At 50.5% G+C, this 281773-nt stretch overlaps 6 protein-coding genes, 1 long non-coding RNA gene and 1 other non-coding gene across 24 annotated transcripts; 6 read left to right on the top strand and 2 right to left on the bottom strand.

Moving 5' to 3' along the window:
• The first annotated feature begins 6166 nt into the window (after positions 1-6166).
• LOC113907108 lies at positions 6167-6282 on the top strand. Its single transcript, XR_003515096.1, has one exon. It is a non-coding gene; the product is annotated as a U5 spliceosomal RNA (small nuclear RNA).
• A 13635-nt stretch (positions 6283-19917) lies between these two features.
• On the bottom strand, positions 19918-25824 carry KIAA2013 (KIAA2013 ortholog). The gene is made up of 3 exons (XM_027564882.1): positions 24771-25824; positions 21956-22809; positions 19918-20608 (listed from the first exon to the last, which is right to left on the bottom strand). Exons 1-3 carry the CDS (start codon positions 25801-25803, stop codon positions 20591-20593), a joined length of 1905 nt encoding a protein of 634 aa, XP_027420683.1. The 5' UTR covers positions 25804-25824; the 3' UTR covers positions 19918-20590.
• Positions 25825-28755: 2931 nt separating this feature from the next.
• Positions 28756-31391, bottom strand: LOC113906562. The gene is made up of 2 exons (XR_003514922.1): positions 31323-31391; positions 28756-28948 (listed from the first exon to the last, which is right to left on the bottom strand). It is a non-coding gene; the product is annotated as an uncharacterized LOC113906562 (long non-coding RNA).
• An 87-nt stretch (positions 31392-31478) lies between these two features.
• On the top strand, positions 31479-61140 carry PLOD1 (procollagen-lysine,2-oxoglutarate 5-dioxygenase 1). The gene is made up of 19 exons (XM_027564881.1): positions 31479-31732; positions 40220-40311; positions 40472-40602; positions 41621-41784; positions 42913-43025; positions 44829-44892; positions 45802-45899; positions 47203-47304; positions 47859-47990; positions 49878-49999; positions 51893-51997; positions 52759-52884; positions 53187-53328; positions 54249-54362; positions 55348-55413; positions 56048-56152; positions 57602-57748; positions 58514-58639; positions 60246-61140. The coding sequence occupies exons 1-19, from the start codon at positions 31657-31659 to the stop codon at positions 60399-60401; spliced, it is 2181 nt and encodes a 726-aa protein (XP_027420682.1). The 5' UTR covers positions 31479-31656; the 3' UTR covers positions 60402-61140.
• Positions 61141-68354: 7214 nt separating this feature from the next.
• MFN2 (mitofusin 2) lies at positions 68355-95932 on the top strand. 3 transcript variants are annotated; one of them, XM_027564879.1, is made up of 20 exons: positions 68355-68588; positions 69853-69991; positions 70384-70468; positions 74759-74937; positions 78521-78656; positions 81484-81646; positions 82286-82410; positions 83350-83458; positions 83571-83678; positions 85016-85169; positions 85339-85406; positions 85549-85670; positions 87093-87219; positions 87885-87989; positions 88257-88359; positions 88787-89007; positions 89610-89765; positions 91214-91410; positions 92444-92578; positions 93784-95927. In XM_027564879.1, exons 4-20 carry the CDS (start codon positions 74763-74765, stop codon positions 93851-93853), a joined length of 2274 nt encoding a protein of 757 aa, XP_027420680.1. In that variant the 5' UTR covers positions 68355-68588; positions 69853-69991; positions 70384-70468; positions 74759-74762; the 3' UTR covers positions 93854-95927. The 3 variants fall into 3 exon arrangements, with proteins under 3 accessions (XP_027420680.1, XP_027420681.1, XP_027420679.1); XM_027564880.1 differs by having other exon boundaries at positions 70401-70468; positions 93784-95923; XM_027564878.1 differs by lacking the exon at positions 70384-70468 and having other exon boundaries at positions 68356-68588; positions 93784-95932.
• An 11829-nt stretch (positions 95933-107761) lies between these two features.
• On the top strand, positions 107762-118983 carry MIIP (migration and invasion inhibitory protein). 15 transcript variants are annotated; one of them, XM_027564870.1, is made up of 11 exons: positions 107762-107885; positions 109927-110110; positions 110324-110438; positions 110586-110659; positions 110835-110999; positions 111098-111179; positions 114388-114496; positions 114584-114636; positions 115343-115472; positions 116824-116958; positions 117256-117929. In XM_027564870.1, the coding sequence occupies exons 2-11, from the start codon at positions 109997-109999 to the stop codon at positions 117476-117478; spliced, it is 1200 nt and encodes a 399-aa protein (XP_027420671.1). In that variant the 5' UTR covers positions 107762-107885; positions 109927-109996; the 3' UTR covers positions 117479-117929. The 15 variants fall into 15 exon arrangements, with proteins under 15 accessions (XP_027420671.1, XP_027420669.1, XP_027420667.1 ...); XM_027564868.1 differs by having other exon boundaries at positions 110559-110659; XM_027564866.1 differs by adding an exon at positions 115624-115720 and having other exon boundaries at positions 110324-110659.
• Positions 118984-142961: 23978 nt separating this feature from the next.
• TNFRSF8 (TNF receptor superfamily member 8) lies at positions 142962-216238 on the top strand. Its single transcript, XM_027564860.1, has 15 exons — positions 142962-143402; positions 162080-162167; positions 169407-169523; positions 178408-178557; positions 181882-181975; positions 182344-182501; positions 184254-184370; positions 187132-187284; positions 196745-196838; positions 197108-197253; positions 199086-199187; positions 199321-199374; positions 206702-206727; positions 210824-211007; positions 214913-216238. Exons 1-15 carry the CDS (start codon positions 143340-143342, stop codon positions 215155-215157), a joined length of 1791 nt encoding a protein of 596 aa, XP_027420661.1. The 5' UTR covers positions 142962-143339; the 3' UTR covers positions 215158-216238.
• Positions 216239-245601: 29363 nt separating this feature from the next.
• Positions 245602-280897, top strand: TNFRSF1B (TNF receptor superfamily member 1B). The gene is made up of 10 exons (XM_027564859.1): positions 245602-245753; positions 262923-263022; positions 265137-265265; positions 265668-265817; positions 266232-266325; positions 266737-266966; positions 268133-268210; positions 268810-268844; positions 274886-275093; positions 278151-280897. Exons 1-10 carry the CDS (start codon positions 245676-245678, stop codon positions 278426-278428), a joined length of 1380 nt encoding a protein of 459 aa, XP_027420660.1. The 5' UTR covers positions 245602-245675; the 3' UTR covers positions 278429-280897.
• Positions 280898-281773: the final 876 nt, after the last annotated feature.

Below are 281773 nucleotides of genomic sequence, written 5' to 3'. Positions count from 1 at the left end.
CTCCAGCCTCCTGACCCTATATGGCAACTCCCATGGCATCCCTCCAGCTGTAGAGACATCCACGACTCTGGTCCCCTGCCCCTAGAGGTGAAGCCTAAACCTGACTATATGACAAGCTATGTGTGTGTGTTAGTCACTCAGTCATGTCTGACTCTTTGCGACCTCGGACTCCTTTGTCCATGGAATTCTCCAGGCAAGAATACTGCCATTTCCGTCTCCAGAGGATCTTCCTGACCCAGGGATCAAACCCAGGTCTCCTCCATTACAGGCAGATCTTGTATTGCAGGCAGATGTTGAGCCACCAGGGAAGCCCTAGACATATGCATGACAAGGTATATGTACCCACAATCTGGGTTCCCCCCATCCTTCCCCTTTCAAATGCAGTGAAGCCTGACTCAATGCCCACCATCCCGTGTCCCAGACAGTGATGCCAGTGACACCAGCAGCAGCAAGGCACCAGTAACCTCTAGAGGCACAAGCAGTGATAATGATAGTGCTGGATACAGAGGCAGTGGAGGATGGAAAGTGCTGACTCCCAAATATAACCTGAGGGAGTGAAGTGAGTGAAAGTCGCTCAGTCGGGCCTGACTCTTTGCGACCCCATGGACTATACAGTCCATGGAATTCTCCAGGTCAGAATACTGAAGTGGGTAGCCTTTCCCTTCTCTAGGCGATCTTCCCAACCCAGGGATCGAACCCAGGTCTCCCGCATTGCGGACAGATTCTTTACCAGCAGAGCCACCAGGGAAGCCATAGGGAGAGAAGCTAACAAAACTAAAAAATAAAATAGTGCTATAGCGCCACCTGCTGCTGCTGCTGCTGCTAAGTCACTTCAGTCGTGTCCGACTCTGTGCGACCCCATAGACTGCAGCCCACCAGGCTCCCCCATCCCTGGGATTCTCCAAGCAAGAACACTGGAGTGGGTTGCCATTTCCTTCTCCAGTGTATGAAAGTGAAAAGAGAAAGTGAAGTCGCTCAGTCATGTCTGACTTCTTAGCGACCGCATGGACTGCAGCCTACCAGGCTCCTCTGTCCATGGGATTTTCCAGGCAAGAATACTGGAGAGCGTTGCCATTGCCTTCTCCGATAGCGCCACCTACTGTAAAACAAAAGAAAGAAAGCAAGTGAAGTTGCTCAGTCGTGCCGACTCTTTGCAATCCCGTGGACTGTAGCCTACCAGGCTCCTCCATCCATGGGATTCTCCAGGCAAAAATACTGGAGTGGGTCGCCATTTCCTTCTCCAGTAAAACAAAAGAAAGCCCTCTAATTTCTAATCTGTTCAATTGTTAGAATGATATTTTTAAAAAAGCTTTATGGGAGTTCCTTGGCAGTCCAGTGGTTAAGACTCTGAATTTCCACTGCAGGTGAGAAGTTCAATCCCTGATTGGGGCGACCTACTCCAGTATTCTTGCCTGGAGAATCCCATGGATGGAGGAGCCTGGTAGGCTGCAGTCCATGGGGTCGCTAAGAGTCAGACATGACTGAGCGACTTCACTTTCACTTTTCACTTTCATGTGAAAAGACTCTGAATTTAAGACTCTGAATTTCCACTGCAGGTGAGAAGTTCAATCCCTGATTGGGGAACTAAAATCCCACAAGTCGTGTGGTGCGGCCAAAAATGAAAAAAGAAAAGAGAGAGAGATTGAAATGCTGTAAAAGAACCAAACAGAAATATTGGAGTTGAAGAGCTCAATAAACGAGATAAAGAATGCATTAGAAAGCATTGGAGATGAAGAAAGCGTTGGAAAGCATTTTAAATAGAGCAGACCATATGGAAGAGAGAATTAATGAGCTCAAACATGGAAATCTAGAAGCAACACAAGTAGAAGAAAAAGTAGACCCACCACAGAGGGGATGTTGAATAACATCCTCTGAACTGAAGAGGAACTTTGAGACTGAAAAACAGAGCAGCTGCTGCTGCTGCTGCTAAGTCACTTCAGAGCGGGCAACTCCATAAAGTGCAATTATGACGTTTATTGTAGGTAACTGACACCCAGGCAGGAGATTATCTGGAGGCATTTGCAGCTACACTTTGCAGCAACAAAAGGGGCACAGGAGCATTAGAAGAGGCCAAAGCTAAAAATAGAACCACGTCTAAAATGAATAAAAATAAACATCTAAAAATAGAAACACATCTGCACTGGGAGGACCCAGGAAGGATTCCTCCCTCCCCACCCCCACCTCCTGGGGATCTTGTGACCATTATTCCTTAAGGGCCATTAACCATCTGCATCAGTAAAAGGCATTCTTCCAGTTTCCTATCAGATAAAGACAAGGATTAAAGTTGGTGAGGAGCTTATCTGACCTAGATGCATTCCTGGTGAGTAAGCCAAAGACCAGTCTTGCAGAAATGGTCTGTGGTTCTATTAATAAGGTGGAGCTGACAAAACGGAGTGAGTGTGGTTCAGCCACACAGATAGCCACCGGCCATCCAGGGTGAAGGGGCCGAGGAGGCTGGCCACCAGTAGCATGCTGGCCTTCAGGCTGACAGTAAGAAGGCAAGGCTGCCCCTAGACCAGGGCCAGGGGAGGGAAGGGTTGGCTTTTGCCCTCCAGGAAACCTGAAGTTGCTCAGAAACTGCCAAAGTATAGCCAAAGTGGGTGGTACTATGGTACCTGGGTTCCTCACAGCTCTGGCTTGGCTGCCGTGGTGACCCTGATGTTCCTACTCTAGGCCTGGCAACTGTTTCCAAGGTGGGGAGGAACCTCAGGAATGATGCCTGAGAAAGGCAAGTTGGGCTCAGGAGCTGTCAGGAGCCAAGGGCACATTGGCGGGGGGAGGGGGGTGGGGATGCGGGTGGCCGGGGGAACAGTCCCTGCTGCCATAACCATGTGTTGCTCACAGACTAAGTCTGATTTTCCCCCACCCCAGACATGGTGGGCACGAAGCCTCCCAACTCCACCTGACAGAGTGGAGTGCCTTCATCCTCTGGGCATCAACCTGCCCAGAACCAGGGCTCAGCATCTCCCAGGAGGTCCCAGCAGCAGAGGACCTGCTCTGCTTGGAGGAAACAGATCACCAAGGTTCAGAGAACAGGCCTTCAGGACAGAGTCCCCAGTGGCCTGGTCCATGGCTGCCTTTGGCCCAGGCTATTCTTCAAGTCCTCAGTTTCAAGATGACAGCCCCCACCAAGGTCACTGGAGAAACTACACAGCTGGCCAGAATCCACATCTGACTGGCTCCAGGGATGAACAGGAGGCACCTGAGGATGGAACACATCACTGAGATGCCCAGGGATGGGCTGGTGGATACTTCAATGAGCCCAGGGAGCCAGGAGTGGAAGAAGGAGAAGCTAATGATTTTATAGTATTTTCCAGGGAGGGCAAAGATGTATGGAAAAGTCAGGAGCCCACATGAGAGTCAGCAAAGGTCACAGATCCAGGACTATATCCAAGGTGATGGCCCTGACCAAGTGACATTTCCTCATCTGCAAATCCCTAATGATGGTAGCATTTTTCCCATTAAGTTGTGAGAAGGAAAGGATGGGAGCGGCTCAATAAATGGGAATCTGTAGATTACGATTGAGAGAGGGCAGTGTCATAGTTAGGGGATGGACTCTGGGAGTCTCCTGGATTCACATCCAGCTCTGCTACTTACCACCTGTGGGCTTTCACCACTGTGAGCCGGTTTCCTCATTTGTAAAGTGAGGATGGTACTAATAGTACCAAACTCATAGGGTTAGTTTACGGATTAAAAGAGTTAAAAGAACTCAGGATAATTAACACTCACATGGTCATCAGAGTGTCGACTCATTCTCTCTTGATCTGAGGGTAGGAAGTTACCAGCAGCAAATTTTTTTTTTCCTAATATTTACTTACTTTACTGAATTGAGTCTTAGTCGTTGCCTCAGGATCGTTGCAGCATGCGGGCCTTTCTCTAGTTGTGGCACGTGGGCTCAGTAGTTGCAGAGCCCCGAGACATGTGAGATCTTAGTTCCATTGACCAGGGATCAAACCCATGTCTCCCATGTCTCCTGCTAATTCCAGATTCTTAACCACTGGACCACTAGGGAAGTCTCCCAGCAGCAAATTACTAATACTAGACCCTCTCTCTCTCAAGCCATCTTCTGAGAAATGAAGAGGAATTCTCTTATCTCTGAGTAAACCAAATATAAATAGGAAACTAAACTCCTACAGGGTCACATCATGCACTCCCAAGCCAAGGCAAAACGGTTTAAATACCTTGAGGTTTTTGTTCTGCCTGCTGTGTCGGTGTGGGTGATGGAAAGTGACCCGGGTTAGGAGGTAGGAGCAGGGTGGGGGCAGGGAGTGGGGAAGCAGTGAAATGGGAGGAAGCCGCCTTCCCCTGGATGCCCAGGGTCCAAGTCAGACTAAGAGAAGCACAGGTGGAGCTGCAGAAGAAGCGGCCCCCTCTCCCCTCCCCACAGCACAAGGTTCAGGCCGGAGACTTGAACTCTGCAGATTTCCCACCCTTAACCAGGTTTTTTTCCTGATTATGAAAATAACTTGGACTTCCCTGGTGGTCCAGTGGTAAAGAATCCACCTGCCAATGCAGGGGACACAGCTCCATCCCTGGTCTGGAAAGATTTCACTTGCCGCGGGGGGTAACTCAAGCCCTTGAGTTACCACTACTGAGCCTGCGCTCTTGTGCTGCGCTGTGCTTAGTCGCGTCTGACTCTTTGCAACCCCATGGACTGTAGTCGGCCAGACTCTTCTGTCCATGGAGATTCTCCAGGTAAGAATACTGGAGTGGGTTGTCATGCTCTCCTCCAGGGGATCTTCCCACCCCAAGGATCGAACTCAGGTCTACCGCATTGCAGGCGGATTCTCTACCATCTGAGCCACCAGGGAGGACCAAACTCTAGAGCCCCAGAGTTGCAACTACTGAGCCCCCACGTGCTGCAAGTACTGAAGCCCGTGAGCCTAAAGCTTGTGTTCCACTACAAGAGAAGAGACCACAGCGAGAAGCCCAAGCACTACAACGAAGAGCAGCCCCCCACTCGCTGCAACTAGGGAAACCCGTGAGCTGAAATGAAGATCCAGCGCAGCCAAAAATCAAATAGAATTAATTAAAACAACTCTTACTTATCGCCAGAGAAGGCAATGGCAACCCACTCCAGTACTCTTGCCTGGAAAATCCCATGGACGGAGGAGTCTGGTAGGCTGCAGTCCATGGGGTCGCTAGGAGTCGGCACGACTGAGCGACTTCACTTTCACTTTTCACTTTCATGCGTTGGAGAAGGAAATGGCAATCCGCTCCAGTATTCTTGCCTGGAGAAACCCAGAGACGGGGGAGCCTGGTGGGCTGCCGTCTATGGGGTCGCACAGAGTCGGACACGACTGAAGCGACTTGGCAGCAGCAGCTTACTTATCGCTGGGAATAAATTGTTTATTATTAACATTTTAATGTTTATTCTCAAGCCATTCATATACACACACATCTTTTTTCTACCTAACTGGAATATACTTTTGTATCTTTCTTTTTAACCGAATAAATGGTAAATATATTCATATATATTCTTTGGAGAAAAAATTTTAGTGGCTTCAGAATGGTGCATTTTATTGACCTACCACAATTTAGTTAATTGCCTATTGCTAGCTGTTCATGTGATTTCAAATTTTACTTTCATTGTATAAAGTACACTTTTTCCCCAGGTATAATTTTCTATATTTGATCATTTGGGCCATTTAAAAAATTCTTTTGCTTGGCAAAAATGATAAACAGAAAGAAAATATTCTATGGACGGAGGATCCTGGCGGGGTACAATCCACGGGGTCGTAAAGAGTGGAACACGACTGAACACGCATGCCCCACCCTACCTCCGCTTCACACCTAAAACAGTCTTTTTGTAGCTGAATCAGGCTCAGGTCTCTAACCTTCTAAGTCTCGCCTCGGCTCTGCCCTCTGGTGGTGGTCTCTGTCCCGCACAAGAGGAATGAACTATTTAAGGAATTTCCGGAAACAGGGGCGTGACAACTGAGAGTCATATTTGCATACCCACAATGCAGTGCACCTAGGACAATTTTTCAACCTAAAAATGGCTATATTCTTCTTTTTCTTTGAACTATTTCCCCCCAAAAGTGAGAATACTTTCATAGAATTGTCTGAGAAAAGACAGATAAGAACGGCTCTGTCAGTTAAATAATCACTCTTACTGGTTTAGGAGTAACAGTTACCTGAGCAATGCGTGCCCCGAAATCGAAGCATACTCTGGTTTCTCTTCAGATCGTATAAATCTTTCGCCTTTTACTAAAGATTTCCGTGGAGAGGAACAATTCTGAGTTTTTACTCAATTTTTTGAGGCCTTGCCTTTGCAAGGCTACTTATGGTGTTACAAAAAATAGACTTTGAGCTTGTTAATACTGAGTTCTGAGTATAGATTACGGAGTGCTTGAGTAGATGAGTGAAATTGGGTGCATAGGAAAAACGAATCAAAAAGGAAAAAAAACTAGTCAAGTAGCGCAGTTCAGTCATTCGGTTAGTGATGCTACCCAGCTATTCCCCAGACTAATGAGTACTGCTGGTAAGTCACTTTAGTGTCCCCCGTAAACGGCAAGCCACCAGACTCTGCGGTCCCTGAGGTTTTCCAGGCAAGAACACTGGAGTGGGTTGCCATTTTCTTCTCCAGTGCGTAAAAGTGAAAGTGAAGTCCGCTCAGTTGTGTCCGATTCTTAGGGACCCCATGGACTGCAGCCTACCAGACGCCTTCGTTTGCTCGGAGTTTCCCGGCAAGAATACTGGACAGATAGGTACGTGTGCGTTTAAAATTTTAAAAACTGAAGTGTAAACCCATTGCTTTTCCTGTGGTATATTTGTGAGGGTTTTTTAGTTTCGTTTTAAAACTGGGAGAGGAAATTTTAAACTTATTTAAATTTAGGAGTCAAGAAAGAATTTTGATGGTGCTTATAACAGATTTGACAAAACACGGCAGGAAGTAGGTTTTTTAACCTATCTCATTGGCCAGAACTGAGCTTCCTGTTCACAGCTTAGCTGCAAGGTAAGCTGGGAAATGTAGTCTTTCCCCTAGGTAGCCATGAGCTTTGCCCTGGCGGTAATAAACACGCCGGTAAATGCAGGAGACATAAGAGACACGTGTTGGATACCTGGGTCACGAGGATCCCCTGAAGAAGAGCTTGGCAACCCACTCCAATAGTCTTGCGTGGAGAATCCCATGAACAGAGCAACGTGGCGGGCTACAAGTCCATAGGGTCCCGAAGAATCCGACATGACCCAGTCGGCTTAGCACGCGCACAGGAAAAAGGGAGAATGTTCAGTCGCTAAATGGTGTCTAACTCTGTGACACCCTTCCCGCCCCCATGACTGCAGGATGCCAGGCTTCCCTGTCCTTCACTGCTGCTGCTGCTGCTGCTAAGTCGCTTCAGTCGTGTCCGACTCTGTGCGACCCCATAGATGGCAGCCCACCAGGCTCACCCGTCCCTGGGATTCTCCAGGCAAGAATACTGGAGTGGGATGCGATTTCCTTCTCCAATGCATGCAAGTGAAAGTGAAGTCGCTCAGTCGTGTCCGACTCTTAGCGACCCCTTTGCTCAGATTCATGATTGAGTTGGTGGTACTGTTGAACCATCTCATCCTCTGTTCCCTTTTCTCCTCCTGCCCTCAGTCTTTCCCAGCTGATGTTTTTCCAATGAGTCAGTTCTTTGCATCTGGTGGCCAAACTATTGGAGCTTCAGCAACAGTCCTTCCAATGAATATTTAGGGACGATTTCCTCTAGAATTGTCTAGTTTGATGCCACTGCAATCCAAGGGACTTTGAAGAGTCTTCACCACGGCAATTTGAAAGCATCAATTCTTTGGGGATCAGCCTTCTTTATGGTCCAACTCTCACATCCATCCATGACTACTGGAAAAACCATAGCTTTGACCAGACAGACCTTTGTTGAAAAGTAATGTCTCTGCTTTTTAATATGCTGTCTAGATTGGTCATAGTTTTTCTTCCAAGGAGCAAGCGTCTTTTAATTTCATGGCTGCAATCACCATCTGCAGTGATTTTGGAGCCCAAGAAAATAGTCTGTCACTGCTTCTGCTTTCCCCCCTTTAATTTGCCATAAAGTGATGAGACAGGATGCCATGACCTTAGTTTTTTTTAATGTCGAGTTTTAAGCCAGCTCTTTCACTCTCTCTCCTCTTTCAGTCTCATCAAGAGGCTCTTTAGTTCCTCTACTTTCTGCCATTAGAGTGGTATCATCTTAGTGAATACTGGAGAAGAAAACCAGCCATGTCTGCCCCAGTAAAGAAGGGAGAGAATCCATCCCCAAGTTCATTCCTTAGGCTCCATTCCTTTGCTTTCCAGGCTCCTCCCTGTGGTCATGTGCAGGGACCCTCTCTGAGGCTGAAACAGGGTTGTGGGGATTACCCCTTCCCAGGACCTTTTGATGTTCTTTTGTAAAGAACCAGGACACCAGGCACAGGGAGCCTAAGGCAACTGCCCACAGTCTAGCCCTGCTCCACTGGGGAGGGTAACTTACTTTTCTCTCCCTTAGTCAAACTGCTCCTCTCACAACCAAATCTGTTTAAGTAGAACTAAATGCTGGTGGCCAGTGATTTCTTGGGCTCACTGGGTGTCTGGGTGTCTACCTAACATGGGGATTTTAACTTGCTTGTTCAACTTTGGCAAAAAAACAAACAAAAAACCCTGTTGTAATGAGCGCTTCTAGCACCCAGATTACATTCTCCAAACACCATTCTCGATTGAAAGCTGTCTCCTTGGGAAAATGGCCGTCTGGTTCTTGGGAGCCTCTTCAAGATGCTATGTTTCCTGGCTCATGGCTGGAGTCAGCCATGCCCAGACATATCTAGACAATCAGCTGCTAAGGTCAGAGAAAAAGAGAACTAGATATTCTATGCCCCCAGGTGAAAGAGCATTCTGCTCCCATTAAGTAATCTTGCCAGGAAAAATTGAAGTTGAACCTGATCAAGACTAGATCTGACTACCAATTAACAGAAGAGCAGAGCACAGTGGAGCTTTTCTGCAGCACTGCGGGGGATGGATGCAACCAACAAAGTCCTGACTGCAAGGAGCTGTTTGGAGCAAGCCACCAGATTTCTTCAACAAATAAATTGCAAGATGAGAGAGAGAAGAAAGAGAAACTTATATGTTAAAAGAGAGTTAAAAGCAACCTGTCTCACTGTGCAGAACTTAATGGGATCCTGGTTTAAACAAACAGTATTTTCAAAATTTATTACATTTGTGAGATGTCTTTGTTTTTTAATCTTAGTGCGTCTTTGATGATTTTAAGGAATTATTGGAGGATTTTGGATATGATTATCATATTGTGGTTACGGTTTTTGTTGTAACCTTCTTATACTTAGAAGTACATACAGAAATATCTACAGATTATATCTTGGGTTTGCTTCAAAATTATAGGACTGCAAAAAATGTACCCCACAAAAATATTATTTATGAAAAAAGTAATAATGTGAGTGGGAGAGAAGCAGATGATGGTTGTTGGACTTGATGATGGGCACACAGCTGTTTAGTTGCTTCAGTCGTGTCCAACTCTGGGGGAATCTATGGACTGTAGCTTGCCAGGCTCCTCTGTCCATGGGGACTCTCCAGGCAAGAGTACTCAAGTGGGTTGCCATGTCCTCCTCCAGGGGATCTTCCCAACGCAGGGATCGAACCCCGGTCTCCTGCACTGCAGGCAGATTCTTTACCACTGAGCCACCAGGGCACACAGAGTTTCTGTATTCTATTAGGTCTACTTATGTGTATGTTAAACATGATTCATAATTTTAAAGTTTTGAATAGATTTTTAAAAACAAATTTGTGACTGGTAACACATGTGCTTCTGTATTAATAGATGAAATACTGAAATCTAGTGGCAAATCTCATGACTACCATAATTTCAAAGTCCATAATGAACATGAACAATATTTCAAGATGCTTGCCAACCCTGGGCATGTCATGAATGTGCCTGTGATTACTGACAACGATGCAAATGCCGAAGTTAATCATGGAAGGAAAGGCTGAATTTCAGTTAGAACTTAGTGAAAATATATATATTTTTTCAATCCAGCTTTGCAGATCTCCTGAATGCTATCCCTGGAGCCCATGTTTAGAAGCCCTGATTTACATTCCCTTCTCCAGGTACACTATACAAATTATTCCCCCTTGGGTGTGGAGAAGGTTTTTAATTTATCAAAACACTTTCACATAGTCATTTATTTCGTGGGAATTCCTAACCGTCTTCCAAAGCTGGAAGGTTTATTAGACCCATTTTACAGGTGGGAACCTAAAGTGTATATACTTAACTCACTTGTTGAAGGTTACACAATGATAATGACAGACCTGGAGACCGAACGCAGGTCCCCTAACTCCCAGCCCACTCGCTACTTTTTCTACACCCAGTGCCCACCCCCCAAAATGCTGCCTAGTTGCTTTTTCTCAAAGTTTTCCTTTGAGAGAAGCCACAGCTTTTCTCTCCTGAACTCACCCACTCACTCTTGTCTATTTGGTCATCTCTCAGGAGTGTTCCCCTGCTCAGCCCCACCCCATCCCACCCTGCCCTGGCCACCAGCACTCATGTTGATTCCTCTGGTGCTTGCAGGCAACTGGGAGCTCTGATTTCCAGCACTCTCCTTCACATACTAGCAGCGGTGATAATTAACCTGCCACTGGGCGAGTGTGTCAACCCTGCAAAGTTGTCAGTGACTTCTGGCAAGTCTCTTTCACTGTATCTCAGTTTCTACTTTTGTAAAACAGGGTCATGAACTGTCCTCCTTGGTTTTGGGGGAAGCTGTGAAGACTGGGTAAAGTTATGATGGTAACCAGGTGAGAGAAAGTGATCTATCCTTGGGAGGAATTACTGCCTGTAAAGTTATCATTGCCATGGATTAGGGCCAGAGCCTGTCTACCCCCTTGCTTTTTACAGGTCAGTGAGGTGAACCCTCCCTCCTCTGCTTCCTGTACAACATCATGAATCTCCATCCATAGTTCTTCAGGCGCTCTATCAGATCTAATCCTTTGAATCTATTTCTCACTTCCACTGTATAATCATAAGGGGTTTGATTTAGGTCATACCTGAATGGTGTAGAGCTTCCCTGTTGGCTCAGATGGTAAAGCATCTGCCTACAATGTGGGAGACCCAGGTTTGATCCCTGGGTTGGGAAGATCCCCTGGAGAAGGAAATAGCAACCCACTCCAGTACTCTTGCCTGAAAAATCCCATGGATGGAGGAGCCTAGGAGGCTGCAGTCCATGGGGTCTCAAAGAGTTAGACATGACTGAGTGACTTCACTTTCTTACACTCTGTCTTTTGAATAGTCTAGTGGTTTTCCCCACTTTCTTCAATTTAAGTCTGAATTTGGCAATAAGGAGTTCATGATCTGAGCCACAGTCAGCTCCCGGTCTTGTTTTAGCTGATTATATAGAGCTTCTCCATCTTTGGTTGCAAAGAATATAATCAGTCTGATATCAGTGTTGACCATCTGGTGATGTCCATGTGTAGAGTCTTCTCTTGTGTTGTTGGAAGAGGGTATTTGCTATGACCAGTGTGGTCTCATAGCAAAACTCTATTAGCCTTTGCCCTGATTCATTCTGTACTCCAAATTTGCCTGTTACTCCAAGTATTTCTTGACTTCATACTTTTGCATTCCAGTCCCCTATAATGAAAAGGACATCTTTTTTGGGTGTTAGTTCTAGAAGATCTTGTAGGTCTTCATAGAACCATTCAACTTCAGCTTCTTCAGCATTACTGATCTGGCCATAGACTTGGATCACCATGATATTGAATGGTTTGCCTTGGAAATGAACAGAGATCATTCTGTTGTTTTTGAGATTGCATCCAAGTACTGCATTTTGGACTCTTGATAACTATGATGGCTACTCCATTTCTTCTAAGGGATTCTTGCCCACAGTAGTAGATAAAATTTTCATCTGAGTTAAATTCACCCATTCCAGTCCATTTTAGTTCACTGATTCCTAAAATGTCGGCGTTCACTCTTGCCATCTCCTTTTTGCCCTGATTCATGGACCCAACATTCCAGGTTCCTATGCCATATTGCTCTTTACAGCATCGGACTTTACTTCTATCACCAGTCACATCCACAACTGGGCGTCGTTTTTGCTTTGGCTCCATCCCTTCATTCTTTCTGGAGTTCTCCACTGATCACCAGTAGCATATTGGGCACCTTCCAACCTGGGGAATTCATGTTTCAGTGTCTTACCTTTTTGCTTTTTCATACTGTTAATGGGGTTCTCAAAGCAAGAATACTGAGGTGGTTTGCCATTCCCTTCTCCAGTGGACCACGTTTTGTCAGGGATCAAGACCATCCCCAAGAAAAAGAAATGCAAAAAGGCAAAATGTTTGTCTGAGGAGGCCTTACAAATAGCTGTGAAAAGAAGAGAAGCAAAAGGCAAAGGAGAAAAGGAAAGACATAAGCATCTGAATGCAGAGTTCCAAAGAATAGCAAGGAGAGATAAGAAAACCTTCCTCAGTGATCGATGCAAAGAAATAAAGAAAAACAATAGAATGGGAAAGACTAGAGAGCTCTTCAAGAAAATTAGAGATACTAAGGGAACATTTCATGCAAAGATGGGCACAATAAAGGACATAAATGGTATGGGCCTAATAGAAGCAGAAGATATTAAGAAGAGGTGGCAAGAATACACAGAAGAACTGTACAAAAAGATCTTCAAGACCCAGATAACCACGATGGTGTGATCACTCACCTATACCCAGACATCCTGGAATGCAAAGTCAAGTGGGCCTTAGGAAGCATCACTATGAACAAAGCTAGTGGAGGTGATGGAATTCCAGTGGAGCTATTCCAAATCCTGAAAGATGATGCTGTGAAAGTGCTGCACTCAATATGCCAGCAAATTTGGAAAACAGCAGTGGCCACAGGACTGGAAAAAGTCAGTTTTCATTCCAATCCCAAAGAAAAGCAATGCCAAAGAATGATCAAACTACTGCACAATTGTACTCATCTCATACACTAGCAAAGTAATGCTCAAAATTCTCCAAGCCAGGCTTCAGCAATACATGAACCGTGAACTTCCAGATGTTCAAACTGGATTTAGAAAAGGCAGAAGAACCAGAGATCACATTGCCAACATCTAATGGATCTCTGTAAAAGCAAGAGAGTTCCAGAAAAACATCTACTTCTGCTTTATTGACTATGCCAAAGCCTTTGACTGTGTGGATCACAACAAACTGTGGAAAATTCTTCAAGAGATGGGAATACCAGACCACCTGACCTGCCTCCTGAGAAATATGTATGCAGGTCAGGAAGCAACAGTTAGAACTGGACATGGAACAACAGACCGGTTCCAAATTGGGAAAGGAGTACGTCAAGGCTGTATATTGTCACCCTGCTTATTTAACTTATATGCAGAGTACATCATGAGAAACGCTGGGCTGGAGGAAGCACAAGCTGGAATCGAGATTGTCGGGAGAAATATCAGTAACTTCAGATATGCAGATGACACCACCCTTACGGCAGAAAGTGAAGAAGAACTAAAGAACCTCTTGATGAAAGTGAAAGAGGAGAGTGAAAAAGCCAGCTTAAAACTCAACATTCAGAAAACTAAGATCATGGCATCTGGTCCCATCACTTCATGGCAAATAGATGGGGAAACAATGGAAACAGTGACAGACTTTATTTTCTTGGGCTCCAAAATCACTGCAGATGGTGATTGCAGCCATGAAATTAAAAGATGCTTGCTCCTTGGAAGAAAAGCTATGACCAACCTAGACGGCATATTAAAAAGCAGAGACATTACTTTTCAACAAATGTCTGTCTGGTCAAAGCTATGGTTTTTCCAGTAGTCATGTATGGATGTGAGAGTTGGACTATAAAGAAAGCTGAGCGCCAAAGAATTGAAAATGGATTGTATACTCCAGACAAACTGATGTGTTGCTGTTCACTTGCCTCCCTGCTGCTGCAACTGCTAAGTCGCTTCAGTCATGTCCGACTCTGTGCGACCCCATAGACATCAGCCCACCAGGCTCCCCCGTCCCTGGGATTCTCCAGGCAAGAACACTGGAGTGGGTTGCCATTTCCTTCTCCAATGCATCAAAGTGAAAAGTGAAAGTGAACTCGCTCAGTCATGTCCAACTCTTAGCGACCCCATGGACTGCAGCCTACCAGGCTCCTCTGTCCATGGGAGTCTCCAGGCAAGAGTACTGGAGTGGGGTGCCATTGCCTTCTCCATGCCTCCCTAAACTTCCCCATTTCTGTATGCTTACCCATACCCTGCCCACTGCCTGATGGTCCTCTCACACAGCTTCACCTAGCAAACACCCATCATCCTTCAGGAAGCCATCCCTGAGCCTCTGGTGGCGGTTAGATGTGCCAGCCCTATACTTCAAAGCCCCAGTCACAGTATAACTGTCCATTTTCTCATCTGTCTCCCCTTTAGACTGTCCATTCCACCAGCTAAGGGTCTGTACCTGACCTCTTTCCAATCAACAAGATTGCTAAGGGGATTTGGTCAAATACAGGGACTGAGAGCCCCACAGCAGATAAACAGGATTGGAGGTGAGTGTGTGTGTGCTCAGTCACTCAGTTGTGTCTGACTCTTTGTGACCCCGTAGACTGTAGGCCACCAGGCTACTCTGTCCATGGTGTTCTCCAGGCAAGAATACTGGTTGGAGACAAGTACAGTTGTACCTAAAGTCCTGCCCAGAGAGACTTTTAGAAAACAAAGCATCCCTGCATAGAAGAAATCAGTGCAGCTTTGAGCAAATACTCAAGCAGTTATTTCCAAAATACATCCATTGTGACTTGGCCAACTGGTCTGGAGCTGGCAGACCTGGGACACATCCCAGACTCCACAAATTATGTGACTTTGGCCTAGTGCTTTATCATCTTGGGGCCTCACTTTCCTGATCTGTAAAATGGGAATAAAATTTGCCTTCCAGGGTAACCAGAGGCCTGTGCTTTGCTGCCAGGCATCTATTTCCCCTCCTTCCTGACAAGAAAACTCCTAATTTCCTTTAGCAAGCCATTCCTCTCCTGGGGGCTTCCCAGGTGGCACTAGTGGTAAAGAACTCACCTGCCAGTGCAGGAGACATAGGAGACGCAGGTTCCATCCCTGGGTCGGGAAGATCGCTGGAGTAGGGCACAGCAACCCACTGCAGTATTCTTGCCTGGAGAATCCCACGGACAGAGGAGCCTGGCAGGCTATAGTCCATGGGGTTGCAGAGTCGGACACAACTGAAGCAACTTAACACACATGCATGTACATATGCATTATTCTCTGTGCAGTGGTTTGAGACTGACCCAGTGCCTAGCTCTGAGGTGGCCTGAATGGTCTAACCTAGTTAACATATCTCTTGCACCCTGGTCATGGTAATTGGCTGTCCAATCTAGGTGAACCTCAGCACTTTGGGTAGGAATGCTGGGACTCGGACTCTGCTGGCCTCTTTAAGAGGGCAAATGGCCATAACTGTGGCCATTTTATTTCCACAAGGGTAGCCCATCTGAAGATGGAAGCCAATCAACAGGAAGTAGAGCTAAGAGATGGATCTGAATAACTGAAATTATTTGATTCCTGCATCAAGCCATTCCTGAAGTCCTCCTGGACTATACTGTTAAGGAAGCAGTACTTGTCTTTTGGTTTAAGCCAGTTAGAATTAAGTTTTCTATCACTTGCAACCCCAAAGTCTTAATTGAAACACAGGATTGAATGACATAAAGGCATACAAATGTAAGTCAACAAGTATTCTTTAAACACCCACCCTGTGCCAGGCATTGTGCTAGTCTCCGGTCCATCCAGAGTGAAAGACAGGTATGGCCACTGCCTTCGTGGACCTTGAACTAGTGGGGAAGTGCCCAGCATGCAGATGTTTGTCAAAGGTAACCATTCCCCCTTTTACACCCAAGGGCCAGATATATGCATGGCCTGCTAAAAGAATCACCATGAACGTTTACTGAGTTGAATGATTTATTTGAAGCTTCCATTGGTCAAAGTCCAGAGGAGAGGCTCCAGGAAGCAGGATTGTGAGACTTGGTAGCTTATTGATGGTCAGGCTGTTTGTTCAACCACCACCTGCCTGCTGAGATAAGCCTCCTTTCTGCAAGGTGGCCAGTGCCCTCAGTAAGTGGGGTGATCAGCCCAGTCACCAGACCCCTAAGCAGATGGCAGGTCAGACCACTGCTGCTTCTTGGGGTTGGTGGGGAGCTAAAAACAAGATCCCAAAGTGCAGAATACTTGTTCTTAAGGGTTTTTTTTTTTTTTTTAAGGTCAGGAATCCTTTAAGAATCTGAGGAAAGCTGCAGGAACTCTCCTCGTGAGAAAAAGGAAAATATATACATATATATGTGTATATGTATATATATATATATATATATATATATATATATATATATACACATGTATATATACACACATTTTGCAATTCCAGGGATTCACAGGTCCCTTGAAGCCAGGTTGCAGACTCTTAAGCAAAAATAACTCTAAAGATTTTTTAAATCTAAGATCCTATGAATATTTGTATTCTTGGCTTATTATCACCTTGAAAAGTTGTATTCCCCCACTGGAAGAATATGCCTGTCTTAGTCCATCTGGGCTCCTATGGCAGAATACCATAGACTGGGTGGCTCACAAACAACAGAAACCTATTTCTCACAGTTCTGGGGGCTGAACGTCTGAGATCAGGGTGCCAGCGTGATCAGGATCTGATGAGAGCCCTCTTCTGGGCTGGAGACAGTTGTCTTCTCTCTGTGCTCTCACTCAGCAGGAGGAGGACTGGAGAGCTCTCTGGGTCTCTGTTATAAGGGCATTAATCCTGTTCTTGAGGGCTCCACCCTCATGACCTACTCACCTCCCAGAGGCCCCTCCTACAAACTTCATCACGTGGGGGGCTAGGTTTCAACATATGACTTTGGGGATCCCTAACACTCTGCCCATACACTCACAGGAGAATTCAACTTCCTCTTGGAAAAATTGTCCAGAGCTAATCATGGATGGTGTTCTTTGGAAAGAATGATGCTAAAGCTGAAACTCCAGTACTTTGGCCACCTCATGCGAAGAGTTGACTCATTGGAAAAGACTCTGATGCTGGGAGGGACTGGGGGGAGGAGGAAAAAAGGACGACAGAGGATGAGATGGCTGGATGGCATCACTGACTCGATGGATGTAAGTTTGAGTGAACTCCGGGAGTTGGTGATGGACAGGGAGGCCTGGCGTGCTGCGATAGATGGGGTCGCAAAGAGTCGGACACAACTGAGCAACTGAACTGAACTGAACTGACTGAATCATGGACGCTAATCATGGACCTCATGGTTAGTGTCTTACTGAAGCAAAAGCTCGTGTGAAGGCAGCTTATTTAGTAAGAGTTCCCAGGGGATAGCAGAGGGAGACTGGGAGAGGGTAAAATGGAGGGAGCAAAAGCAAATCAAGGGTGTCTTCCTGAATTCTTCTCCACTGTGGGCAGCAGGGGCCTTATCCCATCTGAGAAGTGGTTTAAGAAGTCTTTCAGAATTGTCCACCCAGGGGATGGTGGAGGGAGCACTGGCTCCAGCTCCCATGGGAGAAGGGCTGCCCTGAGCAGTGTTATCCTTGACCTGCTTCAAGGCTACACACATGCTGAGTGCAGAACAGCTTCCTGAGTTCAGAGAGAAGCTGAGGCCGGCTGCTGCCAGGAACCCACCCCGGGAAAGAGCTGGTGGCTGCAGCCATGGCAGGAGTGAAAAGTAGCCTACGAGGATGTGAGCTGGGGCATGAGATGCTGAGGAGCCTGTCGGTCTTCAGGGAGTTAATACATTTCCAAGCCAAAGTTTTAGCTGCTGAGAAGTGCCGGATAGTATGCGATTACATTTTCCATACCAAGTGTTTGCCCCGGAAAAGCAACTTGACCTGGCCTCTTTGGATGGCATCACCGATTCGATGGACATGAGTTTGAGCAAGCTCCAGAGTTGGTGATGGACAGCCTGGCATGCTGCAGTCCATGGAATCACAAAGAGTCGGACATTGAGCGACTGAACTGAACTTTGTGTGTCCAGCCCAAGAAGAAAGCTCTGGTGCATTACTGGACTGTGGGAGACAGATCCACTAGGATTATAGATGGCCTGCTCCAACCGAGGCCAAACTGGAGGTACTGCAGAGGCTCATGGCAAAAAATGCATTACCCACCCCCCTCCCATCCCACAGGAGCCATCAGAGGAATTCAAAGGAAGAGATGGAGTGTAGGGACTGAGAGAGGCTGGGCCAACAGCGAGCCCCAGCTTACATCCCTGCTTGAGCTGCACGGCCTTGAGCAAATTATTTTTTTTATTTATTTTTGGTTGCGCTGGGCTGGGTCTTCATTGCTCTACTGGGTCTGTCCCTAGTTGCGGTGATAGGGCCTACTCTCTAGTTGTGGTGTTCGGACTTCTCATTGCGGTCTTCTGATGTGGAGCTTGGGCTGTAGAGCGCAGACTCAGTAGTTGTGGCACAGGGGCTTAGTTGCCCTGTGGCATGTGGAAACTTCCCAGACCGGGGATCGAACCCATGTCCCCTACGTTGGCAGGTAGATTCTTTTAAAATTTTATTATTTTGGCTGCTCTGGGTCTTTGATGCTGCTTGGGCTTTGCTCTAGTTGCAGCGAGTGGGGGCGTCTCATCACGGTGGCTTCTCTTGTTGCAGAACACGGGCTCTAGGGCACACAGGCTTCAGTAGTTGTGGCCACAGGCTTAGCTGCTCCCCAGCGTGTGAGATCTTCCTGGACCAGGAATCAAACCCCTGGCTCCTGCATTGGCCAGCACATTCTTTACCACTGAGCCACCAGAAAAGCCCTGGCAGGTGGATTCTTAACCACTGGACCATCAGGGAAGTCCTGAGCAAACTATTCAGAGGTCATTTCCTTATCTCTTAAATTGGCACCTTAACCCTCAGCAACCTCCTCCCCACATGAGGCTGTGTTGCTGTAAAATACCTAATACACGTGCTGACTTCAATGAGATCTATAAATCAGATACTCATCTACTGAAATTAAACTTGCTAGGTCAGTGTTTTCCAGGCACAGGTACATAGGCTCATTTTTACATGTACAGGAGCCCACACCATGCCTTGCTGCAAGTTAAACAGGAGGAATGGGAGCCATGAAGCACTGCTTCTGTGGCCAAGAAGCTTCCAGTTGAATGCAGTGACTAGAGGCCACATCACACTGTGAACTGCAGTCTACCTCGCCCCCTGCCAGCCAAGGGTCCCCTGGCTGGAATCAGGAGGCATTCAATGCTCTGCACCTTGAGAGCAGGAGAGGACAGTACTCAGGACTGAAGCACCTGGTAAACCAGGGCTGCTCGTAGAAGACCCTGAGGCACTTGTTTTTTCTCTCCCAGCTGCCTGCTGGGGGCCAGACCCTTGGGACCTTGGCACCGAAACCAACCAGCTGAGTCAAGGTGCTCAAAACACACACCTAGGAAACAGGGTGATGGTCCCCAAGGTGGACTGCCATGCTCAGCACAGCCCCTTTGCTCCATTCTCCCCACGAAGGATTCAGACCTTAGCTTCCAGAACTGGCAGGAGGCCTGCTTCCCAGGTGGCTCAGCGGTAAAGAACCCACCTGCCAATGCAGGAGACTTGGGTTTGATCCCTGGGTTGGAAAGATCCCCTGGAGTAGAAAATGGAAACCTGCTCCAGTATTCTTACCTGGGAAACCCCACAGAGGAGCCTAGTAGGCTACAGTCCATGGAGCTGCAGAGTCAGACACGACTGAGTAAATAGCAGCAGCAGTCCTATGGGCAGCAGGCTGGGGGTGAGGCACCACAGCAGAAGGAGACCTCGGTGACACTCCTGGAGCAGCCCCCTCTGCCAGGACACACAGCAAACCCTGAGGTGGGGGCAGAGGCCACATCCACATGCTCTGAGGGGCTCTTCTGAAGGGGAGAGGACGTGGGGAAAGAACACTGTCACCACGGCAGGGCCTTGTGCTTCAGATTCTCCCCACGTCTGGTGACTGAGGAAGGTCTGACGTCTCCAGAGGTTTTAACCACACACAAACCGCTCATGGAAGTTTGAAAGAGATTTATTTAAAAACAGAACGACAAAAAAAAAGCTTTGGTATTCCAAAACCCAACAATCAACAGTCACTGGAAAGTTAAACACCTCCCCTAAGGCCCAGAGGTACAAAACGGCGTCTCCACAGGCTCATGGTAAGGACACGATGTGCAAACCCGAGGGTGACGGAGACCCGCCCCCTCCACGCAGGCAGCCTACGGGGCTCCAGACCTCCTGGAAATCACCGCCAAGATTCACTACCGAAGAGTGGACACAAAAGCCATCCGGCAAATCTCAACAATAAATTATTAATAAAAATTCATTCAAGAAAAGAACACATTAAATTAGGAAAAGAACACATTTTTTCCTAGACAAGTCTTTTCAAAAGAGAGTCTATTTCCTGGGATAGAAGAAAGGGGGAAAGTGGAAAGAGTGAGTTCAATTTCAAGTATTTTCCGTACAGGTTCATTTTATTGAATCAAAAGCTTACAAAAAGTCCATCGGCCCCTCCCCTCCCCTCCCCGATGCAAACTCCTGAACATCTACACGCACTTCTGAGTCACTGGTGTCCCCCAACAAGGCACAAAAGGCTGGGTGCTTTCACAGGATCCCTTGTTCGCAGCAGCAGGACTTTCAGTGCTGGGCATCTTGTGCAAGTCGCCACTGAAAGCAGGACTGATGTCATTCAGACACTGGGATCTTCCTGTTCAACCAACAAGACAGGACGTTACTGCGCATGCCAACCCCAGGGGACAGCTACAGCAACCTCGAGGGAAGCAGGTGATGGGAACACCCTGCTGGCATCCCACCCTGGCTCGCAGCCGGCTGGGATGACAGCGCCCAGCCCAGAGACAGGCCTCAGCCATCCTGGACTCGGGGCCTGGGTGTCTCCTTAGGTGGGTGCAGCAAGTTCACAGGCTCTGCTTGGCCAGGCCTGGCTTCAGGGGTGGGAAGTCACTGGGCAAGATCTGAGAAGACTGCCTGGCCTGTCCCCCTGATCAGGTGGGAACCATGGGTGGATGGGGCTAGGCCAGATTAACAGCAGAGAAGTCCACCACCCAGCAGGGAGAAGCAGCCCGCCCACCTGCTTCACTGAGGCTGCCAGACCCATGCAATGCAATGCAGCCCGTGACAGACACCCGGGAAGGCCATATGCACATTTGTCTTTGATCTGACTTCTATGTTCCTCACGCTTGACAAGCTCAGACCTGCCTCTGACCCTTCTCCCACCCCTTTAGGTCAAGTGCTACTTCCTTCTCTGAACCAGAAGCCACTGGGAGCACAGACCTGGAGTTAAATGTACCCTCCACCCGACTACAATCTAATGAGAGGAATGGCAGGCGGCCTCCCCCCGGGAAACCCATCCTGAACTCCAAGATATGTTTCGATGAGAGTCCCACAGCCACCATGGCCCAAACCATGGCTTCCTGGGAGCAAAGATGTTTCAGGAAACAGGAGGGAAATGATCTTGTCCTGGCTGACGAGACGACTGCCTGAGGCTGGCTCACCGCAAGGGACTGACTTCTGAACTCGGTAAACAGGCTCTCAGGGGCGGGGGTGTGGGTCTCATCAGCGGTTTAGGTAGAGGCTTCAAGTCCATCTAGGGGTTTTGGCAGGTATTTTTAACTGTTGAGATTTAGGATGTGGTGACAGGACTGCCCACATCCCTGGGAGGCCAGCACAGCAGACATATCTATGCATGCCTGGATTCCACAGGTGCCCTTCCAATGGGCTCCTCTAAGAAGGTACTTTTAAATGTCCTCTCAAAGCATACCTGCTCCCCTCTGTGATGAGGACAGAGGACACTAGCTTAAAAGGACACTTCACGGGAGGGAGGTTCAAGAGGGAGGGGACACACGTATACCGATGGCTGATTTATGCTGATGTATGGCAGAAACCAACCCAACGTTGTAAAGCAATAACCCTCCAATTAAAAATAAATTAAAAAAAAAAAGGATACCCCACCACTCCCCCAGCCTCACCCTGTCCTAGACTTGGGGCAGAAATCAAGGCTGGGGCCCTGGGTGCTGCAGACACAGGGGCTTTCTACCTTATTCCTGAAGAAGGGCTTGGCGCCAGGCCCACAGTACTCATTGTAGATGAGCTTGAAGAGGAAGAGGTGGAAGAGGGTGATGAGGGAGGCCACGCTGAACCAGAAGAGGAAGGGCAACCCCGGGTCCTGCTGGGCCATGTGCTCGTCGTGGGCCAGGATGGCCTTGAGGTGCAGCGTGTGCCGCAGGTCTTGCAGGTGCGTGAGGTCGGTGGAGATGTAGAGCAGCGGCGTGATGGGCTGCGTCACCATGACCGAGAAGGTGTGGCCCTGGGGCGCCGAGGTCAGCTCCACAGGCTCATCCAGGCAGCCTGCTTCGCAGGCGTAGATCTTGACGAGCTGGCCCCGGGACTCTACAGACACGTGCAGGTACGGCTTGCCCTCAGCGTCCGCGAGCACGGCCAGGTTGATGTGGTCGTTCTTGTAGCGGATGCCGTGCAGGGCGTAGCTGTTGTGCAGCACATCAGGGTCAGCTTGGAACTGGAGGTGGTTCTCGGTGAACTGCAGGCCGCCGAAGCTGAGCACCATGCCCTGAAGGATGCCGGGGGCGCCCGCCCGCACCAGCCCCTTGCAACCGCGCTTCTGCAGGGTCAGCCTCCACAGGTCCCAGAGCTGCAGGATCTGCTGGACGGAGGACAGGCGGCCTGGCCAGAGGTTCTCAGCGTGCATGGTGGCGTGGCCGCTGAAGCAGTGATCTTCATAGTTGAGCGTCGACTCCATCTGGTCCCGTTCCCTATGGCTCAGGTCGGGGCTGAGCAGCGGGGCTGGGGAGCAGGACAGCATGTAGTACAGCGTCAGGTTCACGGTCAGGCCAGACGGAGTGTGGGCATCAGTGATCTTCTTCATTTCCACACCTGTCATGCCACAGAGGTTGCATGTTAAGGAGGACCAACACAGCTGGGAGGCTGAGGTTATGGAACAAAGATCAAGAGCAGCAGAGTCAGGGACTTCCCTGGTGGTCCAGTGGCTAAGACTCCATGCTCCCAATGCAAAGAACAAGGGTTTGATCCCTGGTTGGGGAACAGTTCCCACATGCTGCAACTCAGTGTGTGCTGCAAATAAAGAACCCACATGCTACAACAAAGATCAAAGATTCTGAGTACCGCAACTAAGACCTGGTGTAGCCAAATAAATATTAACAGCTGCTGCTGCCGCTAAGTTGCTTCAGTCGTGTCCAACTCTGTGCGACCCCATAGATGGCAGCCCCCCAAGCTCCCCTGTCCCTGGGATTCTCAAGACAAGAACACTGGAGTGGGTTGCCATTTCCTTCTCCAATGCATGAAAGTGAAAAGTGAAAGTGAAGTCGCTCAGTCATGTCCGACTCCTAGCGACCCCATGGACTGCAGCCCACCAGGCTCCTCCATCCATGGGATTTTCCAGGCAAGAGTACTGGAGTGGGGTGCCATTGCCTTCTCCGAATATTAACAGCAACAACAACAAAAAGAGCAGCAGGGACACGAAGTTTTTGTCCTTAAGGATAAAAACAGCAGTTCCAGTCTCCCTAGAGCTCCAGAGAATATATCCTGCCTGGCTTCCTCACATGACCACGTGGAGCCCTGAGGGCCTGAAACCTGCCAGTGGGGCTCCTGCCAGAGTCCAGAAGAACACCGACTTAGCCAAGCCTATGACGTCAAGTCAAAAGGCCAGTCCCCTGTCTCCAGAATGGTCACCTATGCCCTGGCCAGTTGTGGGCTGCTTCTCTCTCCTGGGCTCATAGCCTCAAACTACATCTTATCAGAAGAGCTCCCAGATTTGTATGAATGCTAGCCTCAGACAGCTAACCGCACATGTGTGTCTCTACCTGGATGTCTGACAGGCATTTTGAACTTGACAAGGTTTGAATTCAGTCCCCCACTAATCCTTCCTTAAATCATCTCCAGACACCTGCTGGAACCCTCCCCCACAAACTCAGGAGTCACCCTCATGTTCTCATTCTCCACTGCCAGTTCACTGAAAGCCCCAGTGGCTCCAGCTCCGAAAGTATCAGCGTCATCCACCTCGGCCTCCACAGTCAAAGCTCTGGTCCCAGCCACCCTCCTCTCACCTGGGCTCCTGCAAAACCTCGTGTCTGGTCTCCACACTCTACTGTCCCCCCACTCCCACTTACTGTCTGTACGCTGAGACAGCAGCCAGGGGGACCCTTAAAAACGTACACCGGGGACTCCCCTGGTGGCCCGGCAGTTAAGAATCCACCTTCCAATGCAGGGTACGAGAGTCTGATCCCTGGTTGGGGAACTAAGATTCCACATGCCACGCAGCAACTAAGCCCATGGGCTCTGGAGCCCACAAGCCACAACTAGAGAAAACTGCATGCTGCAACAAGGACCCAGCTCAGCCAAAAAATAAGTAATTTTTTTTAAAAAAAGAAGCCCAAGCCTGTCACCAGCTGAAACTGTGGGGAACTGAGGAAAGAATCCGGGGACGGGCCAGGCCCTTCATTTATCCTTTATCAATTGATCCTCCCCCACTCCCCAAACCACTCTGCTCAAACCAGGCTTCACCTACAAGAACAAATAACAATAACACCTGCCCTTTACGCACTTCTCTCTTAAGACTCTGCTAAATGTCTTCTGAGGTAGGCGTTACTATTATTTTTGAATACAGGCAGAGAGAGAGTCAGCGACCGGTTCAAGGTCACGCAGATACTAAGTGGTGGAGCAAAAGAGTCAGCCCCAGACCCAATGCCAAGCCCAAGTATGAGCCACCCCAGGACCCTCCTTCAATGTCAGCTCTGCTGACTTTGCAGGGGCATCCCCAGGGTGGGCTGTGCTCACCCTGCTGCAAGGTGTGGACGGCAGACAAAGCTGGACCTCACCTGGACTGAAGAGCTGAGCCCAGAGGCGCTGGTGATCCTGGAGCAGCTCAGCTGCTGGCATCTCCAAGAGCTCCAGCATTTCCTTCCGGGCCAAGTCCTGGAGCACCTTGAGCTCCTTGGCTGCTTTGCTTTTGAGCACCTGGGGGTTAAGAGGGCCAGAAACGTGCACCACCCACAGCACAGTCTCGTCCAGCTGCGTCCTGGGAGCCACCTGGAGACGGTCCACTAACTTCTTGGCGGCCACCACCACCAGGTGCACCAGCCCCGTGGGAACAGGCGGGGACCGGCCAGAGTAGAGGAGGAACTGGTGGTCTCCGACCTTCTCCAGGGTGCTGGTGAAGGCCCTGGGGGCCGGGCCGGCAGTGGGCCCCACAGTCTGCAGCGCGGCCACGCGTTCCGTGGGGTTGTTGAGCTGGATGCGCTGCAGATAGACGTGGGGTCGGCCACGGTGAGCGAGAAAGTCCTCCTGCAGCAGCACGCAGTCTCGGCCGGATCCCGTGAGCAGGCCGGAGGCCGAGGCGGGGCCCGGGCCGGCGGCCGCAGGGCCGGGACCCGAGGTCCCCAGCTGCAAGCAACGTACTCGCCGCAGCAGCCCTTCCCGCAGAAGCAACACTGACTCCCCAGCTTCAGGGAGCGCGCTCAGCGGGCGCAGCTGCACGAAGGGCACGAAGTCCGGCGCCACGGCGGGCTCCCGCTCCCCAGGGGTCACCCACAGCCGGTTGGCGACCACGTCCAGGGCCAGGAAGCCGTTGGCCACCAGAGATGGCACTCCAGGGCCCAGGAGCACAGCCTCGCCCCGCTCCCGCAGGCTGCGCCAGGCGTGGGTGGCCGCCTCCAGACAGGCAGAGGGCTCGGCAGCGCCCGGCTCGCCGTGGGGCCAGGGCAGCAGCTGCAGGCCGCCCGCCGCCCGCCGCGCCCCAGAGCCCGCGAACCAGAGAAGCAGCACCAGGAGGCCGAGCAGGCAGAGTAGGCGGCGGGCCCAGCTGCTCGACAGCAGTCCCGGCAGCCCCTTAAGCCGCTGCTGCAGCCACATCGGGCCGCCAGGCGCGGGCGCGGCGCGGGGGCGGCCGCCGGGCCCGCCGCCCAGCCCACCGGCCCGGCCGCCCGCGCCTCACTCCCGGGCCCGGACCGCAGCGCCCACCCCGGCTCCAGTCGCAGGCGCCGCGGCAGCCACCACAGCGGCTTCCTCCTCCTTCTCGGCTCCCTCCGGCCGTCAAACAACACCGGCCGTCAAGCGCCGCCGAATCTTTTGCGACAGATGGAAAAGAGGCGGGTGGAGGAAGGGGAGAGAGCGAGCCCTACAGGAGGCGGGGCCACAGCGAGGAGGGGGCGGGCGCCGCCGGGGGATGGGCCACGGGTTCTTCAGCTCTGCCAAGTCCGAGAAAGAGTCTGATAGGGGCCTGTTGAAGACTGGAAGCTTCCAGCTCATGGAAAAAAAAAAGAAAAAAACCCACCGCGCTAGCCAAACCTAACACGTGTTGGGCCCCATCTGCTACTGATGGATTCAACAGCCCTAAGATTTTTTTTTTAATAATTTTAAAACTTTTTTCTGTAAAAGTGATCCTCACTGCAAAAATACTTAACAACAGTGCAGAATAGTACCCCGTCCCAAAAAAAAAAGAAAGAAAAAGAAAAGAAAGTAACCATTGTCAATCAGATTTCCTAGGATATATTTTGTTGACACTTTTCCAGACCAGTCTGGCTGCATGTACAGTATATGGAACACAAACCAGTTCCAGGACACTCCATTTCTCTATCATACCAAGTCATCTTCTTTTTCTTTTAGATAAGTAACTTTTAATTATTTATTTATTTGGCATGTGTCAGCATGCGGCCTCTCTAGAGGGCTTAACTGCCCAAGGCACGTGGAATTTTCCCAGACCAGGGATCGAAACCACGTTCCCTGCATTGGAAAAGAAAATGATAGTGGCTCAGTCCTGTATGATTCTTTGCCAGTCCATGAACTGTAGCCCACCAGGCCCCTCTGTCCGTGGAATTCTTCAGGCAAGAATACTGGAGTGGGTTGCCATTCTCTTCTCCAGGGGATCTTCCTGATCCAAGGATGGAACCCTGGTCTCCTGCTCTGCATTACTGTCTGAGCCACCAGGGAATTCTTAACCACTGGATCACCAGGGAAGGCCCCTGAGTCATCTTCTTGATGTCAGCTGTGAGTTTTCACTTATTAAATAACATACAACACTAAAGCTGCATGCTTTGAAAATGCTTTTCAATTGTGAATTATCAATGCAGAAGAGAAATTTTGTTTCTGGGGGAAAAAAATTCAATCTGAGCACAGGAGCAGACAAGGGGACGATTGTTTCTGTTTTACTTTCAGGACATTCCAAAGTCAGACAGTGTGCTTCCCAGTTGTTGAAAATTATATGGTCATTTGAGGTGGCTTCTTGTGAGCTGTGTGCAGATGCAGATGTGTTTGCTGAGTTCTAGGGCCAGCACCCTAAGAGAAGGCGACTCTCCAGGTGATCCTTCAGTATGCTCACCTTTTTTTTTTTTTTAAGATCATTATCAAAACATACACACAGAATTCTTAACTCCCACAAGGATTTCACAAGCCCCACAGGACAGCTTCAAGAATGTGCAGGAATCCGTAACCTAAAGTTAGAGAGATAGAATCCATCCAACCAACTCAGCAAGGCAGAAGTACTTGGGAGGAACAGTGAAATGAGAGCAAAGGACTAAACCAGGCTTGATCCCACCTGTAAAATGGGAATGACCAGGGAACCTGCCTCTCAGATTTGTGAGGAATAAATAAGTTAATACAAGCAAAGCAAGCAAGGTACAAGTCCACAGTACATGTAAACCCATGTAATTGTTTTTGCTATCACAAACATCTGTGTGACAGACATATAGCTTGGTCTACTTTTGAGATTGTTTCTAGGGGAGCAATTTCTGGAAGTAGATTTCTACGTCAAAGAGAAGGGTCATTGTTGGTGCTCTTAACTCCCTTGTCATTATTGTCGTTTAGTCGCTAAGTCGTATCCAACTCGACTCTTAGCCCACCAGGCTCCTCTATCCATGTGGTTTCCCAGGCAAGAATACTGGAGTGGGTTGCCATTTCCTCCAGGGAATCTTCCCCACTCAGGGATGGAATCCCCATCTCCTACATTGGCAGGTGAATTCTTTACCACTGAGCCACCAGGGAAGCCCCCCCTCTCTCTTAACTTCTTATCACTCTCAAACACCCCAGGGGAAGGAATCACAGGGTCAGCAATATAGCCATAACAAAGTCAGAAGGTCAGGAGAAAGGACCTTGGATTTCCCTGATGGTCCAGCGGTAAAGAATCTGCTGGCCAGTGTAGGAAACATGGGTTTTATCCCTGGTCCAGAAGATCCTACATACTTTGGGGCAATGAAGCCAGTGAGTCACAACTACTGAAGCCTGAGGCTCTGGAGCCCATGCTCCACAACAGAAGAAGTCACTGCAATGAGAAGCCCATGGACCACAACAAAGAGTAGCCCCCTCTTGCTTCAACTAGAGAAAGCCAGCATGCAGCAACAAAGATCCAGCGCAGTTAAAAGTAAATTAAAAAAAAAAAAGAGTGAGGACCCTGGCATGAGGCTACCTGGGTTTTGAATCTTGCTTGGCCTTGCCCCTTGCTAGCAAGTCAACTAACTTCCTTGGGCCTCGATTTCTCCATCCATAAAATCGGGATCATAAGACAGCACTGTATTTGTCTGAGACTTAAGCTGGACAAACAAGTTAAACATTTAGCATTTTGCCTGGCTTAAAATATGTTTCCCAGTGGCTCAGCAGTAAAGAATCTGCCTGTGATGCAGGAGACACTGGTATGATCCCTGGATCAGGAAAGATCCCCTTGAGAGTGGCATGGCAACTCACTCCAGTATTCTTGCCTGGAGAATCTCATGGACAGAGGAGGCTGGAAGGGCTACAGTTCATGGGGTTGCAAAGAGTCAGACACAACTGACTGACTAACACACACACACACACATACACAGACTCAAAAAATAACACTCATTATTTATTTATTTGGCTAGGAAACAGAAAACACACGTACACGATACAAAATTCAAAATATACAAAAGGGTGAAGCGTGGACTTTAAGTCTTCCTCTTTCCGGGAGCTCCAGCTAGTTAGTTCCTCTTCCTAGGTGGAACCACTGCTTCTTGTTCCTTGGATACTTTTCCAGAAACTCTATTCACTAACAAATATATAGACAGAGATCTATATTTTTTCCTTCACAGAAATTATAGCATATGATATACACTTGCATATTACTTTTTTCATTTACGAGAACAGCTTGGAAATTCTATTATTATTATTAAAGGGAGTGGAAGCCAGTGGGACTTAGCATATTACTTTTTTCATTTAAGGAAACAGCTTGGAAATTCTATTACTATCATTATTATTATTATTAAAAGGAGCAGGTACCAGTGGGACTAGCTGATGGCTGTGAAGGGGGTGGAGGCTGAGAATCGGCTGAAAACACAGAGAATAGCTGTTCACTGAGACTATCACACCTCCTCGGGTCAACAAAAGAAATGATAAAAATGGATAAAAGCAGAGAATGAAAGGGAGAAAAGCCTCTTGTGGCACCAGATCACCGCCCTCTAGCCCAGCTATCCTTTCTGTGAACGTGAACCTGAACGTGAACGTGAAGTCGCTCAGTCGTGTCTCTTTTGCGTGACTCCTTGCAACTTTCTGTACCTTCTGTACCTTTCTGTACCTTCTGTATCCTTTCTGTACCTTCCCAGAAAAGCAGAGTCCTGTTCCTTTAAATGTGCACAACACGTGCAGCACGTACTGGGAGTAACATCTGGGTGGCTGCCACCCTTGGCTGCTTAAAGATACAGGCCTTCCTTTCCGATGACGCTTGGACCGAGTTCAAATTTCAGCAATTTAGTGAAGGGGGTTGTGGGGAGAGAAGAATGGATCGAAACTGGGGAAGTGGAGCAGGCTTTACCAGGGTGATCCTTTCTCCAGGGGAGGCCACCAGCCTCCAAGATTGATTTCCCCTACTGATTTGCAATGACTCTGGGAACCCCACTGCCCTAGGATTTTTTTCTGTCCAGAGTACATCACCATCATCGAGATTCTTCTTGAGCCCGAGCAAAAGGGAAGTTAGAGAAAAGTTGCCTCCCTTTCTGTGATCCCACGTCAGCTGTGTGACTTTGAGCAAGTTGCTCCACTTCTCTGAGCTCTGGTTTCCTCATTTCACAAACAGGGGCAATACTGCCCAAGTGGCAGGGCTCTGGGGAACGGGGCATGAGCCAGAGCTTTGAAAACTGAGCCAGTCAACACATGCTCCTTCTCTTCCGCTCTGCTTATCCTTCCATTTCCTCCTCGAAGGAGCTGGAATTTCAGCCTGCATCCTCCTGAATTCAAAAAACATCCGGTGGATCCTGGCATCAAGTCCTGTCCCCAGCTGCAGAAACTCCCCGCCATGGGTTCCCAGGTCCCATTTGGCTGGCAGAGGACCTGGTTGGCACGCATGCCTCCCTTCACTTGCCTTTTGACCTTGAGCTTGCTGCCGGGGCCCCTGGCCTTCATTTTTATCATCTTTACCACGAGTGAATCTCTGTACAATGAGATGATCTCCCAGGTTCCCAGGGACTGTGCCTACTTTCTAAAAGAACATGTTGGATTCCCTGGTAGTCCAGTCGCTAAGACAGAGCTCCTAATGAAGGTGCCCAGGTTCGATTCCTGGTTGGGGAACTAGATCCCACAGGCCACAGACAGAGTGCACATGCTGAAACTAGAGTGCGTGCTGCGAGAATGATCGTTGACGATCACATGTGCTGCAACTAAGACCTGGCGAGGTCAAATAAATAATACATAGATAAATAATGTGTTGACTTTGTTTGTATTGTACAAATAGTATATATTCATTGTAAAATGATTCTAAAAACAATGAAAAATATAAAAAAGAAAATAAAAACTACCTGGGAATAACATACACGTGTTCCCACAAGCTGGAAATTACGACAGTAAACGTTTGACTGCCATTTTCTTTCAGCATCATATCTGTAAGGATATATTTTTGCTGAGTGGGATCATAGTGTATATACTGCTTTCCCCTCATGACATTCTATCAGTGGTGTATTCCTCATGCTGAAGCAGTCCCACATGCTTGAAGCACTCACTTCTGTGAAAGACGGTAAACAATTTCATTCATTCATTCATTCAACAATGACCTCAGGGACAAGACCTTCCTAGGCTCAGAGGTTCCCTTTACCTCCCAGAGACAGGCAGAGTAAGTGAGCCCTTATTGTGGGTCGGAGATGCGCTTTCTACATGTCCGTCCAGCAGCCAGGAGGGTTCGCAAGGGTGTGGGTGCCTCGGAACACATTCCTGCGGGCCTCGCCTACTCCAGGCTCAGACCCTCACGCCCACTTTCGCTTTGAACAAGGACTAATGAAATCTGAAGGGCTGAGATGTACTGAGAGCTTATCACGGGGCTGTTCTAAGTGCCCCACTGATAACAATGTCACGAACCCGTGCAAGATCCAATGCATAGCGGCCATCGTAAACCCCACTTTTCAAGCGTGGAAACCGAGGCTCACATTGATCGTTACCATCAAGGCTTGGCGCAGGGTCCTAGGTATAGAAACTGTTGCCTCGCCCCGTCTCGCCTCCTTTTCCCGGTCGGAATGAAGCCCCGAGAGACGAGAAGGAGCAGAGCGGCGGCGGAAGGACCCGGGAGCCGCGGGAACAGGCCGCAGGGAGCTGCCTGGACTCGGAGAGACAGCGGGTACGGGCTAGTCTGCAGGAAACCCTGCCCCCAGGCCGCGCGGCGCGACACCGCCCCCGGGGCGGGCCCAGTGCGTGGCAGGGGGATCGCCTACCCCATCGCGAAGTTTCCAGCCTGCGAGCGCCGCTGGACCGGCTGGACGTTCCCAGACCCCAACCATGCGGCTCCTGCTGCTCCTGGCCCCGTTGGGCTGGCTGCTTCTAGCCGAAACGAAGGGTGACGCCAAGCCGGAGGGTGAGGGCTCTGGGCTGGGGAGGTGGGGTGCGGGAGGGAGGCATTAGGGGCTGGAGCGGGAGGATGGGGGCAGGAGGGCTGGTCTAGGGGCTGCCTCCGTTAGGAGCGGTCTGTAGGGAAGTCCTGGGCTTCCGAGGGTTTCTGGGTTCAGGCTGCTGGTTCCCTGACTCGCTGGTGACTTGGACAAGTCACTTCCCCTCTTAGGGTTGTGGTTCCCACTTTCATGCCGCTGGAGGGGAAGAATGGCCGAAGTCCAGACGTTCAGTACCCGAAGGGTCAAATAATAATAGCCCTCATAATAATAAGAACAGTAGCTACCATGTATGGAGCACTGGCCACGGGTCAGACATCAGTTAAGCCGATCCCAAGCTGAAGCCCATCCTTCTATTATTCCCATTTTCCAGCTGGGCAAACTGAGGCTCTAGAGTTGACTCACTTGCCCAAGGTCATTCTGCTTGTGGACTTTGGAACCTGGATTCACACCTAGGGCTCACAACCATGGAGTGAGGGGCCCCTGGGCAGGGTTGGGGGTGGAAGGGGTGGCTCAAATGCCAGAACCGTTGGTACTTGCCTGTGTCCTCTGTGGTTTGCTCTGCCCCTGCCAGGTGGGTCTTAACTCTGTCTGGGTTGCCCATGAGGAAACTGGGGCCCAGACAGGTGCAGTGACTGCCCAGGGAGGTCCAGCCTTGGAGTGGTAGGTCTCAGATCTGCTGGATTCCGGGTCTAGTGCTCCTACAAAAGGCAGACTGGATTTCAAGGTGTCCCACCATCCCAAGTGGGTGCTACACTCCTCCTCAGCTCTACCTGGACCACCTGCCCAGTGAGCATCTGAGAGCCCCCAGGAGGACACTGAAGGCTGTGGAGGCAAGCCCAGCGAAGCAGAGCCAGACTGCCCACAGCCTCCATCATCCCTGTTCTCCTTGGTCCACCCTCCAAGAGAACCTGCGAACACAGGATGGTAGTTTAGCAGACTTGGGCCAGGAGAAGGGGTGGGAACCACCGTTTCTTGACTACTTCCTTTGTGTCAGGGTCTGCCCAAGGCTGCATGTCTCCCATGGGGAAGCAGTGTTGCTTCATCTCCGTGAAGCTTGGTGTTCTAGCCTGCAAAACAGGAGTGAACATACCTCAGTCCCAGAGCTCGAACAGGGATTCCATGGGTTGAGCCCTGTTGGGGAGAGTTCAGCTCAATGCCCAGGCCATCAAGGCATTTTCTTTCTTGTGCCCAGTGCTACTTTGTGGAGTACCCAGGACAGTAAGACCCATCAAAAAATCCGGTGAGGGCGATGCTAAGCACACGGCTGGGCTGGTGGTATGTGCAAAGGGCCTGTGGCCGGGGTCTAGTTGCTGGCCTTTTTACCCCCTGAGTCTCTCTTCCTTCTGCTTCTACTGATGTAGGCTCCCTCCACTTCAGACCATCCCAGGAGAGAAACCCCAGCCACCTATGATGAAGCCCAGGGGGGTGAGTTGGAGAGACCAAATTGAGGACAAGGCCCCAGCAGGAGATGAGAGGGGCCAGAGTAGGTGCAAGGCAGCCTCCACAGAGTGTGAAGGATTCTGGGTGTTGCTGAGATAATCCAGGTAAAGCACCTGGTAGATAAGCAGGTCCCCAGACATGTGGCCAACATCAGGCTGCTCTCAAGTGGCTGCCCTGTGCTTCCCTTGCTCCATTCAGACCTTTTTGATAGCGTAAGTAATCATTGGGCCCATTTTGCAGTTGGAAAGACTGAGTTCCCTAAAAGGTTAGACCCCTTGGTCTCAGGTTGCCACAGCTGGTTGGAGGTGGCGTCATTGACTGCAACTCAGACCTTCTGCTTGATCCTGCTGACCCCTACTTTTGGCTAGAGGGGTGTCCTTGTTGGGAGATGCTGCTAGGAGGAGTCTCTCCAGCTCTCCCAGACCCAGCTGGTTGAGACCCCTCAGTCTGCTGGCTAAGAAGACAGCGGAGGATGGAAGTTTTTTCTCTAGGCCTTGCTCAAGCTGCCTACTGGCCTCCCGTCGAGGCCAGCTCCTTCCTTCCCCTGGCTGGGCAGGGACACCCAGCCCAGCACCAGGTGGCCAAGATGGTGCAGCTGCAGAGGAAAGTTCCATGGGGCAGGCGCAGGCACTGGGCCAGATGTCCCTTGGGGGTCCAGCGAGGCCTGAAGTGGGGCCAGGAACTTGCTGTTTGGGGCTTGGGCGGTAGGGTGGAGATTCTCTCAAGAGCTTGTCCACCCTTCAAACACCCAAGGATTCGACACAGGGAGGGAAAGATGGATGGTTCTCACTTTCAGGGTGCTCCCAGTCTGAGGCGGGAAGACACAGAGCTCCTCACCGCAGTGGACACCCAATCTGGTGGGGGATACAGAGCCCTCTGTGCCTGAGGGAAGAGACATTGCCCCCTCCTGGGGGAGCCCCCAGACTGATGGGGGGGACCAGAAAAGGCTTTCAATAAAGCAGGATCCAAACAAGCAAATTTGCACATAGCTGAGGGAGCAGGAGAGTCCCCAGAGGCAGCCCTGTCCTTTCTGCCTTTTTTCCCTCTCCCTTCTTCCCGGGCTCACGCCTTTCCCTGCAGGCCTTCATCTGGCCACGGAGAAGGGAGGACAAGCCTGAGCCCCGTAGTCTGAGGCTCCAGGATTACCAGCTAGGCTCGGGTGGGAGCTTCAAGCCCTGCTGTGGAACAGTGGGAAATGGAGAAGCAGGCAGACCCAGCTGGTTGGTGTGTGTGTGTGTGTGTTGGGAGGGGGGAGTCTGAGGAGACCTAAGGGTGTGAGTGGGAGGCCATACCTCTGGGGAGAGGCAGGGTTGGCTCTGGCCCTGGGAATCCCCATTTCCCGGCTCTGCTTCCGTTCCAGCCTCAGGTGGGCGTTGGGGACGGGGGAGGAGTTTTCATTCATTTCCACCTCCCTAGGGAGCAGACCGGGTGTGTCCTGACCACACCTTGAAATCCAAGACACACAGACCGTCTGCCCCCTTGCCTGGGCTGGCATTGCTTGGGGCGAGGAGTTGGCATACCATGGAGCACAGCTGAACTGGCCTGAATCCTCAGCCTTCTCTTAGGATCCCAGAGAGATGTCTGCACTCCTGCAAGCCCCTGGCTCAGCCTTTCCGGTCATTCTTGCTCTCAGGAAGGCAGCTCCCCTCCATCCTGGTCCCCCCAGCACAGCTCCCTCTGTTAGGGGAGGTTCCCTATGACAAAAACTCCTGGGACTCCCCAGCCAAGCTCATTCAATCCTCACAAGAGTCTCTGGAGGAAGGTGATTTTTTTTCCTAGCTGCGCTGTACAGCTTGCAAGATCTTAGTTCTGTGACCAGGGATTGAACTTGGACCTTCAGCAGTGAAAGCGAAAAGTTCTAACCATTGCTGGACTGCCGAGGAATTCCCTGATACTATTGTTACTACTCCCATTTTGCAGATAGGAAAACAGAGGCGCAGAGAGTTTAAGTTACTCTCCCAGCAGTCTGTCTTTCGCAGTTTGCCACTCCGCTCTGCTGTCTGGTTTATCTCTGCTGACCCTGGATCATGGGTCATCATCTTTCCAGGGAAACCACTGCTGGACTTGGAGCAGCAGGTCAAGGGGACCGAGAGCCCTGGATGGCCGGCCTCACGTGGGCCTTGGCCTCAGCCCGTGGCAGCTGGCTGGACCAGACAGCAAGCAGGTGGGCGGGTCCCTGGTGTTCATGGATGGCAAATCCTCCACGTTGTTACCCTGTGAGCTGCCCAGAGCTCTGGCTGCGCGGTGAATTGGTAAGAGACCTTACCGCGTGACTGGAGCCGGGTGCCCATGCTGGGGAGGCCTGAGAGAAGGCGGCTGGAAAGGCTGGATTCAGCCGGCAGCTGGGATTCCCAGCATTCCAGGATCTTGGACAGGGAGGTGAAGGGCATGGACGTGTGGGATTCCAGCTCATTCCTGTCCTATACTTCAAGGTTCTGTGACCTTGGGCAGGTTATGTAGCTTCTCTGTGCCTCAGTTTCTTCACCTATAAGAAGGAGAGTAGAAATATCACCTATCACATAGGATGGTTTTTTAAAAAATTATTTAATTGGCTGTGCTGGATCTTCATGGCTGCCTGTAGGCTTTTCTCGAGTTGCGGCGAGTGGGCTTCTCCTTGCGGTGGCTTCTTTCGTCATGGAGCACAGGCCCTGGAGTGCAGGCTCAGTAGTTCTGGTGCACGGGCTTAGTTGCCTTGCAGCATGAGAGATCTTCCCAGACCAAGATCAAACCTGTGTCCCCAGCATTGGCAGGAGGATTCTTAACCACTGGACCACCAGAAAAGTCCCCGCTTAAGATGTTGATGGTTAAGTTCGATAACAGATGTGACACGCCTCAGGCAGTTCATGGCATTGAGTCAAGGCTCAGCTGGTGCTAGTGCCTACTAGTCACTTCCCACAGGGCTCCGCAGGCCACACTCTGCACATCAGGCCCAAGTCACACTCAGTCCCAGCCTTGGAGAGGGGGAGGGGCACCGAGGAAACAGACATGTTGGGCTCAGCATGACAAAGGGAGGGCGAGCAGGTTTGTACTGGTACTGCACCTGCTGGGCACACTGAGACTGCTTGAGCTGAGGACCGATGGATAAGGGGATGAGATTGAGAAGGGCTTCTTGGAGGTGGTCTGGGGAAGGAGCAAGTTTTGCAGGCAGGACAAAAGAATAGGGTGCTGGTTGGATTCATCAGGGCAGTTTCCTGGGGATGTTGAGAGCTGGTGCCAGGGTCCCGTAGGGCAGGAGCCTGCCTTGAGTTCTCTTGCTGTGAACCACCTCCCAAGCCCCTGCACGGGAGCCTAGAGTCAGAGGACCAGGGGATGGGTGGTCCTATCCAGTCCATCCTACAAAAAATCAACCCTGAATATTCATTGGAAGGACTGATGCTGAGGCTAAAATGCCTATACTTGGCTACTTGATGTGAAGAGCCGACTCATTAGAAAAGACCTTGATGCTGGGAAAGATTGAAGGCAAGAGGAGGAGGGGAACGACAGAGGATGAGATGCTTGGATGGCATCACTGATTCAATGGACAAGAGTTTGAGCAAACTCTGGGAAATGGTAAAGGAGAGAGAATCCTGGCCTACTGCAGTCCATGGGGTCACAGAGAGTCGGACACAACTGAGCAACTGAACAACATCAGCCTCCCAGGCCCTGCATTGGAGCCTAGAGTCAGAAGACCAGGGGATGGGTGGAACCAGAGGTTTCTAAATATGGCTGACATCAGAAATCACCAGGGAAGTGGAGGATGAATCCAGTCCAGCCTCCTGGCTCCATCTCAGATTGCTGGTCCTGGGACCCAGGAGTGTAGATTTCACAACCTCCTTTGTGATGCTAATATGCAGGCAGGTTTGGGACCCCCTGTATTGGGCGATCATGGCCAGGAGAGTGGACATTGTGTTGCCCAAGGAGTATAGAATTTGTAAGGTCCCCTTGCAAGACCCTGGCAAGGAAAACTGAGCAGAGACAGGCTGGGCAGGTGGAAGGGGGCATATGGGGAGGGCCTGGCTGGACTGTCTCTTTAGATGGAGACGGATGCCTGACCACAATCCAGGCCTGAGCAGGACATGCAGAGTTAAGATAGGGGCCTTTAGAGCCCGATGTCTGCGTCCACATCATTGTGCTGCCTTGGGCAGGTTACTGGGTCTGAGTCTTCCCCCCGCCCCTCCTCCTGCCGCCTGACTTCAGGAGCCCTTGCCAGTAGAGAATCCAGAATCTCACATAGATGCACACACTGGCTTTTTCCATCCATGAAATGTGACACTCTTCCTGTCCCCAGCAGTCCCTGCTGTCGACCAGAAGGCCTGAGAGCTGAGGCTTTGGCTCTCCTTGCCTGGGGGCAGAATTAACCATCCAGAGGGGTTGAGGGGAATCCTTCCCCTGAGTGTGAGCCACACCCCTCTTCTCTGGACCCCAGGGTCAGATGGTGAGGCCTCCCCTCTGCACACCTGCCTAATGAATCCACCCTTTTCTGTCCCAGGTCTCTGGACCCACCATCAGTGGATTCTTGCCAATCTTGGCCCGGCTGCCTGGCGCCAACCCCCTGCTCTGGGACCAGCTGCCTGGTCCCAGAGCAGGGGGCTCAGCCGGCTTTGCCCCTTTGTTCTTTTAGCCCAGGCTCCTCCTGACTTCTTGGGGAGGTCAGGGTGAGAGGGCCTGACCTACCTGTGCTGGCCTGGCCACTTGGAGTGGCCATAAAAGTGCTAGGTCCTGGACCCCAGGGAAATAAGACTCACCCAGCGAATCAATGATGAGTGCTGCAGATGATGGAGTCCTGCCTCTGAGGGCAGGAGAGAGGTCAAGAGAAATCCAAGAAGGCTTCATAGACGTGGAGGGTAGCGAAGAAGTGTCACTGGCCCTGAGACCGGGAGGAAGGTTAGAGAAAGGGCAGAGAGAGAAAGCCCTGGCAGGAGGGAGGTGCCCAGCAAGGTGAGGAGCAGGGCCTGCTTGGTGGAGGGAATGAGGATGTCAAAGGCCAGTGGGCAGGGACCCTGAATGCCAGAGCAAGGCGTTTGCCTCTCAGTGATCAGCACCAAGAGTAGCTCTTAGTGTGTGCCAGCATTCCAACAAGGATATTCCAGGCCTGGAAGTGAAATGAGCTTCCCTGGTGGCTCAGACGGTAAAGAATCCACCTGCAATGCAGGAGACCTGGGTTTGATCCCTGGGTTGGAAAGATCCCCTGGAGGAGGGCATGGTAACCCACTCCAGTATTCTTGCCTGGAGAATCCCTATGGACAGAGGGGTCTAGGCTACAGTCCATGGGGTCACAAAGAGTCAGACATGACTGAGCGTGTGAAAGTGAAAAAGCGCTCATGACTGAGCACAGAAAGTGAAAAATGTGAAAGCGTTGGTCACTCAGTCATGTCTGACTCTTTGGGTCCCCATGGACTGTGGCCCGCCAGGTTCCTCCGTCCATAAAGAATTCTCCAGTCAAGAATACTGGAGTGGGTAGCCATTCCCTTCTCCAGGGGATCTTTGCAACCCAGGGATTGAACCCAGGTCTCCTGTATTGCAGGTGGATTCTTTACTGTCTGAACCACCAGAGCCTGATCTCATTTAATTAGTCTAGCAGCCCTGGGAAGCAGGTACGGTTATTACCCCTGTTTTACAAGGGGGAAACTGCAGCTCAGAAGGTTAAGGACTCGCCCAGGCTCACGCAGTTGGTAAGGAAAAGAGCCAGGAGCCTAGCCAAGCCAGCTACAGAGTTGTTTTTTGTTTTTTTCCCAACCATAGATTCAACCTGGGCCTCAGCAGTGAAAGCCCAGACTCCTAACCACTAGTACACCAGGGAACTCCCAGAGCCTTTACTTCCCAGAGAATGCAGTCTCAAAGTATGGTCTGGGAATGGTTTGTCCAGGGCTCCCAGAGACGGCATGTGGGAGAGTTTCCAGGAGGTTCTGTTGTAGAGATAAAGCCACCCTGCAGAGTCCAGAGTGGTTCCTTGTTAAAAAGGTAGCATAAGTAAGTTCATTTATATCACTTTTTAGATTCCACATATAAGGAATGCCATAGAATATTTTTCCTTCTCTGTCTGACTTACTTCAGAAAGAGACTCACAGACTTAGAGAACGAACTTACAGTTGCTGGGGGTAAGGATGGGAGGAAGGGATAGGGAGTTTGGGATGGACATATACCCACTGCTCTATTTAAAACGGATAACAAACAAGGACCTACTGTCTAGCACAGGGAACTCTGTTCAGTGTGTGGCAGCCTGGGGGAGAGGAACCTGGGGGAGAATGGATATGTGTGGCTGAGTCCCTTTGCTGTCCACCTGAAACTATCACAACCTTGTTAATCAATTATGTGCTCAGTCACGCCTGACTCTTTGCGGCCCCATGGCCTGTAGCTTGCCAGGCTCCTCTGCCCATGGAATTTTCCAGGCAAGAATACTGGAATGGGGTGCCATTTCCTATTCCAGGATAATTGCTTATACTCCAATATAAAATTTTAAAAAGTGTTGTTTTTGTTTTTTTTTTAAAAAAAAGGTAGCATAGCCACTCTTGGCCGAAGGCCAGGATTTCAAGTGAATTTCTACTGCAGGCCAACTCTTCTTGGTTCTCATGGTGTTGGGAGAATCCAAGGCCAAGTGAGGCTCAACACAAAAATGTGTTGAGATCAGTTAGCAATGTCTGCCCTGAGTGCAGGCAGGGAGAGTGGAGGTTGTTCCCAGGCTGATGTCTGACAGTGGCCAGAGAGGTCCTCCTGGTGTTCAACACTCAGAGCGAATCCTTTCCTCTGCCCCCAAATCCAGAGACCCAGTCCCACAATGCAAGGTGCAGATGCCTCTGCCCTGGGCGCTTCCTGCCATGTTGGTCAGTCACCAGATGGATGGAGACCCAGGTCATGTCCCACCTCTGATATTAACCTGAGGAGTGATCTTAGGTGTGCCCCTTCCTCCCTGGGCCCTTGTCTGTGATGGGTTGATGTGAAGATACATCCCGTGAGATTTGACACATCCCTTTGGGCACAGTTACCCACTCCTGACGTCACCTCTCTTCATCCTCTGTTCCCTTCTCTGTCCCTAGACAACCTTTTGGTCCTCACTGTGGCTACGAAGGAGACCGAGGGGTTCCGACGCTTTAAGCGCTCAGCTCAGTTCTTCAACTACAAGATCCAGGTAGGGGGCTCCCTGGGTGGGGGCAGAGACAGCCGAGGGGAGGTGCTGGACAGATAGAAGTCACGATGCTCGGTCTGTCAGATGCCCAGGTGGGGCTGGAAATTGAGCTGGCCAGGTTTCTCTTTAGCAAAAGCCCATGTTAAGGGGCCTGTCTCTGCAGGCGCTGGGGCTGGGGGAGGACTGGCCTGGGGAGGCGATGTTGGCAGGCGGAGGGCTGAAGGTCCGGCTATTGAAGAAAGCCCTGGAGAAGCACGCCGACAAGGAGAACCTGGTCATTCTCTTCACAGACAGGTAGGCATCTGAGAGGTAGAAGAATATTCTAGAATGAGGCCCTGCCGGGACATCAGGGATGAGGTGGGGATTACTCTAGCTAGGGTTGCCTACAGTTCTAAGGGATCTATGCACCCCAGAAAAGACCCATTTCCACTCTTGGTGAAAAGATGGGTGGGGGGACCTGCCCAGGTATGGTGAGCTATGCTTCTTTTAATGTATATATAGTATATATAATTTTATATATTTGTTTTTGGTTGCACTGGGTCTTCATTGCTGTTGCAAGCTTTTCTCTAGTTGTGATGAGCAGGGGCTACTCCCTGGTTGCATTTCACGGGGCTTCTCATTACGGTGGCTTCTCTTGTTGCTGAGCACGGGCTCTCGGGCTCTCGGGCTTCAGTAGTCGTGGTGTACGGGGCTCAGTTTTCTCTTTGGGCTCGGTAGTTTTGGCTCCTGGGCTCTAGCACAGGCTCAGTAGTTGTGGCACGTGGACTTAGTTGCTCTGTCGCATGTGGAATCTTCCCAGACCAGGGATCGAACCTGTGTCTCCTGCAGGTGGATTCTTTACCACTGAGCCATCAGGGAAGCCCGCTGAGCTATGCTTTGAGTGTGAAATGGTCACAGATTATGGGGACCATGTCTCTGCCCAGGGAGGGGGTGGAAACTTGATGGGCAGGGTCAAAGGTAACAGAGCTGATCTATTTACTAGATGTGGCCCAGGGCAGGCGTGGGAGGAGGAAAGTGTTAGTCGCTCAGTCGTGTCTGACTCTGCAACCCCGTGGCCTATAGCCCACCAGGCTCCTCTGTGCATGGGATTCTCCAGGCAAAGATACTGGAGTGGGTAGCCATTCCCTTTTCCAGGGGATCTTCCTGACCTGGGGATCGAACCTGGGACTCCTGCACTGCAGGCAGATTCTTTACCATCTGAGCCACCAGGGAAGCCTGGGCTCCTCCTGCCTGTGCCCTCCTGAGCCCCTGCTCCACTACCAACCCCGTCTCCTCCCCGCCCTGCTCCATCTTTTCCCGGCTCTGGCCACAGCTATGATGTGGTGTTTGCCTCGGGGCCCCGAGAGCTCCTGAAGAAGTTCCGGCAGGCCAGGAGCCAGGTGGTCTTCTCGGCCGAGGAGCTCATCTACCCGGACCGCAGGCTGGAGGCCAAGTACCCGGTGGTGTCCGACGGCAAGAGGTTCCTGGGCTCTGGAGGTGAGGACCCCGGGTGCACAGTGTGTGGCGGACAGGGCAGGCTCCAGAGAGGTCCATCCACTGCCTTGGGGAGGACCCCCTGGCTCGACATCCCACATGGCTATCACGAGCTGCTGAATGCAGAGTCCTCAGAAGAACTCCTGAGTTTTTAACCTTTAAATCAGCTCCACTGCAGTCTTGCTTATCTCATTCAATAGCTCCCCTGATCTGCACAGGATAAAACAGGGAGTCACCCCCAATTCCTCCCTCCCCTCCCCCACCTTACCTTCAGCAGGTCACACCACTCCCACTCCAAGAGATCTCTGGAGTCTGCCCTCTCACATCCACACCCCTGGCCACCGCCTCTCCGGGCTGCTGGCATGGGCAGTAGTCCCCTGACTGCTCTGCCCGCCTCTAGCCTCTCCTCTTCCAGTCCATTCTCCATCCAGCACAGATGCGAGTCCACACATATTGCTCAGTGACTTCCCCTTGCACAGAGAATAAAACCCATATTTTATTCTGGATTCCCCTGTCTAGCCACGAAGGGAGGATCTGCTCCAGCAACCTTGTTTCCCTATTGGCTGAGATAGCGCAGCCCAGATGGCCTGGCCCTGGCCCAGGGGTGGAGGTGTCCTCTGGGGCGGGGCCCTTTCCTGGCTGCCCACCTGCTTTTTCTCTTCCCCTCCCACCAGGCTGCACAGTAGTTAAGGAGCTATGTGGGCTTTTCCCTCTATCCCCTCCTGCACTGTGTGACCTCGGCTCAGCCTCTGCCCTTCTCTGGGTCAAGTTTCCTGGATACCTGTCGAAAAGGGGCTCCAAACCTATGCCCCACCAGCCCTTTACTCCTGGGCTTCAGTGTAACTCATTCATTCCCCTCCTGTGTGCTGCCCAGGACCTGAACTGGTGCAGGTTAATGGACAACAGTGATTTTTCTCTCTGGGCTCAGTGGGAACTTGTCACCAAGTGGCATTAACAGATAGGCTGTTTCCAGCCTATAGACAGCACCTCCCCTCAATCCAGGAGGGCTTCTGAGAGGAGGCAGGGCTTATGAATAAAGAAGTGAAAGGTGGGTGAGAGGGAAGGCTGGGAGGAGGCCCCTGACTCAGAGGCCAGAAATTGAGTGTCTGTCTATATGTCCCCCACCCCCAGGCTTCATCGGTTATGCTCCCAACCTTAGCAAACTGGTGGCAGAGTGGGAAGGCCAGGACAGCGACAGCGATCAGCTCTTTTACACCAAGATATTCTTGGACCCAGAGAAGAGGGTAAGCAGCAATGGGTAGGGCTGTGAGATCTTGACACTGGATCCCCCAGACTGGGCTGCACTGGGAGCAGCCCCTACCCCCCAGACTTGACCCCCTGGGCTGGGCATTGACACCCCACTTACATATTCTTTGATTCACTCATTTATTCAGCAGGTATTAAAAAACATTTTATTTATAGTATTTACCTTTTTATTTTCGGCTGTCCTGAGTCTTTGTTGCTGGACCAGCTTTTCTCTAGTTGCAGAGAATGGGGGCTACTCTCCAGTTCTGGTGCTCAGGCTTCTCATCGCAGTGGCTTCTCTTGCTGCAGAGTCTGGGCTCCAGGGCACTCAGGCTTCAGTAGTTGCAGCAAGTGGGCTCAGTGGTTGCAGCTCCCAGGCCCTAGCGCACAGGCTCCATAGTTGCGGTGCGCCTGCTTAGTTGCTCCATGGCCTGTGGGGTCTTCCTGGATCAGGGATTGAACCTGTGTCTCCTGCACTGGTAGGCAGATTCTTAACCACTGAGCCACCAGGGAAGCCCCAGCAGATATTTGCTGAGTTGTGTGTGAGACACTGTCAGGCGTAGGTAATGAACGAGACAGTTGGGGTTTCTGCCCTCCTGAACCCTCAAACCGGGCAGAGGAGGAATTTACAGCCTCGTGGCAGGTGGTGAGGATGGTCATGAAAGGAACTGACAGCCTGAGCTGCCCCTGGCCCACCCAACTTGGAGGAGTTCTAAGGGACTGATGAGGTCTTGACTGGACCTGGGCCCCACAGGCCAGGCCTCTGAGCCTGTCTCAAGGCAGGGATCCTTGAGGGGAGTGGAGGTGGTAGAACCGAGCAGGTGTAGCCCCAAAGCCAGCCAGTGTCCTCTGGGCAGGCAGGAAAGTTAGGGAACTCTTGGGGAGAGGGTCAGTATTCCTGGATTCTGCCCTGCACACCCCCTCAACCCCAATTTATGCTGTGTTGCCTGACAAAGGGTAAGTCACTTTCCCTCTCTGGGTCTCAATTTTTATTATCCATGAAATAATGAAGTGAAGCAGTTGGACTTGTGCAGTGGAAACTATGAACTTGATCTTTGTTGGCTCAGTCCTTCCTTCTCCTTCCCCTCTGCCTCCAGTGACATTGCTAGTAGAAGCCTGTGGTCTAAAATGGTAGAGCTGCTCTCTGTGGGATGAAGGCTGAGCCTAGAGTGTCACTTGGCCTGACCTAGGGCTCCTTGAGACATAGTCGCATCTGCAAGCAGTAGCGTTATGTCGTGAACATGGACCTCAGGGCCAGGCTGCCCGTTTCCAATGCCAGCTTAGCCAGTTACTAGCTGCATGACCTTGAGCAAATTATCCAACCTCTCTGTGCCTTGTTTTTAAATCTGTGAAATGCAATGATGATGATACTTTCTCACAAGGATGTTCTGTGGATTAAATGAGTGTGCATGTAATACTTAGAATAGTGATTGGCACCCAGTTGAGTGCTAAACAAGCATCTGTTATCACAACGGCTGTTGTTGAACCAGCTGTCCCCTTAGATTCTTTCCAGTTCAGAGAGTCCCTAGTTCTTGTGAATAAAGGTGCTACAGCAGTAAATCCAGTTCAGAGAGTCCCTAGTTCTTGTGAATAAAGGTGCTACAGCAGTAAATAAAGGTGCTACAGCTTGGCCACTGACTGGCCTTCCCAGGGATCCTAGCTGCCCTGATGTGACGGGGAAAAGCGGATGGAGGGAGAGGAAGTGGCAGAAGTGGGAGGGCTGGCTCCCCACACTGGGTGATGGAGCCCTGTCCACTGCCAGGGCTTGTTCCTGGTGCAGTCCATTGCCCTCTTTCCTACAGGAGCAGATCAATATCACCCTGGACCACCGTTGCCGAATCTTCCAGAATTTGGATGGAGCCTTGGGTGAGCAGCCCCGACAGGGAGGGGGATCCTGAGAGGAGTGGTAAGGAGATGAGGATTCCAGCCAAGGAGGTTCCTCTCAGCTGTTGTGCTGGGATTTTCTCTGGGGGCAGAGCTATGTCTCTTTGGGGATGAAGAAAGGAGGGCCAGAAGGTCAGTCCAGAGAACCTGCGGGACACCAGGGCTCAGACTGGGAGGGGCTGGGTGATGCACTCAGTGGGTACCCCATCCCTGCCCTGCGTCCCTGGTCCTTCAAGGTGAGCCTACTTCACCTCCTTCCCCTGCTCTCCCACCTCCCAAGTGAAGACTTCCTGAGCTGGGGGCAGGGAGTTGATGGATGACATGGGAAGCAGAGAGGCTGCTTGACACTTGAAACCACAAATGCTCTTGGCCTGGTCCCAAGTCAGTGGCTGGTGATGACGTTGCTTTGCCACTATTTTGCTGGATGACCTCAGGCAAGACACAAACACATACCCTCGGGCGTCTGTTTTCCCACCCTTAGAAAAGAGAAGTTGGACCAGATCGTTGATTGGTGATTTAATGGGGGTAAATGGACCCCTTTGAGAGTCTGAGGAGAGCTCTGGGTCCCATCCCAGCGAGGTGCAGAGACATCACACCCTTTCGTCTGTGGGTTCTGGGAGTTCATGAGCCTCGGTTAAGAAGCTGGGTCCAGACTGCTTCTTGGGTGGGTCAGGGGCTTGCACAGAGGGGCTCCCCTCACATGATCACTCACCACAAAAAGCCTCCGTGCCAGGCGTCTTCTCAGGCCTCTGGGAAAAGGCCCGTCTGCATTTTATAACTGTCAGACAGAGCAGTCCTACCTGCTGTCTTATGTGCAGACTGTCTGGGTCGGAGCCCAGAACTTGGCCTCTGGGCCTGATGCTGGACAGGTCTCTGTTTTCTGACCCACAGATGAGGTCGTGCTCAAGTTTGAAATGGGCCAAGTGAGAGCGAGGAACCTGGCCTACGACACCCTCCCAGTCCTGATTCATGGCAACGGGCCCACCAAGGTAGGGAGGGGCCCCAGCCCCAGGGGAGAGTCGTGGGGGGAGAGGTCCAGAATCCGGGGTTGTGCTCTCACTGTGACCCCAAGCTTCCCCTTGGGTTTGGGGCCACCTACGTGGGACACGCTCACTGCCTCTGTCCTCACATCTGAGTTCAGGATGGTGCTGCCTCTCTGTACCCGCACGGCCAGTGATGCCCTGTCTGTCTGTGCTGGACCACAGAGGGGGCACTGTCTCCATCAGGCCCAGGCGGGGCTGCCTTGAGTCACCTGTACTCTGCCACCCCAGGGCAGACTTGTTCCTACATTCAACAAACATTGCATGTTTGCACCAAGGCGTGAGGCCTCGCCAGCCCTGAACAGGACAGAATGTTCCCTGTTCTCCCAGAGCTGCAGGAGGGGCAGGGGTGCAGGCCAGCCTCCCCTGGCCCTTGAGGGACAAGCCCCTGGATCCCAACTGGTTTCTAGGAGTGTGGTCCTCAACCACTCCTTCAGAATCAGGTGGATGGGAGGGGAAGGGGAGTGTGTTTAAATGCAGGTTTCCTGACGCCGCCCAAGTGCGTGTGTGCTTAGTTGCTCAGTTGTGTCCCCCTCATTGTGGCCCCATGGGCTGTGGCCTGCCAGGCTCCTCTGTCCATGGGATTTTCCAGGAAAGAATACCGGAGTGGGTTGCAATGCCCTCCTCCAGGGGATCTTCCCAACCCTCAGGGATTGAATCCACATCTCTGGTGTCTCCTGCATTGGCAGGTGGGTTCTTTACCACTAGCGCCACCCACCCAAGAGCTGCAGTTTTGAAATGTCTGCAGGGGGGGCGCCGAGGAATCTGTATTTTACACGCTCCCAGGAGGTCCACAGGGCTTTCCAGGTGGCACTAGTGGTAAAGAACCCATCTGCCAATGCAGAAGACGCAGGAGACGCGGCAGGTTCAGACCCTGGGTTGGGATGATCCTCTGGAAGGAGGGCATGGCAACCCACTCTAGTATTGTTGCCTGGAGAATCCCATGGACAGAGGAGCCTGGCAGGCTACAGTCCATGGGGTTACAGAGTCGGACACGACTGAAGCAACTTAGCATACACAGGCGGTCACAGATGAGGCAGCACCAAAGTCTGTGTCCTCCCTCTGCCCTGCTCAGACCAGCTTTGGTCATCTCCAAGGGTGGATATACTTTCCAAGACCTGCCCCCAACAAAGCCACATTCCTGCCCTCTTTGGGAGGGCAGAGGGCTGGGGTGCAGGCCCCCCTCCTTGGTGGTGGCTGGGGCAGGAGTGGGGCTGGCCTGGTTTCAGTCATATCCCTCGTCTCCCGACAGCTGCAGCTGAACTACTTGGGCAACTACATCCCGCGCTTCTGGACCTTCGAGACGGGGTGCGCTGTGTGTGACGAGGGCCTGCGCAGCCTCAAGGGCGTCGGGGTGAGGCTGCTGGGCCCCGGGGCTCTGTCCTTGGAGTGGGAGAAGGGGAGGGGTTCTGGAAGAGACTCTGTCATCTCTGGTGGGCCCTAAAGCGGTCACCTTCCTCCTCGTCCTCACCCAGGCACCTCCTCCTGAAAGCCTTCTCAGATTGCACATGGCTCTGGCTTCCTGGGAAGCCTAAGTTCTGGTTTCTTCTGCCTGGTCCTTCAGGGGCCCTTGTAGCCCTCTCCCCATCCCATGAACCTTACTCCTCATTCATGGTCCATCTCAGACCTCATGCCAGCCAAGCTCTCTGACAGTGTGCTGTCAACCTGTCCTGGCTAGAGTCTGGACTCACACTGCACCTGTCCCCTGTAGAGACAGCCTCCAGCTGCATCCCTGCTGGTCCCGTCCCCTGCCCCCTGCACACGCTGCTCGGAGCTCCTGCCCAGGCCCCTTTCCTGCTAAGTCCTGCAAAGCCTCTGACTTCTAGTCCCTCTGGCCATCCTCAGGGCTCAGCAGCCACTCCATGGCTGGACATGGCTGGACTCTTGTGCCGCCCTCTCTCCCTGCAGGATGAAGCTCTGCCTGCTGTTCTGGTCGGCGTGTTCATCGAACAGCCCACCCCGTTCCTGTCCCTGTTCTTCCAGCGGCTCTTGCGCCTCCACTACCCCCAAAAACGGTTGAGGCTTTTCATTCACAACCACGTGAGTAGCAGGCTCTTGGGCTCACCATGTGGTTTGGGTCGAGGGTCCACCCTTGCAAGATGCCCTGAGACCTCTGAGGAAGTAACCAAACCAGGGTTATCTGAGTCAGATGGAAGTGGGAAGTGGGCTGTATTCCCAATCACTGGGTTGACTCTGGAGTCAGACTGGCTGGGTTTGAACCCCAATATCGCTGCTTATATTAGCTGTGTGACCTTGGGCATCTTATTCAACCTCTCTGGGCTTCAGTTTTCTCATCTATTAGGTCTATTCAATAGGGATACTATTAGTGCTGGCCACATAGGATTAAACAAGTTGACCTCTGAAGCATGAAGACAAGCGCCTGATGAATAGGAAGCACATAGTAGGTGCTCTTAGCTGACGTCGTTATCGTTATTTCCCTTCCTGCTCCAGTCAGTCTTTCATTCCTCCCCCCTTTTTTTTTTGGCCAAGCTGCAGGACATGTGGGATCTTAGTTCCCCGACCAGGGATCAAACCTGTGTCCCATGCAGTGGAAGTGCTGAGTCTTAACCACTGGACCGCCAGAGGAGTCCCAGTCTTTCCTGATTCGATCTGGTGATAGTTAAATTGGTTTTCATTCCTTGAGTATAATACATTCTGAGGAGTCAAGGGGCACCTGAAGGCCTTCTACTTTGTGAATCCAGGCCTGGAATAAGTATTCTGAGCTCCCTGCCTCGCCAGCCTCTCCATTCCAGCAGGATAAAGTCCCACATCTCAGCTTTTGCTGAGAGAAGCCAAACATGCTCTTAAGTCCTGCCTGCTGTCAAAGCTCTTTGTCTTCCATAGAGTCTTAGCTGCCCTGTCTATAGTCACCCTCTTCGGAGACCTCGTGGCCCTGACTGTCTGCACCCCACCTCCAGGGACCTGTGGGCCCCGACTCAGCTCAGCTTGTCTGTCTCACAGACATTCAACTGTCCTTCCTGAAAACAGGAGGAGGTTGTAGACCCTGCCCTTGGGAGGCTCCCAGCTTCCCTGGAGTCATCAGACCTCATGCGCATAAATTGTGACTTTGTGTAGAAAAAGAGAATTGTCCCAGATGGTCTTTGAGGACCTACTGTGTGCTCTTGTCTGACTTGTCAACTCCTTGCAGTGACCCCATGGGGAGACAGGATTGCCCTCCCATTTTACAAGGGAGGAAACTGAAGCTGAGACAGGTGAAGTGACTTGTCCAAGGCCATGCAGCTCACTGGAGCAGATCCAGGCTTCGCTCCGAACCCTGGGTTTGTTTTTAAACACCCTGCTCTTCCTTTTTCCCCATGCAAGGGGCTCCAGGTATAAACTTTTTCCAAGTGCCGTTTGAACATTACCTGGAGTGTTTTATAGCAAACTCTGGGCCATACCTGGGACCAGCAGAACTGGTCATCAGTGACTGATGTGGGGCCTGTGGGGTGAGGGGCGCTGTCCTGGTGACAGAGGCTTTTAAGAGGCCTGTAGACCTGGTCTAGTCAGGGGAGGATGGTCAGAGGCTGGCTTCCCAGGTGGCACTAGTAGTAAAGAACCCACCTGCCAATGCAGGAGACATAAGAAATGTAGGTTCGATCTCTGGTTTGAGAGTATTGAGGAAATGGCAGCCCACTCCAGTATTCTTGCTTGGAGAATCCCATGCGTGGAGGAGCTTGGTGGCCTATAGTCCAGGGGTCACAAAGAGTCAGACACGACTGGAGTGACTTAGCATGCACGCACGATCAGAGGCTGGCCAGGAAGGGCACTCCAGGCAGAAGGTCTGACGATGGCAGAGTTCCAGGGAGCAAGTTCCAGCAAGTGGCCGGGGATGTGCCAGCAATAAGAGGGAGCATCCTGGGGCAGCAGAAGACACTGTGGTCCCAGGGGGTGGAGCCTCATCCTCAGCCTCCATCCCTTTGCCCCCAGGAGCAGCACCACAAGGCTCAGGTGGAGCAGTTCCTGGCAGAGCATGGCGACGAGTACCAGTCTGTGAAACTGGTGGGCCCCGAGGTGCGGGTGGCCAACGCAGACGCCAGGAACATGGGCGCGTGAGTTGAGGGTCATGGCGGAGGGGCCGTGTAATCAGGAGCCCCGGGCGGGAAGACAGAGGTTCAGAAGGCTATGTGGTCTCCAGCAAGTCCTGCCCCTCCCTTGACCTTGGTGTTCTCATCTCTCAAATGGGGAAACCGTTGAGTCAACCTCAATGCTCCTGGGGAGGGCTGAGCAAAGGAGAAGCAAAGGAGAGACAGAGGAAGGACTGGAGGCCAGAGGAGATAAATGCTGACAGTTGGAGAAACAGCCTCTGATTTTTTTTCCTTTATCATAGAAATAAACAAGTTTAATTTGTGTTGACTATAAAAGAGTTAGAAAGTGCAGATCCGAGATTGGCAAACTCCTTATAAAGGACCAGCTAGTAAATCTACGTAAGTTGGCTTTGAGGGCTCTGCCGTGACCACTCAGCCTGGCTATTAGAGCATGAATGAGCGTGGCTGTGCTCCAATAACATTTTCTTTATCAACACTGAAATTTGAAGTTCATATGATTTTCACATGACTTCTTTTGATTTTTGTTTTCCCCACCCATTTAGAAATGTGAAACTGTTCTTACAGATTTGTGATTGCCACGGGGTGGGAGAGGGATGGACTGGGAGTTTGGGATTAGCAGATGCAAACTGTTACATAGAGAATGGAAAAACAAGGTCCTACTGTGTAGCACAGGGAACTATATTCAATATCCTGTGATAAACCATGATGGAAAAGAATATGAAACAAATGTCTGTGTATATATATATGTACAACTGAATCACTTGGCTCTATAGCAGAAATTAGCATTGTGAATCAACTATACGTCAATAAAGTAATTTGACAAAAGTTCTTGGGGATTCTTTTAGTGGTCCAGTGGTTAAGACTCCATGCTTCCACTGCAGAGGGGCACGAGTTCGATCCCTGGTCAGGGAACTAAGATCCCGCATGGCGCATAGCACAGTCAAAAAAAGAGAAAAGGGTCAAAACCTCAGGCAGTGGGCTAGATTTGCACTGTGCTCCATAGTTTGCTGAGCCTGGCACCAGTAAACAGAAAGAACATAGATTTTTAAGAAAATTTTAACTATTACTGATTTACAATATTGTGCTAGTTTCAGGTGTACAACTTCGGATTCTTTTCTATTAAAGGTTATTACAAGGTATTGAATATCATTATCTTTCTGGCATCTGGCACCCAGTGCCCTGAAAGCCTTGGCACTGGGGAGAGCAGGCCCACAGGCAGGTTCCTACACTGCTTGGTGCTATGGGGCCATTATTTACTGTGCTGGACAGTAAATCCTTGTTGTTTATTTTTTGTATATTAGTGTGTATCTGTTAATCCCATACTCCTAATTTATCTCTTCCCCTTCCCCCTTTTCCACTTCAGTAACTGTGTTTTTATTTTCTATGTCTGTGAGTCTATTTCTGTCTTGTAAATATGTTGGTTTGTGTTATTTTTTTAGATTCCACATGCAGGTGATATCATATGACATTTGTCTTCTCTGTCTGACTGATTTTACCTAGTGTGAGATTTTTAAAGCTTTTGGTGTAGGTTGCCAGACTGTCCTCTGGAAAGGCACAGCCAGTTTACCCATAGCACAGAGCAGTGTAGGGACCCGTCTGTGGGCCTGCTCTCCCCAATGCCCAGGTTTCCAGGGCACTGGCTGCCAGATGCCAGGCTCTGGGCCTTGTCTTGACAGCTTTGTAGTCCAGGGGTTGGGTCTCAGAGTCGGGAGGGACCTCGAGGCGGCTGGTGCCAGCCTGCAGCAGGGCTGACCTGAGCTCCCTAAAGACCCTTGGCTGGTACCTGGTGATGACAGATGTGGGCAGCGATGGGGACTGCAGGTGCAGGGATCCTGGGTGGTGGGGAGGTGGGCACCAGCACCCTGACCCCAACGACCCTGTGTTCCCTCCCCACAGGGACTTGTGCCGGCAGGACCGTGGCTGCACTTACTACTTCAGCGTGGATGCCGACGTGGCCCTGACTGAGCCCAAAACCCTGCGGCTGCTGATCGAGCAGAACAAGTGAGGCTGTGGGCTGGCCGCGGCCGGCTGGCAGGCAGGCCCTCAGGGCTCACGATGGCCCTGGACCCGAGTCTGGGCTTGGGGTGGGGGCCCCTCCCCTGCCTGTCTCCTCCTCCACATTGGCCTCACCTGTGACCCTGGGCTGTTCCCAGCCTGGCTATCTTGTCTTTACACACACACACACACACACACACACATTCTCTAGTTGCGGTGAGTGAGGGCTACTCTTTCTGCAGTGCACAGGCTTCTCATTGCAGTGGCTTCTCTTATTGCAAAGCACAGGCTGTAGGCGCATGGGCTTCGGTAGTTGCACCCCACAGCCTCAGTAGTTGTGACTCATGGGCTCTAGAGCACAGGCTCAGTAGTTGTGGTGCTCAGGCTTAGTCGCTCTGCGGCATATGGGACCTTCCTGGACCAGGGATCGAACCTGTGTCTCCTGCATTGGCAGGTGGATTTCTTATCCACTGTACTGCCAGGGAAGTCCTGGCTACCTTGATTTAGTCTAGGATGTTCTCCACCTCCTGGCTCCAAGCTCCAAGCTGTCCCACCCCCTACCCCCACCCCTCCTCCTCTGTGCCTTTCCTGGCTGCTCTGTGAGGGGCAGGGGGAGCTGGCACCAGATGGGCCAGACCCCACCCCAGGCCCTACTCCAGGGAGGTCCTTGCAGGTTGAAGGCACTCTCCCTCCCCTTCCCCACACCTGGACCTGCCCCAACCTCCCCTCAGGCAGAGGGACTCCCTCTGAGATGCTCCCTTCCCCAGGAACGTTATCGCCCCATTGATGACCCGCCATGGGAGGCTGTGGTCGAACTTCTGGGGGGCACTGAGTGCAGATGGCTACTACGCCCGCTCCGAGGACTACGTGGACATCGTGCAGGGGCGGCGTGTGTGAGTACCTGCAGGATGGGGGGACACCCTCCTCTGTCTTCCACCTGGCCTTGCCTCCCCCAGTATTCCTGTCCTTGTTGTGCTCAAATTCCTGCTGAACTGAAGCAAGGAAGACTGCAGTCAGACACACAGAAGGACTTCCTGACAATTATCCTGGGGCCATGTGCCCAGAGTAGGGGAATCAAATCAGCACCATCCTGCCCTCCCAGCCTGTGACTTCCCCCGCGTCTGACCCCTGACCCCCAGCCTATGACTCCACACCATTGCCTGTGACCCCCTCCATCTTCCCCTCTCTCCCTTAGGGGTGTCTGGAATGTACCCTACATCTCAAACATCTACCTGATCAAGGGAAGCGCCCTGCGGGCTGAGTTGCAGGAGACAGACCTGTTCCACCACAGCAAGCTGGACCCCGACATGGCCTTCTGTGCCAACATCCGGCAGCAGGTTAGCTGGGCTGGGCAGTCAGAAGAGGCCCCGTTGATGGGGAAGACGAGTTACCTTGTTCCCGTGGGCCCTGTGGCTTCTGAGATCCCAGCAGGACTGCTTACAGGCTGCCAGGCCCTGGTGGGGGCACTTGGAGCCCCAGGCATGAGGGCTGCCCCTCGGGATCTGTAGGATCATTTTAGCAGACCCAGTTATCACACTATCTTTATCTTTTTAAAAATTTGTGTTTATTTATTTGTGGCTGTGCTGGGTCTTCATTGCTGTGCGGGCTTTCCTCTAGATGCAGTGAGCAGGAGCCGCTCTCTAGTTGCAGTGCCTGGTCTTCTCATTGCAATGGCCTCTCTTCTTGTGGCTCCCGGGCTCTGGAGCACAGGCTCAATAGTTGTGGCGCACAGGCTTCGTTGCTCCATGGCCTGTGGGATTTTCCTGGACCAGGGATTGAACCCACATCTCCTGCAGTGGCAGGTGGATTCTTTACCACTGAGCCACCAGGGAAGCCCTACACAATCTCTTTTATGTACATTTTGACAGAGCCCAGAGAAAACTGAACTTTCCACCTTTACTCCAAGTAATATGCCCAAGAGATGCCCTTACTATTTCCCTGTGCCCCACTCGATACTATTTTGTGGTTATTTTTTTTTTTAATGTGACAGCGGGATGATGTTTTCCTTGTGCCCACAACTCACTCCAGGATCAGAACTCCATCCTTTTCTTTTGCACGCTCATTCTTTCACTCCTGTTCAGTCCTCCAGGAAGTCTTCCTTGATTGCCTCAGGCCTTGGGCACTTGGGAAATGGAGTGACCCACACTGGGTTGTGAATTTAAATATGGTGGGTAGAGGAGGCTTCAGTTTTGCCCACGCCAGGGGTGGGGTGTGCAGGAGAAGGGAGGCTCTCTTCCATCCAGCCTCTTCTCCCCAGGATGTGTTCATGTTCCTGACCAACCGGCACTCCTTTGGCCACCTGCTCTCCCTGGACAGCTACCAGACCACCCACCTCCACAACGACCTCTGGGAGGTGTTCAGCAACCCCGAGGTGAGGCCCCGGGTGGGTGGGCAGGCATGGGAACAAAAGGGACCTCTGTGATCCTATGACCTGAGGCATCTCCCTCCCAGAGCCTGACCTTGGCTGGGCTGGGACCCCATGGTCCCCCCTGGCTCCCTCCACCCCAGAGGGCTTGTCAGGCAGGATTCCAGTGTGGAGAGGAGAGTGTCTCTCGAGGCAGCGCCATCTGGTGGAGGAGGGACCTGGAGTTAGAGGCTGAGGTTTGTGGTCCATCAGCTGTGACAGTTAAACCTGTCCGCCTTTGGGGCCTCGGTTATCTTTTTTTTCCAGGCAAGGCTTTACTGGGGCCCCTTCTGCAGCAGTGGGGAGTGAGAACTAACGTCAGGCTCCCTTGCTCACTCTCTTCCTGAGGAGAGTTTGTTCTGAGAGAGTCCTGAGCTTGTTCCCTGTATAGGGTGAGAGTTGGGTTGTGTCCAGGGGTCCGGGCGGAGCAGTAGCTTAGGTGTTTTGCCCTCTGATGTTGAGTGCAGGGGGCATGCTCAGTACCCCGATTTTGCTCTTGGCTCTTGAGAAGTGGCAGTGGAGGTTGTTTAGTCCTTCCGTTATCTTTTGTCCAGAATCTATGGGGCCTCAGTTATCTCAGCTCTAAAATGGGCATGCTATCCCAGCCTGCCTCACCTCTGAGGGTGCTGTGCTGATCAGAGGAGGAGGAAGTCCTGACAGCATCACTAGATGTTCAAGCCTGTGGCTGATGTGGGCACAGGCACATACCTGCAGGGGGACCTATACATGTGCACTCACATGCAAACATGGACTCCCATGGACATACTTGTGCGCCCAAACAGCTCACATGACCCAGCGGGCAGAGGCGCATACAGGCTCCCCCACTCCCACCCCCAATGCTCCCGCACCCCACCGGGCCTGGGGGGCAGAACTCCCTCTTGGAACAGCCCATGCAGGTGAGTCCCAGCTGGCCCAGGCTGGCCCGAGGACCCAGCTCCCCCTCTCCCCACAGGACTGGAAGGAGAAATACATCCACGAGAACTACACCAAGGCCTTGGCGGGGAAGATGGTGGAGATGGTAAGGCCCCAGCGCCCTCTGTGAACAAAGCTGCTGGATTTACACCCTGCAGCGGCTGCAGGGGACAGACGGCAGAGCAACAAGACCAGCTGACCTGGGGGAGGAGCAGGAGCCCCCATCCTGTGCTCTGGTGCTGCATGGGGCAAGGGAACATGCAGTGGGGTGCCCCTGCATCTTGATGGCACTTTGCAGCTGGAGTCTTCGGGGGTGGAGGGGCCTGAGGCATCTTCCCTGGCCAGAGCAGGAAAGAAGAAAATGTCCCCAATTGTGGTCTCAGCTGTGGACTGTGGGCCTAGAATGAGAAACAGATGCTTCCTTCTCTGCTTCTCCTGGAGTCTGTGGGCCTCTGCTCCCTGGATCTGCATATTCCTTTCCAGGCTTAGGCAACTCTGTGACCTTGGCTGAGAAGGGCCAGCTCTGAGCTCTGGTTCCTCCTCCCTTCAGCAGCCTGCTGAGCTCCTGTTCCCTGGGGACACTTGTGGAGACACGGAGGGCTCACAGACTGGGGTTTGGGACTGACATAGGCCACATGAGGGGCCTTGCCTGCAGCGGGGTCTGCAGAGGGCCGTGGGGGCAGCGGGAGGACGAAGTGATGCTTCTCTGGACCCTGTGACTGAATCCCCGCCCTCCTCAGCCTTGCCCGGACGTCTACTGGTTCCCCATCTTCACGGAGACGGCCTGTGATGAGCTGGTGGAAGAGATGGAACACTACGGCCAGTGGTCCCTGGGAGATAACAAGGTGGGGGTCCAGATGCCTGGACTGCGATGGTGGGATGCTGCCCCTTCCCCATGCCTGCCCTCGGGGCTCTTTTCTTGACAAGCTAGCCAACCTCTCTGGGACTCCTAGAGATGGGGGCATTGGCAGGGGTGCCTGCAGACACTTAGGAGTAGAGGGAGTGAGAAATGGGATGGAATGTTGGTCTTCAAGTTGCCATTGCTGCTGGGTGACTTAGAGCTGCCTTTGTCTTGAATTGCTAGGTTTCCAGTTCCTGGTGTGTCATTAGAATGATTTCTCTTCCTTCCCCAGATTGGGCATGGAGATGGGGAGGAATGAGATAATGTGGGATGCAGAAGGATTTGGAAGCGACAGCAGTGTTAAGATCACCAGACACCAGTGTTAAGAAGCAAGGGGCATGGTGCATGTGACAGGCTGTGCCTTCCCTGTACGAGGAATTCATACCTGCAAGCCTCTTAGAAAGTTCAGGAGCCATTTTTAAAGGCACATGAACCCCTGGGCCTATATGCCGCTGGGACCAGCTAACATCTGGGCTAGCAGCTGGACTAAGCATGGTTCATGGGTCTGCCCAACTGACATACTTGGTGCCAGAGCTCATCTCCAGAACCCAGTAACCCAAATAGCCCACATGTGGGGTCTGGTGAACTCTTGTGCTCCAGTGACCCAGCCAGCACTGGGGCTCTAGTACCCCAACTAACCTGTGGCCTCTGCGTTGGTTTTCTGTGCTGCGTAACAAATCACCACAAAGCTTATCAGCTTAAAACAATACCCATTTATTATCTCCCAGTCTCTGTGGGTTGGGAGTCCGGCTCAGTGTCTCACGAGGCTGCAGCCCTGGTGTCATCCGGGACTGGGCTCCCATCTGAAGCTTGGGGTCCTTTTCCAACCTCATGTGACAGAACTCACATCCTTGCAGCTGCATCATTTCAGGCAGCTTGCCTTTTCTGGGCCAGCAGGACACAAAATCTCTGTCTTCCAAACCCTCCTTGAAGGCCCACCTGAGATGATCTCCCTCTGGATGAACCCAAAGGCAGTAGATATTACATTAATTACATCTCCTGAATCCCTTCACTTTTGTCCTGTAACCTAACCTTACCCCATCAGGTTCACAGGTCAAAGGGAGGGAATTTAGACAGAGCATGTACACCAGGGGGGCTTCCTGGGTGGCTCAGGGGTAAAGAATCCACCTGCCATGCTGAAGACACAGGAGACGTCAAGGGTTCTATCCCTGGGTCGGGAAGATCCCTTGGAGGAGGGCATGCAGCCCACTTCAGTATTCTTGCCTGGAAAATCCCATGGACAGAGGAGCCTGGCAGGCTACAGTCCATGGGGTCGCACAGAGTCAGACACGACTGAAACACGCACTACACCAGGGAGCTGGAATTTCATGGTGTGTGTTAGGGGGTTAGATCTTAGAATTCTGCTTACCAAATTCTCCTTGGTCACGTCTAGGACAACCGCATCCAGGGTGGCTACGAAAACGTGCCAACCATCGACATCCACATGAACCAGATCAACTTTGAGCGGGAGTGGCACAAGTTCCTGGTGGAGTACATCGCCCCCATGACGGAGAAACTCTACCCGGGCTACTACACCAGGGTGGGCGCGACTGGGGTGCAACCGGGATGAGGGTGTGGGGTGGAGTGGTTGGGGGAGGGGAGGAAGGCGTTCCAGGCTTGGGGGAGAGTTTACTGAATATTTAGTCTCCAGGAGTGGCGTCTCCTCCCTTCAGGGGTGAGGCTAGGCCCCCGGAAGGTGGGGCCTCGGGAGGCGGATACTGTGGGCGGGGCCTCGGGAGTCATCTAGTTGGTAAGGGGAGGCCACTCTGCCTCCAGCCAGGACTCACTTCTTTGCATCCTCCTCTGTGTACTTAAATCTTGCTCTAGAGGCTCATATAAGCCCGTGTTAGCTGGCTGGCATGCTCATTCCTTTAGCTCCCTCCCTCGTGTGTCTGGCTGCCTCTTTTGACTTTTGCCCTCCTTCACTCAGTCACCTCCTCCTTGTTTACCCTGGTTTTCTCCAAACACCTGCTTTGAGTGTGCCAGGGCCTTGCCCCCAAGGAATCACCAGCCAGAAAGTCGTGAGGGTTACGTTTATTTCCTCTCTTCTCTTCATCTTCTTCTCCTGCTCTTCCTTCCTCCCTCCACGTCCTCCCTTTCTTTACTTTTCCTTCCCTTCCACCCCATGTTTTAATTGAGAAACTTGTCTGTGCCAGACGCTGGAGAACACAGCATAAGCAGATCTGCTGTCTTGGTCGACTTTGCAGCGATTGGATGAGGGGTCCCTTCTGTGCACCCCTGCCTCTCCCAGCATTTGGGGGCCTCTCTCTAACTCCAGTTCTCTTGTCCCACGTCCTTGGCGCAGGCCCAATTCGACCTGGCCTTTGTCGTCCGCTACAAGCCCGATGAGCAGCCCTCGCTGGTGCCACACCACGACGCCTCCACCTTCACCATCAACATCGCCCTGAACCGGGTTGGAGTGGATTATGAGGTGAGCAAGGGGCATCTTGGGCCAGGGGCGGGCCAGGGCCAGGGCTGACAGGAGTAAGCAGCTCACAGAGTGGCCAGTCAGGGTATGCCAGTGCCAGAGAACCCTAAGGAGAAGGTGCCTGGTGCGTGGAGACGGCTTCTTAGAAGAGGTGGGCTCAGAGCACAATTTGGTTGGGGGGAGAAAGCTTTAGATGCAACAGAGCAAGGATTCGGGATGTCTGGGGGCCAGACTGGCTGGGCTTGGGTCCTACCTCCCTCTCACCAGCTCTGTGTAACATGTAACCAGGTACGTTTCTTAGCATTTCCCTCATATCTTAGATGGGAAAACCTAGAGGACCCTCTGTAGAATTGTGAGAATTAAATGAGCTCATCCAGGTAATTGCTTATGTGAATCCATAATAAGTAATCAAGGAAAATAATAGCTATTAGTAATAAAAAGTTTAGGGTTTTCATCACTCTTGAAATAAGAGGGCAGCTTTGGGAATGGCAGGACAAGATTAGAGTAGGTGTGGGGCACAGGCTTGTGACCAGAGTGGGGGATGGGGAAACCAGGAAGACTTGAGAGTGCGGAGGGAGTAGTTGGGGGCCTCAGGGCCCCAAGGAAGGGCCTCTAGGTGTGATCAGCTAGAGAGACAGCCATTTATTCACCATTTACTCCTTAAGCTGCTATTTTCTTTTAAGAGTCTTTGTGGAATTTGTTACAATATTGTTTTTGCTTTATGTTTTGTTTTTGTTTTTTGGCCATGAGGTATGTGGGATCTTAGTTCCCTAACCAGGAATCTAACTCACATCCTCTGTGTTGAACAGCAAAGTCTTAACCACTAGACCGCAGGGGAAGTCCCAAGTTACTATTTATAAAGGCTTCTAGGGACTCAGCCCTGGGCAGGCATTGTGAAGGACACCCATAAAACACCTATCATTTTTTTGAGAGTTTACAGTATATCAGGGGTTTTCATAGGGGACAGTGATTCCCTCTCAGCAGACACTGGCGATAACTGAAGACATTTTCAGTTGTCACAACTATGAGGGTACTATTGGCATCTCTTGGGTAGAAGCCAGGGGTACCCAGGACAGCTCCCCCATAAGAAAGATTATCTGGCCCATGTGATGATAACTGTACAGCAGTGTAAATGTACTTATTATCATTGTATACTTGATAATGATTATGATGGTAAAGTTTATGTTATGTGTATTTGCCACAATTAAAAAATAATTATCTAACCCAACATGTCCATAGTGCTAAGGCTGAGAAACCCAGCCCTAAGCTAGCTCTTACTTGTATCTTCTCATTTAATTCTCACAACTCTGTACAGTTTAATGTCCATTTTCCAGAAGGGCAAACTGAGGTTCAGGTTGGTCACAGAGTCACTGCCCAGTGCTGCCTGCCTCCAAGGCCAGTGCTTCTGATTCCTTGCTTTTTGCTGAGTGTCTTCCTTAGGCAGCTCATGGCTGTCGCTCCACAGGGCATCCCCAGGCAGGCTGTACTGAGGGGCCCCTTGGCTGTGATGGCTCAGATGGGAGAATGGGGGTGGGGGTGGGGGGAGAGCCCGGTGTCCGTTGGGGAACTGGCACTTCCTGTTGGGGAATCCACACTTCCTGTCTCGCAGGGCGGGGGCTGTCGGTTCCTGCGCTACAACTGCTCCATCCGAGCCCCACGGAAGGGCTGGACCCTGATGCACCCCGGGCGACTCACGCACTACCACGAGGGGCTCCCCACCACCAAAGGCACCCGCTACATCGCAGTCTCCTTCGTCGATCCCTAACTGGCTGGGAGCGGCCACCACAGACCTTTTCCTCTTGGTCAACAACCACTGCCCAGCAGCCTCCGGCGCCTCGGGGCCCAGGGAACGGGATCCAGCCTCCAGGCTCTTGACCTCTCACTGCTTTTGAGCCACCTTCGGAGAGACGGGGCCGCAGGCCAGACAGAGGCAGAGCATAGCTCCTTGGCTGGGACCTTCCTGGTGCTCTGGATGTCTTCCAGGGAAAAACTGTTCACTTTCACTGCTTTGTAGCAACTGGTCTTTTCTCACCCATCTTCCTGAAAAACCCAGTCCCACTTCCTCTGCTTCTTCCAGGGGGCAGTGCTTGAGCACAACAGGGGCTGACCCAGCTGCCCAGAGAGACTCTAGGGGTGAGAAGTCACACCCCAGAGCTTCTCCCCAGCAGAGCTGCAGCCTCAGGGGCCTTCTGCTCCAGGGTTGATACTGAGACCTGGGTCAGACTCAAGTCCCCACATGACCGTGGGACTGCAGCAGCCCCATCCTCCCTGGCTCCTATCATGGGAGCAGAACGCTGTCCCTTGGTGATGGTGACTCAGAAAACCTCCTGGGAGACAGGAAGTGCATGGATGTCGCAGCTCCATCCTCTGCTTGACCTTTGCTGGGGGTGGGGCAGAGCAGGGAGTGGTGTATCTGCACACTGCACTATGTCATCCTGTCCTGGATGCCTCTGGAGAGATGGACAGACAGAAACAGCGTTCCTATTAAAGGTCATTCAAACCACTGACTGGGAGATGCTGGGGTAGGTGGGTGTGCACGTGTCAAGGCGGGTGTCTGCAGGGAGAGGTTTTAATAGTGAGGAAGGCTGGCGGTGTCAGCAGATTGGGTGACTTGTTTCTCACACCAAGTCACATGTGGTCTCTGTCTCATTTGTATATTTCATAAACCCCCCATGTGAGCCAGGCCCTGCTACCTGGGGCGCATGGTGTCATCTCCCAAGATCCAAACCAGGTGTCACTCTCCTCTGAAGCCTTTGCCGACCACCCTTCCTGCACACATGAACATCAGGGAACAGAGAACTTCTGGTGGTCCTGCCACACCCTGGGCAGATTTGTAGCATCTGTAACACATCAAGGCATTTATTAATGTTATGAAGTGTTAGTTGCTCGGTTTTGTCTGACTCTTTGTGACCCCACGGACTGGAGCCTCTGTCCATGGGATTCTCCAGGCAAGAATGCTGGAGTGGGTAGCCAGTCCCTTCTCCAGGGGATCTTGACCCAGGGATTCAATCTGGGTCTCCCGCATTGCAGGCAGATTCTTTACTGCTTGAGCCACCAGGGAAGCCCATTTATTAATAAGTGCCAGTCTCTGTCCACCCCTGCTGTGGGCTGGCCATCATGCATGTCAGGCACTCAGCACGCAGTCTTCTGGGGTGGGGACTAGCATTGCCTTTTTATAGATGAGGAAATGTAGGCTTGGAGAGGCCAAGCAATTGACCTAAAGTCACAGAAGTAAGTGGTAAGGATGGGGATTTGAATATGATTTCAGTAGAAATCTGGTCCCTGCCCCACCCCACCTTCTAGATACCCTCTAGTCACGGATGGGGACAGAAAAAAACCAAAATGCAGTTCACTGTGAACCCAGGGTGATAAATGTCACAATGGCTGTAAGAACTGTGGGGAGCTTAGTTTTTCTAGGTGATTTTTGCCCCCCAAGGGCCATTTGGCAATGTCTAAAGGGATTTGAGGTGGTCACAACCTGGGAAGGGGGTTGGAATGCTGCTGGCAGTAGTGGGTTGGGGCCAGGAATGATTCTAGACATCCTACAAGACATCCTGGCTGCCAACAAAGACTTGACCCCAATACCACTGGTGCTGAGACTGAGAAGCCTGCTGGTGGTGCTTTAGTCGTTAAGTCATGTCCGACTCTTGAGACCCCATGGACTGTAGTCTGCCAGGCTCCTCTGTCCATGGGATTCTCCAGGCAAGAATACAGGAGTGAGTTGCCATTTCATTCTCGAAGCTATCTTCCCAATCCAGGGATCGAACCTGGGTTTCCTGCATTGCAGGCAGATTCCTTACCGACTGAGCCACGGGGAAGCCAAGAAGCCTGCTAGCAGATGCCATTTAAGCTGGGCCTTGGAGGGGGAGGAGGTTTCTAATAGGTAGAGACATTCTCCAGGTCAGGAGATGGAGCTGTCAAGACATAGGTGGGACTGAGAAGCAGGTTGGCTGGTATGGGTGATGTGGAGGGGATCAGATTGCAAAACCCATTTTCTGTGGCTAAGGAGAGTTGGACTTTATTTAGTTGGAATCATTCAGGGGTTTTTCATATGTGTCCTAAGGAGATAGTTTTTTTTAATTAAAAAGTTGAAGTATAATTCATTTACATTTTTCAGGTATACAGCAAAGTGATTCCATTATATATACTTTTCCACTATAGGCTACTGGGCTTCCCTGGTGGGTCAGTGGTAAAGAATCTGCCTACCAAGCAGGAGACATAGGTTTGATCCCTAGGTTGGGAAGATCCTCTGGAGAATAAAATGGCAACCCACTCCAGTATTCCTGCCTGGGAAATCCCATGGACAAAGGAGCGTAGGGTCACAAAAGAGTCAGACATGACTTAGTGACTGAACAACAACAACAGATTATAACAAGATATTGAATATAGTCCCCTGTGCTTTACAGTCAGTCCTTGTATAAAACAATAGTTGTGTTATCTGTTAATCCCAAATCCCTAATTTATTCCTTCTCTCTAAAAATAAGTTTTTGTTTTTAAAATAACCCATGGTGAAGGGGCTTCCCAGGTAGCGCTAGTGGTAAAGAACCCGCTTGTCAATGCAGGAGACCTAAGAGACGGGAGTACAAACCCTGGGTCAGGAAGATCCCGCTGGAGAAGGGAATAGCAGCCACTCCAGTATTCTTGCCTGGAGAATCCCATGGACAGAGGAGTCTGGCAGGCTACAGTTTATAGGGTTGCAAACAGTCAGACATGACTGAAGCAACTGAGCATGCATGCAGTTCAGGCACTGTGAATTCAAACAGTGCAAATCTTAATCTCTTTCCCACCTCTGACCCCCAGCTTTCTAGTTCTCCCCAGAAGTGACATGTCTATTCAGTTTCTTGGGTGTCCTTTCTGAACTGGTCTGTGCTATACAAGTGTGTGTCTTAGGGTTGCTTTTAAGTGTTAACCTTTTTCCAATGCCAAATGCAATTCATGTCCACTGTGGAAATGTCCGTCAAAATAGAAATAGGTAATGTGGAAGAGATGTCCTGCAATTGTACCCCACCCCTGCCCTGTGCCCCCACAATCACACCATCAGTCAAGTTGAGGGAGTCTGGTCATTGGAGGCCTCAGAGCTTGATGCAATGCTTCAGAGAGAAAGTAGGGTGCTGGTTGGAGGCTTATGCTAGAAGGCTGGGGAAGGATTCCAAGGCTTCTGCAGTGGCTCAAGCAAGTGACCAGCACCTTGGCCAGAGCTCCAGGAAGAAATGGACAGGACAGATGCTTAGGAGGGAGAACCTTCAGGCCTCCTCAAAGAAGGGAAATGGAATTTATTTCATGCCGTTGGAGAACAGACAGTTCCCTTAGCCAGGGAGTTTGGACGAGGAAGCAAAGAGACAGCTGCTCTACGAGGTAGGAGAACAGGTTTGGAGGCAGAGGGTCTGGGTGTGGCCTCACAGTCCAAAGTCTGACTCTCAAGAGGGGAGGCTACTAGTTCAGTTAGGACAGAAAGGGTGGAAGAGCTCCTTCTGACCTCACTGGGAGCTGATAAGCTGGTCTAGTTGTTATTCAATTGCTAAGTCATGTCCAACTCTTTGCAACCCCATGGACTGCAACACACCAGGCTTTCCTGTCCTTCACTATCTCCTGGAGTTTGCTTAAATTCATATCCATTGAGTTGATGATGCCATCCAACCATCTCATCCTCTGTCACTCTGTTCTCCTCCTGCCCTCAATCTTTCCCAGCATCATGGTCTTTTCTAATGAGTTGGCTGTTCGCATCAGGTGGCCAAAGTATTGGAGCTTCAGCTTCACCATCAGTCCTTCCAATGAATGTTCAGGGTGGACTGCCTTTAGGATTGACTGGTTGGATCTCCTTGTTGTTCAAGGGACTCTCAAGAGTAGTCTCCAGCACCACAGTTTGAAAGTATCAATTCTTTGTTGCTTGGCCTTTTTAATGGTCCAATTCTCACATCCATACATGATTACTAGAAAAACCACAGCTTTGACTATATGGACCTTGGTTGGCAAAGTGATGTCTCTGCTTTTTAATATGCTGTCTAGGTTTGTCATGGCTTTTCTTCCAAGGAGCAAGTGTCTTTTAATTTCAGTCCCATGAAAAGTATGAAAAACGTTGGTCCAGAGGCAAACAATTTGTCTATTGAGGTATCTGTGGCAAGATTATACCCTACAGCAGTGCAGTCAGGGTATAGTCCAGTAGAGACAGTGTTGGCTTTCCATACCCAAATACCCATTTGCACATGGAGGGAGCTGTTCTATGCCATTTTATATAAGGGACTTGAGCATCTGAGGATTGTGGTACCTGAGGGAGATCCTGGAACCAATCCCCTGCTGATACCAAGGAACTACTGTATAATATGAACCATAAATCTGAGTGTTTTTCCTTAAACTCCACACAATACTCCACTTATGACACTTCTGGTCACCAAATGTGTCTGGGTTTTCCCCACACCAAGCAATCCTCCAATTCTGAGTAGACACAGAAAGGGTGTCCTACAAATTTAACTCAATTTTGACATTATAAAGAAGGCTGAGTGCTGAAGAATTGATGCTTTTGAACTATGGTCTTAGAGAAGACTCTTGAGTTCCTTGGGCTGTAAAGAGATCAAACCAGTCAATCCTAAAGGAAATCAACCCTGAATATTCACTGGAAGGACTGATGCTGAGGCTGAAGCTCCAATCTTAGGCCACCTGCTGCAAAGAAACAACTCATTAGAAAAGACCCTGATGCTGGGAAAGATTGAAGGCAGGAAGAGAAGGGGACAACAGAGAACAAGATGGTTGGATGGCATCACCAACCCAATGGATATGAGTTTGAGCAAGCTCCAGGAGATGGTGAAGGACAGGGAAGCCTGGTGTGCTGCCGTCCATGGGGTCGAAAGAGTCAGACACGACTGAATGGCTGAACAATAACAAAGCATCAGATCCCATAGACTAAGGGCTCAGTCCTACCAGACTGTCCCCACTTCAAATGCCAATAGCAAGTCCAAGTTGTCGCTTGTGCTTCTGACTAACCATTTATAAACTAGATTCCCATGATCCCTCCCCTCTCGAGTATGACTAAATTTACTACACTGGCTCACAGAATTCAGGAAAATAGTTTACCTACTAGATTACTGGTTTATTATAAAAGGATATCACTTAAGAACAGCTAGGACTTTCCATGGGTTTCCCAAATGGCTCAGTGGGTAAAAAATCTGCCTGCAATGCAGAAGACACAAGAGATGCAGGTTTGATCCCTGGGTCGGGAAGATCCCCTGGGTAAGGACACGGCAATCCACTCTAGTATTTTGCCTGGAGAATCCCATGGACAGAGGAGCCCAGCGTCCATGGGGTCGCAAAGAGTTGGATACGACTAAAGTGACGGAGCACAGCATAGCACAGGACTTTCCTGGTGTCACAATGGATAAGAATCTGCCTGCCAGTGCATGGGACACAGGTTCGATCCCTAGTCCAGGAAGATTCCACATGCTGCAGAGCAACTAAGCCTGTGTGCCACAACTACTGAGGCCATTCACTAGAACCCAAGAGCTGCAAGTACTGAAGTCCTCATGCCTAGAACTTGTGCTCTGCCACAAGAGAAGCCACCACAATGAGAAGTCTGCATGCTGCAACTAGAGAGTAGCTCCCACTTGCTGCAACTAGAGAAAAAGCCTGTGCAGCAACGAAGACCCAGCACAGCCAAAATTAAATAAATGAATAAAAAATTTAATAAAAAGGACAGTTGGATGAAAGACACATAGGACAAGGTATGTGGGAAGGAGTGATGAGTTTCCATGCTATTTCTGGGTGCACCCACCTCCCAGCAGCTCCATGTGTTCACTAACCTGGAAGCTCTCTAGACTGTAGTTCAGGGCTTTTTATGAAGACCTCATTATGTAGGTATTAAAGCATGCAGGTAGCTAGATATCAGCAGAGAAAGTGCGAGCCAGATGGCAGGAAACAACACATCTGTAATGGTCAGACAAAGAAAAGCAGGAACCTCCACACTGATAGGAAACCACACATTTTGGGGTGATAAGTGCACTGGAGGCAGACAAAGAAAGGTGAGAAAAGGCGGGAATCTCTGGTGTCTAAACCTAACCTGTTGCTCATTATGTTCTCATTACAATAAAATCAGCCTTGCAGACAAGAAGTACCCATTACATACTGATGCCACAACACTTTCAATCAAGGCTAAGTGAGGACAAAAATCCCTCCTCCCCTCTGGAAAGTGAAGCTGGGGTGAAAATCAGGGAATATGACCCCCAAGCCTGCGGTTCCAAATGAATATTCCACCCTTTCATTTGTATGTACCACATAACTGGCTTGCTAAGAAAATTCAGGGAAGCTACTTGCCTGTGTCTACTCTCCCTTTGAGAGCATGATTGATGAGCCATAGTTGCTCAGTCATGTCCGACTCTTTGCGACCCCATGGACTGTAGCCCACCAGGTTCCTCTGTCCATGGGATTCCCCAGGCAAGAATACTGGAGCGGGTTGCCATTTCCTTCTTGAGAGCGTACTTTTGCTTAAATAAATTCTTGCTTTTCTTTAACCTCCCTGTATCTGAATTCTTTCTGTGACAAGAATTTTTCTTTTACTGGGAATATAGACACAGTTGATTAAATCATTGACCATTAATAATCAAGTCAATCTCCAACTCCTCTCTCAGGAGGTGGAGCAGGGTGGTAGGGCTGGAAGTTTCAACCTCTCTAATCAAGTGATTGGGTTTCCCTGGCAACCAGCCCCCATCCTTAGGAGCATTCCAAAAGTTGTCTCATTAACATAAATTCAGCTGTGGCTGAAAGGTATGATTCATAAAAGACAGTCATTTCACCTTTATCTGAATAGCTCTGAAGGTATTTCAGAAACAGAGGACAAAACTAAATATAACAAATGATGCCCCTGTGGCTCTTATATAGGTAATTACCAGGTATTTAGGAGCTCTGTGGCAGGAACAGTGAATGAAGACCAAATAAATAGTTATTATTATAAACCACAATATCACAGTGAGCCAGTTGTGTAATTTTAGATTTTTTAGTAGCCCCGTTTTAAAGAGTAGAAGGGAACAGGTGAACTTCATTTTAGTCATATATATCATTTAACCCAATTTATCCAAAAATATTATATCATTACACACAACATAAAAATATGAGATCGTTGACATTCCTTTTCCTACTGAGTCTTACATATCTCAGTTTGCACTGGCCACATTTCAGGAGCTTGCTTGTGGCACATGGGTAGGGGCTACCATACTGGAGAGCACAGCCTTGGAGCCTTCTCTGCCGTCGCTGAGGCCACCAGGAGCCTGTTTACTGCTGTGTCCCAATGCCTGGCACATAATGAGGCCTAGTAAGCTGCCATATGTGAGCTGGGGTAATCTCCCCTCTGAGCCAGCTGGGGCTGCTGTGAAGGTTAGAACGATAAACCCTGGGTACCCTGCTCAGTGACTGTTGCTATTCTTACTTCCTCAAAGTCAGTTGAAGGGCGGCAGGCTCAGGCGTGCTTCCTGAATTTCTCTTGAGAGCTCTTCTCTACAATTACCAAACGCAAGCGTGGATTGCAGAGCAGACAGGCTCTGGCTCTTGGGGTCGGGCTCTAGGGCAACAAACGAAAGAGCGGGAACCTCTAACCTACGCCCTTGGTTTCTTTTTCCCTTGACAGCTCGTGGTCCCGCCCACCCCAGCCCGGACCGGCCCCCGGCGGAACTACAGCCCCCATGATGCAGCGGGAGTCCCGAAAGTACGTCATCGGTTTGGGACGCCCTGGCGGTGAATAAGGGCGCCGAGGCGCCTCTCCTGGAGCTGAGCCACCTGACCCCTGACCCATAAGGGTTAGTAGGGTGGAACTCGCTGAGCTCGGAGTCCACCGACTCACCGGGACCAGAACGGCGAACTTGCGACGGCTGGTGACGCGCTCGCCCTCCCTCCTCCTTTCGCCTCTGCCGGGAGTGGCGCTCGTTGGTGACGTCGGGGGTATGATGGCCGCTGGGAGGCTAGGAAGGTGAAGGTGAGAGGGCGAGTGTGTCGGGTGGTGGGGCCCGACCCGGCCCAACAAGGCGAGTCCTGGATACCCCAGCGTGGGCCGGTGGGACGCCGGGTTCCCGAAGGCTCAGGATCCGGGCGGGCGGGCGTGCCCACGCTCCCGCTTCGCCGCCGGGCCCTCCGCGGCCCTTGGAGGAGGGGGCGGGACTCGGGGTTCGGGACTTGGGGGTGGGGTCTCCTGAGGCTTCTTGTCACTCCACTTTTCCCGCTTTCTCACCCTTCCCCGCTAGATTCTATTCTTGCCCTTTCCCCATTTCTTGTCCAGTTCTCTATATTTGCCAGCATTTATTCAGCACATGATAGGTGCCCATATTCATCATCGTAGGCGCCTCAGTTTGGGCACTTACTGCCCTGGCACAGTTGTCGCTGTACTTGTTTGGCTTGTGGGTGGACGGTAAGCTCCGTTGATGGCAGGGGCTGTTTTTTATCCATCGCTAACTCTAGCGCCAGCACGCACGCACACATATGTGCACACACATGCCTGCACACACGTGCACACACACACACAAGGCAGACAGAAAATGTACATAAATAGCTGCTTGGACGCTTGAAGCCAAAACTGCCGATTCCCATTTCCATCTGTTGTAAGCCTTGATTGCCCTATTTCTTTAATTTCTCTATCTGTTCTCTTTCTCTCCTCCTAGAAAGGGCTGTAACTGTCACCCTTGCCATCCCCAAGAGTCAGGTGAGGCCCCTCCACATAACTGAAAACAAGTGAGGCTTGCAGTCAATGGGAGGGAGGCCATATCTCAGTTCCAAGCTTGGCCTCTTAACTCGCAGTTCATAAATCTTTAAATATTCCAAGCCTGTCTTTGCACTGTGGAATTGAGAGTTAAGTAAGACATCTTACAGCATCTGACAGATCGGGGCCTTCAGTAAGTTCCACTTCTCTGTCTCAACTCCACCTTCCGGTCTCTAGTCCTCAGTGCCACAGCCCTCAAGCCTAGTCCTTGAACTGGTTTTGCCCTCTCCTGTGGTCCCTCTGGATGTGCTTTTACTAGAGTCCCTGCTTGTCACCAGCACAAGGCTGAACACATGTTTGTGCGCATCCAGGCTTGACCCTGAACCCGTGGGTTGTTTTTCCCCAGGGCACTTCCTCACATACCACCCCAGTACCTCAGTGAGTAAACTTCCCTCGGGGATGAGTTTGTTTGGCTTTTTAAACCTAATTAGACTTGTTTGGCACCATTTTTCCCCCTGCCTGCTGACCTGTCTCTTTGCTTTTCTAGTAACTCAGAATTGGCGGAGTCATTCAGTAGCCATCTTCAACCTGAGACAGGAGGAAGAAGAACTCAAATTCTTTTCCTCTTTTTGACCCAGCCCGTGTTCATGATGCCTACCCTGTGAAAGTCTCTCACCATCGGAAAAGTAAGTGGTGGCCAAGACATCTGGCAGCCTGGAATTGTGTGGAGTGGAAAGGGGTGTACTCTGCTGGCCATCTAGCGCTGAATCTCTTGGACAGGGTTCTCTTGAACAGGGCTGGATCTTTCCAACCTGTGTTGGAAAAAACTGTCTCCTTTCACATGATTTTACTGGTTGCCAAGAAAGCCCATTTAAAGGTTGACAGTTAAGAAAATGGCTGGGATCTCTGGGCTGCCTGAAGAACGAGTCTCTATCTCCCTCATTTGTTCTCTGCTGTGCTGGCTCCTCTGTCCCCTTCTCTGCCCGCCGGAAGTTGGGTCACTGGCTCCTTATCACAGTTCTTCTAAGAGTCTCCTCTGCCTCTTTACTGTGTATACTCTTTTGTTTGAATTTCTCAGCTTTTCCTCTGTTCCAGTTGTACCAGCAGACGATCTGTGGATCCATTTTATTTTCCCTGCTAGGAGTCGCTGTGCATGAAACTGGGTAAGGAGGTGGTGTGGACTCAGGGACTGTGCTTGGGATCCAAACACACCTGGGAGTGAATTTTGTGGCTGCTGTCCCTGCACCCACGGCACCTAATCCTCCTCCACTAATAGCCCAGGTTGAGGCTGAACTTTTCAGTCCCTGCGAGTGCTAGTAGCATTTTAGAATTGCTTTTAGTTTAGTATCTGTAACTACTATGCCCCCAGCACTTTTTTGTCATGAGAGAAGGAGACTACTGGGATGAATGAGGCTTTTCCCAAAGTATGATCCTTCTCCTGTTATGTAGAAGAAGGTTTTCTTCAGCTAAGTTTGTGAAATGCAGCATTAAATACAGTGAAGTGAGAGTCGTTACAGCAAGCCTGCCTTCCCACAGTCTTTGTTGTGCTCGTGTGCTACAGTGCAGGGGGAGACTGTAGAATGTAGTGTTTTACAAATTGATTCTACTATGGAGCCCTGTGTGTATGGAACATTGGCTGCATTAGAGTTTTGTGGACTGCACTTCGGAAAATGCTAGTGTTAACGCTCTGAAACCATGACCTCGGGAAGCACTTTGAGGCGGTCACAACAGCTTGCTTCGTGCCACTTGGTGGATAGCTGATACTGGAGCTTGACTCTGGCCCAGCTGCGCCTGGGGGACCGGCTCCGCATGCCTGCTGTGAGCCCTGTGGTGAAGTAGGGGCTATCGGGGCTTTCCAGAGGAGGATCAGGAACCAGCTGCTTCCCCCAACTCTGAAAGCCTAGGAAGCCAGCTGGTGGAGCCCAGGAGGGCGGGACCCAGCCTTGGAGTTTGTGTACATTTGCAGCTGTGGTCCATTTGTGCACATACGTGTGCCCAGCTCTCTCTTGGGAAGGATTACATCCTGGAATCTGACGGATTTGATCAACTCTCTTGACTCATTGAACTCCAAATACTAAGAAACAGATGCTTCACCAAAGGCTGCTTTGTAAGAGAAAAGTAAATACATGTATCCCAGGTTTAGAAGGGTAGGAAGGTAATTCCCTTTAGGGGCACTCGCTAACTCAAACCATGTCTCACGGTTGTGGAGGAGGAAAGTAGAAATGGAAGGAGGTCATTGCTCTGTATCAGAGGCTGGCTTTCTAGAAGTTCACAAATTAGATGGTGAGAAAGTGTGATTAAAAAAATCCTGAAAGTCTGGTAAGGTTGCGTGGGCTCCATGCAGATGTCAAGGAAGGCTTCATGGAGGAGGTGACACTAGAGTTGGGTCTAGAAGGACAGGGAGCATAGGCCAAATGAATGAATAAGGGCAGAGGATTCCTGGCTGAAAGCAGCATGTGTAACACAAACATAGACTCTCAACTCAGGCATGAATAAGGGCAGAGAAATTAGCTTGGAGGGGTTGCTGGTAGGGTGCACCTGGGAGGTTCAGGTTGCAGCTGCAGGCAGGGGACGTGAACGCTGGGCAGCCCCTGGACGGGCTGCCATCTGGGCAGACCAGGTGACCTTGGAGCACTCGGCTCTAACTCACGGGCATGCTGTTGAATCTTGCACTTACTGAACACTAATGCCTCTGGTGTCATATCCTTTGGGCTTGCAAAGAATGAGCAGAACTTGAAAACGCCTGCTCCTAAAAGCCCCGCTGATATCTGGGAACTTGCTGCCTGCAAGCAAGTCACTTCTGGGGCGGGGCACTGCTGAGCCTCACCCCTGAGCAGACCTGTGCCTCGATCCCTGTGGCAGCCATGGGGTGGCTGTGGGTGTGCTGGTGGTGGAATTGCGTCTGCTCACTCCCGAAGGCTGCCTATTCCAGGGGGAGTCCTGTGATCTTGCTGGTAGAGTTTATTACTGTTGCTGTTTGATAGTATGTAAAACTACCTTTGAGCTTGTGCCATATCATCTTTCATCTTCTCACGGACTCTGCGTGATATCTCGTTTGTACACATGACAACTCTAAGGCTCTGAGGTTTAAACAGCCCAGAAACAGCACAATCACAATTTGAACCCAGCTCTCTCTGATTCCAGAATTTCATCTGCAGTGCCAGCTACCTTGTGAGACCCTGTTCTCCTTCCGGTGACTTTCTCTTCTGCTTACATGTATCCCCTATGTCTCTAAGGGTCTTTCCTGCTGGGCCACAGGAAGCCTGATAGCAGTGTACTCTCCGTTTCTGCTTTGGAGGAGCCAGTGGCATTTTCTTCCCCTTCTTGGAGCGATGCTGTCTTTCATTTCTTAATTCTATTTATTTATTTAGTTTTGGCTGTGCTGGGTCTTCTTTTCTGTGTAATAGCTTTTCTCTAGTTGCAGCGAGTGGGAACTACTCTAGTTGTGGCGCTTGGGCTTCTCATTACTGTGGCTTCTCTTGTCACAGGGCACAGGCTGTAGGGCTCGAGGGCTTCAGTTGTTACAGCTCCTGAGCTCTGGCTCAGTAGTTGCGGAGCACGGGCTTAGTTGCTTCTTAGCATGTTGGATCTTCCAGAACCAGGGATAGAACCCTGTCTCCTGCGTTGGCTGGTGGATTCTTTACTGCTGAGCCACCAGGGAAGCTCTATCTGCTGTCTTTCTTCCTTTTTTTTTTTTGACAATTATTTGTTTATTTGGCTGCATCAGGTCTTAGTTGCAGCAGTGGGATCTTGGGTGTGTCATGCAGGATCCTTCATTGCAGTGCTGGGACTCTCTAGTTGCAGCCGTGGGCTAAGTTGCTCTGTGGCACGTGGGATCGAAGTTCCCCAACCAGATTGAACCTGCGTCCCCTGCATTGCAAGACAGATTCTTAAGCACTGGACCACCAGGGAAGTCCCTGTCTTTCTTACTCACGCCCTTGAAAGTAGGCACCATGCTGAGAAAATCTCGCAGCTGTGGTATATTCCGAAGGAGGAAGGCAGAAATAGACACACAGTCACTTCTCTCTCATTTTTTCCAGAAATCTTGAACATTGAAAAATAACTTGTAGGTTTAGATAAAACATGTGGGTTCCCATTTCCCTGTGGGTCTCTCTTTCTCCTCGCTCTTTGGGATGGTTAGTTCCTAAGGGCCAGTTTTCAGTTATTAGGAATGTTTGTTTTTTTTCTGCTTCTCAGGAGCTGGTTCAGCACGCTTTGGCAGTTTCTCTGTAGGTTCATTCCTAGGCAGTACCCTGTCATCTCCCAGATAGAGCGCGTGCCGGGTCGGGTGGAGAGCTGGTGGCACTGTGATTAGGGTGGCAGGGGAGGCAGGGACCGACAGGGAACTGCTGAGTGTTGAGGAGGGCATATCCAGGCGTACACAGCTGTGCACACCACCCTTTATCCTTGGAAAGGCCTTTTTCCTGGGACTTGCCAGGGTTTTGAGGGCTCTGCTGAAGAAATGGCACTGTGCGTGGTGGGGACTCTGAGGAACTTTGGTTCAGGGACTGCCAGCTGCATCTGGGGACCAGCTTCTCTAGTCTGTCTGCCTCTTTTGACTTTGAGTAAAGATCTCTAGGACTCTGGAGTTAAGCCTCATGGCCCCTAACTTGTTATGGCCATGTGAAAAAACAAAAACAAAAAATAGGCCACAAAGATGTGCATGTGACTGAGGATTGAGTAAGAGCAAAAGAGCTACCACACAAAAACAGACTGGGGTGATAAGCAACTGTAATAGTGCCTGTTGTAGAACTGTGAGGTTGTGGACTTTTTTCCCTTTAGTTCCCACATTTTCTACAGTAGACACATTTATAAGGAAAAGACAACAGTAAACATTTACAAGTATAAATTGTAGAAGTAGACTGCGTTCATTTGAGGATCAGCCCTCCTTGCCATCCTCCCTACTGGCAACCAAGGCAAAAATAAAAACAAAGAAACAAAACCTGATAGGATTTAGGGCCATCAGCACTGGGCAGCAGAGTGGCCAAGGAGGGTGGTGGAAGCGCCTGACCTTGAACATCACTTTGCTTTCACTGCTCTGAGTATTCAGTGCCTTTTCTCAGGGGGTGATGTATAGGAAATAAGTGCGATCTCTGTCATTCTTTTCTGGCGAAAATTCAGAGGAGGACATCTCTGTATGTTGCCTTGTGGTTCCCCCATCTTTCTCTGAGGTGGGTGAGGCAGGCCTGTCCTTGTTCACCCAGCAGGGAACAACCAGAACTGGACCCGAGGTCCGGACCCTGGGTGCCCACACTGTGTGATAGGAAGATGGGCCCAGGCGGTCCCTTCCTAGCCTTGAGATGCTGGCTCTGATCTCGCTGTCTGCAATCTGGTCCTGGAGGGCCCATGTTCTGGATGGGCCTGTGAGCCAGGCCCAGTGCCCCTGCGGCTCGCACTCTTCTGCACCCCAGCAAAAGGTCCCTGGGTTCGCTCACATGTCTTCTCTCTCGCAGCGCGATGTCCCTGCTCTTCTCTCGATGCAACTCCATCGTCACAGTCAAGAAGGATAAGAGACACATGGCTGAAGTGAATGCTTCCCCGCTCAAGCACTTTGTCACCGCCAAGAAGAAGATCAATGGCATTTTTGAGCAGCTGGGGGCCTACATCCAGGAGAGCGCCACCTTCCTGGAAGGTGAGACGGGCACCCTGCTCAGCCAAGCCCGCTCCTGTCAGCCTCAGTATTTAGGGGGCAGAATTGGGGACAGGGAGGTACAGCCCTGCCCTTGACGAGCTCACGCCCAGGTGGGTTGTCACCTTCAGTGGTACTCTGCTCCTGGAATCACGTGAAACTGGGCTCCAGGGAGGCTGGGCCAGGGAAACACAGGACTCATCCTTGAGAATTGTACAGATTCTGCTCCGCTTAATCATAAGAGGTGGGTGAATCGTATCCTCACCTGAGGGACAAGCAGACTGAGGTTCTGAGAGTCGTTGATACCTTGTAAGTGACACAGTGGACTGTACCTTGGCGTCTCTTAACTCCAAAGTCCAGGTGTTTTCCTTGGCCCAGCCTGGCTGCCACCAGTCCCCCACCCTGTGTCTGGGTGTTGGTTGTTCCTGGCCAGGGTATTCTCTCTCTGATATTTTTAGATACCAGGACTTTGAATAAGACTTGCATCACTGGCACCTTTTCCTCTAGTTACTAATTTGAGCCCAACCTTAATCCTCATTCTGTCAGCAGAGAAGGGCTGGTTCCCAAGGCCCTACTCAGTCTGAGCACCAACTCCAGCTACTGTCTTCTCAGACTGTCTAGAAGGCACACCTTGGCTCCAGGCCCTGGAGTTATCAGTGAACAGCCAGGAACTGAATTTTCCTTGGCCTTGGTTTCCTCATCTGTGAAAGAGGAGCTTAGGGGGGACCGGGGGTGGGGGTTCCTAATTCTAATCTGCAGAGCCCTAGAAGTTTAGTGGGAATGCCTCGGGGACACGCCGCTCTCTGCTTGGTGCCTTCCCCTAGAGCAAATTGGCTTTTGGTTGGCTGACATGTCAGGCTGCTCCTTTAGGCTCCCTCGAAAGAAAGGAAGTAGTCCCAGTACTGGAGTCTGAACGTTCGTCCCTCTGTGTTCACGTGTTGGAATCCTCAGGCCCACTGTGATGGTGTTAGGAGGCGGGGCCTTGGGGAGGGGTTATGTCATGAGGGTGGAGCCCTTGTGAGTGAGATTAGTGCTCTTATCAGAGAGACCCCATAAAGCTCCCTCGCCTCTTCTGCCACATGAGGATATGACTAGAAGTCTCCCACCTGGAAGAGGGCTCTCACCTCACCAGGCTGGCACCCTGATCCAAGAATTCCAGCCACCAGCACTGCGAGCAACACACTTCTGTTGTGTCTAAGCCTCCCAGTCGTGGTGTTTTGTGAGACCAACCTAAACAGACTAAGCAGGGACTCTTCATGCCCTGCCCTCAGCATGGTGCTTAATGCAGGAAAGGTGTTCCCAGAGAATTTGTTGAGTTTAAAGATCTGAATTTCAAGGGTGTAGGATTGGTAGTTGAAATGATTCCAGTCTAGTATCTGTTCTTTAGCAGTAGTTCTGGTGTGCAGAGATGGGACAGACCAGGCCGCTGTTCCCCCCGGAGCCAAAACTAACCCTCTGTGATGCTCTGACTCACTCCCATGGTTCTGTGGATGAACACCCTGGTTCATAATGAAGATGTTTGTGCAATGGCATCAGGAATGGGTGTTTTGATTTCTCTTTTTGTGAAAACAGGAGGCCTCTCATACTGGTGGGCCTCCAGGGAGGGAAAAGCACTGGGGTGATCCTGAGATGTATTTGGGATCGTCCCGGCCAGGGGAGGGGAAGGCTACTGCCTGGGACTGTTCTCTAAAGGGCAGTAGTAAGAGCTTGTCAGCTGATGGCTTTTTCTTTAAAATTTTCTTTCTCTAGTCACAGGCTGGAGAGCCAGCTTCCTCTGGCGCACATTCCAAAAGCTACACCCATGTGCCCACTTAAGGGAAGAATGTCGATGGTCTGAGAAGGGGTGACCAGTGGACATGGGGAGGCCTCATTGGCACCAGCTGTAGGGGAAACTCACTGGGCGGCTCTGAAATGCACCTGGTGTGCTCTGGGTGCAATGGGACTGTTCGCAAGGCTGGGACCTGTCAGCCCAGTGGTTCATAAGTGCCTTAGTCTGTTTGGGCGGCTGTAACAGAAATACCATAGACTGGGTGGCTTGTAAACAACCCAAATTTATTTCTCACAGTTTTGGGAGGCTGGAAAGCCCAAGACCAAGGCAGCAGCAGATCTGGTGTCTGGAGGCCTGGCTTCGAGCTCTCACATAGCAGCTCATGTAATCACATAGCAGAAGGGGCTGGCTAGTTCTCAGGTTTTCCTTTATAAGGACACTAACCCCAGGCATGAGGCTCCATCTCTATGTACAGTTGACCCTCAAATAACATGAGTTTCAGTTTCACAGATCCACTTATACATGGTTTTCTTCCAATAGTAAGTACTGCAATAGTACACAATCCATGGTTGAATCCGTGGATGCAGACTGTGGATACAGAAGGGCTGTGCATACAGAAGCTGACTAAATTACATGCTGATTTTTGTTCGAAGGATTGGCACCCCCAACCCCCGCATTGTTCAAGGGTCAGCTGTACCATCACACTGTCATCACATGGGGCACATAAACATTCAGTCCATGGCAGCCAGGCTGTGCTGAGGGCGGACACGTCTGCAGTCCAGCCAGCTCAGGATCTTCCTGGCGCAAGTGCTGGATGGGAAGGGGACAGGGTCTTTCTCAGTTGCTCCCATCTGTCATAAGGTGTTATCCAGCCATGTGGCAAGGGCCCTGGGGAAAAGGAGTGCAGTGATCCCAGGATCTGTTCACTTAGCAAACACTGTGCACCTGCTGAACATGGGGTGTGGGAGTCAGACAGCTGGGCCCGCGTGTGGTAGCTGATGCACACAGGTGAGTGGGGCGGTTACCCTATGCTGAGACAAGGGCTAAGATGCAAGAAGTCCAGGCTGCCGCGGGGACGCAAGCCAGGAGGACCTGACTCACGTTGGTGGGATCAGGGCAGGCTAAGTGAGAATGAGCCAGAGCACCCCAAGGTGGTGTGTTAGTTCTTTGGAGGGCTGGGGTGAGGAAGCACCAAGCAAAGCCTGGAGCGGTGGTCAGTGTGGGAATGTGGTGAGGCAGCAGGCAAGGCAGAGGTGCCCGAGACGCAGCTGGAGCGGTGAGTGGGGCCAGGTCAGGCAGGGCCTCGGGAAGGTGCACAGTGACCCAGACTCAGCCCTGACCCCACTGTCTGGTAGCTCTGATGGGTACATTAAACGAGGCTGTGTTTGACCAGAACAGTGCCTGGCATATACTGAGAACTTGGTAAGTGTACCTTAAGTACGAATATATAAGTAAATGATGGCAGTCAACATTTGCATCTTCATCAGATACCTGCCCCATTCTTGGCACTTCTGTATTTTAATTCAGTTAATCCTCTCTCCAGCCACATGAAGTAGGTGCTGTTGTTATCTCTGTTTTAAGCCTAAGGAAATTAAGACCCAGGAATGTTCATTTGCCTGAGGTCACAAACCCAGGAAGAGGTAAGAGCCAACATTTGCACTGGAACCCAGCAGTCTTTATTGCACTGGGGCCCACAGGAGTCTGGACCTCCAGTTGGAGAACAGGGTCCTGCGGGGGTGGGTTCCGCCATCCAGACTAGGACTCTGGAACTCTGAAACTCTGACGGTGGGCTGAACTGTTTTCAATCTGCACCTGCAGAAACCTACAGGAATGCAGAACTGGACCCAGTTACGACAGAAGAACAGGTTCTGGACGTCAAAGGTTACCTGTCCAAAGTGAGGGGCATCAGCGAGGTGCTGGCCCGGCGGCACATGAAGGTGGCTTTTTTCGGCCGGTGAGTCTCGAAGTCCTCATGCCTTCTTTCTTCCCAGCTGGGAGGGAGGCATGCTCTTTGTGCTGGATCCGACCACCCCAAGGCAGGGAAGCAGGCAGCACACCACAGAATTCGGCGCTCTCCCTTTAATTTTTTTATATTTAGCAGTGGTAAAGTAGACATAACAAAATTTCCTATTGCAACTTTTCTTAAGTGTACAGTTCCATTTTGTTAAATACATTCATATTGTTACGCAGCTGTTACCACCACCAGTCTCCAGAACTTCCCCTGGAAAATGGAAACTTACCGTTAAGTAACATTTCCTGGTCCCTTCTCCCCCACTGGCTGTTAACCACCCCTTTACTTTCTGTCTATGAATTTGCTGACTCTGGGAACCTCATATAAGTGAAATCACGTCTTTTTGTGACTGGCTTATTTCAGTCAGTGTAATAGCCTCCAGAATCATCCATATCATTGCATTTGTCAGAATTCCCTTCGTTTTTAAGGCTGAACAATATTTCATTGCATGTATATTCCATATCTTGTTTATCCATTCATCCCCGATGGACACTTGTTGCCGTCCCTTTCTGATTACTGTGAGCAGTGCTGCTGTGAACAAATACCTGTTTGAGACCGTGCTTTCACTTCTTTTGGATACATACCCAGAAGTGGAACTGATGGACCATATGATCATTCCGTTTTTGAGTTTTTGAGAAGCTGCCCACCATATGGTTTTCCATAGCGACTGTACCATTTTAATTCCCACCAGCAGTGCACAAGGGTTCCAGTTTTTCTGCATCCTTCCAATACTTACTTATTGTTTTTTTTTTTTTTTTTATGGCAGTAGCCATCCTAATGGGTGTGAGTTAGTAGCTTTTACGGTTTTGCTTTGCATTCCCTAATGCTTAGAGATATTGAGCATCTTTTCATGTGTTTGTTGGCCACTTGTATATCTTCCTTGGAGAAATGTCTGTTCAGGTCCTTTGCCTACTTTTAAATTGTTTGGGAGTTTTTGTAGTTGTTTTGTGATTTTTTTGTGTGTTTTTCAAGTTGTAGGAATCCTGAATTTCCTTATCAGATATATGATTTGTAAATGTTTTCTTCCATTTTGTCAGTTACCTTTCTGTTGACTGTGTCCTGTGATGCACAGTTTTTTATTTTGATATAGTCCAATTTATTTATACTTTTCTTTGTTTATACTGTTGACATCATGTCTGAGAAACTGCCAATTCCAGCGTCATGAGGCTTCCCCCCTATGTTTTCTTCTAAACGTTTTATACTTTTAGCCCTCAGATCTCTTTGTTATGCTTTGAGGTCAAGTAGGCACCTCTGGAATGTTTCCTACAGTGCCAGGGAATTCTTCTCCAGTTCTCAGTGGGCACTGACTGGTGTCCTGCACAGTGAACTTGGTTCTGACATTCTACCAGGAGGTGGCAGACCCTATAGGATAAGAACTTGGTACCCAGATAGCCCACTTCAGATGCCATTCGGACACCTGTGCTTCTGATCGACTGGCTATAAATCAGAGGTTCCCACAACCTCCTCCTTGAGTTTAATCTGCTTGAGCAGCATGCACTTAGGTTTACTGGCTTGTTATAAAGGATATTGTGAGGGATACAGATGAAGAGGTGCACAGGGCGAGGTCTGGGAGGGTCCTGAGCGGGGGAGCTGTGTCCCTGTGAAGTAGGGCACACTGCCTTCCACCCTGAAGCTCATCAGATCTCACTGTTCAACAGATCGATGGGGCTTAATCTACAGAGCCCCCCTCCTTCCTTTTCCTGGACGTTTAGTGGGTGGGGCTGCAAGTCCCAACCCTCTGATCACTTGGTCTTTCTGGTGATCAGCCCATCCTGAGGCTGTGTGGGGGCCCCACCTTAGTCACTTCATGAGTGTAAACAGGTATGCTCAGTAGGGGCTCCTTATGAGTAACTAGGGACACTCCTATCCCTCAGGAAATTCTAAGGAATTGCCAGGAACTGGGGACAAAGACCAAATATATTTCTTCTTAAACCACCTTTAAAAAATTAAAGCCCAGTATAGGTTGCAAAGAGTCAGACACGATGGAGCAACTAAGCACAGCACAGGGGAAAAAAAAGGTCTCAGATAGGTTGGATGCTTTGCACACAGTGGTAGCCTGAGGAATAGGCACGCTGCCCCTCTGCCCCTCATCACCTTGGGGTGTCCTTCAGCCTTCTGGGTTGTCATTTTTCATCCTCGCCTCAGAACTGTGACCCTGGCTTTGGTGAGCTGGAGCTGATGAGTTTGCGGAGTGGAGCTGTTTTAAAGAAAAAGAAGGCAGAAAAGGGGGTGGCATGCAGAATGCTACCATAATCTACCCTAGAGCAGGCCCTTATCAGCGGGGAGTGACGGGTGGGGCTTCATGTTTGAGAGGAACCTGGTGTGAGAAAAGCAACAAAATTGGCCTTCTGTAGAAAAACTTCAGGGTCATTCAGCTGAGGTCACTTAGACAGAGGAAGACAGCTTGGGGTGAGTCAGTGGCTTCTGGTAGAAGAGGAGAAGTGGGTTAGTCTTCCGAGTCAGACAGGTGGTCTCCTGCATGATGCTGAGAGCCTCATGTTGAGGGGGCTCACTCAAAGGCAGGTAGTGTCTGCATGCTGGCATCACGCCACGGGAGCCCCTTGTAGTTGGTTTACCATGATGAACCAGGGCACGTCACCTGTACAGGCCACCGGGGTTGTCCGTCTATTTTCCTAAGCACAGAGCACCCACTCTGCCTGTGTGGGCACTGATGTCACTATAGAGGACAAGGCTTTGGACTTCCAGGCCGTCCCTTCTTAGTGACAACCTGAGATGCAGATGGTGGTAGCTTCAGTGGGTTTCCTTGTAGGACGAGCAACGGGAAGAGCACCGTGATCAATGCCATGCTCTGGGACAAAGTGCTGCCCTCCGGGATCGGCCACACCACCAACTGCTTCCTGCGGGTGGAGGGCACAGATGGCCACGAGGCCTTCCTCCTCACAGAGGGCTCAGAGGAGAAGAGGAGTGTCAAGGTGAGGGGGCCCTGCCGGTCTGGCTTTTGGCCCTAGTCACACTGGTGGGTCAAGTCTAGGCTGAGACCAACCAGTGGGTCTGTTGTGTCTGGACCCAAGGCGCCTCTAAGGAGGGGGCAGTGTCCCTGTAGTGGAGTTTGGGAAGCCCTGTCCTAGCCTGGCTGTTTAGGGAGTGTGAGAGCTTCAGGGAGGTTTTGGAGTCTGGAATTCACAGTCCTTGTGAATTGCTGGGCAGGCCTTTTCTCTTTGCAATGCAGAGTGTGTATGCCTTGTTCTTGGGGGTGTTGCCAGAGAGCAATCCCTGCGTTTGCTCTCTGATTCCAATGTTTCAGCTCAGGGCTCGCGTGCTTTCATTTTTCTGAGAGCCAGCTACACTTTGGGTTGGGACCAGATGCTCGTTTTGGTTCATAAAGAATTAATTAATGCAGAGCAACATCCAAGAAAGAAACTTAACGGAAGAGTTAAGGATAGTTGGTTCTTGCTAGCAGCTCCCAATTCTTGACTTTGTATGCATGAAATGAAAGAGGGGTAGCATATTGGCCTGTGGTCCAGGCCACTATCCTGGGGCTAGGCTGCACTGGTCTCCAGCCCTGAGGCTCTTCCTTGACCCTGATTATCTTCTGCCTCCACCCCCATCAGACGGTGAACCAGCTGGCTCATGCCCTTCACCAGGACGAACAGCTGCATGCTGGCAGCCTGGTGAGTGTGATGTGGCCCAACTCCAAGTGTCCGCTTCTCAAGGATGACCTGGTGCTGATGGACAGGTAGGAGGGCAGGTGCCTCCCCAGGAGGTACAGACGGGGAGGGCCCCGGGGTTTCCATTTCTGGGTCCTCCAGGCCAGTGTCCCCAAAGTCATGTTGTTGCTCTGCTGAAGTATATTACTTTTTAAACCAGCTTAACCACATCTTCCAGCCTCGTGGATTTCCTTCAGGGTCTGGTTATTGTATCATCTTGGCAGGCATCAGGGCCCTGAAGATCTCCCAGTGATGGTCTGTAAAGAGGGATAGGAAGGATGCTCGAAACTGGGGAAGGTTCTTGGCCTCAACCCAATGTCAGTATGTTTATTGGAGGAGAGGGTGGAGCTTGTTCTTGATGAGGTCCCTGTTGCGTTTTATTTTTCTCAAGGCAACACTTTGCTCCTGCTTTGTGAACAGGCTATAACTATACCAAGAAATTTGCTATGAGGGTGCTTGCTGGACTCAGATAAATGTAGCACTTCACCTTGATTGTATACCCGCAAAGTGAAATGCAGGGGCTTCCCATGGGTAAAGAACCTGCCTGCCAGTGTAGGAGATGCAGGTTTGATCCCTGGGTTGGGAAGATCGCCTGGAGGAGGGCCTGGCAACCTACTCCAGTATTCTTGCCTAGAGAATCCCGTGGACAGAGGAGCCTGGCGGGCTACAGTTAGTCCATGGGGTCACAAAGAGTCGGGCACAACTGAAGCGACTTAGCATGCACACGTGCATGCACAAAGTCAAATTACAGATCTTTAGGTTTTTATGTGAGTGATAGATGCATATGACAAAAAACACATTTTCAGACAGTCTGGAAGGACATGAGATGAAAAGTAAGAATCCCTCCAGGAAGGGCGATTTCCCTCTCCTCTGTAGCTTTCTCTTCCTTTGCCTGCTGCCTCAGGTCTGTTCAGAGCAGGAAGAATAGGGCCCCGGGTCTGATGATGGTTTACCCCTGTCACCTCCAGCCCTGGCATCGATGTCACCACAGAGCTAGACAGCTGGATTGACAAGTTTTGCCTGGACGCCGACGTGTTTGTGCTGGTGGCCAACTCGGAGTCCACCCTGATGCAGACGGTAACCCATTCTCTCCCTTTCCCCACACTCCCAAGATCCAGCCGAGCAGGCGGGCCAGCAGGGCCTTGGCTGGCACAGCCCCTCCTTCACTGAGGTTTTTCCCCTCATCCAGGAAAAGCAATTCTTCCACAAGGTGAGCGAGCGCCTGTCCCGCCCAAACATCTTCATCCTGAACAACCGCTGGGATGCCTCTGCTTCGGAGCCTGAGTACATGGAGGAGGTGGGCGCCTCTTTTACTCAGCAACTTGAGGAATGCCACCCCATGCATCTACCTAGATTCTCTGCGTGCTCTCCCTGGCCGCGTGCCTGAATGAATTTCATCACCAAAGTTGTCTCATGAGGTGTTTGGGGTCACTATGGGACCGCTTCACTTCTCCCATTCACTTCCCTGGACCCCTCTCCTCTTTTTTTTTTGGAGTGTAACTGCTTTACAGTGTTGTGTTAGTTTCTGCTGCACAACAGAGTGGATCCGCTGTATGTATATGTGTATCCCCTTCCCCTCTAATCTTCAGAAGGCTTTTCTCCATGCTGAGAGGCCTCCACACCACATTAGCCGAGCCCTTGCTTGGGACCAGGGCTCTCCTTAGTTCTTGAAGAATGAGTCAGAGGCGTAGCTTTGAAAGGCATCCAGGAAAGAAGCTTACAAGAAGAGCAAAGAATAATTGGTTCTTACAGCTCAGAATGCTTTACTTTGTATGGGTAACATGAAAGAAAAAGGAGTCACAGGTGCTATGGGGCGATGATCAACTGTGTAGTCAGCAGATGCTGGTCAGTGTGACTGATAAACTCCCTAACCTACCCAACTAACCCAGGTAAATCCTAACCTGTGGGCTGGGTGTAACAGATGGAGTTGTGCAGAGGATGAGATCTGTTCACCTTGAGCAAAGGCCTGGCATGTGGAAGGTGTCCACCCGAGGCTTGTTGTCACTTTGAAGTTCCAGCAGTGGAGCCCTACAGCTTCAGAGCAAGGAAGGATTTTGGGGTGGCGCCCTCTCATTCAATAAACAAGGCCAGGGAGGACTCAGCTTGTCAATACAGAGTCCAGGTGTGGATTTCTGTGTTTGTTTTTTTTTTAATATATTTCTAATGGGGGGAAAATTGTTTTACAATGTTGTATTGGTTTCTGCTATAAACAAAGTCATCCATTATCATACATATATCAACTCCCTCTTGAGCCTTCCTCCCTGCCCCCTCACAGGTGTGGGTTTCTTGACCCCCAGCTTCCTTTCCTTCTGGGGCACCAAAGGGAGGCTTTTGTAGGCTCTTAACAAGGCAGTTTGGGGCATGTGTAAACATTTCTGCTTGTTGATGCCTCAGGTGTCTTGGACAGGCTGCACCCCATGGAACCCTGTGACTTGGGATCTGGGGGGCCCGGTGGCTGGAGGACAGATGGTGGGAAATGATCACTGCATGTGTATTGATACCTTCCGAATCCTCAGCCACGTGACTAGATTACCTGTACTCCTAGAAAAGAGGCCACCGGGGGCCATGGGCTCCTTCAGGAGGGCCCCCTCACACCCCACTTGGTCATATAATACCTGTCTGCTTGGGCTCCAGGTGCGGCGGCAGCACATGGAGCGCTGCACCAGCTTCCTGGTGGATGAGCTGGGCGTGGTGGATCGGGGCCAGGCTGGAGACCGCATCTTCTTCGTGTCTGCCAAAGAGGTGCTCAACGCTAGGATCCAGAAGGCCCAGGGCATGCCCGAAGGAGGTGATGATGGAATCATCTTCTTGCTTTTCCCTGACGCTTGAGACAGTGGGTCTTGTGCTAAGTCAGCCGGTAAAAATAGTTGTGAGAATGAGGTGGTGAGAGGAACCCTGGGTGAGAAGCTCTTGGCTGCCTGAGTTATCTCTGGACTAATGTGGTGCACTTCTCCTAGGGGGCGCTCTTGCAGAAGGCTTTCAAGTGAGGATGTTTGAGTTTCAGAATTTTGAGAGGAGATTTGAGGTGAGCATGAGCCTTTGATCCTGTTGTCTGGAGATTCTGTGCCTCCTTGGCACTCCCCAGCCACTTCCCTGGCAATTGAATGCCTGAGCCTGGCTCTTGGCTAGTGGCCTCTGCCTCCTTTGGCACCTCTTGTCTGTTCCAGGAGTGCATCTCCCAGTCGGCTGTGAAGACCAAGTTTGAGCAGCACACGGTCCGGGCCAAGCAGATCGCGGAGGCCGTCCGCCTCATCATGGACTCTCTGCACATTGCAGCACAGGAGCAGCGGTAAGAGCCCGGGAGCAGACTGGCAGAGGGAGCGCAGCCATGACTACCTCACCCTCGTCTGAGGCTGGGCCCAGGGCCAGAGCTCAGCTGGCAGAGCAGGGTCTCACGGTTTCCACCAGGCCACGTTCGAGCCACAAGGAGCAGCCAGTGAGGAGGTTGTGGAGCATCTGTCTGTCCTGCAGGGTCTGTGCAGTGAGCTTCCCTGAAAGTCTGAGCTGGCAGCCTTGGTCCAGTGCTATGCCTAGCACTACAGCCATTCTCAGAGCCAGAAACAGAAAGCACTTCTTCAAAATACCTTTTTTGGGGACTGCCCTGGTGGTCCACTGGTTAGGACTCCGAGCTTCCACTGCAGGAGACGCAGGTTCTATCCCTGGCAGGGAATTCAGATCCCACATGCTGTGCAGCATGGCCAAATACACCTTAAAAAGAGAATTAAAAGATACTTTTTTTTTGAGAGATTAAAATATATGAGAAAGTACAGAGAATAATATACCTTGTTTCCATTGCCCACAATTGACAGTATTTGTTTTATTGTCAGAATATAACAAATAAAACACAGAAAAAAACTGTTGAATACCCTTTGATTCTTCAGTCCCTGCCCCAGTGTCCCTCTGCCTGCCCCTCAGAGGTAACTGCCATCATGAATTTGGTGTGTAGTCCTGTCATTCATTAAAAAGAACTTTTTATGTAAATCCTGAAGAATGCACGGTATTGCTCTGCGTGTGTTTCAGATGTACAGGTACGGGAGCATGCAGCACCTGGCTTTGCTTTTCACTCAGCATTGTTTTTGTCCTCTGTCCTTGTTGATGCCTGTAGTTGGAGGTTAGGAGTTTTCGTTGAAAGAGCAGTTCTCAGTTTCCTGTAGATTGATCTTTAGATTTCATTATTTTACTGTTGTAGACCCTGCTGCTGTGGACATCAGTTTATGTATCCCCTAGTGTGCATCTGCTAGAGAAGGTGGAGTGTTCCGTCTTGGGGTGTATGCATTTCAGCTTTACCCAGTTTTACCCATGGCTTTCTGAAACATCTGGCCCTGTCTGTGGTCCCACCAGCAGTATATGCTGGAACTCCCATTCCCCGACCCTGATCCGTACTTCAGACTTGGTGATTTGGGCCAGGCTTCTGGGTAGTGTTGTACCTCTTTTTCTCTTTTGTTTACTAGTGGACTTTTTTCTATATGAATGGCAGAACTTGTTCTAAAGTTCCTGAAAAAGCACCCTCCCATCTGTCACCACCACATCCTCCAAATTCGGAAAACTTAAGAGCGTTGTTGGCACCGTCTCTCCCTCCTGCCTGGGAAGGGGAAGAGCAGGCCTCCACGGGTGTGCATGGAATGCCAGGATCACAGCCGGGGCCCACAGACTTCCCGGCGCCCCCTCTTGTTCCTTGGCTTAGTTGGGTAACAAGGGCTCTTTTTCTCAGGGTCTACTGCCTGGAGACACGTGAAGAGCGACAGGAGCGGCTGAGGTTTATTGACAAGCAGCTGGAGCTCTTGGCGCAAGACTACAAACTGAGAATTAAGCAGATTACAGAGGAAGTCGAGAGGCAGGTGAGAAGTGGAGAAGGAAGGACACTGGGGAGATTTGGACTTAAGGCAATGGCACCCCACTCCAGTACTCTTGCCTGGAGAATCCCATGGGTGGAGGAGCCTGGTAGGCTGCAGTCCACGGGGTCGCCAGGAGTCGGACACAACTGAGCGACTTCACTTTCACTTTTCACTTTCATGCATTGGAGAAGGAAATGGCAACCCACTCCAGTGTTCTTGCCTGGAGGATCCCAGGGACAGGGGAGCCTGGTCGGCTGACGTCTATAGGGTCACACAGAGTCGGACACGACTGAAGCGACTTAGCAGGCAGGCAGAGGCCAGGCACTCAAAAAGTGAAAACACAGACATCCTATTCCTCCAGGACTTCTCAGCCTTCCAGGAGGAAGCCATAGCCCTGATTCAAGAACATCGTGCCTCTTGGGGTTTGCTGTTCCATCGTGTGACCCTGGGCAAGTCCTCCTCTTCTGGGCCGCCTCCTCCACAACTTAGATGAGTTTCAGTCAGCCAATCTCTAATACCCCTGAATTCAAAAGCTTTAATTCTGTAGACCATCTGTGGACACTGCAGGTTTGCAGGGAGGCAGATCCAGTCTCTTAGAGCCTGTTAGACTCTCCTGGTGCTGTGGAGTTGAACCACGTTCCCTCACCAGCACACTTCCTTTGCTGCAGGTGTCAACTGCAATGGCCGAGGAGATCCGGCGCCTCTCTGTGTTGGTGGACGAGTACCAGATGGACTTCCACCCTTCCCCCGTGGTCCTCAAGGTTTACAAGAATGTGAGTCATTAAGTGGCAGGTGCTCTGGGCAGGGGCTCCCCATATTTCCTGTTGGCTATGGATGGAGTCACTGAGAGACAGGGATTCAGCCCATGCTGGTCTGAGTCAGGGCCCCTCAGCCACTTGAGCCCCAGGCTTCACTCCACCTGCCTACCACTGTCACCTGCTGGGCCTGGGCTGGCCAGCCTCTGTCTGCCTCGCCCTGGGCTCCCTGGAGGGAACACTGGCGGAAGGTGCCGCTTCCTTTTCCCTCTCTTCTGGCTGCAGGAGCTGCACCGCCACATAGAGGAAGGACTGGGCCGAAACATGTCAGACCGCTGCTCCACGGCCATCACCAGCTCCCTGCAGACCATGCAGCAGGAGATGATTGGTCAGTACCACAGGGCTTAGGACCGGGGCTCTGGGCTGCCCGAGATCAGTTTCAGGCCAGCCTGCAGAACTAATGACCTTTCCTTATCTCCCCTCTTTTGTGATGAGTCAGCTCCATACCTTGAGGTTCTGGACATGTGTTGTGAGTTCATTCCACGCATAGACTAGGGGTGAGCAGGGGAGGGGGCGTCTTGTGTTACCACATGGGACTAGCAGAGGCTGAGAGCTTGGCCTGCTCCTTAAATCCACATAGTAACGGGTATGGAGCCTCAGTCTGCGTACCCCACCCATAGGCCGGCTCATCCCGGCCTGGTTTCTCGGTCGCACTGCCGGCATCCTTGCCAGCAGCAGGTGTGGTGAGGCTCAGCACTGGCGAGGCACAGGGCTGAGCTGCTCTGCTTTCTCCCCACTTTCTTTGTTCCCGACAGACGGCTTGAAACCCCTCCTTCCTGTGTCTGTGCGGAGTCAGATGGACATGCTGGTCCCTCGGCAGTGTTTCTCCCTCAGCTACGACCTCAACTGTGACAAGCTATGTGCCGACTTTCAGGAGGACATTGAATTTCACTTTTCCCTTGGGTGGACCATGCTGGTGAACCGGTTCCTGGGCCCCAAGAACAGCCGCCGGGCCTTGATGGGCTACAGTGACCAGGCAAGCGGAGTCCCTCCCCCTTGGGCATTGAGGGTGGCTACTCTGTGCCCTGGGCACCCAAGCCGTTCTAAATGGGGCTCCCGGAGGTCATGTCTGTGGCATGTGGGCCACCAACACGGTCAGGTTTCTGCCACAGATCAACCTACTTTTATTGTAGGCACTAATATTTGTGAAATTACAAAAGCAAGCTGTATTTTTTTTATTAAGCTTATAGGTATGTAATTATTAAATCTAGATGACCTGTCTGTCCAGATACCACCGTTTTCACGTTTAGATGTTAACCCCCATCTCTGTACCTCTAGAGGTGTCACCTGGGCTGCTCTTGGGCCACGTCCCAGGCTTGGGGACCTAAGCTGAGGCCTTCCAGGGTGGCCACAGCTCATGATCTGTGGTATCCATGGTGTTTACCTTTGGGCTGGCAGGTCTGTCAGGAAGCCGAAATCCTTGTCTGCTACACGTGGAGCTCATTTTCTATTTTAGAAGTTGAAGTCATGGCCCATGTCCCTGTTCTGGACTCTTGGCCCTGAGGGTTCCTGAGGGTTTCACGGAATGAGGGATTTGCTGCCTTCTTCTTCTTAGCACCACCCTGTTTCTCTCCACAGGTGCAGCGGCCCATGCCCCTGACCCCAGCCAACCCCAGCATGCCCCCACTGCCCCAGGGCTCCCTCACCCAAGAGGAGCTCATGGTTTCCATGGTAACTGGCCTCGCCTCTCTGACGTCCAGGACCTCCATGGGCATTCTCGTTGTTGGAGGAGTGGTCAGTGACAAGCCCAGCACAGGAAGGGTGGGGGCAGGTGGGTGGGACCGAGGGGCAATCTGGCGGTGGTCCCTGCGTCAGCCCTGCACTTTACATCCATTATGACTTTTTGCTGTGATCTCAGGAACCATGCAACCTTAGCCCTGAAATGTACATTTCTGGGTGGAAGTCTCATCCAACATAAGGTGACACTGAGGTTCCCATTTTACAGAAGAAAATCTGCAGTTGGCTTGCCAAGGATACACAGCTTGGATTTGAGCTCTGGCCCCATCTGACTCTAAGGCCATGTTCTTTCCCCTGTAGGCCTAGTCCTGTGGGTAGGGAAGTAACCTGAGAAATTGACAAACCCGGGTTCTAGAGAGGTGGGCATGACCAGGAGTTTCTCATTTATACGTGAGGAAACAGAGCAGAACTTGCAAGGGCTTGAGCCAGAAAGAGGCCAGGCTGGGCTGTGAACCCTCATCTTGCCAGCTGTGGTTTTATGGCCCTTCTCTTCTGCCCCGAGGCCTGAGGTCACAGGCTGCCTTCTTGATAACTGGGGTATTCTCCATGTCTTGACCCAAGACACACTGCAGCCAGAGTGCCTTGTGCCTTGAATTTTCCTGATGATGTGGGCACATGCTCTCTGCGACGTTCATTTGAGTTGTAGAATGGTGGCAGAATGTAGCTGACAAAGCTGCTGGGAGTTGGCTTCTCAGCTTGGAAGGCCAGGGTAGGCTGGAGCTGAGGCCCCGCCCTCCCGGCCTGTAGACAGTACCTACTTTGGTTCTTTTTTTGGTAGATGGTAACCTGGTAGAAGGTCATTAGCTTAGAAGCTGACACTTGACAGTTATGTAACCCTTTTACAATTGGTGTCTCATTTTACCCAAACCACCCTGGGAATTGGGTGGAAGCCATCATTCCTATTTCAAGAGGAAACGGGTGTAAATAGACTTGCCGTGGGTCACACAGCCAGGATGGCAGGCAGCACTGGAGCCTCTGTTTCTGGCTCCACGTCCCCAGCTCTTTGACTCTGACTGTGCTGCCTTGCGCCAAAGTGTTACAAAGCAGCTCAAAAGGAGCTATCTGCTGAGCACCAGTGCTCAGAATTCCACTTGTCATCAGTGTCACAGAATGGAATGTCCCTTCTGAGGACTCTAGCATTTTTGTTTAAGATGTCTGTGTGCCTGGATCTGTGCCTCTTGGGCTCACAACCATAGCGGTGGCCCCTCCACCTTTGCACAAGTCATGTTGTGTGAGCCACACTCTGTTTCCCTCATTTTCTAGTTAGAAACAATCTAGAGACCCCTTCTGGTCTCAGTGGGGCCCAAGAAGATGTTGAGAGGAGTGTTCTGAGTAGAGGTACAAAGGCCTTTTGATGCTCCTGGGAAAGTCCTGGCAGCAACAGGCTAAGAAGCTGGGTGTGGGACGGCAGAGGGCTGCACCTGCTGACCGCTGTGCTTCTGCAGGTGTGGAAGGCCGTGGGCTGGCGACTCATTGCCCTCTCCCTTGGCCTCTATGGCCTCCTCTATGTCTACGAGCGTCTGACCTGGACCACCAAGGCCAAAGAGAGGGCCTTTAAGCGCCAGTTTGTGGAGTACGCCAGTGAGAAGCTGCAGCTCATCATCAGCTACACCGGCTCCAACTGCAGCCACCAGGTCCAGCAGTGAGTGTCCCCATCAGCCTGAGGGGCTGGCGCTGGCTCCCATGGTGCCCTCCTATCCTGACCTGGAGACCACTGGGCCCCAAGAGCTATCCGACTCTGGCCGTCAGCTGTGCAGTGACAACATGGAGGTTGAGAGTGGGAGAGGAGCCTCTGGGGACACTGTATGTCCAGGGCTGGGACCAAGTAGGCCTCTGGTCCCCCAGGAAGGAAGATGGCAATACGAAGGGCGTTACTTGCAGCATCTTTAGCGGGTTACCTTGAAGGACTTGCGTTGTGGGCATAGGTTTGATGTTCTAAGCCACAGCCTAGTCTTCGTGGCGTATCTTCGGGCAGGTGGGAGTGGTTGCTTGATCTGGTGGTGGTGACGAAGGTGCTGGCTGCCTGCCTTTTATTGCTACGTGGCAGGCCCTCTGCTAGGCGTTCTGCACCTAATACTTCATTTTCCCCCCAAACACTTTGAAGTAGGTGTTCTTACTGACAGTTTCTTTTTCAAAATGAGGAAACTGAGATTTAAGAGGAGTCATGGGCTCCCAGATGGCACTAGTGATAAAGAACCCATCTGCCAGTGCAGGAGACGCAGGAGACGTGTGTTTGATCCCTGGGTCGGGAAGATCCCCTGGAGGAGGGCATGGCAACCCACTCCAGTGTTCTTGCTTGGGAAATCCCATGGACAGAGGAGCCTGGGAGGCTACAGTCCGTGGGATTGCAGAGTTGGAGACGACTGAGCAGCTGGACACACACAAGAGCCAGGTGGCTCTTGCACTAGACTGATCAGCAGAACTGGGATCTGAATCCTGGTCTCTTGTGTCCAGGTCGGGGTGTCCTGCCCTGTGCTCCTGGTTCTCCCACTGTGGTAATACTGGTATTTGTGGTGGTTGTGACGTCCATGGTCTCAGCAGGAGATGGGGCAGATGCTGCCACACCAGGACAGGTGGTGGCCGGTGCAGGTGACTGGCAGGCTAGCGGCTGCCCTGCCCTGAGTCTGGTTTACCCTTGACACAGCCTGGTTGATTCTGACCCTCTCCCCCTTCAGGGAACTGTCCGGGACTTTTGCTCATTTGTGTCAGCAAGTTGACGTCACCCGGGAGAACCTGGAGCAGGAAATCGCCGCCATGAATAAGAAAATCGAGGTTCTTGATTCACTTCAGAGCAAAGCCAAACTGCTCAGGTGAGGTGGCAGCAGAGGAAACCCGTCCTGTGAGGTTACAGCTGACAGGCACGTCCTTAAATGCGATATCTCGGCCACTTGACATGTGCTGTCCGAATCTTCAACATTCCTGCAGGGACCTGTCGTCACCTTCACTTTATAAAAAGGAAAACTAAGGCCTGGAGAGGTGTTGAGTAACTTAACTGGGATCCCACAGTAGGTGGTTAAGCCGGGAGTAGAAGGATCCAGCCTGCTGGACACCAGCACCCTCTGAGCCTCCTCACGTTACTTGCCCTCTGTTGTCAGCAGGAACACTGGGCTAGACCCACCCCTCACTTCCACCATTTCTCTGTGAGCCCAGGGATGGTGGCCTATCAAAACCCATGCCCACAGGGGACCCAGCCAGCTAGCTGGTGGCTGGCCGAGCCTGGCTCAGAGCCCAGGTCTGCATGGAGTCTCCACTGAAAGTCAGAGCTTCGGGCAGCAGGTTGCTGGAGAGAGGGTGGGTCCCCGGAGTCAGGAGTGCTGGCTTCTGGTCCCGGCCTTCACATTCAGGCAAATCTCTGAGCTTCCCCAAGTCTCATTGCTTTTATCTGTAAGATGGAGTGAGATTTCATGACACAGCCACAGAGCTGCGTGCACAAGTGCTCTGTAGACTTCTTGGCTGCTCAGGCCCAGATAACATCAGCACATGGGAACTCGGGGCTTCCTGCCCTGCCCTGACGTCAGCACAGAGGGGGGCTACATCCAGGGGTGTCCGTGGGCCTTCCCCTCCCTGCAGTGCAGACGTGCACTCCCGCCCACTACCCAGGGACACCTATTTTCTAGAGATACACCGCTCATCCCCAGGGGAAATCTCACGAGGCGTGGGTCTTGGGGGTGGGCATCTCTGCTGTGCGTCACCTGCAGGGCCAGGGTAAACCCAACGAGGACTGCCGCTTGCTGACAGGCAGAACACGGCGTTCCCAACAGTTTGGGAACTTGTCGGTGGGCCCAGCGTGAAGCCAACACAGGGCTTAAGGGTCAGAAAAGCCCGAGTTTATTTCCACCACCAATGAGTCGTGTGACCGTGGCAAGTTATTTAATCCCTCTGGACCTCATTTTCCTCGTCTGTGAAGCGGAGGTTACTAGAGGAATAAAAGTCAGGTGTCCGGTAGAACGCTTGGCAGGTTACGCCACGGCTAGTTATCAGCTCTTGCCACTACAAGGTAACCTTTTCTCTGCAGGAATAAAGCCGGCTGGTTGGACAGCGAACTCAACATGTTCACCCACCAGTACCTGCAGCCCAGCAGATAGTGGGCACCTGGAGCCGGACCCCCTGTGGGGAGGACAGTGCTGCGAGCGAGGGGGGTCTGCCACCACCAGGCCCCCGTGCAGCTCCTGTCCACTGCCGCTGCCGTGAGAACGAAAGCACCCAGTCTCCCACCATCTTGAGCCCCGAAGCGCTAGTTATTTTCCCCTCCTTTGCCTGCTGTTGCAGGAAGACCTTCCAACTTGTGCCCCTAAAGGAGACTTTTTTTTTTTTAATGAGTCTGGACAGCACGGTACTGGGGAGTTCAGTCTTTGCTTTGCTTTGTCATGCTCTCTTGATTGAGAAGCTGCTGATTGATTGCTTGATGAACTCTGGGGATCGGCCAGTGTTGCAGAAGGCCTGGTTGGACCTTTAAGGGTATCAGGCAGGTACCGCCCCTGCCCCTGGCAAACGCTTAACACCGACCCCCGCACACTTGCCCCCCATGCACCCCAGCTCCCACACACCTACCCACCATGCACCCCAGCTCCCCTGCAGAGAAAGGCCGCCTTTGTGGGGAGGCTGCATTTTCTTCCCAGTTTGCACCAGGAATGATTCAGAGAGTCCCAGGAGGCTTGTGGCTTTTGTGTCAGTGTGGTTCTTTGGCTTTCATGCTTCAGTCTGTTTGCAGAGCCTTCCAGACCAGCCTTTCCACATTGGCAGTGGGCTGAGTGTGGCTTGGGTTTTAGGCGGAGGCAGGCTTTCTGCCATGAGGGGCAGGAAGATAGCGCAGAGGCAGCTGGAGCGCGTGGCCGGGAGGGCGGTGGTGTGCGGAAGCTGTGTCCTGTCTGTGCTGTCTTGGGCGGCCAGTGCCATGATGGAGAGAGACTTGCCTCCCTTCTCGTGTCCCTTGTTCTGCTTTCGGTCGTTAGCCTCGTAGTCTGGCTTCTTATTGGTGAAAGATGGTTTGGTCCAGATCGTTAAAGGACGTAGTAGAAGGAAAGATGGCGGAAGATGGGGACCTTGGCGGCAGGCTGAGGGGAGTGGACCCCACCCAGGACGGCTGAAGGATCAGTAGTGGGCACAAAACAGGGCCTTCTGTTTGACCTCACTCTGGGAGGGGCTCATGGGGTCCGAGAGCCCACCCTACCAGCTTAAGGTTCCACAAGAAATGTGTTCCCACCCCTCACCCCTCCTTGGCTCAAGCCGCCCTTGGCCACCAGACCTCTGGATGAAGTCTCTTGTGCCAGCCATGCTGCACACGGCCAGCAGACAGCACAGGGAACCCAGCGCCCAGCCTCCCACCCTTCCTGACCCCAGAGCCTCCAGGTGGCACATGGGGCCTCGAGTTGATCTTGAAAAGTGTTTCCTATGTTGAGTGTGGGGATTGTTACCGGTCACAGTGGGGGCAGGTTCCTGTCTCCATGGTGTTAACTGTCTGGGGCAGGCAGCCTTCAGGTGACAGCCTTTGCCGGGCAGGTCAGAGAGCTTCCTAGAAGCCAGCAGTACTGCTCTCCCAGAAAGAGGCAAGCTCAGGCAGAGAGGTGGGGCCTGTCCTGCCCTTCTGAGTCCGCCTCTGACTTCAGGGAAACAGCTCAGTGGCCTCTGCTCGCTGGCGGGTATCATGCAGTTGGCATGCTCTCCAGGTGCCCACTGGTCCTTCAAACCCTCAGTCTACTCTGGTGTGTGGAACAAAGTGATGGACTTAGCCAAGGTTGTTGTGCAGCAGAGGATGGCCAAGCTTTTTGCCAGACCCGGATGGTGGTCACCTCACAGTATGTCCAGAGAAATCAGCGTTGCACAATTCCAATGAATTTTGTGCTTTGTGGGGGGAAATTATTTAAAATAACTAAACATGAATTTTTTTTTAAATGTATCCCCTGGGATTTTGAGCTTCTTACACAACAAATAAAATTGAGTTTATACCACTGAGGGTGAAACTCTGAAAGAATTGTGGCAAAAAGCACTTTAATTTAATGCTGCTAACTTTGTTCTGTCTTTATGTTCATTTGCTGGAGTGCGAGATGTGCTTGACACAGTGAGTTTTTTCTCTGATGTATTTAAGGTGATAAATTTGCCTGAATTACTCCTGTATCAGTGCTGATAATATTGGACACTAAAATAAAACCTAGTTGGAAACCCTTTGTTTTTGTGTGTCTCTTCAGTTTATTCTTATGCAAACTCTCTCTGACATGAGAAAGTCTACAGGCTGTAATTTGAAATGACCTTAACTTTACTTAGGGGAAGTTCCCACTGTAACCTGCCTGTGGGTTCCTCCTGACTCTTGGAAGGAATCTGATGCTCTCAGAAGAACAAAAGGCGTAACTGATCTTTAAGAACCAGGAAATCTAGAGTGATTTCTCTACAGATTTCACCATAACTCTAAACCATTCATTTTTCACTTAAAAAGTAATGACTCAGACTGGTCCACCCTAGTTTGCTTTCTGAGAATTTGGTTGTGACCTTTTCTTTCTTTTTTTTTCTTTCTTTTTTTTGGAAGGGCTCTCAGCAGTGGCTTGGGCATGACTAGTCAGTTTTGCTGACCCTGCACACCTGTGCCCTGGGCTTTGCTCCACCCACTGCCTGCACAGCTCATCCATGTCAAAGGCCTCCACATGGCAGTGGATGGCATCCTCATCCTTCCAGATTCCTGGGTCACCAACTTGGGGCATGACCCCAGATCACTGGTCACACATGCTGCCTCCAACCTGTCAGTTTCTGTCTTAAGAATAAACCTGACTCTCTTGTCTGCTCCATCACGGCTCTGAGCCACGTTACTGCCTCATTCCCCTGGCTTTCTCACACTTGCTTCAAAGCAGCAGGCCGATTGACCTTGATGGAGGTTTGAAATAGAACTTAGCTCATGTTTCTTCTTTGCTCAAAATACAACTCTGGCTCCCTGTTCCACCCAGAATCGAGGCCCCAGTCCTTGCGGTGGTCTTTCAGGACCCAAGCTCTGACTGCCCCCTCCCTTCTCTGCTCCCTCTGCTTTGGCCACACTGGTGCTTGCTCTTCCTTGAAACCGCCGTGCACATTCATCCATAAGGCCTTCACCAGGGCTGACCTTCATCCAGACCCCACCCCGCCGGTTAAGATCCCTGTCCCCCAGGCTCTTCTCTGGCACTTCTGAGTACCCCTCCCCCCAGTCATCATCTGAGTAATACTGTTTGTGTCTGCACCTGCTAGGGCAGAAGCCCTAAAACATAAGCAAACTACGAGATTTTTATCTATTGTGTTTATTGATAAGTGCCCAGCATCTAGACCAGTACCTGGCACAGAATTGGAACTCAGTAAATACTTGCTGAATTAGCAAATCCTGTCCTGATAACACAGTCTCACACAGTTCTCAACCCTCAGCACTGGTGGACAGAGCTAGCATGCTACTGAAAACTTCCTATAGGTAGGCACGACCGCTAGGGGCTTTCATGTGTGTTGTGTGTTTAGCGATGAGCATTTTCAACTCCAGTGTGGAAACTGAGTCTCAGAGAGGTAGGGACTAGCTCAGGCCTCAGCAGCTAGAGGGTGATAGAGACTGGGTTGGAGCCCAAGTCCTGATTCCTCAAAGCCTAATGGCTTTTGAACATTTTTTTTATCCTGACGCACTATCAGAAATCCATTGCAACTGAGTACACATGTGCAAGTGAAACCAAAAGACTTAAAGTCAGTCGTTCCCCAACACACTTTTTTTTTTTTTGCAATACACAGGTATTTTCTCACAGAGAAGTGCTAACCCACTAAATTGCTTACCAGCCACTCTTGGGTCAAGACTGGTTGTTTGAAAAAAAGGTGTTCGCCCACTTCGCCTCAGTCAGCACCTCCCAGTTCTTTATTCCCAAAAGCCAGACTCATTCCTGTGGTTTCTCAGACTATCTCATCTGCCCACTGAGAGTTCTGGGGAATCAAAAGCCTGAGATTTTTGGCCCTTCAGTAACAATGTCCCCATTTAATCACAGTATATGTAGCCAGGAATGTACCTCTCTGTTCCAAGCACTGAGCCCTGCTCACAGATGTCAGCCAAGTTCACTCTGACCTCCAGGACAGGGTTTCCTGTCTCTGAGTCAGACTCAAGCTTGAGATAGGAACAGCCAACTTTTATGGAGGGCCTGACATGTCAGACATATTTATGCATAGCATCCAATCCTCTCAAAAAACCTAGTGATCAGTTTTCCCCTTTGTACAAATGAAGTTTATTCAGCAAAATATTTGAGTGCCTGCTGTGTGGTGAGCGTGGTTCTGGGCACTGGAGACACAGCAGTGAATTTTGTTGTTGTTTAGTTGCGAGATCAGTCCGACTCTTTTGTGGCCCCATGGACTGTAGACCGCCAGGCTCCTCTGTCCATTGATTTCCCAGGCAAGAATACTGGAGTAGATTGGCATTTCCTTCTCCAAGTGAACAGGTGGATGAAAAAGCCCTGCCTTGGTGGAGTTCATATGCCAGTAGGGAAAGGCAGACAGCAGGCAAAACTGTTGTGTAAAAGACGTAGTATATCAGAAGATAAGAGTTACAGGGGAAAGGAAGCAGGGAAGGTCCAGGAAGGTATAACAGGAGTGTGGCTGGGGTAGGCCTCTCTGAGAAGATGATATTTGAAGAAAGACCTGAATGAATTCGGTGGGGAATGAAGCCCTGGGGATACCTGGGACAGGACTTTCCAGGCAGATGGAGCCACATGTGTAAAGGCCTTGGGGTGCAAGTATGCCCAGTATCTTCAAGGAACAAAAAGAGACTAGTGTGACTGGAGCAGAGTGAGGAAGGTGGAGAGTAGTCAGAGTTAGGTTGGGAAAAGGACCCAGGGGAGCTTGGGGTCTTGCCAGACATTGGACCTTGGCTTACCTGTGAGCAAGGAAGATGCCGTGGAGTGTTCTGAGCCAAGATTCTGGGCAGCTGTGGGGAGAGCAGACGGCAGAGAGTGAGGGTGGAAGCAGGGGGACTGGTCAGGAGGAAACTGCAGTGTTCCAGGGAAGAGAGGACACTGTCTTGGACCCGACCATTGTAATGGAGGCTGTGGAAAGTGGTCGTTTCTGGAGACCTTTTTTAAAAACCTTTAAAAAAAAATTTTTTTTTTCTTTCTTTCTTTTTGGCTGTACTGGGTCTTCACTGCTCTTTCTCTCCTTGTGATGAGCAGGAGCTATTCTCCGTTGCAGTGCGAGGGTTTCTCATTGCGGTGGCTTCTCTTGCTGCAGAGCACAAGCTGTAGGTGCGAGGGCTTCAGTTGTGGCTCCCGGACTCTAGAACACAGGCTCAGTAATTGGGGCGCATGGGCTTAGTTGCTCCACTGCATGTGCAATCTTCCCTGACCAGGGATCGGATCTGCGTTCCCTGTGCTGGCAGGCGGATTCTTAACCACGGCAGCCCAAGGGAAGTTCTGGAGACCTTTTGAAGACAGAAATGATGAGATGTGCTGGATGAGTCATGGCTGACTCAAGTTTTGTCCTAGGTACGTGGTAGGATGGGGAAGCTTCAGTGGAGCAGCTTGGGGGAGAAGATCAGGAGTTTCATTTTGTTGAAATTTGGGTCCCTCTCCCATAGTTGCATATGTGAACTCAGAATTCAAGGCAAGTCTGGCCCGGAGATGCACAGGGGGAAGTCAGTGTGTGATGTTGCCTTGGCTGGGGTCCCCAGGATGCAGAGCCTAATGCAGAGGACCTGTGTACCCTCATCCTAATGTACAGAATGACCCCAGAGAGATGCGGGTTGTGGGGGAGTTGGAAGGAGGAAGAGCCAGCAGAAGTGTGCGTGGTGGGTGTGTGTGTGTGTGTGTGTGTGTGTGTGTGTGTGTGTGTGTGTGAAGTACTCAGTTGTGTCCAACTCTTTGTGATCCTATGGACTGTAGCCCACCAGGCTCCTCTGTTCATGGAATTCTTCAGGCAAGAATACCTGGATCGAAACCTGGGCTCCTGCACTGCAGGCAGATTCTTTACAATCTGAGCCACCAGGGAAGCCCTTGGCCACCACCAAATGTGACCCTGAGGAACCATGTGATGAGTCTCAGCACCATTTCTTGGTGGGGAGGAAGGGGCAGAATTTATCTGCCATCTCCCTCTTCCAATTGGTTGAAGATTTGCCCCAGGGGAGACTGACTCTGTGCATTTCTGGGTTGCGTATGAAATCACCTGGGCACCAAGCTGGGCCCACAAGAGTGGTGAAGGTGAGAGGGGCAGGGCTCAGGCAGGGAGTATGGTCTGGCAAGTTGTGTTTGCTTCAGATCACTCAGCCCAGGCAGAGTCAGAATAAAAGACAAGCAAGGCCAAAGAGGTCTGAATGGGTCACCCCTCCAACCACTCAGATCTACTCTTGCCATCCTACCCTTCCCTGAGAGGGGTGGTTTAAGTCCCACCAGAGAGAGTCACTTCAAGATGATACAGCCAGTCCCTCATCTGCCCCAATTCCATCATCCTTTACCTTGGCCAAAGCTGCAGCTGGTCTGGTTATTTCCTGGTGGGGTCATCCAGACCTTCATCCCGAAGGGGTCTGAACCTTTGACTGTCTTGCCCTGAGAGGGCTGTGGATGCCACAATTGCAACTTACTGTCATCAGTAAGTATGGAGACACCAAGAGACACCCAAGGAGATTCTGAACAAACCCTCTGCCTCATTTGGTACATGCGGTCCTGACTCCTCATCCCGTGCCACCCTGCGTGGCTTCACTCATTTCTTTGTGACCCCATGGACTGTAGCCCGCTAGGCTCCTCTGTGCATAGGATTCTCCAGGTAAGAACACTGGAGTGGGTTGCCATGCCCTCCTCCAGGGAATCCTGACCCAGGGATCGAACCTGTGTCTTTTATGTCTCCTGAATAGGCAGGCGGGTTCTTTACCACTAGCGCCACCTGGGAGACCTCTGACTCCTCATGGTGATTGAAGTCTATCACCCCTGGCAGTATAGAAACTCTCTTTGCCTGCTGGTCCACCAGCAGGGAGGCCTGAAGACCAGGTGATGGTCATGTCTTCAAGTTCATTGGAACCCCAGGTACTCAACTGTATCCCCTGGTGGAAGTTTCCCAGCCCTGGGCACTGGGACCTTCAACCTGTCAGAGTTAATGTTTGCAGGGATAGGAAACACAAATTTTACCAGGGAGTCACTATGAGTAGTAGTAAGTTTGCTTCCCGTCCCCACGTGATCTAGCTTCAGGGGACGCAGCGACATATGTCAACATCCTGAAGAACAGAGCTGCAGGGTATGGTCCTTGAATGATATCTCATGCCACTTGGGTGTAGGGGTACCTGGTAAGACCAGTGGATCTTTTTGTCAGATTCCCATTGTCCCACCAGTTTTGCCAAGAAATGGGTCCCTTGGTGAGACAATGTGGTGTGGGGGACCATGTCACTGTATCAGGCAGCCTGAAGCCCTCAGATGTTGGTGGTGGTGATGGTCCCAAAGGCAGGTCAAGCAAGCCCATATCTGGAACAGCATCGATTTCAGTTAAGTACAGATCACTTTCTTCAGAGTCAAAGGTTTCTGATGTACTTGATCTGCCACCTGAGCAGTGGCTGGCTGGTCTCTTGGAGATGCAGTATTGAAGGCTCAGCTTTGGTTCTGCAGACCAGGTGTCCAGCAGCAGCAGGACCCAGCCTTTAGGAAAAGGAGCCCAGGTGACTTCACACCTTCATGTTGCCTGCTCTGTCCCTGGGCTTTTGCATCCTCATTGGGGAGGCTGAGCAGAGAGGCTGGCTGACATTTATGAGCCACCTAGTCCCTTCCAGCTGGTTGTGGACCATCTCGCCAGCAGTGGACATTCTCTGATGGACCTGAAATGTGACACACAAAGATTTAATCCTTTGTGCCCCCACATACTGGCCATCATTGACACATCTTCCATTAAAATTTTTTTTTTAATTTACTTATTCAGCTGTGCCAGATCTCAGTTGCAGCGTGCGAGACTGTCGATCTTCTTTGCAGCATAACATGTATGCATGCTCAGTTGTGTCTGACTCTTAGCGACCCCACTGACTGTAGCCTGCCAGGCTCCTCTGTCCATGGGATTCCCCAGGCAAGATTACTTGAGTGGGTTGCCATGCCCTTCTCCAGGGGATCATCCTGACCCAGGCATTGAATCAGTGTCTCCTGTGTCTCCTGCATTGGCAGGTGGGTTCTTTATCGCTGAGCCCCTGGAGAAGTACTTCCATTGTACGGATACCACATTTAGTTTGTCCATTTGTGAGCTGATGGACATTTGGATTATTTCCCCTTTTTTTGTGACTATGATGAATAATGCTGCTAGGAACATTCTTACACAAGGCTTTGCATGGACATATGTTTTAATTTCTCTTGGATAGATACTTAGCACAGGCATTGCTGGGTCTTACAGTCAATTTATATTTAACTTTTTAAGATACTGCCAAACTGTTTTCTAAAGTGGTTGTACCATTTTACAGTCCCACTAGCAGAGCCTGTGGGGTCTATTCCCCATCTTTGCTAACACTGGCATAAAGAGTCTTTGATTTTACATGCCATCATTTTAAACACAGAAAGAGTTATGCAGTGATGTCACATTGTGGTTTATTTTATTGGGTTGGTCAAAAAGTTTGAGTTTTTCCATAAGATATAACAGAAAAACTTGAATAAACTTTTGGGCCAACCCAATACATCTATCTGGTGAATGGAGCCTAGAACAATAGAAGACTCTAGAAAGCCAGACTGGGATGAAAGCTGGTGCTACAGGTATTCATGGTGGGTAAGGATGCTGTGTGGAGTCTTTGACTAGCCTCAATAGCAGAGTTCTGTGACGTGGAGCATATTTTATGTGCTTAGTTGCCATCTGTATGCATTTCTTCTTTAGTGAAATGTCTATTCAGTTCTTTTACTCGTTTTAAAAATTGGGTTGTTTTTTGGCCCTGAAATGGAAGCAAACTAAGAATCCATCAACAGATGAATGGACAAAGAAGTCCATTTCATATATATATATGGAAAAATGAGTCACTCAGTTGTGTCTGAGTCTTTGCAACCACCAGGCTCCTATATATATAGCAATACTACTCAGCCATAAAAAGAATGAGATATTGCCATTTGCAGCAATATGGATGGACCTAAAGAATATCACACTAAGTGAAGTGATATCATTTATATGTGTGATCTCAAAAACAATACAAATGGACTTCCCTGGTGATCCAGTGGCTAAGACTCCATGCTACCAATACATGGGGCCTGGGTTTGATCCCTGGTCAGGGAACTAGATCCCACATGCCACACTAAGACCCAGTGCAGCCAAATAAATAAATAAATATTTAAAAATGAAAACTAATACAAATGAATTTATTTATAAGACAGAAACAGATTCATAGACAGAAAACAAACTTACGGTTACCAAAGGGAAATGTTGGGATGGGGGAGGGATAAATTAGGAGTATGGGATTAATAGATACACATGACTATATATCAAGTAGATAAACAACAAGGATTTACTGTATAGCACAGGGAACTGTATTCAATATCTTATATTAATGTATAATGGAAAAGAATCTGAAAAATTATACATGTATAACTGAATCACTGTACAAAAGTAACACCGTATGGTAAATAAAATATACTTCAAATTACTGGGTTGTTTTCCTATGAGTTGTAAGAGTTTTAAAAAATACTTATTTATTTGGCGGTATCAGGTCTTAGTTGCCACATGCTGGCTCTTTTGTCGTGGCACACAGACAGTCTTGCTGTGGTGTACAGGTTCAGCAACTGTGCTGTGCGGGCTTAACTGCACCATGGCATGTCGGGTCTTATTTGCCCAACTAGGGGTCTAACTCTCCTCCCCAGCAACTCTCCTGCATTCCAAGGTGGATTCTTAACCACTGGACCACCAGGGAAATCCTGAGAATTCTTTATATAATCTGGATACAAATCTTTATTAGACATGTGATCTGCAAATATTTTCTCCAGTCTTATGGCTTGCATTTCCATCTTCTTAACAATGTCTTTCAAAGTACAGAAGTTATTAATTTTGACAAAGTCCAATTTATCCATTCTTTCTTTTAGCGGTTATACTTTTGGTGTCATATCTAAGAAATTTCTGCTTAATCCAGTATCACAAAGATTTTCTCTGAGGGTTTCTTCTAGAAGTTTTACAGGTTTTACAAATAGATCTATGATTCATTTGAGTTGTTAATTTTTACATATGGTACAAATATGGTACAAAGAGGGTTTTCAGAAATTTGTTTTGTTTTGTGGTGTGTGTGTCTTGGGCGTCTGAGTATCCAGTTGTTCTTGTACCATTTGCTGTAACACCTGTCATTTCTCCACTGAATTGCCTTTGCATCATTATCAAAAATTAATTCATCATTTATATGTGGGACAATTTCTTGACTTTCTATTCTGTTCCATTGATCTATTTGTCTACTTTGATGGCCGATACTGCTCTTTCTTGTTTTCTGTAACTTTTATCGTAAGTCTTGATGCAGATAGTGTAAGTCATCTGACTTTCTTCTCTGGATATGTTGGTCTTTCGCATTTCTGCATGAACTTTAGAAATTATCAATTTCAACAAAGAAATTTATCGGGATTTTGATTGGGATTGCATGAATCTTTCAAGCCATGAACACAGTTTCTCTAATTGTTTAGTCTTTAGTTTTTTTCAACACTGTTTTATAACTTTTAAAGTATACGTGTACTTTTTGGGTCATATTTATTCTTAAATATTTTATTTTTATAGATGCTATTTTAAATGATATTTAAAAAATTTTTAATTTCTGATTTCTTATAGAAATAGAACTGATTTGTGTATATTCATCTTATATTTTTGACACTTTGCAAAGCTAAGAATTCTAGTAGGTTTTTTTGTAGACACCATGAGATTTTCTATTATCATGCTGTCTGTGAATAAAGAGTTTTTCTTTTTCCTTCCCATTCTAGATGTCTTTTATTTATTTTTCTTATTGGACTGGCTAGAACTCTAGTGTAATATTGAATTGAAGTGGTGATAACTCTAAACTCCAATGTTTTGGTAATGTTTGGCTTGATTGTATGTCAGGCACATGATTTGCATTTAGTAACATATATAACACACTTTCTGTATCCATTCATCCACTACTGGACACTTAGATTGTTTCCATATCTTGGCTACTGTAAAGAATGCTTCAGTGAATATGGAGGTGCATAAATCAGTGTTCTTGTTTTCCTCAGATAAAAACCCAGAAGTGGAATTGCTGGAAAATTGGTAATTTTATTTTTTTTAATAAAAAAAATTTTTTTGGCCACATGCCATGTGGGATCCTAGTTCCCTGACCAGGGATCGAACCTGTGGCCCCTCCATTTGAAGGGTGGAGTTCTAACCACTGGAATGCCAGGGAAGTTTCTATTTTTAATTTTTTTGAGGAGCCTCCATACTATTTTCCACAGTGGTTGCATTGATTTTCCACCAACAGTGCATAAGGGTTCCCTTGTCTCCACATCCTTGCAAACACTTATTATTTCTTGTCTTGTTGATAATAGCCAATCTAACACATGTGAGGCAATAACTCACTGTGCTTTTGATTTGCATTTTCCTGATGATTATTGATATTGAGCATCCTCACATGTACCTGTTGGCCATCTGTATGTCTTTGGGAAAATGTCTATTCAGATCCTCTGCCCTTTTTTAAATTATTTGGAAGATTTTTTTTTAAAAAGTCAGACATGAATGTTAGATTTTGTCAAATGCTGGAACACTGCTTTAAGTTACAATATCATAGCACTCCACTTCCAACTACTAAGAAAAAGGGACAGCACTTGGTGGATTTTTCTGAATCTAATGAGATGGCTCTTCTTTCTTTCCTTTCCTTTCCTATGTTAATTGGGGAATTACACCGATTGCTTTTTTTTTTTTTTAACTTTTTATATTGTATTAGGATATAGCCGATTAACAATGTTTTGATAGTTTTAAGTGAATAGCAAAGGGACTCAGCCATACATATACGTGTATCCATTCTCCCCCAAACTCTCCTCTCATCCAGGCTGCCACATAACATTGAGCAGAGTTCCTGTGCTATATGAACTGAGGCGAAGGTGGTAGTCACTCAGTAGTGTCTGACTCTTTGTGATCCCATGGACCATAGCCCACCAGGGTCCTCTGCTATATGGTAGGTCCTTATTGGTTATCCATTTTGAATATAGCACACTGATTGTTTTTAAAAGTTCTGGGCAAGTCACTTCATCTTTCATGGCCTTGTTTTTTTTTCTTTTTGCCTGTAAAATGGGACAATAATACTCATCTTAAAGCACATTTATGAGGTTGGTTGGCACGCATTGGTATATGGAAAATACCTGTCATAAAGTAGACACGCCATATAAACTTGCCCATATTTTACAGACTAGATCATAGCTATCTGTGTTCATATCTTACCCACAGGCTATCTCTCCCTCCTCCAAGCAGAGACATCTCATAATTCTTTCCTACTTCCAGATGAGCTATTTCAAATCCTAAAAGATGATGCTGTGAAAGTGCCACACTCAATATGTCAGCAAATTTGGATAACTCAGCAGTGACCACAGGACTGGAGAAGGTCAGTTTTCATTCCAATCCCAAAGAAAGGCAATGCCAAAGAATGTTCAAACTACTGCACAATTGCACTCATTTCACATGCTAGCAAAGTAATGCTCAAAATTCTCCAAGCGAGGCTTCAACAGTATGTGACCTGAGAACTTCCAGCTATTCAAGCTGGATTTAGAAAAGGCAGAGAAACCAGAGATCAAATTGCCAAATCTGTTGTATCATAGAAAAAGCAACAGAATTCCAGAAGAATATCTACTTCTGCTTCATTGATTGCTGTAACGCCTTTGACTGTGTGGGTCACAACAAACTGTGGAAAATTCTTCAAGAGATGGGAATACCAGACCACATTACCTGCCTCCTGAGAAATCTGTATGCAGGTCAAGAAGCAACAGTTAGAACTGGACATGGAACAACAGACTGGTTCCAAATTGGGAAAGGAGTACCAAAAGGGTGTATATTGTCACCCTGCTTATTTAACTTATATGCAGAGTACATCATGCAAAATGCTGAACTGAATGAAACACAAGCTGGAATCAAGATTGCAAGGAGAAATATCAAAAACCTCAGATATGCAGATGATACCACCCTTATGGTAGAAAGCAAACAGGAACTAAAGAACCTCTTGATGAAAGTGAAAGAGGAGAGTGAAAAAGCTGGCTTAAAACTCAACATTCAGAAAGCTAAGACCATGGCATCCAGTCCCATCACTTCATGGCACATAGATGGGGAAACAATGGAAGCAGTGAGAGACTTTATTTTCTTGGGTTCCAAAATCACTTCAGATGGTGACTGCAGCCATGAAATTAAAAGATGCTTGCTCTTTGGAAGAAAAGCTATGACCAACCTAGACAGCATATTAAAAAGTAGAGACATTACTATACCAACAAAGGTCCGTCTAGTCAAAGCTATGGGTTTTCCAGTAGTCACGTATGGATGTGAGAGTTGGACTGTGAAGAAGGCTGAGCACCGAAGAATTGATGCTTTTGAACAGTGGTGTTGGAGAATGCTCTTGAGAGTCCCTTGGACTGCAAGGAGATCCAACCAGTCCATCCTAAAGGAGATCAGTCCTGGGTGTTCGTTGGAAGGACTGATGCTGAGGCTGAAACTCCGATACTTTGGCCACCTCATGTGAAGAGCTGACTCATTGGAAAAGACTCTGATGCTGGGAGGGATTGGGGGCAGGAGGAGGAGGGGACGACAGAGGATGAGATGGCTGGATGGCATCACCGACTCGATAGACGTGAGTTTGAGTGAACTCCGGGAGATGGTGATGGACAGGGAGGCCTGGCGTGCTGCAATTTATGGGGTCACAAAGAGTCGGACACGACTGAGCGACTGAGCTGAACTGAACTGAACTGTCCGGACCAATCGGAGCCCGTCTTCTGGGGACCCGCCCCATTCCGACAACCGTACCAGGTCTCGGAATTGACCAATCAGCATTGAGCCCCGCCCCAATGTTGAAACTGCAGCTTCCGAGGCGAAGTAACGGCTCCCAGGAGCGTCTCGGCTCCGCTCCACGTCTGGCCAATCAGGGCGCCCGGATCAGGCTCCGCCCCCAGATGGTGACGCGTTGGGTGGGCCTGGCGGAACTCTCGGCAGCGCTGGCTGTCGCAGGCAGCTTGATTCCCCGACTTCCCAGCGGTGAGTGCGGAAGTGGCAGGCCCCGGGGTTGGAGAGCAGTGGTTCGACGGATTGCTCCACGTGCACTTCCACGGAACGTCCTGGTCCCGTGATGGGAAAGAAGAGGGAGGCCGAATCTCCCATTCCTGGGAGGGGACCTTCCGCCCCTGCGTTCCGCTGCACTGCCGCTGCCCCAATGTGTGTCTCTTCAGAACGTTGCCTTCCTGTCGCCTTGGCGCAGCTATAGCTTTCCAGAGAGCCTCCAGAGCCGGAGGTTTTCTCTCTTTAACGCCGTGCGAAAATGGAGGCCCAAAGTCGTTCAGTTAGATGAGGGCGGGGACCGGAATCAGGCTGTCTTCCCCACTTGTCTGCACCACCCACCACTGTACTCGCATCTCCATTGTCCTCCCTTCCCTGGGTGGGTGTATGTGGGGGGCGGGTCTCTCTGCTTTAGCACTTGCAACCGGGCCTTGAGGAGGGGGCCCCAATGTGGGTGGTCCACAGGTGAGGAGTGTGGGTGGAAGGGCTGGGGTCAGGGCAGGATTTCTGACAGCAGAGTGTCTGACTGGACCCAGTGTTAGAAAGGGATCGTGTGTACTGGGGGAGACTGAATTTGTAGTTGGAGGAATCGGCTTGGAGCTCAAGAGAGAAGAAGCTTCTTCCCCTAATCGGCTGAAGTCTCTTCCAGAGGCATCAGTGTGTCCTTGAGCCCAGATCCCTGGGAGGCCAAAGGCTGGAGAATGAGGAGGTGGCTTCCTAGGACCCCCTCCACACTTTGGGGAAAGGTTGTCATAACCATGGACTCTGGAGCCAGATTTGGGTTCAAATCCTGGCTATGCCACTACAAACAGTGTGACTTGGGGCTAGTATTTTAATTTCTCTGAACTTCTTCATTTGTTAAAAAAGAAGAAGGGAGGGCAGGAGAGAAGGACGAGTCCCTTCAGAAATCTGATTTGTGTGAATTTGAAAGTTATAATGTTTTACATTTGTAGACTTGCCCTAATTGTCCACTACAAATTAAGGTGGTGGTGTTCAGTCGTTCATTCGTGTCCGACTCTTTGTGACCCCATGGATAGCAGCACGGCAGGTTTTCCTGTCCTTCACCATCTCCCAGAGTTTGCTCAAACTCATGTCCATTGAGTTGGTAATGCCATCCATCCATCTCATCCTTCTCCTGCCTTCAATCTTTCCAAGCATGAGGGTCTTTTCCAGTGAGTTGGCTCTTCGCATCAGGTGGCCAAAATATTGGAGCTTCAGCATCAGTCCTTCCAATGAATATTCAGGGTTGCTGCTGCTGCTGCTGCTAAGTCGCTTCAGTCGTGTCTGACTCTGTGCGACCCCATAGATGGCAGTCCACCAGGCTCCCCCATCCCTGGGATTCTCCAGGCAAGAACACTGGAGTGGGTTGCCATTTCCTTCTCCAATGCATGAAAGTGAAAGTGAAGTCGCTCAGTCGTGTCCGACTCTTAGCGACCCCATGGACTGCAGCCTACCAGGCTCCTCCGTCCATGGGATTTTCCAGGCAAGAGTACTGGAGTGGGGTGCCATCACCTTCTCCGATATTCAGGGTTGATGTCTACAAATTAAACTAGTCATAATTTCATAGTTAAGGTTGTTAGAGGAGAGAGATTAATCTCTTCTGACATGTCAGGAAACATGCTCTGGCTAGTTTAACAATAATAAGCATTTATTGAGCGCTCATTGTGTGTGCCAGGTATTGGGCTAAGATTTTCTTTTAATTAAAAAATATTTTGGCAGGTCTGAGTGTGGCATCTTAGTTTTCTGACCAGGGATCGAATCTGTCCATGCCCCTTGCATTGGAATTGTGGAGTGTTAACCACTGGACCATCAGATATAATATGCATTACCTCCTTTAGTCCTTACAACATATTTATGAGGTTCATGCTGTTATCATCTGTTTGGCAGATGAGGAAACTGAGGCACAGAGAGGTTAATTAACTTGCCTGAGGTTTCCCAGTTAGGGAATATCAGAGTGGGGATTTGACTCTGGCTCCGAAGGGCAGCCTCCTCAGTGCTGTCATGCTCTCTGTCTTGGCTTCAGGTAGGAGAACCCAGCCCTGAGGGCAGTCTGTGGTCCGGGAGTCGGTGACATCTGTCGTGGAAAGCCCAGGATGGTGGAGACCAGGGACCTAGTGCAGCTGCGGCAGCTCAACCTGGAGCTCCTGCGGCAACTGTGGGTCAGGCAGGATGCCGTGCGGCGGTCCGTGGCCAAGGCAGCCTCAGAAGTAAGCACCTTGACCAAGTCCCAGGGGTGAGAGAGGGGCTGCCTAACCCTTAAGCCAGAATCCAGGCCTTCCAGGTCCTCTTATGCAGTGCACCCATTTTACTGATGATGAGAAAACTTGAGTGAGTTCCAGCATGGGAAGGTACGGCCTGGGACACTGCAGAGGCTGAGCCTCTGTGTTCAGCCTCTTGGTGACCAAGCCTCTCTGTTCCAGTCGAGCCTGGACTCGAGCAGCAGCTACGACTCAGAGATGCCATCATCCCAAGAGATGTCCTCAGTTGCCTCGAGAGCCTCCTGCCCACAAGATGCCCACCCTGGTGACCCCTGTGGTAGGTACTGGCCTGGCGACGCCAGCTCTGGGATGAACTCTCTCCTACCTGCCACATGCCTATACCGGGAGTCCCTGGGCCCACCGAGGCCCCACTCAGTTCCCTTACTGGCCATCTCAGACTCAAGTGACCCAGAGCTTTCAGCAGAGCTGGACAGTCCAGGAACCCAGGAGGCCCAGGCCCTGAGGTCCATCTTGGCTCGACAGGGCAAGTTGTCCAAGGTAATGTGGGAGAGTGGGGCAGCCATTGATGGGGCTTCCTTGAACCTCAGTTTCCCCTTTGACAGATGCACTCACAGGCAGCCTCCCTTCCAGGGTGAGAGGCTCCTGGGAGGTGCTGTGAGTCATGTCCTGCTCAGCCTGAGTGCTTGATAAGTTGTGGCCATTACTTTTTCAGAGAGCACTTTGGGAAGAAGGTGACCAGCCCCATTGTGCAGATGGAAAGACCGAGGTTCAGAGGACAGACTTGTTCATAGTCCCACATGGTGGGGGGAGTGGGGGGTCAAACTCTTATCCTCCAGCCCCCAAGCCCTCAGCTGAACCCTGGGGCCTACGTCAGAGTGTAAGTTAAGACATAGCCCCTTTCCTCCCCTCAAGGTGGGGCCTCCTTTGGGCTGGGCCTGCTGGCACAACCTTGCCCCTCTTTGCCTCCCTCCTCAGCCAAGAGTGACCAACAAGGAGTCTCCAGTGCCTGAGAAGAGCTGGCGCCTGAGACCCTACCTGGGCTACGACTGGATTGCAGGTGTGGCCCTCCCCAGGGCCTGGAGATTGGGGGTGGGGGCCCTAGCTTGCTCATGCACCTGCCTGAGCCCCCACCAGGTGGGAGCATCTTCAGTACCACGTCTCGTGCCTCAGCCCTTGGCACAGTGAAAAGCAGAGACGGTGTTCACCGAGTGTTTGTTGCATGAATGAGAGCTGCCTTATTTTTTTGGCATTTATTGTGTGCCAGGCCCTGGGAAACTGTATTGGTATCATCTCTTTACGTTTCCCCCCACTCCCCCAGCAGCCTCAGTTGCTTCCTGGCTGAACACCCTCTGGCCTCTGGCCTCTTTCCAACCCCATTATCATCCATTTTTGACTCAACAGCCAGAATGAATTTTGAAACCTGGGAATCAGATCATGTCATTCAGAATACTTAGCACTTAGTGTGTGCGCTAAGTCACTTCAGTTGTGCCTCGCTCTTCGCGACCCCATGTAGCCCGCCAGGCTCCTCTGTGCATGGGATTCGCCAGGCAAGAATACTGGAATGGGTTGCCATGCCGTCCTCCAGGGGATCTTCCCAACCCAGTGATCAAATCCAGGTGTCTTACATCTCCTGCATTGGGCAGACGGATTCTTTACCACTAGCACCACTTAGGAAGCTAGCACTTAGAGTAAATCCAAAATTGTTATCTAGACTTCTGAGGTATGATCTGGCCTCTACTGGCCCGGTGACATAACCTCTAACCATCTATCGTCTGACTCTTTGTTCCAGCCTCATGGGCCTCCTTGCTGGTCCTTGAACCAGCTGTGTGCTCATGGCCACCTGCCTTTGCACTTGCTGTTGGCTTTGCTTTGGTGGTGTTGTGCAGCACATGGGATCTTAGTTCCCCAACCAGAGATTGAACCCATGTCTCCTGCATTGGAAGCATGGAGCCTTAATCACCGGACTGCTATGCAAGTCCCTCTTCCCTTTGCTTTGAATGCACTTCCCCAGATTCACACCTGCTGGTTCCTTTTCATCACTGAGCACTCAGCTCAAATGGTAGGCGCCTTGCACGAGCACAAGGTCGGAGGACCGCCGCCCCTGCATCCTTGCCTGTAAGCATCAGCTACTTTTGTGTTCTTCCTTCATTCATTCTCAGAAATCGTCTTGTTTGCTGTTTCTGGTCTGGCTCATGAGCTCTGTTGGAGCAGGGGCCTGGCTGTCTTTTTGTTGCTGTGTTCCTTGAGCCTAGAACAGGGCCAGCACACCAACACTGGTTGAAGGAGTGAGTGGACAGCCTTCAGAGCTCGGGCTGTTGGATCCTCACTTTCATGAAGGAGGAAACTGATGCTCAGAGAGGTTGAGTTCCTGCCACAAGGCAGGGGCTCTGTGGGGCTGCTGGGCCCCTGCAGAGGGGACATAGTCCCTGTCTGCCAGCTCACTGCCTTGCTTCCTGTCTCTGAGAAAACAGAGGCGCCTGCCCTGTTCCTGCCCTGTGTCCGTGTGCACCTCTCTCCTTTCTGAGCTCCTGTCTCCAGCCTGTCTGTGCATTTGTGTGCTTGGCCCCATTCCTTCTTGATTCCCAAAGCTCTTGCTTCCTGTAATTCTCTCCTGTCCTCCCTCCACCATCATTCTGCTCCGTCAGCATATGAACACTGGGAAGTATTAATGAGAACTGATTTCACGGAGTGCTTGTCCTGTGCTGGGCCCTGACCCAAGAGCTTTCCTACCATTAATTTCTTGACTCTTCACAATCATCTGATCAGGTGGATACTATTACTGTCCCCATTGACAGATGAGAAGGCTGAGGGCCAAGAGACTGAAAAGCGTAGCAAAGTCTCACATCTGGCTGGGGTAAATCTGGGAGTATTAATGAGAACTGATTAAGTCTGTGACTTCCCCTCCTGTTTCTAGTTAATACCCATGTTCTCTGCTTTTCTTTATCATGAAACTCTAAAGCCATCTTGATTCACCATCTCCAGTTTCTCTCCCTGACTTTTTCTTAAAATCAGGCTTTAGTCCTTGACACCACCCCAGGTTAGCTGTGACCACTGTGTTACCAGCTCCCAGCTGAGTTCTCAGTCCACACACTTTTTGGCCCCTGAGTAGCATGGACACAGCGGCCACTCCCTCTTCCCTTCCCGAAGCTCTTTCTTCCCTTGGCTTCCAAACCTGGGCACCCCCCTGGCTCTTCCCCACTTCCCTGGTAGCTCCATCCAGTTTCCTCTGCCGGATCTACTTCCTTGTTCCAACCTCCAAACCCCCTAGACCCCGTCAGTGTTAAGATTCTCCTTGCCCTCTTCTCACCCACTTAACCCATGCTGCTCCTCCGAATTCCAGACTTGTGTATCTGACTTTCTTCTCTGCCTGGCTCACTAGGTGTCCTAGACTAATCTCGGGTCCAAAATCAAGGTCCTGACTTCCACGGCTCTTGGTCCACCCTCCTGCAGTCTTTCCTATCTCTATTGGCGGCAGCTCTGTTCATGGTGCTAATGGCCATAATCTGGAGATCAGCCTTGATTTTTCCTCTCCTTTTCATACATACATCCTGGTAGAATTCACCATCTTGTCTCCCCCAGGATGCCTGCAGTAGTCCCCTAACTGGTATGCCTGCTTCTTCTCACCTTGTTGCAGCCAGAAGAGGAGTACTCTAAAAGCACATGGCTGATGTGATCATATCACTCCTTGTCCCCAAACCCATCAGCGGTTTCCCAGTCACATCTCCTCTACTCTCACCGCTCTGCCCATTCCACCTCCTGAGTGTAACTCCAGTGTACCAGTACACACCTGCCCCACGGCCTTTGCATTTGCTCTTCTGTCTGCCTGGGATGTCCCCATGGCTCCCTCCCTCCCTCATCAGGTCTCTACTCAGGTGTCACATCCTCAGCAAAGCTCCCTCTGGCCCCTCTGCCCTCCAAGCTCAGTTTCCTGACTCTCTTTCTCTCTTACTTCCTGATAGGTGTCACCTTTCCACTTTGTATCTCAGGTTTCTTTAGCGACTGGCTTGTGGCCACATTAGAATGTAAGCCTCAAAAGGGTGGGGGCTTTGTCTAGGTTGCTGTTCTTTCCCTAGCACGTGAAACAGTGTCTGGCTTGTAGCAGGCGCTCTATAAATACTTTTTGCATAGATGATTGGGTATGCATGTGTCACGTGAGTTGAGGGACCCCTCCAGGTCTGTACGCGACTCAGTGGCCTGGATCGCCAGTGCCGAGCACCCCCTGAGTCTTGGCCACACAGCAGCTCCTTTGTGCGTTGTCCCCCCAGGGTCCCTGGACAACACCTTTCCCATCACCAGCAAGCCTGAGGCCTTCTTCTCGAAGCTACAGAAGTTCCGGGAAGCCAACAAGGAGGAGTGTATTTGCAGTGGCCCTGAGTGAGCAGGGGCAGGCACAGGGTGGGCAGGGAGGCTCAGGCCTGCTCGCCCTCATGCTCTGGCCTGCTCACCCTCTCGCCCTCACAGACCCCAGTTCCTAGGCCTGCAGGAGAGTGATGCTGTGGAGGGGGACCACGAATGTGAGTGTAAACACTTGGTTACCCCAGAGCCCAGCCAAGGCCTGGGGGCCTGGGGAGGCAGCTGAATGTTGAGGACTCAGGGAGGGAGCCTGGTGTCCCGACAGGGGATGGTGAGCCCTGGGTAGGGGGTGGGGGTGAGCTGAGGCCTGGCCTCATGGGGAGTAGGGCCAGCCCTGTGCACTCACTGCCAGCCTCTCCCCTGCCTTGCTTCCCACATGCCCCCCACCCCCTTCCTCTCCTCTCTGCATGTGGGTCATCTGAGGTGGGGAGTCCGGCTCAGTCACGTGAGCATCTGAGTCTATGTTGTGGGTTTGTACGTACAACGTAGTGTTTGTATCCATGTATGTGTATGTGTGTGTGAGGCGTATTCATGCAGACATATGTGTGTGTGCGTAATTACAAGTATAAACACACCGTACATGTCCACAAATGTGACTCCATGAAGCAGCGCTCTGCGTGTGCACAGATAACATTTGAATGTATGAAGATGCCAGCACGTGTGCACATGTGTGTCATGCTTGAGTAGAAAGCAGTGCTCAGTGTCGTGTGTGAGCACGTGTATGTGTGCACGCTGCATGTACATGTGGGCGGGCCTGTGAATGTGGCCACTGGGGCTGTGCAGGGGTTGGTGGGCCTGTTGGTTGGGGTCCGGGGGGTCTAGGTTCCCCAGCTGAGGAGGGACTTCTGCTCCTCTCTGGTCTCACAGGTGTGTACTGTTACCGTGTCAACCGGCGCTTGTTTCTGGTGCCTGCGGATCCTGGCACCCCCTGCCGCCTGTGCAGGAAGCCACGGGACCAGCGGGGTGCGGGGACCCTGGCAGAGCCAGCGCAGGTCAGGTGAGTGGCCTGAGTGGGCAGGACACCCAGGGGAGTCGCAGGGGCAGCAGCAGAGGGGAGCAGCCTGGGACCCGTGGTCTTGAGGGGGCAGGTCAGGCTATTGAAGCCTGGAGAGACCTGCAGGAGTGCCCCCACTGTCGCCACCCCCCAGGGTGAGCATCCCACTGTCCGTCCTGGATCCCCCACACCGGCACCGCATCCACCGGCGGAAGAGCTTCGACGCCTCCGACACGCTGGCGCTGCCCCGGGTGAGGATGGGGGTAGGGCTGCCCCCTGTCTGGCCCAGTCCTCAGATGTGTCCTGAGGCCCAGAGAGGGCCAGGGACTGTCCCAGAGCCACACAGCGACACTGGGCTCAAGGACCCCAGTCTCTGGAGTTGAGACTGGGCCATTCACGTCACCTGTGCTGCACCTGTTCCCTGATGGAGGCCAGGCTCCCCACCCACCCGCTGTCTGCCCATGAGCTGGCATAATGCAGAAGGGTCTGATTTCTCATGCTTTTGTGTGCTGTGTGCACAGTCCTCAGGGGGTTTATCTTGTGGGGTCAAGCAACAGAGAGTGCAGTGGTGGTGGTATAGTCACTAAGTCGTGTCCGACACTTGTGACCCCATGGACTGTAGCCCGCCGGGCTCCTCTGTCCATGGGATTCTCCAGGCAAGAATACTGGAGTGGGTTGCCATTTCCTTCTCCAGAGAGTGCAGGTCCTGCTGTTATTCCAGTTTACAGATGAGGAGACTGAGGCAGAGGGGAGGTGCCTTTTCCATGGTCAGCCAGGTGGAACTTGGGGTCTTATACTTCCATGATGCCTCCCCCATAGAGCCACCCTTTGTGTCTCCTGGGTAGGACAGGGGTCAGTGGGGATCCCACTCACTCCCAGTTGAGGCCAGGGATGCTGGAATGGAAGCGAGGAGAAGGAGTACTGAGGAAAGTCAGTTTGCTTATCTGTAAAATGGGTCCAGTGTACTGTCCTCAGGCTTATGGGGTGGGCGGGGGCCAGATCAGTGAGTCAGTACTTGTTAGGGGCCTGGAGCAGAGCCTGGCACACAGGATGTGCTCCATCAGCATCCACGGCCTTCCCTCCACCCATCTGTGGTCTGGGTCCGCAGGATAGGAAAGGGAGGCCCGGGGGGACAGTGGTGGACACAGACCTCTGCCCTGGGGGAGCCTCAGTCATGAGGGACACTGTGATTATTTGCGGGGGCGGGGGGGTCCCTCCACCCTCATGGGGGACACAGCCCTGTCCTAGAGAAGGCTGCCAGTCCCGGAGGAGAGGTGCAGCCCTTCCCTGGGCTTGCCTGGTCAGTGAGGAGCGCCGCCCGCAGCCAGGCACCTTAATCCCTTGCTCTCCACAGCACTGCCTGCTGGGCTGGGACATTATCCCTCCGAAATCTGAGAAAAGCTCAGCCCCCAAAACCCTGGACCTCTGGTCCAGTGTCTTCTCTGAGGCCCACCATCAGAAGCTGTCAGCCACCAGCTGTCCTCACCTGGTAAGTCCAAGGTGCCCTGGGAGGGGCAGACACCTTGGAGCAGCCTGGGGACTGCAGAGTCTCTGGGGGAGGGATTGGGGGTGGGGGAGAGCAGAACCTGGAAACCTCTCTCTGTGGGCTCCTGTCTCCCTGGCCCTGACCCCCAGCACCTCTCCAGTCTCCACTGCTCCCCACTGGCTACCCCACCGTGCCCTGGAAGCTGACCCCAACTCTGAGATCCAGAAGGGGATGAGGCTGCATATGGGGGGAACCCATCCCAAAGAGGCCCCCTCTGACACCTTTCTCTTCATTCCCTAGGCTGTGCCAACGCGGGTCCCACCCCCGACCCCAATCTGGTCAGAACCCTCCTCCATGCCTCGGCCCCGCTCCCCCAAGCCGAAGCCCTGAGGACTGGCCACTTGGAGGTGAACGGTGCTCCTGCCATCATATCAGCTTCTCCCCTCAGGCAGGGGTGCCCACGAGAGGGGAGCCTTGCCCAGTCTTGGCTGGAGGTGGACTCAGGCCCCACCTTCCTTCCTAGGCTGGGGGCCCTGGCCTGTCTCCTTCCTGGGGACACAGAAGGGGACTCTGGGGTTGGGGTGAGGGGATTCTGTGACACGTTTGTGAGTAAAGCTCAGTGCTCCCTGCAGCCCTAGATTCCCACATGTGCCGGGTCTGTCCTGCCGATGCCCTTAGAACCTCGGAGGTGCCCTGGCCTCAGCCTGGCCCTCCTCATCTGAGGAAGGACACCTCTGACAGCGTGTGCCGGGTGGGGTGGATCCAGCACTGAGTGTGGCTGTTTTGGGGGTGAGGGTCCCCCAAGCAGGCTGGGGTCAAGGTCAGCATTAAAAGGCCCCCTCAGCAAGGGGCTTGGGGTCTCAGGCCAGCCCCTGTAGATGAGGCTGAAGCTGTGACAGTGGGGAGTGAATGAGCCCTTCCCCTCTTGACCCCTGACACCGGGATTCAGTGATAAAGGAATGCTCTTAAAGTTCTTGGGTCCCCTGGCTCCTTTATTTCCATCTCAAGCCCAACCCTAGAAACCATGGATGATTCAGAGCCCCAGCAGGGACACCTGGGAAACCAAAGGCCAGGAGGGTTCAAGTCAGAGGCAAGCGCTCACCTCTGCCCTCCTGAATTAGTAAGTGGCACCTGTCTTTCCCCCTATATGTTGAATAATATGAACTTTCTAATTTGTAGGATAAAAATGGAATACCTGGGGAACCTAAGGCCAGGGAAGGCATGTGTTTTTTCTGAGGTTTCTAGCTTAGAGGGGTGGAACTAGGGCTGTGGCCTGTGGCTCCCACCTGGAGCTTGTGAAGCTGAGAAAACCTTTCCCCGCCAGTCACAGCACATGTATTAGGATAAGTGAGGTTATGCCGCAGCGACAAATTAACTCCCAGATTATGGTGGTCTGACATAAAGACTTATTTCTTGCTGACTTGCTCACACTACCTGTTCATCATGGGTCACAGTGGGACCTCTATTTTGACATTGTCTTTCGGGGACCCAGACCAATGGTGGCTCCACCAGTGGCTTCAGCCCACAAATGACACAGGTCACTTCTGCTTGTGGTACATTGGACAGAACTAGTCACGTGGAGTCGAGACGTGAAGGGGCGCATGGTATACTGGGTGAGTGTTACTGTCCTCCACGTCATGACTTCACCAGCTCTATCCCTGCAAGATGGACACACAGACCTCCCAGGCCATTGGCAACAATAACAGGCAATACAAACTCTGGCCTGAGTCTTCCCTCACTCCGTCTGGAGTTCTAACCTCCAGTGCTTCCATAGACAGGCAGGTAAGGTGACTGGGAGTGGTAGGCACAGGGCTACCTGGCCAGCACATATCCTTTCCAGAGACTCTCAAGTCCAAATGTGTCTGTGATCATGCATACGTGTCTGTGGGCACTTGGAGCAGCAGGTCATGGTTTGCCACTTGATTCCAGTATCTGAAGAAACGAAGTCTCTTCTACATGTAATTTTTTAAAATTAATTTTTTAAAAATTTATTTTCAGTTGTATAAAATGTAACATAATAGGAACTTCCCTGGTGGTCCGTGTGTGTGTGCTAAGTTGCTTCAGTTGTGTCTGACTTTGCAACCCCATGGACTGTAGCCCGCCAGGCTCCTCTGTCCATGGGATTCTCCAGGCAAGAATACTGGAGTGGGTTGCCATGCCCTCCTCCAGGGGATCCTCTGGACCTGGGGGTCAAACCCACATCTCTTAACGTCTCTTGCATTGGCAGACAGGTTCTTTACCACTAGCGCCACCTGGGAAGCCCCTCTGGTGGTCTAGTGGATAAGAATCTGCCTGCAAATACAGGGGTCATTGTTCGATCCCTGCTCCTGGAAGATTCCACATGCCCTGGAGCAACTAAATCCATGCACCACAACTACTGAGCCTATACTCTAGAGCCTGGTGCACCATAGAGCCCACGCCCTGCAACAGGAGAAGCCGCTGCGAGGAGGAGCCTGAGCACCGCAGCGAAGAGTAGCCCCCGCTCGCCACATCTAGGGAAAGCCTGCGTGCAGCAACAAAAATCTACTGCAGCCCAAAAAACCAAAAACACAAGTTTCCCACTTTTATACATGCAATTCAGTGGCCCTAAAGTCCATTTATACTTTTTGCAACTTTCACCACCAACCATCCCCAGAATTATTTTTTTCTTGCGAAACTGGAAAGTGAAAGTGTTAGTGGCTCAGTTGTGTCTGACTCTTTGCGACCCCATGGACTGTAGCCTGCCAGGCTCCTCTGTACATGGAATTCTCCAGGCAAGAATACTGGAGTGGGGTGACATTCCCTTCTCCAGGGGATTTTCCTGACCCAGGGATCGAACCCAGGTCTCCTGCACTGCAGGAAGATTTCTCTACCATCTGAGCAGAGCTCCAATTAAACACTCTTTCTCCATCCTACCTCCCAGCTTCTGGCAACCATCATTCTTTTGCATCTCTATGAATTTGACTAGGTTACCTCATCTGAGTGCAATTGTGCAGTATTTGTCTTTTTGTTCCTTTTTTTGGCGTCTTTCTTTTAGCGTGATGTCCTCGAGGTTTATGTTGTAAAGTGTCAGAATTTCCTACCTTTTTTAAGACTGCAAAGTATTTAGTTGTATGGATGGACCACATCTTGTTTATCCATCCATCTGCTGATGTACCTTTGAGTCCCTTCCACCATTTGTTATTGTATATAATGCTGTTGTGAACATGAGTGTACAAATGTCTCTTTGAATCCCTGCTTTCAATTCTTTGGGGTATAAACCTAGGAGAGGAATTGCTGGATCGTAGGGTCATTCTGTGTTTAATCTTTTGAGGACCTGTGATACTGTTTTCAGAGGAGCCGCTACACCATTTTATGTTTCCACTGGCGGTGCATAAGGGTTCCAATTTCTCCACATCCTCACTAACAGTTATTTTCTGCCTTTTTTTTTCTTATAATAGCCATCCCAATGGGTGTGATGTATCTTGTTTATTGTAGTTTTGATTGCATTTCCCTGATGATGTTAGTGATGGTGGGCTTAGAGGCCATTTGTCTATCTTATTTGGAGAAATGTCTATTCAAGTCCTTTGCCCAGTTTTGAGTTGGACTGGTTTTTTTTTGGTTCTTGTTTTCACACATGTGATTTTAATTCAAGAAAGCCTGTGGGATTTCCGTGGTGGTGGAGAATCTGCTTTGGTCAGGGAACTAAGATCCCACATGCCGAGGGCTAACCAAGCCCGACAGCTGCACCTCCTGAGCCAGAAGGGTGCAATGAAAAGATTCTGCATGATGCAATAAAGATCCTGGGTGCCACGACTAAGACCCAACACAGCCAAGTAAATAAGCAAATCATAATTTTAAAAAATTAAGCACCAGCTTGGACATTATGCCACCTGGTGAAACCCAGAGTTAGACATTAGAGTGAGGCAAGTAAGGTACTCATCTGGTGCAAAAGTTAAGAAATTCAGTAATCGAACTAATCATTTAAAAAGAATAGAGAGCCTGTGGGAGTCAGCGATTTTGTTAGAAATTCTTTGGCAGGAGGCAGAAGAGAATCTGGAAACCTTCTGTCAAACAAAATGACAACATAGACAGCTGAGATCACCTTCTAAGTTTAGCCAACCCAGAAGAGCAACAGCTTGAATGAGATAGAAATATTTCTCTCGCATAAAAGTCCAGACTGTAGTGCTAGGCCGTTAAGTCACCAAGGCCAGTGGTTTCTCTGGAAGGACCGTTCCTTTGAACATTTAGAAGGTTTCTGGCTTCTGTCTTGCCCACGCATCTGCTCCAGATCCACTCTGAATGAGCAGGCTGGGGAACAGGCTTTTTCAAACCTGAGGGACCCCAAGGATGAAGATCACAGGGAGAGAGGCCCTGCACAGAGCATCACGTCTCCAGCTCTGCCTCACTCACCTGCACCCCATCATGGTCACTTCTGCCCTCCCACGAACAGGCAAGCCATTCCTGATTCTCCCAGGCTGTCCCTCCCTCCCTATGGGATGTCCAGATCTCTTCTTGCCCCGCTTCCTCCACCCCTTCCAGGTGTGCATCTCAGCTGGAGAGTCTCTTCTTTCACGAGGGCCTTCCCTGAATCCCTGGACCCCTCAGATGCATCCGCCCCATCACACACTGCACTTCCCTGAATTCCTCCATCCCAGCCCATGTGTGTTTTCCTTTAAAAAAATTTTTTTGGCCATGCTGTGCTGTACAGCATGCAGGATTTTAGTTCCCCAACTAGGGATCGAACTCATGCCCCCTGCCATGGAAGCATGAACTCCTGGACTGCCAAGGAAGTCCCCTTTATATGTTATTAAATTACTACCCATGAGGTTCATTGCTTTAGTGTCTCCCTCTCCCCTGCTAGAATTTAAGCAGAGGTGGTATTTTTCTCTTAGTTGGAACTTTTTTTTTTTCCTCCTGTTTTCTCAAAAATAGTGACTAAACTGTATTTCGGGATTTGGCTTTTCCCTCTAGCCTGAGCTCCCACTTGCATCATGAAGGTGATGGGAGAGGAGAGGAGTTGTGTACTCAGTTGTGTCTGATTTTTTGTGACCCCATGAACTGTAGCTGCCAGAATCTTCTGTCCATGGGATTTCCCAGGCAGGAATACTGCAGTGGGTTGCCATTTCCTTCTCCAAGGGATCTTCCAGGACACCCAGGGATCAAACCCAGGTGTCCTGGACTGGCAGGCGGATTCTTTACCACTGAGCCACATGGAAAGTCCCTAAAGGCAATGGGAAGGGTGCTTTCATTTCTCCAAACCAAAGGACTCTTGTGGTTGGACACCTTACATGCTTAATAATAGTGTCATTGTTTGTTGGCATAAATCCCAAAAGAAAAAAGCAAGATCATCTTTTTTGTTGTTGTTTAGTTGCTCAGTGGTGTCCAACTCTTTGCGACCCCATGGACTGCAGCACTCCAGGCTTCCCTGTCCTTCACCGTCTCTTGGACTTTGCTCAGACCATTGAGTCGATAATGCTGTTGTGAAGGTTCTAGGCCCCACATCAGATTTCAAAGTCACACTCCCTGGTGAGTCCCAGTCCCTTCGCTGGGTCTCCAGGTTGGGAAGTCTGAAGATCACTGGCATCTTCCAAAATTGATGTCAATCATTTAGAAATAGGAACAAGGGAATCTGGCTGTGTCACAGCAGAGACACAGATTCTCACTGGCCATTGGTTCATTCGTTCTCTCATTAATTCACTCATCACACATACATTGAGCTCCTGTGCTAGGCGCTATGCCAGGCTCTGAGGATGCAGTGGTGAACCAGACAACAGGTCACTTCCCACGGAGCCCCCCTCCCTGTGCTGGGACTGCGAAGAGCCCGCACATGGAAGAAGTGCTGGGAAGAATGCTGGAGCCAGGCCTGACCTCTGCTTCCCTCTTCTCTGGCTCACATCCCTCCCATGTGAGGCTCCAGCCCTGCTGAAGCTTTTTTTCTGGCTCTTAAACCTGTTGGCTTCTCCTGGGCCTTCATCCACCCTGTTCTGTTCCCTCTGCTCAGAGTTCTCTCTATCCTCCAAACTCCTACTCAGGCCTCAACTTCCAGGTCCGCTCCTCAGAGCCCTTCCCTGAGCCCACAGGATTGGCCGAGGCACCTGAGTCAGGTCCCACCTCTGTGTCCCCATACCTATCCCATTACACTCAACTGTAAAGTTCCTCGAGGGCAGGAGCAAGGCCTGCCTTGTTTTCAGCTCTCTCCTAGCTTGGTATGTGGCATATGATGGGCATGCAATAAATAGGTATTTGATGAATGAGTGAATGAGTCCCCAGGTCTTAGGAAAATGGAGACCATGCAGCACAGGGATGTGGAAAGTGTCCTAAGAATGTGGCACCAGAGGTGCTCGGTAGCTTCTGTAACTGCTCCTGGTTTTCTGTACACCATGTTGTCCTATGTCCCAGGCAGACTGTCATAGGTCTTGCTTAGCAACTGCCCCCTCACCGCCGTCGGGTATCTGGCTTCCTGAATGGGAAGTAGGGAGTGACTGGGAACAGCTGTGACATATTCCTCAACCACCAGCAGCCGTGGGTCCCAGGCCCTTGGTGAGAAGATTAGGGAGTGTGTGGAGACAAACGAGCCCCAGCTGGTTCCCCAAGGGACCCTTCCAACTTCCCAAAGAACAGAAACATCTCCTGGTTGCCTTGTAGGAGATGGTTCTCCTTGATGGGATGAGAGACCACTTCTGCTTCTCCAGCCTCGTGGAGGTGGACCTTTCATGGCCCAAGAAACACAAAGCACAGGATTTTCCAGGATCATTTCTCCAGGTGCCTTTTGAGCATAGCATCCTGACGTTCTGAGGATGTACATTTTATTGCAACCAAAGTTCCTACTTGGCTTGCCCCAGTCTTGTGGGTCAGACCTGGTCCAACTGGGGAGCTGCATTGAAAGACTGACCTGGAGAGGGGCACAGAGCGTGGCTTCAAAGAGACGGCTTCAGACAGCCCCTCCAACTCCCATTTGGGGCATCTGAGTTGGAACGGAAAAAGTAAAACCGTCTCTATTTGCAGATTTATAGAATATATATATAGAAAACCCTTAAGCCTCTACAAAAAGGCTGTTTGAACTATGAACAAATTCAGTAAAGCTGCAGGATAGAAAATCCTGCTTCCAAACTGTGTGAAAAACCTAGACAGCATATTACAAAGCAGAGACGTCACTTTGCCAACAAAGGTCCATCTAGTCACTGCTATGGTTTTTCCAGTAGTCATGTGCACATGTGAGAGCTGGACCATAAAGAAAGCTGAGTGCCGAAGAATTGATGCTTTTGAACTGTGGTGTTGGAGAAGGCTCTTGAGAGTCCCTTGGACTGCAAGGAGATCCAACCAGTCCATCCTAAAGGAGATCAGTCCTGGGTGTTCATTGGAAGGACTGATGTTGAAGCTGAAACTCTAATACTTTGGCCACCTGATGCGAAGAGCTGACTCATTGGAAAAGACCCTGATGCTGGGAAAGATCGAAGGCAGGAGAAGGGGATGACAGAGGATGAGATGATTGGATGGCATCACCAACTCAATGGACATGAGTTTGAGCAAGCTCTGGGACTTGGGGATGGACAGGGAAGCCTGGCATGCTGCAGTCCATGGTGTCGCCAAGAGTCAGACGTGACTGAGTGACTGAACAACAAGCGTGTGACTTTGGGCACTTCACCACACCTCTGGCTCATTTTGGCATGTGTACAGGGTGATAGTCCCAGGGAGAGAGAGGGACAGAAGATTAGACAGGCGGAGGGCTGCCCATGGGCTGGCCCGAGAAGAGGTTGATAAGACTCATGATTGTCATCAGCTCTTCCTGTCCCCCACCCCACCCTGTCATGAGACCAACATCATTCTAACGGGTACAGGGGCCTGCCCTCTCTGAATTCACTCTGTCGGGCTCACCCCTTCCCCTGGGAGGTTAGAAGGAACCAGGAATAAAATAGCAAGTTGGTTGATTGAAAGACTGGCTCTTCCCTCTGCTTCTTCCTTCTGGGCTCAGAGCACGTGCAGCGAATGTGCCGGTGGTCAGCTCTCCAGGTTGAGGGTTTTGCCCACCGGGAGGCGGAGGGCTTAAGTCAGCCACGGGGCTGTGGCGACCAGCGCCCTGCCCATGGCTGACGCCTCAGGGTGTGACGGTGGTGGGCTGTGACTGTGCAGGAAGTCAGGAGGGGAAGCCTGGGCCCCAAGGGACCATGTTGTGGCTGGTGGGGGTGGCATGAGGTTGGTCCCAGTGATGAATATAGGTGCCTGCCAGTGGCTTAGGTGGTCTTTGGGGACATCCCCCTGTTGTGGCACCAGGCTGAGCCCTTACCACAAGGTGTTCTCCCTCAGGTCCTCATTGTCTGTGGCCAGAGGCCACGAGGCTTCTCCCTCCCTCCCTAGAAATGCCCCCTCACACAGCTCCTGAAACTCAAGAGATCCCCAGGCCCCACTGTGTGGTAAGACGCTGGAAGGACCCAGCTCTCGAGGTGACAAGACTGTTCTAGGAGCTGTGACATCTCAGCGGGAGGGAAGGGAAAGCAGGGAGCTTTGAGAATATTCCAGGTCCCAGATCTGGTGCAGAGCAGTGGGAATCCTTCCTGGGAGACCCAGCTGCCCATCCTTCCCACTCCCAACGAACTCAGATAAACTTCCCTGGCTCCTGTCGCTAAAGTCTACCTGCAGCGCGGAGGAGCACTCTCCTGGGTCTGTGTGGAATCAGTGCCGGCTGCATGGACAGAGCACTGGACCTGAAGCTGAGGCCTGGAGTTCAGGGCAAGCCAGTGAGCCTCTCTGAGCCTCGTCTGTACAATGGAAGTTGTAGGGTTTCCCTGGTGGCTCAGTGATAAAGAATCTGCTGGGTGATGCAGGAGACATGGATTCGATTCCTGGTCCAGGAAGATCCCACATGCCTCAGAGCAACTAAGCCAGTACACCGCAACCACTGAACCTGTGCTCTAGAGCCCACAAACAGCAACTACTGAGCCCACATGCCTCAACGACTGAGGCCTGGGCGCCCTAGAGCCCGTGTTCCACAGCAAGAGATGCAACTGCAACGGGAAGCCCATGCCCCGCAGCAAAGAGCAGCCCCTACTTGCTGCAACTGGAGAGATGCCCACGCAGCAATGAATACCCAGCACAGCCAAAAATAAATAAATAAAAAAATATATATATATATGGTTGTAATGCTACCTACATTACAGGGGTGTGTAGAGGAGTAAATGAGACAGTGGGGTAATGAAATGCTCAGCATAGTAACTGGCACTTAGTAAGTGCTTCATAAATATGAGATAGTATTATATGAAAACAAGGGCTCATTGTATACTGTGAAATAGAAGTCCTGTTTGGGGGCAGTCTGCTTCACCTGGCCTGAAACACAGAATTGAGAGAGGGTGAGAGGGGAAATTCTAGGGACTTCCTCCAGTGAATGACTGATAAAGATCTCTGCCCGAGTGTCCCTGCTGGCGTGGGCTCCTGTAGGCCTGCAGGTCCGGGAGAGTTGGGTGGGTGGTGGGTGAGAATGCTTCTGCAGAAGACTCAGAGGCCTAGAAACCATTAAGGCTTCCAGGAATCCTTGGGTTCAAAGTCTAGGGGCGTGGGATGGTATGGGACACAGCCTGGAAGATAGTGTCTGTGGGCGTGGGGTTTACACAAGACTCCATCTGCCTCCTCCTTCAGGGATTATTGCCCAAACTTGGCTTGTCCTTGGCCTTCCTGCCTGGCCATGGGCTCTCCCTGACCCTCACCACCCCTGGAAACCAGCTTTCAGGGAGCCAGCTTCGGCCTGCACCTTCCTGTGCCTCTCAATGAGGCCCTGCTGGGCTCATTGGATCTTCTTGCCTTGCTGGGCTGGGGGCCTGATGAAGGGCAGGGATCCTCCATCTGCAAGCCCAGGAGAAAGGCCTGATAAGGACCCAGCCTGACTCACACACCTCAGACTTCCAGCCCCCTGGACTGTGAGACAATATGTTTCTGTTGTTTAGGCTGCTCAGTCTGTAAGCCTTTGTTATGACGGTCCAAGGAGACCAAGACACACTTTGTGCCAGGAAACTCCTTGCTGGGCTTGGGGAGGTGGAAAGGAGCTGGGGTACCTGTCTAGCCCCAACCTGTGAGCTCTGCATCCCAGAGCTGTTCTTGCTTGGGCTTCGTTTTTTAAAAATAAATTTTATTTATTTATTTTTGGCTATGCCGGGTCTTCATGGCTGCATGGGTTTTCTCTAGCTGCGGAGAGTGGGGGCTACTCTTTGTTGTGGTGTGTTGGCTTATTGCGGTGGCTGCTCTTGTTGATGAGCACGGGCTCTAGGGCGAGAGGGCTTCAGTAGTTGTGTCTCCTGGGCTCTAGAACTTAGGCTCAGTAGTCATGGCACATAGGCTTAGTTGGCCCAAGACATATGGAATCTTCTTGAACCAGGGATCAACCCGTGTCCTCTACATTGGCAGATGGATTCTTATCCACTGTACCACCAGGGAGGTCTATTGTTCAGTCGCTCAGTCGTGTCCCACTCTTTGCAACCGTGACCTCATTTTTCTGCCTGGAAATTCAGGTCACCTTCCCAGACAAAAGGGCCTCTCTCGGGCGATGTGTGGAGGAGAGGAGGAAAGATGGGGACTTGGGGAGTGAGCAAGCAGAGAGCCCTGGAGACAAGGCTCCCCACATACCTCTGCCTCAGTCACCACCACACTGAGACCCAGCCTGGCCCACTCTTAGTTTCCAGTCATTCCAGCCCCTGATACATCTGTGGATTTTATAATTCTGAGAGTCACCTGTCTGCAGAGCTTATTAAATGCAGGAGCTCGTTGCTATGATACAAGCTGGAATCAAGATTGTCGGGAGAAATATCAGTAACCTCAGATATGCAGATGACACCACCCTTATGGCAGAAAGTGAAGAACTAAAGAGCCTCTTGATGAAAGTGAAAGAGGAGAGTGAAAAAGTTGGCTTAAAACTCAACATTGAAAAAATGAAGATCATGGCATCTGGTCCCGTCACTTCATGGCAAATAGATGGGGAAACAATGGAAACAGTGGCAGACTTTATTTTCTTAGGCTCCAAAATCACTGTAGATGGTGACTGCAGCCATGAAATTAAAAGACGCTTGCTTCTTGGAAGAAAAGCTATGACCAACCTAGACAGCATATTAAAAAGCAGAGACATCACTTTGCCAACAACGGTCTGTCTGGTCAAAGCTATGGTTTTTCCAGTAGTCATGTATGGGTGTGAGAGTTGGACCATAAAGAAAGCTGAGCACTGAAGAATTGAAGCTTTTGAATTGTGGTGTTGGAGAAGACTCTTGAGAGTCCCTTGGACTGCAAGGAGATCAAACCAGTCAATCTTAAAGGAAATCAGTCCTGAATATTCATTGGAAGGACTGATGCTGAAGCTGAAGCTCCAATACTTTGGCCACTCCTGATGCGAAGAGCCGACTCACTGGAAAAGACCCTGATGCTGAGAAAGATTGAGGGGAGAAGGAGAAGAGAGAGACAGAAGATGAGATAATCGGATGGCATCATTGACTTGATGGACATAAGTTTGAGTAAGCTTCGGGAGCTGGTGATGGACAAGGAGACCTGGTGTGCTGCAGTCCATGGGGTAGCAAAGAGTCGAACACGACTGAGCAACTGAACTGAATTGATTGCTATGATATGAAAAGAAAGATTTCTGTAGCATTTGTTATATGCCAGATGCTATTCTAAGAGCTCTGCATCTCTTAACCCTTTGAGTTCTTACCACCTTATGAGGTAAGGTTATTGTTCCCATTTATGGGTGGAGACGTTGAGGTACAGAGAGGATAAGTGACATTCCTAAGGCCACATAGCTAGCACATGACCAAGTCGAGATTTGAACTCAGACCATCATGAACTCCAGAGTCCATGCATCTAACCTGTACCATGCCTCCCACAGGGACAAACATCCTGTGTATCTTGCCTCCAGGGGGCTGGCTTTGGGATGGACTCTAGTTTTCCTTGAGAGGCAGCTCAGTAGGGAGCAGTGTCTAAGCTTGGGTTATGAGTGTGGTCCCCAGGCTGGGGAACATGCGCAAGTGACCTCCTTGCCCTGAGTTTCACTTTCCTCCCTGGGTGATGGGGGCGTCTCTGCCGGGGCTGCTGTGCAGCTGGAGAGGATCCTTAATGTTCTGCTGACTGCATGCCCCTCACACACCTTTACTCACCCAGCCTTGAACACACACTCTCATGCCCCGCCACACAGTGTCCACATACCTCACACATCCCTGTACATACACATAATCTTTTTTTTTGATCATATGATATTACTATTTTTATTTGTTTTGAGGAGCCTTCATACTGGTTTCTGTAGTGGCTGCAGTAATTCACACTCCCACCAATAATGCACACGGATTTCCTTTACTTGACTCCACATCCTCCCCACACTTGTTACCTCTTGTCTTTTTTTTAATTAAAATTTTTCATTCTTATACAATGTTACTTTCCATTTGTAGTTACTTTGCACTATTGGCTCTATTCCTTGTGTTGTACAATAACATATCCCTGTGATGCTGAAGCTGAAGCACCAATATTCTGGCCACCTGATGGGAAGAGCCAACTCATTGAAAAAGACCCTTATGCTGGGAAAGATTGAAGGCAGGAGGAGAAGAGGGAGACAAAGGATGAGATGGTTGGATGGCATCAGCGACTCGATGGACATGAATTTGAGCAATTTCCGGGAGTTGGTGATGGACAGGGAAGCTTGGCATGCTGCAGTCCATGGGGTTGCAAAGAGTCGGACATGACTGAGTGACTGAACAACAAAAGCCTATCTTAAACTCCCCCAGATAGCGTCCCTCCCCCCACTGGTAATCACTAATTTGTTCTCTGTGCCTATGCATACACATAATCTTCTGGGCGCACAGCCTCACGCACACACCCTCACACACACCCTCACACACCCTCACACACACACACACACACACACACACACACGTGCTGCAGGAGGCCCCATCCATGTCACTGTGGGCCCAGCACTTAGTCATTTAACAACCCACTGCGCCGAGTTCCTTTCATGGAAGCCGACGTTTGGCTTTCCGTTTGCAGAGATCTCACTCAGTTTCTCTCAGTCTCACTTTTCATTCTGACTGGGAAGGAGTTTTTTTTCAATCTCTCTTGTGGTTTTGACAGCCAGTGCCTGTGGCTCATGCCCCATAACTCCTCAGAGGCGTTGGGCCTCTCCAACGTGTCCACTCTGGGGTCAGGCCCTGGACTGCCGTGTCATGACCCCACCACTGCCCGGCCATTGGGGGAGTGGTGGGTGGTAGTGGGGGGGCCGGCTGGGGAAGAGAGAAGTGATGTCATGGGATTCCTGGGATGCAAACGGACCCCAAGAGCTCAGGCCCGTCATCCCACCTCCTCAGCTGTGAGTTTCTGTGAGAAGTTCTCGGGGAAAGGGAGTTCCGAGGTTATCGCTGATGTGGCTGGGGTCACCAGCTGATCGTAGAGCTCTCCTGGGGTTGCTGACACCTGCCTGCCGCACGTGTGGTGCCCATCTCCCAGCCGTCACACTTGGGGGTCCCTGAGCTGGCCTCCCACACTTCCTGCATTCCAGTCTCCTTTGCCAATGCTGGCAGAGGAAGTCTGGGCCAGGCACTCATGCCCCCACTGCCTCGGACCTGGCAAGTACAGGAAGTCTAGAACAGTCTCTGGGAGAAGTCAGCCTCTTCCTGCTTTGAGATTTTCAGACCCCAAATTCCCTGACTCTTTCTTCAGAGTTATTTGAATCTGGGGGGAGGGAGGAGCACGGAGAAGTGTTATTCACTCCACCAACAGGAAATTGTGTTTTCCTGACGTGTTGTTGGACACTCACTTCTTAACTCAATTTCTTTCTTTTTTTAAACATAAATTTCTGTTCTATTTTTTTTAATTATGTATTTTTGGCCGTGATGGGTCTTCACTGCTGTGCTTGGGTTTTCTCTAGTTGTGGTGAGCGGGGTGTTGTGATATGTGCACTTCTCATTGTGGTGGCTTCTTTTGTTGCAGAGCACAGACTCTAGGCATGTGGGCTTCAGTAGTCATGGCGCATGGGCTATAGTTGCTCTGTGGCATCCATATGGCATCCATTCCTAGTCCAGGAATCTTCTTGGACTAGGGCTCAAACCTGTGTCCCCTGCATTGGCAGGTAGAATTCCTATCCACTGTATCATGAGCGAAGTCCTCAACTCAATTTCCTATCTATAAATTTGCTATTATAATGCCTATCTTGTGGATACAAGAGAGAATAAATGAGCTCATGCAGGTAAACATGATTGAGTTGTGTTCCCCTCAAATCCATATATTGAAGTCCCTAACCCCCAGTGTTACTCTATTTGGAGACAGGCCTTTTAAAGAGGTCAATTAAGGTTAAATGAGGTCATAGGGTGAGGCCCATATTCAGTAGGACTGGTGTCCTGAAAAGAAGAGGAGACAGGCGGTTTCCTGGTGGCCTACTGGTTAGGATTTCGGCTCTTACTGCCAAGACTCAGGTTCAGTCCCTGGTCAGGGAACTAAGATCCTGCAAGCCTTTGTTGTTGTTCAGTTGCTCAGGTCTGTCTGACTCTTTGTGACACCATGAAGTGCAGCATGACAGGTTGCCCTGTCCTTCACCATCCCCCAGAGTTTGCTTAAACTCATGTCCATTGAGTCAGTGATGCCACTCAGCCTTATTGCATGGCAAAAAAACAGGAATGGACTCCAGGGACGTGCACACATACAGAAAAGGTCATATGAGGACATGGTGATAAGGTGGCTGACTGCAAGCCAAGGAGAGAGGCCTCAGGAGCAGCCAAAGTTGCCGTCACTTTGATCTAGGTCTTCCAGAACTGTGAGGAACAAATTCCTGTTGTTTAAGTCACCCAGTCTGTGCCATTTTGTTACAGCAGCAATAGGGAGCGAATCCAAGGGCCAGTCTGGTGAGCTCTGACATACACATAGTGATTGCTCAGTAGATGGTAGTCAGTATTATTGTTGGGAGATATTAACAGTTCTCTCTGGCGTTTCTGCACGTTTCATGTCAGCTTCTGACCTGGACAATCTTCTTAAGGACATTTGCACAGAGATGGTGTCTTCTAGCCGAGGTCCTGAGATGCCAGGGCCAGTGCTCCGGTGTTGAGGCCCAGGGGACTGGGGGGCCTTTGGAGAGAACAATGGCCCCATCAGTTCATGTGGTTGGGGCCTGACTAGGTGGCCACATATTTAGAAGAGATCCCTGTCTTTGTAGTAGTTGGGCAATGAGTATTCAAGAGCTTCCTGTGTGCCCAGCTCTGTGCTAAGATTTATCGTCTCCTTTAATCTTTGCACAACCCTATGAAGTGGGTGAAACAGAGGCCTCAGGAGGTTAACCAACTTGTTCCAGGCCGCCCAGCTGTGGCTGTAACAGAGGTGGGATGGGAACTCGGGCCTTGTCTGACTTTTCGAAATACTTAAAAACAAAACAAACAAACAAACATCTGAGTACTTCCAATTGTATTTTATTTGTACAAGGATTTTCTTTCTATCCTTTTTTTTTTTAATGTGAACCACTGGTGGTCTGAGAAGGGTTTTCTGTGTGCTCTCCATTTTGATCTGAGTCCCATGGATGGTGATAGGGGCCCAGTTCTTGCAAGAAGAGCTGCCTCACCGCCTGGGGTTTTGCAGGGGTGAGCTCCCGGCAAAGGGGGCCCTAGGGGCTCAGCTCTGCCTGACCTGGTCATTCTGAAATCAGGGGCCCCTCCTGGGAAGGATGCAGGCTGGGGAGAGCTGCAAAGCGGGTTTAGAATTGGGGCTTGAGATGACTCATCTGTGGCTATTTATTACCCATTTCCATTTCTCGGTCTGATTGGGCTGCTCGAAGGCCAAGCCTCCTTTCTTCTGGGTGCTGAGTAAGCAGCCTGGCCAGTCCTGCCCACCTCTGGCCTCGTCTGGAGCTCGCTCTCCTCACCCTTGGCAACACTCGGGCCCCTTGGGGCTGCTGAAAGTTCCCCCTAACTGCCCTCATCAAGGCCTTCCCAGCAGCACCACTCTCTGCCGGTCCACCCCAGCCTATTCGTTCTTCCTTCAGGTCATAGCTTAAATGTCACTTCCCCCAGGAAGCCCTCTCTGACCACCATGCCCACCACATCACAGTCTGGTTACGTGGCCCTTGCCATGTGCTCCTGCAGCACTCGCCTTCCCTCCTAAGTCACCGGTGGGTGACTAATTTTCCCATTCTCCCATCTTAGCGAAAGACAATTCCATCCTTCAGGTTTCCCAGATTCCCATGCGTTGTCTTCAGTGCCTCCGTCAGCAAATCCTGTCCATTCTCCCTTCCGAAACTGGCCCCCTTTCAGCTCTCCCACTGCTCTCTCCTGGTCTAAGCCTCTACCACCTCTCCCCTGAAGGCTGTGGTTGGCCTCTTCCATGGTCTTCCTGCTTCCATTCCTCCACCCACCCCCTGACCCTATTTCCAACAATGGCAGTCAGAGAGAGACCCCAGAAGAACCCAAGTCAAAGTCATACTTCTCCCCTGGTCAAAGTTCCTGAGTAGCCCCCGTCTGAGTAAGGGTGCAAACCAAAGTCCTTACAGTGACCACAGGCCCTGCAAACCTTGTATTGTGCCTCTGACCACACCCCACCAGCTGCTGGGGCTATCTCACCCTTACCTCAGGGCCTTTGCACTGGCTTCTCTGTGCCAACCACCCCCTACCCCCACCCCATCTGCCTGGCTCCCTCCCTCTCAATCTTTCTTCATGCCTTTGCTCAAAAGTCAATTTCTCTGTGAGGCCTTTCTTGATCACTTGATTTAAATGTGTACTTCTCCACCCCAGCATACTCGCTTTTCGTCCTTTCCCCTTACTTTTCTCTATAGCACGTCTCCCCTTCAAAAATCCCATGTGCTTTACTGATTTATTTTATGCGTTGTCTGCCTTCCCCTCACTAGAATGGAAACTCTTCAAAGGCAGGACGTTTTGACTGTGTTCGCTGCTGTATCCCCAGCACCTAGCCTAGAGGTATACTACCCACGCGCCTGTAGCGTTTGTTGAATGAATGAATGACAGTTCCCATCACTCAGTCCCTCAAACAAGCAGAAATGTGTTGCTTTCATCCAAACATTTCTGTTCCTGCAGGCGTTAGGTCTGCGGTGCTGGTCGGTCCCATGGGAGGTGGGCCTGGGGCAGTTCCAGGTCTCGGTGGGCATCCAGCTCTCCTTGACATGCCCCACAGGCCTGGATGGCCAAGCTCTGACCCCTAGAGCACAGCGTGGAAGGGGCCTCAGGGTACTGGGAACACAGTGATGGCCATTGGTACCTGTAGGTGCTGACAGTTTCTTCACATGGCTCAGTTCAGTGGCTCCTACAGAGCTGGAAGGCCATGGCTCAGGAAAGTCCTCCGACCATCTAGCAGGGTCCCTCCTGGTAAGGGCAGTAGCTGCTCTCACTGCTTCTAAGCACGAGGGTGGGTGCTGGCAAGTGGCTGGACTTTAGGCCTCAAGGAACACAGGACAGGCTGCCTCCTTTGGGCTACCACAGCCAAGCAGTGGGCATTTGAAATGCAGTGTCAGCTCACCAACACACAGGCCCCTGGGCAGTGGGCATGGGGCAGGCAACATTCCCCCTTCTTATCCTTGGCATAGGGCTTATTTCCCCAGCACCAATTTGGACAGACACCAGGACCACTTCCGGACAGCAGATGGCTCAGCTTCTAAGATGTCTGGGATGGTGGGTGTGCCAGCACGGGTGTGTCGGGTGTGCATTAGTGGCTGCAGCATTCTAACAGGCCGACAGTCCCCCAACCCCTGATACTCCAGCAATTTCTGCAGGCATCAGACTCCCTGCCTGCCTCCTTTGCCAGGGTTGAAACGCTGGGGTCAAGACATTGCTCCCAGATGGCAGGCCTGGAGAAGGCAGATGACACAAAGCAGCAAAGAAACACGACAAGGCAGGTGATGGTGAAGGTGGGAGATTAGAAGGCTGGGTCTAGGGGCTGTCCCTGCACTGACTTGCTGCATGATTTTGGCCTCAAGGTCAGTGTAAATCAGTTAGGGGAGGGACTCTTACTCTCCAGATCGCCTGTTTCTCACACCTTGGACCAGCTTCTTATGCAAACTAGAAACTAGTTCATGATGAGTAGCTGGGGGTGTGGATGACAACTGTTGGTTTTCCGTAACACAGAACACGTCCCAGTCTCCAGCAGGAACCCCATGAGTTCCAGACCTAACAGGCCTGAGTCAGGGCCAGGCCTTAGTTTCCCCAGATCTCTGGGATTTCGTAGCTGGTGAGCCCCAGGCCCCACCAGGCCTTAAGGCCTCATAGCTCCTATTTGGAGAGAGGGAAGGGCCTGGGGGGGCCAACCCTCCCCCAGTGGCGTGGACGGACTGATGAGGAAAACCCCAGAGGGTTTTCTGAATGAACTCTGCACACCCATGGGCCGCTCCTGCTGGGAACAGGGTCCCTCCTTTCAGGGAGTGTGGCCCACCGCCCGCCTGCAGTGACTGCATGGATGATGATGCGGACTCAAGAGCAGAGGCTCTGTTCCGGGTTTCACTTTCAGAGCAGAGTCTGTCTTTCTCAGCTTCCATGCCGCAGGAGCCCGGGGAGGCAGAGCAGATGCCCGCCATCTTCCCAGGGCCCCGGGCCTTGGCCATTGAGTCCTCCGGAAAATACTCATTAAACCAAGTCCTTCTTTCACATCAGATAGTCTCTGAGCCTATGAGCACTCATCCTAGGCGGAAAGTCAGGCCACTGGCAAATACGCCATTTCAGATGGTGGTATGATCCGTCCCTGGAAGGGAATAAACAGAGTGAGGGGACACAGAGCGGCAGTATCAGCTTGTGTGGTCAGGGAAGTCTTCTTTGTAGAGTCTTTGTCTCAGCCAAGACCTGAAGGGTGAGAAGGGGCAGCATAAAAAAATTATTGACAGCTTTATTAAAGTGTAACTGACACATGATAAACTTTACCTGTTTAAGGTGGTGGTGGTGTTTAGTCGCCCAGTCACGTCCAGTGCTTTGTGACCCCATGAACTGTGGTCCTGCCAGGCTCCTCTGTCCATAGGATTTCCCAGGCAAGAATACTGCAGTGGATTCCCATTTCCTTCTGCAGAGGATCTTCCTGATCCAGGGACTGAACCCGCATCTCCTGAATTGCAGGTGGATTCTTTACCACTGAGCCACTGGGGAAGCCTTGATAAATTTTGGCATCTGTATTCATCTATCACTACAACCAAGATAGGAACATATCCATCACCCTGAAAGTTTCCTTGACAGGTCAAAGAGCTAGGGGAAGAGGGATTCAGGCAGAGGAACTGGCAAGTATAAAGGTCCTATGGCAGGGATAAGCCTGGTGGCCCCAGGAACAGAAGGGAGGCCAGTAGGGAATGTGACAGAGGATAAGATCAAGGGGGCAGGAGCCCTTTTGGGGTCCCTTTTTGGCCATGCTAAGCTGGAGTCTGAATCAGAGCTTCCTCAGACTGCTGAGTGAGCAGCACATTATACTTGGCCATCAGACCCTCTGGCCCTGTTCTCCTCCCAGGATCTTCTGAGCAACCAGCCCATGTTGGGTGGTGACACCGTTAATGACTTACCGAGTGGCTTCCCCAAGAATGATTTACATTTTTACTAGGGACTTCGATCAGATCAGATCAGATCAGTCGCTCAGTCGTGTCCGACTCTTTGCGACCCCATGAATTGCAGCACGCCAGGCCTCCTTGTCCATCACCAACTCCCAGAGTTCACTCAAACTCACGTCCATTGAGTCGGTGATGCCATCCAGCCATCTCATCCTCTGTCGTCCCCTTCTCCTCCTGCCCCCAATCCCTCCCAGCATCAGAGTCTTTTCCAATGAGTCAACTCTTCACTTGAGGTGGCCAAAGTACTGGAGTTTCAGCTTTAGCATACCTTAGCCCAAAGGAGTGAGTAATGGTAGAATTTCAGGCTGAGGGGCAAGCAGTGGATAGAGCCTTGGTCAGTCCCTCCTCGGGTCTCTAAGTTCTCAGCCTTCAGGAAAGTGAAGCTGGCTTCTGGAACCTTCTGTGTTGTAAGTCCCAGTTGGAGGATGGGGTGCCTTTGGCCCCCTCAAGTCCAGGCCCTGGAGAGTCTTCCTCAGCCTGACTGCCAGAGACCTGGCCCCTGTGGGGAAGGAGACGGGTGACAGGAAACCGAAGGCCAATTCCTGTGGAGCAAATTCCTTTACAATATACATCCCTGGAAGCCAAGAGCAGATCCAGGGTGATGAAGGGGAGCAAGCTGACCATTGGCCTCCAGGACAATAAGATGTAGAAGTACAAGTTACAGCAAGGAAAACCACCACCCTAGAGAGGGGACTCACGGACTGGGGTTTGAATCATGGCTCTAGAACTTACTAACTGACTGACTTGAGTAAACAACTTCTCTGAGCATCTTTTTTCCCATGGAATTTTTTTTTTAATTGTCATTTTGCAGGGCTGCCGTGCTGAGTATCTGGTAATCACCTTTGATTCATTCAGTCTGCCTTGTGTGCTGATGACAGGCACTGAATTTTATGACAAAAATCCCTGCCCCAGGAGATTCTTTTCCTCCCAAGAAGCCAACAGACCCTGGCCTCAATGTTTCCTCCTGTACGGTGGGGATGGTGCTTCTGAAGGGAGTATGGCTTATTGGGATAAGAATGGCCCTGTGAGGTGTGGTCCTCTCCTCCTTGGGCCTTCTGGTTGGGGCACACGGGTCTGGGAACCTCCATGTGGGTATGCACTCATGAGTACACACTCTTCACCTGCACCTTCCCCTGAGTCGCCACTACCATCCGTTGCTTCTGTTTCCTTCTTGTACCCGATGTCTCTGATTCCGTGATTAATATTGGACTGGGTTTGGTTTCCTGAGTCTAAATGACTCACCCCCATTCACAACGGCCTCCCTGAGCAGGAAGGTCTGGGGAAGACGGGGACTCTGTGATGGACAGTCTCCGCCCAGGTCATCCCCGACATGCTGTGGCTCTTGGCCAAATCTCTTTCCCTCTCTGGTCTTAGCTTCCTTCTCCATCTCTTTGGAAGTTAGAAGGAAATGATGGTACAAAACAGGAAGTCCTCCCCATCTACCAGTCCCAGGAGTTCCTGAGAAGTAATGGCCACGAGGCTGCGGATGAATGAGAGGTGCCTGAGCCTACAGGCTAGACTGTCACTGAGGACAGACGCCCCTCCTGGGCTGGGAGAGCAGAGATTCCTCTTGGTGCCATTCGCCTTAACCTGTTTAATCCTCACTTCAGCACTTCTGGGCTTCCCTGGTGGCTCAGTGGTAGAGAATCCAGCTACCAATGCAGGAGATATGGGTTCGATCCCTACATCACAAAGATCCCCTGGAGGAGGAAATGGCAACCCACTCCAGTATTCTTGCCTGGAAAATTCCATGGACAGAGGAGACTGGTGGGCTACAATGCATGGGGTCACAGAAGAGTCAGACACAACTTAGTGACTAAACAGCTGAAACAGCACTTTACAGTAGACATTGTCATTCTCATATTACTGATGAAGAATCTGAGGTTCAGAGAGGATGAAAAACTTGGCCAAATATACACAGTTAGTAAGTGGCAGAGGTGGAATTTGGCCGGGCTGTCTGGTTCCAAGGCTTGAGGCCAGCCTAGAAGAACAGAGCTGGAAACATCCTCCAGGAGCCCTCAGGCCCAGAGGGGGATCCAGACCTCCTATTTCTCTCACTCTCCCTGAAGCCTTAGAACAAGGGGCCTTTAAAACCGGTCATCATATCCCAGCCCCTCACTTCACAGATCACAGTGCAGAAGCCCAGTGAGGAGAAGTCTTGAGGCTGGAGTCAGGCCTGGGCTCTTGACTCTCCATGTAGTCTTCTCACAGCAGAGCTGATACCTATCAAACTGGAGCCATAACTGAGGCCATCCCTGGGTCCCAGGGGCCTAGGGAAGTATCCCCACAGTGCCTGTGTGACTAGCTGGCTGGCCTGTTCTGAGGCAGCCACTTGGCATCACCTGAGAGGTGGGAAAGACCTCTGACCCCTAAGGTCCTTGCTGTGGGCCTCTGCCTGAGTCACCTCTTGGCTGGAATGGTGAATGCCACAATTAACTCACCCCTAGGGAAGGGGAACCCCAGGCCATGGGCCTTTCAGCTGTGATCCAGAATGGAGAGGTCTGGGGCCTCAGCAGGGCCCTAGGTACCTGGTGGGTGTAGTGAAAGGACAGTGAAACCTTACATTTCTCCCCTCTAATTCAAAGCGCTTTCAATGTCCATTTTTTTTTTTTTTCAGGGCTCCTTGCAACCCTTAGAAGGTTGCCTGGTAGCACTCAAATCCACATCTGGCAGAGAAGGAAACTTGCCCAGATGATCCCCGCCTGCCTACAGGTCCTCCCGCCCCTGTGCAGACCCTGCACACCTTGAGGAGAGCCAGGCTTGCAGTCAGCAAAACGCCATGGGGATGGTGAAGTGTGATTTCTGAGGCTCCATCATAAAAGACAATGTGGCTTCCATCTTGCTCCCTTGGAACCACTTGCTCTGGAGGAGGCTGGCCGCCATGTTGGGAAGACACCCAAGCAGCCCTGTGCGGCTGAGGCTCCTGCCCACAGCCATGTGAGTGGCTCATCTTGGAAGCCTCAGTCAAGCTTTTCAGATGACTACAGTCCCAGCTGACATTTGATGTTAGAAAGTCACCCTGTCCGGTCTTTCCCAAATTGCTGCCCCCCAGAAATAGTGGGATGCAACGTTTGTTATTTTCAGCTCCTAAGGTCTGTGGTACACTGAGATAGATAACTATAGAGAAAAGAACAGCATGCCCACAGTCACATGGGCAGGTTAGGACTCCCGTTACCAGTGCTCTTTCTGCTGGAGAAACAGGGGCCTAGAGAGAGAACAGAGGGCAGCGGAGCCTTGAAAGTTAGAGGACTGGAGCCAACTTTCAGCCCTGCCAATCTCAAGCTGTGTGATCTCAGGCAAGTTACTGAACGACTCTGTGTTTGTTCATCTGTGAAGTGGAGATAGCAATATTGACTTGAATAAAACCTTGCTGCCAGGCTTAAATGTCTGGCCAAGGGCCTGGGTATCCTGCCTGTGGTATGGGTTGCTGGGGTTCCCCTAGCCAGCTGGGAGCCCCTACTATTTTCTCCCAACACTGAGGCCTGAACTCCACCACTTCTTACCACCCTCTAAGGGGCTGGAGCTGAGCCCCCAGGGTCTAGCTAGTTCTGAGCCTTTAGGAGGACAGAGCTCTGGGGGCTTGAGTTCAAGCAAGGCAGCTTGACATGAAGGTCCCGCCAGAGAAGCCCCCAAGTGAAGCCCCACCTTCACCACTGCTCTCAAGAAAGGGACTCAGAGAAGTACCTGTGCCAGTCAAAGAAAGGCCCAGACTTTCTACCCCTCCCTTGGCCCCAGCTTTCAGCCTTCTACCTGCCTGCTGCTGCCTGCGACAGAAAGAATCCCTTCATCTGCTGAGGGTATTTTGGGGCCATTTGGGGCTGGGGTTCCCAGCTGTTGGGGAAGTCCCTGACTTTCCTGAACCGAGTCGGAACCTTGTGTCTTGCTCAGCATCCCTTTGGTGACACAGGTTCCCGGTCCCTTGCAGAGAGCTTCCTGCTGCACCTGCCTCCCGCCCCCTTCCTCTGAGATGAGATGGTCCTGGCAGCGCTGTGCACCTTCCTGCCTCCTGCAGGCCTAGGGGCCTGGCTTCCACAGCTCGATCTGGTGGGGCCGCCCCCCAGCCCTCCCCGAGATCCCACAACAGGACCCGCTGTTATGCCTCGCCTGGGCCCTCGGGACTTCCCCTCCTGCTCTTCAAAGCACTTTCACACGCGTTCATGGGTTCGCGAACCGTCTAAAACCTACAGAGGACAGGGACTCAGGTCTGGCCAATGCCTGCTCACCAGAGTCCCCCAAGTTGCCATTTTCCTAGGGGGCTGCAATTTCTCCTCTGACCCCCCACTCCACCCCCTCCTGGGACCCAGCCTATTACCTGGCCACAGATTGTGCTGTTCCCTGGGCTGGCTGGTCATTGGCTGGCAGCCCTGGGCTTGGCTCTGTATTAGGTTTCCCAGGACATCCTGGTGCTCTGGGAGCCCCCAGTGTCCTGGGTCAGATGGATACTCGAATCAGTCATTACAGTCATGACACAGTGAGATCAGTTCTAGAATTGAGATACCAAAAAAACGACAGAAACCGCCTTTGTGACTGGGAAGATGGCTGGGGGAGGGGAGGGATCAGTGCCAGGAAAGCTACAAAGAAAGGGTGGTGGCACTGGAGCAGGTTCTGAAGACAGACACGAGTTGCACGGAGGTGTGTCCCAAACCTTAGGACCAAGTCAGTTGGGGCAGGGCCGTGAGCACTGTTGGCTCCAGGGAGCCCTGGCTTCATGGATTCACTGCTCTTGTCTCAGTTTCTCACCCGCAGAATGGGCACAAACACTGAATCTTCATGAAGTTTCCCTGAGGATTCAAGGAACAGTCTGAAAACTCTTAGCAAAAAGTAGTGCTCAAAGACAGCTATTATTATTACAATAAGTAAATGACGCAATTTGAGAAGCACCCCTTCCACTCTGAGGAGGAGACTTGATTAAGGGTCCCTTTCTCTCCAAGGAGGGGAAGGACAGGAGGGAAAGACATGCTTCCACAGCGTCACTATAATTATCATTTTTGATGGACTTGTCTTTTTGCTCAGGCTTACAGTTTTTTTGATGGGTGTGTAGTATTCCATTAAATGTGTAGACCACAGTTTCCTTAACCATTCCCTGTTGTGATTACTAGGGTATTTCCAAGATTTACAAATAATGGTTTAAGAAAAGTGACCGTCTTTATAGTTTTTTTATTTTTATAGTTCAACTATTTTCTTAGTCTTTCTTTACTAGAATTAAATTACTGAGCCAGAAGTTGTAAACTTTTTGGGGGGAGGGTGGCTTTTGTTAAAGCATTGTCATATTGCTTTCTGAAAGAGGTTGTAGCATGTACTAGCAGAATATGAATGTGTATTCTGGTTTCACCACAACTTTGGGGTTGGACTTTACCAAAGTTGTTTTTATAAAGGAGAAAAGAAAACCCGGATGACTTAATAAGTCTAAAAAAGTATCCAAATTTGCTTTGATTTGCATCTCTCCAATTGCTAGAAAGGTGGAATTTTCAAGCTTGTAATTAACGTTCATTTGTGTTTCCCTGAATGTCAGCTGTTCTGATGTTATTATTTGTGCATGTGTGTTTAACAAGTATTTATTTATTCGGATCACCAGCTCTTCTACATAGTGAGTTCTGGACTGGGGAGTAGGCGTCCTGGGTTGCTCTTGCACTTGCCTGGTTCTGTGAATGTCATGGGGTCACTTTCATAATTTTTTACTTAATCGTTTAACACAATCCCAACTCAAACATCCCAGGACACTGGGCCCAGTGTATCTGGGGAGAGCCCAGAAGTGGGTCTCCAGGGAGGGGCACAGTATAGGCATTCCTATCCCCTTTTTGAAGGGGAATCCAGGAGTTCAGGGAGGGTTGTGGGGACTTTGTTGGGAGAGTCCTGATGGGACATGACTGTTGGTGGGCCAAGGAGATGGAGGTATTTCTGGAAGACAGGGCCTTGTGCCTTGCAACACAGAAGCCCTGGAAGGGAAAATCAACTGCCGCAAATGAGAACTTATTGGAATGAGGTTTGCACATTGTCTTTCTTTTAGGGAAGAGTGCTAGGGTCCTCCTCTAGGCAGAAAACTCTCAGGGGGCAGGGAAACACCTGTGGTTTGATAACTGAATGTCTATTCTTTTCTCCATCAGCCCCTCCAACCATCAGTCCGTCTAAATAGCCATCTATACACCCACAACCCACCCTCCCACTCAGCCAGGCATCCACCCATCCTCCCACCCACGCATCCGCCCATCCATCCTTTTACTGATTCATTTCCCAGCGAACATTTATGAATGGTGGTGAACGGTTAACGGTGGCTTTCTGTGCAGCTTCCAGGGCTCCTTTCCAAAGAATTCCCAGGTCAGGAGAGAAGGTCTGGGTTGATTAGAGCGTCCAGAGCAGGAGCCTACTCGGTTTCGCCCTTCTCTGGGACGCTTGAGACCCACTGGAGCCTCCCAATCTCCTGAGTCCCTACCCCCACCCCCCAGCCAGGGGCGGGAGCCGCTCTCCCCGCCCCTCAGCCCAGCTGGGCTGGGCAACACCCCCTACCCTGAAGCAGCAGGATGCCCAGGGTCTGTCAAATCCGGGGCGGGCCATTCAAACAGCAAAAGGCGAGTGTGGCTTTCTTGAGTCATCTCTGCACGTGTGTTCTCCCATTTGTCTTGACCGCTAAGTAGCTGCGTTCCTGGAAACAGGAACTGGGTACCTAGTGCGCCTCGGGTGGTGGTGGAAGGGAAAGGTTAAGGCTGAAACTTCGGAGAAGGAGCGTCCTCTTTTGAAGTGACTTCGCAGCGTGCGGTTGGGGCCTGCGAGGTGCGCCGAGGGTCTGCGAGGTCCGCCCGCGCTTGCGCGGCTCCTGGTCTCTGGCACCACACGTGGGCGCAGCGCGCCACCCAGGCTGAGCTGGTGGGCGCAGGCTGCGAGCCCAGTCCTCCGCCCCGGCCCCAGGATGCGCGCCCTCCGCGCTGTGCTTGGTCTGTTGCTCCTGGGGGCGCTCCGAGCCTTCCCGCAGGTAAGAGGGTGACAGGATCCTGGAGAGGCGCCAATGAGCGACCCGGAGCCCCTTTCTTGCCATCGCTGCCCTGAGTCCGGACAGTGTAGGGCTGGTGGGACGAAGGGGGAGAACAGGGGCGCGCCACACCTCATTCCCTGACCAGGCGGGGTGAGGGGCCACAGGTGATAATGGGGGGGCGGCGGGGGGTCCGGAATCTGCAAGTATTCATAGGTGACTGGTTGGCTGACAGGCTAGTGGGGGCGTTTTCTCCTACCCTTCCAGGGTGCTAGGATGGTTCATTCATTCATTCATTTAATATAAACGAGCAGAGGAGACTGCCTGCAGGAGATGGGTTGTTTGTGAGTGGGGGTCCTGGGTAGATCAAGTGAGGCCTGTGCGGGTCTGGGCAGGACAGGTAGGGGTCTCCTTTGACCAGAAGAGGTTGGTATTCAGTCTCTTTATGGGTCTAGAAAGGGAGGGAGAGTTGGGTGTGAGTGAGAAGCAGGCGGAGGGGGTCAGACCAGCCAGATCAGCTTTTCCTGCACTTGTCCAGCCAACCAACTCCCGTGGATTTCTCACTCTGGAGCATGTGGTGGGTGTCCATCCCTGGAAAAAGGTCAGAAGTGGAGCAACCGTCTGTTGTGGGAAGCCCCAGTACTGAATTTGGGGGCTGCTTTAGGAAAATTGAGCACTTACCAGTGGCCAGCACCCAGAGAGGCACGAGGTGGGGGAGAACTCAGATTAATCAGACGTGGTCTGCCGCCTAAGCACTGAGTGCAGGGTTTGAAGATGAGACAGAGGTCCTAGTGGACTTCTGCATAGAACACAGTAGGTGTTGGTGAGTGCATGCTGTATATTGGTACAGAGGGCAGAGGCAGAAGCAACAACAGTGTGTTGAGGGAGGGGCGAGCCCCCACGTTAATCCTACAGGAGGAGGGATGTGGAGTGGGCATCAGGCTGAAGGAGCGAACGTGTAGGTGGGAAAGTGCACAAGCAGCTGCCCCCTTAGATCTTCAATAGGGCAATGTGAAACATTTCCCCTCCGCCACACACACACACACACATCAGAGGGCAGAAGCATGCAGCTGACAGCATTATACGTTATGCTAGCCAGAGGCCCTGGCTAGAGAACCCCGTCCCAGCCCTCCAAGTCCTCTGCTGATAACCTGGGGGAGGGTGAAAGTCTGGGGCGTTAAGGTCTTGGCGAGGTTAAAAGGAAGGAAGGACTGTGAGAAGGGCTGGGGGAGGTTGCTAGCCACTTGTGGCTGGCACTCATGTCTTCCCTTTCTATAAAGTGAAATCACCCTTTAAATTAAAAAATAATAGGTATTTAATTACACAAGGGATAAATGAATATATCCTCAACGCAAAAAAAAAAAAGCATACTGTTCATGGGGTACCCTTGGCAAGAATACTGGAGTGGTTTGCCATTTTCTCCTGCAGCGGACTGTGTTTTGTCAAAACTCTTCACTATGACCCGTCCATCTTGGGTAGCCCTGCAAGGCATGGCTCATAGTTTCATTGAGTTGCACAAGCCCCTTTGCCATGACAAGGCTGTGATCCATGAAGGGAAAATCTTACAGATAAAGCTAAATTACTGGGCATCTCTTTATCCTGATTCCTTTGAAGATGTAGCCACCATTATGGCTTTGGTGTTTCCTCTGCGAGCTGTGTATGCATGCTAAGTCACTTCGGTCATGTCCAACTCTTTGTGACTCCATGGACTGTAGGTGGCCAGGCTCCTCTGTCGATGGGATTCTCTAGGCAAGAGAATCTACTCAATGCTGGAATGGGTTGCCACGTCCTCCTCCAGGGGGTCTTCCCGACCCAGGGATTAAACTCAAGTCTCTTAGGTCTCCTGCATTGCCAGGTGGGTTCTTTACCACTAGTGCCACCAGAGCTTTATAAATGCATGTCCCCATTATATCTATTTTATAAAAAATATCAGGTTTCCCATATATATTATACCATATGGAACATTTAGCTCTTTCTTCATTTGGCTTTTACCATGTCTGCAGTATATGTCTTGGAGAGCTTTCCACGTGAATACTTACAGATCCTCCACTTATCTTTCAAAATGCCATCTAGTATTCTACCAAAAGGGTAGGGGGCTCCATAGTTTATTAACGTCTGTCCCTGATGGATGGATAGTAAGGTTTCCATCATTGTTTTTTTTGTTTGCTTGCTGTTGCAACATACAGCCCCATGTGGATGCTTTGGGGAACGTGCGTGCTTCTTACTCAGAGAAAAAGCTGAGAAGAGTGTATTGAGGCGCAGGGTGAAAATGCATTCAAATGAAAAGATGCCACAGAATTGCCTCCCAGGGTGACTAGACACTTTGGTCTCCCACCAGCAGGGTTTGAGAGTAGATTAGTGACTTCCCCACATCCCAACCGACTTTTGATCTTATCAGAGTTTTTATTTCTGTCACTGTGACTGGTGGAGAGGGCCATATCCTTGCTGTGTTTATTTGCATTTCCCGCCGACCCAGGAGGCTGAGTGTCCCTGGTCTGTCGGGCACTCAGACATGGGTCATTTCTGGGCAGGATTTGGGGTGCCAGTGGGGGCAGGGCTGCCTGCCCATCTCAGTACTCCCCCCACCTTCTAGCCTTCTTCCACCTCTGTTGCCCCAATAAAAACTTGGAAAGTTCATTATTTAAAAGGGCTTGAATCAGGGCTCAAACATTAAAGTCCTTTTTTTCTTTGCCCTCTGGTTTTATGAGACCCCATCATTTTGTGGTTGGATCTCTGAGGCAAGAAGGCTTTCTTGCTGTGTGTTACCTTCTGAGAAAAAGATTTAGCTTCTGATGCTTCACCCTAAGGCCTCCCCACATGCGATTTTGTAATGTGATCCAGGATTATTCTGGTGAGAGTACAATTCATTACCCGGAAAGCCTCCCCAACTTCTCTATCCTTTCATCGAGGTGTCAGGGGAGGGGGGCCAGGGGCAGGGAGGTCCAAGGCCTTTTCAGGAGCTCTGCCTCCCCCATCCTCCTCCAGGCCAGCGCTGAGGCTACAGCCAGCCTCCCTCCCAGACCCGTACTTCACCATTCCAGCTCCTTCGGACCTCTGCGCTGACTTAGCCATCCTGCTGAGGCAGGTTCTCACGCCTCCCATTGGGGTTTCCAGAGTTCAGTTCGGACCCCATAGAGGGGGTGCTGACCCAGGTGTACCAGCAGGAGGTGGGTGCAGGACAGACTTTCTGGTTTTGTCTTGGCAAGGGCTGTACCAGTTCTGCCTGGGGGGCAGAAATCCACTCTCTACCAGGAGGAGGGGAGCCGGAGAGGGGGCCCCTGATGTGAAAAAGTGGAAGGAGATGCCAGCTGGTCTTCCTCAGAAGGAGGCCTGGGCTGACAGGAGATGGTGGGGGAGCTTTACTCAGCTCGAGAGCCGTCAGTGCTGGGAGAAAGAGAGCGTTTACTGTAAGTTTCTGCTTCTGCTCCCACTCATATCTGACCTTGTCTCGTTTCTTGAGTTGTGATTCATGCTTAGACTTATACACATCTTCCTCAACCCTCCCTTCACCTCCAGGAACATTATTAGAAGGAAAATGAAGCCAAGGGATGTCTTAGGGGAGCCCCGGGAGGCTTGAGGGTCCTTGGCACGGTTGGTTAGTTAAGTCCAGCTTGGACCACATGTGGTCTTCTTTGGTCCTGGGTGCCCTGACCCTGCTGGTGGCTTGTCTGGGACCACGGTCCCCATTTTCCAAACAAGGATGTGGAGGCTCAGAGGCAGGGGAGGGTCTTGCCCACAGTTTCAGGACTGGTCAAGTCAAAGTAGGACCAGAGCCCCAGACGCTATGGACAGACGATCCAAAAAGGCAGCTCCAGGCAAAGCTGGTCCTCCAACTTCGCTCTCTCTTCCCCTTCCTGCCAGGGGCTGTTGGGATGAGGGGAGGAGCTTCGTTCTAGAGTCTTCGCTGCCTAGGGTCGAGAACCTAGGCATTCTCAGTGGCCTTGCTGGTGGAGAGGGTCTTTAATATGCCAATCAGTCCAACTACCCAATAAGTGCCTAACTCTTCAGGCCCATCCAAGTATTCACTCATTCAGAAAAATCTTAAAGGAGCAGCTGCTTGGTGCCAGGCCTGGCTCCAGGGCTTTTGTCCCAGGCTGTTCCCAGTAATCACTCAGCTTCTCATAGGCCTCTGGGGACAGGGTGCTCCCTTCCTTCCTCCCCAGGCACCTTATGCCACCCCGGGTCACTCTGGCATCGAGAAGTTCTCTAGGATAAGCTGAAGTCTATCTCTTCAAAGTGTTTGCCCATCGATCCTGGTTCTGGAAGCTGGGGCTATGTAACCAAGATGTGTCCACTTTTCTCAGAAATTTCTTCCAGTGAGATGAAGACTGCGACCCTGGCCTCTGAGGTCTCCTGGTCAGTCACTCCACCCAGGGCCTCCAACGTGTATTTCTCACATGGTATGGGCCCCAAGCCCACTTTTAGCAATTCATCCATCCCACTAATATTTATAGTCAATCCTAAAAGAAATCGACCCTGAATATTCATTGAAAGGACTGATGCTGAAGCTCCAATAATTTGGTCACCTGATGCGAAGAGCCGATTCACTGGAAGAGACCCTGATGCTGGGAAAGACTGAAGGCAAAAGGAGAAGGGGGCAGCAGAGGGTAGAATGGTTAGATAGCATCACCAACTCAACGGACATGAATCTGAGCAAACTCCGGGAGACAGTGAAGGACAGGGAAGCACAGTGTGCTGCAGCCCGTGGGGTCACAAAGAGTCGGACACGGCTTAGCGACTGAACAACTGTACGCCAGCGAGTGTTCTGGATGCTGCAGGCGCCTCCGGGTCAGCTCCGCAGGTCTCTGCCTCGTGAAACTAACATTCCACCAGACTGACAGACAGTGACCAGACGGTGCCCCTTGCAGTGGAGAGAATTCTAACCTTAGAGTGAGAAGGGCAGCTACCCCAGTGGGGAAAGCAGGACGGTCTCTCCCTAGGAGGTGGGGTCACATAGAGGAGGGAAAGTTGGAGGAACAGGAAGGAGGCCACGTGTGTGGCAGGGGATGGCATGGGAGGGTGGTGGGGAAGTAGAGGATAACACACACCTCTGTGGCTGGAGGGTTTTGCGGGGTGGAGGAATGACATTGCGTACATTTTAAAGTTCCTTCTGGCTGCTGGGGGTGGAACAGGAGCCAGGCTGTTGCTGTGGTCCAGGGGAGATGTGCAAACAAAGATGTACTTTGGAGCTAGAATCCATAGGAACCACAGATGGACTGGGGGTGAGTGCAGAGGGCAAGATGGGAATGGGGAGTTCTGTCCAGATTTGCAGGCTCCATCCCTGGTTGAGTGGTGGTATCGTTTATGGAGTTGGGAAAACTGGACATGGATAGGGAAGAGTGTTTTGGAGAGAAGCAGGAGTTCTGTTTTGCCCACATCCGAGCGTCAAATGGGAGTTGAGGGTTGGAATCAGGAGCTCTGCAGAGCTCAGGCCCCTGATCTGGGGCTCTGGCACCAGAGATGACTTCACAGTTCCCGCTGTTGCCTGGGCTCAGGGGGACCTGGGAGCATCAACCCTCCTTCTGTGGAGCTGCCCTGCTTCTCTACTGATGTGGGCTAAGACCCCACATCTTTTGGGGGCCGCTATGTTACCCTGTTGATTCATCCCAACCCAAAGGTAGGGTCTTCCATTTGTCTTGTTAGCTGCTCAGTCAGTCTCTTTTGTGACCCCTGTGGACTGTAGCCTGCCAGGCTACTCTGTCCATGGGATTCTCCAGGCAAGAATACTGGAGTGGATTGCCATTTCCTCCTCCAGGGGATCTTTCCCACCCAGGGATTCAACCCGGGTCTCTTGTAGGGCGGGCAGATTCTTTACTTTCTGAGCTACCAGGGAAGCCCATTCATCTTGGTTACACTTTATTTTTTTGACTGCTCTGTGTGGCATCTGGAATCTTAGTTCCCCTACCACGGATCAAACTTGGCACCTCCTGCAGTGGAAGCGATGGACATTTAAGTTGTTTGTGCAGGACATGGACATTTTTGAAGATCATTATTTCACCTACCGCATCCTTCATGTCGTCTTTTTAAAAATTGAAGTATAGTTGGCATACTATATTTTATTAGTTCCAGGTATACAACATAGTGAGGACTTCCCTGATAACTCAGTTGGTAAAGAGTCCACCTGCAATGCAGGAGAGACCCTGGTTCGATTCCTGGCTCAGGAAGATCTATTGGAGAAGGGATAGGCTACCCATTCCAGTATTCTTGGGCTTCGCTTGTGGCTCAGCTTGTAAACAATCCGTCTGCAATGCGGGAGACCTTGGTTCAATCTCTGGGTTGGAAAGATCTTCTGGAGAAGGGAAAGCTACCCACTCCAGTATTCAGGCCTGAAGAATTCCATGGACTACATAGTCCATGGGGTCACAAAGAGTCGGACATGACTGAGTGACTTTCACTTTACTTCATACAACATAGTGATTTGACATTTATATACTTAATGAATCAAGCATCACAATATCTAGTAACCATCTGTTACCAATATTACAATATTATTGACAAATATTGACAATATAGTCCCTATGCTGTACATTACATCCACATGGCTTATTAATTTTATAACTGGAAGTTTGTACTTTTTAATCCCCTTCACCTATTTTACTCAAACTCCTAATCTGTCAAGTCTTTTTTGGGAGGCAATAGAGCATCATGTTTGAGCTTCCCTGATGGCTCAGTGGGTAGAGAATCCACCTGCAATGCAGGAGACCGAGGAGACGCAGGTTCGATCCCTGGGTCAGGAAGATTCCCTGGAAAAGGAAATGGCAACCCACTCCAGTGTTCTTGCCTGGAAAATCCCATGGACAGAAGAACCTGGCGGGCTACAGTCCATGGGGTCACAAAGAGTCAGACATGACTGAGTGACTACACACACACACACACACACAGCATCATGGCTAAGGGTCAGCCTGCCAAGTTTATATTCTGCTTCTGACACTTACCACATGATGCTCTTGGGCAGGGTAAGTCACTCATCTGGGCCTCAACTTCCCTATCCGTAGAATTGGGATGATCATAGTAGCTATCTTGTAAGACTGTTGGAAGATTATACGGGATGGTAGAGGAGAGGTGCTGAGAGCAACTCCTGGAATGTGGTGAGGCCTTGTGAGAGGTAAGCCGTTATTAAGTGCCTGTTGTATGCTAGGCATCATGGGTGCAGGATGAAGGTGAACCAGTTCCAGTCCCTGCCCTCCAGGGCGGCAGCGTGAGAAGTGGGACATGGGGCGGGGGAATGCCATCAGTACTGTGTGAAGAACTGTCCAGGTCTGCGAGAGCCCACAGGGGCCCGTCCTCACCTCCACCTGGATTGATGGGGAAAAGCTTTTGGAGGGAGGGAGGAGGTGGCCAGGTCGCAGAGCCTGGGACAACAGGTTCTGCCCCATGGATGATGTCAATGTCCTCACAAACATCCGGGTCAGATGGCATGGCCGCATGGGTGTTCAGGGTGGACTTGCTCTTAAAGCTCCATCAGCAGGTTTCATGTGGGGGCCTTTGAACCCCTGGGGGCTGAGGACTCCCAAAGGCATCATCCACGGCCTCGTTTCACTACCTGCTGCAAACCCCATGTGGTTCAGGGGAGGGCATGGTCCCCTGAGATGGTTCCAATCCTGCAGCTCCATGAAACCCATAAACCAAACCTTCACTTCCCACCCAGGACATGTGCTCTCTCTACTGCTGAGTCAGGTCAGGGGCACCAAGGGTTCTCTCTATCCCAACAGTCAGTGGGGGCTGGCACTGGCCTCCCCCACATGTAAGCTGGTAGGAAGCAGAAGGGCAAGGAAACCTGCTGGCCTCTTCTAGGCAGGTAGGCTGATGCCAGGGTAGGGCACCTCCAAGAAGGGGAAGAAAGCCAAAGTACCCCATCTTTGACCCTCACCACCATCACATCCTTCCTCATTAACACCATCGAAGTTTCCTTGGCACTGCCGGTGTCACTTGGTGGCTGGTGCTTCTGAGGACTGTTATTCCAGGGCTGAGGTGGATCTTATCATGTCTTAGGTATAGCCGAGTGTGCATCTCAGACACTTGCTGCAGCCCCAGAACTTTCAGGAAGGCTCTCATCTGAGCAACAGGCTCACCTGGCTGGCCTGGGGCTTCACTTGGGCAGGAGGAGCATCAATAGGAAGTGAAGAGTAAGACGTTGCAGAATTGGGACTCCAGGCCAGATCTTGGTTATGTTACTCACCTCTGCCCTGTCCATCACCTTGTGCATTAGCTGCTCTGCAACCTTCAGTGGCTCCCTATTGCCCCAAGGCCACATTTCCCTAAGTCACTTCCAGAGAATAGTCGTCCCATGAGGCCAGGGTTCTATAGCCAACTGAGTTTGGGAAACAGTTTGTCTCTCTGCACCCATCTCTCCCCACTCCCGTTCCCAACCTTTCCTTGGAGAATCCGAGAGCAAGTCAGGAGATAAAAGGCTTGGAGAAACATCTCAAATGGAGTGCAGTGATTCTCTGCATTTTGGTTTTGATTTTTCTTGTACCCTGCTGACATCCCGTGGAAACAGTGTTTGCTGGAACGCAATGTGGAAAAGGAAGAGTTCAGTGCAGATATCTGGCCCTGAGTTCCGGGCCTCCCGTCCTTCTGCTCCCACTGTCGAGCCCATCGAATCACTGAGTGCCCCACAGCTCTGCTCCTTCCAGCCTTGGTACTTTTGCTTCTGTGAAGCCTTTTACTTAGGATGGCCGCCTGTCAAGAATCCTTAAAAAAAAAGTAAAACCCAAAACTAAAAATGGAAGTTCTCCTCTTCCAAAAAGTCATCATGGGGACTTCCTTGATTGTCCAGTGACCACAACACCACACTCCCAGTGCAGCTATGGGGCCAGGATGCATGGAGCCATACACACTCCCCCTCAGCTCCCTGGAGACCAGAGGTAGGAACCGGATCTTGTTCTTAGATGTGACAGCTGGGAGGAATAGTGCCAGGGCCAGGGCAGGGCCAGACTGTGGGTGTGTTTGAGGTCCGGGAGGAGGATGACTGCAGTTTCACGTGGTCTCTTGGTCTGGACCTCACATGAACCTTCAGGGTCAAGGGAAGGGTTTAGGGCACCCAGGATTGTTGTTTTTCAGTCACTAAGTTGTGTCCGACTCTTTGTGACCCTATGGACTGCAGCACGCCAGGCTCCCCTGTCCTTCATGATCTCCTGGAGTTTGCTCAAACTCATGTCCATTGAGTCGGTGATGCTATCTAACCATCTCATCCTCGGTCGTCCCCTTCTCCTTTTGCCTTCAATATTTCCTATTATCAGAGTCTTTCTCAATGAGGAGTCGGCTCTTCGCCCCCAGGACTAGCAGACTTACAAAGCTCAACCTGTTGGCAGAATAGCCTAGTGGTTACTTAGGAGCAGGGCTGTGGTCAGAACACCTGTAGCCTAATCCCTGGAACCTTATATAGCAAAAGATACCTGTGTTCAACCCCTGGGTCAGGAAGATCCCCTAAAGGAGGGCATGGCAACCCACTCCAGTATTTTTGCCTGGAGAATTCCATGGACAGAGGAGACTGGCAGGCTACAGTCCGTGGGGTCACAAAGAGTCAGACACGACTGAGAGACTAACAGATGGCAAAGAGAACTTTGGAGATGTGATTAAGGGGACAGACCTTGAGATGGGGATTTTCCAGGTGGGCCCAGTGTCCTCACATGCGTCCTTAAACGCAGAGGAACTTTCCTGGCTGCATTAGAGGTAGATGACACAGAAGGAGAGGCGTATGTTACAGGAGAAGGACTTGACCTAGCATTGTGCACTTTGCAGATGTAGGAAGGGGGCCATGAACCAAGGAATCCAGCAGCCTTTAGAGGCTGGGAACGACCTTAGTTGAAAGTGTGCAAAGAGACAAGTCCTCGGTCTTTAAACAAATTTTTTTAATTTTGGCTGAGTCAGGTCTTAGTTTTAGTATTCTGGATCTTTGTTGCATCATGCAGGACCTTTAGCTGTGGTGCACGGACTCTCTAGTTGTGGCACATGGGCTCAATAGCTCAATGGCGTATGGGATCTTAGTTTCCCAACCAGGGATCAAACCCACTTCCCCTGCATTGCAAGGCAGATTCTCAACCACTGAACCACCAGAGAAATCTTGGGCCCTCAGTCTTAACTATTAACACAGGGAAATGGATTCTCCCCTAAAGCCTCCAGCAAGGACACAGACTTGCCCACATCTTGTTCTAGCCTGCAGAGACCTGGCCTGGATGGGGGTGATCAGGGAGGGGGTCCTCTGGGAAGAGGCATGCATGCGTGAAATCTGAAGGAAGAGTTGAGGTGTGCTGGACCCAGGGGAACAGCATGTACAAGGCTGCTGGAAAGACGGAGGGAGTAGGAGTGTACACAGGCCAGATGGCCAGGGCTGGTCCAGCAGTGTCCCTTGGGCCCCTGTCAGGACTCTGGGCTTTATCCATAGTTCAGTTGGAAGCTTTCTACTCATCTTCAACAGGGTGTAAGGGAGAAGACCAGATCTGTGTTTGGAAAACATCGCTCTGGCCTCTGAACTATGAGTGGGGGATGAGGGATGGGGGGGATGTAAGGAGACCCTGGCCTGCCATTCACAAGTCCAGATGGGGAAGAGGTGAGGAAGAGCTGGGGTACTGAGGGTAGAGCTGGAGGTTAAACAAACAGGACTCGGGATGCAGAGCCTGGTGGATAAGAGCCTGTGCCAGATGGCCAAATTCTGGCTCTAATACTGCCTAGCTGTGTGACTTGAGGCAAGGTTCTTAACCACTCTGTGCCTCAGTTTCCCCATCTGTAAAATGGGATAGATGGTAGGTCTAGGTGAGGCCTGGGATTCTGCATTTCAAGCAAATTCCCAAGTGGTGCCCATGCTGCTGGGGTCAGGCACCTCACTTTGAGTAACAGAGGTGGAGAGCTCCGGGGTGGGGGTGGGGCACATCTCCCAGCTCTGCCCTGCTCCGGCCCTGTGGGTATTTTGCATCTTATCTGACTCCTCCACCTCCCATCCCTCCCGCCTGCCACCCAGCTGTGGACTCTCGGCTCCTACAGGTGTGGCCTGCCTCTTGTTTCTGCAGCTGTGACCAGGTGGGGCTTTCTGAAAGTGAAATTTACCAGGTTTTGTAGGGAAAACCAAACCAACCTGAAAATAGATCTAGAAATGGGAAGGTTTCATGCCACTCTTTATCTTGATGCCACTAAGCCTGAGCCACACGACTCTGGTTACACAGCTCATCACTCTGTGGACATCTTGCCCTGCCTCAAACCTGCCGGGGAACCCCACCCAAAAGCCCCCCTCCCAGGCCTTGGGCTTCCCCCTCCCACTCTCCCCTTTCTGACAACCCCTTCCCTCCCAGAGCACGGCCTGGCTGTCGCTCCCCCCTTCCCCGGGGGGCAGCAGGAGCCGATGGGCCATCCAGGGTCTGGGCCTGTGGCCAGCCGAAACTGGCAGCCTCTCAGAATTCAGAGACTGACATAGATGACAAGGCTGCTGTGTTCTGTGTTCTACGCCAGGAGCTGGTATGGGTGGAGGGCCCAAGTGAGCAGGTGGTGGGAAATGACTGGGGTGGGGGGCAGTGTGGCAATGAGGAGATGGCAGAGGGGGCAATGAATGGGGCCAGAGGGTGAGGACTGAGACTAGGGTGTGAGACAGGGCCAACTTTGGCGGGGCGGGGGTCGGGGGGCTCAAGGACAGCTCTGCAAAGGCAAAGCTCAGGGCTTTGATTCCACCCCTTTCTAGTTTCTGGGCTGGGAACACCCTGGGAAGATGGGGTTGCCTCTTGCACAGAAGCACCAGCCCTGGAGGGCGTCCTGGCGCCCGTCAGCCCTCCAGCACAAGGTGGGTTTCTGGGGTAGCCCTGGAGTTGCCAAATCAGCTGACTAGACTCAGAGCCTGGGCAGGCTCTTCACTTCTCACAGATGGATTTCTGTGGTAATAGGGTTTCACAGGGCCTTTGGGTTGCCAGTGCTGTTGTTTGTTCTGCAACAGCATGTGTACCTTGCACTGACCCATTTTCTCGGTGCTTGTAAAACCATTACATCATAGGCACAAAAAGTCCCCAGTATCTTTTCCAGAGAAGGCCAGCCACAGGGGCCTGGGGACGTTTAGGGTGAAGGCTAGGGGACAGGGTTGAGCTATGCCGCAGCCTGGACTCCACCTGTCTCTGGCAAGGGGTGAGGGGAGTGGGGATCACCCCTACATGGGGTTAAGGGGATCAGCGCCTTCCCGCATAAGCCCCACATGGGGAACAGAGGCCCCCAAGTCCTCTGCTGTCTTGAAGGGACTCTGATCGCTCCAGCTGGAAATCCTGGCTGAAATCCCACCACCCCTGGGGATGGCGAGAAGATAGCACCCCCTGGTGGCAAGCTGTGTATTTACACAGATTTCCTTGTTGAAAAGAGGGCCCTCCTAGATGGCTCAGTGGTAACGAATCTGCCTGCCGATGCAGAAGACCTGGGTTCGATCCCTGGGTTGGGAAGATCCCCTGTGGCAACCCACTTCAGTATTCTTGCCTGAAAAATCCTGTGGACAGAGAAGCCTGGAGGGCTACAGCCCATGGGGTCATGAAGAGCCAGACTCGACTGAGTAACTGAGCACCCATGCACGCACGTTCCTTCCTGAGCACTTAGAACCCTGGAGGCGCTATTATTTACACATGCTGTTTTGTACAATTGCTTTAGTTTTGTCTCTCTTTATGTATATATGTATTATGATGACGATGATGGTCATCATTTTTTACTGTTTGCTAGTTAATTGCAGACATGTTGATCCTTCACTCCTAAATATTTCAGCATGTTTCTTCTATAACAAGGACACTGTTACAGAAACAAGCTTTTGGGAATTCAACATCGATAGAACATAATCAGATAAAAAGCCTGTATTCAAATTTCACCAGCTATCTCAATCTTCTTTACAGCAATGTCCCCCTTCCCAGCCTGATTCAGGATCCAATTCAGACATTGCATTCAGTTCTCTTATCTCTTTAATGTTCTTCTTTTTTTTCTGAAACATTCCACAGTTCTTCCTCATCTTTCATACACTGGCATTTTAAAGAGTTAAGGCCAGCAGGTTTGTAGAATGTCCCTCAGTTTGGGTTTGTCTAATGGATATCTGGGTTTGTCTCATGATATGATTCAGACTATGGACTTTTGGTAGAAAGACCACAGATGTGATGTGATGTCCTTCTCAGCACATTGGACCTTTTTTTTCATTTTTAAGATTTACTGCTCTTAAAAAATTAATTAATTTTTGGCTATGTTGTGTCTTAGTTCAGCCCATAGGCTTCTCTTTAGTTGTGGCCTGGCCATAGCTATCCCAAGGCATGTGGGATCTTAGTTCCCTGACCAGGGATCAAACCTGAGTCCCCTGCATCACAAGGCAGATTCTTAAGCACTGGACCACCAGGGAAGTTCCTGGACCTTTTTTGTTTTCAAAATGGGCAGCCTGAGGACCAGATACTGGGAGAGAAGTGGGGACACAGTGAAGCTCAAAATCTTCTGTGATTAGTTGCTGTGTGACTTTGGGCAAGTAACTGCACTTCTCTGAGCTGAAGTTTCCTCATCTGTAATGTGGGGTAGTGATATGGCCCCAAAGGGCTGTGTGTGCTTAGTCCCTCAGTCATGTCTGACTCTTAGTGACCCCACGGACCGTAACCCACCAGGCTCCTCTGTCTGTGGGATTTCCCAGGCAAGAATAACTGGAGTGGGTTGCCATGCCCTCCTCTAGGGGATCTTCCCAACCCAGGGACCGACTCATGTCTCTTACATTTCCTACACTGACAGACGGGTTCTTTACCACTAGGGCCAACATTCACATGTGTGTGCTAATGCTAAGTCGCTCCAGTTGTGTTCAACTCTTTGTGACCCCATGGACTGTAGCCTGCCAGGCTCCTCTGTCCATGGGATTCTCCAGGCAAGGATACTGGAGTGGATTGCCATGCCCTCCTCCAAGGGATCTTCCCAACCCAGATCTCCTGCACTGCAGGTGGATTCTTTCCCATCTGATTCACCAGGGAAGCCCCCCAGAGTGCTAGGGGTGGCCTAAAGGAGGTGATGTGTGGCTCACAGTTGGGGAAGAGTGACTTGTAATGCCATGGATGCCCTCTCCACTGACCAAGGTGAGGTGGCGGGAGATGAAGGATAAGCGTTTGTGCTCCCCTCCGCTGTGCCCCTGGGCCCTGGGGAGAGTGAGCAGGGCCACGTCCCCCTGAGTCCATAGCTATCCGTGAGAGGAGCAGGCAGGCCAGGAGGGGAAAACCCAGACCAGGGCCCCAGAATTTCCCTCACACTCAGCAGACTTGGCAGGGCTGAACCCTCAGCTCCCCACTGCCCGCAGCTCCCCGCAGCCATAGGCTTCCAAGTGCACACGGTGAGATGCTGCGGGTCAGGGAGAAGCTTGGGCTGTCCTGGCAGGTTTCGGCCCCTAGAGAGTGCCTGGTGCCCCCAGTTTACTTGAGAAGAATGAGATTCTGCTGGAGCAGAGGGCTGGGCACAGGTGGGCACACAGAATGTCCCCAAGGCCCTGGGCTTTGGGTAACATGAGACAGACAAGTGCTGTGTGACTGGTGTTTGCAAATGTAGGTTATGTTTATTATTTCAAATTTATGTGGCAACACTTCAGATGTGCAAATAAAGAAGAGAAGAACATAATTGACGTTCCCTGTGTCCGCCTTCCAGCCACACTGCCTCCTTGCTGCTCCGTGCCCATAGCAGAGTGTTCACATATTATTTCATTGTTCCCTCAGGTGGAGAGAAGAGTAGGGAATCCCCTTGGGCCAGCCAGGCCTCTCCTGGCAGGTCAGTGGTTTCTGCTTTCTTCCCCCAAACCAAGAAAGCCCCTGCTTAATCCATCCCATGAGTGGCCACCTCCTGTCTGCCAGCCTCCATCTCCTCGAATGTTGAAGATAAAGAGGTGGGACACAGCTCCCTCCTTCCCTGTCTCCCCCACCTCCCTCCCACGCTCCCTTCCTGGAGCTCCTCATTTCCCAGAAACCTGCTTCATGCTCCCCTCTCGTTCACCAGGAAGGACGATGGTCATTCCTCCAAACTTTCATGAACACTGCCTAATGAAGGGGCTTAGCTTTCAAGGAGCCCTGGAAACATGTGGAAGAGCATCGTGAAAAATGCCTATTCCTAAGAATTCCTTGGTGGTCTGGTGGTTAGGACTCAGGGCTTTCATTGCCGTTGGCCAGGGTTTGATTCCTGGTTGGGGAACTAAGATCCTGCAAGCCGTGTGGTATGGCCAAAAAAAAGAAAAAAGCCTATTCCTGAAAAAAGTAAATCTTGATCCCTACTTCACACCATGCACCAAAATGAAACCCAAATAGAAAAGGTTAAGTAATACCATCCAGAAGACAACGTAAAAGAATATCTAACTGGGGACTTCCCTGGTGGTCCAGTAGCTGAAATCTCTGAGCTTCCAATGCAATGGGCCCAGGTTCGATCCGTGGTCTGGGAACTAGATTCCCATGAAGCAACTAAAGATCTCACGTGCTACAGAGAAGATTGAAGACTCTACATGCTGCAACTAAGACCCAACACAGCCAACAAACAAATGCTAAGAAAATACCCACTCCAACCCTTTTAAAAAAAAAGAATATTTAAATACATTGGGCAGGCAAATGCTTCTCCATAGGACATTAACAATAAAAGAAAAGATTGATAAATTGTACTTCATTGAAACTGAGGACTCTATTCATCACAAGACTCCTTTAAGAAAGTGGAAAGGCAAAACAGAAGGTAGGAGAAGATATTTGCAGCACATGTATTCAGAAAAGACTTGCATCCAGAATATATAAAGAACTCCTACACATCAGGAAGAAAAGTCAGATAATCCAATTAAAAAAAAAATAGCCAAAAGACCCGAATAGGCATCTTACAGGAGAGAATATTCAAATGGCTGATAAACATGTGGCAAAGTACCCAACATCATCACTCATCAGAGAAATGCAAATAAAAGATCAATGAAACACCACTATAGGCTCACCCAAATGGCTAAAACTTTACAAACTGACAATACCAAGTGTTGACAGGGATGTGGCGCAACTGGAACACACACACTGCCATGAGATGTCAGTACAACTTAGAAAACTGTATGGAGAACCAATCAATGCTGAGCATACACATACTTTATGACCCAGCAATTCCATACCTAGGTATGTCTTCAGCAGTAATGTGTACACAGGGCTTCCCCTGTGGCTCAGGGGTAAAGAATCTGCCTGCAATGTAGGAGATGTGGGTTTGATCCCTGAGTCAGGAAGATAACCTGGAGAAGAAAATGGCAACCCACTCCAGTATTCTTGCCTGGGAACTCCCACCAACAGAAGAGCCTGGCGGGCTGTAATCCATATGATTGCAAAAGTGTTGCACAGTACTTAGAAACTAAAAAACAGCAACACAACATTGTGTACATATGTGCACCAAAAATATCGGTATAGGAAAGTTCCTAGCAGGGTTATGCATAATGATCAAAAAGTGGAGACAACCCAAAGGTCCATCAAGAGTAGAATAGATAAAGTGTGCATATCCATAGGTTGCAAAAGTGCAAGGCTGCTGGAGTCCAACTCCAGCAGCCAGGGATTCAACCTGAAAAGAGGAACGGTGTCAGCGAGAGAAATGAGGCAGCCTCTCAGTTTTCTTTTGGACTGCCTGTTTATTTCAAGTTTAAGATTCTCTTTTATACTTTTACAAAAACATTAGGCCAGAGGTTTGACATTTTCAGTTCCCCCTCTCCCAGATTTATTATCTCCATAAATCTTGTTGCTCTTCAGATTTCCTGCTTCAGTGATTCTCTCAGAATCAGCCTTATCATCTATTATCTACCTCTTCTAATGTGTCATATAGTTAACTTGTGATTACACTGTAACTCATGCTACATTCCTCAGTTTACTACTTATCTTCCTAAGTCCTGTTTGCCCCTAACATCCTGAGCTCACTATCTCTTACAAAAGGCTTCTAGCTATAGTGTCTCTAAAAATTCCTAACTTCTATAAGCTATAGTAAAATATGCTAACTTTACAACATTCCTTAAATCTTTAACTTCTAACTATTTTAATTATTTCTAAGCCCTAAATTCAGTAAACTCCTTTGCCATAAACATTCTCCTCACAAATAGGCTTCAGATATCAATCCCTCCCATGGCCTCAAGCTTACGGCCTATGTGCTCATCCTGGAACACTCTTTTGTAAAAGTCCTTGAACAAATGTCAATGATTAACTTTATGAATTATTTTCTGAGCACAGCTGCAGAAGGCTTTGTGCCTTCTCATGCTCCTCTCAAGAACAATAAGCACCTTAATATTCCTTTTCAGTCAACTCAGCCGTGGAGAGGAAAGGACAAGTCAGAATTACAAGGCCTAACTCCTTCATCCCGGGATCCGTGCCTGCGGAATGAGTAGAGGGGGCTGGGAGCCGTGCCTCCATTTTGTCAGTAATGCCTAACGCGGCTCCCGACGCAAGGCAGTGAACTTGAATGAATGGTTACTATTTGCAATAATGCGAGTGATTCCCACATTAGAATTTTGAATTAAAGAAGCCAGTTGTCAGGGTGTGTGTGTTTCTATACAGGTGAAGTATAAAAGCAGACATCATGTGTCTCTGGGTGTAGAAGTCAAGGTAGCGGGGGGCCTTCTGTGGTGGGAAGGGGCAGGAAGGGGTTCTGGGTACTAGTGTCTTGTTTCTGGATCTGGGAGCTGGTGGCAGAATGTGTCTATGCTGTAGAAATTCAGTGCATATGTACTTGAGACCTGTGTGATTGTCTGAATGAGAGTTAGACGTCAACAAGCAAGTTTACCAAAGATTATTTTTTGAAAGGATATATGTTTTTATTTCCCTGGAGGAGAGCATGGCAAACCACTCTAGTATTGTTGCCTGGAGAATCCCATGGACAGAGGACTGGCAGGCTACAGTCCATAGGGTCTCACAGAGCCAGACATGACTGGAGCGACTTAGCGTGCATGCATACACATGTTTTTGGTTTTTTTTTTTAAATGTTTATTTTAAAATTTATTTTTGGCTGTGCTGGGTCTTCGTTGCTACTCAGGCTTTCCTCTAGCTGTGGTGAGTAGGGGTAACTCTCTAGTTGCAGTCTGTGGGTTTCTCATTGCAGTGGTGTCTCTTGTTGCAGAGAATGGGCTCTGGGGCACGTGGGTTTCAATAGTTGCAGCGTGTGGCTCAGTAGTTGGGGCTCCCGGGCTCTAGAGCACAGGCTCAATAGTTGTGGCACATGGACTTGGTTGCCCTGAGGCATGTGGGATCTTCCCAGATCAGGGATCGAACCCATGTCTGCTGCGTTGGCAGGCAGGATTCTTTACCAGGGAGCCACCAGAGGAGCTCTTACCAGAGATTCTTATTGCTGGGCCCATGCTGGAGGCCAGGAAGGAGGCGAGTGAATTATTCTCTGGGAGAGGGGATAGGGACTGGGACCTGGTGGAGGAGGTAGGGATACTGGTCCAAAGAGGCCGAGAAAACTTGCTGATGGGTTGGGTGTGAGCACTAGAGTAGAGGGTCAAGGGAGAAGTCAAGGTTTGGGGTCTGAGTTACAGAAGGCTGAGGATGCCCCCATCGCTCTAGGGAAGACCAAAGGTGGAGCAGTTTCGAGGGAGTTTCTGTCCTGACTACTATAACATGAGGTTCCATTTCAGGCCTCGTCTTGACAGCAACTGGATACCAGGCCTCCTGGGACCTGAGGGGCAGGAGGGAGGGTGGGGGTCTGGGACCCTCTTGGACTTACCAATGTGTTTCATGCTCCAGAGGCGAGCCCCTGAGGATGACTGTCTTGGAGACCTCAGCCGCTACTATGACAAGGCTGCCAGGAAGTGCTGTCACCGCTGTCGTGAGGGTGAGTGGGGGTTGCTTTGGTGGGGACGAGGGGAATTTTGTCCTCAAGTTACAACTCTCTGGGGAGACTGGTAAGTGGGAACTACCAGAGTCAACATCGTCATTGTCATTGACTGTGGGTTTCTGAAGGCCGTCCCTTTGTAAGTTTTTGTTTTTAATGACTGTGTACATGCTAAGTCACTTCAGTGTTGTCCGACTCCTGGGGACCCCATGGACTATCGCCCACCAACTTCCTCTGTCCATGGGATTCTCCAGGAAAGAATACTGGAGTAGGTTGCCATGCCTTCCTCCAGGAGGTCTCTTAATTACTACTCTTTATTGAACATTCTGGCTTCCCTGGTGTCTCAGTGGTAAAGAATCCACCTGCCAATGCAAGAGACGTGGGTTCTGTTCCTGGGTCAAGAAGATTCCCTGGAGAATCTTCTACCCACTCCAGTATTCTTGCCTGGGAAATCCCATGGACAGAGGAGCCTGGCAGCTTACAGTCCAGGGGGTGGCAAAGAGTCAGACATGACTGCGCAACTAAACAACAACGCTTAGATGCTCGCTGCACGTGTACTGGTCTGGGGCCTCAGGTGTGTTGCATCATCTTATCAGCTCCTCATGGTTATCCTTTACTGTTGCCATTTTGCAAATGAGGGTGGGGATGCTGGAAGGTTAAGCAAGTTGCCCAAGGTCACAGAGATAGAAAACAAGGGAGCTGACTGCGGCCAGATCCCAGGGTTTTGTGAACCCCAAAGCCTGGGCCATCAACACCCCCTGACCACCCCTCATTTCCAGGCCTACAAGCCCTTTGCAGGCCTCATCTTTCCTGCTCTGGGAGCACGTTTGTCCAGGGCTGCCAGGACTACAGCTCTCTCGGGGGCAAATCTCCCTGCCCAGAGCTCACTTCCTGGAAGGCTTGCACCATGCCCCCCCCCTCAACACCCTATCCCCAGCACAGTGATGGGCATAAAAGGTAGATGACAGGCACCATCAGGAAATCCTTCTGGAACAGAGATGAGCCTGTTTGCCCCACTCTGCAGATAAGTCTAAAGGTCACAAGGTCATAAAACATTCCCATCCTCTGTGGTTATCACAAGTCCCAAAGCATATCCAGTGGCCTTAGCTAGGTGGAGTCATGAGATGAAGTTCAGCCATGGTCTCTGATATCTGGGAACAGGGACTCATGGGGGAGGAAAGATATTCATTGTTATGTCAGCAGAGGGCATGAGGGGCAACTGCACCTACACTCTGAGGACAGCAGGCTTACACTCCATCCAGTGCAGGACAGGAAGTGGGCAGGGGTCTGCGGGACAGGTAGAGGGGCCAGCATTGCTGTCTGGAGGATGGTGACAGGCCATGGTGCCCAAGATGACCAAGGCTGTGTGCCCTGAGCTGGCAGTAACCCTGCTCAGTCTGTTCCCTGTGGGCTCTTTGCCACACCAAGAGGGCAGACTCAACCTGTGCTCAGGCCACCCAAGGACAGAGAGAAACGTTGTGGGAAAGAATCTGATATTTTTTATTTCTAAAAAATGATTGTAAGAAATCATTGTAGCAGAAAAGTAGAACTCTACTGGACTTTCTTGCCTTTATTTTATGGTTCAGTGTTGTTTTGGAACATACATAACAAGTGGGACCCCTTGCTTTTTAGTACTTGGAACTTCACCCACATAGCCACAGATGAGGGGTCGCATATGGCCGGTCAGCCACACAGCCACCCACCCATGTACATGCTATCGTTTCACCCACTCACTAACCTGTCCATCCCTTCCTCTTCTTGTCTCCTTCCTCCTATCCTCCCCCTTCCTATTTTTGCTGCCACCTATCCCACATACATCTACCCATCTGTCTCAGTCTGCTCAGGCTGCCATAACAAAATACTGCAGACTGGGGACTTAACAACAGACATATTTTCTCATAGTTCTGGAGGTTCTTAAGTCCAAGATCAAGGTTCCAGCAGGGTTTGGTTTTGTTTCTGGTGAGAAATCTCTTCTTTGCTTGCAGACAGATACTGTCTCATGGCAGAGAGGGAGGGAGGGAGATCTCTTCCCCTTCTTACAAGGCCACCAATCCTATCTGATCAGGGCCCCACCGTGTTGACCTCATTTAACCTTCATTACCTCCTAAAAACCCAATCTCTAAATATTGAGTTGGCCAAAAAGTTCATTTGGGTTTTTCCACAACATTGTCAGAAAAACCCAAATGACCTTTTTGGCCAACTCAGTACATTGGGGGGTTAGAGATTCAGATACTGATTGGGGGGTTAGAGATTCAGATATGTACTGGGGGAGTACACAGTTCAGTCCATAGCACTGGACACCCTCCGCATCCATCCCTGATCTATCTCCCCACCTTCTCCCATCCCCCTTTTATCCACTCTTGCACCCACATCCATCCAACAGTTATTTATTGTTCGTTCTTACACTGATGTCACTTATCACCTTTCCAGCTTTTTCTCTCTTGGCCTTTCTACAGGAACTGCTCTGCTTGGTGTCCTCTGAACCTACTGTATGCTTTCAAGTTCTGGGCCATTGTACATGCCTGTCTGCACCCAGGACGCCCTCCCCGCTACCTCTAGTCTGCCCTCCTGGCACCCTTCCCTCCACAAAGCCTTCCCCACCAGCCCAGGTTATGTGGCCGGCTGTACACCACATCTTCCCAGGGGAGCAGAGGTCAACGTTCCAGGGTGGTGTGGCTCACAGGGCTCTGATTTTCCATAAGACCCACAATCCCAGCTGCAGGGAGAAAGACAGACGCTTCCTTTCCATGCCCTTCATTCCCTTTGGCACCAGCCTGGCTGGGCTTTGATGAGGAGTGAGTGGAAAGAGCGGGTGATGTCCCAGTCCCTGGCTCCCTCTACTTAGATGCTGTGGAGGGAAGAGGGGTGCTCCCTCTCCCCACATATTCCCTCTCTGAGGCCCAGTGACTGGGGTGACTGAGCACCTGATGCTGGTGTAGTGGGCGGGGCATTTTGCTGGAGTTTTATTGACCTTGTGCTTCCGGGCATGCAAGAGAGGAAAAATGAAAAACCCACAAAAACCCCTTCCTCTGTCTCTCGGGGAAATTTCTGACATTTTGCCCGCCGCCTGCAGTCTGCACTCAGCTGTGTATGGGGGCAGCTTGGTGGAGGAAGGAAGCAGGGAGACCTTTGAGACTGAGAAACGATGTTGTCAGGTCTCTCCTCCCACCCAGGCCTGTTATGCTCTTTTTAGCATCCTCGACAGTTGATCCCCAGCCCTCTGCTTACACACTCCCCAGTGGCAGGGAGGTTATTCACTTGATTCATAATAACAGCCACAGTTATCACTGGTGAAGCATGTTCTGTGCCAGTGCTGAGCCCGGTAACCATCTGAGCTCACTGAGCCCCGATAGGAAACCCAAAGAGGAAACTTGCACGTGGCGGGGGAGGCAGGGTTCAGGGATTTGCCCATGGTCACATGCTGGTAACTGGCTCAGGCGGGGTCATATAGCTGACTAACTAGAACCCTGAGCTCTTCCCTCCTATTTGGCACTGACCCTGAGGCATTCACTGAGGGGAGGAGGCAGCGTAGGAGTTGGCCAAGGCCAAGGCCAAGGTGGGGAGAGGGTGCGCTCTGGTTAGAGGACAGAGAATATGCCAAATCCTGGAGTGAGCGAGAATGGGCATTCAGAAACTGGGAGGGGGGCTTCCCTGGTGGCTCATTTGTAAAGAATCCACCTGCCAGTGCAGGAGACACAGGTTCCATCCCTGATCCAGGAAGATCCCACAGGCCATAGAGCAACTAAACCCCTGCACCACAAATACTGAGCTTGTGCTCTAGAGCCCGGGAGCTGCAGCAACTGAAGCCTGAATGCTCTAAAGCCCATGCTCCACAAGAGAAGCCACTGCAATGAGAGGCCCATGCACCGCAACTTGAGCCTAGTTCCCGCTTGCTGCAACTAGAGAAAAGCCTGAGCAGCAACAAGAACCAACACAGCACGAAAATAAATAAATAAAATCATTAAAAAAACAACTTGGAGGGGCTGAAAAACTGAAGAGCCCATGTGGGGGCTACCCGCTTCCTATTCTGCATCTTGCTTTCTGGATCTCTCCCCTTTTGTGCCCAGGCTAACCTCTTCATAGGAGGCGCCTCCCCAGGCTTGGGGGAGCGGGGACGATGTGAAGCCAGGCCTGGTGTTAGGCAGAGAGCAAGGTTTGTTTGGGGCTGGGTGGGTGAACCCCATCTTGTCCTGGGGGAGCTGAGGATTTCTTCAAGGAGGAGGCAGCCTGCCCTCCCTGCTCTGGCTGAGCTTGGCTGGCCCTCAGTCCCCTCCCCGTTTGGGCTTCTCCTTCAGGGCAATGGGGGGATGCCCGACAAACATCTTCCTGCTCCAGTTCCAAAGCACAAGAAAAAAGCATCTGATGGCTCAGATAAGGCCAGAGTCCACCTCTGCTCTGGTTCCCCAGCGACAGAACTGCCTTGGACCACTGCTAGCAGGGCAGGGAGTGGGGGAATGGGGGCGGTTCTCCAAGAAAGGCAATCTGTGGGCTGAAAAGTCATCCGAAATGTGTCTCTGCTGCACCAGGCAGTTAGCATCTGGGAGCCCTGAGAACACATTCCAGGGGACCTGACTTGGTTGGAACATGCAGGGGGTACTTCCTGGAGGAGGGGTCCTGAGGATGAGCAGGAGTCGACCAAGGTGGGGAGTGGGTATGCTCTGATTAAAGGACAGAGAATATGCCAAGGCCTGGAGTGGGCGGGGATGGGCATTCAAGATCTGGGAGGGGCTCCATTTAGCTTGTCAAGGGTGTAGTAGCTCAGTGGTAAAGAATCCACCTGCAATGTGGGAGACGTGCATTCGATCCCTGGGTTGAGAAGATTACCCTGGAGTAGGAAATGGCATCCCACTCCAGTATTCTTGCCTGGGAAATCCCATGGACAGAGGAGGCTGGTGGGCCACAGTCCATGGGGTCACGGAGCCTGACGTGACTTAGTGACTAAACAACAAGAGTGTGAAGGGGGCTGGGGGAGGGGAGGGCGGAGGGACTGGCAGCCCAGACTCAGCGAAAAGCGGTTCTCTGTGTGGGAGTTTCTGGGGCCAAAGCAGCTGCGGCCGGGGTTGCCTGACGCTGAGCCAGAAGTGAGAGGCGGTGACGGGAAAGGGAGGACAAACACTGAGAACATCTGGAGTCAGAAAAGCGCCGTTCAGAGACTGGGAGTGTCAGCACAGAGGGACACTTGGGAACCAGTTCTAAGAGCCAGAACAACGCCAGACGCTTTCTTAACCATTTGGTTTCTTTTTTTCAACTTATTTTTTAGTCGGAGGAAAATTGCTTTGCAATGCTGTGCTGTGTGCATGCGTGCTAAGTCGCTTCGGTCATGTCTGACTCTTTGTGACACCATTAGAAACCAAATGGTTGAGAAAATAGCCCTGGCATACATACACCGTGCGTGTGCCTGCTCAGTCACTCAGTCGTGTCCGACTGTTTGCAGCCTCCTGGACTGTAGCCGGCCAGGCTCCTCTGTCCATGGGGTTCTCCAGGCAAGAATACTGGAGTGAGTTGGCATTTTCTCCTCCAGGGGATCTTCCTGACCCAGGGATCAAACCCACATCTCTTACGTTTCCTGCATTGGCAGGCGTGTTCTTTACCACAGCACCACCTCGGAAGCCTTATGTTGGTTTCTGCCATGCTGCTGCTGCTGCTAAGTCGCTTCAGTCGTGTCCGACTCTGTGCGACCCCAAAGACGGCAGCCCACCAGGCTCCCCTGTCCCTGGGATTCTCCAGGCAAGAACACTGGAGTGGGTTGCCATTTCCTTGTCCAATGCATAAAAGTGAAAAGTCAAAGTGAAGTCGCTCAGTTGTGTCCGACTCTTAGCGACCCCGTGGACTGCAGCCCACCAGGCTCCTCTGTCCATGGGATTTCCCAGGCAAGAGTAGGTTTCTGCCATACAGCAGTGTAAATCAGCCATCAGCATATATATATATGTCCCCTCCCTCTTGAACCTCCCTCCCGCCCAGCCCCATCCCGCCCCTCTAGATCCTCAGAGCACAGGCTGATCTTCCTGAGGTACACAGCAGCATCCCACTAGCTGTTTTACACATGATAGCTTCCCTGGTGGCTCAGTGATAAAGAATCCACCTGCCAGTGCCGGAGACGCAAGAGACACAGGTTCGATCCCTGAGTCAGGAAGATCCCCTCGAGTAGTAAATGGCAAACTGCTCCAGTATTCCTATCTGGAAAATTCCATGGACAGAGAAGCCTGGCAGGCTACAGTCCAGAAGGTCGCAAAGAGTCGGACACGACTGAGCGACTGAGTGTGCACACACACGCAGGGTATGTATGTCAGTGCTGCTTTCTTAACCGTTTGATTTTGTATTCTAAAAGTGGTGCTCAGGGGAGAAGATCTAAGTGGAATATGGGAAAAGAAGAAACAAAGTGAATAAACACGCATCATTCTTCTGCTGCCTGAGCTCCAGAAGCTCCAGCATCATTTCTTCAGCCCCCGCGGCCTTTCTGATCTCTGTACCAGCCGCGTCTGTGCCCCCCGTAGGGCCTCTGCCCTGGCGGCTCCCTCTGCCTGGAATGCTGGGCACCCCCCCACCCCCACCCCCGCCTCCTTCAGTCCTCTGGGACTCAGCGGGGCCCCTCCTGCTGTCTCATGCTATCACTCCTTCCCCACTGCCTTCCTCTCTTGGAGCTCCTGTTCTGTGTTCTTCCAAGGCTGTCTCCACATTGGAAACCCACTTTCTTTAATTAAAAAAATTTTTTATTATTTTTTGGCTGCCCTAGGTGTTCGTTGCTACACTCGGGCTTTCTCTAGTTGCAGGGAGGAAGGGCTACTCTCTCGTTGCGGTGCGGGGGCTTCTTATTGCGGTGGCTTCTCTTGTGATGCAAGGCCTCTAGGTGCTTGGGCTTCAGTAGTTGTGGCACACGGCCTCAGTTGCCCCATGGCATGTGGGATATTCCCAGACCAGGGATCAAACCCATATCCCCTGCATTACAAGGCAGATTCTTAGCCACTGGACCACCAGGGAAGTCCCTAGTCTAGACTCTTTTGGTTGTAACAAACAGCAGCCTAACTCACTTAAGCCCAAACAAAAGAGAAATAATTGATTCAATAACAGAGGGGTCTGTGGTGCCATAATTCAGGTCTGAATGATGACCTCAGGAGTCCTTTTCTCTCTGTCGATGTCACCTCTTACTCACCTCCTTCTGAGGCAGGCCCTGCCCGTACCCCAGCAGCAATGACCCTCCAAGGTGACCTGACCAGGAGCATCTCTGCTTCTCTTCCCCAGGGTATTCCCCAAAGCAGCTGTGCCCAGAGGGGTCCCACCACTGCGAGAGGCAGTGTCTGCACGATTACTACTTGGACAGCAATGACCGCTGCACAGCTTGTGTGAGCTGTTCTGGAGGTAAGGGCTGCACCTCTCCTCCCTGGCTCCTTCCAGGGAGGCTGGGGGGCCTTGGGGGTGGGAGGGAGGCAGGGGAGGCGGAGGACCTGGAAGGTGGGAGGTGGCAAGAAACAAGATTTGGTGCTTGTCCTTTGAATCAGCCCCCTGGTGCTTCAGTTTACCTCTCTGCATCTATGAATTGATATCAGCTGTGATATTTTGCATCCATACTTTTTTTTTAATTGGAGGATAATTGCTTTACAATGTTGTGTTGTTTTCTGCCATTGCTGTTCTTCAGTCATTCACTCTTCTTGACCCCACAGACTGTAGCATGCCAGGCAGATCTGGCTTTCACCATCTCCTGGAGTTTGCTCAAACTCATGTCCATCGAGTCGGTGATGCCATCCTACCATCTCATCCTCTGTCGTCCCCTTCTCCTCCTGCCTTCAATCTTTCCAAGCATCAGGGTCTTTTCCAACGAGTCAGTTCTTTGCATGGGTGGCCAAAGTATTGGAGCTTAAGCTTCAGCATCGGTCCTTCCAATGAATGTTCAGGGTTGATTTCCTTTAGGATTGACTGGTTTGATCTCCTTGCAGTCTAAGGGACTCTCAAGAGTTCTCTATGGCCACAATTCAAAAGCATCAATTCTTCAGTGCTCAGTCTTCTTAATGTCTAACTCTCAAATCCATACATGACTACTGGAAAGATCATATCTTTGACTCTATGGACCTTTGCTGGCAAAGTGATCTCTCTGCTTTTTAATACGCCACCTAGGTTTATCATAGCTTTCCTTCCAAGGAGCAAAGGTCTTTGAATTTCATGGCCTCAGTCACCATCTACAATGAATTTGGAGCATAAGAAGGGAAAATCTTCACTGCTTCCACTTTTTCCCCTTCTATTTGCCATGAAGTGATAGGACCAGATGCCATGATCTTAGTTTTTTGAATGTTGGGTTTCAAGCCAGCTTTTTTGCTCCCTCATCAAGAGGCTTTTGAGTTCCTCTTCATTTTCTGCCATTAGGGTGGTTTCTGCCAGACAGCAGTGCAAATCAGCCATAAGTCTATACATATCCCCTCCCTCTAGAGCCTCCCTCCTGCCCTCCTGCATCCGTGCTTTTTAGAGACTTAATTATTGATACCATGTTTCCTCAATGGAGGGATGTACAGTTACATATTGTGTTGACTCTGCTAAACCCCAGGGGAATATTCTTTTCTTATCTCAGCTTTACAGTGAGAAAACCAAAGTTTAGGGAGGTTAAGGGCCTTTCCAAAATTACAATGCTCTGGTTAATGGGAGCGCTAGAGTTTCAGCTACTGGTTTGACACCAAGGGCTGTGTTCTTTCCCAAGACGACAGCGCTTCCAGGAGAACATTTTCAATAAGTGCTTTTATTGTTAGTTTCTTATTAAGGGTAGTGAGTGTGGTTTGTGTGCTATCTCATATTTGTTTGTTGGGTTTTTTTTTGGGGGGGGAGGATGGGGAAATTTGTTGAGATTTCTTCTGGCCTAATACATTTTTGTGGGCTTCCCTCGTGGCTCAGCAGTAAAGAATCCATCTGCCAATGCAGAAGACGTGGGTTCAGTCTCTGCATCAGAAAGATCCCCTGGAGAAGGAAATGGCAACCCATTCCAGTATTCTTGCCTGGGAAATCCCATGGACAGAGGAGCCTGGTGGGCTACAGTCCTTGGGGTCGTAAAGAGTAGGACACGACTGAGCAACTGAACAACAACAAATAAGTTTTCATACTGTCTAGTACGTTTAGTGTGTTTGGGGAGAAACGCGTATTCTGTTTGTTGTGTACAGAAGTCCACGTGTACCTGTCTGATCAAGCTTCTTAAGACTTATGTTCTTTTAATAAGATGCGTCCTCATTTATTTTGTCACTTTCACAAAGGTTGGTTTCTGAGACAGATGTGTTACAATCTGCCTCCCAATATGCTTGTTTTTCATCAGATTTTCATAGTGCTCTGTCTGTTTTTGCTTCATAAGTGTCAAAGCTATGTTATTAGGTACAGTGTGCATGAGTATCATATTATCCTCGTGGGTTGGACCCTTTATCAACATGAAATACACCTCTCTGTTTCTTATAATGTGTTTGCCTTAATTTCTGTTTGATATTAAGATTGCCATTCTTCGTTTATGTTACCATTTCTCTGATATAGCTTTACAGTTTTTAAAATTATTGACCTCATTTTATTAAACAACAGTTATATGCACCCATCATAAAAATTCAAGCAGGAACTTCCCTGGCGGTCAGGAGTTATGACTGCACTTCCAGTACAAGGTCATGGTTTCCATCCTTGGTTAGGAAACTAATATCCTTCATGCCATGGGTGTGACCAATAAACAAACAAAAACTCCCCCCAAAACAGGAAACAACATAAAAATTCAAGCAGTACACAAGAGCAAGGAAGAAAGCCAGTCAGCGGGTGACTGACACCTCTCTCCCTCTCTATAGAGAGAATGGGTTGGTTCGTAGCCAGACAAATTATACAAACACAGAAAGAAGGAATCTTCAAGAGGATGAGATCTTACTGCTTATGGAATGAAAATGATTATCTTTAACTTTATTCAAATATTTCAGAGGAGAAAGGAAAGGGAAGAAACTAGACTATCACAAGAGATATTACAAGGGTTTAAAAAAAAAACCCTCTGAAATTAACAGAAGAGGTTATGAAAATCAATAAGCGGTTAGGAATCATTGAAGGAATGACTGTCTCTTGTGGTAAAGTCATATTCTACTTGTTTCAATTTTGGGGTAGCAGAGAGTTGCTTGACTCCCTGTAGTGAAAATGAATAACTTGTTGGCCTCCGCATCCTCTTCCTGACTTTTATAGCTCACATTATTTTTGCTCTGCATAGTCTATGATGTTGATCTTCTTTTCTGTAGCCCTAAGTCCACGCTAGCTTTACTTTGTTATTTAAATTTATCCATTGTGCACGATGAGTCCATTTATCACAGCTTCTCATTCCTGAATTTTTCATTTTGATGTATCACTTGATTGGTTAGGTTTCACTGGCATGTGGACTTTTCAGGGATTCTTTTGCACCTTCCTTGACTTCTTTCATGTTTGAAAATATCTGTCTCTAAACTGGAATGACCACCTGGACAGGTATAATATTATCCTGGGATATATTTTCTCTAGAACTTGGTAGGATAGGTAGGATAGGTGTCTTCTTGTGGTAAATAGTGCTATGGAGGCATTGCCCTTAAAAATATGTGAGCTATTTTCAATTATCTTTTGATATTGATTTCTGATATAATTCCATAGCGATAAGAGAACAGACACCTTTAGACCATGAAATTTTTGCACCTTGTTTTATGTCTCTGGATATATTTCAGTGCCTCCTAGTTTATAGTCTATGGGAGCTCGAATAGAATTTATATCCTACTGTTGTGTGAAAATTGTATAAATCTTAATTATGTTTGAAGTGGTTCATGGTGCTTTTCAGGTCTACTATATCCTTCTATTTCTCTGTATAGTCATTCTATTAATTTTTGAGAGTTTGATATTGAAACTCCTTCTAAAAATCTTAATTAAAATCTACTTAAAAAGTATTTATAATATATAGTGGAACTATATAAAAGACAAAGACTCTTTGAAACACAATGTAAAAAAAATATTGCCGTGAAAGATTCTGCAGTCAGCTTTTTCCTCCCACCTTTGTAGGTGACTCCGAGAATCATTCTTTCTTTACTCTTAAGGATCAAAAACTTAGCCAGAATATGCCGTGATATTAATTGTTTGCAAACAATTCTTCCTGGTATCTGGTATGTCTTTTCTATCTGCAGATTTAGTTCTTCATTTCAGGGGAATTTACATAGATTTTTTATTTCTGCTCAAGAGATACATCTCAATGTTAACTTGACGGATGCCAGTTGTTCTTATGTTTGATTGTTTTGCTATTCCTCCTTGTCCATCATCTTCATCCATTGCATTAATGTCTGCCTTTTTACCTTGCATTCATTGGTGTTTTTTCCATCTTTTCTCTATGCCATTAACTCAATTATCCACCTGATCTTTTTTATTTCTTTCTGCCCAGGTATCATAGGGCCCCCAGGATACTGGTAGTCCACTTGCTGAATTTCTAATGATGGTGCTGTGCACCTCAGTTTATTTTCTTTTGCACTGCAGTCTTCCTTCTTATCTCATCCTTTCAAAAAAATCATCTTTTTTTTTTTTTAAAAAAAAAGCTCTTCCTTTCTTGAATTTATATTCTTATTGTGTCTTAGTTGCTCAGTTGTGTCCGACTGTTTGTGACCCTAAGGACTATAGCCTACCAGGCTCCTCTGTCTGTGGAATTTGCCAGAAAAGAATACTGGCGTGGGTTGCTATTTCCTTCTCCAGGGGATCTTCCTGACCCAGGGGTCAAACCCGGGTCTCCTGCATTGCAGGAAGATTCTTACTGTCTGAGCCACCAGAGAAGCTATATTCTTATCAAGTTCCTTGATAGTGTGACGCACTCCTGGGATTGCTTATTTGTTGTAGACTGGGTTCTTTGTCCTTGCAAACTATATTCCTATCTTTTTTAGCACTTCCTCTCTTTCTTGTCTTCTCTCCTCCCTCCCTTCTGTCGTCTTTCCTGCTATAGCACATTCACATAGTTGCCATGTTTTTCCTTCTTGCTCAAGCTTAGCCATGGCAGCAACTCTGTCCCTGACACAGTGTGAGGGATCTCTCCTGCACACCTGCCCCACCTCACTGGGCTCGTGTGTCCTCCCAGCTCAGAGCTTCAGCTGAGCTGTGTGTGCTTAGTTGCTCAGTCTTCTCTGACTCTTTATGACCCCATGAACTGTAGCTTGCCAGGCTCCTCTGTCCATGGAGTTTTATAGGCAAGAATGTTGGAGTAGGTTACCATTTCCTTCTCAGGGGATCTTCCTGACCCTGGGATCAAACCCGCATCTCCTGCATCACAGGTGGATTCTTTACTCTCTGAGCTATTGGGGAAGACTGAGAGTTAATTCTGGCTTTTTTTGGCTGCACTCTGTGACTTGCAGGATCTTAGCTCCCCAACCAGGGATTGAACCCAGGCCATTGCAGTGAAAGCACTGAGTCCTAACCACTGACCACTAGGGAATTCCTGAGGGTTACCTAAAAATAATCATGGTAAAATATACATAAAACTTCTTAGTTTAACCATTTAAAAGTATACTGTTGAACACTGCTGTATTTAAAATGGATAACTAACAAGGACCTATTGTATAGCACCTGGAACTCTGCTCAGTGTTATATGGCAGTCTGGATGGGAGGGGGGTTTTGGGGAGAATGGATACATGTATATGTATGGCTGAATCCCTTAGATGTTCTCCTGAAGCTATCATAACATTGTTAATCCGCTATACCCCAATACAAAAAAAAAAGTTTAAAAGGAAAAGAAAAGTGTACTCTTCAGCAGCATGAAGTACATTTGTATTTTTGGGTGGCCATCATCATCACCTAGCTCCAAAAATGTTTCATCTTCTGCAACTGAAACTCTGTCCCCATTAAATACCACATCACCCCCCAACCACAAGCCTTTGGCAACCACCATCCTACTCCCTGTCTCTATGAATTTGACTACTCTAGGCTGCTCATAGATGTGGAATCATACAATATTTATCCTTTGTGACTTATTTCACTTAGCGTAATGTCTTCAAGGTGCATCCACATTATGATATGTCAGAGTTCCCTTCCTTCCTAAGGCTGAATGATATTCCATTGGACATATCTGCCACATTTTGTTTAACTCTTGATGTCCACGGACATTTGGGCTGTTTCTGCCTTTTAGCTATTGTGAATATTGTTGCTATGATTTGTACAAGTATCTGTTCAAGTCCCTGCTCTCAGTTCTTTGGGGTCTACATTCAGCAGTGAAATTGCTGAATCATGTGGGAATTGTATGTTTAATTTCTTGAGGAATCTTGAGTGTTACTTTTGAAACTCATTTTAGGAGCTCCAAGGACCTTGGTGGGGGGTCAGAGAGCAGCCAGAGATAGGTATTGTCTGCTAGACAGGCAGGGGGTCTGCCTTCTCTTTTGTCAGAGTCTTGATCAGGCTCCTGCTGCATAGAAAGGGGTGTATCCACTCCTAGGGCTTCTGCTCATTCTTCCCACTTGGCCTGGTTCCTGGAATTGGCAAGTCTAGGCAGTCTTTTCCGCCTCTGCCCAGACCTGTGACATTAACGGGCAGGCAGCTACTCAAATAGTTTTGTTTTTTCTTTAGTTTTCCATGGATGTCTACTCACTGCCTTTAGTTGGCTTCTCCAGATTTTTGAAAATTGTCAGGATTTTATTCTCTCCTCAGTAAAGCTTCTGGGGTTCAAGTGAGAATGAGGGGCTATACCCGCATCATTGCAACAAGGAAGAGAAAGGAAAGTGTCCTGAAATGGTTTTAGGGGCCAGGTGTAGGGGAGGGGATTTTTTTGGTCATTGTTGCCCACATCCCATTGGCCAGAATGAAGTCACATGACCACCCATCCAGCCTCAAGGGAGGCTGGGAAATGTAGTCTTTCTCCAAGCCCATTTGAAACAGAAATTGGGAACACAGTCATTGTGCCCTAAGAGGATTCCTGGTCATAGCTATAATTTCCTTTTGTCTCTCAGAGGATATTAAGTGTATCTATTCCAAAGGCGTGTTCTGTTTTCTCTTTTATCTGTTTTCTTGAGTGTTAGTTCTGTTTGAGTGGGGCTCTTTTTTCTTGGTGCTGGTTTTCTTTGATTTTTGTTGACTTCAAACTCTGCACCTGTTATCTGATGACCTGGATAGGGATGGGAGGTGGGGAAGGTGGGGTGGTGGTGGAGGGTGAAACCTGCCTCCAAAGGCAGTGAAGGTGAGCGAGGTGCTGGGCAGGGTCTGCCAGAGGCTGCTCCTCTGGGTCTGCAGGGTCCCTTCCTCCCACCAGGGCTGATCAGCTCACCTCACCTGAGTCTCCTTGGGGAGATGCTTGGCTTCTTAGCTCTGTGGCATGAATGGATGAGGAGTGTGGGGTGAGGGACCTAGCTGGGTAATACTGTTGCATTGCTTGTCAGATTCCTTCCCTATTGCCCTGGCCATGCACCCACTTGGAGACAAGCACCAGAGCCTTTTCCAGCATAATCCTCTTGGGTATATTTTGGGCTGTGGTCTCCTTTTTCCATCTAACCCCATCTGCCTTCCTTGTTCCAGGAAGTCCTCATCATTTCTGGTTGACCGGGGATGCCCCTTCTTGTTTTCTCAGGGATATTTGCATTTATTATTATTTTTACCAGTGATTTTTTTTTTAAAGATAAAACTCATTATTTAAAGTGTATGGTGCTGTGGTTTTATATTCACAATGTGCAACCACTACCACTATTTCCAGAACATTCCCTCCCCCCAGAGAATTCCTTTGTGATAACCATAAATGGATTATATCTTTTCAAAATTGTGAATCACTATGTTGTATCCCTAAAACATATAATATTGTATATCAGCTTTATTTAAATAAAAAAAGAAACCCCTTAGCTCCTAATTCTCCCCTCCTTCCATCTCCTGGCAATCACTAATCAACTGTCTGTCTCGATGGATTTGCCTACTCTAGACATTCCATGTAACTGGAATCATGCGGTTTGTGGCTTTTAGTGTCTAGCTTCTTTCACTTTATGTAGTGTTTTCAAGGTTTATCCATTTGTAGTGTGTATCAGTACATCATTCCTTTTTTATGACTGAATAATATTTTATTATATGGCTATAGCACATTTTCTTTATCTGTGTATCAGTTGATGAATATCGAGTTGTTTCTACTTCTTGGCTAGTATGAATAATGTTAGTATGAACATCCACAGACAAGTTTTTGAATGGACATATGTTTTCAGTTGTCTTTGGTATGTATCTAGGAGTAGAATTGCTGGATCATATGATAAATCTATATTTAACTTCTTGAGGAATTGCCAGCCTTCTTTCCACAGCTCTGTCCTACTTTATATTCCCACTAGTATTCTAAAAGGATTCCAATTTCTCCATATCCTTACCCACTAGTGTCACTGTCTGACATGTATATTCTGTTGTCCTGGTGCATACAGTGTGGTCTGTCCTTGTGGTTTTGGTTTGATGACTAATGGATGGATCTGATGACTCGTGATGTTGAGCATCTTCTCATGCGCTTTCTGGCCACTTGTGTATCTTCTAGGGGAAGGGTATTCTCCATTCCTTTGCCCATTGAAAAAAATTTAATAGACTTGTTTGTTTTTTTTTTTTAGTTTTCAATTTATAGAAAAACTGAACAAGAAGTACAGAGATTTCCCACTACTCCCCAGTGTTATTAACACCTTGCATTAGTGTGGTACATCGTTACAACTGATGCACCAATGTTGGTGCATTATTAACTGAAGTTCATAGCTTACATTGAGGTTCACTCTTTGCATTGTAGATTCTAATTTTTGACAAACTTATAATGTCATCTATCCATGGTTGCAGTAGCATACAAAATAGTTTCACTGCCCTAAAAATCCTTGGTGCTCTGCCCATTCATCTTCCCCTCTCCCACCCCGACCAAACACTGACAACCACTGATCTTTTTACTGTCTCCCTAGTTTTGTCTTTTCCCAAATGTCATGTAGTTAGAGTCACAGTAGGTAGCCTTTCCAATTGGCTGCTTTCACTTTGAAATATGCATGTAATATCCCGCCCTGTCTTTTTTACCTATTTTAATATTGGGATATTCATTTATTTTTAATATCATTTTTGTGATCTCCAGGGATGTGGGCTAGGAGGTGGAGGCTACCTCATGCAGCCTTCTTGCCCTCATCTCAGGAACAGTCTGGAAGGAAGAGCGGGGCATGCCAGCTGCCCTGCCCAACGAAAGACCACAGCAGTGTCTTCCCTCATGTGCTGGACTGTCCATGGTGCTTTCTGGGTCCCTTCCCTCACCCTCTTTGAGTCCCCAGTGACTTTTCTCTGTGTCCCTTAGACCTCGTGGAGAAGAAGCCATGCTCAAGAAACTCCTCCCGTGTCTGTGAGTGCCGGGCTGGCATGTTCTGTGGCACATCAGTGGTCAACTCCTGTGCCCGCTGCATCCGCCACTCTGTCTGCCCAGAAGGGATGGTTGTCAAGTTGCAGGGTGAGTATCCCCACCTCCCAGGACCACGATCTGTGCTGATGCCACACCCTCTCCACCCCGACCTCCCACCTCCTCCTTCCTGAGGGACAGAAGACATCTCCTATCATTATGATGCCGAGGATGCACCCAGAGGCCCATGTGGTCCTTTCCCTGCACCTCAGGTGCCAGGCTCAGAAAGAGTTCCAGGCACTGCCCTGGCTGGAGGAGGTCTTGGGTTGGCTTGAGGCTCGGGGCAGAAATTCTCTGATGCTTGATAAGCAAGAAAGAAACCTGAAGTTTCTGTCCTGGCGTTTCCCAGAAGATCAGAGCTGGTTTCCCCGTTTTGGTCCATGGATGTGCCATGCTTCTTCCTCTACCAGGCCTTCGCACATGCGAAGGGTGGGACACCCTTCCTTCCCTGTTCACCCAGTGAACTCAACTCTGCCTTCAGGTGTCCGTCCAGACATCACCTCCTGACCTCTCACAGATCACGTCTCCTTCCCAACACAGATGCGAACACTGGCCTCTGTCTCAGTGTGGTCAGTGCTCTTCTCCCTCTCTCCCAGTAGCTTCGTGAGGGCCAGGACCATGCCCAGCACATTCACAGTCATCTCCCCATGAGGCGCGGCATCTGCTCTTCAGAGATGTCTGTCGACTGATGTGACGGGGAGATCAGAGCTGGGGGTGGGTGGAGTTCAAATCTGGTTGGATTCACCCTGCTCATGCAGAACCCTCAGTAGACAGATCCTCAGAAGCCTGCCACGTGCAGGTAGGAGAGGTGCAGGTATGCATGCCAAGTCACTTCAGTCCTGTCTGACTCTGTGCGACCCTATGGACCGTAGCCTCCCAGGCTCCTCTGTCCATGGGATTCTTCAGGCAAGAATACTAGAGTGGGGAGCTGTTCCCTTCTCCAGGGGATCTTCCCAACCCAGGGATCGAACCCGCATCTCCTGTGTCTTCTGCAATGGCAACTAGTGCCACCTGGGAAAGGGTTCTGAACTGGGCATCAGATACCTGGGATTTTGTACAGCTTTGCATCTGTGGGGTGTATTCCCAGCCCTCTCTGGGCCTCGGTCTCACCTTCTGTAAATGAGGAAGTGTAACTGGAAGGCCTCGCATGGAGGCTTTTGTTGCTTAGAGCTCTTCCCTAAGAAAAGCTGCTGTGAGTTCTGTTGCAGCTGCCTGTGGACCAGCTCTGGCTCTCTCGACGGCATTCCTACATCTGCCACACGGTGGCGCCAGAGGCCTCTCTTTCCTGCCCCCGCAGACCGCTGCCCAAAGCCGTACCACTGGCCATCTGTGGTCACTGAGCACTTAAAATGTGGCCAGTCACTTGAGATGGGCTGTCAGTATAGAATATGCGCTGGATTTCAAATACTTAGTACACAGAAAGTATACATTTCGTTATTTCTTATGTTGATTTTTGTTCAGTCTCTCAGTCGTGTCCGACTCTGCAACCCCATAAACTGCAGCACGCCAGGCTTCCCTGTCCTTCACTATCTTCCGGAGTCTGCTCAAACACATGTCCATTGTGTCGATGATGCCATCCAACCATATCATCTGCCCTCTTCTCCTGCCCTCAGTCTTTCCCAGCATCAAGGTCTTTTCCAATGAGTTGGCTCCTCACATCGGGTGGCCAAAGTATTAGAGCTTCAGCTTCAGCATCAGTCCTTCCAATGAATATTCAGGGTTGATTTCCTTTAGGATTAACGTACTCTTGCCTGGAAAATCCCATGGCTGGAGGAACCTGGAAGGCTGCAGTCCATGGGGTCGCTGAGGGTCGGACACGACTGAGCGACTTCACTTTCACTTTCCACTTTCATGCATTGGAGAAGGAAATGGCAACCCACTCCAGTGTTCTTGCCTGGAGAATCCCAGGGACGGGGGAGCCTGGTGGGCTGCCGTCTATGGGGTCACACAGAGTCGGACACGACTGAAGTGACTTAGCAGCAGAAGCAATTTATGTTGATTATCTATTGGCATAATTTGTGTCCGACTCTTTGTGACCCTTTGGACCGCAGCCCTCCAGGCTCCTCCATCCATGGGATTTTTCAAGCAAGAATACTGCAACAGGTTGCCATTTCCTCCTCCAGGGGATCTTCCTGAGCCAGGGATCAAACCTGCATCTCCTGTATTGGCAGGCAGATTCTTTATCTGCCAAGCCATTGGGAAAGTTCATATTTTAGATATATTGGGTTAAATGTATTGCTTAATTTCACTTGTTTGTTCTTTACTATCCAAAATGTGGCTACTGGAAAATTTAAAATGGTGACTTGTGATCCACATATTTTATTGAATAGCACTGCTTGTAAAGCACTCCATCCTTTGGCTGCCAAACCCTGGCTCGATTCCTCTGTGAGAGTTCCCACCGAGTAACTCTCAGGGCCTCAGTCTCTCCAGCTATAGAATGGAAAGTAATTTCTGCCTCAGGTGGAGCTTATAGCTCAGTCTTACCCTAAGACCTTATACTGACTTTCTCCTCTGAAATTCTCCAGACTCCATAAGGCTGTATTAGCCCCATTTTACAAGTGAGGAAATTGAGGTTCAGAGATGGCCGGTAATTGCTTACGATCACAGAGCAGGGAATATCTAGTTCAACGTTGAACGCTCAAGTCTTGTCACCCCACCACAGTGCAGGTAGATGAGATGAGTCAGCCTCACTCATAGCCACTGCCACCAAAACGCTCAAACTCAGGTCCACTTGATTGAAAGCACTCTGTTTTCTTCTCCGCTGTGCTTCCACCCAGTATTCTTCAGAACTCTTCGGTTTGCAAGTCACAAATTATTTGGTTCATGTAATTGAAATTTTTCTTTGCGGAACTTCAGGTATGGCTGGATCCAGGAGCTCTGTCTTTTCTCCGTCTCTTATCTCTACCCCTCTGTGTGTTGTTTTTCCTGTAAAATATCTACCAGCAGCTCCAAATTTGCTCTCTACTCAACTCCAGTGGAAAATCTGCTTCTCCTTCCCATATTCTCAGCAACAGAAACAAAACCTTGATGTTACTTCTCATAGACATGGCTTGGGTCATGTGCCCACCCCTGACCCAGCCCATCATGGCCACAGGAGTGGGATGGATTGATTGGTGCAGCCTGTCCCATGGCTGTTCCTGGAAGTGGGAGTGGCGTGGTCAGTCTGTCCCAGCTCCTTACCACAGACACTGAAATTGGGAAGTGTAATTCTCCCGGGAAAACTGGGCTACTTTACCCCAAAGGTGAATGGATGCTGGGCAGGCACAAAGATCAGATGGCCGCTGTGTTTCCCTGGGTTGTGGTGGCAAGAGGTCTGCTCCTGGAGTCTCTGGCTCCTCAGCACCAAAGCTGAAGGCATCGCTGTCCTCCCTGCAGGCACAGCACAGAGGGACACCGTCTGTGAGCCGGCTCCCCCAGGGGCCAGCCCCAACTGCAGCGCCAGCCCGCAGGACTGCAAGGGCCCCACCAGGTGACTCTCAGCCCCGCGCTATCCAGCTGACCCTTGTGTGGGGCTGTCCCACCTGATAGGAGACCCAGGGCATTGTGGGCTGGGGATGTGGGTGGGGGTCAGTCCAGGGTGTCAGGAATCCAAGGGGCCTCTTTGCTGAGCAGAAAGGTCATTGAGGCCCTATTGTGTGCCCAGCCTGCCCTGAGCACACAGGAGACCCAGAAGGACAAGAAAACACAGCTCTTGCTCCCAGGATCTGACAGAGGGCCTGCCAGAGGCTGTGGGCAGAGTCTGGGGGCCCCTTCTCTATAGAAACGGCCATCCCTAAGCACAGATTCCCCCTGCACCATCAGAAGAATTGCCAGTCCCATCTCTGGCTTCCTTCCCAGTGGCACCATCCCCCAGGCCAAGCCCACCCTGACCTCCCCAGCAAGCCCTGGTGCCAGGACCATGCTTCTTGGAGGGGACATCCCCCTCACCCCAGAAGATGCTTCTAAAATGACTCCCAACTCCAGCTCCTTCGTGGTGAAACTCAATCCAGATCCAGGTAAGCTCTCCAGAGGAGCCAGGGGCAGTCTCCAGAGCAGTGGTGTCCAATGGGTGGAGTACGGTGTGTGGGGTGGTCGGGGCAAACAGTCACTGAGCCAGTATGGGGAGAAGAAGATCTCAAGGCCTTCTGGGACTGAGACCTTCAGGGGCCAGAGTAGAGAATGGAAGGACTCACTTGTTTCCTGGTTTGGGTACCAGACACTGAGGCATGCTGGGGCAGCAGAGCAGGCCCGTCTCTGCAGGTATCAATATGATGCCCGCCTCTAGTTCCCATGGCAACAGATTAGGGTCCCCATTCACTCCTGCTTATTACCCAATAGTCTTCCATTGTACGTGAATGTATAAGAATATTACACTTTGTTTAACAGTTTTTGGATATTTGGGTGGTTTCTCCTTTTTGGCTGTAGTGAATAATGAAAAACAAGTCTTTGATGAATATGTTTTCATTTCTCTTTGCTTTTTTGAATTGATCTCTAGGACTTCTTATAATTCTGGGTTTGAGCCCTTTGTCTTATAGTTGTGTTTGAAATCTCTTCTCCCACGCTGGGGCTTGCCTTCTCATCCTCTTTATGGTGTCTTTTGATGAAGAGGTGTTTTTAATTTCAGTGTAGTCAAATTGATCCATCTTTTCCTTTATGACTAGTGCTTCTCATGTTCTGCTCCGCAAGGCTTTTCCTCCACTGAGGTCTCAACATCATCCTACATTTATTTCCTAAGGTCATTACTGTTTTGACTTTGTTTAAAGTGTCCCTATGAATATCCAGTTGAATCCACACCATTTATCAAATCAGTTGTCCTTTCCTCACTGTTTTACATGCCATCTTTGTTGTAAATCAAGGGTCCATATTTGTATGGGTAGGATTATCTGTTTTATATGTAGTCATGTGTGTACGTTAATCCCAATAGCCTAATTTATCCCTCTACCCATTTGGGTCTTCTTTAAATTCTCCCAATAATGTTTTATTATGATTTGTGTAGAGATATTTACATCTTTTTGTTAGATTTCTACATCTTTGGTATTTTTGTTGATAATACAAATGATATCTTTTTTCAATACTTCATGCGCTAACTTTTTTATTGTTAGTACTAGTTTGAATTGTGTGAAATGCCAATATTTGATTATTTCTGTCCTATCTAAACAGCAATTTCTGTGGTTCAGTGCAAATATATAAACATTCCATTGATTTTGATATAGTGACGTTATATCCAACTATCTTGCTAAAATCACTTATTCCTTCTAATAATGCATCTACAAACTCTTCGGATGCTCTGTGCAGTCCGTGGTATCATCTGTCCGTAAGTGCTTGATGTCTTCCTTTCTAACCTTGCTCCTTTTGATTCTTTTTCTTGCCTCATTGCACTGCCTATGATCTATGCGACCAAACTGAATAGAAGTTGTGATGGTAGGCGTCCTTGTATCCTTGTTGAACTCAAAGAGAGAGTGGCTACCAAAGTTTTGAGCTGGACAGTGACAGAGCAATGAGACTGGGGAGAGGACTCTGGCAAAGGGGAGGGGCCAGAAGTAGAAGGGTCACTTTGGGGGCAGTTAGTGCTCTTTTCCTGTGTGGCGTTAGACACATCCCTTCCCTCTCTGAGCCTGAGGACTCCCTCTGGAGGACTACTTGACATGTGCAGAGTTTGGGAGCTGGTCATGGAGTTGGGGGGCTTCAGTGATGGAGGGTGGGATAGGGTGAGGGTGAGGCCTCTGCCAACAAGACTTGGCCTGGAGCTTCTTTGCTTCTTTTCCCAGGGCTGACCCTGCAGCCCCCGTGCCCTCGGGGGTCTGCTGACTGCAGGAAGCAGTGTAACCACGACTACTACCTGGACAGGGACGGTCGCTGCAAGGCCTGTGTGACGTGTTCAGGAGGTAAGGGCCGTGTCTCTCCTCCTGGGGCCTCTTCCAGAGAGCAGGGATGGTCTTGGAAGGAGAGGCCAAGAATCAGGGGGTGGGAGCCCTGAGTTGGATCTTGGATGCTCCGTCCTCGGGAGCCTGGTTCACTTCACTGGCATTTTTTGAGCAATTGGCTTCTAGTGACTCCCACTGATGATTGTGGGTTTTGATAGCCGTGACCCCCTTTCAGAGAGTTTCCATTCACTCACTCTGTCTTGCAAGGAAGCATTTGTTAATCAGCTACCTGTTTCAAGCTTGTCTCATTATTTTTTGTACCTATCCTATGACGCCCGGATTGAGATTGCCCCCATTTTACAGAAGAGGAAACTGGGGCTTGGGGAAGTCAGGGGACTTCCAGGGTCACAAGCCCTCACAAATGGCAGGGCCAGGATTTGAACCTAGGGCACCTGCTACCAGGTTCTGGGCTCATCACTCACTCCACTGCCTCTCCACTGCCTCTCAGAGCACCACTGTACAAGCCCTTAGAGACTGACTGCTGGTGTTCTCCCTGCGGCCAGCTGCCTGCAGCACCTCCAGCCGCCCTGTGAAGTCCATGCAGCTGCCCAGGTCCCAGACTGCCATGGCTGTAGCCCCAGCCCAAGACAGCCTCCACCACCAGGGGGAGGTGTGATTCTGTCTCTGCAGCAACATGGACTGGAGTCAGGGGAGGCCATGTGGGGGAAAGGACATTCTGTTTGTGGTCATTGGAGGTCACTGTTCTGTTTACTAAGGCCACAGAGCAAATTTTCTCAAATCTGAGTGGCAAAAAGCAAACCATTCATTGTAGTCGTGGAGTCTGTGGGTCAGAATTCAGATGTGACACCAGAGGGCCAGCTGGTGTCTGCTCCATGAGGTCTGAGGTTTCAGTTGGAAAAGCTGAAGCTTGAGAGCTGGAATCATCTGCACCTTCTTCGTTTATGGGTCTGGGGTCGACGCCCTCAGATTCTTTCCATGTTGGCTGCTATTTGGGCTTCCTTTGGGTGCTGAATCCAAAGATGAGTTGGTAGTAGAATAGATACCATACTCATTTTTATGACCCAGCTTCAGAAGTTACTCAGAAGGTAGAGAATCTACCTGCAATGCAGGAGACCCGGGTTCCTCTCTGGGTTGGGAAGATCCCCCAGAGAAGGAATGGCAACCCACTCCAGTATTCTTGCCTGGAGGATCCCATGGACAAAGAAGCCTGGCAAGCTAGAGTCCATGGAGTTGCAGAGAGTCAGACACAACTGAGCAATTAACAGACTTTCAGAAATTACATGGCGTAACTTCCACTGCATTCTGCCTCTGAAGGCAGGGGGACAGGTTCCCCCTGGAGTCATGGAAGGGGAAAAAAGTCGAGTTTTTGGATGAGTAAGTGGCCAAGCTCTGGAAGAGCAGACAGACTGCGAGCTATTGCTGTGGCCATTCCTGGAAAAAATATAATCTATCACAGCTGCTGTGTCAGATGAGGAAATAAAGAGATGACTCTGGGCCCCAGAATTCCTTCAAATTGCGTAAATGAAGCCCTGCGAGGCCGTGGAGTAGAGCCCAAGTGCCTGGGGTCAAATCTTGGCTCTAGTGCTTGGGAGCTTATAAACTCAAGCAAGTTTCTTAACCTCTCTGGGCCTCTTTCCTCATCGGTAAAATGGGCGTTATAAGAGACCTCTTTCAGAGAGGTGTTCTGAGAGTTAAATAGGTTAACTGAGTTAATCTGGATAAAGTGCTAGAAACACTGCCTCGAACAGGCTTGGTTGTGTTAATACAATGTTATAATCAACAGTGCAGTCCCTTGTCTTTATCATGCAGGGCTTCTAAACCTCTAAGTATCCCACCAGTGTCTTTATTGAGCAAATTGCACTTATCTAATCCACTGATACAGTAATTCTATTTTCACCCGTTAATAAAGCATGCAGAATATCCCTAAACATGTATAAATGCATTATAACATTTGTATTTTATAAAACCACTAATGAGTTCTTTTTATTTTGGAGAAAACCCCACTTTTCATCATTAGAATTTTCAAACATCCTCAGAAGTAGAGAGAATCAGAAGTGGTTATGAACTATCACCCAATTTTAAAGAATTATCAAGTCATGGCCAGTCTTGATTCATCTTTGTAGTAAATTGCTAGATACAGATACATACAATAAATACAGTTGACATACTAGATACAGATAGATAGATACAGTTGACATACAATAACAGTCACATGTTTAAAGTGTGCAGTTTGATAAATCTTGAGATGTGTGTGGCTGTGAAACCATCACCACAATCAAGATAATGAACTGTCTGTCCACCTCCCAAAAGGTTCCTTAAGCTCCTTACCATCCCTCCCCCCATTCCCTGCCCCTACTCCCATTTCCAGGCATTTGGTATGCTGTCACTATGAAAGAGTTTGCATTTTCTGGCTTTTTCTAGAAACAGAATTATAGAGCATAGACTCTTTTTTTTTTTTTTTTTGGCTTCACTGAACGGCATGCAGGATCTCAGTTCTCTGAGCAGGGATCGAACCTGTGCCCCCTGCAGTGGAAGCACAGAGTCCTAACCATTAGACTGCCAGGGGAGTCCTTATATACACCTTTTTTTTGTCCAACTTCTTTCATTCAGCATAGTTACTTTCTGCACCAAAAGATCTGCTCAACAGAATAATCGAATAAGCATGTGTTCCTGGGCAAATCTGTCTCTGCCCTCCGGGGGTTCTCTGGATTCCTGCCCTCTTCATTCCAGTTCTTCCTCAGGACCCTTCTCTGTCCCCCAGATGGCCTCGTGGAGAAGACACCTTGCACATGGAACTCTTCCCGAGTCTGTGAGTGTCAACCTGGCATGTTCTGCGCCACACCAGTCACCAATTCCTGTGCCCGCTGCGTCACCCGCCCCAACTGCCCACCAGGGATGGTCACCAAGCTCCAGGGTAAGCAGTTCACATCCCCAACCAAGGGGCTGAGCTCTGTTTCCCTACAGCTGTGCCTCTCCCCTCCTCCAACCAACAAAGGACCTTCATTTCTAGCTATTAACTAGGTCAGATTTGGGCTATGGTTTCTCTTTGAATAGTTAGATCCAGGAAATGGTAAAGAATCCAAACTTGGCATTTTGGCAAGAGTTTCTAATCATTGTTTTAAATTATTTAAAAATTTTGTTATTCTTCTCCTTGAAATTATTGGGCTGGTAAAATCTTGACTTGCTTGCAAGGTTGTTTTATTGACTCAAGATAGATCAATATAAAGCTTATGAGGAAGCTTCCAATTCAAATGGTGGACATTTGCCAAAGTGAGAAAAAGTATAAACCCTCGACAGCAGACAAAATAACAAACAAAAAAGAGTTCATCAGCAGATGAGAGAGTTCAAGGACTTTTTAGAAGGTGGAAAACAGATGGCAGGGTGGTAACAAATGTAACCCAAGTAGAGGAAAACCCACCCCAGAATTCACTCCTTGAGGCTGGCAGAAAAGTGAGGGTAACCTGCTCATAAGACCCCCCAGGGAGGCTCTGGGCTCAGACCAGGTAAGTAAAATGAAGGATAGGGGTGGAGCGGAGAATTAGAAAGTGCAGTAAGCTGCAACTTCATCTCCAACATAAAAATTAAAAATGTGTAACAATCTGCCTGCAAAGCAGGAGACCCAGCTATGATTCTTGGGTCGGGAAGATCCCCTGGAGAATAAACTGGCAACCAACTCCAGTGTTCTTGCCTGGAGAATTCCATGGACAGAGGACCCTGGCAGGCTAAGCCCATGGGGTGACAAGAGTTGGATAAGAAAATCCCATGGATGGAGGAGCCTGGTGGGGCTGCAGTCCATGGGGTCACTAAGAGTCGGACACGACTGAGCGACTTCACTTTCACTTTTCACTTTCATGCATTGGAGAAGGAAATGGCAACCCACTCCGGTGTTCTTGCCTGGAGAATCCCAGGGACGGCGGAGCCTGGTGGGCTGCTGTCTATGGGATCGCACAGAGTCGGACACGACTGAAGCGACTTAGCAGCAGCAGCAACTAAACCACCAACAATGCAAAACCAACCAGCCAAAGTGCAATCTAAAAAATAAATGAATGTAACAACAGTGACAAAACACGCAGCAATGATATACCATGGGCTCTGACCGGTCTGAGAGATGGTGCCTGAGTTTTTATATCCTGGTGAAAATGGTCAAATTTTTGTCTAACAACACTGAAGGACTATCTGGCGATAACTGGGTATTGGCCACTCTGGTGCTAAGCCCTCTCTGCTTGTGTCTTTGGAAGTACACCCTGTCAGTAGGCTATTCCTGCCCAGTCACCCTGAGTGAAAGCCTTGCAACTCACACTCCCCACCCATGATCCCAGAGTTCCCAGGCAGGCCTCCTGCTGAGAGAAGAGACCCGTGGTGAAAAGGACATACTAATAGCAGAGTAGAAGAAACCCCACCTGCTGCTGGAATGTTCAGCGCTATTCTTTTTATAATATGAATGAGAAGTATAGATCTTCCGACTTATAAGGAAAAACAGCAGTGTGAAGGAAAATAACAGGATACACAAACAGAAAAACTTACTACCAATGAAGCAATGATGAACCCAGGAATGGAAGAGAAAATAATTAGTGTCCACAGAAACAGAAGGCAATGAAGAAGGAACAGTAAGAAAGTAGAAGACAAGAAATGACTTTTAGAAAGTGTTACCAATCTTGCCTCTCAGGCCCCAATTCACCTATGAACCTTGCTATGCAATAAGAGATTAGTCTCTTCACACATTTTCTCCTTGTGCATGTGATTCTAGTATACGACAGTAGAGGGCACAAGAGGACCACTGCAGAAGAAACGAGGTGTTTCTTGACTGCCTTTGCTTTCTCTTGTTCTTGCTAGAGAGTCTATTTCCAGGGCCTGTGGATGGGGACATGTGGTGGTGCCCTGACCCGGTCATCCTTCCAGAGTAGGCAGTCTCTTGGCAACCTCACGATGGGACTTAGATTGAAATGACCTACCAAGAGCAAAGCAGGATGAATGAAGAGTACCACACCTAGACATAATGGATACACACATGTGCATGCCTAGTTACATCCGACTCTGCGAGTCCATGGACTGTAGCCTGCCAGACTCCTTTATCCATGAGATTTTATAGGCAAGAATACTGGAGTGGGTTGTCATTTCCTTCTCCAGGGGATCTTCCCAACTCAGAGATAAAAGCTGTGTCTCTTGTGTCTTCCTGCATTGGCAGGCAGATGCTTTACCACCAGCACCACCTGGGAAGCCTGACCTAAAGATGTACCACCATTTATTTATCCATCCACCAGCTGATGGACATTTTGCTTGTTTCCAGTTTAGGGCTACTATGAATAAAGCAGCTACAAATGTTCATGTATGGGTTTTTGTGTGGACATGCATTTTCATTTCATGGGTAAATACCTAGGAGAGGGATGCCTGGGTCATTGTGCTGGCTTACACAGAATGTTTTTACGGGTCAGATCAAAGCTGGCCACCTGTGATCTGACCCAGCCACCTCTTTTTACGGGTGGAGGGAACCATGGGTAGAGCCAGAGGTAGAGCTGGGACACAGAGATCCTGAGTTACCCCCAAGTACTCTCCACTGGACCACACCAGCTCCTTCCTAGTTGACCAGAGAATTTTTTAGCTTAAATGCAATTATGTTTGAAAGCAGATTAAAAATATTTTCATGGAATTCCCTGGTGGTTCAGTGCTTTGGACTCAAAGCTTTCACTGAAGGAGCCCAAGTTCAATCCCTGGTCAGGGAATTAAGATTCTGCAAGCCACACAGCATGGCAAAAACAAGAGAGGCATTTTCAGACAGAAAAGGGCAGTCTGCTTCCCCACAACCCCATGTATCCTTTCTTAGAAAGCTACTTAAAGATGTAATCCGGTTAAATGAGGGGCAAAAAGAAAAGCCATGAAATCTAGAAAACAGTGGCTGCATCCCAGGAGAGCAAAGAAGGGAAGTCCCAGAATAACACCGGTGCTAAAGACATGACAGCATCTGATTGAGCCTCATCAGAGCAGGAAAGTGAGGGGTGGCAGTGAATCGTCTGCAGGAATAGAAGTTAGAATGGCGGTCAATTTCATGAGTAGTTGAACAACTTGAGGATATGGTAAAGGCACATTATTCTTTCATCAACAGAAAAGAAAAAAGGCAATTGAAAACTCTAGGGAAAGTAAAAAGCTGACAAAAAATGTGCAGCTCAAGTATGAAGATGAAAATTTCATCTAATTTTAAGCCGTTTCTGGGTGTATGGGGACAGATTCCATTTGACCTTGATGCTAAGACCGTTCTCCTTTAAATGGCCCAAGGATCAGGTTTGGATTTAAAGAGAAGTATTTAAGTCTGATAAACAATATCTTTTTGTGTGTGTGTTTGTGTAATAAAGTTTTATTAAAGTATAAAGGAGATAGAGAAAGCTTCTGACATAGGCATCAGAAGGGGGCAGAAAGAGTACCCGCTTGCTAGTGTTAACAATGAGGTTATATAATCCAAAGAATGTCTGGAGGTTGTAAAGGCCTCATCAGACCTACTCCCATAATTTACGTTTTAAGATAACACTGTCCTCAGGCAAGATACATCCTTGTAAAGACCAGGTCTACTCCCATAATTAACATTTTAAAATAACAGAAGGTTGAATCCAAAGACTGTCCTTAGGCAGGATACATTATTGTTATATAATCCTAAGGAATGTGGAGAAAGAAAAAAAGTTTGTCCTTTCTTCCTCCTTGAGAATTCCAGACCCCTCTCTCCTTGGGGACCCCTAGACTCCCTATCAACCTACCTAGGAACGGACTCTCTCATTCCCCCCTTTTCTTTTAGGAGAATTATGTTGCCTAGGGAAAAGAGGCGTCGTTCTCAGTCCATAACTACTTCCGAGCTGACAAGGGGCGTTGTCCCTAAATTGGTGAGGCAACATATTCTCCTAATCCTCATATTGAGGATATCTGATCCAGGGGCCCCAAATAGTAGCTGGAGGAAGCTACAGCAGTAGCAGGAGTTTGAGCAACCATTTGTAACTTAAAAGCTTTCATGCGGCTAGAAACAAATCCAGTTATACAGTTACAGATGCAGGGAGCAAACAGCAAGAACAAAACAATCAGAATCAAAATTAAAAGTCACATTATGTCCATAGTTAAAGTACAAAGTGTTGCACCAGTCCATTTTAGGGTTGGTAGATGTCATCAGATGAAGAAGAGGCATTGCATGTGATTGTTGTCGAAGGTATTCACAGACTTGGAGAAAGTCTTTTCCTTGAAATGGGGATGTCCACCACGGGAAGCCTTCCACTGATGAAGAGGGGAGCACTCCGCAGACCCAGCAGTTTATCCTTTAGATCCTCCCGAGCGTGGCCATGCAGTATCACATAGGAAGACCAGGTGTGTCTTCTTTAAGCCCTGGGGATCAAATCTATCCCAGTTTTTCAGGATACAGTTCAAAGGAGTGAGGTTGGAGTTGTTAGCTCTCATCTTGTCCTGAAGGATCCTGGACGAGCCCCCAGGATGAAAGGTTGTTGTTCAATCACATGAATACACCGGGATTCTTGGCCCCTGGAGGAGAAGAATTCAACCCGGGGCCAGAGCCAAGGCTTGATCGCTCAGAGCTTTTGTGTAATAAAGTTTTATTAAAGTATAAAGGAGATAGAGAAAGCTTCTGATATAGGCATCAGAAGGGGGCAGAAAGAGTACCCCAACAATATCTTTTTTTTAAGTTTCTAAATGGGTCTAAGAGCAGGCATGTTCCTTCCTGCTCCTTCTCCCTAGCCCCAGCCCCACTTTCCAGTGAGCCTTTTCCAGAGAACACAGGCAGATTAAGTAGGGGCTAAATGATGTCTTCTGTTGACCTTCAGATCCAAAGGAGGAAAAAAGGGGAGAATCAGTAACTAACTCATGGAGGAAGGAGGAAGGTTACGGCGAGGTTATGGTAAATACATACAGAGAAGGGATGAGAGGCACCCAGGAGTGCTGGGCCCAATTTCTCTGCTTAGAGGAAGGACAACATTTCTATTTCTGGGTTCTGTTGCAGGTTGCCTTAGAAGGGAGGCTGCCTTGAAGGGAGGTCAGAGGGTGCTAACTGGGTGGTGGTGTTGTTCAGTCAGTCACTCAAGTCGTGTCCAAGTCTATGCAACCCCATGGACTGCAGCACACCAGGCTTTCCATCACCATCTCCCAGAGTTTGCTCAAACTCATGTCCTTTGAGTCGGTGATGCCATCCAACCATCTCAGCCTCTGTCTCTCCCTTCTCCTCCTGCCTTCAATCTTTCCCAGCATCAGGGTCTTTTCCAATGAGTCAACTCTTTGCATCAGGTGGCCAAAGTATTGGAGCTTCAGCTTTAGCATCAGTCCTTACAATGAATATTCAGGACTGACTTCCTTAAGGGTTGACTGGTTGGATCTCCTTGAAGTCCAAGGGACTCTCAAGAGTCTTCTCCAACAGCACAGTTCAAAAGCATCAATTCTTCAGCACTCAGGCTTCTTTATGGTCCAACTCTCCCATCCATACATGACTGCTACTGGAGAAACCATAGCTTTGACTAGATGGAGCTTTATTGGCAAAGTGATATCTCTGCTTTTTAACATGCTGTCTAGGTTTGTTGTAGCTTTTCTTCCAAGTAGCAAGCGTCTTTTAATTTCATGGCTGCAGTCACCAGTTGCAGTGATTTTGAAACCCAAGAAAATAAAGGCTGTCGCTGTTTCCATTGCTTCCTGGGTGTAGCTACAGTTAGTGTTCTTGAGCAAAAGAGCTCCTCCAGTCCTCTCCAAGTCAGCTCTCACTGAATCCCCAGGACATCTCAGATACAAGTAGAAATTATCATAACAATTGCATTATTTGCCTCATAGCCCAAGGTCTCCGGGCTTCAACTAATTCAGGAAATAGTCTGGTGACCGCATGGAAAGACACAGTGTCTTTTTTTTTTCAGTGTTTTTTAATTTACTTTTTTAAAAAGAAATAATTCTGTTTATTTATTTTTGGCTGTGCTGGGTCTTTGTCGCTGCCAGGGCTTTTCCTCTAGCTGCGGTGAGTGGGGGCTACTCTCTAGTTGCGGCATGTGGGCTTACTGCAGTGGCTTCTCTTGTTGCAGAGCACCGGCTCTATGGTGCGTGGGCTTCAGTAGTTGTGACTCGTGGGCTGTATAGCACAGGCTCAATAGTTATGGTGCATGGGCTTATTTGCTTCGCAGCATGTGGAATCCTCCCGGATCAGGGATCCAACCCGTGTCTCCGCATTGGCAGGCAGATTCTTTACCACTGAGCTACTAGGGAAGTCCCAATTTGCTGATTTTTAATCGCTTTACAATATTGTGTTGGTTTCTGCCGTGTGTGCGTATGTGTGTGCGTGTGTCAGTCACTCAGTCGTGTCCGACTCTTTGCAGCCCCACAGACTGTGGCCTGCCAGGCTTCTCTGTCCATGGGATTTTCCAGGCAAGGATACTGGAGTGGGTTGCCATTTCCTTCTCCAGTGGATGTTCCTGACCCAGGGATCGAACCTGGGTCTCCTGCATTGCAGGTGGATGCTTTTCCGTCTGAGCTACCAGGGAAGTTTCTGCCCCGTATCAACATGAATTGGTCATATAGGTACGCCCCCTCCCTCTTGAACCTCCCTGCCACCTCCTACTGTCTATGTGAAAACCTCCAAAAAGCGGAGGGTTCCTCAGTTCAGTTCAGTCGCTCAGTCGTGTCCGACTCTTTGTGACCCCATGAATCGCAGCACGCCAGGCCTCCATGTCCATCACCAACTCCCGGAGTTTACCCAAACTATGTCCATCGAATCGGTGATGCCATCCAGCTATCTCATCCTCTGTCGTCCCCTTCTCCTCCTGCCCCCAATCCCTCCCAACATCAGGGTCTTTTCCAATGAGTCAACTCTTTGCATGAGGTGGCCAAAGTACTGGAGCTCCAGCTTCAACATCTGTCCTTCCAATGAACACCCAGGACTGATCTCCTTTAGGATGGACTGGTTGGATTTCCTTGCAGTCCAAGGGACTCTCAAGAGCCTTCTCCAACACCACAGTTAAAAAGCATCAATTCTTCAGTGCTCAACTTTCTTCACAGTCCAACTCTCACATCCATATATGACCACTGGAAAAACCATAGCCTTGACTAGATGGACCTTTGTTGGCAAAGTAACGTCTCTGCTTTTCAATACGCTATCTAGGTTGGTCATAACTTTCCTTCCAAGGAGTAAGCGTCTTTTAATTTCATGGCTGCAGTCACCATCTGCAGTGATTTTGGAGCCCCCAAAAATAAAGTCTGCCACTGTTTCCACTGTTTCCCCATCTATTTCCCATGAAATGATAGGACCAGATGCCATGATCTTAGTTTTCTGAATGTTGAGTTTTAAGCCAACTTTTTCACTCTCCTCTTTCACTCTCATCAAGAAGCTCTTTAGTTCTTCACTTTCTGCCATAAAGGTGGTGTCATCTGCATATCTGAGGTTATTGATATTTCTCCAGGCAATCTTGATTCCAGTTTGTGCTTCTTCCAGTCCAGCGTTTCTCATGATGTACTCTGCATAGAAGTTAAATAAGCAGGGTGACAATATGCAGCCTTGACGTACTCCTTTTCCTATTTGGAACCAGTCTGTTGTTCCATGTCCAGTTCTAACTGTTGCTTCCTGACCTGCATATAGGTTTCTTAAGAGGCAGGTCCTCAGGACCCTACTAATCCAAGAAGAAAATTAATCCTGGCCTTACTTTCTCTTCAAAATGTTAAAATCAGAAAAAACCTGAGAGGCATAATGAGAGCTTTTTATAAGATAAGCATGGGTAGGCGGGGGGTTTGCTTTGTATCACTTAAGGGAAGGGGTGCCCCCCACCCCCCCGTCAGGAACGTAGGCGTGGAGGGGGCTAGTAGCCGGGCTGGACCTACTTCAAATATGGGCCATTTCCTTCTGCCCTAGTAAAGTAGTTAATCATAAACTTGTAAGAAAATGCTCAGTCCCCAGTAGGAAGCAATGTGGTCCCATGAAAAGTGCTCAAGGCTGGGACTCGGGAGCCCTGATTTCTGGTTTGAGTTCGGGCTCTGTGGTTCTCTCCGTCTGTGAGAAGGGGTGGCTGGGTCACATCAGAAATGACTGTGCTTGAACTGCTCCTCAAATGCATTCTGTCAGCACAGTGACACAGCCTTCCCCTTCCTATGTACTCAAGTGAAGTGAAATTATGTTTTTGCAAAGGCTTGTACACAAATACTCATAGCTACCCAGGTGGTGCTAGTGGTAAAAAAAAACCCGCCTGCCAATGCAGGAAGCTTGAGAGATGCGGGTTCGATCCCTGGGTCAGGAAGATCCCTTGTAGAAAGGAATGGCAACCCACTCCAGTATTCTGGCCTGGAAATTACTTTCTGTTACTCTAGATTAAGTTTTTGGGGATATTTCCGTAAAATGTATTCTTCTGTGTCTGGCTTCTTTCACTGAGCTTTTGAAGTTCATCCATGTTCTAGCTGTATTAACACGCTTAGGCACTCCATGGTGTCCGACTCTTTGCCACCCCATGGACTGTAGCTTGCCAGACTCCTCTGTCCATGGGATTCTCTAGGGAAGAATACTGGAGTGGGTAGTCACTCTCTTCTCCAGGGGATCTTCCCGACCCAGAGATCGAACCTGGGTCTCCTGCATTGCAGGCAGATTCTTCATCGTCTGAGCTACCAGGGAAGCTCCCAGCTGTGTTAGTACTTCATTTCTTTTATTGCCATACAGTATTCCAGCATTCAGAGATACTACATTTCACCATCCGATGGGCACTGGGGTCATTTCTGCTTCTTTGATGACTCCATCTCCTCCCTCCCATCTCCGGGGCTTCCCCACCTTTTGTTTCCTCTGCTTAGAAACTCCCGATCCCACTCACATCCTAGCACCTCCCTCCTCAGGGAAGCCTCCCTAGTGAGACGAGATCGAGCCTGCCATTACAGGGACCCCACCTGCCTTCATGTGACACCGAGTCTATGAACCCCACCAGCCGATTGGCCCCCAAGGGTGCAAATCTTTTCTGTTTTTCTCACAGCTCTGTCCCAATTCCCAGCACGCAGCAGGTGCTCAGTAAAGAGTTGTTGCATGGAGGGAAGGGAGCAGAGAGGGAGGAAGCAAGGAGACAGCCAGGACACAGACTTGGGTCTGCCCAGCTGCCGTGTCCTTCCGGCCCCACGGTGCTGCCTCCCTGGAAGTCACCAGTCCTGATGCGTCAGGCTCTTTGGCACTGATTTTTTTTTTTTTTTTTTTAATTTAATTTAAAAATTTGAAGTATGGTTGATTTACAAGATATTAAATATAGCTCCTTGCTATACAGTAGGTCCCTGTTATTTATCTCTTTTATATATAATAGTGTGTATATCTGTTAATCCCATTTCCCAGTTTATCCCTCCCTCCCCGCTTTTCCCTTTGGTAACCATCCTTGCCACTGTTTCTAACCCACTCCCTGCAGGTATGGCTGAGACAGGCACCACCTATGAGCCACTTCCACCAGGGAGCCCTCCTGACTGCAGCACCAGCCCGGAGGACCGTGAGGCGCCTGCCAGGTGACTCCTTGGGCCCCTTGGGCCTGGGGGTGGGGGCAGCCGGCTAGGGATGGCAGTGGGGCTTGGGCTGGACCTTTAGGCCATGCCCGCAGGTCATTTTGGAGAATGTGAGTCTATGTCTGTGCTGGCACCGTGGAAGGCCAGAAGGCCTAGAAACCCAGGCCCTGCCCTCGAAGTGCCTGGCGGACACTGTTGGCAGAGGAGCTGGGGTCTCAGACCTCTGTTTCCATCTCAGCCATCCATCTTACCTCTGGCCTCTCTCTCTGCAGCCCCACCCCCTCCTTGGTCTCCCTGGCTGACTCCTTGACTGGAAAGGAGCATGGAGGGGGTGTCACCCACGCCTGGGAGGACACCCCAGGCTCAACCAGCGCTCCCATCTCCTTCTCCTCCACGGGAAAGCCGGCTCTGGTTTCAGGTAATGATCACCCCCATGAAGCAGGGCCTTCCTCCCTGGGGACCACAAAGAGGGAGGCTTCTCACTGGGCAACAGCGTCACTTGGTGGGGGAAGGTGGGGCTTGGGAAGTCCTGGGAACAAAGTTGACCCCAGGTCTTTGGCTTCTTGATCTGGAGCTGTGGCTCTGTCACTTGCTACAGATTATTCCTTGATTCTTCTGAGCAGGGATTTTATTCTCAGCTTCTTCTCCACGGCCCGTAATTGCTACTCACGAAATATTTGGCGACTAATCTCATGACCTTGACTGGGCTTCCCTGGTGGCTCAGTGGTAAAGAATCCGCCTGCAGTGCAGGAGATGCAGGTTCAATCCTTGGGTCAGGAAGATGCCCTGGAAAAGGAAATGGCAACCCACTCCAGTATTCTTGCCTGGAAAATTCCATGGACAGAAGAGCCTGGCGGGCTACATACAGTCCATGGGGCCACAAGAGTCGGACACGACTGAGTGACTAAACCACCACTACCTCATGATCTTGACTAGTTTCTTACTTCCTTTGAGCTTCAGCTTACTCACCTTTTAACGTTGTAACAGCGTATACCGCAAAGGGCAGTAAGCAGAGAGTGATATACAGGGGCATTACCGGCTCCCGGCATGCGATTTTAAGGACTTGCAGTTCTAGTGTTGGACACTAGGCGGCGGTAGTTCTCAGCCAGCAGCCCTCCGCGAGGTCCTGGATTTGGCAGTTTAGCAACTTGTTAGAAAAATAAATTACATGTCTCCCCCAGCCAACTGAATCAGACTCTGCATTTTAACATGGTCCCCCGGAGATTCATAGGCACAGGAATGTCTGAGAAGCACTTATCTCGTACGTGTTGTTACTGTTCGTTCGCTAAATCATTCTTAGCAGGCAAGGATCCTGGAGTGGGTAGCCATTTCCTTCTCCAAAGGATCTTCCCTGACCCAGGGACAGAATCAGTGTCTCCTGCATTGGCAGGTGGATTCTTTACCATCGAGCCACCAGGGAAGCTATTGGGTACATGCTACTTTTTTAGCACCTAAACATGGATTTTAAAAAATAATAACTATATGTTGCTTTTCATAAGTGACAAAGGGGCAAAAAAAAAAGAGGCAAGTACTAAGAGATAATGAAATACATCCAGATAGTGGTTAACAGCGTGGGCTCTGGAGTTGCGCTGGCCTGGCCTGAGCTATGATTCCTACCCTCTGGGTGACCTTGGGCCTGTTAATCTTTGCAAACATCAGCTTCCCTCCATTGTAAAATGGAGATGGTCATGGTGCCCATGGCATAGGGCTGTTGACTCCTCATTCAAGGAGCACTTGCTGAGCGTGCTTATGTGCGGAGTAGATGTGCCTGCCCTCGTGGAGTTTCCAGTCTAGAGGAGTGGCTGGGAGTTGTGCCAGACTCCTAACTTCACCCTCTCGGTTGCTCTGCCTGCCAGCCGCCCGGGACTGGGCCTCACACACGCCTTCCTCCCCAGTCCCCTGATGTCATCCTACTGGACCTCAATTCCCTCTTCATTCTGCCTCCTTGACTCTCCATTTCTCCCCCACTAGCAAGGGTTTGTGCATTCTTCAACTCTTTAGCTCCCCCATGGGCTTCCCAGAGCCAGACAAGAAAGGACAGGTGGGTGAGGGCTGGACCAGATAGCTACAGATAGGATCTGGGTTTCTCTTCTGGCTTGGGAAAGGACCAGGTCCTGTCAGCAACAGTGGAGTCTGTGTCCAGAAGGAGGAAGCAGGCCGGGGTGAGGGCTGTGCTGTGTGGTTGCTGTAGGGCCCCTGGCTCCCTGCCAGGATGTCAGGGTGTGAACGCAGGGCACCTCTGTGTTCCAGGACCTGTGCTCTTCTGGGTGATTCTGATGCTGGTGGTAGTCGTCAGCTTCAGCTCCTTCGTCCTGTGCCACCGGAGGGCCTGCAGGAAGTGGATTGGACAGAGTAAGTGCCTGTATCCTTGGGGCCCTGGGAGGGCAGGGGGCCCTGTGCTAGCCTGGCCTGGGTCCTTTTCCCGTCCTGCCCGCTGATACCCTCTGAGGCTGGCACCCCAGTCCTCCTGCTGCTGTCATTTCAGAGCTGCATCTGTGCTACCCAGTCCAGACCTTCCGGCCCACGCTGGAGCCTGTGGGTGAGTGTCCAGGGGTCCAAAAGGGCTGTGCGTGGCTACACCGCAGCTCTGCACGGTGGGCCAGAACTCCCTTGGGGCTCCCTCTGTGTGGGGGTTCCCACAAGCTGTTCCTCCTTTCTGTGCAACCTCGTATGTGATGGGAATATAATGTGGGTGGAAACTGTGACATGTTCCCTTCAGCGTCGGATGTGGTCTGGGCCCAAAGCTTCAAAAACTCACCTTGTCCTTCGTTCTCTCCTTGGCCGTGCCCTCAGGAGAGGCCTTCCCTTCCTCTCTTCTCTCTGTCCCTCCTTCCCAGCCTCCTTGTCATTTCCCCTGCCCTTTCCCTCCTGCTGGTGCCCAGGGTGTAGGGGTTGGGGTAGAGGGAGCAGGCTAACAGGGCTAGAGTCTGATTCTGCACTATGAGCTACATGACTGGGTGAATTACTTAATTCCTCTGTGTCTCAGTTTCCTCATCTGTACCAAGTCACTCCGTCGTGTCCGACTCTTTGTGATCCTATGAACTGCCAGGCTCCTCTGTCCATGGGCTTTTCCAGAAAAGAATGCTGGAGTGGATTGCCATACCCTCCCTCCAGGAGGTCTTCCTGACCCAGGGATTGAACCCATGTCTCTTCTATCTCCTGCATTGGCAGCTGGGTTCTTTAGCGCTGCCTGGGAGGTGGGGTCTAATTCAAAGAGTGGGTGTGTGGGTCCATTGTGGCGGGGCCTGTTGAGCGCTGTGTGCAGAGCCTGCGCGCAGTCAGCATTCACAGACTGTGGCTGCTGTTTGCTGACAGCTCCCCTGTGTCTGGGGCCTTTTTTCTCACCAGGAGTCCAGGCCTTCCTGAGTTCTCGGTTGATCTGAACTCTTCTCTCTGATCCCTGGCCAGCCTCCAGACCACCTCTTCTAGGCAGCCTTCCATGCCCCACCCATTCCAGGCAGCAGACTCAGCTCTCACCTGGCAGGGGGCTGGAGGGGCGACGCCAGCCATCGTGTGCCAAGTATCTCTTCTCCCCTGGGTTACATCTTTCAAGGCAGGACAAGGTCCTCCTCAACATGCCACAAGCATTGATTGAGCACCTGCTGTGTATGGGCCCTGACCACAGGGGAAGGAGCAAACACAAACGGTTTGAGCTTCCTTTCTGGTTTCAAGGCAGTGTCCTATGACGGTCTCACAGACCCAGAAGCCCCACGGTAAATGGGTGATGCTCTTCATTTCGTAATGAAGAGATGAGACCCAGGGCCACGCTGTCTGTAGTTGCCATAGCCAGACTCAGGAACTGGTCCTGGAGCCGGCAGGCCTCATTGGCAGAGGTCTCAGTCCTTTACCCTCTTCCTCCCCACCCCACCCCCCGCCATGGGCTGTCCACCACCCAGTGCCCAGCCTGACACCCAGCGGTCAACTCAGACCTCCTCGCCCCCCACGTCCCCAGACCCCACGGAAACCTTTGCCCTAGCCTGGCTTCTGACTTGGGCCCCTGAACACAGTGTGTGAGGCGTGTTTTGGGTTTGGTGAGTTTCACAAGCAGGTGCTTGTGTTCTCTTCGCAAGGGGGCTTTTTGTGTTTTGACAGTTTCAAGCCTTTTTCCATGAGCTGTCAGGCTCAGTGTCTCATTGAAACCTGCGTTTGCTTTCTTGACATTTTTCTAGTATTAGAGTTTCCATTGCTGTCAGTTTATTTTTTTCTTCAAACCTCCATGATAGCAGTTTTGTCACACACATACAAAAAAAAAAAAAAGAGAGAGAGAGAGAGAAAGAGAGAAAAGACAAAAAGCACCTTCTCTTAAAAAGTCAGACTTACCAGGAACTGAGCCTGGGGCTCAGTGGTGTCCACCCTGTTTGGTGCCATTTCTGGCGCGCTGGCTTCCGATGGGTCCTTGGGGGTCTGGTTCCCAGGGAAGGAGGTGACGAAGGATGCAAAATGTGGGTGGACTGAGCAGGGTGGGTGCAGTGGGAGCTGGAGGGGTGCAGGAGTCTTTCTGCACTTGTCCGTTCCTTTGTGTATCCGCCCTGCACTTCCTAGTGGCCCTGTGCTGGGTCCGGCAAGTGGCCCTCCCAAGCTTTCTGACCAGCTCAAGCAGAGTGGGAATAATCTGGCCTCAGTCCCCCTGGTCTCAGAACTCCAGGGCTCAGGGAGCCCAGGTGTGGTTAGCAGTGATCCGGACTTGTGGATTTAGCAGGTGGATCTGACTTGGTGGCGTGTGTCCTCGGGGGCAGGCATCTCCATAAGTACACGTGTGTTCTCATCTTATTCCTCCCAGAGGCCTGTTATACCCATTTCTCAGATGAGAAAGCTGAGGCACGGGAAGATGAAGAAGCTTGTCTAAGGCCACTTGGTTAATGAGCAGTACGACCGACCAGGATTTTGTTGGTGGTGCTGGCTAGATTTTTGCTTAAAGGGTACCCTGGCACTGTTGACACCTGCCCGGGATCTTCCTTTGCTGTGGGGATTGTCTTGTGTGTTACAGGATGCCAGGCAGTCCTGGTCTGTAGACCCACCAGATACTAGCAGCACCTCCATCTGTGACAGCCAGCAGTGTCTCCAGGTACTGCCACATGTGCCCTGGAGGGGAAACGTCTCTACTGGTTGAAAAACACTGGCTGAAAGTCTCTTAACCCTTCATTTAAAAAAACACTGTCATCATTACTTTATCTGTTACTTCAGGCAGTTTTAAGTTGGAAACATTGCTTTGTTTTGAAACAACTTCAAACATACAGAAAGGTACGGTGAACGTATTTTTCCTGAACTATTTGAGAGTAAGTTACTGACTTCATGCGTTTTTACCCCTGAATACCTGAGTGTGTATTTCATACAGCCGCAGGGAAATCAACATCAGAGAATTCGCTTTGCTGTATCTCCACCAGCTAGGTCTCAGACCCCAGTCTGGTTTCTTCGAACATTGATAATAATACCTTGAATGCAGTCCAGCCTCTCCTGTTGCATTTGGCCACCGTGTCTTTGTCCCCTCTAGTCTGAGTTTCTCCCTCCTGGTCATGACCTTGCCATTTTGGAAGACTGTACCAGTGATTCTGTGGCTGCCCCTCAGCCCGGGTTTGCCTGACTCTGGAGTGAGGTATCTGCCCCATCCTCACTCCCGCCAGGTTTCCCTTTGTCCCTTCCCCTGCATGTTCACCACAAGCCCTGGATGAGCGGGTGTCTGCCAGCCTTCTCCACCATGCAGTCCTATTTCCTCTGTGGTCATCGCTAAGGGGAGGGGAGGTACTTTGAGGCTCTGTGAATAACCAGTGCATCATCAGCCTTTCCTCTGTTTCTGTATGTTTGTCTGTCTGGATGTGTGATTCCTTTCTTAGTCTGCTGTCGTTGTTACTTAATTTGATGTTCAAATTGTCCCGGGTGAGGCCAGTGAGGGCCCCTTCAAGCTGGCTCCTGTGTCTTTTTGATTCCATCTTTCTGTGTTTGGGGCTCATCTCTTTTTAAAATCTGTGTGTGTTTTTTTTTTAATTTATTTTTCAATTGAAGGAAAAAAAATTTTTCTTTTCCTTTTTTTTTTTTGGCTGGGCCATGCGGTCTGTGGGATCTTAGTTCTCTGACCAAAGATCAAACCCCAGCCCTTGGCAGTCAGAGTGCTGAGTCCCAACCACTGGACCGCCAGGGAGTTCCCTGGAGCACTCCATTACCATGTTCCCAGCTTAGCTTGTAATAATTCCCTGCCCCTTCCTGGACTGGAATCTAAGGCTGCCTGTTGCCAAACTCCTTCCTTGGGTCTGTTCCACTTCCCATAGCAGCCAGAACCCCAGGCCAGACAGGGGATGGAACTGACAGCAGAGAGCAACAGGGATGGAAAGGATGGATAACTTGTCAGAACCCATGTGCTTGGCTTGAGCAGCCCTCAGAGCAGCTCTGGGAAGCCAAGCACTTATCTATGGGGACGAAGGGGGCCGCTGATGCCCAGTTTGTTCTTGGATTTGTGTCCTGGGACGCTGGACACATTTGTGAGAAGATTGCGCTTATTCCAAAAAAGCAAGATTACCAGTGAATGAAGACAGGGAACTGAAGCAAAATTTTTGAGGGAAAAAGCCCTTACGAAATCTGACCTCTGCACTTGGCACCGTTCGTTCTAGGTCTTTATTAAAGAACACAGGCAGGTTGTAACACGGCTATAGGCCGAGGTTGATACCATCTGGATTCTGCCTTTTCACCTTGACATTATTTTATGCTGGTTTCTGAGAGACAGTATTGAAATCTGGTTTTCTTTTCGGTGTGATGGAGTGTCAAGCCACGGGAATATCCTGGGGCTCCCCTGGTGCTAGGGAGCATTTTAGCCACCTTCCTTTTTGTTTGTCTCCTTCCCTTTTTAATGTTGTAATTTAAAAAATCTAAACAGACTTCATTTTAAAGAAAAGTTTTAGACTTACAGAAAATTTGAGAAGTTAGTGGAAATATAGCCCACACCCAATTTCCTCTATTATAAACATCTTATTCTACTGCAGTACGTTTGTCACAATAAAAGCAATACCGATACACTGCTGTTCTCTGCTGCCCATACTCTGCTCAGATCTGCTTGACTCTGCTAGCATGCTTCTGCTGCTCCAGGATCCCGCCCAGGACACTGCTTTGCATTTGTGCCTTAGGCTCCCTTGGCCTCTGACAGTTTCTGGCCTCCCTAGCTTTTGGTGACCGCGGCAGTTTTGAGGAGTGCTGGTCAGTTAAGTTATAGGATGATCCTCTGTTGGAACTGGTCTAGTATTTTTGTCCTGATTAGATTGAAGTCAAGGATTTGGAGGAGGAAGACCATATGAGTTCAGTGCCATTTTCATCACAACGTATCAAGAGTATGTGCTCTCAAATTAAAATTTGAAAACAATTATTTTTTGGTTTAGTAGACAGGATAGAACTCCAGTGTCCCTAGCCACAAGGGACTAGTTCCACTGTGAAGTAAACAGTGGGGCCTCAATTTTGAAGACATTTGGGGAAAGGGAAAATTGGCTTTCTGTTAACTGGCAAAATGTTCTAGTGGGACTCTGTTTATGTTAAAATGTGTTATGTTTTGTATGTGCACATATACGGACCAGGGGGCTAAGATGGTAAAGAACCTGCCTGCAATGCGGGAGACCTGGGTTCCACCCCTGGGTCGGGAAGATCCCCTGGAGAAGGGAATGTCTACCCACTCCATATTCTTGCCTGCAGAATTCCATGGACAGAGGAGCCTGGTGGACTGGGCTGTATAGTCACAAAGAGTCGGACATGACTGAGCGACTGATATTTTCACGCTTTCATATATGGACCAGAGTCTCTGCTGAGTTTATACATTAAGAAATGATGGTTGATGGAATCTTGATTTTTGTTAACTTATCCCAATAAAGCCTACAGAAACTCAAAAACATAAGAAAGAGAGAATATGCTCTCAACATGATTGCTTCCTGGGCACCTTCTCTTCTGAGGTCTCATTTAATCTTCATAAAAACCCTCTGAAGGGGCATGATCTTGCCCCTTTTCCAAACGAGAGAACTAAGACCGGGAGAGGTGAAGGACTGTGCTGGGGATGCGCGGCTAGGCAGGCCTCCGATGCAGGACCACTAAGCTGCTTCTTTGTTTGGCATCTGGCTTGTTTTCAGTTTTTTTGCTTATTATAGGCTCCACTGCTGTGCACAGCCTGGTTACTTTCCTTCAAGTTATTTCCTGAGGGTGTGTCCCCAAAGAGGGATTACTAAGTCAAAGTGTGTGAAGTTTTCACTGCCAGATGGTTCTTGAGAAATGAGAAAGAGGGAACCAGTTCACAGGGCATGAGCAGCTGTGTTCCTGTTTACCCACATCCTCTCCAGGACTGTGTCTTACCAATTTTGTTTATTCTGTCTTTTTACTTTGTCACATATTTTCTCCCCTCAATGACTCTCTGCCAAATGACAGTTGGCTGTTTGCAGAACTCAGACATCACTCTCAAAGGATAAAGATTTGGCTTCTCTGACTTCATTTAAAAGAATGTGCCTCAGGCCGGACAACATTTCTCAAAATGCTGGCTCGGGCTCTGGACAGTGGCTACCTTGTGGGAGAGAGCCACGAGCCTCCTAAGGTGACTGCTTTGCTGGGAATAGCAGTTCCCAGATTTGTTTGTTAACTCAGTAATCAACCATTGTGTCATTTTACACATGTGTTCTTTTGACCATGATTCTGATCCATTTCCCCTTTAGACACTTTACCTGCGGACGGTCATTTAAAATGGACATGGAAGATTGTCCCCCAAAGTGACCTGGTGTCTACACAGCAGGTTCAAATTGCCCATCATGTTGTTTTATCATGGCTGGTTGGCCCCCAGTGTGCATTTCCGCTAGGATTTCAGAAGGCTGGTTCCCCAGAGCAGCTGAGGTCAGACAGAGTTCCCGAGGTGACTCAGCTGGCTGGCCTCCTTATATGCGAGTTCTCTGGTCAGATGTCCACACCTAAAGGCAACAAAAGTTAAGACCCTGTAGGTGGTCCCCTTGGGAGTATAAGGGGCCGTGCGCTCCCAGAGGACTCAGCGCCTGGGAGCTGACTCACCCCAGTGTAGACACGTCTCGGTACCATCTCTAGCTTTTCCAGTTGGACATCTGGTTGTGGTTAAGGGTCAACATATACTTGGCCGTGACCTGATGCCCTGTTTAAATCGAGAGAAAAGTTGGAGAGGAGGGTGGCGTTTAGGGTGAGAAGTTGAAGGTTGTCCCCTGAGGATCACTGTGGCCTGAGCCCACACTATCGGAAGTGTGATGACCAGTGAGACTGGTCACGTGGACTGTTTCGGGCACACGTGATAGAAGGCTGAATTCATGCTGGCCGGAGCCTAAAGGGCTCTGTGGCCATCTGGCTTTAGGCATGCCTGACTCGGGGGCTCAGAAAGGATCCTCAGGACCTGCCACCCTCTCTCTATCACCATGAGGTCCTCCTGTGTGGGTTGAGTTTCACATGTTGCTCCGGGGGGCTCTGGCCTCTTCTGCCCCTGGAGGCCACCAGGCGATGGCAACAGCCACAGACCAGCTTCTGACCCTGCCAGAGCCTCTTCGGCTCCAGCTTCTGACCCTGCCAGAGCCTCTTCAGCTCCAGCGGGGTGCACACTGGTCTTGAACCACTCCTGTGCGTGTGTAGGAGTGGGTGGATGGGGAGGGGTCCGGTGTGCTGAGGGGCTTGGTGGCTGGGAGAGAGATGACTGCCCTGTTCTCTGGCTGCCCCTGGGAAGTGAGGCCCTGTGCCCCGGGCCTGAAACCCATCCACTGTTCTCCAGAGTGAGGTCTGAGGAAGGACCAACTTCCACCCTGGGGGCAGTGGAGGAGGCACTTGCCTGCAGTGGGGTGGGGCAGGGCCAGGCAGCTGCCAGATGCCCCTTGGTGAAGTGACTGCTCTTTGTCTCCTTGCAGATTCCAAGCCGGGGAGGAACCCGATAGTAAGTAGCCTCTCCCTTGCCCCCACCCCAGCTTTGTGCCCCTACATGTGACTCCTCCTCCATCAGAGCTGCTGGTTCTGACAGTGACTGGGTGGGTCCTTTCCCTCCCACGGCCCAGATGCAGGTTCCCCTGCAAGTTCAGGCTGGGGCTGCCCCACGCAGGGAGCTCTGAGCGCGGTGGGGCCTCAGCCAGGCCCTGGCCAGGGATGCGCAGCTCCACCCCCACGGCAGCCTCGGCTCCTGGCTCATCCCACTGGGGACTTCCAGAAGGGCCTGCCAGACAGCAGGTCTGATTTTGACCATTTGGGTGCCAGGTGTGGTCTGAGAGAAGGCTGGGTTCATTTTCCCCTTTGTCCTTCAATCCTCTGTGAGTCTCAAAGCTGGGATGTCAAGTCAGTAGCACAAACTTTTGAAACTTTAGCTAGCATATATGGAGCACCTGGTGCTCCCAGGTGGCGGAGTGGTAAAGAATTCGCCTGCAATGCAAGAGATGCAGGTTTGATCCCTGGGTCGAGAAGATCCCCTGGAGGAGGAAATGGCAACCTACTCTAGTACTCGTGCCTGGAGAATCCCATGGACAGAGGAGCCTGGCGGGCTACATGGGGTCGTAAAGAGTCAGACGTGACTGAGCACATGTGCATGCAGGGAGCACTTCCCGCGAGCTAGGCTTCTGGCTTTCTCCAAGTTGTTCCCGTTTGTCCTGGCAACACACTGAGGTTGGTACTGTTGTCCTGTTGTATAGGAGAGGAAACAGAGGCCCAGACAGGAAAGGTGATTCCGCAGTTGGAAAATAGATCAGCTGGGATTTGAGGGCTGGTGTGCGTGACTCCAAAGCCAGTGCTCTGGGCTGTTACCCTGAGCTGCCTCCTAGCAAGGCTATCTTCACCCGCCTTTTATGACGCTCTCGCTGTGCCAGGCGCTGGGCTGGGGGCTTTGCACATGTTACCGCCGAGCCTGCGGGCATCCTGCGTGGGCCGTGCGCGCCAGGTCCTCTCCAGGCTTCGCTTGGGCCCTGCTCTGTGCCGGCCTCTCAGGGGCAGCGCAGGGACCAGTGAGGGGGCGTGGGGAGAGGAGCGGCCCTGCTTTCCACAGCTGAGAGGGGCAGGACGAAACATACCATATGACCAGGTCTCAGATGTGTATGGTTTGCCCACTTCCCCCCACACTTATCAGTTCTTCCATTCCTTTCTTTTTTTTAAATAGTATTTTTAAGTTTTATTTATTTGGCTGCCCTGGGTCTTTGTTGCTATTATGGGCTTTTTCGAGTTGTGGTGAGCAAGGGCTCCTCTCTAGCTGTGGTGCACAGGCTTCTCATTGCAGTGGCTTCTCTTGTTTCCGAGTACAGGCTCTAGAGCACGCAGGCTTAAGTAGTTGTGGTGCCTGGACTTAGTTGCTCTGTGGCATGGGGAATATTCCCGGACCAGGGATTGAACCTGTGTCCCCTGCGTTGGCAGGTGGATTTTTTACCATATCACCAGGGAAGCCTCCATTCTCTATTTTCAAACATAATAGATGGAACCACAATACAGGTTCAATTTCAAATCATGAGAGATCACAGTCAAACATGCTTGAGTCAGATAAGCTGCTGTTACGATATCAAGAAGTTTCATGAAAAAAGTATTTAATGATTTGTAAGATACGAACAAAGCTAGTGGAGGTGATGGGATTCCAGTTGAGCTGTTTCAAATCCTAAAAGATGATGCTGTCAAAGTGCTCCATTTAATATTCCAGCAAATTTGGAAAACTCAGCAGTGGCCACAGGATTGGAAAAGGTCAATTTTCATTCCAATCCCAAAGAATGTTCAAACTACCACACAATTGTACTCATCTCACACGGTAACAAAGTAATGCTCAAAATTCTCCAAGCTAGATTTCAACAGTACGTGAACCAAGAACTTCCATTGGATTTAGAAAAGGCAGAGAAACCAGAGATCAAATTGCCAACATCCATTGGATCATAGAAAAAGCAAGACAATTCCTGAAAACCATCTACTTCTGCTTTATTGACTATGCCAAAGCCTTTGACTGTGAGGATCACAACAAACTGGAAAATTCTTAAAGATGGGAATACCAAACCACTTTACTTGTCTCTTGAGAAACGTTATGCAGGTCAAGAAGCAACAATTAGAACCAGACATGGAACAACGGACTGGTTCCAAATTGGGAAAGGAGTACACCAAGGCTGTATATTGTCACCCTGCTTATTTAACTTAATGTGCAGAGTACATCATGTGAAATGCCGGGCTAGATGAAGCACAAGCAGGAATGAAGATTGCCGGAAGAAATATCAATAACCCCAGATATGCAGATGATACCACCCTTATGGCAGAAAGTGAAGAAAAACTGAAGAGCCTCTTGATGAAGATGAAAGAGGAGAGTGAAAAAGTTGACTTAAAACTCAACATTCAGAAAACTAAGATCATGGCATCCGGTCCCATCACTTCATGGCAAATAGATGGGGAAACAATGGAAACAGTGACAGACTTTTATTTTCTTAGGCTCCAGAATCACTGTAGATGGTGGCTGCAGCCATGAAATTAAAAGACGCTTGCTTCTTGGAAGCCTATGACAAACCTAGATAGCATATTAAAAAGCAGAGACATTACTTTGCTGACAAAGGTCCCTCTACTCAAAGCTATGGTTTTTCCAGTAGTCATGTATGAATGGGAGAGTTGGGCCATAAAGAAGGCTAATCACTAAAGAATTGATGCTTTTGAGCTGTGGTGTTGGAGAAGACTCTTGAGAGTCCCTTGGACTGCAAGGAGATCAAACCAGTCCATCCTAAAGAAAATCAATCTTGAATATTCATTGGAAGGACTGATGCTGAAGCTGCAATACTTTGGCCACCTAATGCAAAGAGCCGACTCATTAGCAAAGATCCTGATGCTGGGAAAGATTGAAGGCAGGAGGAGAAGGGGACAACAGAGGGTGAGATGATTGGATGACATCACCGATTCAATAGACATGAGTTTGAGCAAGCTCTGGGACATGATGAAGGAGAGGGAAGCCTGGCGTGCTGCAGTCCATGGGGTCGCAAAGAGTCACATACAACTGAGCAACTGAACAATAACAACAGCAAAGATAATCAAATATATTTTGACCACATGGACCAGTGCATAAATAGTAACTTCTTTAAGACTACCATCTTTTAAACTTCAAATTATTTTAAAAGAATATGAAGGATTATGTAACTGTATTTTTGGAATTTTTCAAACTCATTCCCTTTTGAAGCTTGAAGGTAAATGGTATTTACGTTAGAACATTTCATGAGACCACTTCTCCTTGGCACTTATGGAAAGGTCAAAACTGAAACCAACATTTTCCTGAAACATATCTGTTTTTAGTACATTACTGTGATCATAAAAGACTGCTGTCCCAGGAGCAGGGGAGTTGGGGTGGGCCTAGAGCTGACACTTGTAGACTGAGCAAACATGTATGGATTCCAAAGGGAGACACTGGGTTCTAGTATTGGCCGGACACTTACTAACTAACCCTGAGCAAGTTACTTGACTCTTCTGTGCCTCAGTTTCCTGATCTGTAAAATGGGGAGATATTAACCGCCTTGTAGACTAGTTGGGCTTCCCAGGGGGCACTAGTGGTAAAGAACCACCTGTCAATGCAGGAGACAATAAGAGACTCGGGTTCCATCCCTAGGTCAGGAAGATCCCCTGGAGGAGGGCTTGGCAACTCATTCCAGTATTCTTGCCTGGAGAATCCTATGGATAGAAGAGCCTGGCGGGCTACAGTCCTTAGGGTCGCAGAGTCAGACATGACTGAAGCGACTTAGCATGCACTCACGCAGAGTGGTTGTTAATGATTAGCACGTGTTGAGGGCCACATACACAGTAAGCATTGTATGCGATGCTCCACTATCCTTATTTAGTGCCAGTTAAAAACGATGTGCCTTCACAGGGTCCCATATGCAGGAACATCAGGTCATCCATGCTGAGAAGCCCAGGGTGAGCACATGGTGGCTTTAAAGCAGAGAAGGAGACTTGCTGGGGGTCTATGGAGATGAAGAAATGCATTCCCCAGCGCAGAGACTGGGGGAGGTTGGGGTACCCTGCCTCAGCACCATTTCCTCTGCCCACTGCAGCTGACCAAGAGTGTATCAGTGGCAGACCCAGGCAATGAGGAGCAGGGCTTACTGAGCCGCCCGGCCATGGAGACCTGCCTGGAGAGCCTGCGGCTGCTGGAGGCCAGCCCAGTCAGCAGCCCCCCTTCCCCCACAGACCTACCTGAGCCCCGAGGGACCATGGAGCATACCAACAACAGGATTGGTGAGTCGGCCTGTTTGGGGGGTCCGGGAGTGCTTAGGGGGCAGTGGGAGATGGACCCTGAGCCCCTAACGAGGGACCAGAGACCCTGGGGATGGAAAGCTCAGCAAGGAAGAGACAGGGGCTCCCCAACCGGCTTTTATAAGTAGGAGATGCTTTTCATGAAGGAGTTAAGCCATTCTCAGGGGTATCTACAGCTTGCTCCGCCTCTTCATCCCAATTTAAATTTCTGTAAACTAGAGGAGCCTGGCGGGATACAGCCCATGGGGTTGCAACATTCAGATATGACTTAGCGACTAAACCACCACCACCAAACTAAGAGTAGTCAATACTTCTGACTTCCCGGGGTCATTGTGGGAACTTGTGAAATGATGCTCGCAAAGTTGCCCTGGTGGCTGCGGGGCTCCCTCTGCCTGGTGCCTGCTCTTATTAGAGGGGAAGTAAACACCATCCAGCCCCCAGCACAGGGCCTCTAAGACGGGTGGAGGGAGATGTCAGGAGAGACATCAGCCAAAACATTTGGGCACTGTGCGCTGGTCACCTCTCCTTCTGAGGCTCGAGTCAGTCCCTCCATTTTACAATTGGAGAAACATCGGTTCAGGATGAAGTGATTTCCCTGGTGCCCCAAACTGCAGCCTCCCTCCAGCCAAGGCGAACCTTCCACTCTCCAGTCTTCTTCCTCCTCCTCCCCTCACCCCGGTACATCAAGAGCGCTTCTACCAAAACGCATACTTGCCCATCTTATACCCCTGCTTGAAGGCCTCCAGGGAGTCCCTGCTCCCTGCAGTGTGAATTCCAGGCTGCTGCTTCTCCTTCCCACCAGGCTCGCCTGCCTCCCAACCCTGCAGGTCTGCTCCCCCTTCTCAGTGGCAGTGTTCTAGTTTTTGGAGCCCTCTCTCACATCTGAGCTTCTCCGTGGGAGCTTCTTCCTCACCTGAAATAGTCAGCTCCACCTCCTTGAATCTAGTCAATTCTTTTCTTCTTTGGCTGCACCACATAGCCTGTGAGATCTTAGGCTGCAGTTTGGGGCACCAGGGATCGAACTCATGCCCTTTGCAGGGTAAGTGAGGAGTCTTAATCGCTGGACCACCGGGGGAAGTCTTGAATAAATTTCTGATGTCCCAGGACCTTGCGTATTTGCCTCCTCTCCAGGAAGCCTTCCCCGCCCTCTCTACTCTCCTGTCTAGGAGACACCCTCTGGGTACCCCCAGAACCCAGGCCTCTCCACCTTGTGTCCTCAGCTCCCAGCAGTATGACTGTGTTTGCAGCTTCCTCCCCGCCCCACCTGGCTTTAAGCTCCCCAAGAGGCAGGGTCTTAATGGGCTCCATCTCTGTCTTCTCTGGAGAGTTAACCATCACTGAGATCATTCCGAAGAGGCATTTGTGATCATCCTACATATTTCTGTAGCAGGGGTTGGTGGATGGAACTCTGAGGGCAGAACCGTTAGCGCCAAACTGAAACTTTTGGAATTGCAGCTTTCAGCAAATTTTATTCGGAGAAGGCAATGGCACCCCACTCCAGTACTCTTGCCTGGGAAATCCCATGGATGGAGGAGCCTGGAAGGCTGCAGTCCATGGGGTCGCTGAGGGTCGGACACAACTGAGCAACTTCACTTTCACTTTTCACTTTCATGCATTGGAGAAGGAAATGGCAACCCACTCCAGTGTTCTTGCCTGGAGAATCCCAGGGGAGCCTGGTGGGCTGCCATCTATGGTGTCATACAGAGTTGGACAAGATTGAAGCGATTTAGCAGCAGCAGTAGCAAGTTTTATTGGAAAAGGATGTATTTTGGGAAATACTGCTGAAGACATTTTTTGCAAATTTCCTAAGAAGTCCTAGTTTGAATGTTTGAGTCCTTGCTGAGCACAGTGCCTGGAGCCACAGGGCTGGGGCTCTGGGAGTGTTTGGCAGGGGTGGGTAGAGGGAGGTACCAGGCTCCCAGCAGGGCTGGGCCATGGGCAGCCTGGTCTATAAGCCTGGTCTGTAAGCTTGGAGGAGGTCTTCCTGGAACATTCAAGAGATGGTGAGCCCTCTGTTCTTCTGACATCTCCTGAGAGGAGTAACCCCTGGTCCAGTCCCAAGGGGACCACACTCTGGTTACCCCTCTACCCCTGGGCACCAGGCACAGGGAACCCTGTCCTTTCACCTTCACCACCACCACCCACTCACCCCCAACCAACACAACTTTGGATGCTGGAGCCCTGAATGGGGCAGGAAATCCAAGCAGCTTCTGGAAGACCCTCTCCCGCAGGCAGCCCTGTGGTGGTCGGTAGACAGAGCCCAGGGAATCAGGACCCGGGGAACGTGAGGGGGTGACAGCCTGGCCCCCCAGCTTTGGCTGCTTCTACCTGGACAAACATACCCCGCTTCATTCACACCCCTCCTCCTCTATGTCTGTCTGTCTGTCTCTCTCATCTCTGGCCCTGCCTAGTTTCTTCTGTGTTCTCCCTCACCTCACTATCACTGGCTTCTATCTTTTGCCAGCCCTTCTGGTCAGGTTCTGCAGGCTTTAGTGGACGGTGTGTGACTTGAGGCCATGCTCTCTCTTTTGGGGGGTAGGGGGCTCCCAGCCTACAGCTTATTTCATTCTTGTAACCTTCTCTCTCTCCTAGAGGTATCAAAGACCAAAACAGAAAAACTGGATTATGCAATGGGTTGAGGGTGCAGGGGCCCCAAGAATCTTTGGGGGGCTCCTGAATCAGAGGGGTGTAACTGGGTTTCCCAGCAAGGCAGGCATCCTGAACCCCACCCTAGCTCTCAAGTTCCCTCTTGATAGCTTCCCCATTCAGACTCCAGAGAGAGAGTTCTAGGGCCGAGGGGCTGGGAGCTGGCACCCTGCCCTGAGCTCAAGGCCATCAGAAGCTGGGCTACTGGAGTTTGCAGTTAGCTGATCTGGGTGAAAGCCAGGCTCCCTACTTCCCAGCTTCTCTGGCAGCTTACTTAGCTCCCCTGAGACTCCAAAGCCCTGGAAGCAGGAGGTCAGTGGGGGGGGGGCGGTGGGGCGCGGGTAATGCAGCTAACAGGCTGGGCTGGTTATTCATCCATGCAATTCACACAGGCAGCCCTCCTGTTTGCAAGGCAGGCACACAGCAATAAGAAATAAACACCAAGATATACGGGCCCCTGCAAAGCTGTCCAAATCTCAGGCTCTTGGCAATTATTAACAGGGTTGAGGTTTCTGTAGGATGTGGTCTGGGTTAGGCTGGACTGAAGAGGTTCCTGGGACGCAGAACTTTGAAAACTGGTGGCATCTCAGGAAAACCAGGACATGTTGCCGCCACCCGCTTCCCCTCCTCCCGCCCGCGCAGTCCCCAGATTTCTGCTTTAGGCATGTGAATAGGTGCTGAAAGGGAAGCTGGGCATGGTGGAGTTTCTTTGGGGATTTCTACTGACTACCTGGTGACCTTGGGCAGGTCATTTAACATCCCTGAGCTCCATCTGTAAATGGGGATCGTATAATAATCGGCCATCTATCTTGTGGAAGTGATGCAAAGATTCGGAAGCTAATGTGTGGAAAACATCCAAGGCGGCAGGCTAAGCTCTGCCAGTGTTCAGTGGTGCTCTTGATATCAACATCGTTGTTCCCTGATTTCCCCCCACTTCTTGCTTTCTCTCCTAACCCTGTCCTCTCCTTTCCTGCCCCATCCCTGCAGAAATGTCGAGAAAATCAGGAGCACCTCCAGTCCTTAACCCCTCTGCAGGCAACTGCTAGCTGTTTTATCTCCTTTGAAGCCCCAAGACACCTGTGAAGTCAGCAGGGTTTATTGTGGATCAGAGTGGCTGTGCGTTCTCCCTGAGGCCACACAGCAGGAGTGGCAGAGCTGGTATAGGGACCCTCCTCTGCCTCCTGGCTTCTGTACAGCTGGGGCCCTGGTCTCCTCACCTCCCCCACCCTTTTGCCTTGCAGAGAACATCTACATCATGAAAGCCGACACCGTGATTGTGGGGACCGTGAAAGCCGAGGTGCCTGAGGGCCAAGGCCCAGTGGGGCCAGCCGGGCCCGAGCTCGAGGAGGAGCTGGAGACGGACTATGCCTCCCACTACCCGGAGCAGGAGACGGAGCCACCGCTGGGCAGCTGTGGGGACGTTATGTTCTCGGTGGAGGAGGAAGGGAAGGAGGACCCCTTGCCCACGACTGTCTCTGATAAATGAGGGCTGGACTGGGGCTGAGAGGGCAGCTGGGTGCCTCTGGAAGGCCATGGTGGCCCTGGTGGCACCACACCGGTGGCAGAGGCCCGTCTGGCTTGAACTGAGGTTCCAGCATCCAGCGGTGGGCCCAGCCTGTCAATATGGGAGGTCCCGCTGTTCTATACTCGTATCCCCACTCAGCGCCTCCCAACCCGGACCTTGGGGAGCCCAGGCCTGTGCGGCAGAGACAGACAAGGGGCTGGATCTGAATGACCAGGAGGGCCTGGGCCCCTTGCCTTCTGCTGCTGCCAAGAAGATGCCCAGAGTCCTGGGTGTCAAACACACACCCCAAGCAGAGGCTGAGGCCACGAGGCACATCCCCGCAGACCCCGCTTTCTCCATCACCCTGGCCTCAGGAGTGATGCCCTCCAGGCCTCACTGCTGTGCGAGCCACCCCTAGTTACTGTGAGTGGCCCTGTGGGCATGGAGCCAATGCCTCTGTTTGTTTCTCCTGAATCAGAAGGGAAGTCAAGAAATGGGGTGTTGTCTGCCTGCCCCGTTTTGGCCGCAGCCACAGCACTGCACTCTGCGGACGTGAGTCCCCAGTCTGGCCTCCAGCCCTGCCTGGGCCACTGGGGCCCTCCTAGCCTTGCCAGTCTGTCAGTGTCCTGTAGCCTGCTCCACAGTGGGCCCAGGGCCCAGCGCATGTCACCGTTCCCGAAGCAAGAGGCCTTCGGGACCCAGCCACCTGAAGATTCTCAGCAGCCATGGTGCCCTTGCCCAGATGGAGGCTCTGCCCACCAGCTGCTGCCTGGAGAAGAGCCTGCTCTGCTTCACCCAGGCGGCTTCCTTGCTAAATGGAGAAGGGGAACTGTGGGCCCTTCTTGGGTTCTCGCCTGCTCTGTGGACACCATGGTCTCTGTCCTGGGTCACGAAGATGCATCCTTCCCAGATCTGCCACGTACATAGATCCTGATGGTCCCAGGCCCAGCCTCTGGCTCCAGCTGCTCAGCGCCCATGAGACTGGGTGATTGTGCTCAGTCGTGTCCGAGTCTTTGCCATCCCATGGACCCCACAAGGTGCGACCCCACCAGGCTCCTCTGTCTATGGGATTCTCCGGGCAAGACTACTGGAGTGGGTTGCCATTTCCTCCCCCAGGGGATCTTCCCCACCAGGGACTGAACCCTCATTTCCTACAGCTCCGGCCTTAGCAGGTGGATTCTTTACCACTGAGCCACCTGGGAAGCCCAGAAGGCGATTTGGATGTTTGTGCTCCTGTGGGTGTCAAAAAGCTCCCTGGTCTCCCATTCTGCTGGAAAACAAAGAACATTTTGTGGTTCAGTCTGGACTTCAGGAGTTTTGCATTTCACAGTAAAGATCGAGTGGCCTGATTTGGGCCTGCGGTGTCCTGCTGTCCTTGGGGCTCTCAGACTCAAGTCAGCAAACAAGCGGCCTTGGAAAAGGAGTATGGGCAGATGCTAAGTCTGCTGTGGCCCCAGGACACACAGTCCAGGCAGCCTGGAGGCTGTTGGAATTACCCGCTGGAAGGCAGGCCGGGGAAAGCTGCTGTTTACTCACCAGCCCACTCAGTCTCTGGAGGAAGTTGAGGCTGGGTCAGGCATCACAAGGGTAGTTTCTGAAACCACTCAGATGTTTTGGGGAAAGTTGGAGAGACGCTGGACGCTGTGAGAGACAGTTTACATCAGAACCTGATGTTTATATGGGCTGGACAACTGCCAAAATGCCCTTTGCAAGGACAGTATGGGTGCTCTGCAACCTCCTGCCACTCTCCCCACCCCCCAACCCCGAAGGGCTCTGTAGCTATGACTTGAGGATATTGACATATGCTTCATGGAATGACAGGCTCCCTCGCTGGAGGGCCTGTCACAAAACTTTGATCCTTTAAAAATTCATAAGTTCCCTTAGAAAGCAATCACAAGGCTCAGGAAATTCTCCCTGAGATTTGAGTATGTCTGAGTAGAAGGGTCTGAGCGATCTCTCTCCAGTCAGGACAGGGGTTCCCCCTTTCTCTCTGCCCCCAGACACCTAGGCTGTCAGCCTCTGGGGACAAGGAGCCCCCTGTCTGCTGGGACAGCCATTCCCACTGCTGGAGGTTTTTCCCTGTGGATGGAGGCAGACTATTCCTTGTGTAACACCCACTCCCTGGTCAGTCCAAGGCCCAGCCTTTGAGGATACTCAGAATAAAGCCCTCAAGTCCTAAGGTTCCCTTTGGGTAGGAGAGATGCATGGTTTCCCCACGATCCTTCTTCCCTCTGGGCTGAACCCAGCAGCACTCCAGCTTGGGAAAGGGAGTCACTTAGTAGCAGCATGAATGCCCCAGCCTTGGGGAACCCAGAGAGGACCAGGAGTGAATGTAAGCCTTGGGCTTAGAGTCAGAGCTAGGAAGTCAGTCTGCCTCCCTGGTGTCAACAAAAATTCATCTAAGAAAGAATTGGAAGACTTCATTTGAGCCAAATGTTAGGATTATAACCTGGAAAGAGCGTCTCAGAAAGCTCTGAGGACTATTCCACCCATTAGAAGTCAAGACACAGTTTAAGTTTTTTTTGAGACAGAGGGCCGTACATTAAATGACATATTATTGACCGGTTTACATCATCCAGATCTAAGTGCCATCGTGGTGGGTCATGTGACCCCTTATAAGACCAAGAAGAAATGCTGTGTTTTAATGAATTGTCTTGTTGATGCTATGAGTACGTGACTGGTTGAGCCGGTGTTCCTGCTGATAGAAGTCTGGTTTGATGCATAATAACAGATACACAGTGCAGGGGGAGGAGTTTGTTCAGTTCAGTTCAGTTGCTCAGTTGTGTTCAACTCTTTGCAACCCCATAAATTGCAGCACGCCAGACCTCCCTGTCCATCACCAACTCCCGGAGTTCACTCAAATTCACATCCATCGAGTCGGTATGCCATCCAGCCACCTCATCCTCTGTCATCCCCTTTTCCTCCTGCCACCAGTCCCTCCCAGCATCAGAGTCTTTTCCAATGAGTCAACTCTTCGCATGAGGTGGCCAAAGTACTGGAGTTTCGGCTTTAGCATCATTCCTTCCAAAGAACACCCAGGACTGATCTCCTTTAGAATGGACTGGTTGGATCTTGCAAGAACACCCAGGACTGATCTCCTTTAGGATGGACTGGTTGGATCTCCTTGCAGTCCAAGGGACTCTCAAGAGTCTTCACCAACACCGCAGTTCAAAAGCATCAATTCTTCGGCGTTCAGCTTTCTTCACAGTCCAACTCTCACATCCATACATGACTACTGGAAAAACCATAGCCTTGACTAGATGGACCTTTGTTGGCAAAGTAATGTCTCTGCTTTTCAATATGCTATCTAGGTTAGTCATAACTTTCCTTCCAAGGAGTAAGCGTCTTTTAATTTCATGGCTGCAATCACCATCTGCGGTGATTTTGGAGCCCCCCGAAATAAAGTCTGACACTGTTTCCCCATCTATTCCCCATGAAATGATAGGACCAGATGCTATGATCTTAGTTTTCTGAATGTTGAGTTTTAAGCCAACTTTTTCACTCTCCTCTTTCAGTTTCATCAAGAGGCTTTTTAGTTCCTCTTCACTTTCTGCCATAAGGGTGGTGTTATCTGCATATCTGAGGTTATTGATATTTCTCCTGGCAATCTTGATTCCAGCTTGTGCTTCTTCCAGTCCAGCATTTCTCATGATGTACTCTGCATATAAGTTAAATAAGCACGGTGACAATATACAGCTTTGACATACTCCTTTCCCTATTTGGAACCAGTCTGTTGTTCCATGTCCAGTTCTAACTGTTGCTTCCTGACCTGTATATAGGTTTCTCAAGAGGCAGGTCAGGTGGTCTGGTATTCCCATCTCTTTCAGAATTTTCCACAGTTTATTGTGATCCATATAGTCAAAGGCTTTGGCATAGTCAATAAAGCAGAAATAGATGTTTTTCTGGAACTCTCTTGCTTTTTCCACGATCCAGCAGATGTTGGCAATTTGATCTCTGGTTCCTCTGCCTTTTCTAAAACCAGCTTGAACATCTGGAAGTTCACAGTTCACGCATTGCTGAAGCCTGGCTTGGAGAATTTTGAGCATTACTTTACTAGCGTGTGAGATGAATGCAATTGTGTGGTAGTTTGAGCATTCTTGGCATTGCCTTTCTTTGAGATTAGAATGAAAACTGACCTTTTCCAGTCCTGTGGGCACTGCTGAGTTTTCCAAATTTGCTGGCATATTGAGTGCAGCACTTTCACAGCATCATCTTTCAGGATTTGAAATAGCTCAACTGGAATTCCATCACCTCCACTAGCTTTGTTCGTAGTGATGCTTTCTAAGGCCCACTTGACTTCACATTCCAGGATGTCTGACTCAAGGTGAGTGATCACACCATCGTGAGTATCTGGGTCGTGAAGATCTTTTTTGTACAGTTCTTCTGTGTATTCTTGCCATCTCTTCTTAATATCTTCTGCTTCTGTTAGGTCCATACCATTTCTGTCCTTTATCGAGCCCATCTTTGCATGAAATGTTCCCTTGGTATCTCTAATTTTCTTGAAGAGATCTCTAGTCTTTCCCATTCTGTTGTTTTCTTCTATTTCTTTGCATTGATCGATGAAGAACGCTTTTTTATCTCTTCTTGCTATTCTTTGGAACTCTGCATTCAGATGCTTCTATCTTTCCTTTTCTCCTTTGCCTTTCACTTCTCTTCTTTTCACAGCTATTTGTAAGGCCTACCCAACAGCCATTTTGCTTTTTTGCATTTCTTTTCCATGGGGATGGTCTTGATCCCTGTCTCCTGTACAGTGTCACTAACCTCAGTCCATAGTTCATCAGGCACTCTATCTATCAGATCTAGTCCCTTAAATCTATTTCTTACTTCCACTGTATAATCATAAGGGATTTGATTTAGGTCATACCTGAATGGTCTAGTGGTTTTCCCTACTTTCTTAAATTTAAGTCTGAATTTGGCAATAAGGAGTTCATGATCTGAGCCACAGTCAGCTCCTGGTCTTATTTTTGCTGACTGTATAGAGCTTCTCCATCTTTGGCTGCAAAGAATATAATCAATCTGATTTTGATGTTGACCATCTGGTGATGTCCATGTGTAGAATCTTCTCTTGTGTTGCTGGAAGAGGGTGTTTGCTATGACCAGTGCGTTCTCTTGGCAAAACTCTATTAGTCTTTGCCCTGCTTCATTCCATATTCCAAGGCCAAATTTGCCTGTTACTCCAAGTATTTCTTGACTTCCTACTTTTGCATTCCAATCCCCTATAATGAAAAGGACATCTTTTTTGGGTGTTAGTTCTAAAAGGTCTTGTAGGTCTTCATAGAACCATTCAACTTCAGCTTCTTCAGTGTTACTGTTTGGGGCATAGACTTGGATTACTGTGATATTGAATGGTTTGCCTTGGAAACGAACAGAGATCATTCTGTCATTTTTGAGATTGCATCCAAGTACTGCATTTTGGACTCTTTTGTTGACCATGATGGCTACTCCGTTTATTCTGAGGGATTCCTGCCTGCAGTAGTAGATATAATGGTCATCTGAGTTAAATTCACCCATTCCAGTCCATTTTAGTTCGCTGATTCCTAGAATGTCGACATTCACTCTTGCCATCTCTTGTTTAACCACTTCCAATTTGCCTTGATTCATGGACCTGACATTCCAGGTTCCTATGTAATATTGCTCTTTACAGCACCGGACCTTGCTTCTATCACCAGTCACATCCACAACTGGGTATTGTTTTTGCTTTGGCTCCATCCCTTCATTCTTTCTGGAGTTATTTCCCCACTGATCTCCAGTAGCATATTGGGCATCTACCGACCTGGGGAGATCCTCTTTCAGTATCCTATCATTTTGCCTTTTCATACTGTTCGTGGGGTTCTCAAGGCAAGAATACTGAAGTGGTTTGCCATTCCCTTCTCCAGTGGACCACATTCTGTCAGACCTCTCCACCATGACCTGCCCATCTTGGGTGTCCCCGTGGGCATGGCTTAGTTTCATTGAGTCAGACAAGGCTGTGGTCCTAGTGTGATTAGATTGACTAGTTTTCTGTGATTATGGCTTCAGTGTCTGCCCTCTAATGCCCTCTAGTAACACCTACCATCTTACTTGGGTTTCTCTTACCTTGGACGTGGGGTATCTCTTCATGGCTGCTCCAGCAAAGTGCAGCCGCTGCTCCTTACCTTGGATGAGGGGTATCTCCTCACTGCCGCCCCTCCTGACCCGCGCAGCCACCACTCCTCGGGCATGGGGTATTAGGTAGTTAGAATAGGGAAAAGGAGTCCAAAATGGCGGTGGCTGACATCTATGGTGTGGTGACTCAGATTTAACCTGGCTGAAACTGGGGGAGGAGAGAGGAAGCCAAATGGCAGAGAAGAATTCTTATGTTTAAATTTCTCTTGCCTTGCCATAAAAGATGAATTTTATTTCACAGCTTGTCACACTCAGGGGCAGTCTGGGGCCTCCTCTCCACCACAGGCAGCCAGCCAGAAGCCCCCGTCTGACCATGTTTTCCCTGGGGGCTGGAGGAAGGCGACCTCGCCCACCCCACCTCCAGGACTCCAGCCCACACCCAGACCTCACAATCAGCCTGGCCACTGAACCAGCCACTGCCTGTCACGTGGTCCATCCGAGAGCCAGAGAGCATTTCCCTGCCCTGATTGCCCAGCGATGAGGGACCCCGCCTTCACTTCTGGTCATTCTGATGTCCAGGTGGGCAGATGGACAAGGCCCCTGCTGCCTAGAGTTGCAATTCCCAGGCTCTGAGGAGTCAGCCCACACGTGCTCACCCCTCTTCCTGAACAGTTGTAGTCAGGGAGTGACAGTAAGTGATGTGTATTGCGGAAACTGTTGCATCAAAGAAGATCCGTTGTTTCCCAAGGCGGTCCTATAGGCTGCAAGCTACTATAAGGTTCTTAGAATCTCTAAGGCCAGGGTCAGTCCCTAAGAGAGAATAAGGGACTGAATCTCTAGAGCATCGCTCCAGCCACAAGAGCCTAAAGGAGGTGTCTTAGGCGTCCTCTCTGTCCGTGGTCACTACTACCTGATTTTGAATAATAATCTATGCAGAGATGAGTGGAGGCTCCGACCAGAGTTCCTTGGGTGCCTTCTCTCTTCCACCCCTTCCTTGACCCTCCCTGTCCTCTAACATATAGCAGTGGGGGAAGTGCAAGGTAGGAGGTGCTGGGGCCAGGATGAGTGGGGGAAGGGATTCACAGTCAGGGCCTGAGAGAAAAGCTATAATGTGTCAGTACCCTCGACTGGGCTTCCCAAGTGACTCAGTGGTAAGGAACCTGCCTGCCAATGCAGGAGATGAAAGAGATGCAGGTTTGATCCCTGGGTCAGGAAGATCCCCTGGAGTAGGAAATGACAACCCACTGCAGTATTCTTGCCTGGAGAATCCCATGGACAGAGGAGCATGTCGGGCTGCAGTCCATGGGGTCACAAAGAGTCGGACATGACTGAACATGCACCCTTGACTGGAAGCCGAAGTGAGCATATTGAAAGCTCCAAGGGAAGCTTCTTGGACCCTAGGGAGAAGCTGGCCGAGCCCACCTTGGGCTCCTGCACCCCACCCCTCTGGGAATCCCATAACCAGGTCAGTGAACAAAGTCATTCTTGAGTCAGATCATGCTCTGTGCTACCTAACCCTAACCCCTAATCTGGGGACTGGTAGAAAGTCCGGAGGGCATGGCCACCTCTAGCCAGGTGGTCTGGGAGGGCTTCTTGGAGGAAGTGCCTTTTAAGTTCTCCCTGAATGTGACCTGCAAATATCCCAAAGAGGCAGACGGGGGATGGCAAATGCCAAGGTCCTGAGGTGGGAATCCTGGCCCCAGGGTTCAGGAAGCACACTCCCTGGTAGAAGCTTAGTGATCAGGGCAGAGAGGAAAGGGAGGTAACAGGGCAGCCAACTGGGCCAGATCCTGGAGGGCCTGGTGGGCCATTGTAAAGCCCTTAGATTTTATCACCAATATGGTTAAGAACACAGTCTGCATTTCTTTCTGTTTTCCTCCTATTAGAACAATAAACATCCTGGTATTATCTCAGCCACAGGCATGAAAGGCAAACGAGGGGCCTCAAAGGTTGTTTTGACCTACTTCAGAGGGAAGTCGGGGAAGGAGGCAGCAGTAGCTGGTAGCCAGGAAGCAATTGGATGTGTTTTCTCAGAAGGAGCAGAGAGCTGAGACCACATTCCCGGTTAACTTCACAGCAGCCGTGCACCCTCGGCTGATGTCACCGCGGGGGGAGGGTGAGGGGGAGGTAAGGAGTCTGTCCAGGTTCCCCTTTCTCTGGGTGTCTTCCAGGAGAGGAAAAACCAAACCAAAAGACCCTGGGGAGGCTAGAGGCATTTGTGTTTTGGTGTGGGGCATGGTCATCTTAGCATGAGGCCCACCCTTTCCTCCCTAGCCCTTCAGCACTTGCCTCTGTCTCATTTCATTACCCTGGCTGCTGATGCGGCAGAGGGGAGGGGCCCATCAGCCTTCAGCCTCCAGCCCAAAGCAGTTCCCAGCTCCTTGGCCTCTGGGAAATCTCTCAAGGGCTTTCAGCTTCAGTTTCCTAACCTGCAAAATGGGCATAATAATTATTTTCCAAGTGGCTTAGATGGTAAAGAATCTGCTTGCAATGTGGGAGACCCAGCTTCAGTCCCTGGATTGGGAAGATTCCCCTAGGGAAGGAATGGCTACCCACTCCAGTATTCTTGCCTGGAGAATTCCATGGACAGAGGAGCTTGGTGGGCTATAATCCATGAGGTTGCAAAGAGTCAGACGTGACTGAGTGACTAACACACACACTCAAGATGGTTGTGAGCTTCACCAGTAACACAGGTAAAGAGCTTGGTGTGGTGCTGGGCATACTTCCTGTTCAACAAATGATATTCATCATATGCAGCATTGTATGAGCTTTAGAGATTACCCAAGACTCTACATTCTTTACATATGGGCTTTGTAGTGATGACTGAAAGATAAAAATTGGCTGAGTATCAGCACTCTGTTTTATGAATTGAGGCTCAGAGAGGTTAAGCCACCAACCCACTGTCACAGCTGGGAAGTGCCAGAGCTGGGATTCAACACTTCAACTCTGGCTGCCTCTATGGTTGGGGCTATGTTCACATTACAGTTACCATCTGGCAATACGTCCTCTGGACCAGTTTCCTTTAGAAAGGTCAATTTTATTCCTCTTTTATGGGGAGGCAGAAACAATTGCACTTCCCTGGTGGCTCAGACAGTAAAGAATCTGCCTGCAATGCCAGAGACCCGGGTTCAATCCCTGGGTTGGAAAGAGCCCTTGAAGGAGGAAATGGCAACTCACTCCAGTATTCTTGCTTGGGAAATCCCATGGAAAGAGGAGCCTGGAGGGCTACAGTCCATGGGATTGCAAAGAGTTGGACATGACTGAGCGACTGACACACACAGGGACAGTTGCAAAAGACTGGGTAAACCTTCCTGAGATTAAGTGGCTTTCTGATGCTTCTGACCAGGCAGAAGGGAAACAGAGCTGACCTAGTTGGAGTCTTGTTTCTTGAAGATGCTGTCTTTAAGGGTGGTCTGATTCTGAGGTCAGGGTTGACCTAAGGTTGGGACAGAAGGCTGGGAGGACAGGCAGAACAGAGAACCTGTGCTGGAGAGCTGTGTACTTGAACAGTAACCCCTTGTATCCACACTCTGCCCCATCTCAGGATCCCTGGAAGGGAGGCAGATCAAGAGCAAGCCTTCCCATTTTACAGATGGGAAAACTGAGCCCCATAGAGGTAAACAACCTACCTACGGCCCAGCTTGGTACTTTTTGGTGGAGACAACTTTAGCTGTTCATTGGGACTTGGTGCAGGATCTTAATCCAAATGAACAGTAAAGATCATTTGATGATTTTCATTCTTTTTATTTCTTTCTTTCTTTTCCTTTCTCCATCCATCAGTCCCTCCTTCCCTCCCTCCCTTTCTTTCTTTCTTTTTTTAAAAAATTAGTGTTAAAATGAAAGTAACTGTGGTAAATGACTTAGGTTCTTATTTATAAGACAGGTTTGCAGGAGCCAAAATATTCCTCATAATCAGACAAGAATATTATAGGCAAAGGGCTTTGCAGCTTTGAGGGTATCTGGACTGTGCACAACCCTACGCTTGCTTTAATGCTCTGCTATCCCTGTCTGAAAAATTAATAATTTTTGAAAAGGGGCCCAGTGTTTTCACTTTTCTCTGGGTCCCCCAAATTCCATAGCTGATCCTACCTAAGGGGCAGGGAAACTGTCTGTTAGGAATTGACTCTATGCCAAAACGTTTTATATACATTACCACTTAACCTCACAGTGACTGTTCTTATAGATGAGCTGGCTGATCCCCATTTCTCAAAAGTGTTGACAGGCTAGTAACTGACCTTAATTGTCCTGGTTATCTCTTACTACATCATGAACCACTTTGAAACTTAGTGGCTTAAAATACCACCTGTTGTTTATCTTGCTCATAAGTCTGCAGTTTGACCTGGGCTTGGCAGGGGCAGCTCAGCCCTACTCACGACAACACTAGCTGGCACGGGGAACACACTTCTGAGACGGCTGGAGGCTGGTGCTGCCTGGGGGTTTTTCTCCATGGGCCTCACCTGGAGCTGCTTGAACTTCCTCACAGCATGGTGGCTGGGTTCCTACAGCAAACAACTGCCAGTAGCAAGTGGAAAACTGACATGTTCATAAAATCTGGGTCCAGAAATGGGTATAGCATCACTTTTGCCACATAATATTTTTTTAAAAGCCTTTATCAAACTTGTTACAATGTTGCTTCTGTTGTTTCTATATTTTTTTCTGTTTTTTTTTGCAAGGAGGCATGTGCTATCTTAGTTCCCAGACCAGGGATCAAACCCACATCCCCTGCACTGGAACATGAAGTCTTAACCACTGGACCACCAGGGAATTCACGTCACATACTATTGGTCAAGCAGTCACAGAGACCAGATTCAAAGGGAGGGAATGTCAACTCCTACACCCTGATAGGAGTTCAGGGATCTTACTATGTGCCAGGCTGTTGCTGCTGCTATTTAGTCACTCAGTTATGTCTGACTCTTTGTGACCCATGGACTGTAGCCTGCCAGGCTCCTCTGTCTGTGGGATTCTGCAGGCAAGAATACTGGAGTGGGTTGCCATTTCCTCCTCCAGGGGATCTTCCAGAACCAGGGATCGAACCTGCATCTTCTGCATTGGCAGGCAAATTCTTTACCACAGAGCAACCAGGGAAGCCCCATGTGCTAGGTACTGGGCTAAATTTGATCATTACTGTTCCCAGCATTGCCTCAAAGAAGCTAAATAACCAAATCCAAGTTTGTCTGGACTGTGGGGCTGACCTGTGCATTCAGGATCCATGCAATCAGAATGTATCAGGGCCAGAAACTGTCTGACTCCAGAACATTTAAGGCTTTTGAAATAATGGTTCCCCAGATGGGAAAGCCAAGGCTGCAAGAGGTCTTACTGGGCCTCGCCCTCAGGGTGGGTGTGGGGTATGGCACCTTCTAGGGCAGGAAGGGGCCTCCTGGGGCTGCACAGAGCCTGGTCAGGAAGTCACAGAGGGCTGTGGGCAGATTATGCAATAACAGGCTGTCGCAGGGACATTGTTTTTCACTGAGATGACACTTCACTCAGGAAATACCCACAGCCTTGGCAGGTGTCGAGGGAGGGTTCCTCACTCGTGGTGGAAGACCCCCAGTGAACGAACACGGCGGGTGCGGGGACTCTCTAGGTGGACCGGGTCCCCTGGGCCAGTTGCATTCATCAGAAGTTCCCTGAGAGCTGCTCTGAGTCCCTGTGAGCTGGGCTCAGACAAAAGAGATTTAAGATGCCCCATCCTTGCCATCCAGGAAGTTGCACATTTGTTAGATAACTTAATTATTGAGGTTTCTGGGGCTATCTCATTTAAACCTCACAATACTCTAGGAAGTGGTAACTATTATTATCCCTATTTTACAGGTGAGAAAACCAAGGCACAGAGTACTTAAGTCACTTGCCCAAGGTCAAACAAGGGCTATGGTTAGAGTCTGAGTTTTCAACCACTGGGCCATGCTGTTCCATTGTAGCTCAGACTAGCGTCACCACTGTGCTGGGGCCCCAACCCCGAGTCCCAGGCACTACAGAACTCTGTTTAGACATCTTTGTTGTTCAGTCACTAAGTCGTGTCTGACTCTTTGTGACCCCATGGACTGCAGCCCGCCAGGCTTCCCTGTCCTTCACTGTCTCCCGGAGTTTGCTCAAATTCATGTCCATTGAGTCGGTGATGCTATGTAAACAGCTCATCCTCTGCCATCCCCTTCTCCTCCTGCCCTCAATCTTTCCCAGCATCAGGGTCTTTTCCAATGAGTCAGCTCTTCACATCAGCTGGCCAAAGTATTGGAGCTTCAGCTTCAGCATCAGTCCTTTCAATGAATATTCAGGGTTGAATTCCTTTACAGTTGACTGGTTGGATCTCCTTGCAGTCTGAGGGACTCTCAACAATCTTCTTCTCCAGCACCACAGTTCAAAAGCATCAATTCTTCAGTGCTCAGTCTTTTTTATGGTCCAACTCCCACATCTGTACATAACTACTGGAAAAACCATAGCTTTGACTAGATGAATCTTTGTCAGCTAAGTTATGTTTTTGCTTTTTAATATGCTGTCTACATTTGTCATAGTATCTTTAGGGCTCAGTAAACGTACAGACAATGGAGTTTGCCTCCTGGCTTCTGTCCACCTTTCCTTTTCAAAGCCCAGCTCCAACCAGGTCATTCTCTCACAGAGCCTTCGATAATTCCCCAGTACCTACAGGCCAACGTCTGCCAGTCTGGCCCTCCAAGGCATGTCCTGCTGCCTGTCACAACTCCTGTATCCAAAACTCCTCTGAAACCCAACTGTGTTCCTCCCAAGTCACCAAATATGGAGGTCACATCCCCACCAAGCAGTCTCTTCTCAGTGTCCCAACTCCCAAACCTCCATCCTCAACTTTCTCTTCTTCCTTCAGAAAGCCTTCCAAGACCACCCAGGACAGGGACGTCTGTGTCCCTCACGTTCCCCCAGCACTGACTATGAAGAGGGTTGGAGGGCTAGTTCCAGAGGGCACACACGAAATATTTCCAGGACTTCCCTGGTGGTCCAGTGATGAGGGACCACCTGCCAATATGGGGAGCAAGGGTTCCATCTCTGATCCGGGAAGATTCCACATGCCTTGGGGCAACTAAGCCCGCGAACCACAGCTACTGATGCCCACCCACCCTAGAGCCTGTGCTCTGCAGAAAGAGAAGCCACTACGATAAGAAGCCCATGCGCTGCAACCAGAGTTGCCTGCACTCGGTGCAACTAGAGAAAGCCTGCTTGTAGCCAAAAATGAATAAATAGATAAATAAAAGTTTTTCAAAGTACTGAAAATTTTAAGAAATTTCTGTATGAAAAGATGAGTTTGTTCGTGGATTCGTTCACTCAGCCCCTCATTTACTCACTCAAGCAACAGATCTGTGCAGGGCACCTACTGGGCATCAGGAGCCGTGCTGAGGAATACAGTGCGGCTGGGAGGGGATGGGGATCCAGGGAACTGCTCTCAAGGAGTCAAAACCTGACTGGGGAGACAGGTCTGAGGTCAGGTGATGGCTGTGGGTGTGGTCCTTGCTGTGACAGAGGTAAACCCAGGGCTCTAGTACCTACTGTGGCCTCTAACCCAGATGGTGGGTCTCCACTTCCTCCTCTGTAAATTGGATTGAATAAGCACCTATCCCAAAGAGAAGTTGCAAGGATTAAATTTATTCATTAGTTTGTTAAATAAATATTTATTGAGCTCAAACTGTATGCGCTGCTGTTACGTGGGGACCAAACCCTGCCCTCATGGAGAAGGACAATAAAAAGCATATGAGAGGACTTCCCTGGTGGTTCATGGTTAAGAATCCACCAGGGTCACGGGTTCGATCCCTGGTCTGAGAAGACTCCACATGCCACCGGGCAACTAAGCCCATAGTGAAAGTCACTCAGTTGTGTCCAGCTCTCTGCGACCCCATGGACTGTAGCCTGCCAGGCTTCTCTGTCCATGGAATTCTCCAGGCCAGAATAGTGGAGTGGGTTGCCATTCCCTTCTCCAGGGGATCTTCTCAACCCAGGGATCAAATCCAATCCCTGAATTGCTAGCAGATTCAAGAGAAGCCACTGCGGTGAGAAGCCTGCACACTGCCAACTAGAAAGTAGCCCCCACTCCCGCACCTCGAGAAAGCCTGTGCAGAGCGACGAAGACCCAGTGCATCCAAAAATAAATATATTTAAATTTAAAAAGTGTATAAGATACGTTAGTCAGTGGTAACCGCTAGAAAGACCAAAAGCTCAGTGATACGTGGGATCCCTGTGGGCCAGGTGTGCAGTCAGAGCTGGGGGGCTTGGTAGAAGTCGGACAAAAGTCTAGAAGGCTGGAGAAATTAGGGGCATGCAAGTGAGTAGGTGTGACTGGGGTGTCAGAAACGAGGGTGTTTGTGAGTCTGCGGGGGAGACTGCTCTACCCCTGCATCCGGATTACTAGGTCTCTGAGGAAGAAAGAGGTGAAGTGATGAAGATGCTTTCATAGGCAGAAATTATTATGCAAGAGCTGGATGGGAAAGTTGAAGGGCTGGACTGGGTGGTCAGTGGGAAGTTGCAAAAGCCTCGAGAGGGTTTGGAAACTGTGGTGGAACTGGGGGCCCCCAGAGGTTTCCTTTGGGTGTCAAAGGGAAGAGGGAGGGTGAGTACTTTGGGAACTTCACAGGGACACCTTCCCCTGCACAGTGGGGGAGACCCAGGACTCCAATCTGGGGAGGCATTAAGTTCTGAGTCTACATTTACTGAGCACCAACTATGTGGTGGACTCCCACACCTGGGTCCTTACAAGATCCCTACAGGGGACTTACTCCCCCCATCATTGTATGTGTGTCCCTAGTCACTCAGTCGTGTCCAACTCTTTGCAATCCTTTGGACTATAACCCACCAGGCTCCTTTGTCAGCTGTCCGGGATTTCCCAGGCAAGAATACCAGAGTGGGTTACCAATTCCTCCTCCAGGGGGTCTTCCCAAGCCAGGGATCGAACCCATGTCTCTTACATCTCCTGCACTGCAGATGGATTCTTTACCTGCTGAGCCATAGGGGAAGCCCCCATTCTAATAGAAGAAATGGAGGCTCAAGGACATGAAGTGATTTGTCCAAGGACAAAATCACATGCTGTAAGTGGTCTGAGCTAGGACTGGAACCCAGGTCTAGGGAGTGGCAAAGGTGATGCCCTCTTGGTACTTGAAATGCCACCATTCATCCCTAGGAAGTAAAGGGTCCTAGGATCCTCCTTTGGGTGCACAGCTGGAGCAGGGTCACCAGACCTGTGGGTGCAGGGGCAGGAGAATGCTGCCTGGAACACAGTAGGTGCTCAATGCTTACATGTGGTGTCTGCAGGACAGGGAGGACTGGCCTGGGGCAGGGGAATGTGGGGCTCTGGTTCCCCAGGAGTGAGGTCTTACAGACATATTTCACATCAGAGATGAATTAGAGGGGGCCACTTACTTCAAGAAGCCCCTCAGGCCCCTCCATCTTTCTCCAAGTGCTTGGCCTCCACCCTCCCAAGTTCCTGCAGGGGTGGAGCCCACACTGAGTCACCCATGCCCAGCCCTGCTTGGCTCTGGTCAGTAGACATATACTCGTAAATATCCAAGTGAGTGAAGATTGAGAAATTGTAGCAGGGGAAAAATTACTTATTTCTTCCTCTTTTTGAATTGAGCAAGGGAAAACTTGCCGGGGAAATGAGGTCAGTGACTTGGGCATTGCTGATGAGCAGGGTCTCCTGCACTGCATCTCCCAAAGGGAGGGCTGGGTATCGGGTCAGGGAAATGGACCCAGAACCATCCTATGTCCAGCCTGGCAGGCCCCCAGCCCTGTCACTCCCTCCTGGCTCTTGGCCATTCCTGTTTTCAGCCAAGTTCTCCCTAATGAGAAAAAAATGTTCTCATTCATGTGTCTGACGGCATCTGGGTGGGCAGGTCCAGGTGGGATGTGCAGATGGCTGATGTGATGCGCTGATGTGCAGGAGGAATTTGTGACCCCCAGATCTTATTCCCTCCCTCTCAGAGTTGTTGTTGCTGTTGAGTCACTAAGTTGTACCTGACTCTTTTGAGACCCCATGGACTAAAACTCACCAGGCTCCTCTGTCCATGGGATTTTCCAGGCAAGAGCCCTGGGTTGCCATTTTCTTCTCCAGGAGATCCTCCTGACCCAGAGATTGAACCCGCATCTCCTGCATTGCAGGCAGATTCTTTACCACTGAGACACTGAGAAATAAGGAGAAAGCTCCTTATAAATAGAGAGGTAACTGCAATTTTTGAAAAATAAAGCTTATAAAAATATAAAAAAGTATAAGGAAAGTAACAAAAATTATGCATGATCCCAACACCCATTATAACCACTTCAAATATTTTTGCTTCTTGCCTTCTCCTAAATAATTTTTAAAAATCATCTTCAGCTAATTATTATTAAAATAAAACCTCCCAACTTATGGTTATAATTGTAATGGATGTTAGTTCATAGCTTAACTCACATTGGTAAAACCATTTTCACCCTACAATTACAAGAAATCCATAGCTTAGACTGTCAGCCTGAACCCCATCTCCATGGAGGCCCCACTGAGGGGATTTGCTTCTGGTGGTTATGAATGAAATGCCTAGAGGCCTCCTGCTTTTAGTTCTTGTCCTCTTATTTGATCTACAAGACCTGCTCTTTCTCAGCATCTGTGCTTATTGTTGTTGTTTAATCACTAAAAAGTCTTTGTGACCCCATGGACTATAGCCCACTAGGTTCCTCTGTCCATGGAATTCTCCAGGCAAGAATACTGGAGTGGGTTGCCATTTCCTTTTCCAGGGGATCTTCCTAACCCAGAGATCGAACCTGTGTCTCCTGCATTGGCGGGTGGATTCTTTACCACTGAGCCACTTGGGAAGCCCAACTTAGTCAAGCCAGTGGAGAGCAATCTTGCCCCAGCCACCTTCAGTCAAAGAAGCAACTCTTTGATTTGTTTTATAAACTGGATTTCCATCCTAATGGTCATCATTATTGAGAGCTTACTATGGTTGTTGTTGTTCAGTTGCTAAGTCGTGTCCAACTCTTTGTGACCCCATGGGCTGCAGCACACCAGGCTCCCCTGCCCTTCACTATCTCCCAGAGTTTGCTCAAATCCATGTCCATTGAGTCAGTGATGCTATCTAACCATCATGTATCATAGCATTTACTTTTCAATATCAACCTTGGGAGGCAGCTATAGTTATTATTGTCATATTACAGATCAAGAAACAAAGGGCTCAGAGAGGTGTAGTTATCTGTCCAAGGTCACACAGCCAGTGAGCGGCAGAGTTGGAATGGCCAAGCATTCTGAGATTGCTAAGTTGTCTTTTCTTCTAAGATTCCATCTGAACAGAGTTTTATGACCAAAAAAATCTTTGAGAACCTCTGGTTTAGCCCATTCCAGTGCTTTTTCTTCAATGTCAGACTCCATGTGGAGAAGGCAAGAGATCTCTGTGAACTGGAGAGATCCTGGAGGGGTTCAAGAAGGAGATAGAGTTGAAGTGAAGCCAGGAAGGATGGCTTATATCAGGAGCAGGAAGGCATCATATTTTTAAAAGTGTTTATTTGTTTATTTGGCTGTGCTGGGTCTTAGTTGAAGCACACAGGGTCTCTGATCTTTGTTGTGGCATGTGGCACCCCACTCCAGTACTCTTGCCTGGAAAATCCCATGGATGGAGGAGCCTGGTGGGCTGTAGTCCATGGGGTCGCTGAGGGTTGGACACGACTGAGTGACTTCACTTTCACTTTTCACTTTCATGCATTGGAGAAGGAAATGGCAACCCACTCCAGTGTTTTTGCCTGGAGAATCCCAGGGACGGGGGAGCCTGGTGAGCTGCCGTCTATGGGGTCGCACAGAGTCGGACACGACTGAAGCGACTTAGCAGCAGCAGCAGCAGCAGCAGCAGCAGGGTCTTTAGTTGTGGCCTGTGGGATCTAGGTCCCTGACCAGGGATTGAACCTGGTTCCCCTGCATTGAAAGTGTACAGGCTTAGCCAGTGGACCACCAGGGAAGTCCCAAGGCATCATATTTTAATGTGAGATTGTTTATGCCTGAGAGGCCTGAGGTCCAAGTGGGAACCTTTTGGGGAGGCACGTTAGAGGAAGCCTGGGAGTAAGGTGAGGTGGGGACAGGGTCAGGAAAGCTGTTTTCCCTTGGAAAAGTCAAAAAGAAGTGACAGGTATGGCCTTGTCTCCTGACAAAGGTTGTTCTGAAGAACCGAGGCCACTGATTCCGAGTAGGTATAGGCTTCTGGCGATGGAGTGGGATGAGTCTGGTAATTCCATCTCTCCCTGGTTTTCAGCCCTGTGTTCAGAGCACACGAAGAACCCCAAGTTCTCCATCTGTGAAGTCAAACCTCTTTATGACACACAGAATAACTTAGAGGCCATTGCCTTGGGGTCTGGCAAATTCTTTATGAAACAGACTTCACATGTTAATGAGATTTGCTATAGGGAGATGTGTGCTGTATGAGGTGTCCACACAGCCTATTAGTTTAGGATGAACGGCTTAAAATCATCTACAGAGCTGGGCTATTAGGTCTTGCCATTCAGCCTGCCCGGAGTTATTGCAAACATCAACTGGGAACCCAGGTGCAGAAGGTGGTGAGTTAGGGAGAGGTGCTGACAAATTTCAACCTGCCACACCAAATGCTCAGAGAAGGGGAAAAAACTATTAAAACCATAGAAGAAGTCCCGAATAAAAGAAGGGTATACATATCATGTTGATAACGGAAAAACTTAACACTGCAAGGATGTCTGTTCTCCCCCAAATTCACCTATCAATTCAGTGCAACCTTAATTAAAATCTTAGCTGGAATTTGAGGAACTTAGTTCTGTTCAGCTCAGTCACTCAGTCATGTCTGACCCTTTGTGACCCAATGGACTGCAACACGCCAGACTTCCCTGTCCTTCACTATCTCCCGGAGTTTGCTCAAACTCATATCCATTGAGTCGGTGATACCATCCAACCATCTCATCCTCTGTCGTCCCCTTCTCCTCCTGCCCTCAATCTTTCCCAGCATCAGGGTCTTTTCCAATAAGTCAGTTCTTCGCAGCAGGTGATCAAAGTGGCCAAGTGTATTCTAAAATGTGTATGGAAGAATAAAGAACCTGTAGAATAAAGTGAATTTTTAAAAAGAGCAAAGGAGATTCACTTTACCAGGTATTAAACATTCCACAGAGCCCTCTAATTAAAAAAAAAAAAAACAACTGTGGAACAAGCCCATCAGCAGGAATGAATGGAACAGAATGAGTCGTTCAGTGACAGACCCATGTAATTATGATCAGTGATTAAAGAATGGACTATTTGGCCAAAGATATAGGAAAGACTGGCTCACTCTGTAGAGAAAAAATGAAGTTGGGTCTCTAGATCTTCTATACCACATATAATTTGGGTTGTATTAAAGACCTAGATGTGAGGTATAAAATCATAAAACTGATGAAAGAAAATATAGGAAAATACTTTTACATCCATGGTGAGGAAGGACTTTTTGACTGAGATCCAAATGGCAAAAAATTTATGGATTTGATTACATTAAAACTAAGGTTTTGTTTTTTTTTTAAACCAACAAAGGACAGTATAAACCAGGACACCAGATGGATGACAGAATGTAGAAGTGTTTGTGATATCTAAAAATGGCAAGGAATTAATATCTAGAATATACAAGGAATTATTGCAAAGCTACAAGAAAAAGACAGGAAATAATAGAAATATGGTCAAAGGATATGAATAGGCAGTTCACAGAAGGGGAAACCCAAATGACTAAGTAGTGAAGAGGTGCTCAGACCCACGAATATTCAGAGAAATGCAAATGAGACAACGGTGACTTCTACTCTATACCCATCAAATTGGCCCAAATCAGAATGTTGGCTAATAGCCAGTTTGAGGGAAATGGAAGAAAAGGGAACCCTCCTACCCTGCTGGTGGGAAGGAGTGTGGCTGATGTGGCCATCCCAGAGGACTTTCTTGAAATAGACACACGATGACCCCACGATCCGGCAGTCCCACTTCAGAGAAATTCAAACACCCACAGACACCAGCATGTGCTTTACAAGGACGCATGGACTGTTTATGGTGGGGGCCAGGGGCCAGGGGCTGGAGCGGGGGAAACAAAGCCAGATAGGGGGCTTGTAAGGCTAGATCTGAGGAGTATGATTCACCGAATCCATTGTACCTGAGAGTGAGAGAAGTTACGCAAAAAAAAGATTCCATTCACACCAGCGACCAAACTCTCAAATAGCTAGGAATCTCTTACCCAAAGAGGGAGGGGCTGAAGGAGGGGCTGGTGGAGCGGCTGGTGGAGGGGCTCGGTTCCGGCCCAGGCTGGGGGTGGCCCCGTTTGTAATGGGTGGAGAACTCAAGAGGAGGCAGGGAAACTGAGGCCAGAGTGCGTCTGGGAGACATTCTTTGTCTCTTGAGTCTTTTTTTTTTTTTGGCTGCGCTGGGTCTTCATTTCTGTGCTCAGGCCCTTCGTTGCGCATGAGGGCTTTCTCTAGTTGTGGCTCGAGGGCTTAGTTGCCCTGGGACATGTGGGATCTTAGTCCCCCCAATCGGGGATTGAACCGGCGTCCCCTGCATTGGAAGGTGGATTCTTAACCACTGGACTACCAGGGAAGTCCTTCTCTTTCTTTCTTTCTTTATGACTGTGCTGGGTCTTCATTGCTGCACACGGGCTTTCTCTAGTTGCAGCGAGTGGGGGCTACTCTTCGTTGTGCTCGGGCTTCTCACTGCGGTGGCTTCTCTCGTTGTGGAGCATGGGCTCTAGGCACGTGGGCTTCAGTAGTTGTGGCTCATGGGCTTAGGCGCCTGCAGCATGTGGAGTCTTCCCAGACCAGGGATTGAACCCACATTGCCTGTACTGGCAGGCGAATTCTTTACCGCTGGATCACCAGGGAAGTCCTTGTCTTTGCTTCTTTAACTAGAAAGTGGGGATCTGCTGCTTCTTGACTCCTCCAGGGCCTGAAGGAGAGACAGTGAGGTTTGGAGAGTGGGGTGGGTGGATGGGTGGCAGTTGGGAGAGTGGAAAGTGTTGGTGCGAAGCAGGAATGAGGGTAGAGGGTAGTGGGGTGAAGGTTTGGGGTTGGGGGAGGAGAGACTCATCCTTCAAAGGAAAGGAATATGGGTAGTGCCTTGATGAGGCTGAAAGGAGGTAGGAGAATTGAAAGCTTTTTGAAAACACAAAGGGCTGTAAAAAGAAACCCGCTGACAAGATGAAAAGAATTGGGCACGCGGAAGGGAGTCTCCTCTTGATGCTGGTGGGAGTGTAAATGGTAAGGCCTCTTGACCAGGACCTAGCAAAAATGAAAATGTGTAAACCCCACTGCCTGGCAGTGCTATGGTACTTTTTAGGTTTACGACCCAGAGAAACCTTCAATCCAGTGCTTCAGGAAACAGGCACCAGGATGTGCCTTGGGCCAGAAGTGCAAGCACCCAACAGTTCAAGGGCAGCAGGTAAACAGAGATGGGGGAGGGCAGGGGCAGGCGGCGTGCAGGGCAGCGCCAGGTCTGAACTCAGCAACACGGAAAGTTCTCAGAAACATGGCCGAGGGGCGGTGGGGGGGAAAAACCAAGGGGCAGAAGAGCATGTGCCTGGTAGATTGATATAAACACAGAAACGTGCATTTAATAATCCTCCCCATCATCCAGTCACATGAAAAGGCAGAAAAAAGATTTGTGAGCAACATGGCAGACTCAGAGGAGTCTGAGCTGTCCCCCAATGGCTGCCTTTACAGGGAAAGAGAAGGGGCTAGACCAGGGGCTGGGGGTCAAGATGGACTTTGGTTTTAATGACCAAGCAATTTGAAGCAAAAAAATAATTCAACAAAAATGTACCGAGAGACTACCATTAGGAAAAAAAAAAAAAAACCAAAACAATTGAGTCCATGCCAGTGCTGCTTACTTAGTAGGGGTTGGAGAGCTAGGAGAGAACAAAAGTGACCCGGTTCCTGCCATCACAGGTGAGACAGGCAAACAAGTAGAGAACTTACACCAGTTGCCATGAAGAAAAGTAACTTCAGCGGACTTCCCTGGTGGTCCAGTGGCTAGAAATCCACACTCCCAATGCAGGGGGCCCCAGGTTCCCTTCCTAGGCAGTGAACTAGGTCCTACATGCTGCAATTAAGAGTTTGTATGCCTCAACTAATGGTCCCACATGCTACAACCAAAGATCCTGCATGGCACGATGAAGAGGGATGATCCCTTGTGCCATAACTAAGACCAGGTACAGTCAAATAGATAAGTAAACATTAAAGAAAGAAAGACAAGCAGCTTTAGCTAGGAGGGTCAGAGAAGCATCTCTGAGGAGGTGGTGTTTGAGCAGACTGGACCAGAGTGAGGGCATAGGCACTCAGGCATCTGGAGGAAAGGTAATATGAGTGTTTTGCATGTTCAGGATCAACCAAGAAGATAGAGGATCAAGCGTTAGGATAGAAGGTCAGTGAGGAAAGAGGGCAGACCTGGTTGTTAACATTGGTCAATCCTGGGTAGTGGGAATATGGGTGATTTTTATAATACACTCTGAGATTTTTTTTTTAATTAAAAAAAATAAAAACAAAGACACTGTAAGGTTAAAAGGCAGATGGATGTAAAAGGCAGCAGCTTGGTTGGCAGAAACATGAAAGGGAGACCTACCCGTTGTGGAAGGCCCTGTGTGGGATCAAGGTGGTCATTCCTGCAGGATAGGTATGTCCCCTCTATACAGTTGAAGGCAGGGGGTTAGAATCCAGCCAACATCTCATGGAAGTCAGAGTACTTGAATCAGTCAGAATCAGGACCGGAGGGCCGCTAGGACCTAGTCCAGAGATGGCAGAGGCCAGGTGATCTGCTGAGGCTGCGTCTCCCCACCCAGTGCACACTTGGTCAAGCATCCTTTCATGCAGAGTCCACGTGCAGGCTCCAAATCCTTTTCAGGAACTTCCCTGGTGGTCCAGTGGCTAAGACTGCACACTGCCAATGCCGAGGGCCTAGGTTTGATTCCTGGCCGGGGAACTAGGTCCCACACGCTGCAACTAAAAGATCCTGCACGCCACAACCAAGACTTGGTGCAGCCAAATTAATTAATTAATTTAAAAGAATCCTTTTCAACATGAAGCCCTAGGCAGCTATCACCAAGCTGAGCTGGCCTTTAGGCTAAAAGCAGCCTGCCTCCCGTGCCCTGATCTAATCCAGCCCCCTCATGTTCTAGATGTTCTAGGCCCTCACACAGGGTGGGGGCTAGGATGGAAATTCCCCCAAGTCTGAGCTGGCCTCCACCTGCTGGGCTTAGAAACTCAGGGTCTTTAAAAGGTTTGGGGTCAATCTGGGGACCGATTCCTGGGAAGAGGCCACTCAGAACAGGGATGTTGTGGTGGAGCAGGGGAAGGAGGAGGCCTGTGGGCTCCCTTCTCCAAATTGCCTGGGGTCTTCTTTGAGGGTCATGGGGAGGGACAGCTGCCCTCCTCTTCTTCAGGAGGAAATGGGGAGGGGAGCAGTGTCCCCAGCCCCCAGCTTGGTCTGGCCAGCTTCACCCCTGTCCCCGCCAAGATGTGGCCCTGAGGTAGGCGGGAAGGCAGGTGGGAGGCCTCGACATCGAGAGGAGGCAGTTGCAGAGCTGTGGCTCACCCCAGTGCTACTTCCTTTTTGAGATTTTGGGACATGAGTCATCAAGGGGCTGGCCCTGAGCATCCAGGGCGCTGAGGTAGCAGGACAGTGGCATAAGAGAAAAGGTCGCCTGCTCGGTCTGTGGGCCAAACTGGGTGAGGCTGGCAGTGGGGTCCTGCTAAGACAAGATCCCAGTGGAACCCGCCCCAGACCAAGTCCCACTGAAGGCCAATTCTGAGAACTCCCCCGTAGTGTAAACCACCCCTCCAAGCCTACCCTCAGCAATACCTTCTGAAACACCCTGACCACCTATGCCTTCTAATAGCACCTCTTGCTGCTGGCTGAAGCTGCAGAGCTGTTCCTCCAAATGCAAACACCCAGTACACAGTAGGTGCTCAATAAATATTGGTGGACAAGCTGGCTGTTCTCATGCATGATGCCTGCTGGGCTGAGCCTTCCTCTATACAGCTTGTGAAACACAGGCATTGGCTTTCTGGGGTGGTGTGTGCAAGATGGCTGGGGGCTTTCTGAGAGCTACTGGCTGCACTGGGAAGTGGGGGAAGCTCCAGGGAGCCCCAGGGTTCAGACACTGCACATGCTGCCCCTGATCTGGGGACCAGAGGGCCATGGTTCTGTGTTCTGGAAACCAGCCTGCCACCCTTTACCGAGGAGCAAGTGGAGTTTTTCTGCCTTGTGGGGCTAGGGGTCTCTGAGGTACATGGTCTGGTAGACCTGGTTGAGTGCACAGGGCCTGGGAGTGACTGGACTGGACTGGATTCTGGGGCATCGACCCCGACAATCACTCAACCGTTCATTTGCTGACTTACTTCTTCACCCTTCTCTTGTCTCCTGCACACGCTCATCCTGTTTGCAGCCTTCATCTACTTCAACTGTACTGAGCCCCCACTCCAGGTATCACCTGGCCACTGGGGAAATAGAGGGGACTGTGACCAAGTTGCTCTGCCCTTGAGGATCACACAGTCCAGCAGTGAGAGGCAGTCAGCTGAGCAGAGCTCCTTGGCTATGTGTTTCAATCCCCGTGCTTGACATGGCAGGCGATTAGGGACCACAAGACTGATGGAGATGCTCATCTGCTTCCACCCTCAGCGCCCAGCTCCCTAGGGCTGCACGCAGCAGGTGCTTCATACAAGTCACAACACAGGTTGGAGCCTATGGCTGGATGTGTCTGAGGTGCTAGAGCTGGAGTGAGCCAGGGTGCATGGGTGTGAGCTGGGCTGCTTCAGGTATAGGGTGAAGGGCAAGGGTGGGCTCCTAGGAGGAAGCCAGTCTTGGGTCCTCTCTGATCCATAGTGCTTGCTACAGGGAGCAAGCCCTGGGTGGAAGGCAGGAGGCCACCACTCATGTAGGAGACAGAGAGATACAGAAAGTACCCCTTACTGGCCATATAAGCTGGACCTCTCTGTTGCAAAACAACATGTGTAATTCATCTGGCCCAGAGAAGACTTCTAATAACTACTAGTATCACAATTACTAAGAAAGGAGAGGAGACATGTAAGCGGCTAACCATACCCAAGTGAGTGTCATGCTAAAGGTCTGTGGAAGGACCAAACCCTGCTTGGCTTGGTGGGGTGTGGTTAAGGGCAAGTCTCACCAAGAAGAGAGAGCTGTGCTTTGACTTGAAGGACAAATAGGTGATCATCCAGCAAACAGGAGGGAAAAACATCCCAGGCAAAGGGACCCAGGTGGACAGAGGCATGGAGGTGGGAACTCAGGATTCTTTAGGGAGTCCAGGGTGGTTAGAGTCCAGTGTGGAGATGGGGGTCATGGTGCAAGAGATCCATCTGGTAGGCAGGCTGGACCAGGATGTGAAGGTCTCCAGCATCTCACCAAGGAGGCTGAGCTCAATTCTGCTGCAGGGAGCCATGGGTTGCACTGGTTTTCAGCTTCACCACTACCAACATTTGGGCCTGGAAGACTCTCTGTTATGGAAAACACCATTGCAGGGGGCTGTGCTGTGCATAGTAGGGTATTTAGTAGCTCCATTTTGGTCTCTAGCCACAAGATACGAGTAGTCCCTGCCCCCTGCAATGGAGACAACCCAAAATGTCTCCAGGCATTGCCAAATGTCCTCTAAAGGAGGGGGCAAAATCACCCCTTGGTTGGGAATGACTAGACTAGAGGGAATTATATGACTGCCTTATGCTTTTGACAGCTGACCCTGGCCACACTCTGGCTAATGGAAGAGAGGGACAGAGCCTGAAGGCCAGGGGATTGGTTTGGAGGCCATCAGAGCATCACAAGTGAAAAATGGCCAAAGTCAAAGCCAGGGCCAGGCTGTGGGGCAGGAGGAGAGGGGCCAAGTGATTCAGTTGGCAGGGTATTCCAGGCGCCTCCCATGCTGTCGTGAATGTACCAATGGCATGTACAATATGCTGGGTTCTAAGATCAAAACCCCATCTGGAAAAGAGAGTCCTGGACCAATACAGGTCACGCTAAGAGACTGAATGTCAAATGCAGAAATCGGCCATTGCCTACCCACTGCTGAAACAAGATGTCCGGTTGGAGAAGCCAAGAGAAAGGATTGGGGGTGGGGCGGGGGCAGGGGGAAGGAGTCACTATGGTGATGAGTGCCCCCTGCTGCCTCTCAAGGGAGAGGGGAGGGTGCTTCCCCTTACCTCCAGGCAAGCAGGAGGGGTACCAGGCCCACTCTAAGAGCTTGACATTGCTGGCGTTTAGGGACCAGAAGACTGATAGGAGACTGTTTTATTTATTTATTTTTGGCGGTGATGAGTCTTCATTGCTGGGAGGGTTTTTCTCTAGTTGTGGAGAGTGGGAACTATTCTCTAGTAGGATTGTGCAAGCTTATTGTTGTAGTTTCTCTTGTTGCAGAGCAGGGGCTGCAGGGCATGTGGGCTTCAGAAGTTGCGGCACGTGGACTCAGTAGTTAGAGCTCCCAGGCTCTAGTGCACAGGCTCAGTAGTTGTGGCGCATGGGCTTAGTTGCTCCGTGGTATGTTGGATCTTCCCGAATTAGAGATTGAACCCTGTGTCTCCTGTGTTGGCAGGCAGATTCTTTATCATTGAGCCACCAGGGAAGCCCCTGATGGGAGACTATTATTGCTTGTGTACTACTAAGCACCCAGAACCCCGGGTCTGGCACACAGCAGATGCCTGATCAAGATGATGATGTGAGTTGGAGCCTGTGGCTGGAAGGGCCTAAGGTAGCAGAGCTGGGATGAGACAGGGTGCATGGGTGGGAGCCAAGCTGCTCCAGTGTAGGGCGAAGGGGCAACAACCGTGGGCTCCAGGGAGAAAACCACCCTTGGGTCATCTCTGACCCATAGCACTTCCTGTGGGGAGGAGCCTTGGGCAGGAGAAGCCTGGAGACCACCACTCATGTAGGGGAAAAGGGGGATATGGTAAGCTGTGGTCAGCAGGAGACTCAAGCATCTCTGGTGCTGGGGAGCTATGGCCAGAGCAATCAGTAAACAGGTCTCCTAGAAACCTGCAAGAGTGCCCCAAGAGAGAATGAGCCAGAAACTGCCTCCCAGAGGCCCCAGTGTGTTTATGTGTGGGGTGGTGGTGGTGGTGTTGGTGGTAATTCTAGCTGCCATGAAACACTGCGCCCTTTGCTTCCAAAACCTTTCTCCACAACACGCTTGGCAGGGTCAAGAGAGAAGTCGTTGGGTCCTCCCACTCCTAGGCAGGTTCCAGCCAGGGTTCAGTTAGACAAAGGGAGAAGCTCCACCCTAGATAAGAGACTGCAACTCTGTCAAGTCCCCAGGGCAGGATTGGACTCATCTGGTGACTTGCCTGGAAGTGCCTGGAAAAGCTCCAAGACTTGCCCAGGATTCCATGCAGAAAGAATAGGTCCCCAGAACAAACCTAAGAAGGAGTGAGACTTTCTCCTTAGACCCTCACCGGTTATCTGCCTATGCTCAGCTCCAGGCCCTGCTATCAAGCCCCTACTCCCACCCCACCCCCATTGTAGTGTTGTTGTTGTTCAGTCGCTAAGTTGTGTCCAACTCTTTGTGACCCCATGGACTGTAGCATGCCAGGCTTCCCTGTCTTTCAAAATCTCCCGGAGTTTGCCCAAATTCCTGTCCATTGAGTCGGTGATGCTATCTAACCATCTCATCATCTCATCCTCTGCTGCCCCTTCTCCTTTTCCCTCAATCTTTCCCAGCATCAGAGTCTTTTCCAATGAGTTGACTCTTCACATCAGGTGGCCAAAGTATTAGAGCAACAGTATTTCCAATAAGTATTCAGGATTGATTTCCTTGAGGTTTGACTGGTTTGTTCTTGCAGTCCAAGAGACTCTCAAGGGTCTTCTCCAGCACCACAGTTTGAAAGCATCAATTCTTCAGTGCTCAGCCTTCTTTAGGGTCCAACTGTCATGTCTGTGACATGACTACTAGAAAAACCATAGCTTTGACTATATGGACTTCTGTTGGCAAAATGATGTCTATCCTTTTTAATATGCTGCCTAGGTTTGTCATAGCTTTCTTTCCAAGGAGCAAGCATCTTTTAATTTCCATTGCAGTGGGATGATCTCAACAAACTACATCTCTCAGGTTCCTTTCCTAAATGGCTCCTATTTTAAATTTGGCCAATGGGAGGCACTGGTGGGCGACTGGAGGGTGAGAGGATGGGGGAAGCCAGGACCCTCTGCTCATGCCCTGTCTCTAACAGTGACTCTGTCTCTGCCATGTTCCCAGATGACTCTAGATGCCCCAGCTCCTGGCTTTGGTAATGCCACTTTTGGCCCCAGAGATGGTGGTGGCTTCTTGTAGTTGCTAAGCTTGGAATAGTATCCCTTCCCCTTAATTCTTTTAATTTCTCTAACATCTTTATAACCAATTCCTCTGTATTAAGTACCTTGTATAGCCCAGCCTTAAGTTTCCTGGTGGCTCAGATGGCAAAGAACCCACGTGCAATGCAGGAGGCCTGGGTTCGATTCCTGGGTCAGGAAGATCCCCTGGAGAAGAGAATGGCAACCTACTCCAGTATTCTTGCCTGGAGAATTCCATGGACAGAGGAGTATGGTGAGCTACAGTGCACGGGGTCACAAAGAGTCGGACACGAGGGAGCGACTAACACTTTCACTTTCATAGGATCACTAGATAAAGGGTTTGCTTTCCTGTTGGGTTGGCTGTCATCCACCTCTTGGAGTCCAGCTGGTAGAGTTGAGTTGGAAGGTGGGATCCCTGGAGGTTGGGGGGGTGGTGGTGGTACTGCTCCCTGGCATGGGGAGCTCTTGGAGGGAATGAGTCAGGGGGACCCACTGGATTTGGGGTGTGCAGGGGACATCCACGGAGGTGTCACTCCACTCCTGGTCTTGGCTCTCTCTCAGGGATAAGGAAGTCCTTCAAACTGCTCCCAGACAAGACTTGTAAGGGCCAGAAGAAATCTTCATGCCAGTTTTAGAGGCTGACCCTCTCTACAGAGTTAATGTTGTGGGCTATGCTAGCCTCGTCCTCAGCGTGGCCCATGTCTCAGAAATGTGTGGGAACCAGGTAATTTCCCAGTCTCCTGATCAGGAGGTGGGATTTTCCATCCCCCAAGGGTCACTTCCCAGTTTCTCACTCAATGCTTAGAAGCATCATCCTTACCATCCCTGGGGTTGGTGGCCAGAGCAGGGGGTCCCCTGTCTTGGGGCAGTCAGGGAAGAGAATAAAGTCCTGCCCACCCTGCCCCTGCCGAAATACCCTGTGTGCTAGGGGCAAGGACTCCTGGGGCTAGTGGAACTTTTTCGTCACTTAGGGCTGGTCCTGGTATTAGAAGCCCTGGCACTCAGAGTGGCAGCTAGAATGGATGCTCAGATGTAAACTCCAGGGAAACCAGCCTTTGTGGCCCTTGGCCTGGGCCAGGCCCCTCTGGGCCCCCACAGCTTCCTGGACAGTTTTCTGTCCCAGTCTCTGTTTACTCGTTTGCTACCAGGACTGGGGACTCAAGGAGGTCAGGGAAGGGCCAGGCTCACTCTGAGGAGGATATGAAGAATGTTTAAGGATAAACGAGCAGATGAAGAATAGAAGTAACAGCTAATATGCACACAGAGCTTACTAAGTTACTTAGATACTTACATTATAAATTTACATGAATATATAATATATATATAGTTGCTCAGTCCTGAGGGACTGTATGCAACCCCATGGACTGTAGCCTGCCAGGGTCCTTCTGTCCATGGAACAAGAATACCGCAGGAATACTGGAGTGGGTTGCCATTTCCTCTCTAGGGGATCTTCCTAACACAGGGATTGAACCTGAACGTCTCTTGCGTCTCCTGCATTGCCAGGCAGATTCTTTACCGCTGAGCCACGAGGGAAGTCCAATACATACTATAGTATGTTTACTCCATAACTTTCAATCTTCAGACTATCTCTTTGAGGTTAATGCAGAGATTCAGACTCAGGTGGGCCGACTCTAAAGTCTAAATGAGCGAATAATCTAGGACGCCCCTAGCTGAGCTCGTGTCAGTTTTGTGCGATATTTTCCCCCAATTGTGCCCCACTCCTCCACGAGAGTGGAGAGCCTGACGCGGGTGGGAGGGGTAGGTGGACGAGGGCAGGTCGGCAGGCAAAGCCTTGGGGCAACCACAAGCCTGGTAGGAGCCTGTCTCCCGTGAGGGTTTCCCGCGCCACCTCTGGGAAGCTTGATTCTAACAGGAGGGGATGTTAGAAGGAGATTGCAGGGTCTCGGCGGGCGGGGAGTGGCTGGCGCTGGAGGTCCGAACCCAGCGCCGAGGCGGGCAAACTCCGGTGAGTGTCCGGGCTGTGGTGCAGGGCGGCCGGCGGGGGGCGGGTGCAGGAGGAGGGCAAGGAGGTGTGTCCGTGCGCGGTCCCGCCCCCCGGCCTGTCTGGGGCCGCGCACCGGCTTTCGCTTTCAGTCAGAGGCACCGAGGCAGCGGAGCGGGAGCGGACGCTCAAGGGCGCGAGGGCTTGGCCAACCCGCCCGCACCTATGGCGCCCACCGCCTTCTGGGCCGCGCTGGCGGTCGGTCTGCAGTTCTGGGCCGCGGGCCGCGCCGTGCCCGCCCAGGTAGGTGACTCGCGCGCCCCCGCGGGAGGCGGCATCCCACCCACCCCCGGGTTGGCGCGCGTCCCCCGCCCCCGGGGTGCCCTGACACAGGAGCTGGACTCCGGGCCGTGGAAACAGGATCAGACGCGCGCGCCTTTGGAGACCTTAAGGGGACCTCGGGTTTGTCACACGTGCGCCCGAGGTCCGAGGTCTGGAACTCTGGACACCGCGGTCGGGGATCGCACCCTGGTCCCTCCGTCAGCGCAGCCCAGGGCGTTGGTGGCCAGCCAGCGGGCTCTGGACAGATCCCAGACAGACTCTGGACCCCAGCTCCCGTTACCCCTGCGACCCCTGCCTTCCCCAGGGTGGGTTTGGGGTGAGGGTAGGCGGTGAACTGTACTGGGGCGCTGTCCCCACTGCAGATGCCCGGCACCTTCTTCAGAAGACTTCCTCCTCTTCTGGGCAATGCTTTTATTTTTTCTTAGAAATACTGGGGCTGTGCCTCTAAAAGAATAGGGCAGGTGTGCAGTAAGTGCTTAATAAGGGCACATTCAGACTATGGGCTGTCTTCCAAGACCTTTGCCCAGACCCCACTTCAGAGTCTGCCCTGTCAGGAAGATGCTGTCCTAGAGTTCCCCTGGTCTGACTTCCCTGAGGATCTGGGGACAAGGGTGGACTTCTGGGCTGGTTGTCAAGACTGACATGATCTCTAAGGGGCTCCAGGAAAACAGAGAGAGCAGAGACCTCAGAGCTGTTATTCAGTACTGACTGCACTCACCAGACAGCAAGGGAGAGTGTGCAGAGGACTGCTCCTCCTTTGCCCTTTGTGGCTGGTAAGACTGAATGGCTCCATTTTGCAGAGAAGGAAAACTGAGGCTCAGCAAACTCCTTGTATTTCATAGAAGGGCATGGGAGGGTGCTCTTCCCTTAAAAAGGACATCTCTTCCTTTCCCTTCTTGGCAAATGAGCAGGTGTGCCTTCACCCCTTCTCACGATCTTATGGATGGGTGTATACTGACCCGTCTGGACATCTTTACCAGGGAAGAAAGTAGGAGGTGGTATTGACTCATGTGAGGTGACTCACAGGCTAAGGCTAAAGATACCTTAGAGTCCAGTTCTCCAGGGCAGAGGATGGAGGCTGTCAGATCAGAACTGACTCACATTTGGTGTGGGGGCGGGTTGCTGCCCCAGAGATTGTTGTGTAAACAGAGGAGGTCAGGAGAGTCCCAACTCTGAGACCTGAGTATGGATGCCCATGGCTGTGGTCCCCAGCCTGCCTGCAGGGTACCAAGACTAGGGGCATTGTCTGCCTCACCAAAACTGGATCATGGGAGCTCCTGGGGGGAAAGGGCGTGGGGCTTCCCTTCCGGACAGTGGCCACTCGTCCTGGAGTTGTTAGAGGGCTTTGCCTGAGTCTCTCGCTTCCCTCCCCTGTGACCTGCTCCCATATCAGCTTGTTCCCTCCTTCCCAGGATTGTCTCATCGCTGGGGCAACCATCCTCAAAGTAGAGCACCTCTCTCCTTGCCTGAGAAGCAAAAGGCCCCCAGTAGCCAAGGCAGAAACTGCTCTCCCCTCCACCCGACCTGCTGCCCCTGTGTCTCAGGCCAGGGCGAGTGAGGCATCTGGGTATTTCATGGTCGTTGTGTATCTTCACACTCCGTGCTGTCCCCTCTCCATGGTAACCCCTACCCCATCCTTCAGGGTCTTTTACACATTTCCCCCTATCCCTATCCCAAAGCCTTTCCTGAGTTTCCCAGTTGAATTTGATGAACTGCTTTTAGAACTCCCAGCCCTTCATCTCCCTTGCGGAGAGACGTCATTCTATTTTTTAATCTGGTGTTTTATCCACCTCAGTAGATGGAATGTTCCTTGAGGACAGGTTCTGTGCAATCTTTCTCCGTATTATTAGCACCACCACAACACCTTTTTTTCGAATACCCACTGAGTGCCAGGTACTAGGCTTTGAATTTAATTGCAGAATCTTGCTGAAACCTTCCTTATAGCAGCTCCTAAAAGGGGGTCTTCCCATTTAGAGATGTGGAAACTGAGTCTCCGAGAGGTTACGGCATTTCCCAGGATTGTAGAACTGGAGGGTAGGGGGTGAGGAGATTTGAATACAGGTCTCTCTGATTCCAAAGCCCTTCTCACTCTACTCTCCCTGTGCCTATGTCCCCCTCCTGCCCCCAGTCGGGTCCCTGGCACTCAGTGATGTCCAATTATATTGGGTGTAACAGAGGGAGTTGCAGAAAGAGCCCCAAGGAGACTTGAACTGACTGCAGGTGCAGGAGAATCACTTTGCCAGCTGGGTTTTTGCTTCCTTTAAAAGCTGTATATGCCAGCTGGTGTGAAATGCATCATTCATTCATCTAGTCATTCATTCATTCAACAAAGAAATGCCAGTAAAGCTGACAGGTTAGGTGGGTGATTGGTGCCGACTGATGGGGGTGGGCAGGACCCCAGCTGTCTAGCTTTCTGTTGTTGCTGGGAGGGGGCTGAGGGGACCTCTACCTGCTGGGTGACCTACCTTCCCCTGGAAGTCCTGAGGCTGAGGGGTCTCTGTTTGCCTTATTATTATTATTATTATTTGCTTGGGGCCAGCTTGAATTAGGGGAGAGGTTGGGGGCCCCCAGCTTGGCCTAGAGATATCAGCCTTTGGTGGCGATGGGTGATCCAGGGTACCTGCTGTCCTAGGATGTCCCTTTGCCCCTGTCTGAGATCCCAGAGGGGAACCTGCTTGCTGGCTGAGGATGCGGCCCTCACTGGTCCTGGGGCCTGGCCCAGTGGCTCCTGGAACACTCTTCTTTTCCAGGGCTGGGAGACATTTACGGTCTTGACCATCAGGGCTTCCTGGAGGAGTAACCACGAAGAATGGAGGGGGAGAGTTGTACTGCCATCCGTTGGGTGTTTGCGTGTGTGTTACCTTCAGCTCTACATATCAGCTTAGTTCTAGCTTTATACAATGCTGGCTGCTTTTCTGTTGTTCAAATGTGTGACACACACACCTGCCTGAAGCCCTTTGCACTTGCTTCCCCTTTACCTTGAATGCTTCCAGTGTTCTCCTGTGGTCTCATTCCCGTACTTCCTTCTGCTCAAATGAATTCTTCTCAGGGGTGCCTTTTCTGGCCAACTTACATACAAACTCCCCTCCAGATACTCTCGCTCCCATAATCTGCTTTGTTTTTTTATATAACACTCCTGGCCTATTAAATTTCTTTCACTTGCATTGTGTCTTTCTACTCGAATGTTAAGTCAGGTGTGGGCAGGGACTTGTTCACTACTGTAGACTCATAGCCTAGAAGAGGATTTCTCATTCTCAGTGCTCTTGACATTTGGGCTAGGTGGTTCTATGGGAGTTGTCCTCTGAGTTTTAGGATGTTTAGCAACGTCCTTGACCTCTACCCTCTAGATGCCAGCAGCACTCACCCTTCAGTTGTGACAGTTGGAAATATTCCGATAGGGTTTCCCTGGTGGTCCAGTGGTTAAGACTGCGCTTACACTGCGGGAGGCGCAGGTCTGATCCCCGGCGGGGTGACTTTTGCCTGCTGTGAGGCTCAGCCAAAAAAAGAAAAAAAAATGTCTCCAGATACTGCAAAATGTCCCCTGGGGGAGAAATTACCCCAGTTGAGAATCACTGGCTTAGAACACTGGCTGACATGTAATTAGTGCTAAAAAATATTAACTTAATGTCCGAAAATATTCCTCTGACCTTTGTAATGACCCTGTGTTTTGAATGAGATGGCTGAGTTTGAAGAGCCAGTGGTGGCAGGCGGGGCTGGGCTCCAGTTCGTCTCCTCTCTGGGGTGATTCTCTGGGCTTTTCCTCTGCTAGGTCTGCTGAGGCTAGCAGTGCTCTCCCCAAAGTGCTCACCCGCCCACATCCCCCTCTCGGCTCGTGACAGGGCCACCCACTGGCAGTGACTCAGGAACCCAGGAAGCATGTGATTTGCCCGGAAGCAAGCAGGGAGGGAAGCCAGGGGTTTAGGATAGAGAGAGGGGTGCTACCAAGGGAAACAGGAACAAAGCAGAGATGCTGTGACTCCTGCTTCCGGACATCCCATCAGGCCCCACGAAAGCAATATTGATGACTTAGCAGAAGGGCCCCGGCCTCAGAGGTGGACAGACCTTGGCTCACCTGTTACTTTGCTGTTTATAGACTGTGTGACCTTGACGTATCTGTCCATCTATGGACGCCTGCCTTTGTATTCCCATCTGTAAAATGGGAATGATCCCCCACCTCTCTGGCTGGTTGTCAGGATTAAAAAGTGCTTTCTAAGTTGTGCAGCCATTGGCAGTTGTTAGAGCATCTGTGGCTTTGCTGGACCTGGGAGTCCCCGTGGAGTCAGATTCCCAGGATCCCGTGGGAGGGATGGCAGACCTCCATGTGCCCAGAGCTCCTGCCCAGAAAGAACAGTTTCCCTCCTGCCCGCCTTCTAGCTATGCTTCCTGCTCAAGACTCCCTTCCTGGGGCTCCTCACACCACCTGCCCAACTGCCTGGCCTCAGGAGCCCGGTGGCAAATGCTATGGGGTCAGGAAATCCTCCCCACCCCCTACTCCTTTCAGTGAGTGACAGGTGCTGGATCTCATTTGAGGGTGAACAAGGGGGACATGGGGCATAGAATAGGGGAGTCTTATAACCTTGCTGCGGAGAGGATGCAGAAGGCCTCGACTTTCTCACCATCAGCAAGATGGGCATGGGATGACTCCAGACTGCCTTTAAAATCTCTTCCATCTCTGACCTCTGCAATCTGGAAGATTCTGTTTACTTGTAACCCTGAGAATGGGAAGCCCTGTGAAGGCTCTTCTACGGTCATGCTGTCCACGACTGCCATTCTCCAAGTGGCTTCTGAGGTAGCAGGGCCCTGATAAAGGAGCACTGGCCTGGGGGCCAGGAGACCAGAGTTTCCATCTGTGCACTGAAGTACCAGTTCACTATGTGACCTTGATCGGGTTACTTAGCCTCTCTGGGCCTAAGCACCCCTATCTCTATAAAACCTAACAGCACTGATCCTAACACACTCTTGGAGTGCTGGAGAAGCATCAGCTTTGTGCTTGACACAGGCCACAGACTGGGGGTGAGGAGGTTTAAGAGTTTTCCCAGGAAGGAGAGTTCTTCCCTCCCCACCATTAATATCTCTGCTTCTCAATCTCTCTTCTTGCTGACCTCAATCCCACTTGCTTTGGCTGGAATGATTTCCCTGACTCAGGCCGCAGTAGCATCAAGGCTGCTGGTCAGCTTGCAGCCAAGACAAGATGCACAACCCTCAGGCAGAGTAGGCTTCATGGGTTTCTCACCTCCCTACCCCTTACGACCTAGTTAGCCCCTCTTAATGTTCAGGCACTTCGGGGATGAAAGTCTGTGCCGTGGGCATCACTGTGGACCTGCTGCCTGGGAACCTGCAGGTAAAGGGAAGCCTTGAGTGGGGAGAGGGCGTTCCTTGCAGAAGCCTTTGTCCTTGCGATGCCTCTGCACAGCCACCCCCCGGCTCTGAGTCCCCAGACTTTGGACATGAGCACCCCTCTGCTGAGATGCCAATTGTGGGGTTGGGACTCTGGAGCCCACAGTTTCCACCGTGTCACGTCGTGAGGTCACAGGTGGTGGTGACATCACTGTGGTTTGGGGCTCTCGAGGTGCGTGCACAGGAAGAGGAAGTGTCTGTTCACGGAGAGGGGTTTGCAGGAGTTGATTTCCGACTGCCCCAAGTTTGAGCAATGCTGGGGGAGGTGGTTGGGGCAGGGCAGCTGTCCAGGAGGCCCCAGCTCTGTCTCTGCCCTGGTGTTGATCGTGTCAGATCGCCCGACCTCTCAGCTTCTGTGTCCTCTTTGCAGGGGAGGAGGGCTTGGAACAGGCTGCATCTCGGTTGTTGCCTGCGGAGGTTGAGGATCACAAAACCACCTTGTGTTACTAGAACAAGACCTGTTAGCTAGCCCATGAGGCTGCAGAGCTCACCTCCCTGGCCCCGGGCAGACCAGCTACCCTCCTACTCTTGGGAGCAGACACTGAGTGGGCATGTGTGGGAACAGTTGGCAGCCCAGGGTGACTTCGAGGGACACAGGTGGATCCCTTTGGCCAGCAAATTGCTGGTCCATCCCCGGCTTCGGAGCCGGGACCCTAGGTTGATTTAGTGCTCTGACTGAAGATGGGGCAGAAATCCCCAGGGACTTTTGTTTTCCTCTGCCGTCCAGACAGCAGCCCACCTGTCTGTTTCCATCTGAGCCCGGCCCTGTGGTGGGTATGGCTGATGTGGCCACAGGTTCAGGGAATTGAGTGGGCTGGAGGGTGAGAGTGGCTCAGGGAGGGAGTTGGGGCAGGGAGGCTGTGGACAGGCATCTTCCAGGCATTCGCAGAAAACCTTCTCCAGTGCCGTTCAGGAGAGATGCCCGAGACTGTGAAAGTGAGCAGAGCGTGGAGCGGGAGTGGGGGTCCTGGGCCCAGCCATGGCTTGGCCTCCAGTTTCAGAGGGCTTGGCCAGTTCTCTTCTCCTCTCCGACCCTCAGCGGAGACCAGCACACCTGGCTCAATCCCTCTCTAGAGTCCTTCAGTGCTGACTGTTAGATGGGGAAGAGGGGAGATGGTGGGGAGGGTCGGTGACTTTGGGCAGGAGGTGGCCTGCCACTCTGGCTTCCGTTAGGCTCCTGCTCAAATCCAAGGTCTGGACTTGACAGTGACTCTTGAGGAAGGGCCCCAGCATGTGGCTTCAGTTAGCAGGACCCCTGCCAGCATCCAGGGCACCCCTCCCTGCCCTCTCCTGCCGACCCAGAGTCCTGCGTCTGTCTGTCACGCATGCGCAGAGGCTCCAGGTTCATTCAGGTTGTCCCTGGTGAGCCTGTCCCTTCCTGCTCTGCATTCACAAGCCCCCAGTCCTGCTGCTTCCTGTCCTGTCCTCCTGGCTCTCTCAAGCCCCCATCTCCCACCTCATGTCATGATCCCCTATCCTCTCTCCCCTCCTCCATCACCCCATGTCTTCCTGACCTGGCCCCTTGGTCCCTCCCATCTTTTCTTGTCACCTTCCTGACTCTGTCCCCCACATTCCTCTTCCTGCAGTGACCACATGGGATCTTTCTAAAAGCTGAGCCCTGGAGGGTGGGCAAGATTGGGCTGAGTGGATAGTTGGAGGATGGATAGCAGGGAACAGTGGCTAGACCATCCTCAATTAAGCAACAGCCTTGTTAGACTCAGTGATGGTACTTGAGGCTATAAACTCCTGGTGGTTTAGTCACTTAGTCGTGTCCAACTCTTGTGACTCCCATGAACTATAACCCACCAGCCTCCTCTGTCCATGAGATTTCCCAAGCAAGAATACTGGAGTGGGTTGCCGTTTCCTTCTTCAGGGGATCTTCCTGACCCAGGTATCAAACCTGCATCTCCTTTCTTGAAGGCGAATGCTTTATTGCTGAGCCACTAGGGAAGCCCGAGGCTATAGGCTATTCAGGATCAACTGTACAAAATTTAAAAATTTAAACATTGTATCAGCTATAATTTTTGGAGTATTTACTAAGCACTTTACATGTGTTATCTCATTTAATTTTCACAGATGTCCCTTGAGGTATATACTGAGGTTTTTAAGCCTCATTTATTGGGGAAAAAAAAGCAAAACACCTTTGATGCTTCCCTCCAGTAAGGAGTCTGGATTCAAAGTCAGGCATCCTTATCCCAGTGTCCATGCTTTCAGCTACCACATTCATTTTGAATCAGGAGTTGAGGCAACTGGGAGCCACCGAGAGTTTTTGGGTAAGGGAGTGACCAGAGCAGAGGGTGTATTAGGAAGATCACTCAGGCCTCAAGGGAAGGACAGGCTGTTACTATAGTTTAGGCAAGAACTCTGGGCTGATGGAGTGGCAGCAGAACAGGAAGGAAGAATCGAAGTCTTCAGGGAGGAGGTGGGCTTTGGGTTGGACTAAGACCTAGGGTGGAGGCCGAGGACTGGGGAGGAAGGGGAGCTGGCCCTCCCCACCTCATCCTGCAACATGAGGCCTCTCTGGCCTTAACCGTTCCCCTGAAACCTGACTGTGGACCATGTCAGCCCCCTGTGTTCCTGGAGCTCTCGTGGTCAGCCTCAGGTGAGCCTGGCTTCAGTCACGGTGGCCGCCGCTGGGGTGGCCCTAAGCCTGGGTAGGGCTGGCCTGAGCATCTCCGGTATGAAATATGATGAGCCCCACCATTGGCAGAGGGGCAGGACTTCTGGGGGCCTGCTTTGCTTGCCTCTGCTGCCAGGACCTCGGGACCTTCTCCCTGGTTTGGTTTTCCTCTCTGTGGTGAGGTGGGGAGAAAAGGGACCCGCCCCTCTGTCACTTCCCTTTGACGACTGGGAGAGTACAGTGAACCCTGAGCTAGGACTGACGGCCAGTGGGTGCTTCGTTGGTGCCAGGCAAGGGTCTAGTGCATCATTTGCCCCCAGTGACGTTTGTCCTTGAGGCCACCAGGGGAGGGGTCATCAGTATCATCCCCATTTGATAGGAAAGTCAGTCAAGGCACAGAAGTTAGGCTCTGGGCTCAGGCTCTCAGCTCACTAGAGGCAGAGCCAAGAGTCCACCCCAGATGGCTCCCTCCAAGCCCAGCTTAAACTACCACCTGGATGTCACAGTGGTTGCAGCAGCCATGAGGGGCTCTGCCAGCCTGAGGACGCCACCCTCTCTCTCTACATATATGCCCATTTCCTGCCCAGTTCTCATGCTGTAGCCCCAGCTCATTTCAGCTAATGGGAAACGAAAACTTTTGCTTCTGTTAAACAATTCAGCATCTATTAGGTCCACCCTTCCCACACCCCACCCCACTGTGGGCTGTGCGCCGGGCTGGGCGTAGAGCCATGAGTAATAAAAACCTAACGAGTAATGCTCAGTTTTTACTGCTGCTGGGCACAGTGCTGAGCACTCCACACGCCTTGGCCCAGTGAATCATAACAGTCCCATGAGGCGGGCACTGCTTTTGTTCCCATTTCAGAGATGGTGAAACTGAGGCTGGTGAGTGACAGGGCTGGGACAGAAATCTGATATCTTGCTCAGAGCTCACACTAGAGGGTGCAGACATAGTGGGAAGATACAGGGAAACAAATAATTTAACCAAGAAGTGGTCTGGGCAGTAGAGAGATAAACCCAGGTTGTCACTGGAGCCCTCAGGGAACCTCTGACCCCCAGAGAAGGTTTCCTTGAGAATCTGATAGTGGAGAGGACTTTTTTTTTCCTGGAGTGTCAATTTTACTTTACAATTTTGAGGAAAAGCATTATTTTCACATTAAAACTAATCTATAGCTAACACAGTGCTGTAAATCAACTGTTCTCCAATAAAAATTTTAAAAAACCAAAAAACAAACATATATATTATGGCATGACGTAGAAAAGTTTCATGGTAAAACATAAGACTTAAAAATTTCATCTTGTTAGAGCCAGCATATTTGAACCCCTTCCTTAGATTACTTTTCTTTCTTTTCCATCAAGGTATCCTTTGGTGGAAAAGTCTGAGTAGTGTTGATATAGTAGGCTTGGCAGTTAAAGAGACCTGATTTTTAGGCCTGACTAGTGGAGAGGACTCTTGAAAGAAGCCCAAGAGTTGGCCCTGCACTGGGGGTGGGCAGGATCCTGGGGCAGAGGGAGCAGCAGGAAGGGGCATGGAAGACGGGGAGGGAGCCAGAGGGGACAGTGCGGGGTGAAGACTGGGTAGGAGATATTGTCATGGCCTGGGCAGTGACCCCCAGACACCAGGCTGAGAACATTGAGCTCGGGCCAGACTTGGCGTAGGAAGGTGACATCGGGTCTGTCTGGAAAGCCTGGGGACCAAGAAAGAGTAAGGAGGTTGTAGGTGGCAGAGAGATGCTGAAGGCGGGGCCGAGAGAGATTGAGGAGGTGATATGGCCTGTCCTGGGGGGTGTGTGTTGGGGGGATGGAAAGGGTTGGGGGTGCTTTCTGCAACTAGACTGAGGGTTCCTTAGAGGCAGGGACCACACCCTGGTATCTTTCTACCCTGGTGCTTAGCACAAAGCGTGGCCCCAAGAACCGGATACCAGCCTGGGCTTCCTGTCTGCCCCCAGCTCACTTCTAACGCGACATCACAGGCAGTGGGCCAGGAGTGGGATGTGTCACCCAGGGCCGCCGCCTGTGATGTGGTCGGTCCTCCTGACGCAGGTGCCCCGTGTCTCCGTGACGGCAGACGAGCCTCCACTGCCTGGCTCCAGCGTCACCGCCCTGTAGGCTGCACCCCGAAGTCCGCGGGGCTCCTGAGCATCCCCTAAGATCTAGGCCCAAATGGCTCTGCCGTGTCTCACTGTGCATCGAGGCCCCCAGGGACCTGCCATGGAAATGATATGGTTTCTTTATTGGTTGAAACCGGTTTCCATCTGTGCGCAGATCCCTGGGTCCTGGGGCAGATACTTCCTCTGTTCCCCAGGCTGTGCTGTCTGCCCTGGGACCCTGGAGACCCTTTTGCCTTGCTCACTGTGTGTTCTCTGGAGAGTCACTCTCCCTCTCTGGGCCCCTCCTCTGTAAAATGAGGCAGCAAGAGAAGATGCCGGGGCTCAGACTATCTGAGGACACTGAGGGAGGTGTGGCTGAGACTAGCTCCTGTCTGCTTCTTCTTAGCTGCATGGTCCCAGACATGGTATCAAATCTCTGGAAGCCTCTGTTTCTGCATCTCTAAAATGGGGTGATGCTGACCTCATTGTGTTGGTTCAGAGATTAAATAGTGCCTGGGAATGTCCCCAGCACTGTCTGCACACAGTAGGTGTTTCTCCTGGGTCTGAACAGCCTCTTGTTCTTCCTGCTCTGTGAAAAAGAGAAGTTTTGAGGGGCATGTGCTACTCTGCAAGCCTGAAGCTTCCTCCGTGGCTTCCTCCCCCATCACGTCCTCTTCCTGGTCTCACTGTGCCCAGGGATGCTCCCGGGGGAGGCTGGGAGTCAGACCCCTTCGCAAGGGTACTGGCATTTAGGGTGGGGGGGGGGTCTCCAGAAAATCAAGAAGGCTTGGAGACCCCCACAATGCTGCATCAGTATGCTGGCAGGAAGGGCCGAGTGTCTGTAGATTTTGTGCTTTCAGATGACACAGTCTTGGTGGCAGCCTCTTCTTCCTCTTCCCCAAGGCCTGTCCTTCTCTGCCTTCCCCTCTCACAGTCTATTTATAAATAGGAGAAGGAGCTGGGGGCCCCCACCTTGGGGTGCCTACAGAGTCTTGTTCAGGGAGCAGGGAGGCAGGAAGTCAGCTGGTACAGGGTTGCCCAGTTCCCCAAAAGAGCGCGCTGACTCAGGCTCCAGAATCAGAGGGACCTGCCTGGTGCCCTGGCCCTGATGTTGCTGGGTGGGCCACAGTGCATTGCCCGTCTTGCCCTGGTCTCCCTCCTCAGGCCCGGCTAGCTGCCATTTCTGGTCCTCTAGGGTGAGAGTGGGAAGGAGTAGGGAGGGGAGGGAGCAGAGTGGAGAGAATTCATGCCTCACTCACCAGCTAAGTCTGGTCCTTCTCTAGCTTCGCCCTCCTGCACACCTCTGTAGCTCGCCTCCTTTCAAGGACTCACAGCCACATCCCTGTCCCTTAGCCTGGACACTGTCCTCTGGCCACTTAATGGGCCCCTGGGCTTTGGCCACTTGCCCAAACTCTTTATTTTGGGGTCCCCTCACTGCTCCAGGTGAGGTCCTCTTGAGTAATGGCCCTTGGAGGCCACCTACATCGAGCCTGCCTTCTCCTCCCTCTGCCCCAAGGAGGCTCACTCCACTGTCCCACAGCTGACCTGCCATGGTCTCCTGATCTTAGGCTTCTTGAGGAATGGGCCAGGGCCAGCCTGAGGGTGACCACAAAATTCCAAGGGTCACAGGTCTACTTCCCCAGACTTCCCTTCTAGGAGGGAAGGAAGCCCACATGGGCTGCCCAGCACTTCACCCGAACTGGGTAGCCTGCTTCCAACAACTTGTCCTTGCCTTGCCTGATCTCAGCTGAAACCAAGGCAGAGAGTGCCCACTTCCAACATGCCATCTGACACAAGTCCACACTGTGTGCAGACCCTCAGAGTTTCCCCTGGGTCTCCTGGGAGTCTGGGAGAAGATGATGGACCCCAGTTAAGACCCCCTGACCTGTATGCCTATGATAATCCAGGGAGGAGGAGACAGGCAAGGTGTTATGTCAGCATTTTACAGATGACAGTGTTGAGGCTCAGAGAGAGTAAGTGATGCTCCTAGGACCAGCTCATGCATCCAGACCCTCTGAACTGAGGCCACTATTACTCCTGTGATGCTAGGTGTCTGTGTGCCTGGGAGGATGGACATCTCCAACTCCCCTCCTTCCAGAGGCCACATGCTCAAGCTGTCCTCACCTGGGAGAGAGTTTGAGGGACAGAGCTGGGCTGGGAAGCCCACCTCCCAGCCCTCAGTCTTGCCTGATATCCCAGCCCCTACATCCCAGATCGTTCAGTTTTTCCATCTCTCACATGGGTGGCCCACCCATCCACCCCATCCTCCTGAGGTCTTGGGAAGAGGCTGAGCTTTTTGACACCCATCTTTAAGAAAGCAGAGCTAGGGCTTCCCTGTGGCTCAATGGTAAAGAATCCGCCTGCCAATGCAGGAGACATGGGCTCGATCCCTGGTCTAGGAAGATTCCACATGCCTCAGAGTAACTAAGCTTGTGTGTCATAACTAGTGAGCCTGTGCTCTAGAGTCCGGGAGCCGCAACTGCTGAGCCCACATGCTGCATCTGCTGAAGCCCGAGGGCCCTAGAACCCGTGATCTGCAACAAGAGAAGCCACTGCAATAAGAAGCCCACATACCACATCTAGAGAGTGGTCCCTGCTTGCCACACTAGAGGAAAAAGCTTGTGTAGCAACAAAGACCCTGCATAGCCAAAAATAAATAAAAAGTTAAAAAAAAAAAAAAAGCCAGAGCTGGAAAGAGCTTAGAACCTCAACTAGGCCACACAGCCGTTTTACAGATGAGGAAACTGAGGCACAGAGAAACCTGTTACCACCCAGAGTAGGGGAGCTGCCTGAGTGGGGGAGGGAATACCTTTGGGGTGGGCCCTGTGGCAGGGAGGGTTAAGATCCAGTCTTCCTGGGGTGGGGAAGAAACACATGGCTGGAAGTTAAGAGACCTCTTTGAGGCTCAGTTTTCTCATCCGTGGCTTGGGAATAATAATAGTACTGACCTCACAGCGCTGGGCTGAGGAGTCAGAGGGACAGTAATGCATGTGAACAGCTCTGCACGAGGCAGACTTTCAGGACCAGGTGCTGCTGTATCTGTCTCCTAGCGCCCTCGCCCCGTCCACCGTAGTCTTGCTGCCTGGCCCCCTGGCTGCATGGAACACACGGAGCACGTCCTCGCTGGAGCCCCTCGTCTCGCCTTGCTTTTCCCTTCTTAGCTCCTGCTACCACTTCCCATTTTCCTCCGTGCATGTCTGTGTCTCCCCCACTAGAGCCCAACTTCCTGGGGCAGGGACTTGCATGTGTTTGATGCTGAGTGCCCGCCACCTAGAACCACCTGCGTGCCATGTGCTTGTTGAACGAATGAACGTTTCCTCCTTGGCCCACGTCTTTCTCCACCACTAAATGGGAGGTTGTCTGAGATGATCTCTAAGGTTCCAGCTCAGTCCATCCTGAGCTGCTGTGCCTCCATCCTGCCCCCACTTCTGGGTCCTGTTCCCCTCATCATTGGCTCCCACGTGTCCCTCTAGCACCTGGCAGAACCGTGGATTAGCGGGGCCAGCCCTCCCTGCTCACAGACTCTTACCTTTGAGCGTTTGGTGGCCTTGCTCCTGCTTGCTCCTGAGAGATCAGAAGCCCGGTGACTCAGGCAGGTCTGAGCAGCGCCCAGTCTCAGATGCTGGAGGTCCCTGCCTGCTGCCGGAGACTGGCTCTTCTGAGGTTCCTGCGTGGTCACCTGGGAAACCAGCTCAGAGCTGAAGTCAGAGGATGTTGGCCTGAAGCTGAGGGAGGTCCCCTGCACTGGTGTGTGTGTGTGAGAGAGAGAAAGAGAAGGACTGAGAGAGAGAGAGTGCCCATGTGAGCCAGCGCCCACATGAGCCAGCGCCCACGTGAGCCAGTGCTTCAGGCTCTGCTCAGCATGAAGGTGGATGAACAGGAGCTGGTGGCACGGTGGTGACTCAGGGCAGAGGGCAGATCCCGGGAGCTGGCCCCTTCAGCTGTCCTGAGGAGGGGACCAAAGATTTCTCCAGTGGGACCACAGCAAGGGTCACATCGGATCTCCACCTCTCCCCTCCCAAACCTCAGACATGTGACTGCATCTCCCTGAGCTGTGAAATGGGCACACACCTGCTAAAGGGTGGGAGTGGGATCTTAAAAAGTGCCTACAGCCAGGCCTGACAAATAGTTCCTAATGAGTATCCAGTTTTTTCATGTCAAAAAGCTGAGAACCTGGAGGAGTGATGGAGGCACATGGTGGGAGAGGGTTTGGGTGGTGCTTGGAGTCTTGGGTCTGTGTCCAGGAAAGCGGAGCTTGGGCCCCCCAAGAGAAGGGAGGCAGGTTGGGGGTGGCGGGCATGTGGCCTTGGGTGCATCACTTCACCTCTGGAGCATCTGTGAAGTGTTGGGGAGGAGTCTCTCTGTGGGTGGAGCATGTGCAGTTGCTCCTGGGACGTAGAGGAGATGGAGCTGCAGACCCCGATGTGAAGCTGCTCTGAGGCCTGAGGTGGATGGAGTGTGGGCCCTAATGGCCCCTTGTGCACAGTCCTGCCACCAGCCAGGCCCTGGCATTTCCTTTGGGAAACCCCGGGAGGTGGGTTTGCTTCTGTCTCCATTTTCCCATCTGTGAAATGGGTACAATCAGATGTGCCTTACACATTGGATGTTAGATTCATCCTTCTTTTCTTCCTTCTCGTTCTCCTTCCTCCTTCCTTCCTTCCCTCTATCATCATCTCTCCCTCTCTTATCTATCTATCCATCATCCCTCCATCCATCATCCATTCATCATCTGTCTTCTCCAATCTCCCCCTAAACACACACACACACACACACACACACACACACGGTCACAGGTCACCCACCTGTTAAATGGGTGGTTGATCCTCATCAGTGAGGTCCAGGTTTTTACTCGGGGACACAGTATTTTGAAAGGTCAGGTCTGCTAAGCATGCTGAGTGAATCCAGTACTAGCCAATTCATTTCCTCATTTTAAAATGTCAATCAGGCTCTCCTGTGTGTGGATGTTGTGTGGCTCTGAGCCTCCCCAACCCTAGACAAAAGAACTGGAAGCTTGCATAGCCCTAAGTTTCCCAGAGGCTGCTCACCATGTTCTGGGGGCCTCCAAGGACCCTCAGCTTTTACAGCTGCTTTGCTGACCTGAGGCCCAACTTGCAGGGCTGTGCTTTGGCCTGGCCTCTGCTCTAGTGAGCAGGGCAATGGAGGGAGTGACCTTTTGTCCCGCTCTGCAAGGGGCTTTCTGTTCCTCATTGTTTAGCCATGACATGGCAGTAATTTTTTTTTTTTTTTGTCCAAGAGGATAAACAGGCATCAAGATGACTTAAAGGAGAGCTGACCTCCTCTGCCCGCTCAGGCTGGAGTCAGAGAGGCAAGAGGAAGTGTAGGGAAAATCTTTCATAGCAAGATTCAGACAGGAAAAGACCTGGGATGAGAGGCCTCAGGGAGGCCACTCTGGGCAGTGACCTGGGGGCCCAGGGGGTCCAGCTGCCTGCTTTTGTCCCGGAACCCTTGCCCTGTGGGTGGAGAGAGAGACCAGACTTGGCCGCAGCAGGGCCCTTTCCCGTCAGATCCTCTGGGCCCTGACAGGAAATCCTCCCCCAGGGAGGGCAGGCCTCCCTGGGCTGCATCTTGGGGAGGAGTCCTTCCCCGCTAGAAGCTGCAGGGCCTGTGGCTCTCAGGGCCTGCAGGGGTGAGGGGCTCCCCTAGTTACACTGAAAGTACTTGTAGGGAGGAAGCCCACTGGGTGCAGGGTCCTTGAGACCTGTGCCCACCCCCATGGGGGACAGGGGGCTGGAGGGAAGGAGCTGTGGCTCCTCCCTTTCTCATGGGGGAGGCTGCTGCCTGGGGTGTTCAGTCTGAGCCGGAAGAACAGCAGGCTGCAGTGAGGGGTATGGCGGGGACAGACCAGCCCTCCCATTCCATGCAGTGAATGCACAGGTGAATGTTGGAGTGAAGAGGGCTGCGGGCAGCACAATTCTGTGGTTTTGGGGCTCTCGCAGCCTTTGATCACTGCTCTCCGCCCTGACCCACCCCCGGTCATCTTGCTCCAGCCTGTGTGCCAGTCAGGTTTGCTCAGCTGTGGAGCATCAGAATCACTTGGGCAGGTTTTCTTTTTTTTTTCACAGTACAGCTTTCTGGGTCCACCCCTGGGCGCTGACCCTTTGTTGGGGAGGGAGTTGGCATTATAATAGACCCTTCCAAGGTGCTTTGGAAACATGCAGTGCCATGCAGTCCCCCAGCCACCTCTAATAAGTGGGAGGAGCCCTGAGAAGGAGCTTTGCTTCAGGACCAAACAGGAAAGGGAGAAGCACCAGGACTCTGTGTGTGTGTGTGCGCGCGCGCACACACGTATGGGTATACACACGTGTACGCACAGGCATCAGAGCAGGCTGGGAGGACAAGAAGGTACCTCATTGCAGCCCAATGAGATGATTGCCAGAAGGGGGCATATTCAGTGTTTAAAGAGAGCCCAGAGCAGGAGGAACCTGAATCAGCCTGGGGGAGTCAGGGAAGGCTTCCCGGAGGAGGCAGTACTCAGCTGGAAGGACGAAGGGATGATTACCAGGTGCAGGAAGAAAGAGGGCAGAACCTAGGCATGGGCACTTTGTGCTGAGCTCTGTGATTCCTTGGAGAAGGAAATGGCAACCCACTCCAGTATTCTTGCCTGGAGAATCCCGTGGACAGGGGAGCCTGGTGGGCTAAGTCCATGCAGTTGCAGAAGAGTGGGACACAACTGAACGACTGAGCACTATGGTTCTCTGTGACCGAGGCCACCACCTTCTGGGAGGCTTCAGGGCCTCACATCTGCCGAGTGTAGGGTTAGGAGCCAGCCCTACCCTCTGGCCAGCTGCCTTGGTGTCTCTGCCTGCAGACATGAGTGTGCTACGCTGAGTGGGGTGAAGGGGAGGTTAAAGAAGGCATCTCTTTTACCTTTATCTGCCCCCCTCACCAAAGGGAGAAGTCCCCACATGGATAGAACTCCAGGAGGGAGAAAGGCAAACACTTGCCGGGCACAGATGGGGATGTGGGAGTCCACGCTGATGTCTGTCCTTCCCTTCCTCCTTCCAGGCTGTGTTTACCCCCTACATCCCAGAGCCTGGAAGCTCATGCCGGCAGCAAGAATACTACAACCAGAAGATCCAGATGTGCTGCAGCAAATGTCCACCAGGTAAGGGGTGGCCGCTGGGGCCCTCGCCCTCAGCCTGGCTGGGTCCCTGGGTGCCGGTGCCCTGAAGAGAGTCAGTGTGTTCGGGGCTTAGGGGGTTAGGGTCATGGCCCTAGACTCTTACTGAGCTCCCTCTGGTTACATGAATCGACCCCCACGATCGCTCTTGCTTCTGGGCCATTGCACATGTCGTTCTCTCTGCCTTCCCTGGGTGTGCTCCCATTGATCCTTTAGACCTCTGATGGCCCCCTACTTCAGGAAGCTTGCCCACACTGCCTGGCCAGATTGGGCTCTACTTTTGAGCTCCTACTGGCCCTTGGCAGCCCCCATGGCAGCAGCTCTTTTTATACTGTGATCATGGCCTGGATCTCCTCTATAGCCCCCACTGTGTGCTACTTAGAACAGGGACTGTGTGGCTTGTTCTTTGCTGAATCCCCAGCACCTGGAGCAACACCTGACACATAGAGGTGCTCAGTGCATATTTGATTAAATCAGTGACTGCTGCCCATTTCATAGGTGGTGGACCTGAGGCCTAATCCCAGTTGAGAGAGCCAGGCAGCCCAACTCTGAGGGCTGTCCATCTACTCGTTTGTTTATATATTCATCCCTGTAATGTTTATAAAGCATCTGCTAAGTGTCAGGCACTGAATGCTGGGAACATGACAGAGAGCAGGGCAGGCAAAGTCCTCACCCTCATGGATTTTGCATTCTAACAAGAGCATAAGGCAGATAAACCAATAGAGGAGATAGACGTGTGGTCTGTGAAGGAAACAAGAGAGGGGAGGGCAGATGGAGGCAGAGTGGGACATGCTGGTCATGGAAGACCTTTCTGAGGAGCTGACTTGTGGGCAGAGATGTGCAGGAGGTGAGTCATGCAGATATACAGGGGGACAGAGGCCCTGAGGTTTAGCTTGTTTGGTGCACATGGAGAACAGGCAGGCCAGTGTGTGGCCCCAAGTGAGTTAGCAGGGACCATGGTAAGGAGTTTAGATTTTATTCTGCAAGATCAAGAAAGCCATGGGAGAACTTTGAGCCACTAGCTTGAGATGTGGGCAGGCACAAATGCACCTTTCACCATGGCCATTTTAAGAGATCCCAGGGAAGTGACTTTTCTTTCTTCTATTAACTGGCAAGGTCTCTGTAAGAAGGCACTCGAATAGCACAGCAGTGAAGGTGCAGGATAGGAATGGGGCTCAGAAGAGAAACTTCTTCACGGTTTGCCTGGGTGTTCTCAATCCCCAGGCACATCTTCTTTGAGGCCCCCAGGAGTCCCATGGCCTCATCCTTGATAGAATACCAGGGATGGCTGCTGCTGCCTTTTTTTTTTTTTTTTTTAACCTTTCTCAGATGAAGAATTTCAGCCAATTATAAAGAACAAAAGATAAGACTTCCCTGGTGGTCCAGTGGTTAAGACTTTGCCTTCTAATGCAGGGGTTGTGAGTTCCATCCCTGATCAGGAAGCTAAGACCCCACATGCCTTGTGGCCAAAAAGCAAAGCATGAAACAGAAGCAATATTGAACAAATTCAATAAAGACTTTAAAAATGGTCCACATCAAAAAAAAAATTTTTTTAATAAGAACTGGTAAACCAGTTCTTACTAAAGTGTTATTGACTGATAATCAGCAGTTCCAATGGTGGAATTCCAGGCACCTGAAAAGAGCAGAAAAGGAAGGGTTAGTCACTTAGTCATGTCCAACTCTTTGTGACCCCATGGGCTATAGCCCACCAGGCTCCTCTGTCTATGGAATTCTCCAGGCAAAAATACTGGAGTGAGTAGCCATTGCCTTCTCCAGGGAATCTTCCCAACCCAGGGATCGAATCTGAATTTCCTGCATTGCAGGCAAGACTCTTTACCATCTAAGCCACCAGGCAAGCCCTAAAAAAGAGCAGAGGGGAAGATATTTTAGGAGCACTTCAGGGTTCAGAGATGGAGTGATGGCTGGCACACGCTAGATGGGAGATGATGCAGGAGCTGAAACTCTTATCAAAGAGCTTCCCAACCAGGCCTCAGAACTCTGGGGCTCTGGAGGACAGAGGATGAGCCTGGGTCCTGTCAGAAGCCACCCCCTGCCCCACTGCCCTCCTCCACCGAGACTCCTGGCCTTCACTTTTTCAGGCTACCGTGTACAGTCTTTATGCAACATGACCTTGGACACCATATGTGCCTCCTGTGAGAGCAGCACATACACCCAGCTCTGGAACTTGGTCACCGCATGCTTTAGCTGTAACTCGCGCTGCAGCTCTGGTGAGTCGGCTCAGAGTAAGGGGTGGGCCCGGGCATCCTCTCCTGGCCTCTTTGCCCTTGAGCTGGCTGGGCTTATTCTAGACCTTTGTTTTCATGCCCAAGGGCACATGTACAGTATAGCACTTCACTGTTTCTCGTCTTCAATAGCTCCTTGGGGCAGGCAGGCCAAGAGCAGCAGTGGGGGAACGGTGCCCGTTGTTAGAGTTGAGGACACTGTGCCTGAGAAAGTAGGTGTGCTTGTTCATACTGTGACGGAGACTCTGTGGCCAGCAGTCTTTATGCCCCATCTCGAGGCCGGTGCAGAGGTCTGCTGTCTGTGGGTGGTAGGGCTGGGTGGAAAGACAGAGTGGGCGTGGCCGGTGGAGGGAGGCGTGACCCTCGGCCGTCTTCTCCTTTCTCTAGACCAGGTGGAAACTCAAGCCTGCACAACGAAACAGAATCGCATCTGCACCTGCAAGCCAGGCTGGTACTGCACCCTGGGGAGGCAGGAGGGCTGCCGGCTGTGCGTGGCGCTGCGCAAATGCGGCCCTGGCTTCGGCGTGGCCAAACCAGGTATGGGGCCAGGGCCAGAGGTCCTTGGGGTACCCCCTTGGGTCTCTCCTTCCTAGGAACATCATCAGGGCGGCCGGTTACCCATCTGTCCACTTGTCCCAATTCATTCTTCCCTCCAGCCTTCCTGATCAGGCACCTCCTGTGTGCTAGGCCCTGGGGATCCAAAAATGATCAAATTAAGCCCCAAGCTACTGGAAAGTCAGGTGGTACCCCAGGAAGACAAAGTCACTAGAATTAGTTAAGGACAGACCACCCAGGGGTGTGTGAGTGTGTGTGTGTGGTGTGAAGGGGTGGAGGTGCAGACAGAATCTCTTGCCTCCTCAAACCTCCCCGGGGCTCCATTTCCCTTAGGGCCAAGGCCCACCTTTTCCATGGCATATCTGAATTGGTGACAGTTTCCAATTTTTTGTGAAGGAACTGCAACAACAAACGTGATATGCGCTCCCTGTGGCCCGGGGACATTCTCAGATACAACATCTTACACGGATACCTGCAAGCCCCACCGGAAGTGAGTGGTTGCATCCTCTGGTTCTGGAGGAGCAGGGAGGGGCTGTTCCCGGGGTGATCCTGAGGCTTCCAGCACAGATCATCTGGGCCACAGTGCCTGGGATCTCCCCAGTTGCTTCCTTGGGAGGAGGCATTGCCGAGCCTGCTCCAATGTTAGGACTGGTTTATCTGACAGTGGGCGGGTGGGTCCCTGAACAGCCTGGTGAACTGGAGTTTTGTCCTAGAAGTCAGGGGTGGGGAGCATGGGGATAGGTTGGGTGGGGACAGGAAGGGACAGTCTTGAAAGCGGGTGTGGCATGCAAACTCCCTCCCCTATCCCAGTTGCTGCCCCCTTGCATGTCAGCCTGGCTCCCACGGGTGAGCCCAGCTACCCTGAGTCATTCAGTCCCAATCACACCTTCTCCTCCCACAGCTGCAGTTCTGTGGCCATTCCTGGTACCGCATCGACAGATGCAGTCTGCACCTCTGTGCTCCCCACCCGGAAGGTGGCCCGGGGCCCAGCCACCACAAGATCCCAGCACATGGAGCCGACTCTGGGGCCCAGCACAGCTCCAAGCACCTTCTTCCTCCTCCCAAAAGTCCCAAGTCCTCCAAGTTCCCCAGTGGAACAGCCCAACACAGGGAACATCTCTCTTCCCATTGGTAAGTCTCAAGAGGTCCCGTTTATCCTTGCTCCCTCCCTTCTGTCTTAGCGCGTGTGTGCTAAGTTGCTTCAGTCGTGTCTGACTCCTTGCAACCCCAAGGGCTGTAGCCTGCCAAGCTCCTCTGTGGGATTTCCCAGGCAAGAATACTGGAATGGGTTGCCATTTCCTCCTCCAGGGGATCTTCCCGACCCAGGGATTGAACCCGCATCTCTTATGTCTCCTGCATTGGCAGCCGGGTTCTTTACCACTAGTGCCACCTGGGAAGCCCTCTTAAGAGTCTTACTGAGAGCTTGTTATGGGCTGGACCCTGTGGTCCATCCTGGGATGCAGGTAGCATTGAGACTTGCTTTCTTCCAAGATTTAGTGATGCCACTAAGAATTCCTGGATGGGGAGACATAGGGTTCCTGTTCTATCTCAAAATGGAGATGGTCTTCTGGTTGCCATTTCTGATGAAACACTAGGCTTTGACAGTGGGCTGGGCCAGGTCGCTGTGTTGTGGGCTTCCCTCCTGGACTACACCAGAGGGCTCAAACTCGTGGTCCTCAGGCTGAGTGTGGCCCACAGGTGTGTTTTCTTTGGTGCATGGATTTTGGTTTGTTTGCTTTGTAATCACATTTCAGAGTCTCTGCCCTGGGCTTGTCCCTTGCCTGCGACAGCCCCAGTCATCCTTGGTCATTGACTGACCTGTTACATTCGAGTTTCCTTTAAAAAAAATTAATTAATTGATTGATTTGGCTGGGGCTTCCCAGGTGGCGCTAGTGGTAAAGAACCCACCTGCCAATGCAAGAAACGTAAGAGATGCGGGTTCATTCCCTGGGTTGGGAAGATCCCCTGGAGAAGGGCATAGCAGTCCACTCCAGTGTTCTTGCCTGGAAAATCCCATGGAGAGAGGAGCCTGGCAGGCTATAGTCCACAGGGTCGCAGAGTCGGACACCACTGAAGCGACTTAGCACACACGCATTGGGTCGTAGTGGCAACCCTTCGGGCTTTCTAGTTGTGACACGCTGCCTTAGTTGCTCCAAGCCATGTGGGATCTTAGTTCCCCAACCAGGGATCCAGTCCACGTCCCCTGTTTTACAAACTAGGTTCTTAACCACTGGACCCCCAGGGAAGTCCCAAGTTTACTTTTTTGCAGCTGTTTTGAACTTCTCTTTTCCTTCTAGAACTGATTGTGGGTGTGACAGCATTGGGTCTGCTTCTGATAGTTGTCGTGAACTGTGTCATCATGACCCAGAAAAAAAGTAAGATTCCATCCTTCCTTCCTTTCTTCATCCGTTTATTCCCTCATTTGTTCAGGAAGTTTTTCTGGGGGCCTCCTATGAGTCCAGCACTGGGCACAATTTTATGGGTCAGACAGAGCTGGGTCTGGTAGACCCTGTTCTTAGGAGCTTAGAGCCTGCAGCAGAGGGCATTTCCACTAACTCATCTAGTAAGAGCTGAGATGCTATCAGGGCTATCCAAGAGGTGGGAGTCCAAGATTCTTGTCTAGGAATTCTGGGGGATTCAGCCCTTATGGAGCAGGTGGCATCTGAGCTGGGCAAGATTTTGATGGAGACATGAGTACAGGAGAGAAAGGGCATGCAGAGCAGTGGGGTGTGGAATGGACAAAGTGGGGCAGGCTGAAGAATGGTGGGTGTGAGGGAGGGGAGGGGAGCGATGTTAGGCCGGCTGGAGGCTTGGGTATAGGGCCTTCTGTGTACCTTGTCTGGTAGGTAATTGCTCCCCCTAGGACTGAGCCTACTCTGAAAGCTTCTGCTTGGGCCCCATGCTCCCTCTTAGTTAGAAAAGATGTGACCTAAGGAAGTTGCTCGCTGACTGGTCCCTTTTCTCCTCTCTGCAGAGAAGCCCTTCTGCCTGCAAGGAGATGCCAAGGTGGTGAGTGCCCCTCTGCCTGCCCCCTCTGCCTCCATGGTATCCTTCCTGCTGGGCCAGGTTGTCCCATAGGAAGTGGTGAATTCTCTAGGTTGGTCTGTCCAGCCTCAGGCAGGATGCAGAGCCCCAGGAGGCTGCAGAAGGACCGGCCAGGGTCTGTTGTGGGGGCTGATAAAGGTGGCATCTGGACTGGGCAAGATTTTGATGGAGACACGAGTGGAGGAAGGAAAGGACATGCAGAGCAGCGGGGAGTGGTATGGACAGAGCAGGGCAGGCTGAAGAATGGTGAGTGTCGGGGAGGGGAGTGGAGCAGTGTTGAGTCCAGATGACTGAGTGTGAACGGCCACATCAGGGAACAGAAGGGTCAGTGGGGTCAGTGGCAAGTATGTGGTCGCGGACCCATGCTGTGACCTTGGGCCTACGTGAAATTGCTCATGGCTGGTTCCTCACCATTATGTGTGGACAGTGTCTCAGCCCTGCTTGTAGGACTGTGCCTTTCACCCAGTTGGCAACAATTCTCAGCATCTCCGAGATGTTTACAAAGCACTTCCACATGTACAGTGGTTTTCAAACTGTGTGCTAGGGTACCCCCGTGTTCCACAAAGGGTCCTGGGGCAGTGGAGGGGGGAGTCATCTTTGAGGTTGAGATCAAGGCTAGGGGACTGGACCCAGGGCCTCCCCCAACTTCAACCAAAGCAACTCATTTTTGATCATTTTTATGAAGTAGGATCTGTGCAGGATTTTTGCTAGAAACAGAGCACTGACATTGTATTTCACCAGTTTTCCATCAGGAGGGCATTTGGCTGCAAGTAACCAAAAGCTTAAGGGTGACTTCAAGGTGCTGTATTTTCTGTCGGGGTGTTGGTGATTGCTGGAATGATTCAGTTGCATCCTTCTGTGAGGCCAGCCAGGACCCCAGGCTCTGCCATCTTCAGTGTGTTGGCTTTTATCCTCTTGCCTTTGGCCTGTGTCATAAGATGGTGATCACCACTGCATATGTGACCTCCAGTCTGAGGCAGGAAAAAGAGGGGAAACAGCCAGATGCCATTTACAGGAAATCAGACACTTTCCTAGAAGCCCTGGGTGCATTTCTTCTTTTGTCTTATTGGCCAAATGGTATCACGTGACCACCTCTAGCTGCAAGGGAGGCTGGAAAAGGTGGTGTTTAGCTTTTCTAGCCTTTATGGTGGGGGAGAACTAGGGAGAGGGCTTGGAAATGGGTGTGGGGTGAGCCAGAACACGGTGTGTACTGCAACCCCATGCCAGGTAGGCAGGCAGGGTTTTTTTTTTTGCTTATTTGTTTGTTTTGGATGTGCAGGATCTTAGTTGTGGCCTGCAGGGTGTTTGTTGTGGCAGCACATGGGATCTAGTTCCCTGACCAGGGATTGAACCTGGGCTCCCTGCATTGGGAGCACAGAATATTAATTACTGGACTACCAGGGAAGTCCCTAGGGCAGGTTTTTTACCCAAATTTACAGATGAGGAAACAAGACTCCAGGAGTTCCCTCCATGTCCCCTGTCCTGCTGGGGCAGGGCTTCTCAAACCTGCCTGCTAATTCTTTGTCATGAGGGGCTATCCTATGTATTATAGCTTTTTCAGTGAAATCATTGGCCTCTCCCTACTTGATGCCAGTAGCACTGCCTCTAAGGAGTGAGAACCAAAGTGTTTCCAGACATTGCAAAATGTTCCCTGGATGACAGACACCCTCCATTGGGAACCACTGTGCTAGGGGGCAGCTCAGCCCTGAGGTTTACACAGGGTTTTGGACTTGGTAGGGACCAGACTGATTTCATCTCCTGATTGTCTCAATAAGAAAAGAAGTACAGAGAGGGAAAGTGACTTGCCCAACGTCACACAGCATTATATCTCTGGACTCCTGGCTAGTGCTTTTTGACATGCCCTACAGTAAAAGTGAAAGTCGCTCAGTCATGTCTGATTCTTTGAGACCCCACAGACTATACAGTCCATGGAATTCTCCAGGCCAGAATACTGGAGTGGGTAGCCATTCACTCCCTTCTCCAGGGGATCTTCCCAATCCAGGTCTCCCACATTGCAGGCAGATTCCAGCTGAGCCACGAGGGAAGCCAGACAGAAACACTGGTTTGGAGGTACAAACCATTTCTCATTCCTCCAGTGTGCCAATGCCATGACCTCCTTTTTCTAGCTTCAGTTCAGTGACGCTGGAAGCTGAGACCTGGTGGCCCATAGAATAAGCATGCCCTCTAAGCTCCACCCCAGCACCCAACTGCCAACTTCCCTGGACTGAGTATTTCCCAATCTTTGGTGCAATAAAGCTGCCTCAGGAGTGGCCCAGAGCCCCACCTCCCCTTTCTGTTTGCTCAGTTTTGTGTTTACAGTGTGAACGACTCCCCTGCTGTCTGTTGAGTGCTATTGCCAGTGGAGCCCAGGGCTGTGCTGGTAATTGGCCCTCTGGGTGGGGGAGGACCCGAATCCTGATTTGTGGAGTTTGCTCATTTCTGTTATAAACACTCCCGTTGTGACTGATTTCAGGAAGCTACTTAATGTAAAGTTGGGAAGAAACACGCATAGGTCTGGGCTGGTTCCAGCACCCCACTGGCTGAGCCCCAGGCCGGGCCCTGCACCTCACACACAGCCCTGTGAGGTACAGGATGTCATCCTTCACTTCACAGGTGAGGAAACTGAGATTCAGGGAGCTTCAGGTATCCGCATGAGGTTAGACCACTAGCTGAATGGCAGAGCCCAGGTTTGAAACTCATTCTGAATCTGCAGGGCTTGTATTTACCCACCCTCTTGTTTGCCCAGAGCAGACATTCAGAATTGTTCCAGACATCCCTGTCCCCAGCAGGGACTGCCCTTAGAGGTTGATCTTCAGTCCCTTCAGTCCCTGGGTTCCCACCCCTGCCCTGACCCCTGTGTTCAGCCTGCACTCTACTGCATTTCTCAGCCTCCTGGCAGTGGTCCTGTTAACAGCTGCCTAGTAACGCTCCAGACCAGTGGGGTTGAGGGCACGGTGACTCAGCACTGCCCTGGACCTCCTGGTAACGCCAATGCGTGGTGAGACCATAGCTTCCCTTTGTTCAGAAAAGACCAACGTAACCACATGTATGAGCTCAGTCACCCCACAGACACGCTCATCCACAGGCTCTCATTTCATAAAGAGGGTGATGTTTATGAGGTGCTAAGCATGGGCCAGGCACAGTACTGAGCGTGGCTTAGCCTCACAGCTGTGCTGCGACCCAAGCAGTGCGGTTATTGCCCCGATTTTACAGCCCAGGAATCTCGGGCTCAGAGAAGTTAAGTAACTTTCCCAAGGTGACACAGCAAATGAGTGGCCTGAGACACAGACCCAGGAGTGCCTCTTTCCACCACCTCCAGCACACACACTAGTTGCACCATTCACACTCATGCATACGTGCTCCCCACACATAGACACACACATGTGAACATGCTTCAGACATTTTCCCTAACCTATACTTACGGGCATGGGAGCTTCAGGGACATACTCTCACACATACAGACAGACACAGGCCAGCCAGCAGCTCTGCCAGGGTCTCTGCTCCTGCCCATGGTAGGGCCAGGCTGGGACATGACGGGGAGGCTAACTGGGATCCTGTTTGTTGAATGACTCACCTCAGTACCCACCCCCCATACCTCCCTGGGGTGCCAACCCAGGACTCAGAATGTATCCGCACCACTCAGAGCCTGCCTGAACTTTGCATCTCGTGGCTTTGAGGGGAGGGAGGCAGGCTGTGACCTTTGGGGGTTTCTGTTCTGCCTGGCCCTTACCACCAACAGAAGGGCGGGACGCAGGCTGAAAAGCCCCTTCTTTGGGGGATGTGAGGGATGACCTTTGGATGTTTCTTCTCCCGTTCCTGCTCCCCCGCCTGTCCATGCTCAGAGCAGGGTCAGGGGTGGGGACCAATACCAAGGTCAGACCATCTGAGCAAAGAAAGGTTCAGGATGAACTTTAAATGCCCTCCCTTCCTCCACAGTCAAGGGCGGTGAGCCAGGGAGGCAGGACTCAGTCGGAAGCAGCAGCTGTGGTACACCAAGCGGGGCTCTCCGTGCCCCTGCCCTGGACCTGCTGTGGGATACTAAGAAAGGACTCACCCATTCTGGGCCTCTGTGGCCTCACGGGGACTGCTTTCAAAGGATCCTCCCTGCCTGAGAGTCTGTGAGCTTGCCTTCGGATATGCAGGGCTCAGGGGGAACTGGGGGCCTGGGGCCTGCAGAGATTGGCACCTGAGTCCTTCCTGTGTTCTCCACCTCTGACCCCACCTCCCCAACCCTGCCAGGCTGCAGGGTCTAGCACTCATTCGCCTCAGTTCTCAATCTACCCTGGACCCTCTCATGCTGGACAGGGGGTGAGAATGTGGCCCCTCGGTCTTTTTCTTTCTAGAATCCAGTGATCGCCCAGAATCCTAAGGCAAGGGCTTGTGCACCTGGTCAGTTGTAGACAGGTATGGCCAACCACCTCGGAGTGACATTTCTAGCACAGGTGTCTGAAAATGGGGCACCTTCTCTTGAGCTTCCAGGGACAGAACCCCAAACACCCAAGAACGATGTAGGTTTTAGCCCAGATGCGCCGTGTCCTAACTGTGTGACCTTGGGCAAGTAACTCAACCTCTCCGGGCCTCGGCTTCTATATCTGCAAAGCGAGGATAACTTTGGGCTGCATAGATAATGTCTGGAAGGGCTTCAGCACAGTGCTTGGCATTGGATGGATTCAAGTGTCAGCTAATGGTTTATTACGGTTGTCGTTGTGACTTGTTGTGTTTTAAGAGAAAAAGATGGAGAATCACACAACAGCTTGGGCAATGGAATCTGCAAAGTGTCGCTGAGACAGCAAGACTGAGAGCCCTAAATGAGAGGACTGTCTACACTGGATTGAGGGCCAGCAGACTTTTTCTGTAAAGGTTCAGACAGTCAATATTGTAGGCTTTTTGGATCCTCTGGCCTCTGTTATCGCTTCTCAGTTCTGACATTGCAGTGGGAAAGTAGCCACAGACATGACATTAACAAATGGGGGTGGCTGTGGGCCAAGAAAACTATATTTATGGACACCAGTGTTTGAACTTCATGTAACTTCGTATCATGAAATATTGTTCCTTAAATATTTTTTCAACCATTTAAAAATGTGAAAACCATTCTTAGCTCAGAGCCTGTACAGAAACAGCAGCAGACCAGACTTGGCCCATGGCAGTAGTTCACTAAGCCCTTTTATTTTACGACTATGCTGGTCTTCGTTGCTATGCACGGGCTTTCTCTAGTTGTGGAGAGTAGGGGCTGCTCTCTAGCTGTGGTGTTCCGGCTTCTTGTTTTGGTAACTTCTCTTATTGTGGAGCATGGGCTCTAGGCACGTGGGCTTCAGTAGCTGTGGCTTGTTGCTCTGTGGCATGTGGAATATTCCTGGACCAGGGATCGAACCTGTGTTCCCTGCATTGGCAGGTGGATTCTCAACCACTGGACCACCAGGGAAGTTCAGAGCCCTGATTTAACAAACCCTTGATGGGTGCTTCATATGGAACAGGCTCTGTTAGTGCTTTACGAAACTTCAGTTATTTAATCTTCCCAATAACCCTGGGAGGTAGCTTTATTATTCTTTCATTTCTAGAGGAAAAAAAAAAACAAACAGAGGAACAGAGAGGTTAAGTAACTTGTTCAAGTTTGCAGAGCTAGTCAGTGGTGGAATCATGGTTTGCACACTTATGGTCTTGTTCCAGGGTCCATGCCCTTGGCTGCTGGGCTGAGCCACATCACCCCATGACCTTAGGAGAGTCATTTTCCTTACCTGGGCCTCTGCTTCTTTATGCAAAATGAGGATGAAAACCCTGCCTCACCTCTCAGACTGTTCAGTAACAGGGCCATGTGGCCCCTGCCCTCCTAGGGCTCACACTCCAGAGGTTAATCACAGAAGCCACAGAGAATCGCACGTCCTAAAAGTGCTGTGCATGAGAGAAGGTGCAGGAATGCCGGGTACACTGTGAAGTGCTGATGGTGCTGAGAGGTGAGGGGGCGAGGAGCCAGCTGATGGCTTCCCCACCCCCTCCTCCCCATGCAGCCACACCTGCCTGCCAACAAGGCCCAAGGTGCCCCAGGCCCTGAGCAACAGCACCTGCTGACCACGGCGCCAAGCTCCAGCAGCAGTTCCCTGGAGAGCTCGACCAGCAGCACGGACAAGAGGGCGCCCACCAGGTCCCAGCTGCAGTCTCCAGGCGTGGAGAAGGCCAGCACGTCGGGGGAGGCTCAGACCGGCTGCAGTAGCTCAGGTAAGAGGCAGGAGCTCCCCCGCCCCTGCCCCCGGCTTCATCCCCTGCGGGCACACCCCTACCTCCCCCCCTCATCTGCCACCACCCCCCCACCCCCGCCACCTGCCCCCCCCTTCCCTCACCGCAGCCACCTGCCACCCGACTCCCCCCGCCCCCTCCCCGCCATGTTTCTTCCTGGTTTCTATCTGAGCCAATGAGCCCTGGGCTGCCCTGCAGGACACTGGATGCCCTCCCCTCCAGCCTCCCTTCCACCACCCTCTCAGGTGCAACTGAACCACAGGCTTCTTTCTGGTTTTGGAGCCCACCAAGTACCTCCAACCCTTGCCCTGTGTGTTCTTCCACACACAGAAGAAGCACCCTTCCTTCTAAACCATTTCAGATTATCCTTTGAGTCCCTGATATCCAGGCAGGGAGTCTTCTTGTAGAATATGTATAATATGTAAAATGTCATATAACAATATTATATTTCAATGCTATGTTCTGTAAATATTACATATCATATATTAAGAAAATATTGATCTATATTAATGTTATATAAAATATATTATATATAGCATATAATATAATATTATGGCTGCCCAAGTGGCTCAGTGGTAAAGAACCCTCCTGCAAAGCAGGAGACACAGGTTCAATCCCTTGGTTGGGAAGATCCTCCTGGAGAAGGAAATGGCAACTCACTCCAAGTATTCTTGCCTGGGAAGTCCCATGGACTGAGGAGCCTGGTGGGCTACAGTGCATGGGGTCCCAAAGAGTTGGACATGACTTAGTGACTAAACAATAACAACAACAATAATATGATATTATATATAGATATTGTATTTATATGAGGGTTATATCACTATATTAATATTTTAGATTAATGCTATATAATGTATAGCATATAGCATAAATTACTATATTAATATTATAATGTCTCAATTATATAATATCTGTTGTATATTTGTTATATGATATTTTATTTGGATATTACTATATATGGTATATTTATTAATACATAATAATAATATTGCATTTTAATATATCATTATATTATGCGTGCTAAGCCACTTCAGTCATGTCCGACTCTTTGCCACCCCATGAACTGTAGCCTGCCAGGCTCCTCTGTCCATGGAGTTTCCCAGGCAAGATTACTGGAGTGGGTTACCATTTCCTTCTCCAGGGGATCTTCCTGATCCAGAGATCAAACCTGAGTCTCCTGCTTGGCAGGTGGATTCTTTACCACTTAGCCACCTGGGAAGCCCCTATTATATATTATAGTTATATTATTACTACATAGTACACTGTGTTTCCTCATCCTATCAGATGAGGAAACTGAGGCCCAGAGATTAAACAGCTTATTCAAGGGCACACTTGATAAAAAGAAGAGCCAGAAGTCACCCCTGGGCTCTTGGGGGACAGGGTTGGGCTGAATGAGTAGATGATACCCCTGGTCTCCACCCACTATGCCTGTTGTCTGGTCCCTTTGGGACTGAGGCATCAGGACCTTGGAGCCTATGTGGGGTCTGGAGAAGCCTGTGCCCTGCTTACAGTCTGCATTTTGCCCTGGGCCTGGTCTGTGACTACTGTCATCCCTAGTGGGCACTGGCAGTGCCCACACTGGACGAGGCCCCTGGGTGGAGTCCTGCAGAAAGCCTGGGGCTTCCTTGGGCATGTTTTGTACTGAGAGGCTAAGCCCACTGGCCTGCATCTCCCCTCTCACCTGGCAGGGCTGGCTGGCAGGTCAAGGAATGACCGTGAACTTGGGTCATTCCTAGATGCCTTCCCAGCAGTTCTGGTGCTGAGACTCTGAGCAGTTTCCTTAACCCACCGAGCCTCAGTTTCCTGGTCTAGAGGTGAGCATGGCATCTCCTGGGCAGGACTGCGACAGCCTTTCCTCCCTGCCGCCTGACTTGGGGACTGGCTGGAAGCTTCTAGTTTCCCATCATAGCCCACCCTCATCAGTGTGAGGTCTCGTCAGTGCCCCCACCACAGCCTGAGAACTCCCCAGTGAAGGACCGGGTCAGTGCCTGCAACATAGCCAGTGGCCCGAAACGTTTGTCAAGTGAATGAATGAGATCCAAACATAAACTCGTGGTCTTTGCCCACCTCTTAGATTCACCTTCCTGCTTTCTCAGCGACACCCCTTCCACACCCAACACGGTGTGGCTTCCTCTTTGGACACCTGTGTCTCTGTCTGCCCACCCCATCTACCCTCTGTCTCTCCTCCGTTCCCCTCCTGAGTCTCTGGCCTCTGCACCCCGCTTCCCTCCCTCTCACCCAGCACCTCTCCCCACTGTGGGAACGGGTAAACCTCAGGTCTCTGCCCCTTCCTGCTTCCCCGTCTGCCCCCGCAGTGTCTCATTCACGGTATGCAAAGGCCATGGTGACGCTGGGTGACATTTGGGTGCCATGAAGGCACGGTGTGGAAATTTCCTTCCATCCTGTGATTTCAGCTCCCCATCCCCACCCTTGCTTCTTTGGGGTTGCATTTTTTTGTTTTCTGTTTTGCTTCGTTAATGCTTTTTATTTGATATTTTTATTTTTTTTGTCTCTTTTTGTTGTAACGAATTAAAAAAAATTTTTTTAATTTAAACTTTTTATTTTCTATTGGGGGTGTATCAGTAGGGATACTTTTCATTTCTATTGGGGTATCACAATGTCGTGATAGTTTCAGGTGAGCAGTGAAGGGACTCAGCCAGACATATACGTGTGTCCACTCTCCCCCAAAGTCCCCTCCCATCCAGGCCGCCACAAGTTCAGAATCTCTGATTCTTTGTGGGGAGTCTGTTTTGTTCTTCAAACACCTTCACTTGCCTTATGTGGTTGGCGCCTTCCATCTATGGGGTAAATCGGGCAGGATATTTTATTTGACAAGTGAAGAAACTGAGGCACACGAAGGTTCAAGCAGCTTGTCCAACAGTACAAGCAAAGCTGGGCTGGCACAGGGGCCTGTGCTCCTGGCCTGGTGCTCTTTCCCGTGTGTCTGAATCTGCCTCTTGGGCAGGAGACAGGCTGTGAAGACACTCCTCTCTCCAAGAATCCCCCACCGACCGCCCTCTCCTGTCTTGTGTTTAACAGAGGCGTCTTCCGGTGGCCACGGGACCCAGGTCAACGTCACCTGCATTGTCAATGTTTGCAGCGGCCCTGATCACAGCTCGCAGTGCCCCTCCCAGGCCGGCTCCACGAGGGACACAGACGCCAGCACCCCCAACTCCCCGAAAGAGGAGCAGGTCCCCTTCTCCAAGGAGGAACGCCCCTTTCAGTCCCAGCCGGGGGCTCCAGAGACTCTGCTGCAGGGCCTGGAGGAGAAGCCCCTGCCACTCGGTGTGCCTGATGCAGGAATGAAGCCCAGTTAACCCGGCTGGCCGTGGGCTGTGTCACCGCTGAGCGGGGGCCAACCTCTGGTGCTTCTCCGCCCCTCCCTTCCCCCAGGACTCTGGCTCTTTCTGGGCCAAATTCCTTTGTGCACAGCCTCAGCCTTCATCTCACCTTCAGGCAGAAGAATGAGGCAGGGAGAGTCCTGATGGGTCCTGTCTTGGTGTGTGTCTAACTTGGAAGGCTGGCGGACGCAGATGTGCTGGGCAGCCTGGGACAAGCCCTTGCCTCTCTGAGAGCTGCCCCCCAGCCAGTCCTGCAGTCTTGGCTTCTGGAGCCCTTGTTGTTTTGGGGTTTTATTATTTTTTTTTTTAATCCCTGGACTGTACTCCGCTCTGGCTTCTTGTCAGAGAGGAAGGATGCTGTGTGTATCAGTGGAGAGAGATAGTGGGGAAAGGACAGGCCTTTAGCCTGAATGGGAGACTGTAGGATGGTCCCAGTGAGGGTGGCCATGTGCCATTAAGTCAGATGGTTCTATGCGGGGAGAGGGTGGTGACCCCTATAAGGGTACCCCAGTTAGCTCAGGACCCTGGGCAGCACCACCTCCAAATCCACTCCTGCTATCTCCATCTCATACCATGGGCTAAAAACTGGATGCCCAGAGGGCCCAGGCAGGCAGCCTTCTGAATGAGTGCTGTGACCTGGTTAAGATGCCAAACCTCTAACCGGAAATCTTCCAGTTTAAACTTGTGGCAAAAAAAAAAAAAAAAGCACTATGGTGCAGACAAACAAGTCACAGTGTAACAAAGCCAGACTCAGAGTTTGCATCCTCTGCCTTTGACCTTCACTCCCATTTACCCACAGTGCCAGCTTCCCCTCCCCCACTGTCTGGTGTGCGGCTCCAAGGCCACACCTTTTCCTATCAGGGAATTTCAGGAACTGGAGATGATTGAGGCCCCGCAGCCATCTCCTCCTACCTCAGCCTGGACCTTCCCCTTTTGCCTCCTGAAGAGGTGTACCTATTTCTCTCGATACCCCTTCCCGCTGTGCCTGAAGTCCCAGGTCCCAGCGGAGCCTCAGAGCCGCTTTGGTACTGGGCCCGCTGAGATCCTGGGTGGACATGAGATGCTGAGAGCAGGTCCTGTGTCTGCGTGTCTGTGTTGTATGTTGTGGTTCTGTGACCCTTGTTGTCTGTCAGGTCAAATGGCCTTCCGGGAACTGAATGAAGTGCTGAAGCCAACACTTGGGCCGATGGATTCTTCCCCATTAAGGAGTCCCCCCACTCCCCAAAATATATGCCCAGGCCCTGCAAATGATGGACAAGTGAGGCCTTAGCCACATTCTGGAAGGAAGGGGGATGGGGGCCTCCTTGAGAAGACAGCTGGATCCCATATACTTGGATCCCTTGTTGAAAAATTCCACTGAACTTGAACTTGGCAGCTGAACTTTTAGAGGGTAGGAAAAGCCCAGCCATTACCCTGGAGTGAAGAAAGGCTTCCCACGCTGGGATCAAGATGTCCCCGTGCCTGGACTGGCCAGAGTCTCCAACCGCATTGGATGCTTTACAGCTGTGGAGCACTTCTGCCCCCTGGTGGACTGTTCTGGGAGGACCTGAGGCTTCCTTGCTGTCACCCCCACAGAGCGGGGATGAATTAGAAGGAGACTCTGGGTGTGGCCTCATTTTGTTACCAGAGTGGCCACTAGACCCTTGGTCAAAACCCATCGACCCCCTCCCTTGAACAGGAACTCACATATACCTTTAAGTCACAGGGTCGGGACACGAAGAAAGAAACTCTAGGAAGAGAAAAATAAAAACTGGATAGAACCAGCTGAAACCAAGATGGAGATGCATCTGACCTCCAGCAGACCCCGAGTCTCAGTTGACACTGAGTGAACTCCGGGAGTTGGTGATGGACAGGGATGCCTGGCATGCTGCAATTCATGGGGTCGCAAAGAGTCGGACATGACTGAGCGACTGAACTGAACTGAACTTACTACATTAGCTACTAAATGACATACCTACTGGTCTCCGTGACCAGGAATCACTGACCAAAAAAGGACAGAAAAGAGGTGGCACCTCATTTCTAGGAAAACCCTGCCTCTTTCCCAGAAAACGAGAGCATTTGCCTCCCCATCATTCCTCAAACTCTTCCCCCCATTGCTCTTAACAGCAAATCTGGCTCCACATTAAGGCGAGAAGTTTGTTTATGAACGGTTAATAAGTTCCCACTTCTCCATTCTCTGACCAATGAATAAAGCTTGTGCTGCTCTAATCTCAGCTTCCATTTTGGGTTTGGTTGTGTGAACCCAAACAGAAAAAGAACCTTCTCTGCCAAGGAAGGGGGCCTTGGCCAGGCTAGGGCCCAAGTGCTGGGGGGAGTCCATTTGACCTAACTGATAACAATTTTCCTGGCTTGTGGGCTTGTGTTGATCCCAAGGACAAGGAGTTTGCACTGTATGTATTCTGGACAGCATTCCTGCTTATGAATAAACCTTTTATTTGTTTTTTATTTTGACTGATGGCTTTGTCTTCAGGTCTGAGCTGGGGTGTGTCCTTGGTCCTGGTGCCTGTCACCAAGGTAAGGGGGAGAATGGGTCTTGGCCACTGGAGTCTGATAAGTCCATTCTGTGCCAGACCCTAGAAGCACCCGCATTACAGCTGCCCTTGCTGAGAGCCTGGCCACTTCCTCAGGCATGGAATGGACAATGCTTTTTGTCCAGAACCACCCAGCTGGCCTCCAAACAGGCCCTCAGCACACATCCCATCTATCGCCTTGGTCTCCTCAGCCTGCCCTTGGGTTGGGGTGATCTCTGCAGGTCTGCTCATGCATGTGCAGCCCCGTACTCACTCAGGAGAATGACTCTGGCCTCCAGGAGGCCCCAATCACTGGGTATTCCAATTGTAAGCAGATAAGTTAGAGCTCCTTGGAGAAAGAGAACCAGGCATGGCTTTCTTGACAGAAGAGAAACCATTTTGTGAGCTTAAGTCTAGCCACAATGCTTGTGCTTGAACCGGCCTCAGTAACTACTGACCTTAAGGGAACAGAAGAATGGAGAAACAAAGGACTGTTGTAGGGCAAGAGAAGTGACACCAGCAAAGATGATGTACCAGTTCTAAAGACCCCCAGTTCTGTTTCACTGGTAAAGATTAGCCTGAAATGCTCAACCACCAGATCAAATGGAACCTGAGGGATGATGATGTTGACCTTTTCTGACCATTGTGACTTCAATCAACTTAGACTCAACTTAAAAACTTAGACTCTGCCTACAGCTCAGGCCCCTTCATGACTATACTTGTGATGTTAGCTTAAAACTTCCCCAAGTTTTCTATTCAGAGGGACATTACTTGTGGAAAGATCTCTGGTGTTCTCCTTACTTACTGCAAA

Source organism: Bos indicus x Bos taurus, chromosome 16 (assembly GCF_003369695.1).
Source record: "Bos indicus x Bos taurus breed Angus x Brahman F1 hybrid chromosome 16, Bos_hybrid_MaternalHap_v2.0, whole genome shotgun sequence".
Taxonomy (NCBI): Eukaryota; Metazoa; Chordata; class Mammalia; order Artiodactyla; family Bovidae; genus Bos; species Bos indicus x Bos taurus.
Note: the sequence above shows the minus strand (reverse complement) of the source record. Positions and strands in the feature narration are given on the sequence as shown.

Excerpts from the sequence above, each read along its gene's own strand:
- MFN2 (XM_027564878.1), top strand. The coding sequence starts at position 74,763 with ATGTCCCTGCTCTTCTCTCGATGCAACTCCATCGTCACAGTCAAGAAG. Across the intron at positions 83,679-85,015 it reads AGCCTGAGTACATGGAGGAG|GTGCGGCGGCAGCACATGGA; the intron begins GTGGGCGCCTCT and ends CTTGGGCTCCAG. Across the intron at positions 87,990-88,256 it reads TCCTCAAGGTTTACAAGAAT|GAGCTGCACCGCCACATAGA; the intron begins GTGAGTCATTAA and ends TTCTGGCTGCAG.
- MIIP (XM_027564861.1), top strand. The coding sequence starts at position 109,997 with ATGGTGGAGACCAGGGACCTAGTGCAGCTGCGGCAGCTCAACCTGGAG. Across the intron at positions 110,660-110,834 it reads GACAGGGCAAGTTGTCCAAG|AGAGCACTTTGGGAAGAAGG; the intron begins GTAATGTGGGAG and ends TTACTTTTTCAG. Across the intron at positions 114,637-115,342 it reads TGTGGAGGGGGACCACGAAT|GTGTGTACTGTTACCGTGTC; the intron begins GTGAGTGTAAAC and ends CTGGTCTCACAG.
- KIAA2013 (XM_027564882.1), bottom strand. The coding sequence starts at position 25,803 with ATGTGGCTGCAGCAGCGGCTTAAGGGGCTGCCGGGACTGCTGTCGAGC. Across the intron at positions 22,810-24,770 it reads GGCTCAGCTCTTCAGTCCAG|GTGTGGAAATGAAGAAGATC; the intron begins GTGAGGTCCAGC and ends GTGGCATGACAG.
- TNFRSF8 (XM_027564860.1), top strand. The coding sequence starts at position 143,340 with ATGCGCGCCCTCCGCGCTGTGCTTGGTCTGTTGCTCCTGGGGGCGCTC. Across the intron at positions 178,558-181,881 it reads GATGGTTGTCAAGTTGCAGG|GCACAGCACAGAGGGACACC; the intron begins GTGAGTATCCCC and ends TCCTCCCTGCAG. Across the intron at positions 182,502-184,253 it reads GAAACTCAATCCAGATCCAG|GGCTGACCCTGCAGCCCCCG; the intron begins GTAAGCTCTCCA and ends TTCTTTTCCCAG.
- PLOD1 (XM_027564881.1), top strand. The coding sequence starts at position 31,657 with ATGCGGCTCCTGCTGCTCCTGGCCCCGTTGGGCTGGCTGCTTCTAGCC. Across the intron at positions 40,603-41,620 it reads GTCATTCTCTTCACAGACAG|CTATGATGTGGTGTTTGCCT; the intron begins GTAGGCATCTGA and ends CTCTGGCCACAG. Across the intron at positions 54,363-55,347 it reads AGGTGTTCAGCAACCCCGAG|GACTGGAAGGAGAAATACAT; the intron begins GTGAGGCCCCGG and ends CTCTCCCCACAG.
- TNFRSF1B (XM_027564859.1), top strand. The coding sequence starts at position 245,676 with ATGGCGCCCACCGCCTTCTGGGCCGCGCTGGCGGTCGGTCTGCAGTTC. Across the intron at positions 265,818-266,231 it reads CTTCGGCGTGGCCAAACCAG|GAACTGCAACAACAAACGTG; the intron begins GTATGGGGCCAG and ends TTTTTTGTGAAG. Across the intron at positions 275,094-278,150 it reads GACCGGCTGCAGTAGCTCAG|AGGCGTCTTCCGGTGGCCAC; the intron begins GTAAGAGGCAGG and ends TGTGTTTAACAG.